Consider the following 288,358-nt stretch of genomic DNA (forward strand, 5'->3'; position numbering starts at 1 on the left):
AACAATTGCATTATCAATTGTAAACTGTTCGCTGAATAACGTCTTTTGCAGCAGTGTCAATCCTACCCAATTTTTTATTTGGTCGCTTTCGTTTTAAGGAATGATCTGTAACTGTGCCTAATTTAATAATTGTATATATCGTCTTATACCCGATTTTTTTAATACATGAATTCTCGAAACAATTGCATTATCAGCCATCCCAATATTTTCTTTTTTCAAACACTCATACATATTTAAAACTATTCTTTGGGATTGTACGTGCAAATCTTTATTTTTTAATTCGAAGCTGTCATTAACATAATTGTCATTATTTATTGATAACACAGAAGTTGATGCATCTTAAAAAATGCCATCCTAGAAAAATATAATATTACTTATAACTTATATTACTTATACCTTATAATAAGCCTCCGCCTCTGCAAAAGGAAATATTTTAGGGTGTCACATAGCCAGACAAACAGGTGTTCATTAGAATTTACGGCTTTGCACTTCGCTGTTGCCATAATTCATGAGTTTAAAATTAGTGAATATAACCTTAATACCATTATTAATATATCTGCAATTTTTCATGTTTCCAGGTAAGGTATAAAATCAATGAAATTTGGAAAAAAATAATACAATTCTTGAAACCGTTTTTGAGAACTTGGATTCTTAAAAGTTGTCTGATTTCTTAAAAGTCGATCATTATATCTATAAAAGTATTACCGCTAAATTCACCAACAGGGCAACGTAGAACGTTCAAATTCTCTCCAGACTACAATGTTGCCAATATTCGAAAATTACTTAGAATATAAGTAATATATACAAAGTTCACGGTTGCTTTAATTCATTAGTGAAGAGATATTAGTACCTAGTTAATTAATTTATATATATATTTTTTTTGAGAATATGTTCATATTATTTTTTAAGAGTGTCGTTCGTTGACTAGCAATTGAATAATAACGAATAGAGAATATTTTTTAAATATAACCTTAGGAATTTTAGGAAATATGTCTGACAACCTTGATTTGAAAGGCGGTCTCTTTGATACCAGAATGAGACATGTTTATGTTGGAAAATTATTAGTGGATGTACTATATAAGCTGTTTCATTTGTATTCCGATTATAAAGTGATCTGAGTCTACATCTAGTAGTTTGTTTGTTCTTATGTTCTTTATACATTTTCCATGTCTTTTTCGACGAGCAAATGATCGATTTGTTTTACAGTTTACTCATCTACGATTTCCTTGTTCTTTGGTATATTCTTTTGTATTGGAAGTACGTGCTCATTATGATCATATTTGCAAAATATATTAGGAAGTGATCATTCTCCCTCGTTACTTCATGCAGACTATATTTTCCTATGCTGGGTACGTATTTTCTTTTCCTATTTTTGCATTAGCATCACCTAGAGCTATTTTCAAATCGTATTCGGGAATATTTTCGAATACTAAGGTAAGATGGGGCAAGTGCAGAACATTATCATAAAAACCTATCACTTTTGAAATATGGGCTGCCATCTATTATTTGGTATCTTTAATACCCGTGACAACAGTCTTTAACAACAGCGAGCTGCTTTATTACGTTTCACTTGGTTTCACTGATGTTATAGGTACGGTAGTGTCACTTGTGTTTTGCAACTTCTCGAGCAAGGTCACTGATAAAAATTAATCCATTTATATCAACCGAATCTGTGAACATCTTTATATTATTTTTGGTAGGTAAGTATCTTAGGCACAATAGTTTATGATAAACATAATATATTTTTTAAATATTTACTTTTTGACAGTTTTTATTGTTGTACCGCTCTTGCCCCACGTATTTTTAAAGTCGGGGCTAGTGCGGATAAAATTGTGGGGTAAGAGCGGCACATATTACGCACTTGCCCCAAATCTCACACAGTTTTCCTTTATGCTTTTAGTTCCACCATGGTGAGAAATTACATTCGCAGAAGTAGCAGGGGCAAAGGATATACGAAAGAGAGTTTAAAAATTGCACTGTTGGCAATTAAATCTGGGCAAATGACTTTATACTGAGCTACTAAAGTGTACACAATTCCAAGAAGTACTCTCCATGATCACCTTAAAGGTAGGAGAGGACAAAAAAGTTCCAGCTATGGAAGAACTCAGGACATTCCTCAACAGGAAGAAGAAAAACTAGCAAATGGCCTTCGTACTATGGAAAAATGGGGTTTTGGCCTTTCTAGAAAAGAAGTGTTGCAGGTTGTAGCTGACTTCGTCAAAGAGAATAACATTAAGACACAGTTTAAAGATGGTAAACCAGGAGAAGATTGGTTTCTTAATTTCAAGCGTAGACATAACCTCTCTATTAAAAAACCCCAGAGTGTTGAATTTGCTAGAAAAAAAACCTTGACCCATTCCTGATCTACAACTATTTTGATTTACTTGAAAACGTTATAGAAGAACTTGGTTTACAAGAACGCCCGTCGCAAATTTGGAACTTGGATGAAAGCAGTTTTTGCACAGATCCGTCAAAAACAAAAATTGTCGGACAAAGGGGAGCTCCATCCACAAGAACTATTAGTGGGCCTGGCAAACAAAATACAAATGTTCTTATGTGCTGCAGCGCAAGTGGCAAAAAAGCACCTCCGCTTATTGTCTTCAAAGGTAAACATGTTTGGGACCAGTGGATTGCTCCGCGTGGCACGGAGTTTTTAGATACTACCTACGCTGCCACTCCTAAAGGGTGGATGGAGACAACTGTATTTAGAAACTATTTTGAAAACAGTTTTTTAAAGTTTATTGGTTCAGAACGACCGGTATTAGTAATTTACGACGGACACGCGAGTCATTTTGGAGCAGATGTCATAAATATAGCTGTTGAAAACCATATTACGATACTTAAGCTCCCTCCTCACACCAGTCATGTACTCCAGCCCTTAGATTTGTGTGTATTTAAATCACTGAAGACCCGTTGGGATGCTAAACTTGTTGAATGGCAGAGAAGAAATGTGGGGGCCGCTGTAACAAAAAGTATGTTTTCCAAGATGATAGGAGAAATATGGCAGGAAACCAGGCCCGAAATATTAGTGAGTGGTTTCATTAAAGCAGGAATAGTTCCGCTGAATAGGAATATTATTCAGCAAGATTTATTTGATCCAGTGGCTCTCCAACGTTGGCAAAAAACCCGTAACGTGGCTAGGTTTGATGGTCCTGACTTAACTTTGCCTAGTATATCAACAAAAAATAATGAAAATCCAATCACAGTCGAAGCACAGTCAACTTCCAGCTCGACAGATATACAAACATTTCAAGAAACTGAGAAGATTCTGGATGTTTCATTCGAAGAGTTGTTATTGAGGTCAACCAAACGTGAAAACAATTCTAATTCGAAGAAAAGAAAACGCGTGTGCTTGGGTGCAGAGGTGATAAGAGCCGATGTTGAAAAAATTTTAAGTTCAAATACAACAAAAAAATATAAACCAGAAAAAAAAATTAAAAAGATTTACAAAAAAAAAATTGCTGAAAGCAGTTCCGAAAATGATAATAGTTCTTGGTACAGTGATTCAAGCGAAAACAGAATTGTTGAATTTGACGAGGTAAGCAAAAGTGATTTGGAAGAGTTTGATGAAAAAAACCCTACTGACAAACTTACATTTACCAAAATACAAATTGGGGATTTTGTATTAGTAAATTTTCCTGGAAAAAAGAAAATGTTCAAATATGTTTGTTTGGTGAAACAACTGATCAACGGTGATGAAGCCGAAGTAACAGGCTTGAAAAGGCTCACAAATAAGTGCCATTTTATTTTAAAACCCAACGATGTCTGCACTATTCTACTGTCGGACATAGAAACAAAACTACCTGTTCCAAAAATATCAATAACTGCTGATTACGAAAAGTATATTTTTGAGACTGCACCTGAAGTGTTTGAAGCATAGCATAAGTATTTTTTCCAATTATTATTATTTTTTGTTACTGTTAACAGGATTTATTCATTCTGGTACGTTTAGTTTATGTTTTTATTTTAAATATATATTTTTCAGTCAAAATATCTGAAATTGTTTTGACTCTCTCCTAAAAAATATTTCGTAGCATTTTTTTCTTAATATTTTATTAAAGTTAAGCATAAAGAATAAAAATTACATATATGTAGGATTTCTGCACTAGCCCCGTATGGAACACTTATTATTATTAGCAAAAATAATGGCACATTCTGCTCTTACCCCGGATCAGTGGGGCAAGTGCGTAACATGTACTTGCGAAAAAAAATGTATAGGCAAATTTAGTAGGTAATGTATTTTTGTTATCTAAATAGTTTTAATTGGTCGGTTAATAATCACAATTATACGACAGAAGTTTAAAAAAATCTTAATTTGAAAGAGGCAATTTTTGTAGTTAAATGAATATTAACTATGAATTTTTTCGTTCGCACTTGCCCCATCTTACCTTATATCTATTTGATTATAGAAATCTTCCTTTAAGTATTTCTATGTTTTTCTCTTCAGTCGGTGCATGTATGTTATCAGATTAATGAAAGTAATAAAACACTAAAATAAAAAACTTATAGGTCATTATTTTTTATTACTCAAATTACTATTTATTATATATATCACAGTAATAAAAAAAACTTTAATTTGAGACCTATATATAAAACTCATTAAAATAACAAAGAAAATAGCTGTCACAGCTTAATACTTGAAAAAGGTCTTAGTGTACAATTTAATTTATTTCGTAGATATTTAAAATTATTCTATAAGGTAATAAAATTATATGGTAAGGTAAGTAGATTGAAAAAGTTATTTAAAATATTTCTATAACTAATATGTTCTCGAATCCCTTTATAAGGTCATTTTTTGAGAATTTTATGATTCGTAGGTTGTTAGAATCACTAACATCACCGTACAGGTGATATATCCCTCTATCCCTTGCTTTATCTCCGCTTATATTGCCGCTGTAGTTTAAATCGAAGACAAAAAACTCTGATATCATAACAAGACATATTATGTCGCATAACTCTAATGGGGTTTAAAATTGAAATGTACAATAAGACCCTTAAAATATTATTAAAATTAAAATTACAAACAGTTGAAAGTACAAGGCACTATTATATATCTAAACAGTATGTTAATCTATAAAATACATGAAACACTGTATAATTTTTTACTAATGAATCACTTCCAAGTTTTGAGATTCTGAGACACAACACATCGATTGAGGAAGAATCTACTTATCTACACTATACTGGTGGTTTTCTACAAGATACAATATTATATAGACTTATTTTTAAGTATTAGCATATAGGTAATGTAGGCACACAAGAAAGCGTTAAAATTAGTTTATATCTTGGAGCACAACGTTTTATCGTTATTTGTTTGTCCTGTCCATCTGTAACCAACTGACGAATGATAAAGCCATAATTTTTGACCTTTTGAATTGTTAAATTGTTATGAAATACGTTTTAAAGCAGTCAACTACAAATCGTTGTGCTTCCGAGGCATAAATATGTATCAGAATCATTTTTCTCAAAGATAACCTAGTAATAAGGTAAGGTAGGGCGAATGTAAAACCAGGAAAACAGCATTCCGAAATTCCAAAATGAATTAAATGCATTCCGAAGTGAAAACTAGCAAGAAGTTTCGTATGCACACTGGAGCTAAGTCATAACTATAATTTTAAACCAGATAACGCCATCTAAGGAAAGTGGTACGTATTAATAAATTGTAGGAATTTAGCAGAAAGGTTGCAAGAGCAGTTAGTACCTTTGTGGTTCTTGTGCAATAGTACTTTTCATCAGCCGCCATGTTTTTCGTAGATACAGACAGATTTTTACTGGTTTATAAATTTATAAAAATATTCTTAAATAAATATTTTTTATTTAATAAAGGAATAAAATTGGTTATAAAGAAAAAAAGGCTTTAGAAAATTTCTAAAATAATATGTATTGCATTTAAATGATTTAGAGCGTGTATGACTTTTACATATTCCATAACAACACCGCTTCGTTGTTCCTGTTTTTACAGGTATCATAATATCAATCAATACTCGATTAAAAAATTGATTTGCTAATTGTGGCACTTTTTATTATTTTTATAATAATTATCTATATTATTTATATTACTAACCTAACCTAACATTATTGTTTACAAAATGTCTGTTCGAAAAAAATGGCTGACACTATTTTTTGATGAAAAGGCCTATAATTACAAGTGAGTGAAGTCAGCACTTGCCTCCTTTATGTTTTGAGGTTATGGAACAATGATAGTTGCAAAGTTGTGATTTGATTTGTGAAAAGTGGTATAAAATAATTGTAATTATAATTATTGCCTCCAGATCGCAGAAGATAATACAGATGGCGTTAGATGATGTAGAAATAGAAGTTAAAGGTATAGTAAGGAGTCTCTGTAAGGGCATGTTGTTTTACTTAAAAATAATTATCCATTTTAGTTGTCACAATAGCTCCAGCACTGGAAAAACCACTGAAGGACTACCAGATAGTGTAGAAATTGATATAACAGAAACTGTTGTTCTAAATCAAGTACAGGAAAATGATGAAGCAAACGAAAATTGTGTGTTGGAAACATTAATCACGAGATTTAAAAATCGTAGTGATCTTATTGAATCTAATCCCTATGCTTCATCGGGAAGTTCTTATCCTCCGTCAGGAGAGACTAGTGACTCTGAAAATGTTGATAAAAACAAGATAAAAGATGAGGAACCGAATGAAATACCAAAAAAAAAATCGCTGCAGAAAGGCTAAAAAAAGAATGGAAACGATCAATTGCGAAAGAGTTAGCGATTAGTGATAAAAAATACATTAATCATGGTCCTATAACAAAAAATCGTAAAGGATCAAGGTTATATCATTTAATAGACAATAATGGGCAAAGACATCGAGTTCATTAAGTTATCAAACCATGGTTCATTATATACCATTAAGTTATCAAAAGAATAATGAACCAGCAACAGCTGGCTTTCTTTAGTTATTTGATTTTAACTTTGACAAAAAAAGAGACTGTGAATATAAAACAGTGTTAAAATGATATATATTCAGTAATATAATGAAAATGCATTTTAGATTTAATACTAAATACATATATTACTAGTATGAAGCAAGTTTATTTATAAGTAGTTCCATTTGAAATTGCAACTGATAAATATTATCTATAATGAAGAAACTCAAAGGTTTGGATATATGTGCCGCATGGTGCTTGCATTACTCTATTTTTTCACGCATAAAATTCAATATAAAAGTATTTAAAAAAAAGTTCGATGTAAAGGTAAGTATTTAACTACATTCCTTTTTCAAACTTGGTCAAAATTCAACATTTACGTTTGCATTCACTACAGTGGTAATACTTATTCCAGGTAATACACTGATGATGGACTTTTAGTCCGAAAACGTTTTTGTTAATTAAATACCTTTTGTAAAGGATTTTTAAATAAAACTTTTGCGATTCATGGTATACATCCAACTGCAGGAATTTCATTTTCTCATTTGAGAAAAGTATTTCCCAAATTATGATTTTATATGGCGACTGCCCACTTTAATACAACGTTTTAGATACTTCAGTAATGATTCTCTTACAGAAAAAAATCTCTTGATTAAGTAACATCGGTGTATGTAATGGCAAATTCAAACATTTACCGAACATTTATTTAGCATTTAAAAAAACAACAGTTTACGTCTCCAATTTTAACTAGTTAAATCCTTTTCGGCTGAAGTATTTATTAAGAAAAAAATATATATAAGTCGTATACACAGAGCTAATCAATTCCATTAGAAAAACTTCGTAAAAGTTTTTGCAGTATGATTGCCATTTACAAGCTTCGGTTGAGGTATTTTTTGTTGTTTTATGAAGTTTTTTACAACGATCTTACGGTTTATCATGTTTCTATAGAGTCTTCTCCCTCCTTTAAGTATATTTAGTTCTTCACACTTACCTTGACTATTATTACCCGCTTATTTTAGTCTATGTTTTTCGTGTCTGATTATCTTGTGGGTAATTTTTAGTCGACTATCTCTCATAAACTATTCTTTTCTGTTCTAATATCTATTTTATCCCTATATACTATTAAAATAAATACTCATCGACAGAGTATCACTTATTCACTTCTTCAAATTTAATGGACAATCTCAGTTTGTATAAAAAGACAGTGGAATCATTTTGGAGGCAATTTAAGTTGTATCTGAGCATTTTTGCTTTTACTAGAAAATTATCTGATCCACACATTGTTCCTCTGTATACTCTAACATCTAATATTTCTATGCGTGTCTGTTATTTAAGAATTACATAGTCAACAACCGATTTGAGTTTCTTTTCCAAGTATATGCGTGAGTTCCTTAGTGTTTAAACAAGCTAGTCTTAATATAATATGAAAATTGTTGATATAATTCGATCACTCTTATAAATTATTCATTTACATGATATAAAGAGAAACAAAAACATAGAATATCTTCGTTCAAAGATAAAGAGTTGTAATAAACGTTCGGAGGAAAATGTCTCCATAAAAAATACAAAGAAATAGTATTACTTCCATTATCTTTGACCGGTCATCACTCAGCGATTATCAACGAAGAAAAACAAACGTTCTAACACGATCATTTAGCCAGCACTAAAATAGAGCTGTAGTAGCTTGAATGCGAGACTTGTGTAATGACAACGAGCGATAAGATCAAGGATACTGACAAAAGTATATGGTAGCGCGTCTGTCATGTTCGAGGGATGTTCAGAGGCTACAGGATATAACAATCAATAAAGAAAATATTACAACAGAATCCGAAAGAAAGGTGAGAGGAAGATCAAGAGCAAGATGGCTGGATTAAGTGGAGTGCGACCATGGAAGGATGAACGTAAGAAAAGATCACAACAGGGATTTGAATGAAGGCAAAGCATAATATATCGGTCATTGCTAAGCGATTGTGGTGACAATTGGAACGATGAACGTTGAAGGAAAGGTCGCAACATCCATCCAAAGAATATAAGACCAAAATAAGAGAAACAAATAAATTTCTCTTCCTATTGTGAACTGTTTTAGTGTTAAACTGTGGAAAATAGGGTTTGTATAGTTATTATAATTAAGTACAGTTAGTAAGTTATTTAATTAGTTTGTGCATTGGAGGATGTTAGCACCATTATATAGCATATAAGTACATAAGTAAGCATTGGTAAGCATAAGTAGTTTACAAAATGTAGGTAAAGATCCTGTTTAATATTACACAATTTGAACTACTTATAAAAAGAACTTGTATAATAAAGTCTTACATGAAAGGCCCCTACAATAATTATGAATGTTATTATTTTTAACGAAATGATATATCTATATAAGAAGACTGCAATAAATCTTCTTCAGTCCCTAATTATTCTTGGCACAATCTTAAAAGCATAAAACTATATGTAGAGGCCGACACATATTTACAACTACATAATTAAATAAAATTATCTACGGTTTATATCTGACGACATACTCTATCTACATGGAGAACGAAGGCTTAATAATACAAACTTAAAATCTACAGGCAAAAAGTGGTAATATCTTCTGTATTTATATATTCTATCTACAATTGGTTTCTAATCTCTTAAAATAATAAACTCTCCAAATATATATTTATATATACACATATAGCCATTGGGAAATATCTAACTTTGAGTAGGCTGAGATTTAGATGGCGTCGATTGGACTTTTAGCCACTTCAATAATAATATGGAAATGACATTTTTACCTTAAAATTTAAAAACGCCAATCTCTTAATATATTGTATTTATAAGTAAATTATCAAAAGCAGCGGACCACATGCTCTTAGAGTAATATTATATTCTATGAGGACGAAACTCGGTATAAAGAATAGTTCAACATAGACAGTGATTTCGGACAGAAAGAGATTGGTTTTTGGAATATTGTCAAATCACTGAGAAATCACTAGAGTATAATAGATCAGCATTTCTGTGTCTGATTAACCTAAAGAAAGCGTTCGACAAAGTAAGACTCAAATATGTAATCCATCTTTTGTATAATAGAGAAGTTCCTCTAACTATTATAAAAACTATCAAAAACATTTACCAAAACAACAAAATATAAGTCAGAATAGATAGACAACTTAAAAAAACTTTAGGAATAGGCAGCGGAATAAGACAAGGGGATTCATTGAGCCCAATGCTCTTCAATTTGATCATGTATGAAATCATCAAAATCGTTAACAAAAAAAGAGGATACAAAATGGAAAGAAAGAAATAAAAATACTTTGTTACGCAGACGACGCAATATTGATAGCCCAAGAGAAAGATAGTCTGCAAAGACTGGTCCACAGATTTAACATAATAGCAAACGAATTTAATATGACAATCTAATCTTAAAAAACTAAAAGAATAGTAGTCAGAAAATAATCAACCAGATGTAAAATAGAAATTGAAATCTCTATCTATGGAGACCTGGACAAAGAAGTGAGAGATCACAGCCACAACATAAAGACTACTGGAAATGGCAGCGATAAGAATACTGAGAAGAATTAGAAGAAAATGTAGCGTACAGTATATAAACAAATGGATACAAAATAGAAAAAAAGAATGGAATAACCACATAAGTAGAATGGAGGATACCCGTGTCGTCAAAATAGCAAGTGATAAGTCACCAATGAAGAACCAATGAAGTTAACTTGAGTAAATTTGAAAACTCAACCGAAAAAATAAAATAGTGTTTAGAAAAACGAGTCAAGAACTATATTCTTTCTCTGTCTTTGTTTCTTTTTAATCATCTTTCTTTGTATGGGGTGATATCAGGATGTTCTATAATTATTCTCAGTATATTCCTTTTAAGTTTTCTTAAGTTTTACTTTTATTTTTAATCATTTTTCTGTTTTTTCCGAAGACTTGGTTTCCCTTCAGAATTCATGGTTTTCCAGTTATTCCACTGGTCACTTCTAGGTAGTTGAATGACATTACATTTTCGGAAGTTATTGCTTGTTAGGTACCTCAATTTTAGGAAAAAATACTAAGAGGAACAAGCAGTGTCTGACATAAGTCAGTGTCCCTGCCAAGTTATTCCCCTATTGTTTTGTTTGCATTATATACAATTTCATGTTGATTAAAACCTCAGCATAAAGGTTTTGCATTCTTATTTCATGAAGAAATAAGAACTGACGAGCTCTGTTTAGATTTCAATGGACAAAATAAATACTAATCACTGGAACTGATAAATGTACCCAACCAAAACATTAAATTTCAGTATCTACTCTAATTAAGATATTGTCATTGGCTCGTATTAAAAATATTTTTAGATCACCTAGTGAAAAGTGAGGCACACATTACATAGTCTAAGAGTTTTTAGGGTGATATGTTTACATACCTAATTTATATATCAAGAAAATAAATTTATCAACTTTGTTTAAAACAATACGAATATTTTCTTTTTGATTTCTATTTTGTTTTTTATGTCAATAATAAATAGTAAATGGAAATGTTAGTCTAAAAATTCGTTTTAAGTTGATGCTGCCTATAGCCAATATGGCTAACAACGATAACTGATTCGTCAGTTAACTTAAACTTTCTTAAATATTTTACTAACACTTTCGGTTTATGTCCTTGGTCCAAAAATAGATGGTAGTCTTTTAAATTTATCGAAAAATATAAATATATTTCGTAGTCATATTAATTTTCTAGGTATTTATCGTCGGTCCAGAAATAAGTTCCGATTTTGGTTTGTGAAAAATAAAGAAACATTTTTATCGCTTTTAAAAAATAACCACCATTCTGAAAACACTTTTTATATGTAAAATTTTGACAAAAACGAGTGATACGTTAAACGCCATATTTAATGCTAATTTCACGTCAAACGTCACGTTAAATGCTACGTTTTACGTCAAACGTCACGTTTCACGTCAAATTTCAAGTTTACCCCACATTTCACGTAAAACGTGACATTTAATAGAGAGTTATTGAAAAGGTATTTTACGTCCTCCTTTAATATGCGCAATTTTGCTTCCTTATTACTATACTTTATTAAAATAAAGGTCGCCCATATTTAATTTAAATAAAGTCCAGAGAACTTTTATTTAAAGATAGCCTGAATTTGACATAATCTGTCAAATTGTACGTAGAAAGAAGAAAGACGTCTAACTTCACTTTTATTTATCACATCTTGTGTCTATCTATGGGTATTTGATGAAATTTATTGGATGTTCTGTTTTATTCAACGAATATTGTTTTTAGTATTATTATTCTCAATTATTAAATCTTCATGATTATTGTTTTACTTTGTACCGGTGTACCTTTGTCATTTGTGCCAGCTAAAATAGCTATTTCTAATTCCAAATTCCATATTGTAAGATGAGAATTATGGATTATGGTATTATTTAAATGACAAAATAATTAAATTAATGTCTTACTCTTTTTAATGCTCTTATTTTATTTTCAATCTAGGACTTACAGGTACTCTAAACATGTAGTTTGTTGTACCTACTTTATTAAAGTATCGTTTAAAAAGGCGGCTTTTATTTTACGATTTCAATAACCTTTTTATGTAGGATATGTAGGGATCTGGTAGGGATACTAATACCCTAATACGACATCTTATGTAAAATATGATATGATGTTTAACGTAGAATGTGACATTTGACGTAACACGTAACATTTAACGTGACATTTGATGTAAAACTTTAAAAAAATCGAGGCGTATCTAAAAATAATTTAGCGATATTGTTCTGAAGTTATTTTCTTGTCACGTCTTAATGTAATTTACTATTTTTATTTGGAATAAGTCACTATTTTACTTGATTTGAATCGTTAATGTTTAATTACAAAACGTTAATTTCCGAAGTGGAAATCGAAACGATACAATAAACTTATTTTAAAGTATAATTGTAGTTTATTCCCAATAAAAATAGTAAATTAATTTACCGATTACAAAATAAAGAGCTAGGGAACATGTCTAGATAGACTCATTGGTACTTTAGGGACAATATCTTTCATAACGCATTGGAAATTGATACTGGCCAATATGACCATCGAAAAATTTTGCCCAGCTTATAAAAAAGCGGTAATATATCGGGTAAGTACTTATTTCTGGACGGAGAAAGTAATAAAACGATCTACAATAAGCTCATTTTCACATACACGCAAATTCCTACTATCTAATTGTTAAACAATTCAAGCATTTTTTTCAAAAACATCACTATACATAAAAAAATAAACATCTTTGACTCATTTCTTCGTACAATATTTGAAAAAAATAAAATATTGTATTAAAAACTTAAGTTTGAATAAGACTTCTGGGAATATTAGTAGCGAAAATAAATAATTATATAATAAGGGGCAAAATATTACATGATTTTATTTAGATCTCAGATTGCGCTCAATGTACGCGTATACAATATTTAGGTATTTTATTTATAATAGTACACAATTATCGTGTACTTATCCTCAAGCGAAAGTGTTATGTAAAAGTGACAAAAAACTAGTGTTTGGTATATTTTACATGAAATGTATACAACTTTCAAAATATGGCAACATCGCTATAAAATGTCGAATCTGTCATTGAGGACATTTGGACATTTAAGGCCCGGTTGTACATTCGTAGCTCAACTCAAGCTCAGCGCCATTACCGAGTTTAACTTATGAAGTGGGTTGTACATCTGATGATGTACAAAATGAGGAGCTGAGTATCAAAGACGGACTACTCCATTTTGTACTTTTTTCAGGAAAGCTGAAAAACTGTAGCGCCTTATATTCTCTACATCCAATTGTGGTTTTTTATATGAATATACTTCTAGCGTCTCTGAATACTTCTGAATACCGAAAATGTAAATATATTTATAATTTATTCCCTAAAATCAATAAAGAAAATGGAGTTGGCCGATTTTGCAACAAAGCTCTGGAGCTGTCCGTTTTTGAACCCAATGTCGACCATTTTAAAATTGGAGTTGTCTGATTTTGAAACTACATATTAACAAATAAGACTACCTTCAAATTCGGAACAATACATCGGAAAACTTCTACTGGGTATTATTTCTATTACAGTAATTAACATGTTTTAAAGCAGGTGTTAGCGAACAAAAAAATACAGATTTGAATTCCTCGGAAAAAATCCTATTAGAATGTACCTTATAACTCAATTGTGAAAAAATGGAGTTGTCCCTCTTTGATACTAAGCTTCTCAAATGTTGAATGATGTTCATAAACTTTGTTTTATATTTGAAGTAACATGTGACATTTGACATGAAACGTATGAAAACGAGCAGCGGTGTCGAAAAGTCATTTAGCGATTACAAAACGCATGCAAATCTAGCTTTTTAGATTTTTTTTGATGAAGCACTATCCTTTTTTTTTCTAGGATAGAGGAAGGAACGGCATTTTATCAACAAAAGTCGAATACTATTTCCGTTTAGTTTTTGTTTTGTACGTTTTTTCTCTTGATCTCCGAAATGTTTCCCTTGAAGTTTTTTGACGCAGCATTTTTAAGCACATTTTTTGAGACCCGTGTGAACGTTCCTTGTTCGTAATTGTGATTTATAGATTATTAAAATAATTCGTCTGCAAGACGCCTGAATTATTGTTAAATTTTATTTTTAACGGTAAGGCGGTAATGAAAGATAATAATTTTCATTTGTAATATGCTTCAGGAGTCAACTTTTGGGACATCATGTATATTAAATTTGTTAAAAATAGTTTAAATAAAAAATTAAAATTAATAAGTAGATTAAATAATAATATAGTGTTAAAAATATCACAAAATAACCCAGAGATCTAAATAAAATATGTGTTTGTCAGTGCAGTTTATAATTCAACTAAACGAACTATGATAATTCTACCATAACACTTCTTTTTAATGAAAAAGTACGTACACGCAAATATTTGTACTTTTGTCATGTACGAGGATAGCTTTGAATTTAAACCCAATCACATAACGGACGGCTTGATAAGATATCCTAGTGTTTGAATCGGAATTACATTGTGTGATTCCCATGATTTGAGGAAAAATATGTTTAATATTTTTCTGGACCCTTAGTTTTTTCAGGAATATATCTCCTTTTAGCACTAAATTGGAATAACCCTCCATTTTTAAGTATATCTTGAATTTCGCTAAAGCTTCTACCTTTCGTTTCTGGTACAAAAAGAATGATCATTATGGCAGCTAGTAAGCAATAAGCAGCAAATAACCAAAAAGTCCTTCCTTTACCCAAGGCGTCTGTTACGTTATTAAAGAATTTGGTGAGAATGAAACCCAAGAACCAACTTAAACTCGTGATGATGGTGGTAGCTGTTTCTTTAACGTAACTAGGAAGCATTTCGCTGGTAATAGTCCAAGGTACAGACATACCAAAGTTAAAGAAAAATATGAAGAAAATTAAACTCGCGAGAGGTAACCAGTAAATAGGCTTTGTGCTTACAGTTGTGTTTTCTAATAGGAAAAAGAAGGTTCCTAGAGATATTAAAGATAAGCACATGCCGAAACATGAAACTATCAGCAACGTCCTTCGGCCAAATCTGTCTACCATAAAAGGCGATATGAAACTGGTTGTTAGAATAAAAACAGATATGACTAGTGACGATATTTCGTCTGATAACTTGGAACCAGAAGCTTGGAATATCAGTTGCATATAAAAGAATAGAGCAGAAAATCCACAAAGTTCTTGTGTAAACACCAGTAATAAACAAATTATAAATGCTCTTCTTACGAAATCAGTAGCAAATAAATCCGTAATACCTCGATTTATTTCTTGCTGCTTTAATTGATGACTGATTACACCTATTTCCTCTTGAACTTCTTCGTTCGTCTTAGACCTTAATAACATTAAAGCCTTTGTAGCTTTCTCCATGTTGTTCTCGCCAACTAGATAATATGGCGATTCTGGAGCTACAAGGATAAACAGAACGAAGAATATTGTTGGAAACATGGCTATCATTAAATTAAACGCCTTGTAGGACATGAAGGGTCCAGCTGCATACACTAAAAAGTTTCCGAAGGACCAAAAGACGTTGATGGCCTGAGATAACATTCCTCTATTGTAGTCTTCTGATATTTCTCCTATGTAAATTGGCAAAAGGGCGTAACCAGCTCCGAGTGATATACCTTAAAAAGAAATAAAAAGTATAAATAATATAATAAAATAAAATAAAGTGTATTATTCTTAATACACCAAATAGTACTAATACAAATAAGTAACGAAAAGTACAAACACACCTCACAAATGCACAAAAACACCATCCTCGAAGTGCAGTAGAAAGAATGACATTAACGCGGTATTTAGAAGGACGAGGACTTATGGATATAAGTGAGCAACTAGAAAAGCAAATTACTAATTTAAGAACTTATTTTCAGATGCAAGCTGATACATCTACTCTTGCGCATAATATCATCTTACTAAGGACGAAAAAATGCGCACCTGGATGGGTAAACCTCTGCACGGGCGACATTCCAATGAGGTCAGTCAAGACCATGTCGACAATATAACGTCGAACTATTGGCTGACATAAGGAAAGATGTTCCCTGAAACAGAAGGTTCACTACTGGCCATTCAGGATCAGGTTATACCAACCAAATATTACCTGAAATATATCGTCAAAGACCTTCAGGTCCAAAATGACAAATGCCGATATGGATTTCAAGCTCAGGACACTATCCAACATCTTACTGGAGGCTGTCAGGTATTTGCTGCAACTGAATATAAGGAATGGCACGACTCAGTAGGAAAGATCATTCATCAAGAGATAGCTATCAAACTGGGACTTCTTCAAACAAACCATCTTCCATATTATCAATACGTTCCTGAGAGTATACTTGAAAATAACATCTACAAGCTATACTGGGACCGCACTGTGCTCACAGACCAAACAGTGGCGCATAATAGACCAGATCTCATACTAGTTAATAAACTAAAGAGACAAACAACATTAATTGATGTGGCGATACATAACAACAATAATCTTCGTGTTAAACAGAACGAAAAAATTGCCAAGTACAGGGATCTGGAAATTCAAATAAGAAGACAGTGGAGAATGGAAAGTACCCAAACAATATCTATTATTCTCTCTACTACTGAAGTCATTCCAAAGGACCTCATAGAAAACATAAAAAAGCTAGGTCTGAACGAACATCTCTACAAGACCATGCAGAAAGCTGTACTACTCTCAACGTCCAGATATGTACGAAAATTTTTGGGAGATACTCTAGCATACCAAGTCACCTAGGGCTCGATAACACGGAAAAAGATGGCTAAATCTGGCAAACAATAATAACAATACAATATTAGTCCAAAAACTGCTGATAAATAAGGAGGCAACACTTCTGGATAAAAGTAATAAAAGATCTTAAAAGAGATTTATTTGGAAAAAATTAAAGACTTGCTAAAAGACAAGATCTACGCATTTGAAACAGCTCGAAAAGATAGAAAATAGATAGATAAAAAACACATTCATTTCTATGCAATTTTTACAAAACTGGAGAAAATGTCACTGAGAAAATCCAAAAAGTAGTGGCATAGAATTTTTTTCCCATTTTGTTAGTATATTTAATATTACATTTATCCCATGTATCTCTGAAACTCTTCTAGACTGAAATACTGCTTCCTTACTGGGCATGCGCCAATCGAAATATACCTGCGTACAAGGGACTGTTTATGCAGACTGTGAATTAGATCTTTAAATTAAATAGTCAACCAAATTTACATGACTACAAGGCATTAGATCGTATACGACAAATACTTTTTGAACCTACCAAATGACTACACAAACATATGGTACCCATGCATTGGACGTTGATAGAGGTCTAATAAAAGCTAGATGGGGAAGGTTCTATTTACACGGCCGGTATAGAGTGGGTTTCTTACGTAACACTTTTATGTTCAGTTTATAACTTACATTACGTTAAATAAATATGAGCATTTAGACTTTTACGTTCTCACAGTACTGTGTTTCGATACGATTTGGTACAAATTTTATAAATTCCGAATAAAAAAACGAGTTGTACAATATCTGGACATCTTCCAAAAATTAGGAACTCTCGCGTAAAATTTGGAACTTATCGTCCCCTTATTATTATAGTAATAATAACTTTAAAAGATAACTTACCGCAAGCTACTCTTGTAGCATATAGCGTGTAAACACTAGTAGCGAACGCTTGAGTAAAAAACGATACAATAAGAGGTATCGCAGTGACAAGTAGAGCTTTCTTCCTTCCAAACTTGGAACAAATGTAAGGTGCTGGTATAGGACCTATTACGGCTCCTATAGTCAACAGTGAGCCGATCCAAGCATCTTCACTTTCTGTTATCGGTTTTGGCAGTGGGTTTATGGAAGAATCGTTGGAGTAGAGTTTTACGAAGTTTGGCGACGTCCATGATAGAGGAATATCCACGGAAGCTGCTAGGAGACCGACTAAAAAAATAATAAATATGTGTAAATAGTTTATTTTGGAAAAAAATTTAAGTAATGTAATATTAATAATATTTTTATAAGAATTATACAGTATAACAATTTTGCTTTCAGGTGCTTAGTGTCGTGAGGTTCCAGAGCAAAACCAAGTAAAAAAAGTCCACAGGAGAAGTCTGAAGCTCGAGCGACCTGAATATATTAATTTTTATAAATTTTCTAGTTAAAACAAGAGAGAATTATAGTTGATCAGGTAACTTAGTTAACAAAGATCGTTACACAACAGTATAAAACTCAATGGTAAAGTCAATAATGCTGAAGTATTCTATTTTTTTTTCGTTCTGTAGATGAACGTACTAGCTACAAATTAAATTATATTAAAAAAGCAATTACAGTCAATAATATTTGCAAATTCACGATGTTGCTCGTCTATAATAGAAACGCTATTGTTTATAATGGAATCTTTTAATCAGTTGTTCACTTAACAATAAATAAACATGTGTGCAATTCCTATAGAATTTTATTAGTAATACACAGTAAGTGTATAATAGTCTAGGAAATACTGCAAAGACATGCAATTTCAAGGATATAAATCAGGAATATATGAGACTTGTTTTACTTTATAGATGGCGAGATCAAAATGTCCCCTAGGATTCTTGCCGATCCAAATTCATAAAGGTTTCGGAGCTATAAAGCTAAAAATTTTGAAAAAGAACTGTTTTTTTTTTAAATTTGTTTCTTTATTGCAAGAAAACACTTATTCATTATACTCCATTTTATCTTGAAAGGAAGCTTCTTGAACTGCGAATAGAATGTGGCTTTGTGGAGCTTGTTTATGAGTTATTGTTATCCCACGATCCAAAATGTAAAATGCAGTAAGTTTTTTGATTGTCAACATTTTTGACCAATCCAAAGTGGGTTCCATTTTGAGAGAAACAAAAAACAGCCGCAGCATTCATAGATCTAACAGTAGCATACAATACTGTTTGGAGATAGGGATTAATATACAGGGTAAGTCATAACTATTGGGACATAGACTAAGGACAGGTTATTTGGACCAAAATATGGCTATTGGGCCAAATATGCCCTTAATAAAATGTTGCTGAGAAAAAAGATACAGGGTGTTGTTAATTTTTGTTTTTCGTTTTTTGCTAATAGAGTCCCTGTATATTTATAAATTGCTATCAAAATTGGCACAAAGGCATAATCTTAGACAAGAAATAGTATTTTATTTACAATTTTACGTTTTGTCATAGAGGGCGCCACGTGGATCATTCCTAATGATCAAATTGGGTCTAAACTTTTTCTGATGAAACTTTTTAGTAATTTTTATTAGAAAATATGACGTAAACATCATTTTTACGTAAAATTGGTACTCTTGTTTAAACATGATAATTTCAACCGTTTTCGATAAAAACGCAGTCGAACTGCTTAGAGTCTTAAAAAAGGATTTCAAATATTATTTCATTTATGAAAAGTATGCTTTGGACTGTCAGATAATTGTTGTTGGTAAATGTCATTTGTTCAGAGTAAATTATTTTTGATGTGACAGTGTAGTGTAATGTTGCATTTTTTAAAAGTAATCATTACTTTTTTTTAATTGAAATGCCTCGTCACAATCATTTTACTAATGAAGAAATGCGAGATATGATTTGCGTATACGCACAAGAAAATTTTTGTGGCCCTAGGCCGCAAGGTATGGAGGTATAAGGTATGGAATGTTATACGCAAACAGAAGGCAACCAAATCACAAAACTTTTCCAAGATTATATCGTAGTTTAGGTGAAACTGGGTCATTTCACACTAAAAATCGGGGTGGTCGACCGAAACAAATCACACCTAATCAAGAAGATGAACTTTTGGTTCGGGTAGATGAAAATCCTGAAATAAGTTCACGACATCTATCAGCAGCCACAGGAGTAAGTCAGTCGTCTATTGTTAGAATTCTAAAAAAAGAGAAACTTCATCCTTATCACTTCACTCCTGTTCAACAATTACTTCCAACAGATCTTCCACGACGGTTACAGTTTTGCCAACGTATTCTGAATAAACATCGCAATGACAGACACTTTATTAAGAATATTATGTTCACCGACGAAACAACTTTTACAAGACGAGGGGTTTTTAATTGGTGAAATAGTCATTATTGGGAAGAAGAAAACCCGCATGCTATTAAAGCTAGACATTTTCAGCATGAGTTTAAATTGAATATTTGGTGTGGCATTATAGGCGACCAACTACTAGGGCCTTATGTTCTTCCTCCGAATTTAAATGGAGATTCTTATTTATTCTTTTTGGAAAATAAACTGGCTCGTATTATCCCCTGTAGAAAGATAACCTCATTGATAACTTGCTGACAAACAGAAATTTTCAGATAATAATGTGGCAGAATATAAGCAGACGAAATTTAATAATGGCCTTCCACAGGATACTTTTTCTTTTTAGCCCCTATATTGCTGACATGCCTGCAACCGAATCTCGCAAGTTTGGATATACTGACGATGGGACCCTTGTAACAAATCACGAATCCTTAGAAACTAGCTAAAGCACTCTCACGAACGATCTATTCACCCTCAGCGATCCTTTCAAGAAATAAAGATTACTCACATTCAGACAATACCTACAGAAACATCAGCAAAGCTAAAAACAAGTAATAACATAATACACAAACTCAGCAGCACTACATGGGGTCAGTTTTTTGCTAATTTTAATTTCATTTCATTTCAATTCAATTCACAAAGTCTCAAATTCAAGATTCATTCCTCTATTAATACTGGTGCTGTGAATCAGGAAAGTGAAACTACAGTTGTCACACCTATTCCACCAAAATTTACATACTACCATATATACAAAATGTTACACCGAAACTGACACGAATGTTCAATGCTGTTGGTGACTATAAGTTTGCTAATAAAACAGTTTTAACGATAAATTCTGTCTTCTTTAAACTCAAAGATAAAATGTCTAACATAGTCTACAGTATTCCTTGTATAAATTGTAATTTACAATACATTGGCCATTCTTCAAGGCGACTAAAGGACCGTATCAACTCTCACAAGAGTGATTCGAAGAAATATCCAGGTAGGTGTAGTTTATCTATGCACGTTAACCAAAACGATCATACAATGAATAGAAGCTAAGGTATTAGCAATTGAAAACAATTATTTTAAAAGATTGTTTCTTGAGATGGCTTTTATTTCTGAAACGGAGAAAACCATAAACAAGAAATCTGACATCAGTGAGATTTACTCAAATTTACAGTTTTTAGATAAAGAGTTCAATAAAAAAAGAAAACAACATCTAAATAATGTAGATTCTAATGTAGAAATCTAAAAGTTATGGCTTTCTATTGTTTCTGATATAGAAATTCATCTGATTAACAATAAAGGCAGATTATATATAAATTAACACAAAACAAACTGTCACACTAAGTCATTGTCAACTTTCACTTGTTGCATCATGGAACACATACCTTAATGCCGCCAATTAAATGTACTGTCAATTTTTCTTTTACCGAAAAAAACTTTCTGTAAAAAATGTTTCACATTGTACCTAGAAATGAAACTAACTCCGCTAAACATGGCGATATGTTTGTTTTTTCGAGAATTTTTTACATACAGTCAATATTAGATCCTTTGCAACACTCGAAAGAAATTTCAAATTATATTTTTGAGTTGATTGAAAATGGCAAAGTTTATATTTCATTAAAAGCGTGTTATCACTTTGATGAATAGAAAAGCCAAATATATATAAAGCAAGAGCACAATTCGTCAAAAGCTTCGTGTATGAATCGGTATCATTAGACTCTTATAACGCGTTATTTCTGCATAACCTTGCCCATTTGTCCGGGTTAAAAAAATTGATTTTTCCAATTTGATTTAAAAAAATTGCTTAAATAAATTAGTACCACATATCGCATGGGCGACATCTTGAACCACATTCTGAGGTGTCATGAAAGTGATTATCCAAAAAAATCTCGGGGGAATATTTTTTTGAATGAACCCGAAGTTCGCCTTGTCTATTACTGCTTCAGTCAACTGTAATTTGTTGTTCTGAAATTGTTTTTTGTACCATACCAGTTAATTTTTTTTTAAATACTTATGACAATTTGTTATAGCAAAATATACAGGCAAATAGAAAATAGATACATTTTAAAAATTATTCACAATTACAATTAATAGTTATATTAAGGAAATGATTAATCATTGAGTGTCAGTAATGATAAAGATTTTATCAACAAATACGTTCGTTGAAAATATTATCCTTTCTGCAGTGTAAGTTTACGAATTTTGGTTGTTTGATTTGAAAAGGTTATCACAGAAGCTGTTTAAAACATATTATATAATAGAGGGCCAATAAACTAGCGCTATATAGTTGTTTTCAGTCCTTTCGTCAATCACAACCAAAGAAATACAACGAATTTATTTGTTGGACTAAAATATTTAAAGGTAACCATACTTTTTATAATTTCATATTGATAGGAGGATATAATAAAGTCAGTTTAACAATTGATAATCATAATATGTTTAAAAATAAATATGACAAAAAAAAACAAAAACAATGACGAACACACACGACCCCAGACTTTCTCTCTCTCTCGCCAATGGGGCTACAGCCCAAATCGAGAATTGGCCTCCTCCAAACTATGTCTTCAACCTTTTCGGTCCACCACCGATTTTCTCTAATTCCCAATTCTCCAATTCATCCTCCCACCTTTTCCGTAGCATTTGTTTTGTTCAGTGCATCCTTCCTATCATGACATTGACATCAAACCTGGACCCTATCTAAAGTAAATATTGAATAAACTAGCCACAGTAGAAAGAGAAATGGAAAGGACAATGTTAGGTATACTATTGCCAAATAAAAATAGAATGGACTGGGTAAGATCAAAAACAAAAGTCAAAGATATCACAACAAAAATTACCAAACTAAAATGGAGCTTTGCAGGCCACATTGCTAGACAAAGACGAACGTTGGAACACCACAATACAACAGTGGAGACCCTACAAAGGTAGACGACCAAGCGGAAGACCACAGATGAGTTGGGTAGATGACATTAAGAAAATGGCCGAAACAAATTGGAAGTATGTTGCTTAGCTTACAGATCGATGGAAGGAGTAGGGAGAGGCCTATGTCCAAGAACGGACAATAGAAGAAGAAAAGGAGAATAATAATAGGAGCGATATCTACTACCCCAACCGCTTCCTCATACTTGATCTCCCTCCCCGAAGTAAACGAAGATAGGATCATACAGAAGGCGGATAAGACGCGAGGAAGTAGGGTGAAAAGATATCGCGATTAAATCTGGAGAGATATAAAAAATATAATTGCGAAAAGCCATGTACCTTTTGTCTTTTTTGGTGAAATCAAGTTAAATTTTCTAGCGGCTATATTAAATTTGTGCAGTATACGTTGTAAATCATCTTCACTTTGAGAGAGTAATATTGCGTCGTCTGCATAGCAGATTATTTAAAGTTGTTTTTCTCTCATTTGGTATGCTTTTTTCGTTCTTACTTTTTTATTATTTTATCCATGATAGGGTTGAACAACGGGGAGCCAAGAGCCTCCTCTCTGATCCCATTGTCAGTCTCAATTGGGTGGGTTAGTTCTTCTTCTACTTTTACTTTTATTGTGTTGTTTTGGTAGAGATTTTTAATCGATTTGATTATTCCTAGAGGTATCTCTCTTGCGTACAATAAGTGGATAACATGCTTTAATTTGACCGTATAAAATGCCTTTTTAAATGCTAATCAAAGCAATAAAATGCCTTGGTTGTCTATTGTGTGTGCAAAATCGAAAATGTAGAATCTTAAACACATTACAGTCATATGTTAGCGTATTTTATATATTACGATAAGGCTTGCGATATCGCAAAACGCGGAAAAAATATCGAAATACTAAGAAATCAAAATATAGACGAGCGAGACAAACGAATAATAGTAAATCTTTATCTTTTGAAAACATTATGAAAATACCAAATGATTAGAGTAATTATGACTGCCTTTTTAGGACTGAAATTGATAATATTTAATTTCGAATTAAGATTCGAATTAGATTCGAAATCTTGAGGCATTCTCACTAATTAGACACGTTTTTGATAGTATATAGTTGAATATGACTTCCTTCTTTGAAATTTTATAGCCAGTCAGTAGTTAGGTAACCACTTTGGCACAATTTGACCTTTGACCTTAAACAGGTCTTGATCATGTCTCGATATTAACGTCTGGGGCTTGTGACGTCAGAGGTCAAAGGTCAAAGTGTGCCAAAGTGGATACCTATCTACTTCAGTTTATGAGTTCATGATTAAAGCATATTTTTACTTTCGAAAACATAGACAAAAAGACAATTTTTTGCATTTCTCTCGGTAATTTTGAGGTTATATTAAAAATAATATATAACGAAAGTTGTAGATTTTTATGTTATCTAAAAAAACTTTTTTACGTCCTTTTTAACCACCCCCCAAATCACTATGAGAAGTTTTCGGCTGTTTAATTTATTTTTATTTTATAACTTATACACCTATCTACCATTTTCCTTCATAAAACTTTAGATTTTTTTCTTTTTTTTTTAATAAAACTGAGCAAATTTACCTGGTCTATAATTTTCATGTTGGTAACCGTCTTTTCAATAAAGAGTTTCACTTTATCACACAATTCATCGTAGATTTTATAGCCAATTCTTAAAACAAAGTTATAAAAGGTTGAATGCTCGAATAAATGAATTTTAATCAAATAAAAGGCAGATATCGAGCACAGCTTTTTATTAAATCTTGCCCAAGTACTTTCGCTCCTAGAGCATCTTCAGGGGTATTTCTCCAAAATTGGGCTATCCAACAATATATAGAGAATGTCATAAACATTAAATGATACATTAACACAACACAACACAAGGACAAACAGTTTAAAAATGATTAAACAACGACGAAGCTACACATTGGGTGGCATCAGGAGAGAGAAAGGTGGCATTTCTCTCCTGATGCCACCCAAAATGTAACTAGCATTAAGATTATACAAAGCAAATACAGAGTCGAATCACATATTTTCATATCCTCCTGTTTTCATATGCTCCTGGGTCCCGGTCTGTGGAGCAGTATCTCTTCCACGTCTAGAAATATGAGATTGCAACAACTGTGCAAAGTGCTGCGTATTTATATGACCCAAACAAGCCGGGATTACCCATTTTGTTTAAGTGTGGAATAACTCTGATATGGCACGTGAGGAAGAAGAAGAACTGGTGGGATTAGCTCAATATAAATCAACAGAACATCGAAGCTTACGCCGATACCGAAAACGGTAAATAAGAATTTTTTTTCTAAGAAAATATAAAATGACACTACTGAGAAAAAAATTAAATTTGGCAAGATTTTTGGCAAATTTCAAGCTTCCTAATCTACGTTTATTCATAATTTGCAATCAACCGATCCTAATTGTTAACTTTATGTCGATACGATAATTGTTAACACGATATGCCGTATGAATATTATTAGAAATCGGAAAAAATGTTTATATTTACATTTCACTTTTAGATAAAACAGTTGTTATTTTAAAAGAGACCGATTTTGTCGCTAATACACGATACATATTTTCCGATTTAACTGACCTTCTGTATATATTTAGAACACAGTCTACATAGTCCACGAGACAGTTTCAGACGTTCTATAGACAGATGATTCTTGAAATATTTTCCAGCTGTATTATTAAATAATAACTTTCCGTGAAGTTAGCCCACTACCCACAGAAACTAAAATAAAACTTTAAAAATATTTTTCGTCACCAACGTTTAATTTATTAGATAAATATTTCTTTTCATTGAGTTAAAATTACAATCCGATTAGAGCTTACCCTATGGTCTTCTCTTATCTAATCTAATAAGTAAAGCACTAATGTGAACATGCATCACACGCGTCAGCACTATGCTCTGCTTTTTCGCTGTCACCTAAACTAAACTAATCAAATCACTCTTCAGTCTTCTAGGAAGTTTTTTAATCCTACTATTAAAAACGATATTCGTTCAAAGCTAAGCAAAAAATTAAGGAAGTTGTACAATGTGCCTGATAGTATAAGTGAATCGCTTATTTGAGAAATCCCACTTGTCTATAAATATGACATTTCGCCTTTTTTAGCTTAACAATATATCCTCATATAGATGCATAGCTTAAAGAGAAATCACATATGTCCAACCCATATAACACTTTCAACGCTAGTTTAAATTTACAGTGGTACCTCGAGATACGAGTGTGATTCGTTCCGTAATCTTGCTCGTATGTCAAAGCAATTTTCCCCATTGAAATTAACTGAAATGCCAATAATCCGTTCCCGTCCGCAAAAAAACACGTTAATTGTTTTTGTCAAGTGTTTTTAAATAAGAAAAATGTATTTAAAAGAAGAAACATTTATTTATAAGTAACAAAAAATATATACATATTCTATAAAAACTTAAGAAAAAGTGAAGTGCTTACGGAAGCGCTTAATTTTCGTCAGTAGTCTTCGCTTTTTTCGTCACACTTTGCTCATTTTCATCTGCAGATCGTTTAAAAAAACTGTCCAAGATGGTTTGTTTCTTCCTCTTTTCAAAATATTGCGGAAATTTTCGGGGTGATTTTTATCCACGAACTCTGCAACTTTCTCCCACATTCCCAGGATTTCCTTTATATCTCTTGTAGAGACAACGTCTTCCAACTCTGGATCCTGTTCAAAACTAATTTTTCGTTAAACCACCGTATGCTGCTGCGAATTTAGTTCATCTAACTCCTCGTTTGTCAACTCCTGAGACTGTTCCTCGACAAGTTCGTACACATCTCTTTCATCCACGTCCAGTCCCATGGATTTTCCAAGAGAAACAATCTCATCTACCACTGACATTTCAGGTTCCAGTCCTTCGCAGGCCCTTTCATCTACAGCTTCAGGCCACAAATTTTTCTATGCAGAGGTTAAATGAAAAAAATGTGCTTGGTATACAACTTCTTAAAATTAGAAATCACTTGCTGATCCTTGCTGCAAGATAGGAGTGGTGTTGGATGGTAGGTAGAGAATCTTTATAAACTTGAATTCTTGGAGTAAATCATCTTCGAGATTTGGTGGGTGAGAAGGGACATTATCGAGGACAAGAAGGATTTGCATGGGTAGGTTGTTTGCTGTAGATATTTTTTAACAAAAGGGCAAATACCAGGTTCATAGTAGTGTAATATTGAGACATGGCAAAGTTAATCTTAAAACAAGTTTTGGATGTTTTTTTTAATTAAAGCAAAATATAACAGAATATTTTAATCAGTTAATTAATAACGATATAAAACAACTTACCTTATACACAAAACACAAAAACTCATCAGGATGACTTAGATAACTTAGTCCGGTTGTTCCATAAGTTTTCTTCCATGGCCCTCTCTCTCTCAGTTCTTTATTTATTTCTTCGCTCCAATTTTTCTCGGTCTACCTCGTTTTCTCTTTCCTTCCAGTTGCAATTTCAATATTTCTTTTGGTATTCGTTGTTCAACCATTATTTGTATGTGTCCGAACCAGATAAGTGGTTTTGTTGTTAAGTCATCTGTGATTGTTCGTTTGATTCCCAATATTTCTCTAATGCGTTCGTTGGTAACCCTTTCTCTTCTAGATCTTCTTGTGGCTCTTCTCCAAAAATCCATTTCCGTCGCTTTCAACGTTGCCAGTGTTATTTCTTTCAGTGGCCATACCTCACAGCTGTATAACATGATACTTTTTACTATAGATTCATATATCCTCTTTTTATTTTCTGTGCTGGTGGATTCGTCCCATAAAATGCTCTTTAACATTGTGATGGCTTTTCTCCCTGACGTATTTCTCTCTCTTATTGCTTTGTCTAATGTTTCATCTTGTAAAATAGTGATACCTAGATATTTGTAGTCACAGCAGTGCTTTATCGTGGTATTATTGTCTAATATGAGATCTTTTTGTTCTCATCCAATGCACAGGTATTCGGTTTTCTTTTTATTTACTTGTAGACCCCATATATCATACTCTCCAATTAATTTTCGTGCTATATAGTTTAAATCGTCATAACCTTGAGCCATTATTACTTGATCGTCTGCAAAGTTGAGAGTATCTACCATAGTGTTGGTGAGCGGTATCCCCATTGTACTGCATTTTTGTTTCCATCTTTTTAAAACACTTTCGAGGTATATTTTAAATAAAGTGGGAGACAGACAACATCCTTGCTTTAATCCTTTTGATGTTATAAATACTCTTGTTATTTGTGTCCCTGCTTTTATTTTCGTTATTGGTTGGTTGTATTCACAGCTTCTTCAGTGGAACGCTGTCGTAGGCTTTCCGTAGATCGACGAACAACATATGAATCTCTTGATTCCGTGCCATCTTTTTTTCTATTATCTGGGCTAAGGAGAAAATGTGGTCAATAGTGGATCGACCTGTACGGAATCCTGCTTGTTCTTCTGCTTCGTAATCTAAGTATTCTCTCGATTCGGTTCTTTAAAACCTTTCCATATATTCGACTCATAGATCCGGTTACAGCTATTCCTCGGTAATTTTCGCAATTATTTTTATCACCCTTTTTATGAATAGTACTTCCGTTCCGTAGGGATTTCGCTTGTGTTTATGCATTCTTGAAATAGTTGTCTAAGATATTCGGACAATTTGTTCGTTCCGTACTTAAACAATTCTCCGGGTATATCCCCTGGTCCGGGTGCGTTGTTCCTCTTCAGCTGTTTACATACATTTTGTAATGATTTGGAACTTAAATATTGTTGGTATAGTTGTCTTTTACATTTTATTTCTTCCTCTATTTCGTTATCCTACCAGTATGGTTTGTTTACCTTGGGTTTTATGTAGTATCCCATTGCTTCAAATGCTGCTTCGTGTTAACAGTTTTTTATATGTTCATATGTAAATTCTTAACATCTTTATATTTAAATCTTTAATTTTAGAGACTTTGTATTTTGTAGAAATATTTATAAAAATGTAAATGATATCAATAAAAACCGATATCAAAAACAGTACAACGTTTATTCAGTGAATCAGTAGGTTAATTTTTTACCGCTTTTTTTACCAGAGTTTTTTGTTTCAACAGTTTCCTTGCATGGATTAGTAGTAAACTAAAGCTCTGTTGTAAAATATAAAAGTTTATCGTATCAAATAAATCCTCAAGTGGTATTACCTCTGATAAGACATGAGGTATTGTTTATTTTCATTTTTACAAATCAAATAATAATATTGACTGTTCTGTCGATAGTTCTTATTATTAATTGATATCTCCACTCGTGTTACATCAAAAATACTGTCAGTGATTTAAAAACAGTAACGATTTGTGGTCCCAGGGAGGGTGTGTCGGGGTGTCCAAGGCACGATATCGATTTATCTTGATGAATTCAAATTGAACGTCTGTCAATAACCTCTGGAATAGTAAACTCCACTATTGACGTATTCAGTAATACATAACGCATTAGGAGGTCATAAAGGTTATAAGAAAGACAAACGAGTTGATCTTAGATAACAACCAATAATTTAAAAAGATACTGGTAGCTCTTATGATTTGATCTGTTAACAAATAGGGACCTTAAAAACATAAAAAACTATTAAAACGCTGTTTATAAACTCCTTAATGAAATTTGAACCGCTTGTTTATAGGTTAATCAAAATAAAATTAGTTAGGAAGAATAAAACCTCCAAGTTGAGTGCATAACTTTAAAAAAGTTATAATATAGTTATAGTTAAAAGTTATATATTTATTGATGCTACGTTCTTAGTTGAGCCCTGATTTTCTTAAACATTTTTCTTCAGTATGTTCTATTCCACAGCCCAACAAAAAAAACTTTTGTCTTGCTGCCGAAAAAAAAAAAATCAACTGATTTTGGTTAATTTATCTGTGCTGATTTCAAAAATGCGATTTCAACTGCGACGTATACGCATGTCTAGTTGATTACGAGAAAGCGTTTGATCGATTACAGCACGCCAAGATGATGCAAATACTAAAAGAAACAGGAATTATTAACCAAGATTTGAAAATAATTAGAAGTCTCTACTGGAATCAGACAGCAAATCTCAGAGTTGAAGGTGAACACACTGACTATGTGAAAATCATGCCTGGAGTGAGGCAAGGCTGTTGTCTAGTCTAATCTTCAATATCTACTCTGAAAGAATATTTATCGAAGCTTTGCACGAAACTGAAAATGGTATTCTACTAAATGGTTGCTCTATTAAATGGTATTCTACTATAGTTTATTTTTATGAACGAGAGAGTAATTAGCATAATTTTAACTGGTAGCTCCGACCACTCCATGGGCGTGCTCAAGATTAATTGAAAAATTACTTTGAATAATTGTAAAAAATAAATGAATTATTTCAGTGTTATAAAGTGTTATGTGTATGTAAACAAAAGTGACCTCTTTTATCACACACTATATTAGAACTGACTGGCCTACATTAAAAAGGGTTTTAAAAAATTCACATTTTTTTTAATTTTTAAAAAGAGAAAAAGAGTTTTTAAAACCGTCTAAGGTATGTTAAATAGATGAATAAAAATATTAATATAAAACTTACAGCTACTTGTTACAAATCCAAATCAGATTCAGAAGATGAACTTTCAGAACCAAGATTTATAAGTGGTATTTTTTCTTGAAACTTCACTCTTTATCTGTGCCCATACCAGTTCAATCGGGTTTAATTCACAATGATATGGTGGGGATCTAAGTACTGTCATTCCACGATTTTTGGCAATTTCATCAATTTCGTATTTTTTAAATTTTTCTTTATGAAGGGCACACAACGAATAAAGTTCCTTTCTTATAGATCCGGGATGGTACGTAATATTTTTTGAACTCAGCCAATTCTGCAAGTCTTTTTTTAACCACTTGGTTGTGGGCAGTCCTTCTATAAGTCTGGAGTGATAACTTGCATTATCCATTACTATTACACAGTTCTTAGGAAGAAGATCTATCATTTGTTCGAACCATTCTTGAAAGACATCAGCGTTCATGTCTTCATGGTAGTCACCGGTACGAGTTGATTCAAAAGTTAATAAACCACCTTCAACAAAACCGTCTGAACTGCCAATGTGTACTATTATCAGCCTGCGTCCCTTTCCTGATGGTGGGTTTAAACCAGTAGATAAGTTATTTACAAAAGCGTGCCTTTGACTTGTAACAGTTTCATCCTGCCAAAATTTATTTGGTGTATGACCCTCGTTGATCCATGTTTCATCAAGATAAAATATTTTTCTTTTTTGGTTTCTCATTTCCTTTATGGTTCTTAGAAAATGTCTTCTCCATATGACAATATCGCTTCTTTCTAATAAAATAGACTTTCTGGGATTCTTTTTCCAGCGGAAGCCTATTTCTCGAAGTCCTTCTTTAAAATGATATTCTATTTGAAATTTTGGTTTCCCTGGAGCATTACGTGGCATTTGAAAACTACCACATTTCTCTTCTTTAATAACTCTGTAAATCGTAGATTTCCCAACACCAAGTGTACTGCTAACTAACTCAACGGTCTCATCAACACTTTCACATAAACGTTTGTCTGTAAATGATTTAAAACAATTAAATATTAATGTTTTTTCATTAACTGTTAGAGGACCAATTTTTCGGCGTTTACACGGCACTTCCAAATTTTCCATAACACTAGTATACACAATAAACTGCACCTTGCAACTAAAGTACCTACTTTTAGTGAACTGTTAAGAATTTTGAATACGTCACTTGGACCTTCCTATATACAAAATGGAAAAACCCACTATCACATTTTCTGTGGAATAAGTTTAGAAGGTAATTATCTAGTCAATTACTGTCGTAGATTCCTTTAATTAAATAATTAAATGTTTGATTGTTGAAACCCTTACTTCGTGGAATGCACTCATTTCAGATAAAATAAAACGTTTTATTTTATCTAAAGAATTAAACTTTATTTTGCAAATAGATAAAATAAAACGTTTTATTTTATTTAAAGAATTAAACTTTATTTTGCAAATAGGTAGGTACTTATTAAACTTTTATTGGTTATATATAACCAATAAAATAAACATCTTACATTTCTTGCAAATTCATTAGTACCTGTTAACCTCCATCACTCCGACACTGGCAACCTTATTTAGGGATTAGTAACCCTCACAACTATTGTATTCTATCTGCTCCAACCTTTATACCTGGTGGTCATACTCAATTTAAAATTGTTTTCCTATATACTTCTGTAAACTTGTTGACAAATATCTGTTTTTCATTGAGTCACCCGTATCAACAGTTTAGGGATTTGCATACATAATTTATTGTTTTATTACTCTCTCATACATAAAAATACACTATAAATGGTTACCGGCTAAACAACATCAGATATGCAGATGACACCATAATATTTGCGGACAACTTAGAAGACCTAGAGTTCTTATGAACAAAATCATGTATTACAGTCAACAATATGGACTCAATATAAACGTTAAGAAGACAAAGCTTATGATAATTAGCAAGAAAAGGATAACAGAAGGTCAACGCTACGTCAACCAATCCCCTGTAGAAAGAGTGACGCACTACAACTACCTCGGCACCATATTGCTAAAACAATAATTCTGATTATTCGCCTATAGTACCAACCGTGAGTGACAAGATTATTAAAAAAGATAGTAGGTAATCCAACATTAACTTATAAACAGACGGATTGGGTAAGTTTCAAGGTGAACCTTGAAGAGAAAATAAATTTATTAGTATTGCTACAAAACATAGAACAATTAGATGAAGAAGTAGAATCGTTCGTAAAGCTAACTAACCAAATTAATGCAGATTTCAGAATAAAATATTTCTAGCTAGTTTTAAAATAGGCAGTGATGAAAATTTCGCGTAGCAATCATGCCTATAGTATTATCAATAAAATAATTTATGGATAGTAAATGAAAGAAACGTTTTGTGAATACATTTTTATTATATTATTATAATGATATATTATGTTATTCACTTTCATATCAGTTCTACTGATCTACTGTCGTTGTTAGCACAGAATACTCCATCCCGTTAGCATATTGTTATAGCTTGTCTCAAAATACATCGTTTTGGTTTTCCCCTCTTTAAAGGATTAATGTTATTATTGCCATTGTCATCAATGGAATAACCAAAGTTATTGGTTCTTATACCCCTAAAAAGACTTTTATAAACGGAATATACTGACTAAATTCTTTTGCATTTCTTCAGGACTAAAATTTTTTTATTCGATTCTATATATTTTGTTTTAAACTTAAAGTGTATTTTTTTTAAATTTTTTCAAGTGGGTCGGAAATTGTTATTAACAAATATCTTATAACAAAAAAACAATTGCCCGAATCGCTTAGAGTAAAATTGTTTTAGACGTATTTTAGCGATTTGAATACTTTTCTTTCTTTGTAATTTTTCGAAAAATCCTGTCTTTTTGACTTTTTGTTGAAAAAGGCAGTTTTTTGTTGAAAAAAATGCCTTAATTAGCGATTTCTGGGATTTTTTTTAAAAACTGCTTAATGAATTACAATTCTACTAGAAGCTTTATAATTTTTAAACCTTCACGTATAAGTAAGAATATTGTTACGATAAATTCTGACCCAAAACCGTAAATATATTTATTACTAATATTCTCAATAATTCACGTATTTTCTAGGTAATGCCTACCTGACACACGCTGGATCCCTCTCCGTTATAAAAAAACAACACTCGAACTTTTTGGAGACGAGCCGATGTAAACATACCAGTTTTGAGAGACCATTTCGCCGCTCTGTCTAGTCGAGAGGGCCGTCGACTTTTCGAGTCTAACGGTACTGGGTATATAACAGGACCTTTTTTTGGAGGAAACAGTTAGTCAAAAAGAAGCTCGCGCTCGCGTTTAAATTGTAACGTCCGATAGATAAATTATGTAATTATTAGTCAAATAAATTGTTGTACAGTGGTTTAATAAATTGATATAAATTATCGTGTTTTAGTAAATTAAAATAAGAACAATAAATTAGAATTAATAAAAACATTACAATATTTCTACAAGGATGAGTGGTGTTCATCTTAGCAAAGGGGAGCAAATAGTTTTTAACCCTCGCTTCTTTCGAACTAGCGTGAATTGTTGTTATGCGTTTTCCTTTATATAAAGGTACTTTCGTCTGGCAGTTTTTACTAGAATCGACCCATCCTTTGCATACTGTATCATGAGTATCAAACCATGTTTAATCCAGATATATGATAGATTTGTTCATTTGTTCTCTAACCTATACTTCCTAATTTCAGAGAGATACTCAGTTCTCCAAGTGCGCAGAGTGTGTGATTTCATTAATACTGCTTTTTTTGTCAATCTTACGGTACTTAAAATTCAAGAGCGTGGCAAGACTTATATTTATATTTTCTTATTTGTATATTCTTTATATTCTTTCTGTAATATATAATTATACTGTTCTTATAATATCTTGTTGAATGTTCACTGTTTTTTTTTTTCGTCCTGTCAATGGTTTTTTATTTACAATATCCTTTATCGACGATATTAGCGTTTTTGTAAGTAAACATGTTTCTTTCACAGCATCTTGTTTTAGTTGACAAAGTATTATACACATTTTTAAGTATTTCTTTTGATTCTAATGACACATGTTTTCAATTATGTTTAGTAGATGTCTAGCGATTATTCCCACGGACGAAACATATTTGTTACGAACAAACTTCACTAATATAGTATACACACGTCACACAGTAACAAGTAAAGATTCTTAATGACTGATACTACCCATGGTACAATGAATACACAAGGTATGATACATAATGTTCCAAAATCGGTTCTCTTTCGCGCATGACATTTTTGTGCAACATTTGAATGTAGTTGTATAGGAAAGACTTTTAATTTTAAGTTTTTTTATATAATTTGGCTAATTTAATTATAGTAATTATAAAGCGATGATAAAATTATGTTATTATAATATTTATCCTTTATAAAACATATATATCCTTTATAAGACAAGTTTTAATTATCTTTTATTACACGTAGGTACAGGTTAATTAACTTATACTCCAGAGTTCGATATTTCAGATATTTAAAAAGATACAGAAAAGTGGTAATGGAGGTCCACAAAATTTGTACGTATATTTACCTACTGAACTAAACACAAAATAAATAATGACAAAGTCAACTTTATTTATATCGAATGAGCTAGCTGGCCATCGAATATGAGTGTAGTGAGGGCACACAATATTGCACAACATTTAAAATGACATTTTTGTAATATTCACACATAAAATTATCTTGGTATTGTTTATAATAATGATAACATTGTATATTTTAATAATTATAACATGATTTAACAAAGAAAAATATGTTATTTTGGAAGATGCTAAATTGATTTCCTCCGAAACAGTTCTTATTGCAAATTGCATAACAGGCTGAGGCTAGTTTCTTACTTAACAAATCGATATGAAAAAACCATTTAAGGTTTCATGACTAATAATTAATAAAAATAAAGATTTAGACTTACGTCGTTGACCTAGAAGTAGTAAGAAGCTGCTCAACATACTTTTTGGACTCTCTGTGTTCGCCTCCTTGTACGTGTTTCTTTTGGTTGGTTAAAAGGGTAGCCGATGTTGATTTAGGCAACAAAAGACTAGGTACTGCCTCAGGTTTGAGTTTTAGACCATTTTTAGAAACGTAATTTAAAAGTTCCTGTTGTAGATTTCTTTGGTAATCTTCAGTTTTAAAATGTGTATAACAAATTCTTGCAGTATTACAATTAAAATTATCCTATCTACAACAAGATATAATCCACAGTATTCTGGTCACGCTATCTTTAGGAAATGTATGAAACCTAAAGATTTTATCTTCATTGTCACTATTGCAACAAGCAATTGCACAGCGTAATTTGAAAAAGGTACAAAACCAGATATACAATGGCAAATAAAAACTTTCAGTTTTACAAAAAAATACTATACAGTATAAATAAATAGTAACTAAACACCATTTGTATAAAGACACATATATAAGCATATATCTAAATTATTTTTCTAATATAAAATAGATGACTCAGTCAGTATTGAGATACTTTAAAATATATTTATTATCTCATAACTTGCAATTTGCAATAGTCACCATTGATAACCGATATTATTGTTGAACTTTTGTTTTTATACAAGCTTTCTGTCTTGCCGGTGTAAAGTCGTCTGAAGTCGATATTTATTGTGTTTTGCGTTTGAACTAATTTGTGTCTTATTTTCATATTATTATATTGTTTGATAAGTAAATTTTGCATATAATAATCGGTAGGTTATAGTAATGTGTATATTTTTTATTTTACTAAATTTCATTATAACTCATCTAAAATACCATATTGAATTCTAAAACAGATTTTTCTTCATTGTACTCTATTTTGTTTTTATTTCAGTAAAACTGCTTGGAAGTAAGTGACAGTGAATCAGAATAAGCAAATCTACTACTATTTACCTATTCACAGTATTTCCTCTGCAGAAAATTTTTAAATTTCAAGGGATTTGCATACAAAAAGAGTACTTATATTATTAGTATATGTATGAAAACAAAAATAAATATTTCGCCTGAATCTCTAGGAGAAGTAAAGGTTTTACGCTACTGAAAATATATTTTTTATTCAATTATAACCAAAACAAAATATTTAAAAAAAAATTAGATCACTTTTTAACCATAATTTCAAAATTAATGTGTACGTTAAGCTGTAATAATGGGTTCGAGGTGGTTCAGGCGATCTTAACTACGTCACACTCCTGGGCCAACTGTCAAATGTCATGCGCAATATCATACCTTGTGTATTCATTGTACCATGGATACTACCTATTAATTTTAATTCCCTCGACATTAGCCGTATCTGATTCAACCCTATGTGGTCAGGTAGAAATTTAAAACGTGATTATCTATTAATAATGGCAATAATACCACTAATCATTTAATGACATGAAAGCCAAGACAATATATTTTGAGACAAGCTATATCATAATCAAAATCGATTACGCCCAAGACATAAATAAATCCACCGATAAAACACAGTAAAGTACATGCAACTGCATTTTCAAAAACACTTTGGTGGTGACCGCTTAATATGACAAACATTTCGCTGGTTATTTTTAACACGAATATTTAGGCCTTGCACCAGTTTTGTATTTGTAAATATTTTTCTTATTTTTCTTAATAATGATGACCTGTTTATTTCATTGGCCAAGCTAGAAATACACAAAAATCTTTTATCACAGACCTTATTGAAAATAAACCACATATAACATCAACTAAAATAATCAATTCAAAGTACGTTTTGGTCTAAGTTGGATAAGGGGGATTTGTGATCCTCTCATTAGTCTCTTTGATGACTTAATTTTGCAATTAACGCGAAATATAATATACCATTACTGTAGAGTTGGAACCTTTACACAAGTTCAACGGTTTCTTCTTTTTCAATCTCTTAAGTATACCCGCTATTCGTTATCAGGTTTAGTGCGACAACGTTTAACTGGGCTTCAATTTTTATAAATACTTTGTTTTGTATTACTTTTATCACTTTATTAACCTGAAGATCGTCATGGATTTCAATGTTTTCACTACGTCCATATTGGTTTGAAGGCTATTTTAATTATGAAAAGTTTGTTTTTGAAACGGTTTTTAATCTGCCTTCTAAACTGATTTTTGACGGTCTTCCCGGAACCAATAATACTTGCTGAATTTCAAACAAATTAATTTTTTATTATTGAGAATATGAGTTATTAGAGTTCCCACAACGTAAAATCCAAAAGATAAACCGCGTAAAACCTTGGAATTAATTGAAGAAATAAGACTTATGCTACAGCATATCACAAAAACAGTAAACAACAATCAAGAAATAGCGTATCTAAACAGGAAAATAAAATCTATGAGGGTCAAAAATAAAAAAAACCCTATAGATAAGGTGTGCCAAGAACTGGAGCAACATGTAAACCCATGTAGAAAGTCAAGAATTATTTAAAAAAGTACAATATTTAACTTAAGAGTTCAAGCCACAACTTTAAGCCATTCAAAACTATAATGGAGAGGTAAAAACCGACATAGAAAGCATTGCAGAAACCTAGAAAAATTATTGTTCAGAATTACACAAAGACACTTCAAAATATGCATCAGTCTCCAAATACAAGAAACATACAATTAAATAAGCAGGACCAATCATTTTACGAGCAGAAGTAGAGAAAGCTCTCAACCAACTAACAAATAAAAAAAACCCACGGATAGATGGCACACCAGCAAAGACTCTAAAAGTAATGGGCGAGATTAGCATAAATGTAATACTGGATATGTGCAACATGCTATGGATCACAGGTGAATGGCCTGTTAAATGTCAACATTTGGCCCTATCCACAAAAATGGATCACTCACATATGCAGCTACTATAGAATCATTACCCTTATTCTTCAGGCAAGCAAAATCCTGCTACTTATGAATAAATGAGCTAAAGAACGTTCTACTTCCAGCAGTGGCGGCTGGTGTGGTAAAATTTTGGGTAGGCCAAGCCAGCAAATTACTTAGCTATGTGTAATCAGTGACGGATCCAGAGGGAGGGGTCACGGGGTCATGACCCCCCTAACTAATTTTTTAATGATTTCTCTGTTCATTTTAACTTCTGCGTTTTATCTAATTTTTGCGATTTTTGATTTTTCATCTAGCAAATCGCGAACAGAAAAGGCCCTCTTCTGTACATTCTTAAAGGACAGGAAATTACTTAAATGTTCCTTGCAACTGGAATGTTTTTTTAAGGAGGCAGACATAGTTTTTAAATCAAAGTATCCTTCACAATTCTATACACATTTTTTATTAGAAAATAACAAACACGACCAACAATATAGTCTGTTTTTCGTAATACTTCCAGACAACCATTTGTAGACATCATACCAAGAGCAATTAAAATTACGCATCTTTTTCCCATCTTTTTGGTCAATACGCAATGTTGGAGTAGGCCTTTCATTCATAATAATTTTTTTTCTATCAATTTCAGTTCTTCTAAATAATGGCGATTCCAATAGTGAAACAACAATGTCCAAACACTCACTATCAACATTACTATTACTGCAACCTGGTAAAGCGTCATAAAAACTCATTTTTATGTATCAGTTATAAAGCTATCTCACGTATATAAGTTGCATACAATCAGGCGATATAGAAATCACGCAAATGTGATTTTTTTTCTTCGAATTTTACGAATTTTTTTAAATTTATTTGGGCAACCATGCACTTGTTTACAATTGTGTTGTTTGTTTAAAAATATGTTACAATTATAGATTATGTTACATATTTTTTTATCATAAAATAAAAGAAAATTTATATTACAATTCGATAATTACGTTACAAGTGACAACGATGGTCATCGTAGGCCCGATCGTCTGGTGCCTAAACAGCAAGCATAAACACGACAATATAAATCGTTGTCCGGCAAGCTGCATAACTTCAACCGCTTTTTGTACGGGGATCTTATGTGAGCTGGGTCGGCCTGTTCCGATCGGGCCTATTAATGATATTTAAAATGCCTGAATACGATTCGATGCTTTCTATGGTAATATAATAACTTAGTTGTTTTAACAGACGCTAATGTATTGAGACATTTAAAACTTATTTACTTGCATTAACATAATTTTTAAATATATGTTTGTCAATTTAAAAGCTCTTAAAATTATTGGGTAGGCCCAGCCTATCCTGCCTACCCCCAAAAGCCGCCACTGACTTCCAGAGATAGCCAAATAACAATGTGGATTCGTACCAGGGAAAGGAATACGTAAGCAGATATTAAACATCAGATAGATAATAGGAAAAGCAAAGGAATACAATATACCATCATCATCATCATCTTTGGCTCGGTAATTCTCTGTGGATCCTGTCCTGCTCTAAGATTCGTCGCCATTCTGTTTGGTTTCTGGCGATGTGTTGCTATCTTCTGATTTTTAGTATCTCTGAGTCGGTCTCAACTCTGCTTCTGCTTCTTCTTCCTATAGGTGTTCCTGTCGTTAGCTTTTTAGCAATCGTATTGTCTGGCTTATGAACACAATTAAAAAAAAACATCGTATCTGGGCCACATACTTCGAAACTCTCAATGGCGTGGAAAGAAAGAAGAAATTTTGGCTGAGAAATACCAGAAATTGGAATAACCAAAGTGTTGAAGAGATATTTCACGTTGTAAAAGATAGGAAAGCACAAGAAGTGAACGCCAACCTTCGTCAGAAGAAGGCACAACAAGAAATTGTCTGGTTTTCGTATTATATATCTAGCTAATCTAGTCAATGAGTTTTAATGAATGTTACGAATCTGGTTAATTAAAGAGTTGGTATAATTCGAAATTATAGCTTTTACGCCACTGCTATTGGTCGTTTATAGCTCCAAATATATATCAATGCTGCTCCATTTCGTTAATTACGCAAAGAAAATCGATTCGGTCCAATAGAATGACCTTTGAGGTAAAATGGGAAATATAGGTTACCTAACCACCTAATTAGACCAGTGGTCACATATGGATGTGAAACGTGGACCCTCTCAACCACTGATGAAAATGAACTGAGAATATTTGAGCGCAAAATACTAAGGAAGATATTTGGACCAACCCAATGCAGCGATAGTTCGTGGAGAATTAAAATGAACCACGAGCTGGATGAACTAATGCAGAGCGCAGATATTGTCAGATTTGTAAAGTCACAAAGGCTAAACTGGCTTGGTCACCTAGAAAGAATGCCAGATAATCGAGCTGTAAAAGTAGTCCAGAGATGGAAGCCCCAAGGAAACAGAACAAGAGGAAGGTCCCGTAAAAGATGGATAGACGACGTAGAGAGGGATCTTAAAACCATGAACATCAGGCAGTGGCGAAGGAAAGTATCCGACAGGGCAGAATGGAAGAACATTGTTAAGCAGGCCAAGACTCACAAAGGGTTGTAGCGCCATTACAAGAAGAAGAAGAAGAACCACCTAATTAACCTTTATAAGAAATATAGATGATAAAAATTCAGTCAACGTTAAAGTAGATACTCGAAATATAGTCAAATGCTTTCAAAACGAAAAAAGAACTAGACAGGGCTGCATATTATCACCATTATTATACAATCTGAATATATAATGAGGAAACTAATAAACAAATGGGATGGAGGAATCACTATAGGAGACAGAAAAAATCAGAAACTTGCGACAGGCAGATGACACACTTATACTAGCAGCTAATGAAGTCGAGATGACTACCAACATTGAACGTCTAAACCGTGTAAGCAAAGAATTCGAACTTCATATCAATACCGGAAGAGCAATAAAAGCACATACACCAGGTGCCAAATTTCGAAGTAGTAGACAGGTTTGTATACTCACCGTATAATTGCGATACCTCCTCAGACCGAACAATCGCAAGGAATAAGCTCAGGTTGGTCAATGCCCTTATTTTTCCATTGCTACATAGGCAACTGAAACAAGAAATATCAAAAAAATCCATAGATGTAAGATCGAAGCCTTCGGAATGTGGGCCTACAGAATAATTTTACGCGTGTCTTGGACAAAACACAGAATCAACCTATCAATTCTGGAAAAACTTAATATAAAAGAGGCTGTTATAAAAAGTAAACCGAGCCATACCTAAATTATTTGAGCCAGAAAAACTTCTTTTAGTAGAAACACAGGTATAAGGACGAAGACCTAAAGATCTCCAATACAATGGGTGGACCGAATGAAGACTTTGCTAGGAAAACCCTTACATGAAGCCATCCATTTGGCACAGAATCGCAGCTAATGGAGACAAGTTAATAATATTTAGACTATCACAACGCCCTGACAAGGGCTCAAAGAATGAGAAAGAAAAGTTCTAAGGGTTAGCCATTTATCCAGATGGATCCCAAAATATTTGACGTTTAATCTATCAGATTGAGACATATTTTGATCATTTAGCGTAAGATGTTCTTGTACATTTAGTATAGGCACCAATGTCATTGAATTGACTTTTAATTTTCTATTTTTTTGTTTCCAGTCTTGTATATCCGAGAAATGTTGTTAAGAGTAAAGTTGCTGCTGCTACTGGATCTTACTGAACAAAATATGAAAAATGAAATATCTCTCCATGTCTTCTTCTTCAGCCTGTATCTACGCATTTCTGAACATACGCTTCTTTCTTTCTTTTTACTGATTTCTATTCTGCGCGATTCGTATCCACGGTTTACCTGGTATTTCTCTTATTTTATTTCTCTGATTTTTCTAGTCCACCTTTGTTCTGTGTGTCTCACTACATGACCTGTCCAGCATCACTTCATCCCATTTATTTATGTCATAATGTCTATAACTTTTGTTGTTCAATTTTCCTCCTTCCTGATTCTGTCTCCCAGAAAGATATTGACCATTGCTCGTTCGATAGCTCTTTGTTATTTTTGTTTTCCAATAATTCATTTAAAGCCCTACATTTTCAGATGTTTCGTTTGATTTTTTTATCATTTCAGACATATCTTTTACATTTTCTGCTGACAGATCAATCTCATCTCTGAACCTTTGTCCGAATGGTTTAAGTATTTGCCCTCAATATCCATTCCTTTCGTGTCCCATTCTAATTTTTTGAGGGAATCTTCGGGTGCTAACGTGATTAATTTAGGCGATATCGTATCTCCTTATTTAACTCACCGATTTACTGCTATTTTATTAGTTTTGGTGTATTCGTGTATATTTTATATTAGCTTAATGTACCTAAAGTGGATTACTGCATTTTCTAATCATCTTATAACTGAACAGGTTTCAATAGAATCGAAATTTTTTTTGGTAATCTATAAAAGCTAAATGTAGCGGTACGTTATTTTCTGTACATTTCTCGATTAGCACTCGTACAATATGAAGGTGGTCGATTGTACAAGAAACCTTTCCTGTTGTTGATGAAAATTGGTAGAAGTCTAGTTTTTTGGTTAAGCGGTTTGTAATCGTGGGATAAAAGAGATTTTTGTCTACACTTTTGATGTTTGTGTTGTCATTTTTTTGAGGATCATAATTACCCAGAGGATCACACTTCAGAGTTGCATTATGTTGATGGTATTGCAACCTCGTACAAACATTTGTTGGAGAGAATTTTTACTGGCTCTTCGACGATTTTTCCTCCAAACTTTATTCATTTCTAGTATATATATTTATATTATTTATCGCATTTATTATATTGCATATTCATATCCATTTACATTATATAATATTATGTTCTTTAACAAAATTGTTTGTTATAAAAGACACTGTAAATAATAACAGTATTCGAGTTAACTCGAATTTGTACTTGTTGAAAAGGTACTTGTAAAATTAGAATATTAATTCAAGGTACTTAAAACTTGCCAAAAAAGTACTTTAAAACAAAATTTACAACGTTTTTATCTTTGAGTATTTAAAATTTGTCATTGCGACTGCCACTTAACAATTTTATTGATTTAAAGATTACATTTTTTTGGAATAATTTTACTAAATAGTCGGTTATTTTCAAGATACTGTTGCAGTAATAATTGTAAGATGGATTTCGTCATTACATAGTATTTTTCTATTATATTAGAGCTAGCAAAGCATCACCATTGAGTTACCCTTGTTTGGGATGAAATATAATAAGCTAAACATATTTCAATTGACATTTTAGAAGAGTCTATGTATATGACCAATATTTAGTTAGAAAAAGTCAGTTATTCAGTAATTTGCATTAGAATCTTTTCGCTCAAATATCTCCTACAATATTCCAGGTAGCTCGAATTAATTTGTTTTTTTTTTGTTTATTCTCTTATTTACCTCAGTTAAATTAATGAGTAAAGATTTTTGAAACGAAGCGCGTACGGTCCAGACTTCTCAGTCTATTGAAAACTACCACACACCTACCACTGTGCTGACATAAGCCATAAGCGGCATCGCTGAGCGCCGTTAGACCAACACTGCTTTCTAACTGTGGCTTCTACTAATTTTTAACATGCACAAAAAATAAAAGAATTAACAAATACTAAAAAATGATAATCATGACTGTAAATTTAATACAGACATCAAGGATAAACTTAGATTATGAAAAGAATATATAACGAGACTAATTAGTCTCGTTATCCCCCTTTCACTCCCCCTACGAGAAGTTTTTAGGGAGAAGCCGGGGGGTAGGAGTGGTAAACTTTTTTGCATATTATTGGAGGTCACAAAATTAACGTTCTCAGCAAAATTCAGCTTTTTCGTATGATTTTTAAAGGTTCAGTGGTATTTTCGTCTCTGACGACTAGAGTATTTCCTGTTTGTATACATTTAAGAGTTTAATTTTTTATAATTAGAGCATAAAGTTTATAAAATGTCTGTTCTTATATTTGAGTTTTGAGATACTGTCGATGTATAAGCCTTTACAGAGGTCTGTTTAGAACACGGCTGAAATTATAATAAAAAAAAAGATTATGCTCACAATAGTTATTTTTTATTCTACTCTTAATGGATTTACAAACTCTCTCGAAGCTTAAAGGGCAAGGAAAAGGGGAAAATCGGATCGAAACAAAGGTGTGTGTTTGTAGTATCCAGAGGGATGGTCGGGCTATTTATAAACGTGGTATTGATACGACGGTGGATCTTTGACCTCCCCGTTATTTTTTAATTAGATAGCTGGTTTTGATTACATCACAATTTTCGGGATTAATAACTTACCTAACTTTCTTTTCTATTAGTTGTAGTCGATCAACCTAGACCAATACAGTCCCGAGGTGATCGTTACTTGTAGATAATTAATATTTTCTGTGGAACTTTATTGTGTTAAAAATGATTAATTGCTTTATTCAGTATCAAATTCATAAAAAACTGTATTTAAGTGCATATTATTAGTATAAAATTCATGGTATACAGACAACTACACGAATTCATTTTTCTTGTGGATTTTTAAAATTGAATGAAGTAATTTTTTGAAGCATTTGAAATGTGGTCATTGAGAAGAATGATGCGCATACCTTGGGTGGATAGAGTTCGAAACGATGACGTCCTTAAGAGAGCCGGCGTGGAAAGAGAACTCTTTGAATTAATTAAAAAACGCAAGATTGGTTACCTTGGGCACATATTGAGAGGAGCAAAATATGAAATACCACAGTTAATCCTACAAGGGAAGATCGAAGGTAGGAGAAGAGCCGGCCGCAAACAATTATCCTGGTTAAAGAATATAAAGAATGGACAGGAATACACAATACAGGCGAGCTGTGTCACGCCGCCAAGAACAGAATTCTAGTAATGAGATAGTCGCCTACGCACTTTGGTGTATGGCATGTTAAGAAGAAGAAGAAAGTAATTTTTAATGTATTAAAAAGCATACGTTGTTTACTTCTGAAAGACCTGTCAAATTCAAACGAAATATCAAATTATAATAAAATATAAATAAATATCATTTGACAGTAAATTTAATTCATATATAGACTAAATAATGTTTAAAAATAATAATTGTATTTATATGAAATTATTTTAAAACGAGAAGTGTTATCAAAAATTTAAACAGATGATTGAATGTTGTTATTAATCGGATGATATTTATGACTTTTAATTTTGCCAATCGTTGCCAATAGTAGTCAAGAGTAGTGAATCGATGTTAAGAACCACTATTTTATGACGCTACCAGTGACGACGGTATCTTGTGGCGCTAGTTCCGTGACGCTCGCCTCAGCATTTTACTTTAGTGTAAAAAGTATTACAACACCGGTATAGAAGCTTAGCTTAAAAAAAACATATCCTGGAGCAGAAGTGACATCAGATCACAATCCAGTATTAATAATATAAGAAACCTCATTTAAAGAAAATGAAAGCCTAACAAAATACAAAAAACTCACTTCTAAATCACCAAACACTTAAAGAAGAGTTAATGTTTAGAATTAACAAAGAACTAAAAGTAATGTACGGTCATTGAAGACCTATGTATAGTAGTGATCAATCACAGGAGTTTAGTGTGTAGAGGTCAGAACCTTGTCGAATTATGATGATTCGTATATTGTAACGATCGGTCAGAGAAGATTATATAGTGGATGATTGTTGGTTTGGTCATATTTTAAGAATGGTATACGTTCCTATTCGTTTTATTTCCAGCGATAGCCGTTGGTGTACGTTATATCCATTTCAATGAGATATCATATGAATTGTTTCGAGATAGAGAGGCCTGTTATTTCTATTCATTACCCCATCTTCGTTTATTTAACGCTTTTATCGTTAAAATCGAACAACTATTGCAGAAGATGTAATATAGTGTCATATTAGCATTGTCTTTTTAGATGTTTTTATCTTAACATATTCGTTACCCCCTCCCCTTTCATTTAACGTGTTACATGTAGCAATTTGATAAACAGAAACGAAGATATGGTGTAATGTCGTTTCGGCAATGTCATTGTGTCTGTTTTTATCTTGACGTGTTCATTATCCTCTCACCTTTCGTTTGACGCCTCATAGGTTGCAATCGGATCAATAGCAATGTCTTTGCGTTTGTTTTTGTCTTAACATATTCGTTACCACCTTCGCTTTCCATCGATATCTTGCACGTTGTTGTACGTTAAGCCGTTTTGACGTTACAAGCTTAGTGTCCTTTTGGCAATACGCCGTCATGTTTTTTTCTATCTCAACGTGTTCCCGTTTCCTCCCCTTTCCTCTTACGTCATGATCCGATGAGCCGTCGCGCCTCCACCACAAAATGAGCCAAAAATGAGCGGAATGGACTTTAGAATTTCTTATGGAGATTTACATGGGAAAATGTCCTATTTTGTGCTAGAAGCCATGCTGCCCTTTCACTACTAAAATACTTATCCAGTTGTAGTAATCTGAAAACTGCATATAGCAAGGTTAATTAGTGCGAAAAGAACATTATGAGGCTTGTTTTTAACACCCATTAGATTGAATTCTAGTTTTGTCAAAGTTATATTCAGTTTTGATAACGGAAACCTTAAATATACGTTTATTTTTTCATTAGTAATAATTCTGGTTTTATACGCAAAAAACAGAATAAATTTATATTTTAAGTTAGAATGTTAAGTTAAAATACTAACCTTCACAACTGAACATAAAATTCAAATGATTAAATGGCATTATTCTGGAAGTAGTGCCGACGATGAAATCGGCAAAAGGGCGAAGGCCCTGTACCAACAAAATCTACAATTCGCAACATTATTTTTAAACTTGAAAAAACTGGTTGTGTCAAGAATTAAAGAAAATGCAGGGATAGTGATGAAGACAAAAATCAACCTAATAAAATCTAATTTCAAGAGAAACTGGTATTAGTGCTAGAACTGTACGAAATATTTTAAAAAGAAACAAGTACCATTGGTACACATTACAAAAAACTCAGGAAATTTTCCTTGCTGATTATGAACCTCGGATGGTGTTTTGTGAGGACATGATGGAACGCACTAATCGTGACGAAGATTTCTTAAAAAAGATTTTGTTACAGATGAGTCTCCTTTTTCTTTAACTGGCCATCACAATCCATGTGTTACCGTATGGTATTCTACAGAAAATAGGCACATAAGTGTACCTTACAAAACACAATACCGTCAAAAAGTCAACGTCTGGGCTGGTATTTTAGGTGACAATGTAATTGGCCCCTTTTTTATTGTGGGTACTTTGTGTCGTCGTAAATTCCTAGATCTCCTGAGATATCACATAATTCTACCAGTTCGAGCATTATCATTGTTTCGTCCATATATTATATGGGTGAAATTTGTTTGTAGCAAGACGGCTGTCCAGCTCACAATGTACGGGAGAGGTTAGATTTGCCACCTCGCTCTTCTGATCTTGCACCTTTGGACTTTTTCGTATGGGGTTATGTGCAACAACAAATTTATCGACATGAGCCAGAAATTTAGATGAATTACGTAAAAAAATCATTCAGGCCTTTCAAAGCATAACACCCGAAACGTCGTCGAATACCCGAAGGCAATTATAAAATAGATTGGGGTACTGCTTGGCTGTACGTGACAAATTATAAAATTGTTATTTTTTAGAATAAATTATTATAAATAATAACATCTTTATCAACGTCTGTTTTACCTTGCAATTCTTAGAAGGCACAGATTAAAGCAAAAATCTGAATTTGGTTTAGAAAATTAGTTTACGGTAAATATCAGATGTTTCTATTTGCGTCCATACGAAGCCATGTTAGAGATGCTTCCTAAGACAGAAACGATTTATTTTCACATTCAGAGCTACTGTAAATAGCCGTTCTGAAGAGCCGTTCTGACCATAATATATAATATGGTCTTTATCGATTACATGTTCTGCCAAAGCACAAGATGGTTTTTTAATTCTGCAATCACTTTTGTGAGAAATTAAATTTGAATTAAAAAACCATCTTGTGCTTTGGCAGAACATGTAATCGATAAAGACCATATTATGGATTTTGATAACATTAAAATTTTATGTAGTGAAAGTAATAAATTTAAAAGGACTTTTTTGGAAATGGTTTGTATTAGCAAAAATGATAATAGTTTAAACAAAAGATCAGAAATTCAAAATTTAAGCAAAATTTATAATTATATTCTTTCTTTATGACTTATATATAAAACTTGTAAAATGTCATATTTAATTCTCCATATATCTGTCACATTCTTTCAGACATCTGTCAACGGTGAATAAATCTTCTTCTTTTTATTACTAAACAAAAAAGAATGTTTAAACGAAATTTTACTTTTGGCAACATAATTGTCAAAAATAAAAATTTTATGTTGGCATTTATGACATTGAGGCTATTTGTAATTGGTTGCTATTTGAACTTATTTATAAATTCAATTATTTTTATATTAAAAAAATGTTTTCAAAATTATAAAAATTTTCGGAGAAACATTTATTAGATTAAAACATTTTTGTATTAAATATTTTGAAGATGTAGCAGTAATTTTTACTTACCAAACTAATTTTTATTTGGTAAGTTAACAAAAATTGTTTTTCTTTTTAGTTCAACCTTGTAAGTATTTTGTCTTTTTTAGCTCTTGATAATAATTGTAAACACAATTGAAAGCTCGAGAATAAAAAAATAGTTAACCAATAGCCCTTTTATTGACTCCAACCCATCCAAAACAGTTAACAGTTTTTATTAAAGCAATTTGGCTTAAATCGTAATATTTTAAAGTGTAGAATCTACGGTTTCTTTTTGTACAATTACTTAAGGACCACCCTGTATATATATATATATATATATATATATATATATATATATATATATACAGGGTGGTCCTTAAGTAATTGTACAAAAAGAAACCGTAGATTCTACACTTTAAAATATTACGATTTAAGCCAAATTGCTTTAATAAAATGTTATATTAAGAAAGATACAGGGTGTTAAAGTGGAAATTTAAAATTTTAATTTTCGCTATAACTTTTAGGTTTGTGAACATTTATGTATTAAAATTTATACCTGGATACTATTAAACATTATAAATTATAATTTGATGCATGCTTTAATGTAGCTGATAGAGGGCGCCACATATGCCACATATCTGGCATACATTTGCACTTAACTTTTTTGGTCTTTAAGTTATCTGTGTTTGTGATATAAAATATTAAAGATACATTACTTTAACAAAAAAAGGTATACTTGTTAATAACTTCAAAACTCAACAGTTTTCGAGATAATCGCATTTTACAAATCAACTACATAATTCAGATCTAACGCAATTACTCCAAGCAACGAAAGAAAATTAGACAAAAACATCAATACTTCTGAATTTTGGTATAAAATGCCTTTAATAAAGTTAATAGTTAACGAAATATTAAATAAAATAAATATATTAGCAGGATAGAATAGTAGAATTTGACAAAATAAGAGAATAATTGGATTTTACATCAAACATTTTATGTTTTGTATTAAATTAAAGTCATAATCAAAATATTTTAATAATAAAACAAATTAAGAAATAGTTAAACTTAATAACATTAAACTTTTTGTCAAAGTAAGTGTTCGATATGTCCACCATTTTTTTTAATTCATTTGTCAATACATTTCATAAAAGATCGTCTCATATCAAATAGCATCATTGGTTCTAAAGAAACTGCTACAGTATTTATAATAAGTATTATAAGTATAATAATAAGTATTCTTTTGGGATTTTTATGCATTAAGTAATTATATTAATATCTCACCACATGACCAAGGAATATGACTACAACGAACAATCCAACGTTCAGGAAAGTTGTATTTAAGTATTGTCTCACTGCCCTCTCTCTATAATGTGGTGGTGTACCATTTTCCATAAACCACATATTTCGCCTTAAGTTTCGACAATTCTTCCAATAAATCAAATAAAATCATTTTATAAAAAATGTAAATAAATCTCACCATTCAAATCACAAGGTAATTCGCATGTCCGTAAAAAATAATTACCAATTGTTCCAAACAATACGTTTATTTAAAATTCATGTAAAAAATGATTTTATTGATTGGTACACCACCACATTATAGAGAAAAGTGCAGTGAGAACATAATAAAATACAACTTTCCTGAACGTTGGATTGTTCGTGGTAGTCATATTCCTTGGTCATGTGGTGAGATTATATAATTATTTAATTCATAAAATTCCCAAACGAATACTTTATTATTATATTATGTTTATTATATATTATACTTATAATACTTATAAATACTGCAGCAGTTTCTTTAGAACCAATGATGCCATTTAAATTTAATATAAGACGATCTTCAATGGAATGTATTGACAAATAAATTAAAGAAAATGGTGGACATATCGAACACTTACTTTGACAAAAAGTTTAATGTTATTAAGTTTAACTATTTCTTAATTTGTTTTATTATTAAAATATTTTGATTATGACTTTAATTTATTACAAAACGTAAAATGTTTGATGTAAAATCCAATTATTCTCTTATTTTGTCAAATCCTACTATTCTATCCTGCTAATATATTTATTTTATTTAATATTTCGTTAACTATTAACTTTATTGAAGGCATTTTATACCAAAATTCAGAAGTATTGATGTTTTTGTCTAATTTTCTTTCGTTGCCTGGAGTAATTGCCTTAAATCTGAAATATGTAGTTGATTTGTAAAATGCGATTATCTCGAAAACTGTTGAGTTTTGAAGTTATTAACAAGTATACCTTTTTTTTGGTAAAATAATTTATCTTTAATATTTTTTATCACAAACACAGGTAACTTAAAAAGCAAAAAAGTCAAGTGCAAATGTATGCCACATATGTGGCATATGTGGCGCCCTCTATCAGCTGCATTAAAGTATGCATCAGATTATTATTTCTGATGATTAATAATACCCAGTTATGAATTTTTATACATAAATGTTCACAAACATGAAAGTTATAGCGAAAATTAAAATTTTTAATTTCCACTTTAACACCCTGTATCTTTCTTAATATCAACATTTTATTAAAGCAATTTGACTTAAATCCCAATATTTTTAAGTGTAGAATCTATGGTTTCTTTTTGTACAATTACTTAAGGACCACCCTGTATATATATATATATATATATATATATATATATATATATATATATATATATATATATATATATATATCAATCGATTTTAAAACGTCTTGCGACGTTGACCGATGCCTAATTTCCATGACACTCTATCATCCCATTGGCCCTCTTTAAGATCTCTTGCGCTCATCGCCTTCGTTACTCCCTCTCTCCAAGATTTCTTGGGTCTTCCTCTCTTTCTGCGGTTTGGTGGTATCAATTGCATAATTATTTTTGGGAGTCTTGAGTTATCCATCCTCTGGACGTGTCCGTACCATATCAGCTGTTAAGAAACTGTTGATTTAATCTAAAATATGAACCTGCCTTTAAATCTTGTAATCACATCGTTAAAATACTTCCCCAGACCATCTAAAAAATAAACTTTCTTTTGATAACAATGTACAGACAAGACTGCCCATAGTGCTTACGGGTCTATCACAGACATGTGGTTACATGTTTTTCTCTCGGACATACAAGTCTATATAATATTTTTTCTCATTTCGTTGGGTTGTATTAATGCACTATAGTCAGATATTATTTTTCCATACCTGTATATAATATTCAAATACATTTTCTTGTTGGACGATACCCACATATCGAATCTTTTCCACCGATTTTTGGCACCAAATCAATTAAAACATTTTTCAATCATTACCGGTTAAAAATAGTTAGTACACTCTTTTAAAATCTGTACTATGTTTAATAACTAGTTGGCATAGTTTCCAACATCTCCAGTATCCCCATTTTATGAAGCACACGCAATAATTGGGGAATTAAGAAATTTACAGTAATCAAGAGTATAGTAATAGTAAAAAAGCTAGTCATGTGTTTCATATATTCAATGAGGAAGTTTCCTAATAGGATGCAGGCAAGCCTGTATTTCATCACCAGACTATTTAACATACACTCAGAAAATCAATATCAAAGGTCTCTAAAATAAAACTATTAGAGAATAAAATTGACAACATAGAAAATCTTAATGGCTTACAAAGATGTAAAAAATTGTAGATTAGCGAAGAATATGGTCTAATATATAAACCGAAGAACTAAATTTGTGAGCACAAGGAAAACATTAGTAATTATTTATATGTATTTTACTGTTTGAAATATTTTTAATGTATTGATCCATTTTTTGTAATGTTTTATGTTTATAATTTGTAATTTTGACTTGCTATAAACCTTGTGTAACTTATAGTTAAATAAACTATATATCTATCTATGTCATCCCCATAATAACGGTCAAGATGTTGAAATATTTGGGAGATATAATTATTTGGGAATGTTACACTAATTATATCCTGCTGTAGCCGAGTATGAACTGTAGGTAATGAGCGGGATCACAGGTGCCAGAAAGTGGAAGCCCTTCAGATATGAAAGTTTGAGTATATTGAATTAACAGGCCTCGATTATGCAATAAATCTCAGGTCCAACAATTTCTCAAATGTACACCCAGTAAAAGAACATGCACTGTGACTCAAACCAATAGCTCTCATCGCACATGCAAGATAAGAGTTTCTGCTGAATACGATTGTGGCGTTGAAACACAAACCATGCAGGACATGTTTATCGAACGCTCTTTGAGGAAAATATGAACAGACCTGCAGGACTTTACTTTGCGATTAAATATTTAAATGTTAAATTGTAATATATTGATTGCCAACTTCAATTGGGTCAGTCAGTTCTTCTTCTACTTTTACTTTTATTGTGTTGTTTTGGTAGATATTTTCGATCGTTTTGATTATTCCTAGAGGTATCTCCTGCATTCAATAAGTGGATAGCGTACTTTTATTTAACCTTATCAAATGCCTTCTTAAGGTCCACGAAGTCAGTGGTTCAGCCTTTAATTTAATCTGCTGTAAATTCTCAAGCAACTAATCTACAACTCAGTATTATATGTTCGGGCAATGTGATACCAGATTAACAGATTCCGTTATTTACAAAGAGTTACCTACGTAATTTAATTTAATTTAATTCTAATTGAGATCTATTTTGTCCAAAATCAAACCTAACAATGAACAAGAAAGGACAAGGAATTGCGTTTATAAAATACCTTGTGAATGTGATCAGTTTTATTTAGGTGAAACATCAAGGCCATTAAATAATAAGGCCAATTAATAAGTGAACATCAATCCTATATTAAAAATAGAGAATTTGATAGATCTCAAATATGTAAACAAGCATGGGATAATGAACATAGGGTTCAATGGAATGATTCAAATATAGTCCTAAAATAAATGGATGGTAAAAAGAGAAAAATCAAAGAAGCGGCTCTAATTATGCTACATGAGAACAATTGTGTCGCGAATTCCTCGGCAGAATGTAGTAGGATCTGGTTACCCATATTGAAAGACGAAGTTCTTAAAAGGAAAATACCAGTATTGGTAAGTCAGTAACATATAGAGAATACATCATTTATGTTTTTTAAATAACAAACATATAAAATCGGAATTTAGTGTTTATTGAAGGTAAACTAAATGCACGATCAAATACTTACCATGTCGGGATAGTATTATGAGGTTTTTTTCCTGGTTTTCCCTCATAATTTACTATGGAATCACTAACAGGAGAATTTTACTGTCATCATGGCATGTATTTGTCTTTTTAAAGACGAATTACATGTTATGATCTTTTCTGACGGATATTCTCAAGTTAAAGTTGATTTCAACGCAACTCAACAATATTCGCAATATCATTTTAAAGTCGTCTACTTTAAAATGTATAATGTATGTCAGATAAAATTAAATTAGAAGAATTTTTCACTAAGTAACAAAAAAACAAAATTTGTTTAATTTACTAATGTTTGTATTTTGAGAACGATTTCCGAAGTGGAAATTGAAACGTCAATAAACGTACTTTAACCTTTAATTGTGGCTTATTCCCATTAAAATAGTAATTACCTACGTTAATTGTTTAACTAACAATATAATCAAACTGCTGAGTGGAATTCTCAAAATCAAAACAGCTGAATACAACAGCATATCAAATTACAGCTTATTCTTGAAGCTTAAAGACCAGATATCGCTTCTAAATCAGAATTATCTCATTTATCAACTTTCTTGTCTCAATGTGATGGCTAGTATATAGGAAAATCATCGCAGTCGTTAAAATAAAGAATATAGCAGCACAAAAGTGATTACAAAACAGTGAAAACTATCCAAAAAATGGTTTGCTTTAAAAAACGTTTTTACACACAACACAGTTTAAAAAAACTTTTACAGACGTGTAAAAACGTTTTTAAAACAAACAATTTTTTGGATAGTTTTTGCCATTATTTGTAGGAGCCCGATGACTTGTTTATTCCATTTTCTAAACACCATGATAACTAACCGCAATTAGTAACCCTGATGATGCAAATAAAGATTTGCGAAAACTTGCTATACTAAAAAGAGTACTTCTTTGTCCTGTCTTCCGCTGCATACCCAAATAGTTGTGTTTGTAGTCTAAAGGTGGGTACACATATGCGAGCCAAACGGTACACGTACCGTACGCGTACAGATCCTTGAAAAATATTCTACATCGTACTGATCGCATACTTATCTCGATCCATGGAAAGCGACAAACCAACAACGAACACACATGTGCGAAATGATTCATTTTATTTATAATTTGGGTACTGATTTATGTTTCTGTTTTTGCTTGTTTAACAAAAATAAAAATATGTACAATAATCAGTTTACTGTTTTCTCACGTCTCTCTAGAAAGGAACACGTCATTCACACATTGTCGATTTGATGAGACAATAAAAATGTTCGCTGCGTCTAGTAAGCGCCGTCCAAACTGAAAGACGAGCTTCCTTTGAAGTCGTGGAATAAACCGCAACAATTTGGTTCGCGACGAGTCACGATGAAACAGTACGCAAGCGGTTTTTTCTGCCGTACACATTAACGAATCTAGCGTTCGCATACCGTGTGCATACCGTTTGGCTCGTATATGTGTACCGACCTTAACTGATGCTCAAAAATGTTAAGAGGAAACAGAATTAAGGGAAGGAGCGACTAACGTTGACCTGCATATCAATCTGATAGCGAGTAATAATTTACGGATAGCTGGAGAAAAAATAGAACAAGTCCATAAATATAAATACTTGGACTATGAAATAAGAATTGATAAGGATAATCAGATGAAGCGAAGATATAAAGAGGATAAGCAACTGGATAAACAGCAACGTTTAAGACTAGAATATGCGAAAAAGTTGGAGGGGGCCTACAGTCAGCAGTGGACAAAAATGGATGACTTATGATGACGATAAATTGTACAATTAAAGCTTTTTATTAAAAAAAAATCCAATACCTTATATATCAATAACAAAACTGCATTACTTTATGGTTTTTGGACTTTGCAGTCTTACAATTTAATAATACTGTTTCACATATTTCTTTCGATACTCTCTGTACAACATAATTAGTATGCAGTGGTATCCATACTATGTTTACGTTCACAGAATGAAATATTTATAATAAATATTATCAGTAAATTCCACAATTACATCTGTCGTTTATTTGTCTAGGTTGATTGTCTTCAAATAATAACAAACTTGCATTTATTATTCCCAAAAATCGCAACGTAATAAAACTGAATATAATAATATACAGAGGTTAAAAATCCATCGTCGTATCATTATAATGTTTATAAATAACCGGACTATCCCTCTGCATATTTCACAATACACACCCTTCATTTTGTTTCGATCGGAATTTTCTGCCGTTCTTGCCCTTTAATTATAATGTTACTCGATGAAAAATATAATTAGACTTTAGATCAACTCCTCGATGGTGCAGTAGTAAGATCTTCATCTTAAAGAACTTAAAAACTCAGAAATCGTAACTTCAAATTTGGTCCAGACAAATTTTTATTAAAAAAAAGTTATCTTGTTTTAGAGATTTGTGTTGTATGATTAATCAAAATCAAAAGTTAGAGCTCATAAGTTTTTTATTGTTACATTGCATGTTTACTATCTACTCTATACACAAAGTAATAATTAAATAGCCTATAAGTACATTAAGAAGAACGTCAAGAAGACGAAATTCATGATTATTTCAAAAAAATAAAGATTGAATGCAAACCTGTACGTTCACAATAACGAAATCGAACGGGTGCACAAATATAAATATTTGGGATAAAAACTAGAATTGGAAAGGCTCGAGCTGCTTTTGTTAATATGAAGGACATTCTGGGAAGTCATGACATTAACTTAAACTTGAAAATGAGATTGGTTAGATGCTACATCTTCTCGATACTGCTGTACGGAGTAGAGACTCGGACTTTAACCAAGAGCAATACCGATAAACTAGAGGCCTTCGAAATGTGGATATATAGAAGAATTTTGAAAATACCTTGGACAGACAAAGTAACAAATAGTGTAGTTCTTCGAAGAATGAACAAAGAACGGGATCTGTTGATCACCATCAAGAGAAGAAAGTTGGAATATCTTGGTCATGTGATGAGAAGGAAAAAGTACCGAATGCTTCAGTTAATTATCCAAGGAAAGATTCAGGGCAAACGAAGCGTGGGAAGACGACGTATATCTTGGCTGCGCAATTTAAGAGACTGGTTCCATTGCACATCTAACCAATTATTTAGAGCAACAGCTTCAAAGATACGAATAGCAATGATGATTGGCAAACTCCGTAGCGGAGAGGGTAATTAAAGAAGAAGAAGAAATTAACGTGAGTTAGCTACTGTCCAGTGACGGTTCTCTAATTATTATTGCGGTAGGTCTTCTGGTCATACTCTTTTCAATCTTCTTTCGACACTATGTCCATATCATTGTGAAGTGCTTGGTTAGATTCATACCATGCAGCTTTACTTAGCATACGGAGCATTTTGGATTGGAAGGTTTGGATCTATCTTTTCAAGAGATAACTGAGACCATTTGTTAAATAGCCAGTTTATATTTTTTATTTAAGATCTAGTTGTTTCCGTTTAGTTTTAATGTGCGTTGTCCATGTAAGGTTTTCATCCAGATGCAATTCCAAGTATTTGACAACTGGTTTTGGATCAGTGACATTAGCACTGATCTTCCATCGCTTAAGTTAATTTTGTAATTGAACTAAATCATTTTGTACTTTTTGTGATGCTATGTTAGAGTCGATATCCACTGCTAATATTCCCGTGTCATCGGAAAAAGTAGCTAAGAAGGTATCATTGCTGGTTGGAACGTCTGCTGTAAATATCAGATACAAAAATGGGCCTAAAACACTACCCAGAGGTACGCCAGATTGTATGATGTGGTAATTTGAGTAGCTGTCTTCAATTTTGACCTGGAAGTAACGGTCAGTAAGATAAGATTTTAGTATAAAGTATAGTTGGTTTGTTAACTGTAATTTCAGTTTGTAGAGGAGACCTCTATGCCATACTCTATCAAATGCCTGTTGTATATCTAGAAACACTTCAGCACAAAACTTTTTCTTTTTAAGAGTTGTTTTAAATATATTTACTATTCTGTGGCATTGTTGGATGGTTGAGTGTTTACGTCTAAATCCGAATTGGTGTTGAGGTATAATTTCGTTGAAGTGAACAACTTGCTCGATTTTATGTAATAGTAGCCTTCCTAATATTTTCGACATTATTGGGAGTAGGCTTATAGGGCGATATGAATTTGCTTGCGTTGCGGGCTTACCAAGTCCCGGAATCATAGTAACTTGAGTAAATTTCCATTGTATTGGAAAGTATCGAAGACGTAGTATGCTGTTTTATATTATTGTTAATAACACCACTGCTTTTCTCGGCAGCTTCTGAAGTAATTCTCCTGTTATCAAATCCCAGCCAGGAGCTTTCTTAGGACTTAGTATTTTTATTTGTTATCGGACCTCTGTTGGAGTAAATGTTGTTAGAGGAAGACATAGTTGACGTGGAGTTTCGAAATACATTCTTATATCATCATCTTCATCGTTATTAGCATCTGGTGCTGCGAATATAGTTGTATTTTTTTACTGATAAGTAAAATTAAAAACGGTGCTTCCCGTAAACTTATGTACCCTCAGTACGGTATCGACGAATCGACATTGGGAGACATTTTAAAACAAAAGGACAAACTTCTTTTATTTGCATCAACGTCAGAAAGTTTTTCTGCCCCGAAGAAAAGAAAAACAATGAGAACCTCATCTTACGTACAATTCGAGACGGCGTTGGTAGAATGGATAGCATAAGTTCTTAAAATGGGTACACCCCTATCAGGTTCAATAAGCTAGGTTGACTAGCTTTAAGCGACGTTATGGGGATAAGGGAGATAGAACTTCATGAAGAGAAGCTCAGCGGTGACCAACAGGAAGCTGAGGAATTTAAAAGTGAGTTCGAAGAGTTTCTTTCTTTAAATGATCTAAGCTACGAACAAATTTATAACGCAGGCAAATCGGATCTCTTGTGGAAATGCCTTTTAACTTGAACGCTAGCTTTTGCAAGTGAAAGTAAAGCAGGAAGTCACAAACTGAAGTTGACGGTGATTGGTAAGGCAAAAGAACCTAGATCTTTTAAGGGCACTAGTCAGAAAAACTACCTGTTGATTACTTCAACCAAAGGAAAGGATGGATGGATAAAAAAATATTTCAAGAATGATTCGAAGTCAAATTTGTACCAGAAGTTAAAAACTATTTGAAAGCAAACAGCTGTGTTGTTGATTGAGAACGCGTCCTATCGTCTTGAAACGCATATGATTAAGTCTGTTTACGGAAAAATATTTGCCAAATTTGTGTCCCCAAACACGGCTATGTTAGTTCAACCTATGGACCAAGGCGTCATGGTGTCTACGAAGGGAAACTACAGAAGAAAGTAACTTTGCTCAAAAATTGAAGAAGGATATGCCTTAAAACAGTTTTTCCAAGTCATTCACTATTTTCAATTGTTTATATATTTTAATTTAGAAACTCTATGATCTGCAACTTTCATTTGAACCATTTTTTTCTAAAATCTATGAAAAACGGTTAAAAGGTAAAAAAAGAATAATTTTTTCACTTTTTATGATTTAAAAAAAAACAAAGCAAAATCAGCAGATGTTTTAGCTTTTTTTTACTGGCCTAATAGTAACATGACATTTCAATACACATACTACACAATATAAATTCTGCTGAATATTCTTAATACAAGTGAACCTAATGAAGAAGCATTAAAAATTGGGTATTTGCACATTAGGAACACCAAAATCAAGTGTGTATGTTGAAATTCAAAATCTATAGAAACTGTAAAAATCAACAACTCACCAAAAAGACTACCCAAAGCTTTACTGTGTCATAGAGATAATCATAAATTATTATTGTTAAGTGTATTCGGTATTGGTAATTCAACAAAATTGTTTAAATTTTAATTATCGTCCTTGTTATCGTTTGTTTATTTATTATAATTAAAAATTTCCAGATTAATATTCGAATAAAAAAGAGCATCAGCTGATAAATATACATGATTAACCAATTCGGTAATATATTTCTATTTTATTCGTATTTGACCCATTTTCTAAATTTTTTATTTGACATTTCGTTTTTACATGGGAATCCCTTTTCCGGATACAGTTTTTATTTAAAGAGGTTGTAATTAAGAAAATACAGGTATCAGTGTAGGTGGGAAAAAATTAAACAATCTACTCTCGGCGGATGACATTGTATTGATAACAGATGATTTGAAAGAGGTCGATTTAATGATAAAAAACCTGCGCAAAGGAACAAAACCACTAACCTGGGCATAAATAATCAAAAACAAAGCTCATGGCTAATTTTATACTCGTGGAAATTATACACTGCTTCAAGAAATTAACACGATAATTAATAATTTTAGAAAATTATCGCCCATTTATATTACCTGCACAGTATTTTACTATTTCTTAAAAGTTATCATTAGGCTTATGTCTGTAGTTTTCATAAACAGTCAAACGCTTTAGTAAAATCAATGAAACTGAAACTACTACCCTCCTCTATCCCCCATGTTTGCACTAGGAAAAACAGCTAAAATAAGGTTCGCATTTATGCCAAATATTTTTACCTTTGATTTAAAACTTAAAAATAAATAGTTATCGAAGCAGACAGTTGCATAACCATTATTTGATTTAGTACGTACTGAGACATATAAAATAACCTCACGTGGGTTCCGATAATGACCTTAAGAAACTATAATCAACTTGTCTATTTTTAAATAAACAGTAAATATTTTTGTTCGGCACTCCCGTAGGAGAGGTAGAACTAGGCCAGGGGAATCGATAACAAAGGAATTATTTATTAATACACACGTCTCGCAGAAATGTCTGACGTTCAGAATTTTCCTTGATTCGACGATAATATCCTAAAATTTTCCGATAATGAACGAGAGGGGATAGAATTTATAGTTCAGGGACGATTTCCGGCTTACCAAATTTAATTTTGTAAATCTAATTAACGAAAATGTGTTAATACCATATTAATTACGTATTTCTATTTATTAAGCAATATTTTATTGTAACGTATAATAGATAGCTATCGTAGCCATCGTTGAAAACCGGAATTTTGAACTAAAATAAGAAAAAAAATTTGTTGTTTCATAAATTTCATAAAGACATGGAAAGAACCGTGTCGGTCTATGACTGCGCTGACGGGGCCGACAATAACCTGTAAAGGACTCCGCGCAGGGCAGATTAGGTGTGAAATGTTCTCATCAGCGACACGTCAAGACTCAACAGCTTCTAGCGATGTTCTATTGATGTACAAGATGTTAGGACAGGTGTGAATAAGATATAACCAATTAAACGCCCGCAGTAAATTTGATGATTGGACATAACAGTACCTGTGTACCTTCAAGGAACTACCCATAAATAAAATATTCTACGATCAGTAAGTTTAATACAAATTTACGTTCACAAATATACGGAACCACAAATCAACAATAGATTACACAGTGACATAAATACATTCATCCACTTCAAGTGCTGGATATCAGAACACCAAACTCAGTCGGTAGTGACCATTTTCTGCTATTAGGAAAAATCAGAATAAAATTCAGATCACAAAAAAATTAAAACCAACAACTGAAGCGGAATGTAAAGCAAATATGGGATACCACATTAAAAGAGCTTTATGAGAAGGGATTAAAAGAACAAACGAACGTGCCCCGAAGAAGGCGAACACTGTCCTATCGGCCGGAAAGGTAATGGCCACTATTTTTTGGGATTACTGCGACTACTAAAAAAGGGCAAAACGGTCACAGGGCCCTACTACAATTATTGGGCCGATTTAACGAAGAATTTCAGAAAAAAAAAAACGACCGCATTTGCGACGAAAAAAGTGCTCTTTCACCATGACAACTCAACGGCTCATACCTCCGCCTTCTCCATGGCGAAATTGGTCAAATTGAGCTACGAATTGTTGCCCCATCCACCGTATTCTCCAGATTTGACTCTTTTTGTTTTAACTTGAAAACGGCACTCGCCGGGCAAAAATTCAAGTTGAATGAGGAGGTCATCGTCCGCCACGAAAGCCTATTTTGCAGATTTCTAGATCTCTTTCAGACGGGTTAAAGAAGTTGCAGCATCGCTGAGTCAAGTGTATCGGGCTAAAAGAAGACTATGTTGAGAAATAAATCTCCACTTTTCCAAAATTTTCGTTTTGGAAAAGCTTGTCGAAAGCTTCCTCATGGTCTATATATGCGACAAGAGATTTATTTATTGGTCTCGACATTTTTGAGCAAGAGTTGTGAAACTATACAGATCTTCTACTGTTCCGAAGCCAATACGAAAGCCAAACTGTCTATGTGCCTATTTTACAATATGGAGATTCAAAAATTTGATAATTGCAATGTTGCCAGATTTACCATTTTTCTCATATTGTTAGTCACTTTGGCTTTTTAAATACAACGCTCTGTATATTGTACTACTACTAGAATCCTCACTTCAATACGTACTCACCAAAGTTAACACTTGGTATTTTATCTTGTCCGAAGGTCTTAAATGGAGGACTCCAACACTCTCCAACAATTAATTGAAAAAAAAAAAAATGGAAAAAAATAGACCAGTACACATGGCATTCATAGATTTAAAAAAGGCATATGACACGTTCCCCAGAAAACAACTATGGAACACGATGAAGGAAATCGGAATAACTCAGAGGTTAATAGAAGCCGTAAAAAACCTTTACAACAACAACAAGGTAAGAGTTAAAACCGGCAATAAATACTCCAACGAATTTAAGACCACAAAAGGCTTATTGCAGGGATGCTCTACATCTCCTACACTGTTCAAGATATTCCTCGAACAAATATTAAAACCATGGAAAAGAAAATGTAAAGGGATGGGAATACCAATCCGGGACAACTTCTTGTACACATTAAGCTTTGCAGATGACCAAGTGGTAACGGCTCAAGATGAAAAAGATCTGTGCTATATGCTCCGAAAATTAGAAAAGAAATACACAAAAAATGGACTGAAAATAAATCTAGAAAAAACCGAATATTTAACAACAGAGCAAGAACCAGTGAGAAACTTGGAAATGGACAATAATAGGGAAATTAACGGCACTGATAAATTCAAATATTTAGGATTCATACTCTCAAAAAATGGAACCACCGAGCAAGAGATAACCAGCAGATTAGCACAGACAAGAACATGTATTAAACAAATGAACAGGGTACTGTGGGATAGACAGATTACCAGAAATACAAAAAAGAGAATTTATAACACCTTGGTACGCAGTATAATGACCTATGGAGCAGAGAATTGGGTAATAAATAAACGAAACAGGTCCAAAATCACAGCAACTGAAATGGAGTTCATGAGAAGAAGCTGCAGAGTGACAAAAATGGATCCCATCAGAAATGAGGAGATAAAACGAAGAATGGCAGTAGAACAAGACATACTCAGCTACATCGAAGAAAAAGGGGAAGAGGGATGAAGTGGACGAGGCCTTGGAAAGACGAGACCTTAGAGATGGAGAATGGCAGAACAGAAACGACTGGAGACGTTGGCTGAAAGAAGGAAGGCGGCAACAGCTGTAAAAATCCTTATATAGATAGATAGATAGAAGGTCTTAAATAAATAAAACTTCTCAGTGTCAAATAGTTTTGAAGTAATTCAGTAAATATAGAATGCTGTGATTTTGACATTAATCCATGAAAGTAACAATAGCTTGAAGTTTATTAAAAAGTTTTGTAAAATAAAGCGTATTAATAACTAAAGCTAACAGTTGTTTTATGTGTTTTTAAAAGCTGTACAATAAAAATTGTTTTTAATGAAATAGAGCGAATTGCTGTTTTAATCATGAGGGGTTATAGTCTGAAGATGTTATAGTGAAGTAGCCAACTTGTTCAACAATTCTTTCCCAATCCATTCTCCTATTCGTAAGGCGACTTAGTTCATAATAAAACTTTATATATAATGCAGAGTTTCGTGGATGATCCACATACATGAATCCATATTAGGGTAGTGGCATATACCGCTCTCATGAGACCTAAAAAGGTCGAAATACGTATAAGCGGCTTGCCGCTGGCCTATATCGAAACAAAAAACTAATACCGTCATTATGTTCTAATACCGTCATTATGAATCCATATTAATTTCTAGAGAAACATGGAGAAATGTAATAGACGCATTCTACTTTCGTTTAGGATACTGTCAAACTAACAACAGGAAATGTTGAACACTTGATTAGGCAGATAATAATTTAGAAATCTAGTAAACTTTTAATTGTTATGTCCAAATTTTCGTTGTACTTAATTTGAATCAAAAAATTTATTGAGAGTTCTTTTGTTTTATCTTTTTAACATGTTCATGACTACATAAAATCGAAACTAATATATATGGTTAAATTCGTGTTGAAGTGAGGATTCCAATTATAATACAATATACAGAGTGGTGTATTTGAAAAACCAAAGTGCATAAGGATATCAGAAAAATGGTAAATCTGGCAACAAGCATCAAATTTGAAATGTTCATATTGCAGAATGGGCGTATCCCGGTTTTTGTATAATTCGGACTATCCATTTAAGAGGTAATTGGACGTTTCCAGACTTTTGGTCCACTCTGTGTAACAGAGTGTCGGATACAAATTCTAACTCTTTTAGCAACATCCGTAATATTTCATTCTTGTTTACTTGCGACCAAAAGTTAATTAATTAGAGACAGCTCTTTTCATTATTGATAATTTACTGGAGTGTCAAATGTTACTGTAGCAAAATAAAAAAATACAAATAAATACTTCATTCGATATTATCTATTGAAGTTCGTAATTTTTGCGTCATTGTTGGTCTTGGACCTATTCCAAATTTTTTGAAGTTGAAAGTAATATTGAGTTTGACGTCAAGGAAATGACGTCGTTTTAGAAAACCAGGAGATTTTAAATTCATTAGCATATCAAAAATATGTAATACGAGCACAGTCTTATTTCCCTAAAACCGGAAAATACTAGTAAGACAGAAATAATATAGTATTCGCATTAAGCATTTCAAAGAATAATAAAAAATAACCTCAAATTCACACAGCAACATTTACGAGTATCTTACAAAATGGCACAAACTTCACAATTATACCAACTTCCTAGTACCTTTACCTAGTTCTTTTACTTTTTGTAGACTAAGTGGAAACGAAAATTATCTGTCTTATTAATAACGAAATATATTAGGACCGTGTTAAGGGAGAAATACGTTTCGGTTGTATGTTTAAGGATGTAACAATAAGTGATTTTAGATACTACAACAAAATCTCGTTATTATTCGAATGAGAATAATTTAAATTTATTATTTACGTAAGGCGAATGATACAAAAACATTTTCCAGACCATCCAAAGATTTTCACCTGTGGTTTCTTGGTCAAGAAATTCTTGGATGACATAATATAATAATTTGTCTATTACATAATATAATAATTATTCTTAAAGAATTAATTGTTTTCAGGTCAGGAGAAGAACCAAGGTGACTGAAGTCATCGAAAGGATAGCCAGACCAAAATGGAGATGGGCAGGACACATAGCTAGAATGACCGATGGGCGATGGACAAAAAGGTTATTGAAATGAAGACCAAGGGAAGACAAGAGAAGCGTCGGTCGACCAACTACACGATGGGTTGACGATTTAAGAAGAAAAAATAAAAAGTGGATGGGAGTGGCGCAAGATAGCGGGCTTGGAAACACGAGGAAGAGGCATATGTTCATCAGTGGACTTTTGAGGCTGGATGATGATTTCATTAAAACCCAAAATTTCTATAAAAAAACACGTAAATAATTTATACGTTTCGTGTATTAATTAATTCCATTCCATTGACTAAATTTATTTTAAATTGTAGATGATCGGCTATGAAGTACCTGTTGAAATACCAGTCATTTTACGTTACGTACAATTCCAAAATTACAAATAAATTTGTTAATTAAGGAAACTTTAAATATATGCTATCTCTATTTTAGTCTGACATTTTATTCTACATGAGTGTGAAGAATCATTCCGTAGTTGTCAGTCCGTGTAAAAAACAAATACATATGTGTGATATATGAGACAAATTCATATTGAAAACAAAGAAGCATAGGCAGCGGTATGTCTACGTTCTGAAACATCCACGTCAGTAGTTAAGGGTTAAATAAGTCGTTGCTAAAACGAAAATACCAAGTACCAAATACAGGCATCATTTCTAAAATAAAATACAATTTTTATTTGAAGTATGAAAATAGTATTTTTTCTTGTTATTGAAAAAAAAACTCATCATCATATAACGGGGGTCCGCTTCCCGCATTTCAGCCTCCATCTTTTCCTATCTCTCCAATCTCTCTCTTCTAAGCCTCTAGATTGCATTGTTTTTGTAATTTCTCTTCTCCAGGAATTTGGTGGTCTTCCCCTTTTCCTTCTTTCTGGCGGAACATACATTAAAGCTTTCTTTGGCCACCGCTCCGCATTTATTCTCATCACGTGACCATACCATTGTAATTGCCTTCCTTGTATTCTATCTGAAAGAGTGTCTCTAATTCCTGTACGGTTTCTTATTTCCTCATTCCTGATTCTTTCCATTCTCGATACTCGACATGACCTTCTAAGATAATCCATTTCCACAACGTCTACTTTATCTCGTTCATTCTTTGTCATCGTCCAACATTCGGCACCATATGTGGTAATTGGTTCTACAATTGCTCTGTATACGCGAAGTTTGGTATGCATCTTTATTTTATTAGACCACAGTAATGAATTCAGTATTCGGATGCATTTTTTCCCTTGGGTTATTCGGTTTTGTACATCTATCTTAACTCTGCCATCTGCTGATATGATGCTTCCTAGATATTTATACTAGTTGCAGCCTTTTATGACTGCGTTTTCAAGCCTTAGATCTGTGGTATTTCCTCCAATTTTTAAATATTTTGTTTTGCTTATGTTTACAGTAAGCCCCCATTTGGCATATTCCTCAAATAATTTTCGATTCATATAATTTATATCTTCCTCATCGGTGGCAACCATCACCTGATCATCTGCAAACAATAATGTATACAGAGTTTCTTGTCCCACTTCGATACCCATAAATCTACATTTATTTCTCCAATTCCTCAATGCTTGTTGGACGTATATTTTAAAGTGTGTCGGTGACAAACAGCATCCTTGCTTTAGGCCTTTAGTGACTTTAAATTCATTTGAGGTTCTGGTTCCAATTTTTACACAACTAACTGCATTTTCGTACAATTTATATATCGCTCGGATATACGTCGAATCCAATCTGAACCTTTCGAGGACCTTAAACATTTTCTTTAACGGGACACTATCATATGCTTTCTCAAGGTCTATAAATACCAAATGGGTCTCTCTACTTCTTTCGACACGCTTTTCAATTATTTGTCGTAGGATAAATATATTATCAAGGCAGGATCTCCCGGTACGAAAGCCGCTTTGTTCTTCAATATCTTGTATCTGTCTTTCAACCCTCTTCTTTAATATTCTGCCGTACAACCGGCCCACAGAGCTCGTCACACTAATACCTCTATAATTGGAACAGTCTCTTTTATTCCCTCTCTTATATATGGAGCTTATATAAGATTTATTCCAATCTTTAGGAATTTCCTGGTCTCCACACATACATTTATTGAAAAGGTCTACTATTAATTCTAAAAGTGCAGTCGGCCCATATTTAACCAGCTCTATGGGAATGTCTCCAGGCACTGCGGCTTTTCCGTTTTTAGCCTCTTTTAAGGTTTCCGTCAATTCAGATAATGTTATTATAGGGATTTCCTGTCTTTCGTCTCTGTTGTCTATTAATTCCCTTATCTTTTCCCATCTGTACTCTACTCTATCCTCTTTCAGCAGTTTCGTATAATATTCTTCCCATCCATTTAACTTTATGAGAGAAATGTCTTCGTTTTTCTCATTTTTCCTAAACTGCTTTAAGCAGTTTTCCAAGCTTGTGCCACTTTTGTTCCACCCATAAATCTGTCCAGTTCATCACACTTAGCCTCCCAGTTTATATTTTTCGCCTTATCCACGTCTTTTTTTAACTTCTCTATTCCATTTAGCGTATATTTCTCTGTCTTGAGGATCTTTGGATTGAAGCCATATGTGATATGCTTGTTTTTTCTTGAGAACTTTCTCTTCTAGTTCCGTTGACAACCATTCAGGTTTTCCTTTTTTCCGATTTTCAACTTTTCCCAGTGCTTCATTTGCCGCTTCATGAATATATTTTTTAATTACCTCATACAGACTTTCAGGGTCTAAGTCCTTTGTTTCTATATTTTTTATTTTCTGAGCTATTCTAATTTTATTTATTTTTTATTTAAAAAAAAAACTAAATATTTAAATATATATGCCGGGGATGTTGAGGAATATTTTGCTATCATAAGTGTATATGATGGTATGTATGATTTAGAGACCAATCACATGTTATCAGCACTTGACCGATAGCGACTCTTCAGTTAAAGTTGATTTAATTTAATCAAATAATCCCTCTCCAAATAAAGACGTCTTTCAAGGTTGTTGCGTATTTTAAAATATGCAAGACATGTCCAAATTGTCAGTATAAAGTGAAGCAGATAAGATTAAATTACGCGAAGGATGAGTTGTTTGACTCATTTCCAACGCCATAAAACTAGACTTATTACTAGTAGATAAAAAAGTTTATTTTAAAATCTTTCCATGCGGAAGCCGAAACATTAAAAAGTTTATTTTATAGCTTGATAGCTTAATAGCTAATAGAAAGAGTGAATAAGTACAAATATCTGGAAACCTGGGTAAATGAAAACAATGACCAAGGTAGAGAAATAAGGACACGCATTGAAATTGCAAGACAAGCATTTATAAAAATGAAAAAAATGTTTGTCAATCGAGACCTTCCTCTGGACCTGAGGATAAGAGCCTTAAGATGCTACGTGTTCTCGACTTTGTTGGTGTGGAATGGAAAGCTGGACACTAGCTGGAAACTGGAAAGTGGATAATATAAAGAAGTTGGAATCATTTGAGATGTGGTGCTATAGAAGGATTTTGAAAATTACCATCGACCCAACGAGTTACAAATGCAGACGTGTTAAGAGGGCTACAAAAGGATTGCGAGGTCATAAAGCACATCAAAACAAGAAAGCTGGAATATTTAGGCCACATTACCAGAGGTGCAAAATATGAGATATTAAGGTTCATAATGCAAGGTAAAATCAAGGGTAAAAGATCCATATGAAGACGAAGAATTTCCTGGCTGAGAAACCTAAGAGAGTGGTATAGTAGATCTTTTTAGAGCAGCCGCCAATAAGGTACGGATAGCTGTGATGATAGCCAACCTCCGATAGGAGAAGGAACTACAAGAAGAAGAAGCTTAATAGCTTTTATAGCTTTATAAATAATGAGATATAAGAAAAATTATAATTTATATTGTCGATGTTTTGTCCACAGTTCTTAACACCATTGCAAGTATTTAAGATGATAAGTAATTCTCGAAGTCTTCTACAGAAACTTTTTTTGTAAAAACATTAGAAAAGTCTGTCTGTAAAGTATACTGTCTTAGTTTTCCCCCTTTAAACGATTTATTTTCTTAAATTAGGTCCGACGAATCATTGCACATATGCCATCATTCAATTATACCAATTAAAACCACATCTTTAAGTTAAACATATATCAAACATGAGAGTAGACAGAATGTTAATTAGAGCTTAGGATATTGTTTTCGTTGTTAGCTTATAGATATGTAGTGCAGGGTGGTTTGAAAAAAGTTTGTACAGTCGATCGTCCTCAACGCTGCACCAGTCTGGAGCGAGGCGGTAGAGATAACGGCCTATAGGAGTCTCATGACACAAGTGGACAGAACAAGTCTGTTGCGAGTGGCATGCACCTACAGGACTGTGTCTGCTGCAGCCTTATGGACCATCACAGGATGTGTTCCGTTGCATGTTTTGGCGGTGGAAAGAAAAGAGCTTTATGAGAGAAGAGGCCCAAACCTTACTGTGGCCGAGAGAAGACAGGAAAGGGAAAGGTTCGTCGAAAGATGGCAAGAAGAATGAAACAACACGGAAGATGTGGGCGACAGGCGACTGAATTATTTCCTGACGCAGGTATTCACAGGACACGGGTGTGAATGCCTATACTGTGGATACTCAGACTCTGTGACACATACGATGTTAGATTGCAGCAGATGGATAGTGGAAAGGAACAGAATGGAGAGAGAGACAGGTGTGAATTTTGTTACAGTGAGAGAAATGATTGAGAGAATGATTGAAAATAAATTAGGTTGGACTAACATACACAGCTATATCCATGCAGTGATCAAGAAAAAGAAAAAGGAAAAAAAGACAGCCGGACCAACGCTAAAGGTAAGAGTGAATGATGCTGAAAGGTGATGCTAGAAAAGTGAGTCACACTGTATGAGTTAGAATGCGTAAGTCGGACTATGGGGAATGAGGAAATGCCCATCCGGGAATGATGCCGAACTAGAAGCGATGAGTGTCTTCTACGCGCTACCCGGAAGGAGACAGGGAGCCTCCTTGCTGATGAATAGAGTGTGGATGTGTACGAATGGAGAATGAATGAATAAAGGTAGTGCTTCGGAAGTGATGCCGGCCTTTCAGCGTTCGGCGTAGACTCGGCGACGAGAAGGCATTTTAAAATACCTCGGGAACTATCGCTGGGAGTACGAAGAACGAATCCTGCACTAACGTTAGTCAGGCGGCGTCCTGGACTGAGATGTCTTTTGAAGATTCCAGACGCCCCCTCTATAAAGACGAAAAAAAGAGTGCTTTGAAATGGCATACCAGCAATACCTTTAGTATTAGTCCAATAATTTATATCCAATACAATAGTTAGCTTACGCAAAAGATAATACATGATCATAGTCTGCTTTCCAGAGTACATAGAATGCAATTACTAGAATCAGGAGCTACATTTTTGGCCAAGAATCACCTAGGAGGAATAATCACACATTTCCAGGTAGCTAAGATTTTCAGCAAGCTACAAGCTATTCTTAAAAATTGTCAGAATAGATTTACTAACATAAACATTTTGCGACTAAAAGAAAACCATTTAGTGTTTTAAAGAGTGGATGTTCACTGGCTATTATATATGCTCTACAATCTGTCAAATTAACAGATAATTTTCAATGCACGTGAGTTTTCAATCAAATGATTAAGCAGGACCGTCAGACTTTATCAGTTCCCTACATACTCCTACATAAGTCACTGAAATACTACTGTAACAAATATTTATCCACTGCCCAAATCGATCAAACTAAATCCAGAACTTGTACTCAAGAAAGATAAATATCAAATGCTAAATGCTAAATCTGAGAAAAAACAGCTGAGTTAAGAAAATTTTCTCGACAAGTTGAAATGGAATTTAGGCTAATAATTTGGACTATTACACAATGTATACTCAGGCGATGTAACAAGATAAAAAATTTAATATCACAAAATTATTGATTATAATACAATTAAGCAAAACAAAATCAATAAAAACATAGCAAGGACTAAGACAAGGTTGTACATACATTGCTGAATGAAACGACTTACAGTCATATTATTGGTTTTCTACAGTTGTTTTGTAGCTATTGCATGTTTTTTATGATTCATCCTGTTTTATATATCTACTAGGTACATGCAACTCTACTTCCTTCTTCTTCTTCTTGCAATACCGTCTTCTATCGGAGGTTGGCTACCATCACAGCAATCTTTACTTTGTTGGCTGCAGCTCTGAACAACTGTATTGAACTAAACATATACCACTCCCTTAAATTTCGCAACCAGGAAATCCTCCCACGTCCCACATTTCTCTTTCGCGAGATTTTTCCTTGGATTATGAGTCTAAGCAGAGAGTACTTCTCTCCTCTCATTATGTGTCCCAGATATTCCAGTTTTTTCGTTTGTATGGTTTTTATGACTTCGCATTCCTTCCCCATCTTCAGCAGAACATCTTGATTTGTTACTCTTTCTGTCCATGGTATTTTCCACATTCTCCTGTAACACCACATCTCGAATGCCTTAATGTTTTTGATGTTTATCTTTTTTAGTGTCCAGGCTTCCATACCGTACAGCAGAACGGAGAAAACATATCACCTTAACATTCTCGTTCTTAAGTTTATATTTATGTCCCGGCTGCAACAGGAACTTTTTCATTTTGACAAACGATTGTCTCGCTATCTCTATTCGCCTCTTGATTTCTCTTGTCTGGTCATTAGTATCAGTGAAGCAAACCCCTAAATATCTGTAGGACGTAACTCTTTCAACAGGCTGATTATTTATGGTTATATTCACATTGGTGTATTCTTTGTTACAATCATGAATTTAGTCTTTTTGATGTTTAGTTTTAGACCATACTTATGGGTATGTGTGTTTATGTTTTCCATCAAAAACTGTAAATTTGCTAGGTTATCAACTTGCACTTTTCAAATAATTATTTATAATAATAAAATAAACTATTTTCGATTTTTACAATAGTGATTCTCAAGTATAAGTATTAAATGTTATATTCGCACAGTTTCAATTCTTAATATAAATAAATTAACAAATGGTGAATTTCTGAAAAAAAAATCTCGGTCACAAATGGTCCAAGAACAACTTTTTTTTTAATTTGTGAAAAATTGCTAAACGAATATCGAAATGGCATTAATTCATATTCATTTCTCGCAAAATTAATAACGAAAAACTTTATAAACAATTTGGGCTATTATTTAAACAATTTTAGGGAGTTATAATTTTGAACATGGTATTTGACCTTACATATCTTGAAAATATAGATAAAAACGAACAAAATGAGATTTTATAAAGTGTTCTAAGGTAACGGAAACAACCGCGTTTTTCATTATCAAATAAACAACTTTCTAATAAACAATTAGAATAAATTTTAAATAAATAAATATTTTTCAACAAAAATTTATTTGTACTAAGGGTGTTAAAAGGCATATTTTTATGTAACTTTTATGCCTATTTTTTATTGAATTGCTCCTCCAAGTGTTTACAGTTTTTCGCAATTGTTTAAATAAATTATTAAGCAAATTAATTTAAAAGAATAATTCGTTTTTTTATAAACTTTCAAAAAAACACAACTGAAAATTTCTAATTAGGAAATAAGTATTGATAAAAATATTAAAAATAGTGATTTTCGGCGATTTTTGATATAAAATCAATGCTTAAATAATGACGCTGGTATTTTAAACTGATCCTTTTAACATAAATCCATATTTTCATACTACAAATCTTCAATTTTTTTAAAGATGCGTTCTGAAACGAATGCTCAAAGGACTCGTAGAGCCATGTGCTCTTCAATTTATTCATCCATGAAATCATCAAAAGTATCAACAAAGGAAGAGGATACAAAATTGAAAGCAAAGAAGTAACTCTTTGCAGGCGACACAATATTGATGGTTCCAGATGAAGATAGTCTGCAAAGACTAGTCCATAGGTTTACCATAAGATCAAAAGAACTAATACGACAATCTGAAGTCAGAAAACTAAAACAATAGTAATCAGCAAAGAACCAATCGGATGTAAAATAGAAATCGAAGGCATCAGTATTAAACAAGTAATGGAAATGAAATTTTAGTTTTATGTAAACTAAGTTTAGATGTAAACCAGGACATCTATGTCTGCTTCCTAGATTATAACAAGGCATTCGATACAGTGAAACATAATCCGTTAATAAAACTACTGAGAACAAAGAACATCGGTACACGGGATATAAGAATAATAAATAATCTGTATTATGAAGAAGAAGCTGTCATAAGAATAAACAATTTAAAAACTAATAAAATAAAAATTAAAAGAGGTGTTAGACAGGGCTGTGTCTTGTCGCCATCACTGTTTAATGCATACTTAGAGGAAATATTCAAAAAAGCATTAGAAGATGAAGTAGCAGGCATAAAAATAAATGGCCTACCCATACATGAAATTAGACATGCTGATGATACAATACTTATAGCAGAAAATATTACAGATCTAGAATATTAGATAAGGTTGTTGCAGCGAGTAAAGAATTTGGTCTGTCACTAAATATAAAGAAAACAAAATTCATGGTTATATCAAAGAAAAATATGAGATACATCAATCTACACGTAAATAATAAGACGATAGAACGAGTTCAGAATTATAACTATTTAGGGGCAAACATTAATGAAACAAACGATTATACCAAAGAAATTAGAGTTAGAATAGAAAAGGCTAGAAGTGTATTCAATAATATGAAACAAATATGTTGTAGAGACCTCAGCCTAAATCTTAGAAAACGAGTGCTAAAGTGTTATGTATTTTCTGTTCTTTTGTATGGTGTGGAGACATGGACTTTAAATAGACAAGGTCTCAATAAATTGGAAGCATTTAAAATGTGGATATATCAAAGAATGCTGAGAATCTCCTGGTCAGTTAGAATAAACAATGAAGAAGTACAAAGAAGAATAGAGAACAGCGGGGAGATACTGGATTCCATCAAAATAACAAAAATACAATATCCGGGTCATATAACAAGTGGTGACAGATATGAATTCCTAAAATTAATAATGTAGGGAAAGATTCAAGGAAAGCGCAGCATAGGTAGAAGAAGAATGTCCTGGCTGAGAAACCTCAGATAATGGTTTGGATGCAGCTCTACTAAACTCTTTTGGGCTGTAGTGTCAAAAGTTAGAATAGCAGTGAGGATTGCCAACCTTCGTCGCAGAGATGGCACGTAAAAAAGAGAAGAAAATAAAATACCTTGGAATTACACTGTCCAGATATGGAGACCTGGACAAAGAAGTGAGAGATCGAGTACAAAAAGCAAATAGACTGGCAGGATGCCTTAATAACACTATATGGCGACACCGACATGTTAATCAAGAAATTTATGAAGGCAGTGTAAGACCAATAATGACATATGCATCAGAAACAAGATCCGACACAGCTATAACACAAAGACTACTAGAAACGGCAAAGATGAGAGTACTGAGAACAATTACAGGAAATACGCTGAGAGATCGAAAGAGAAGTGAAGATATAAGAACAGAAGTATCGGGCGACTGTACAAAAGATGTAATGACAACCTTCCAAATAGGTATCAATCCACCAATGAACAAGGAGAATTACTTATAAGAAGCAGATTTTCAATTTCCAATATTGGAAAAAAAATTAAATAACCCTAAAAAGTATCTTAGTAATAACTTTGTTAGCACAAATGGCTTAACAGTGAACCTAACAACAATATAAGTATACCCACTTTGAAATAAGTCAATTAAAGGAATTAGTTAAGGAATAAAGTCCAATTAACAGCATTTGCAGCAAGTGAGACTTTACGCAATCGAGCAAAATTCGCTAAAAATACAAAAATCAGCACACTTGCGAATACCGTTGCTATTTTTAAAAACTATAACCGGAAAGGTTCTATAAGTAATAAACAAATATTGAGAACATATCGTTAAAGCCAAAGAGAATTTCTTTGTATGGATAAAACAATTAACTTACCAGTACATGTTACCAATAATGTATAGTTAAAAAATTTTCCCATGATTTTCACAAAACTTAAACACACGGATGTCACCAAACGCACAGAGTTACAGATACACTGTCACTGCCAAAATCTAAAAATTAGTGAGAGCGTAAGTTATGACTGGATGTAGATAAATTTAGTTTATAAAATATTCTTACTAACAGCGGTGATAAGAGTATATATAAGTTATTGAACACTCAAGAGTTTTTTTATCTGTAATTGCGACTAACCTATGGTATAAATATTGGCGGTGTGTTGTTCTTTATTTAATAACATTGTTATTATTATTATTGTTGCACACATTTCAGATAACTGTTATACCGGGTGGCGATAAAATCTAACCCTTTTTTTCTCTGATGTAATACACTTCAATTGCACAGGCAGACTAACTCGTGTCTCGTGGTTGTTGTCTTGATAAAAGAGTTTCTGTGTTTATAGAATTGCGCGCTGCAAACCATCATATGTTGGGGTTCCCAGCATGCGAGGGATCAATCGGGCATACAGTGGGTGGCCAAGTTATTAGAGCCTCTAAGCAAAATTAAAATTTGTGTTTTAAGGGTGGTTATTTTCGACTGACCTTTAATACACTCGCGATCATAAAATCCGGGTCACCTTGAAAATCACCGATATTTCATTTTTAACGAGCTTTATCGTAAATAATAATAACACAAATACAAACTAATGCATGTTTCTGAGAATTGTTGCGGTTTCCTTTGTAACAAAGAATTCCAATAGTGCCGATTTCGCGGTAATGTGCACACTTCCCAAAATGAACGTTACCTGTAACTCCGCTTGTTTTAAATGTCTTGTTTGTACTTCGACTTTCTGTTCAAATGCAACGGACAAACGTTTATTATTGCCACCATTAGTGTTTATTAGTGCCATTATTAGTGTTTATTTTTTGACAAAAATGCCTTTGACTGTTGTTGAAACGGCACAAATTGTTGCACTTGTGGAAGACGATCACACTCAACGGCAAGTCGCAAGAACTGTTGGCGTAAGCCTTTCTACGGTTCAACGAGTGCTTCAACGCTTTCAGAAGGCAAGTTTTCTAACCAGGCGACCTGGCTCTGAACGAAGAAGAACGCCCAAGGCACTAGATGACCGTTTCCTTGTGTTTCAGGCTTTACGAAACCGGACCTCAACTGCGGTTATGCATCAAAATCGTCTAGAGGAAGTACGAAATCGCAATTTTAGTGTTGCAACAGTCAGAAGAAGACTTCGTTCTTCTTGGCTATCTTCTCGGGTAATGGCTAGAGGACCGCCACTTTGCCGGATGCCTCGAGTTGCACGACTAGCTTTTCCTCGACAATACGCGCATTGGGGAATTAACGATTGTAGCAAAGTGTTATTCTCAGATGAATCCCGTTTCTGCCTAACTGGATCCGATGGACGTGTAAGAGTTTGGAGGAGAACCGGTGAACGATTTTCACAAGCTTGCATTGCTCCAAGAATGCCATTTGGTGGAGGCTCGGTCATGGCTTGGGGAGGTATATCTTCCGACTTCCACACAGAGTTACCCTTTATCGAAAATGGGTATCTAACTGCACGAAGGTACATTACGGAGATTCCGGAAGAACATGTTATGCCCAACATGGCAGGGCTTGGAGAACACGCCGTTTTTATGCAGGACAACGTGCGACCACACGTTGCCAGGATCAGTATGTAATACTTGGACGAAGTTGGAATTACCAGCCAGCTAGGTCTCCGGACCTGAATCCCATCGAACATCTCTGGGACGATTTGAAAAAACGTATTCAAACCCATACACCTCCTCCTAACAACGGACAGGAGCTTAAGGATCTGTTAGTGAGAGAGTGGAATAACATACCACAACATGTAATTCGGAGAAAAATTGAGAGTATGCCCCGTCGTCTGCAAGAGGTTATTAGAGCAAGGGGAGGCAATACACGATATTGGTCATTGAAATTTCACTGATTTTTTACCACGTTCTGTATTTTTCATTTTTTTTCGTATGTCTGTTTTATCAACAATTTGATTTGTTTTCTGTTTTTTTCAATAAAAACAATAAAAAACCATTTTTTTTCTTTCAAAACAAACATTGATGACAAATAAAAAATACATTGGCCAAAAAAAGGTTATTACTGCACCAGAGGCAAAAATATTTAAGAAACTTGAAATTTTCAAGATGACCCGGATTTTATGATCGCGAGTGTATATATATATATATATATATATATATATATATATATATATATATATATATATATATATATATATATATATATATAGCAACAGAGAAAATTTTGGTCAAATTCAAAGTATTTCAGTTTTTTTATTATTAGCCCTATTTTGATGATTTTTTAGCACACTGAGTAAAAATTTATAAATTTTATTTTAGTATAGTGTTTTTTTTAAATAGAATTTTGTATTTGACTTATTATACGGGGTTAATCGAAAGATGGTTTTTATCCTAATTTTGAAACATCCTGTGGAATAATTCCGTTAGAGGATTCTCGTAAAACCTTGTTTTTCGGTTGCAACCATGTCTTCTAAGTATTATGTATTTTTTTCATGTGAAAATATGGATTGGTTTATTTTTAGGAGCGAAATGACTTGGCCACCCACAACTTACGACTTTTCCTATTATTACCATTATCTTTTGTATCAATTTGTAATACGACGATGGGGGCTTTGGTGACTGATATCGAAAGAATATCATATCGATATCCCAGAAGCACTGTATTTAAATAATGATTAAAAGCAACGACATGATCGTGGTTTTAATGAACAATGATAACAATAACAAAACATAAAAAAAAACAACTTAAATGTAACTTAACCCTTAATCTAAGTATGCAAATAACAAAGAAAAACTAGTAAAAAATAACTTAATACTTTGTATTGCCTCCCCTAGCCTCTATAACTGCCTGTACACGTCGGCTCATGCTGTCTATGAGGTTGCGAATATCATCTTGCTGGATGTTTTTGTCATTCCTCTTCTAGAGCCAAGCGAAGTTCGTTAATTGAGGGTGGTGCGACTTCGCTACCTTTAATATTTCTACCAAGCATGTCCCAAACGTGCTCTATTGGGTTCAAATCTGGCGAACACCCTGGCCAGTTCATTTTATTATTACCAACTTCCTCTAAATATTGCGTGACAGAGATTGCAAAGTTGGGTCGCGCATTATCTTTCATTAATAGAAAATCATCAATAAATACCAATTCAGTGGGCGCCCCTCGGGATATTCCTACCCATACCATCACCGAACCCCCTCCATGGTTAACGCGGGGACTAAAAGCGCACTCCGCAAATCTCTCTCCAGTTCGACGCCATACTCGTTCTCTCCCATCTGATGAGTGAAGACAGTATCTCGACTCATCCGTAAAAAGAACACTATTCCATTGTCCTAAATTCCAATGTAAATGTTCCCTGGAAAATTGTAGTCTAGCCACTCTGTGCCGTGAAAGTAATTTGGTCCCAGTTGCGGGGTCTGTAACTTTGCAAACCAAATTCATGTCATCTTCGACGAACTGGAAATACACTTATGTTATTGCTTCGAATCTCTTGAAGCTGATTTCTTGCTTGCACCGCTGTTAAATGACTATCCCGCAAAGCGTTGACTCGTATAAAACGATCATCTAAAGTGGTAGTTTTGCGCTTCCTGCCACTTTCTGCTTTACGCTTGTTTGTTCCACTTCGTATAAAACGTTCCACTACCCTTTGGATGGTACAGCGATGAGTGTGTAGTACTCTAGCCACATATTCATAATTTCGCCCATCTTCAACCAGAGCAACGGCTTTCGCATAATCTTCGACACAAAGAACCATGACCAATCATAGGTAAGCAAAATATAAGTGTCAATATGACATAATGATAACACACCAAAGTCACAAAAGTAACAGTCACCTTGTCGTATTACAAAATAACTCCAAAATAATCACAATTTAAAAAGTCCTAAATTGTGGGTGGTAAATTCATTTGGCTCTAAAAAATGAGCCAAGGCATATTTTGACATGAAACAAAAAAAAAAACAATGCTTAGGAGACATGGTTGCAACCGAAAAATAAGGTTTTACGAAAATTCGTAAATAGAATTATTCCACAGGATATTTCAAAGTTAGGATAATAAAACCACGTTCAAATCAGTACCAGACACTCCTGATTTTCGTCGTAGCTAGCTCAACATTGCCCTTTGAGCATCACGTTTTTTTTTTCAATGTAGTCCTTGTCATAGTAAACGCTGGCATAACACACTGATTAAAGATTTTTTTTAATACATATTGGTATGTCGAACGATCTGAAAACGTGGTTCAACTTGCTGAAGGCTGCCCAGGTCAGTCTTATACGACAGAGAAGCTCAACGGTTTGATTATCTTTTCCTATGCGCATCTCGTGACCTAGATATTAATAGACCATTACCTGGTCTATGGATCTTGTTCCTACGCATATATTTACGCTGACTACAAAATTTGTCATCATATGGGTTTTAGATAGACTTATTTCAAATCTCCCTTCTAGCGAGGAAAGGTAGATCTGATATAAAAGTTCTTTGGCTTCATCTATCCTCTATCAGTTATTTGCACAATAGCATCTGCAAACCTCAGGTGCCTGAGCTTCTCTCCATTTATATTTATGTCCTTGTCGGTCAGTTTTGCCCTTTTGCATATATATATTCCAAAGACGTAGCTCAAAAATCTTTTAATAATCCACAAATATTAAAGCTAGTGGTCTATTATATTCAGTACATTTTTCTATAATATTTTTTATGACCAATAGCTGATCGTTCAAAAAGTCCAACGTGTTTTAAACGGGTAAAAATGCTTGGATAACAACAATCCTGTTTAAGGAATGGCTTATTGACTTCGACAAGAAAATGACAGAAAAAAATAGAAAAGTTCCGTATTTGTTGATAACTGCTCTGCGCATAAACTTGATGTCAGACTGAATAATGTAACAATCCATTTCTTGCCCGCCAATACAACTTCACTTATTCAACCAATGGATCAAGGAATAATTTCTGCTTTCTGGAGAATTATAGCGAATATCGATTTTGATGGTACGATGTCGTCAGTTAGTTCCAATGACATGACAAGAAAAATTTCAGTTCCCTTTGCTGTTCATATAATAAACAAAAGTTGGCATAATATTTCCGAAAATTGCATACAAAATTGTTTTTCAAAGTGTACGTTTTTCAAAGAGGCAGAAACTATATCAAATGTAGAAACTGAGGAAACCCCAAAACTCCACAAAATAACGGACAAAGATTTTTGTTTCTTTTGACGATAATTTTCTGTTTTCGAAGATATTGAAAATCTAAAGCCTAACAATAAAACCACCCAACTCTATATTGAAGCCACAGATTACACAGAAGACGAAGATTTTTTCGATTCCGTGGAAATTCCATCCAATCGACAAGTCCTAACCGCTTATAATACTGTAAAAAGTTTTCTGGAGGGCCAATTAAATATAAATTTTTCTAATTCTCATGATTTAGAGCACCAAATGACTAATATTTTATGTTACAAAAAAATCGGGCTAATATTACCGATTATTTTTCAAGAAAAAATAAGTAGCTAATTCTGTTGTATATATTTTAATGAGATCATATATTTATATACATATCTACATATTGCATATATTTCATACTTATTAATGTATGCTTGCACAGATAATGTAATTTGGTTTTTTATTAAAATAATTAATAGTTACATGACTGTATTATTGACGTAAAAAGACCTAAAACCATATAAATATACGCATGTATGTACGACAGCGGCCATTGAATAGTTTAGACCCCTGTATATCTGGTAACCGATTTTTTGAATTTTTACCTCGTTTAAACGCACATTTTATATCAAAGTGACGTTAATTATCAGTGGCGGACCCAGAATAGATTGATTAAAATTAAAAGATCAAAACAAAATAAATCTATTTCACAAAATATAACAAAATGGAAATTTTAGAAAAAAGCTTTTTTGAATAAAATGGATTATGTTCTTAATAACGAAAATAAAGAAGTCCGGGTTAAAAATATCCATTTTATTTTAAATCTATTTTATATTAAAAATGAAACGAGGAAATAATACAAATCCTTAAATAATAGCCGTCGAGAATTTAAACCACGATTAAAAATTTGTAAAGACACTAATGGTGAATTCTACCAGATAAAAACTCAGTTCTTAACAGATGGGCATAACATTTCAGCGAACATCTAAATATAAACGATATTGAAGGAGGTTACAACATAGAAAATCAACAAAATCTACAACATCAACTACACAGTGAAGACCAGACAAGAAAAAAAGTTTCAAATACCATCTTAAAACTCAAAGACAATAAAGCCCCAGGAATCAATGAAATCTGTTCGGAAATCTATAAAAAATGTGGCGATGAACTTTTTGCAGCATTCCTTAAACTAATAGTACTCATATGGCAGAATGAATTGGTACCAGAAGAGTGGCTAAAGGGAATAATATGTCCGTTGCATAAAAAGGGTGATCAACTGGAGTGTAAGAACTATAGAGGCATTACTCTGTTAGCATCTGCGTATAAAATCTCCGGCAATGTATTGTTTGAAAGACTTAAACATTTTACAAAGGAAATTGTTGGTCAATGTCAATGCGGATTTACTGCTGGAAAGTCAACTACACATCAAATTCAAGCACACAAGCAGATTCTAGAAAAGTCAGTAGAATATAACATATATACACACCATATTTTCGTCGACTTCAAAGCAGCCTATTGTGCTGCTTTGAAGTAGACTTTGTGCTAACAGTGTAAAAAAAACTGCATTATATAATGCAATGATAGACTTATGTTATTTAAGTTGACCCAACGAACAATGCAAAACGTAAGCTCATGCGTTAGAATTGAAGGAGAAAACTCTTGTGCCTTGAAAAAAGCAATCAGACAATTAAATATTAGAATGAATGGAACTATTTTTAATAGATCGACGCCAATTCTCGCATTCGCTGACGATATAGTTATAGTGGGCAGAAATATGAGAGACATGTTGCAGTGTTTTATAAGGCTTGCTGGCGCTGCAATTGAATTACTTAGGAGTTGTGGTAAACGAGGAAAAAACCAAATATATGCTGGTTTCTAAAAACCCCCGAAATATTTAACAGAGAATTCAAATTAACAACCATACCTTTGAGCAAATGAAAGAATTCACATATCTTGTATCGCTAGTAAACGTAACAAACACTACAAGCGACGAAATAAAAAGACGCATGGCAATAGCAAACAGAACTGTTCACGGTTTCCAGAAACATTTAAAAAAATAAAAATATAAACGTGCAGCAAAGCTCAATATATACAAGACCTTAATAAGAACGGTTTTGATATATGAGGCTGAAACGTGGACCTTATCTCAAAATGATGAAAGACTTCTTGGTATTTTTGAGACAAAAATTCTTAGACAGATATTTTGAAATTCGTTAAAGCGCAGAGACTTAGATAGGCTGGGTACATTGCTAGGATGTCAGATCACGAATACACGAAGAGGTTAACATTTTCAAAACCAGAGGGCACAAGAAGCAGAAAAAGACCACGTAGGAGATGTATTGATGCCGTGGAAGAAGACCTACAGACTCTAAGGATCAGAAGATGGAGGGAAGTTGCCAAGAATCGACACTTCGGCGGCACGGCGACTTCTTTGTGAGCAGGCCGAGATCCACAACGGATTTTCGAGCCACTTATGATGATAATTAAATAATAATAAATAGTAACATAATTAATATTTGCAATCTTCTGTTTATAGATAGCACCAATCTCCTCATTTATATACAAAAAGCTCCTTACATCCTGCTCAATTGCATCCCAAAGTTCAGTTCTATTTCGTGGCCTAAGATTTCTTTCATTTAATATATTTGTCAACTCTGCCCACACATTTTCGATTGAGTAAAGGTCTGGACTACGGGAAGATCACAGAAGCTTTCAACCATTCTCAAACAATTATACTCGTATGCACCGGGCAATGGCAACATTATGTTCTCAAGAATATTTTTGTAATATAATCTTATTAATTTTTCGTCTATATGTATACTTATCCATACCCATACGTTAACCGAGAATCCTCCACTATTTCTTAAATTGTGAGTATACCGTTCACTAAACCTATGATTTCTTGCCCTATAAACTCTTATTCGACCATTGCTTTAATATTGAAACACCTTTTCATAGCGAAATGCAACGTTAGACCAAAAGTTGCCTTCACGGTTTATGAATTCATTACAAAACAAAACTCGTTTTTTCTTATGATCCTCAGTCAAAAAACGTTTTCTTGCAGCTGCACAATTTATCAATTCACTTGGTTTATTCCTTTTATGTGCAGTACAAATGCTGTACTGAAACGCTGTTTTTTCGCTACCTTTTCGACCTATGGCAAGAGCTTCTCTCAGATAATCTACTTACACTTCATCTTGTTCTGTGGAGATCTTCTGCCCTCTTGAAGCACCCAACAGTTCTACAACCACCCAACTGTGAGCCATATGTGCCACTTAAATAAATTAAAGAAAAAATCAAACTTAGCTACTTTTTGCACTGACCCCTTCAATTGAAGAGCCTGAACAATTTATGAATCAACAAGCAAATTAACATTATAAAATAAATTATTACTAATTTAAACTCTTTAATATATTATGTCAATTTTTGATTAAAGTTAGAAATTGATGAGCCTGCCTTGATTTCATTTAGCAATTTATTAAAGTGTTTACAGCTTTTAAAAATCAAAGAATTCATTAAGTTGTATTGATTCGTTCAATGAATATAAATATAATTGCTAGATCTAGTTTGTTACTTGTACACTTCAGAAGTTATGCTAATAAATTGATTAAAACATGGGGGACTAAATTGCCTAACACTTTATATATGAAAATCGTATAAAGGGTGTTTCTTTTAGAGGTATAGAAATGTAAGTTGGTAACACTTTTTTAACTGTCTGACATTTTGACAGCTGTCAAGTGATTTATGTCATATTGATTATCTATGATACTCCATATCTACCAACCAAAGTAGCAGAGTTTTCTTTTCTCATTTAATAGCTTGACTAGTTGATTAATTAATATTTTAAAACCATCCCATTTTTCCTGAATAATTGTTCTATTAAGACGAGCATCATATCTCATCATAGAAGCAATCACCTTAAACAGAATCTAAATCAAAATTGTATATAAATCAATTGGAAGAATTCAAAATGGTGGTATAATGTTTTTTAGTAATTATTATAAATCAATGAAGAGATAGAAAACTATTTTTGAATATTTTCAATATGTTTAAGGCAATCAATCAATGCAACAATGTTGTTTGGAATTAATGGATTCAGGATGTCACTGTATATTGATTGCTGTCTAAATTTAGAAAAATAAAATTTAATCGCGATATGTTGGAATGTCTCTTAAAAGATCCTTACAGATTCACTGCGGCTTAAGCGATTAAAGTATTATTGTCAAAAATCTCACCATCTATCATCTGTTTACAATAGACAAATTTTAAAGGACTGCATTCTTATTATATGAAAAACTACACAAGTTTCTATAAAAACCGAAGGATCGCCAAATTAATTAATTAAATAAATTAAAATTACCAAACAGAAGTTTTTGAAATTAATAGTAATTTGGAGGTCTTAGCGGCGACAGTCTTATTTCCACAAAAAATAAATATTTGTAACATATATATATATATATATATATATATATATATATATATATATATATATATATATATATATATATATATATATATATATATATATATATATGTAAGTTTATGTAAGGGACATTAGTATCCTTAACAAATTATAAATTAGTTTTATGATTGGTAGATCTTAATATAATAGAACTTTAATTTTTAATTAACATACCAACTGAAATTGTAATTTACTTTGTAATTTTATATTGTAATTATTGTATTTTATCCTCCCGCTAATAATCCTTAGTGGTCATCATAGATAAAAAAGTTTTATTAAACAAAAATCAACTTTTCTTCAAAATTTTATATAAATTCATTAAAAGAATTTAAAATTTTGATAAAACATTTTTTTAGTAATTATTATAAATGATAATATTGAAAACTATTTTGGATTATTTTCAATATCTTTAAGACAATTATTAAATTTAACAACGATGTTTGGAATAAACGGATTTAGGATGTCACTCTATCTTGATTGCCGACTAAATTCAGAAAAATTTAATCTAGAGATCTTGGAATGTTAAAAAAATCCCCAGATATTCTTTGCAGCTTAAGCGATTAAAGTATTAATGAACAAAAATCAGCTCTTCTGACTAGATATCTAGATTATAAATACTAAGGATTACTGATTAGAGATACTTGAATTGGATTTGTTGAACAAAACAATCGCCAAAATCCTCAGTATTTTGTTAGTTGATTAATTAGCCAATTGATGAAAGGAATTTTTTAATTACAATATATTTTCGATTTTTACAAGCTCATAAAATACGCACTTCTTATCTGATAGCTATCAGACAGGTAAAAAAAACGTAGAAAGAAAAGACATTGCATGTTCGGATATTGCAATGACCAGTCAAAGATTTTAATTTCGTATTTTGGAGATTTCGCCTTCGTTTTATAATGGAAGATGGAGAATATAATCGTTTAAAATACTGGAAAGATACATTTCACATACATTTATTGCACTTTTCTTACTAAAACTTGATTTTATTTGATCTGTGCATTGTATCACATAAAATATCTCTCAGATACCAAAACTACCTAATTAATAATTATACAAAAACTACAGTTGAGACGTTTATTTTAGAAACAACATAAGTCCAAAATTTTGATTTTATAGAAAATGAAAAAAACGCTCTCTCGAGTTTATTACCATATTTCGAAAAACTTTTAAATTGTACAGTGACGAATATAAGTTAAATAAAGGTTTTCTGACTATTACTTTTTAGACAAAATCTCATGATATTAATAAAAAAAAAAACAAAAATCTTGGACTTATGTTGTTTTTAAAAGAAAGAAAAAATAAAATAAAAGTAATGTTATAAACTTTGTTTTAAAAGTTTTTATTGAATTTTAAGTTACCAAATAATTAGGATTCATCACAACCACTACTGTTGTTATCTTCATCGATTTCTAAGGCATCATTGCTCTGCAGATTGTGTCGTGTAAAAATGCCTTCATAAAAGCTTCGTTTTTTTGCATTTCCAAAATACGGTAAGAGATCCCATAAATTTTCCAGTTTAGCAGATGAAATTGGCACAGCTTGCAAATAACTTGGTGTGAGTTTTATTAAACTAGTTGTTGCTACTTTACTTCTGACAATAGTGGATCTCCACGGACCATTGTAGGTATCCTTCAACTTTACTACAGCAGTCTCTGCAGTAATTTCGAACATGCTCACTAGTTTAAGAGAAATTCGCGGTTTAGCTGTTTTCAGAAAATATTGAGCGGTTGCTAGCTTTATGTCAAAAAACTTTGAGGGGTACATTTTGACTAGGGAAAATTTGGAGGGTTTACTGCGTGCTGACAATATCACTTTGTCCCACTCTTCAGGTGTCTCTACTCTTTCCAAATGGCGTTTCTTTTTTTCGATCAGTGCGAAGTCCTGGTCGTTTGGGAGATAGGAATGGCCCCGAACCGGAAACAGGTACCTACTTAATTGTGTCAAAAAGTTTAAGTACATGCCTGCAGCATGTGGTTTTTCAGTACCCACATTTCTATTTCTCGGGCGGCGTCTATTTACTGGTTTTATAGTTATTGCAGACAAATGAGAGTCTTGCTCATTTTTATTGTTCATATTATAAAAATGTTGAAATAAAACCACTTTTATTTCCCTACTAATATGTTCATCACACTTGAACCGTTTATATCTATAACAAAAAATATATTGTAAGAAAAATATTCAATATTTACGTTAAAGCTATTATTTACCTGCAGTTTCTTCCGAGAGTGCGGTTTTCTACTAGTCTTCCTTTATGATTAATATGCTTCTCGCCTTTTACTTTGGCTATTTTTATTAAACTGGCCTTCGGTGTTTTTTTAACTTTACGCTCAGGCGCCTACTGTACTCCACTACCACTTGCTACTGCATTCTCCATATTCGTAACTTATAGTGCAAAACTGAAGAAACTCCTTAAAATATAACACGAGACTAACAACACAACCGTTCCGTAATAAGACAACAATGCTACTAAATTTGACAAGTCTCTGCCTGTTTACACCGGGAGAACAGACCGATGAGAATGAGAACTCGCCGGAAATGCGTGCCGAAGTCGTTCGGTACTTACCAGTGGGCTGTTCTCTCGGCGTAGTTTCTTTTAAAAACAACATTAGTACATGGACCTATGTGGTTTTTAAAAGAAACGAATAGGACATATGTCGTTTTTACAGAAATACCGATATATTTAGTGCCACGTATCGGGGAATATGTGATGTTTTTGGGAGAAACGAATCTTAGGGGTGATAGAGTTCAGTGTCTTTTACATGATGACGCCACAATCGCGTTTTCGTAAATTTTGGACTTATGTTGTTTCTAAAATAAACGCCTGAGTTGTTAAACATAATCACAACTCACTAACAAATGGTGGGAAAGCCGCAAGAGGCGGCCAAAAATACGATATATCGATGGTGTAGCGCACAAATGTTGTAAGTGCAATCTGTAGGAAAAATGAGTTAAGTATCACGTAAGTATATTTAAAGCTATAGAATTATTATGCACAAAGGTGGTAGATTAAATCCATAAATTTAATACCTCTAGCGCCATCTGCCATTCAGTATAAGTACTTTACACTTAAAATCTGTATGCGCACTTGTTGTAAAATCACCTACCACATTTGTGCATGTATTTCTTTGACGGTTTATCCAACAAATGGTGTACCTACCACTTTACACGTGTTAATTTTGAGGTTATACAATATTGTTTACTTGAGTTACAAAAGTATTTTGTGCTTGCTCCTGATTTTCTGTAATAAAATGACTTCCAGGGTGGCAAAAATAGTAGAATTGGCATTAATGCAAAGGAAAACTGGTATGTTATTTATAAGACATGTTTAATTTTAAAAGTAAAAGTTTTGTTTTCTAGATTCTAGTATAATTGATCATCAAAAGGAAAGTTCCACAAGTACGCCTGAGATTATTCTATCCACGGAAAGTATATCAAGTAAGTAATATTATATCAAGTAATTGTAGAGAAAACCTCATAAATAATATGAAATAAATTTAAAAAATGGTTAATTTAGGTAACTAATAGTCCCTATTTTATACATTTGTAATTTTTGTTTGTAGATGTGAGCAGATTACAAAGTGAGCTTCCTAGCACATCCGGGACTGCAAAAATGTTTTCGGATGCATCAAACAATGACAGTGAAAGTGAAAGAGACCCTTTTGAAAATTCTAGTGAGTCATTCGTACCTTCAGATTCAGAATTAAGCTCAGATGAGGACCAGATAATGGAAGAGCCCCTTGAACAACACCGGGAAGAGCTCGCACAACAAAACAATAAAACAAAGAAGAGAAAACAAGGTAATAAGTTTTTATGGAAAAGGTCCATTGTGAAAAGAAATAGGCTTAGTGGAAAGAAATATATAAACAGGAGTGGAAAAACAGTTGAAGAAAAGAAGCCTTTGCCCGTTAACTGCACCAAATGTAGGTATAAATGTGAAAAAAATATTACTGAAGAACTAAGAATAATTATTTGTCGCGAATACTGGGAAATGGGCGACTATGATAAGCAAAAATTACACCTGAGTTCATTAGTGACCGATGTTCCAATAAAAAGAAGAAAACAACAAGTAGAACAGTCAAGACGTAAAACTTCAAGGATTTTTTATTTAAAAAACTTCGAAGGCTTGAGAATTCGAGTGTGTTTAAATTTTTTTTGTAAAACATTTAATATTTCCCATCGGGTAATTGAAACATGTATGAAAAATGTGGGTAATACTCATACCTACACTGGATTTGATAAAAGAAAAGGTAAAAGACCTCATAATGTTACAAAGGAACAAGATGTATTGCTTGTCAAGGAACACATTGATAGTTTTCCACGTGTGGAATCACACTATTGCCGGCGAGATTCAACGAAACAGTATTTGTCTTCAGATTTAAATTTATCCCAAATGTACAGATTATACATTGGCTTCTGTGAAAATCGAAACGTGACCAAGGTTTCTAAATTTGTTTATCAGAAGATATTCCACAAATATGACCCAGCATTGGATTTTTTCATTCCGAAAAAGGACCAGTGTTTTAAGTGTAATGCTTATAATACTGCTAAAGACAAGGAGCCATTAAAAGAGGAATTTGACAGTCACAAAAAGAGAGAAAAGGATGCAATGCAGATGAAATCTGAAGATAAGGAAAGAGCCGCTAGAGAAAAAGGACAAACTTTTAGAGCCGCAACATTTGACTTACAAGCAATTTTGTCAGTGCCATTTGCGGGAGACAATCAAATATTTTATAAGTTAAAGCTAAATGTATATAATTTTACAATTTTTGATGCGTCAGATGCAACAGGTCATTGTTATGTATGGGACGAAACACATGGGAAAAAAGGCAGTACAGAAATAGGAACGTGTCTCCTTAAATACTTGTATAGCTTATCGGAAACTGTGACGCATGTTTCTACATTCAGTGATACATGTGGAGGCCAGAACAGGAATAAGTATGTGTCAGCCGCATTGCTCTATGCAGTAAATACAATTAAACATTTGGAAGTTTTCGATTTAAAATTTATGGAGACAGGGCACTCCTATTTGGAAGCTGATTCGATGCACGCCACAATCGAAAGAGCAAGAAAGCATAAAAAAATCTATTCTACAAGAGAGTGGTCTGTGCTAATTTCAGCTGCAAGAGTAAAACCTAAACCATACTGTGTACATAATTTAAATTTCAACGATTTTTATGATCTACAGAAACTTGCTGACCTTATGACTCCTAACAATACTTTAAATACAGATAAAGAAAAGGTTCAGTGGCTAAAAATTAAATGGATTCGTTTTGAGAAAAAAGATCCTTTTTTAATTAAATATAAATACAATTTGTATGATGATACTTTTTTAACCATAGATGTTTCTGATACAAGGAAACTAAGAGGAAGGTCACAAACTTGGGAGTCATTAGCACTAACCCAAAAATATTTTCACAGATTGCCGGTATCCCAAAAAAAGAAGAAGGATCTCTTATCTCTTTTAAATTGTGGTATTATTCCACAAGATTACGCTCATTTTATTAATGACATTCCTGTTACTAATGAAACATTATTACCGGACGACAACGAATAGTTTTTTTTTAATATGCAAATTTTGTTTTAATTCTTTTTTTAACACATTTTGTTATTTCATTTAAAGAAAAATGTTAAAATTAATTGTTTGTTGTTATTTGAATCAAAACCTGTGTTTTATCATCTGTTCACCGTAACATAATTTGAACCAGTTTCCCAAGTAATGGTTATGCACAAAGGTGGTAAGTAACAAAGTATTTAATAAAAATATTACAAGTCATTTTTTTTTTAAATGTTATTAATTAAACTTATATTTGATTGTCTTTTGACGTTATTGAAGATAATTTGTAATTTTCTTAGGAATTCGTGATTTAATAGAAAGGTTTAAACTTCAAACCGATTTTTCTCAAAACAGTAACTTTAGCACTTACAACATTTGTGTGCTACACCATCGATATAAACCAAGTACAGTAGAAAGAATTGCAATGTGAAAAAGCTGAAAGATTCAACAATTGCAGAACGTTACTCGGAAAACATCACCAATGGACTAAGGAATTAAAATCGAAATAAAGAAGGTCAGGAAAATATAGAATCCTACTGGACCAGAGTAAAAGAAGATATTAAACCAACAGTAAAAGCTGAAATAGGAATAGAAACTATACGATGAATTCAAGAATGCAACAAAATAACGAAATAAAACTTACAGAAAAATGCTTATATTGCTTACCCGACGAAATAGAACATTTGTAGATAATTACAAGATAAAGAGAAGAGAAGAAAAGAGGATACACAAAAAAACTAAATAACTTGAATAAGAAACTTAAATATATAGAAAACCCCAACGGAGAGAAAGAATTCAGAGCATTCTATAAGGAAGTTGACATCAACAGACAAGAATTTAAGGCAACTACAAACAAATGCAGAAGTTAGAATGCTCACCTATTAACAACAAGGAGAGATACATTGAATCGATGGGTGGAATAGTTTAAGTTTAAGTAATGTATTCATTTTAATGTACAATAAAGTACTTATATTGGTCAAACAATAGTATAAAAGCATTAAGGCATAATATAAAATAATGCATACATTAGTTAAGACAAACATTACACTCTGGGTTGCCCGGTAAAAGCAGAATGGGATTTGTCAATCCACAACTCAGTTCCAAACAGGTCTTTCTTCTTGTAGGTAGACTTTAAAGCCTATTTCTTCTTCAATATTACCCTCCTAAATTGTTTAAATTGGCGCACCATCTTTTTATTGGTTTGTCAATACTTCTTCGTCCATTTGGTGACTTATCTCGTGCTATTCGTCCTAGCCTATCCTCTGTCATTCTACTAATGTGTTCGTTCCACTCCTGTTTTTGTCACCCATCCATTTATGTCTTCTATATTGCATGCTCTTCTTATGTTTTCGCTTCTCTCCCTATCCAACAGACTTTTCCCTGATATTCGTCGGAGTATTTTCATCTCTGTTGTTTCTAGTAGTCGTCTCGTTTTAGATGTATCAGGTCTTGTCTCCGCCGTGTATGATAATATAGATCTAATTGCTACTTTATAGATTCTTGTTTTTGTGTCTTGTCTTAGTTGTTTGCTCTTCCAGATTGTGTCATTAACAGATCCCGCCGCTTTATTTGCTTTTAAGCTTTGTTGTCGTACTTCTTCTTCAACATCTCCGTAAATAGTTATATTTATTCCCAGATATCTAAACCTTGCTTCCTGCTTTATTATTTTCCTTCGTGTAGGCCTCTCGTTTCTCTTTACATTTCTCTTTTATTTATTTTCTGAACCATGGTGTATTGTTGTTGTTTCTTTTGTTCAGTATGACTTTGTGTTTTCCTAGAGCTTGTATTGCTGCTTCTTCAATGTTGTTTTTAATTTTTTCCCAGCTCGCGTTTATATCTTCGATGTCGTCTATTTTTTTCAGCTGTATCTTCAGTGCTAGTCTCCTTTGGTACATTTCTCTTGTAGAGTCGTTCGGGTAAAAAATCATTACTGTTATAAAATGCCTGACTGATGACAAAATCCTTAATTGTTTTTAAATTTTAAATTTGGTAATTCAGTAATTTGGTAATTCAGCTTGTTGAAAAATGTTATACCATAAAAGTATGATCCGTCTCTACTTCTTTGAAGCTTGGTGTAGGATAGCATTAAGGCATGCTTATTCCTGGTTTCATATTGGTATACATCCTTATGTCTTTGGTGACGATCTATATTTTGTTGTACGTGAATGATACTCTCTAGAATAAATAGTGAAGATAGAGTTAGTATGTGTAGTGTCACAAATGCTTGATGACATTCTGTCTGTTAGGATAATTAGCAATTATCCTTACCACTCTTCCTTCCAAAGATATCTTTGGCTCCAGCACTGTGACCCACGCTTAAATTGAACAACTGATGTTTGAATGATATAATTGCAAAATAAGCATGTTTTAGTGTAAATTAGTATACACATTCAGAAAGTCTTCTCACCGGACAGTTGCAGATTCCAATTTGATCCAATCCTTGAATGCAGAACACAGTTCTGCATTCAAGTACACTCCCAAGAATTTTATTTGTTTGCCTGCATTCCTGGACGCTGTCTTGCTGAAAAAATCAAAGTTAGAGTTTTATGGTTTGACTTTTATGATAAAAGCAATTTATTTGCTGCAAACCATTATTCTGCATTAACTTGTGCTTGTTGTGATGCTGCTATAGCTGCATTAAGATAGAATCATCAGCAAAAAGCACGTAAATTTAATAAAAGTAATTCTCTCATACGCCAATTTTGGCAGACTATTTCTATCTCCAAAAATTAAGTTTATTCCAAGTAAAGTTCCAACGAAGGTACAAAGGAAAAATATATCTATACAAATCAATTCAAAACACTTAGCAAATACAACCGCAAATACAATAAAACAGACCATTTGATTATAGAAATGACTTAAAAGCTAAATCAGAAATATACCTATTCCATATTCAATCAAACCACGGACGGCGCTAAAACAACTGTGGGGATATTTCGCAACGAGAACAAATTGAAAATCACGAACCCGTTCTTTATATATAAAGATATTCTTAAATACATATGGAATTCTAAAAGATGGAGACAGATAATAGACTACATAATAATAATAAAGTAATTGGTACAACTCGAATATTAGAATCGATAGATTTTATAGATACACATGATTTAAAGAAAGTAGATTTAGTTTTTCCGATTTTCCAAAATGTGACGTCAGTTGCATTTTAAAATACATAAGTAGTACATTCTTTTCCTACCTGTGACAGATGGCATATCATTTTATGTCATTTGTCATGTATATGTATTTATCTCTGTCATGATTTCACGTTTATCAACAAGATATCCAAATAAGGACTAAAAACAATTAGTAACACTAAAGAAAATGCATTGTTAAATATTAACAGAAATAATATTTAATTACTAATGACTTTATCGGAATAGATAATTACACTCTATTGATAACAATGCCTTCAGTCCAACAAATTTTGGCCTGTATGTTTATGGGCAAACTTAAAAAAATTTATGGGGGCCCAGTAGAGGTAATTTGTTTTTGATAAAATAATACAATTTATAAATCAGTTATTTTTTTTTCTAGAAGGTGTATGAACCAAACTCTATTGAACATATTAGTGACAAGTGCTTAAATTCTGTAAGTATGCATAATAAATATTGGTGAAAGTTGTATAATGAGTTCTTTTTAGCTATATGTAATTTGGAAATTAGGAATCTACACATCACCAATTGTAGTGGGATTCTTATATCAGAGGGGATACTTTGAACCTGATGGTATATTGATTCTTACAAAATTAATAACAACTGCAGGGGTCATTGTTGTTATGTCATTTTGTTTAAGAGGGTATGGTAGAGCAACCAATCCAACATATGTAAAATATTTGAATACTGTTAAGACTGCAGAAAGAGATATGACGCCAAGTGCAAAACAGGAATTAATGAAATATGATTTTGATTTTAAATCTTGGCCAATTGAGTACAAATGTACAAATGATGCAAGGTATGATAATTGGTTTTTATATTCTTTATAGAAGTTAGAACAAGTTTAAGGTCAATGTATAATTAGCTTATATCATTTATATTATATAGTGTTAGTTAATAAACAATTTTTTACTAAATAGCGCCATTGCTGATTGCTATCAATTAAGTATACTTACCATTTTTTCATACATTTTTCATAATTTTAACAAATAACAAAAAGATACATTTTAAAAATTAGGTCCCAACTTAATATTTCTTCCTGCCTGTTTCTACTTTTTAGTCATTGCTCTAATTTCAGTTCAGTTTTGTCTTCCAACAATACTTTAGTAGCATATCCTAAGCCCCAAGAAAAGTTGTTAAACTTGGATAATAATCAGAGCTAATATGTGACAAGTTACATGATTACTAGGTAAGAGAGATCACAAAAATTTAAACAGAAACAAATATTTTGGGGAGCATCTTATGCTCAAATATTCCCAAAAGTCTTTCATCCTTCTGTATTAGAGTGAAGAGTATTTCTTGAGTGAAATTGTTATTGGAGTCCTATAATATGCCCTATTTGTAAGGTTTGCTTGTCTTTTAATTTACTAGCTAGACAAGATATGTGAGTCAACACATTCAAAGATATGACTTTCAAAGACTGTTTCCCTTTCCTCATTTGCTATAGGATCTTTAGTTACCAACATGTACTTGGTTTTATCTTCATTGATGACTGGACCTACTTGTTTCGCTGCTGTTTCCAATTCTAGGAAATATTGCTCAACATCTCAGATATGTATGTAATGCTCACCAAAAGTACTTTTGTATTATGTAGGTAAACCTTTATTTATACAAAATTGGAACTAAAAATACTATTTTGAATTGTCTATATGTTTAGGGAGGAATGCCCTTAATAATTCTGTAGAATAGAAATTGTGTAAAGTTATCATTAAATGATGATTGGTCATAGATAAGACTTTAATATTGGCATATAATATTGGTTTGAACTTGTATCTTGGAGTAAATAAAATAATTTATACAAGACTGCTATTTTTGTTCAATTGTTACTGTTTGCTTATAGCTGTTCATGAAATACTGCATTTTAGGGAAATGGTACAACAAATTCCCAAAAAACCTAGATATCCTGGATTAATTAATTGGCTGTGGCAGTTACCTTTCAAAATAATTGCTTATTTTGCTATTCATACTTTTGGTATCAGACTTATTTATCCAGGAACCATTGGATTCCTTCAAATTATATTAGGTAAGTTATTGATTATTGTCAGTTTGATTTTATATTTCATGTCTAGATGCATATAGCAAGTTTGTTCAACAGCACTTGAAGATTTAACTTTCCAGTGTCATGTAGAATATATCATTCTATTAGGATATATATTAGACTGAACTAAATTAGCAATATATAGGACAGTAAACTGATAACGAATTATTGAAGATACTGATAGGATTCTTGAGCTTAATAAAAGTCTTTGCTAAATGTCTAACGAAGTTTATCTTCAATTCTAAATCCTTTGTTGTATATAATATACAATAGAACAACAGGAGCTTTAAAAATTGTAACAACCCTGTATCCAACTTTTGCTCAAAACAGATGTCCTTGTATCCTCCATCAAAAGATATAACCCAGTGCTTTCATAGGAGCACAAAATCTCCTAACTATTGTCGAAAATTGGTACAATAAGTAAAGAGTAATTTTAAATCTAAATTTAAAATTTAAAACAAAAATCATCATATTCAGATGCTTTGTATAATCTAATAAAACCACTCTGTGGTACATAAAACCAAATGTAAGAAAGTGCTACCTTTTCTTTCTTATCCCTATTTCCCAATTATAACCACAGATAGGTGTTTTCTTCGAATTTATTGGTAGTCCAAATATTCTACCATCAATATCCTCAGGCTAGGTGTCTCTGGTTACAGATTCTACCATAATTTATATTTACAGACCCCAAATTCTTCCTTTTTATTAGCAACCATAAAGGATGTACATCTTTCTAGAGATCCTCTGTATACCTCATGCATTGCTAATAATTTTATATTACTGGCAGTTAATCCTTAGTTTCCTGTGTACTCTTTTCAAGCAGAAAGACAGACAGATGTCTGTTAGTGAGAATAGGCTGTGTTGTCCTTCATTATTATTGTTTGAATTTCTGCCGCAGCATCGTTGTCTACTCTTATTTGATTTTTATTCCCTTTGCACTTATCCATATTGGTATTTTTGCCTTTTATATATTTATTGCTAGTTTTTGCAGCTGTAAATATATTTCCCTTTTCTCCTGGACTATGAGATCCATGATGTTAATATCATTAGTCTTAGCTTTTAGCTCTTTAAATAAATATTAAGATTATTACTCTTTTATTTTTAGATCAAAGTCTCATGCAAGGTAGATCTAAGCTAGTAGAATTGTACAGAGGGGAAAGATTTAAACTTGAGACTGCCGACAGCAATCATATTGATACTATGTTTGTTGATAGAAGAAAATCAACCTCAATTGGTAACACACTGGTAGTATGCTGCGAAGGAAATGCCGGCTTCTATGAAATTGGCGTAATGAGTACCCCCATTGAAGCAGGATATTCAGTATTGGGCTGGAATCATCCCGGCTTTGCTAATAGTACCGTAAGTGAGCATTTAATATTTTGTAGAAATAGCATAAACATTTAGATATTGATATCATATAGTGTTTATTACACCAGTATTAAGCTTTCTCTAAATTTTTTATATCCAATTTAAATTATACAGCAAACAATACATTATTTACCAGTATACACCAAGACACGATAATTACAAATTATAATGGTTTGTCGATATACTTACACTAATAATTATAACAATTCAATTTGTTTGATCTTGTAACGTGGTTCATATGAGATCAAAACATTCACATACATATTTCTCATTTTATTACTACTGCCATTAATAGATTTTTGTCCAGATGAAGGTGAAAACATCTGTGTACCTCTTCTAAATTAATTTCCTCTACCACCTTATTCAATTTGTAATAAATTTGTTCAGTGTGTTCATGTAAATAATTCTGTACATGCATTTTACAATTTAATTTCTGGATTTAAGATTAAATTTAGGCTGTACCAGAATTTATTTAAGTAAATTCATTATCAAAGGTAGTCACTGCTTCGCCAGAATGGCATGACTGAGATTTTCGATTTTTAAATACTTAATTTTTTATGTTAACACATTTTGCACGATTTCCATATGCTGGAATAGTTGTGAAAATACTTAAGACAACACACAGGCAAATAAGGTTTAATTTTGAGTGACCTTGTCTATGAGTTTTATTACATTTCTGACAAATAAATCTGCTGTGTATGTTACAAAAGTAGCAAAAAAATGTGCTTTAGGATACTTTATTTTAAATGTGTGTATGAAAGAAATAAAATAAGAATGTCTAAAAGTTGGGTTATGTTTATATATTTTTTTAATATTTTCTGTATGAGTGACTTACCAACCAAAAAAAGGAAGGCTTATTAAATGGCTTATCTAAATTACTATTTTTTTGGTGGCTCATAATAAAATATGAAATGGATCTATATGTGCAATTGGTATTTAAATAAGGTCTCGTTATATAAACAATACTCAGGTGATCAAGTAATTAAGTTTAATTAAGTTAGGAATGTGACGGCTTTAGGCTGTTACAATATGTTATAATTTCAATAAATCGACTAATACAATAATTTTCAGGGCAAGCCATATCCATCGCAAGAACAAAACGCCATTCATGCGGTTATGCAGTTTGCGGAACAGAAATTAAAATTCAAAAGGGAGGATATAATACTGTTCGGTTGGAGCATCGGTGGGTACGCGGCGTCTTGGGCAGGTGTAAATTATCCTGAAATAAAAGGCATGGTAAGAATAATTATTATAATACCGCAAAATAACACTACTCTACAAAAATTTAATTTTATTAATTGTTTAATTACATTTACAGTTTGATAATTATACTATGTACAAATTTCTATGTGCATCTGTGTTATTAATTCAAATTGCCAAAAAAACACTACTTTAAAAGTGTATATTTGGCTAATACATCCTGGCAACTCTCAGATTTGTGTCATATTGTCAAATGTGTGTCAAAATTAAAATAACGCATAGCAATAGCAAACAGAACTTTTCATGGTGTTTAGAAACATCTGAGACATAGAAACCTAAATCGTGCAGTAAAGGTCAACATTTAGGTCCAGCGCCCACGAAGCAACTGTTTTAAAACAACAGTTGAAAACTAGTTTCATCTGCAAGCGGTTTACAACCTACTTAAAACCTGTGTCCACCCACGAAGTGACTGGTTTTGAATCAGTTGTGTTATAATACAATGTTATCAACTTATAATATAATGTTAAATGGGGCAAAATGGTGGGTATAAGAAAGACCAATTTAAAAAATTAGCTTTTAAAATAGTTGTTCAGTTTTTCTGAACCAAAAAAGAAGTGGTGCTTTGTTCACAAATATATTTTTCGGCTACCATAGACATTTGAACAAATGGCATCATGTTCATATTTCTCGTTAAATTTTATCTTCATCATTTTGGCTTTACAACCCTGTATGGGTCCTAGCCTCCCCAAGAATGTTTTTCCAGTCGTCCCTATCCATCGCCTTCCTCCGCCAAGCATGTATTTCCATATTTCTCATATTTTGATCTATGTTATCTAGGAATCTTGTTCTGGGTCTTCCTCTTCTTCTTTGACCTATAGGTCTATCAAGGAGAGTTTTTCTAGCTGGGTATAACCGGAAGTAGCAAATAGATGAAAATATTTTCATTAAATAGGTCAGTCTTCAAAACCCTTTCATTCCAATTATCATGATTTTAAGTTAACTTTTGTTCTCGAGATATTTCTAATTAGCTGTTTATCTGCCACACCCTGTATATTAATTCTATTATCAACCTGCCTCTTTCCATTGGCATACAGATATTTCTATTGTTACAAGAGGTTAATAAATGTTTGTTGTTGTAGGTATTAGATGCTACTTTTGACGACGTTCTACCTCTAGCTGTTAATACTATGCCCACTTGGATAGAACCTATAGTCAAAGTAGCTATAAAAGATCATGTCGATCTTAACATAATTCAGCAACTAGTGGACTATCCCGGGCCCATTTTGTTAATAAGGAGAACTGATGACGAAGTTATATGTTTAAGGTAGGTTAATAACAATGTAGCATTTTTTGCCCACTTTGTATATCATAAAAATTTCCTAAGGTTTTATTTACCATTTTGAAAATTGCGTCTCAAAATCTTCGAACCAGAATAAGCATAGTCTAAATGTTTATTTATATTTCTTTTATACTTCATAATTATAACTAACCAGATCGAACAACAATAGTAGACAACAGAATTAAGATAAGACTTGCGTATTGAATATTGCCTACTTACTGGTGATAATGCTGAGATAAAAAAACATACGTCCACGTTTAAAATTTTAACTTGCGCGTATCGGATTTGACCGTGGTCGTTTCACTATTTGTGCTTATGTATAGTTTTAGTATTAAGTTTAACGTTTCAGCAGGCGCAGTTTAATTTTGTGTATCAGTAGGCGGACACGGTCTACTATACCGGTCATAAAAATAGTCCTCTGGAAGCATTTTGTTTAAATTTCAATAAAAGAATCTATTGTTTGTATTTTTTTTAACATTATTATAATTGACATATTTGGTTTATTTAAAATGTTTATTTACGTAGCACAAAAAATAGTTCACAATTTTTGTAATAGTTCGATTTATTCTCTTTGTTACTAAACAAATTACAATTTATTTAAAATTAGATCATAAAATATCAGTCTTCAAGAACTATCTTAAACAAAAATAAAACATTATTTCAGTAAGACTTATAAAAAAATATAAGTGATGGCAAAAAACATAATAAAATTAATCCGGAATATTGTTACAGTCATTGCAAATTAGATTTACATGTTCCAAACAAAGACACTTTTTACAAATCGAACAAAAATATTTCGTTTTTCGATTCTTTTTCCATCAACAGCCACCACACCAAACAGAATGTTTTTGTTTTTTTGTTGGTTTATATGACACTAGTGTTCGTCTTAAACCAAACCCAAATGTACTAAAGCCAATAGATCGTCTTTGATTGTTAGAGAAATATGCTGGAGTTTCTCTTACTCTTACTTTTATTGTTCCCAAGAGAGTTAAACCATTTTCCTTCGAGTTTATACCAAGATCAACGCTGGTGTACCAATTGTCGGTGGTAACATTTCACTTAGATCCGTAGAGATGTTGACAGGCCCGTCCCGCGACTGCCTTGGTAATGATGTTTCAAAACCTTGTGGACCTCGTAAATACGCATGCCCAAAAAAATAAATGGACCCTAAAAACCCTTACCATTTTAATTTCATAGGAGATTAGGCGACAGGGTAAGATTTGCACGTGCTAATGATGTCGAGTATTTCCAATAAACATGACATAAACATTCCAGTTAGTCATAGCATTTTTATTTTATCTCACAATGAAAGGTGTAATAAAAATTTACGACTTCCCGTCTTCACTGTCGATAAGAATTGCTGTGTAAAAATGTAAAATGTTTTTATTGCACTAATTTGGCTTATGAATAAACCGTTTAAGAACTGAAAAAAATCTAGAGAACAAATAAATAAATAACAAATCAATGTTTGATAAAAAAAAACGGGTGTGGCAGTCCAGTGGGACTGCCGGTAGAAGTTATACTTCTATACACGCGTTCGCCGTTAAAAATTTATATAGGAGTCAATCTGCACAATCATTACATATGTAATGTTATAGGTAAGAGAGAGCAGAAAGAGAAAAATAATTAGTTATATAGGTATATGGTGCATCGTTTGCTGTATATAAACATTTGACATGTAATAGGAGCATAGTAAATGAAGGATTGTATTAATATTTTAATGAAAATGAATATTTTTATTTTTATATATGTATAAAAGGAGTTGAATGTAAAAAAAAAATTTACACATACTGTGCAGTAAAATTCATTGTTTATTTTGTTATTTATATAAAAATTACAATACAATAAATACACTGCAACATAATTCAATATAATAATACAATATAAATTAAAATGTAATATTGATAAGTATTTAAAACTGCCAATATACATAACTTACTTTACGAAGATAAAAATAAAAAACCGACAACTCGGATTATGTTGTAGATTTTCATTTTATTTTAAAATTTACGTTTTTTGCGTATATTACATATATTTAATAAGATTAACGTGAGGTTTTTAAATATTTCAAACCAAATATTCCAATATTTTAAATAAACCAAACACGTAAAGGATTTGCCAATTAGACATGACACTAACGGATTTCAAAATTGACAGTTCTCGGTAAAACAGTGATTATTTTGAATACAAATACAAAACCCTAAAATAATTATAAACGTTTAATTTTAAATAATACAAAACATATCACATAAATAATAATATTAATACATATTATATTATATATAATATTATATATATATATATATATATATATATATATATATATATACAAAAGGAACATTTTTATTCTCGAGAGAGGAAGAGAGAGAAAATATATCTTCTGTCTCTCTCTTACTCATTATCTTACATATGTAATGGTTTCACAGATTCACTCCCATGCAAATTTCCAACGCCGAGCGTGCGTATAGAAGTATAACTTCCAAAATAATAGGATTTTGGTTTTAAATTCAGCAAACTATGTTTATACGATGAGATCTTTGATCTCGTGAGAATATACAAAAAATCCCATGAGATTTTTTGCATATTCCCTTTCATAAAATACCGCAGAATAATGTTCAAGGGGTCGCTTATACAAAAAGTGGTCCTAATTTATTAAACAGTTTTGTATAAATCCATTTTTAGGTTGTAACAAGGGCATCAAACAACTAAAAATAATGTTTTTAAATTGAATAAGCCCATTCAGTTTTAAATTGTGTTGAAAACTATCAACTGTAGAGAAAAATTACAATTAACCTTTTTTATTCAGATTGATCCAAAAAATGATAGAATATCAGACAGGATTGTTCACAAAAAAAAAATTAAAATATTGAAGCTATTTCACTAAACATATTTCACAAAAACTAGTTCGTCTCTGTCTCGCTACGATAACGCGCACTGAAGAGAACTGCATGTTTTTAGCAATGCCTGATATTATTGTTTGGTTCGTAGATCGACGTCACTAAATGATTACGTCAGGTCCACGACATTATGAATTATCTTTACTTGTGTCTAGATAGTATAGACCACCCACTTGGTTTTTGCCAACGTATACTTCCATGTTACTGGTATAAAATAACTTTGCTTTAGACAGTGCAAATATTTTATACCGTATCTATTGGGTTTGCTTGGTATGTACAGGCGGAACGAGCACCGTACTCTAAAAGCCTCCAACTTTTCGTCCACGGTTACGTATTGTGGATGAGAGAAACATTTTTTCTAATTTTCGTTCCACTTGGTAATAAGATCTCTTATTGGCTCTAATTTATCCAAACTAACTCTATCATGCCTTATATTGATTTAATCATTTCGCATGTACCTTGGTAAATTTCTGAACCTCGTGCATTGTCAGTCGGAAAACCTCTATACCAGTGCTGTTCGTTTTCCACAAGTCTGTTATATTAAGGGGACTTGCCTTTCTTACACCTGCAAGATATAAGAGACCTAAAAGGGCACGAATTTCATCAATATTTGTTGGGTATATATCTCGATCGCGACTGAACTTCTGCTTTTTTCTGCTTCTATTTTTGTTTGGGTCCCATCAACAATTATTTGCAATATATCAGTATCAAATAGATTGTTCTAGATATCTAAAATATCGGTTTTTTGACACATTGTTTTGAACCCGGAAACTACAGAACAATATGTTCACCTTTAGCTCTGACGTTCTTAGGAGCAATATGCTTAGCCGATTTTGTTTTATTATTATCTTTATCCAAAAAATATGGACCAATGGCAAAATCTGTCTCATCATCTAATTCTTCATTTTCCTGTTTCGTATCGCTTCCCTCCAAGTTTCCTTCTACATGATCTTCTTCTCCCGATTCATCTTCATCATCATACTCATCACCCGTAGAAATTTCTTCAAAAAGTGTTGGCAATCTTTTTTGCTCTTTTTCATAATCCATAATATCTGAAATATAAAGTTTTATTATAAAACAATTATTTACAAGTCACAAAATTCTATTACTTCTCTAAACGCACACGGTCCACTGCACCGGTTTTACAAATTACAAACTTACAGTTCGAAAATCAACACTGCAATGATACACAGTCGATAAATGTACCTATCAAAAGAAGGTACAGAGCCGGAGAAACTCGAAAGTTTCTGATTGGCTTTAGAATTGACCATCATTGACTCCCACCGGTCTCCTAGACAAGCTGCGTCTACTGAGTTAAACCATTAACAATTTTTTTGTATGTACCTATGTATATTTTTATAGAAACATTATTGGTTTTAGGCAGGGAGATGTTTCGTCAAACAGAATAAATATTCTATTAAAGAAATTACTACGTTATCGATATCCGTTCATCTACGACGATGTACGAATTCAGATAGTGAACAGTTATTTGTGCGTTTCACAGGACGAACAAGGTAAGCTACGTTTTATCGATAATTTTTACGTCATATTTTATTTATTAATCAGGTTTGACTAGCAGACTTCTAACGTTAAAATGTATTGGTCATAATTGACGTTGCCATTTTCGCACAGCGTTGGTATATGATGAAAAATTGTAAAGACAAAAACTGATGAGGGACTTGTATGATTAAATTTAAATATGAAACAAACTCCTACTCGACCAGGCTAAAAACAAATTTTATTTTAATTTTTAAGGATGTTGATGTAGATGTTGTATAAATCACACATGAACCTATTTAGACCGAGGAAATCAGATTTCTCTTGGAGCTGTGACTAATCCAGATATCTGACAATTTTTTTACTTATTATAGGCATATATAAAGAAAACCTATATGTTTTCCGTATAAATTTCGGCGTCTTTTTTTAATTATTAACAATTTAGTGTAAATGGACAATTCGATGTAAATATCAGGATCGAATTGTTTTTTAATGCCCCTTTGTCCGATTCTTCTCGATCGACGATGGTAAATAAATTGTTGAAGTGTGGAGTAAAAATTATAGTTTTATTGACAGCTACTGATAATTACACTCTAGTTGTTGGTAAGGTAACTTTCTATAATAGACTGCGCTCAAATGAGCTCAAATCCCCAATTTATAATTTCACAAATAATGTATACCTCAGCACAGAGGTTAATGCTTCTATCATACTAACAAACTTTGAACTATGAGCTTACAATACAATTCAATTTAGGCCGTTATTGCAACACTTAGGAAGTTCAATTAGAAAATATATTATTTGGCAATTTATTAAATTTGCAGGTCTGCAGGTTGAATACCCTCTAATTATTAAACTATTACTCGATATGTTTCACAACGTTTCAATCATACACGGTGAAACTATAAAAGGTTAAGAAGTTAAGAATAATGTGAGATTACAATTTAAGGGATTAATTTGTTATTGAACAGTAAAAAATGCTATTTTTTTCGATTTTTTGCTTGTAAAACAGAAAAAGCTGTAAAATGACGATTTTTAAAAGTTGTAAAATTAATTTGTTGCTTTAAAAATGGCAAAATAAGGCAAAAACGTTATTTGTTTATAACTAACGTGTGGTCCTAAAGTTTTGGGAAAAATTTCAAATGGTCTGATTGAGAGGCAAAATGCATTTAACAAAGAAGGCCATGGAATTGAAATGTCATCAGTTATTGACATTTAATAAACAAAGCAGAATATTTTGGTTTGTGCTCTGCAAAATGTCTTATAAAATTGATATTCGTCGAGGTGTTTATAATATGGTTGGGCGAATGTCGAAACGGGATATTGTTAATATTTATCGAGATCAAAACATAAGAAAATCGACAATTTATCGCACAATCAGAAAATGTGAAGAAGGGATACCATGTGTTAACTTGCGTAAAAGTGGCCGACCGGGGATTTTGAACCATATAAGAGAAGCAAGACTGATTGAAGCAGCTAATAACAAAATTGCGGTCTCACAGCGAAAACTGGTCAGAAGATTTCATGTTGGAAAGACTACATTATACAGAACCCTATCGAGTAACAATATTATCTACCGGAAAAGAAGGAAAGCTCCAAAATACACAGAGGATCAATTGGAGAGAATTCCGAGATGTTGCCGCGCGTTAAGGCGAGTGCATTTCGTCAACAAGTTGATCGTGATGGACGATGAAAAATATTTTACTTTGTCCAACTCTGAGATGAAGGGTAACGATGGGTTTTACAGGAACGATTACGAAAATGTAATGATGAAATAAAATTCAAAAGTAAGAAAAAATTTGAGGACAAAATTTTGGTATGGTGTGCAGATTCTGAGGCTGGCTTTATCTCACAGCCCTACATTGGTGTTGTTCGAGGCGAAGCCTTAAACGCAAATATTTATATTCAAAGATGTCTCTCTAAATTGCTTCAGTTTGTGAACACACATCATGCAAATGATCAAATAGTCTTTTGGCCAGATCTTGCTTCATGTCATTACGCGAGGATCACAAGGGACTGGTACGAAACTAACAACATTACCTTTGTACCGAAAGCAGACAATCCCTCCAACCTACCTCAGGCTCGTCCAATTGAAGAGTTCTGGGCAATATTAAGTCGGAAAGTCTATAATAACGGATGGGAAGCACAAAATCAGGAACAGTTAAGACGCCGCATATATACAAAAATTAGAGAAATTGACGCCGAGGTCGTCCAAAGGATGATGCAACGTGTCAGGGGAATTATTAGGCAAATCGAAAATAATGGTCCCTTGTCTGTCATTTGAATTTTGATTTATAATAAGGATAGTTAAGTTACATTGTTGAATAATTTAATAAAAATGTAAGATTATTGTGATCAGAGTTATATGCTTTTGAAATTTTTCCCAAAACTTTAGGACCATACGTTATTGTAAAAATCAACCGATGCATAAATATGTTATTTCGCCCAAAATTGGATATTGTGATTTTTAATAAACCCTCAAAATTTTAATATTCCTAAATTTCTCATGTCTTCATCGATGTTTAAAAGTTATTCTATTTGTTTGAGATACAGTTATTCTACGCATACTAAATGAAAGTTTAAGAATTAAACTATCAATATACACTAAAAAAAGTGACAAAATTTTTTTTTCAACGCAAAACCTTTTTGTAAAATTAAAGTTATTTTTGATTTATAAACATTTAGAATAACTTTTAAACTATTGCTCGAAGATAAAATCCTTTTTTATATTCAAAAAGCCGACTTGTTACACGAATTTTAAAAGAAAAAAGTTTTTCTACGATAATTTGGGGTAAAGTTAAGTTTTTTTTTAATTCACAGCTAATTTGTTTATAACAATTAGGGAACGCAATTTTCGGCATTTGAAAGAAACAATTCAAACAGTACAACAAAAAGTTGTACAAACATTGCGCTATAACAGAATCCTCTGTGAATTCATAATTAAATTGACACCCATGAGTCAACTTCTCATACGGCGCTTGTATTAGTTATCGGGATGAAAAATTCTCTAAGTTTTACATTATATTATGTTTCAGATAACTTTTTACATAAATATGCCATAGATGATGGATTTTGCTACTCATCGTTGCAGTCCTACATATCTGAATATTCAAAGAGTTACCCGATGAAGATTGGAGAAGACTGGAACGATCAAGATAAAGCGCAAATGGCTCTTTACTTGGTAAGATTTAAATTTTTTTCTAGCAAAAATGAAAATATACGAGCAGTAAAATCGTTTTTATGATCGATCTGGGAATAAATTACCAATATACAGAATGTCTAATGTATCTTTGAACTATTGTTTGAAGAAAAATAGTAAAACCGATATAAAATACAGGGTGATGCATGAAAAAATGGTGAACAATAATGAATTTGTATTTTGAGTTATCCTGTATTAAATTTAAAGAGTGTTGGCAAAACCAGTTATTTTTATGAATTTTGATAAACATCTTAAGAATATGGCTACAAGATGTCGTTGTTTTTGTACCCCTTTTTAATTATACAGGAAGTTGAACTTCTTATGATTTTCATCGAAATTTGGTTGTAAACTTTTAAATACCCTGTATCTTCTTCTTTAAGTTCCATCTTCTATCGAAGGTTGTAAATCATCATGGCTATGCGGACTCTGTTGACTGCCGCTCTAAAAAGTTCTGCACTACTGCATTCAAACCATTCCCTTAAGTTCTTATTCCAAGATATTCTTCGTCTTCCCACATTTCGCTTTCCTCTGATTTTGCCTTGCATAGTAAGTTGTAATAATGCTCATTTTTGCCCTCTCATCACATGTCCTAAGTACTCAAGTTTTCGTCTTTTGATAGTTAATATTATTTCCGCCTCATTTCCTATCCTTCTAGTTACTTCCACGTTTGACATTCTTTGAATCCATGATATTCGTAGGATTCTTCTGTAACACCAAAATTCAAAGGCGGCCAACTTATTCAGATGGACTTGTTTTAGTGTCCACGCTTCCAAGCCATAAAGAAGAGTAACATCGAAGCATTCTCAGGCGTAGTTCTAACCTTATATCCCGACAAAGAAACTTTTTAAGTTTAATGAATGATGCACGTGCTATTTTAATGCGTGTCTTAATTTCTTTGGTTTGGTCTACATCTGATATTATCCATGTTCATAAGTATTTATAGTTATTAACACTCTCAATTGCAGTATCTTCAATAGTCAATTGGATATTTGCATGTGCAGATTTAGTCATGATCATGCATTTAGTTTTCTTTAAATTTATCTTCAGTTCGTTTTCATGACAGCGTTCATTAAGGCGTTGCATTACGTTCTGTAAATACCTATACCTTCTATTGAGTCTGAGAGCGCTTCTTGAAATACCGCTTCACTGTAGACATTGAAAAGTAGTGGGGACAGCACGCAACCCTGACCGACTCCTCTCTGTATTTCGATATTTTGGGTGTACTGGTTTTCAACTCTTACCTTGGTAGTTTGATTCCAATATAAATTAGATATAATTTTTATATCACGACTGTCAATATTTTTGCTTATTAATATATCTACAAGCATTTTATGTTGAACGTTATCAAATGCCTTTTCAAAGTCTACAAAACATAAGTACATGTCCTGATTCATGTCCATGCATCTCTGAGCCAGCACATTCAAGCCGAACAAAGCATCTCTTATACTCATACCATTTCTAAAGCCAAATTGTGTGTCACTAATTTCATATTCAAGAGTTTTAACAATTCTGCTGTGAATTATTTTCAAAAATGTTTTAAGTGTGTGACTCATTAAAGCTATTGTTCTGTGATCTGAGCAAGTTGTTGCACTTGGCTTTTTGGGAATTGCTACAAAGGTCGATTGCAGCCATTGTCTGGGGATTGTGGCAGTCTGATATATTAGATTAAAGAGTTCAACCATCACATCAATAACATCTTTATCGATGAGTTTTAATAATTCGATTGGCACATCATCTGGTCCAGTAGCTTTACCCTCTTTTGTGTTTTTGATGGCATAGATGACTTCTTCTCTTAATATTGGTGGTTCGGTATCCTCGGTGATTTCTAATGACAGTTCTTTTCTTTCATCATTAAATAGTTGTTGGATGTAATTGGTCCAGCGACATATCCTCTCCTTCATATCAGTAATAATATCCCCTTTATCATTTTTAAGGATATTCGTTCTTGTACGTTTTGCTAGAACCTGTCATTTCTTTGATTTTTTTGTGTAAATTAAAGCTATCATACTTTTTATCAAGATCTTCTATTTCCTTGCATCTGTTGGAGAGCCACCTCTCTTTTGCCTCTTGAATTTTCTTTCTGATGTTTATCTTAATTTCTTTGTATTTATTCAGGTCTTTTGCTTTATGTTTTCTTCGTTCGTCCATAAGTTCAAGAAGTTCTACTGTCATCCAAGGTTTTGTTTTTTCTCCAAGTGGTTTGAGGGTTTCTTTTCCAACTGACACAAGGGCATGTTGAATTTTTCCCCATTTTTGGTCAATAGTTAGAGTTTCCGCATTATCTTCTTTGACTTTCCTTAAGTTCTCGTTTATTTTAAATTTTGTTTCCGGATATGTGTTGTCTTGTTTGAGACGTCTTGTATCCATGATTTTCTTGGTGCTAGGGCTGTTGACCTTATTTAGTTTCACTCTCATCGACAAAACAACCGGATTGTGATCGGAGGATATGTCCGCTGCTGGATAAGTTTTAGATGATATTATAGAATTTCCATATCTTCTGTTGACGATAATATAATCTATTTGACTTCTGACTATTTTGTTTTTATTGTCAGCTGGTGACCTCCATGTATATAGTCTACGTTTAGGAAGTTTGAACAAGATATTTGTAATTATGAGTTCCTCATTGACACAGAAATCGACAAGCCTATCGCTACGTTCATTCCTTACCCCGAGTCCATATCGCCCCACGCAATACCCTGTATAACACAAAATAACTTTTTATTTTTGTAGCGGGGAAATGAAGCAAACTATAAATTAAAAATAAAGTAAGACTTTAAATAAATTTATTAAAAAAACAACTTTGATGCGGTAAAGTGTTAAGGAAGACCCTGTATATCTGAATATAATTTGAACATGTAAACCTACCAATTTTTTTAAATAACTTTTCTTGGTATCTCCTGTAATGACAAATATGACACCTTGTGTATATATTATTAATGTAATATATTTTTCGAATCATTTTTTACGACTTTTCTAAAGATGTGGTTGTCACGTGAAGGTAGTTTATCGAAATGTCGAAACGTTGATACCGTTAGAAATTAGAAAAAGTTTAAAAATCGATATTGTTTTATCTTTTAAGTAAACTAGTTGACGAGGGTTGGTAAGACCGTATGCTCTCACTGTAGTTCGTAGAAAGTTGCGGCGTCCTAGATGGTTTCAATTCTGTGAAAATTAATATAAGTATAAAATATACCTTCTGTTATATGTTATATGTTATATTTCTGTGCATAATTTATTAAAATCTGAACTACGGGGTTATTAAAAACTGTAATTTAAATAAAATTATTAACTAGACGTGCTAACGAGGAGGCCTATTATGCCGAAATACGTATAAGCGAATACACAGATGCACTATACGTGAAATCAATTCTTAACTGTCTTTTTCTTTTTATTCCGATATACTCTGTACGAGTACAAGAAACCAATTCGTTAAGAATTTTTGCTTAGTTGAGGAGATATGTTGTGGAATGCAAATTTTAGATTCCCCATGTCTCTAATAACATCTTTATCAACGTCTGTTTTGCCTTGCAATTCTTAGAAGGCACAGATTAAAGCAAAAATTTGAATTTAGTTTCGAAAATTAGTATTATTAACGTTTTCGGCCATATTAATCCTAGTTAAAGCTGTGTTATCATTAAACAGCCGAATTTTATGTTCATTGTTCATTTATAATCAAATAATAACATATCTATCATTAAAATAAGGCAAAGAAAGTTGTAAGTCAATGTGAAAGTCATGAGTTGCTCTTAACCTTAACTTATGTCGATATTATTGCGATAATTGCATCAGCTGTTTTTAATATCTTATTTATATTGTAATACGTTTTTTGTGTGTAATAAGTTTTTGAACTATTCAAAAAGCGATCGTGATCAGATGTCAAATAAGATGCCAAATTACTTAAACAATATTCATAGTTAGTGATGCTTCTTGATTAATTTTTAATCTTGCTCTTTTACATTGGTTTTCCGACTCGAAGGACCAATATAAAAAGATGAGATTAAACATGTTTTTCAGCGAACTCGGGATGATGGAGAATACAAAGAGATATGTAGGTATTGATTTTTAATTCAAATTATTGTTGCAGGCTAAAAACCACATGATGGACTTCAAGGCTACCCATTGCGTAAACTTACCACCTGAAATGTTTCGGAAACCATGGGATGTAATCGTCGAAAGCGATTTTGTATTTATGAATAACTAGATAATCCACAAATATTTATACTATTATTTAAAAAATAATAAAACTCTTTGATTCTTGTTGATTTATGTGAACATTAAAGCAGAATTTAATTAGTGATATATTTTTCATATTTGCGGTAAGTCAAGTATGGCAACCTACAAAGTATTTATGTTTGTTAATTTTAGATTTGAATGAGTTTCAATAAAGGTGTTAGTCTATTTATATTATTTGTGTAATATACCCTTAAAATATCCCCAGAGAAGTGGTATTATCCTGAAACGTTGCTATAATACATTTATTTACACAACTGTGTTAAATGCACAAACCAATACTCGTTATAATGCGACTTCTTTTTCTTGTAGTCAGTGTACATTCAGTGCGTTGGCCTCAACGGTACATCTATCATCGTTGATTTAACAATATGAAATCTTGGAACAAAACCAAAGGAAGAAGCTTCAAATATGTGCATGCCACCAAAGAAATGACTACTTTAATTGACCTTTCATGACTCATATTTACATCCTTAACTAATGAAATAGAGAGGATAACGCAGGCAATCTCGTATAATAATAAGTTGAGTCATAAAAGTCAAGTAAGATGGCCAATTTCGTCACAACTTTCCTATATCGAGCTCTTTGCTGTAGTTTTATATTATGAGGAGTAAATATGCCAGCTGCTTGCAAATGCCACACTATTTTAGCAGATCATATTATCAGTCTTAATAGGTTCAGTTTCACGGTATTCCGCGATGGCATCAGCCTCGGCAAACTCTGTTTTATGGTTCTCGTGATCATATCCATAGTACATAAAAAAATATATATACTCTGATCGTATCAGTCTTGTCAGATTCTATTATCGCATCAGTCTTAGTATGGTTGAATAAGGTTGGGCAGGTACCGTTTCAGGATTGATAGTCTCTCTTGTACCTGCAAAACAAAAAATGTCAGGGTTAACCTTAAATTGTACATCTGATATTATGGTTCCATGCATTCAATGTCACCAGGGCCATCAACTTCAATTTGTGAAGTTACAGAATCATCACCTTCGATCTCTGAAGTTACAGAATAATTAGCTTCGACCCCTGACGTTGCTAAATTGAGGAGAAGTTGAGCTAATCGCCTGCTTTCCTTTGCTACTTCGTCGGGGATTTGCCGCAAACCAGGCGTAGCATCAAGGAGGCTCTTGATTTCGTATTCATTGTGTTAAAGGAATAAAATGTTGTAGCCCATGTATACAGGAATTTTATAATGCAATGTATCAAAATAAAAGTCTACCACGAAGGACCAACTTCATACTATACGCCTATTAAAAACTCAGTTTCAAGATTAAAAAAAAGGAGGCTTCATATTCGCTTTAAAGCCCTTGAATTAACGACCAATAATATAAGCAATGGCGGCTTTATGGCAGCATTGACCAATAATATAAAGCGCCTTATATCCTACAATAACGCCTTAGCACATAATGTAACAGTTTTGCAAATGCTCTACCATCGGAAATCTATTTCTAATTAACTTCGCATTACAGCCATAACCCAGGTTAGGGCACTAGATAAGTTTTACTTAGGCTATTTTTCTTGACTAATAAATGCATTATCACATATTAGGGCAGTATTTAAAAATGAATGGTACTTACAAAACATCCACTTTTATAGAAATACGCGGATGTTTTAAATAATGAAAAGAGAAGTAAGCAACAATAAAAAGTAAGCTTTGTTCAGAAGGTGAAGCTAAATAATTAATCATAACATTTGTTTAAGAAAAAATAATTCAGATCCCAAGTTTGCAGTGATAGATCAAAATCTAGCGGCAAAAATGGTCGACCTATTTCTGCAAAGATCTTGACATTACCATATCTTTAACAGGTTAGAACAACAACTAGTTTTAACAACTATGATTTCTGCACAGTGCCACAGGTTAAATACCTTGAAACATGTCAATGTCAAAGATAAACCTGCTTTGCACCCAAGATTTAAGATTATTTCTCTAAATCTAAACGTGTCTAAACTAAATCCATGATACATGGACAGATATAATACTCTGATACATGGAAAAGGACTTACTACATAAATATGATGTTTAATACATTATGAAAATGCATGTTTGATTTTTAATAAATCTATTTGTTTAAAGATAATTGTTTAAAAACAGATATTGAAGACTTTTAATTTAAGTTTTCATTATTATTAATACACAGCATAATGCATTATAAATAAAATATAGCAAATGTTGCTAAAATTAAAATGGTTGAATACTCAAATGACAAATTAGCCATCTTAGACAGGAGGAAATTTACAAAACCCCATTAAAACTCAATAATTAGTATATTTAGGCACAATTCATAAAAATATATGAATTGGGAGATTAGGAAAGGGTAGGGTAGGTAACCTCAAAATTTCACACAAAAACAAAACAGCAAAGTTGGTGATCCTAGACTTCCAACTCTAACTTGGATTGTGAACATATAATATGTAGGTACTATACTACTAATAATAAATACAACAAAACAACCAAATATATATTTAGGAAGACCATAATTCAAATATAACATTATTGACTTTTTACAAAATTTCCCATTTTTAATCTTTCAAGATACTCCTTTCTGCAATCCATTTCATCTTTTGGTCTATTGTGGGGAGTCCAAACAGGTTCTCCAATAAAGAACCGTTTAGCCTTAATAAAGTTATTACTGTCTAAAGTAAATCTGTGATAAATACCACTGGGCAAAATCAGTAAATCTCCAGGCACCACTTCTATCCGAATCCAGTTATCATCTTGATCTCTTACATCAAAGTATCCAGATCCTTCTAAGACTAAACGTATTTCTTCATCAGTGTGTAAATGTTCTGTGTAAAATATCTTCAACTTTTCTGCGTAATTTTCCAAACACTTCTCGGAACATGTTATCTCGTCTTCGTAGTTATAGCCTCTTTCCTGTTTAATTTTATCAAGTACTCCATCTGTGTTTAACGTTTTCATATTGAGTTTGAAATACTCCACTCCCGTGTTTTTAAGCAATTCTGGTAAATTTATAAATTCTGGAGGATCTTTTTGGTGTTCCAGACGCTGATCTTTATCATCATTATCCATATACCAAGCACGAACCATTTTTAAAAAGTATAAGTACCTTTTACCTTTGTGTTACAAGTGAATATTATTTAATTTTACTAAATATTACTGATTAAGCTTCCAAAGTAAACAATTATCAGTGTTTTGAAATCGTTTAACATTCGTTACTTGAATGAGCTGGATATCAATTATCATATTTTATGCAATCAATAATTAAAAACATGTTTACATTTTTAATTATCTTCATTGTTTATGTCTAACTAATGGCATCCCTAAAAGCTAAACAGAAGAAGAAATAAAACCTCATCTTTGTTCACAGCACACTCCTACCTAGCAGTGCCAGTCCCGTGTTAATGACTAAAACGGCGATTGGCACATCGTCTAGTGCCAGGGTGCGTAACATATATGGCGGTACAGTACATAGCCCCCTAGTAAGGTAACTTTTATAGAATCATTTGGGAGAGAGTTTCTAGCGCTAAATGCGGACGGGCCAAAACTAATATGCCAAAAAATATATACTCTGTCCAAAAATATAGTACACATACGCAGTTTTAGATAAAATACCATTTGTAGTGTAGATAATAAAGTGTAAACTCTAGCATTTCTGCGATCTTGATCTTCAGGATCATCCCAACACAAATTAGTATGTAACAGTTAAACTGTAACTATTTCTTAGAAGTAGAACAGTAGAAGGTCCATGAAAATCGATAATGAAATATTATTAAAATTAAGAATGTATGACTTTTTTTATAAAACAAGCAACTTTTAGGAATGCAATTATAAGAGTTAAGAATTTTAAAGATTTTAAAATATTTATATAGTATATAAATTAAAGATTCGTGTTGGTTATTAAAGCTAATTTAACTACAGAAGCAAAATGTACAAAATAGTATGGAGTTTGTATTTACTAACAAAATTAGAAATTAGTTATTGTAAATTTAAAATGTGAGTTTAGTAGAATTTTTACAATCTTTATTTTTTTGGAAAACATTTTGTATAGTATAATCATTATTTGGGTAAATAGGCAAAACTAGTGAGACCATGGCAATACCACTTACATCAACGTCATACACCTCTTGCTATGTAATATGTAATTCTGTGCTAATGTCATACCACCTCGGTGCCACCGCCCTCTTTGTACTACCGTCTAACGTGATTAGTAGCGCCGTCTCCATTATGAACGGCTGGACCAATGCAATTCACTCTCCCCATACTTTCTATTTCACTTACACTACTATTTGTGGTATATACTGTGTTTGACAGGAACGAGACTGACAGTGCCACCAAACGGAAGGGTGCACAAATATAAAATGTGCGTTGTCCTTGACTAGCCTTGTGTTACCAAGGTTTAATTTATCTGTGATTTTTGTTTTTATAACCTTACTTTATATTATTTGTTTTTAAACTATAGCATGGACATGGACAATAACAATTTTTCTATTAATTTCTAAAATGAATCATGTTTGTTCGTTTAGGTAGATTTATAAAGAATACAATTTTAATTAAACCACCAGTAATAATTACTAGACTGTACAATGATTTAGCAATTGAAGCAATTCCTGAAATATCCAAAACAACAATTAAGAAAGCCATGAAAACTAATAATTTTCAGTTTGAAGAAGGCTTTACTTGTTTTACTACCCCTTGTACATTGTGTCCTAAAGTTAGTAAAGGTGCCAAATTATATATTAACAAAACAACAGGTAAATCTAAATGTCCCATTATAAACTATTACCCATTTAATTCATTTATTTTTGTTCCAACTGTTTTCTGTTTATTATACATTAAAAATATATCAAGATATATTATATAAAAATTGCAGTTAATACAACTGCAGGTTGAAGTAATAATTAAAACATACAATGGGTATATAAATTGTAATTACTTATATTTTGTTCTCTTAGGATGGTTTATGTGTACTGGTTGTAAAAAATCAGGTCAGTGGAATACATTAGAAACTTATTTCAATTTAAAAAAGAGCAAAAAGACAAAAATGAAAGATGGATCTATAGAGGAAGAAAAGGCCAATGAAAGAATTGAAAAAACCTTGGAGGAAATAAGAAGTACAACCAGTGAAATTAAAGCTCTAAGTGAAGAAGAGTTGCATGAGGTTTTAAAGAAGTTCAAGTTACCTGTAAGTAACATTTTTTAATTTGTTTTTATAGATCACAGGCCTGTGATGAAAAACTTAGTCTTAAAATAGATGAGTCCAATAGATTTTCTTGTCAAATTAAAACAATTGCATCATATATACTTTTTCATAAGAAAATCATTGAGATCACCTTACTTTTAGCATTTTGTATGCTGTATGAAAGTTTGGTAAGCGTAAATTTAATCACTCTTATCATAAAATAAGTAATATAATACACAGTTTCATTCATAAATTGACTTAAAAAATATGGAGACAGTTATGTGGACTTTGTCACATTATCACATTACTTTATCACATTACTGTGATACAAAACATGGTTTAATCACACAAAAATAATAGTTTACTACAGACTACAGCATTTTAATGAAGGGCTTTTAGCAAGCTTGAATACCCCTCAGGATTTTATCACACACATTGTATGAGAAAAATACCAACTTGTGTATCTGGAAAGGCAGACATCACAGATTGGTTAAAGCAGACTAGAGGTGTGCTTATTAGTTCTTTTAGACGAACTAGTTCAAGAGAACTATTTCACAAAAATGAACTAGTTCACAAAAGAACTATTTGTAGGACCGAAATTGAAATCCAACCCTAACATAACTGGTTGCCAGATGTCTCGTCTTATCATCACACAAGCTCGGCGCCGGCCGTCCGTTTTCTTGGGTTTTCAGTCAGTCTTTCACTACCGTACAAGTCACCTACAAGTAGTTCGGGTTCGGAACCATTTCTTTCGATCATATGTTTAGGTTTAAATGTTTTAAATTTATTTCTCAAATGTTTTGCAAATGACATTTTTTTTATTTGCAAAAAATTATTAAGATTTGTTTTTTATTAACCGTTTTAAATATAAATCTGGTTCACATATGATTTATTTTTATATTTACGTATATTTAAACTCATAGGTATCTATAATTAGGTTATTTCTAAAAGAACCTTTACAAAAAAAAATATAGTGAATTTTCTAGGAACATTAAATAACACATTTTCATTCTCACTTTTACATAAAATTATATTTATATACATAAAATATTATACATAAAATTATATTTTATGTAAATGCATCAATCATTTTAACCACAACTAAAAATTTTTATTTCAAAATTACAATACGAGAAACAACACAGCATGGCAACGTCCAAGCCAATGCATGGGCATAAGATGCGAAGCATTATGACATTAAGATAAGACTGTTTATGTTATTGTCACATTCATAAGAATTATTATCTGTTTTCTGAGACTAATCAGCATTTCTTTTTTTAAACTAGTCAGTCCATCCCATCACAAAATAATAAATATATGATCTCATTCATTCATTAATTTCTTCTTTAGAAGTTGAGACACATTTTATAATGCAAATCATTCGCAGTGAACTAGTTCTATGAAAATTAATGAACTAGTTCAATTAGTTCAGTTGAAAGAATCGTTCATTTGAACTATTTTGATGGTGAACTACACATCTCTAAAGCAGACTGATGAATTACTTAATATAGTACCAATGCATAAGAGTTCTTACATATGATTTGCAGTCTATAGAATGGCAAGTGAACATAGTATTACTAAAAACTCTACTGTATCATTGCAAATTAAATCCAATCAGGCTGATATGATAATATTTACATGTTTCAGGCCTGTGTGATCTATTTATATTTTAAAAACTTTTTTTAGATAATTTCCAGTTCAACTTTTGAAACCTTAGATGTAAGATTAAATGAAAAACACACAACTCTGTTTTTTCCATTAGAAAATGTCGAGTCAGAAACTGTTGGTTACCGAAAAGTTAACTGCGGATTAAGTACAGACACTGTATTACCCGATCAAAATTATGGAGGGATTTTAACGGCCCGATTTCCAAAAAGTAAAGACACAGCAGTATTAGTTCCGAGTATTTCAGACTTTTTGGTTCTAGCAAACACAAAACTCAACATAAATGTGGTTTGTTTACCTAACGGAGTGAATAATTTATCTCTATATGCTTTGCCAAGTCTTGAAAGGTTTAAGAAGCTGGTATTGTGGTTTGGAAGTGATAATAAGTCTTGGACTGCAGCTAGGAATTTTGCAAAGAAGTTGGGAGAGAAGAGGTGTTTACTTATTCGGTAAGTTTATTATTTATCTAAATCACTTCTGGATTATTAGACTTTTTCTTAGCTGATAGCCAACTGTAAATTATTAAAAGCTATCAACAGGAACAGTTACAGACCAGATATTGTAAATATTTTTGCAGAATAGTTTTCTATGATCTATTCCACTCAAACATGTATCATACCCAGTGACTCACCTTCGCTTGATCTTACTAACTTTACTGGTTTCAACATTACTATATCTGATATTTATATAAAATTATCTGAACTGGATGTGAATAATGGTCCTGGTCCTGATGGTGCCTCCCAGCTTTCTCAAGTATTGTTGTTTTATATTATTCAGACCTCTTTTGCACATTTTTAATCTATGGTTAAATAAGGGTGAATTTCCAGAATGCTGGAAAAATATTTTTTTAACACCTATTTTAAAGCAGGAGATCATTGGTGAATAATTACAGCCCACTAGTATAATTATTACTGTAATACCAAAGAAATTTGAATGTTTTGTGTGATTATCTTAAAGCTTTACTTGAAAAACAGCTAGTAGACCAATAATTTGGATTTCAGAATAGCAGATCAATTGAATGCAATATGCTAGTGTTTGTGGGGAACCTACAGCTTCCTGATGAAGGCCAAGGCTTCCTGAGTGTATTGTATTTTTAATTAGCACATTTAAAATTTTTTTGAATAAGCATATTGGAATATAACCATTGCACACATTGTTAATCTTGTTGGGCAGCAACCCGTTGAAAATAAGTAAATTTATCTGCTGATTGTAACAAATATAATGTTTACTAACAAGGTTCACTATAATTCAAGTGTGGAATACTTTTGAATGTTATTAATTCGTTTGAGAATCATTGTGTATGGAGACGGGAGTTATGAACATTTCTATTAATATGTAGAACTATAATTGTACATCCATAAAAATTAGATAAATAGACTAGGTTGAAGAATTGGTCCCCATAATTAATTTAAATTGACTTCAATTAAAGAGTGGAAATATATAATTCAACCACACACTGCCTCAAAGATCCAGAAAGTTATCCTTTTACTATTTTTAAATCATATTGTTAGTCAGGTTTAAACATATTAAAATAATTCATGACAGTTTATTGGGAAAACTTATATGTTTATAGAATGAAGACTCTTTTGATATTTCAGACCTACAGAAAAACAGCAGCTTCCTCATTTAGACCCAAACCAGGATTTCAAATCGATTATAGCCACAGCCCAGCCAGTTTGGCACAAATCTGTTACCACGTTTTCCACATTAAGAGCGGATGTATTATCAGATCTTCAGAACATCGATAAAGTAATATTTTTTAAATAAAGATGATAATTCATTTATTTCGGAACATTTTAGGTCCAAGGAGTTAAATGGAAGCGGTATCCTACTTTAAACAAAATTCTGAAGGGCCATAGAAGTGGTGAATTGACCATTTTTACTGGACCAACCGGTTCAGGGAAAACTACTTTTATTAGCGATTATTCTTTAGATCTGTCAATGCAAGGGGTAAGTGACTTCTCAGCATATACGACATATAATATTTTGATATTACAAGCACTAGTTTTTGCAGTTTATCGTCTCTATTGAAACAATACAACAATATGAACAAAATTTATTACAACACTTACAATATTTGAAACAATATCATTTAATATCACTTTAAATGTTATAAATTCACTTCTTCATTTAGGTTAATACTTTGTGGGGTAGTTTCGAGATACGGAACGCAAGGCTAGCAAAAACCATGCTGCAGCAGTTGGCTGGTATTCCACTTGACGAACATTTACATTTATTCGATCATTGGGCAGACCAGTTCGAGAAGTTACCTATATATTTTATGACGTTTCACGGGCACCAGAGTATTAAAGTAGTAATGGAGGTAAGAGTGATATTTTATTATAAATAGTCTAAAATAAATGATACTGAGTTTATAATTTATTAATAATACTAGCACTGTGGCCCATACAAGGAGGGACCACAGATTGACTTAAGATAAAAAACTCATGTGCTTCTTATTAGGTCATATTCTGGTGCATATTTAAATATTAAATTTTGAATATATTTGATTTATAAGATTTTTACCTTTTTAATTGGAGGAAGCGTCAAAATCTTCAAAAAATTAACCATTTCGAATCTTTTCTACACATAAACTGACTTTTTCATACCGTTTAAGGCAATAGAACATGCGACATACGTCCACGACATAGCGCACGTCATAATTGACAATCTCCAATTCATGATGGGCACCTCAGAAGACCAAAAACACATGGATAGATTCTGGAAGCAAGATCTAATCATAGGTTGTTTTAGAGAGTTTGCCACGCGAAAAAACTGCCATGTTACTTTAGTTATACATCCTCGAAAAGAACGGGACGCCGAAGATTTGACTACCAGTTCTATTTTTGGAGGAGCCAAAGCTTCACAAGAAGCCGATAACATTCTCATTATTCAAGATAAGCGACTTACTGCTCTTAGAGGAAAAAAATATTTACAAGTGAGTATAAGAATATAAAATATATTGATAAGCACAGTGTTGGAAGCCCAAAAAATTAACTTACAACAAATATATCTATCAATAGAGCATACCACTTCATCTACCAATCATTCATCCTTCAGGCCTTCAATTTTGTTTTCAGACACAGCTATAGAGGCAAATAATATTAGCATTTTCTAGTAGCTCTCCGTCTATTGACAAAATGACATTGATTGCATCCTTTGAGGATCTGGAAAAGCGAATGTCGACTTACCAGCAGACTTATCAGCTCTCTGGGTTCTCATGCAACCTTTTCCCCCTGTACTATGCATTTTTTGGGCCCAACAAATCCACAGTTAATAGCATGGCTGTAGCCTCTATGTCATGTTTTCAGTTGATTCGCAAGTGTTTATTTCAATATGCCTTATTCACAGCTGTCTTATTGTCTTATATTCCCATACTTGGTACCTACCCACTGACTTACTTAGATCAGAGCTCCTCCACCCCCGCGCAAACTCAGACCTTTCTAGTAACAGAAGCTCATACAAATGCCTTGTGTAGCCCCTTAAAAACCCCCACATTGTGTTTTTTTTTGTAACAAAATTATTCACTCTCGCCTCAGTTCATTAGAACTTGTTGAATGACAAGTTCTTTATTGATCAATCGCTCGGAACACTGTGAACATTTACCAGACTGTAAATATACGGCTCTTTTGCATCGGCTTGCAATGAAAATTTATACTCCACCACCAGAATACTGGGATTGTCGTTCTGGGGAAACATTGGTTACGCGCTACTGTTAACTCTTTAATCCGCAAATCTATTATGATGAACTTTTTTCAAAGTTTTTTCAGATAATAGTTTGAATATATTTTTGTTTTTTCTATGAAAAAAATGCTGGTCAACCGTTGTACCGGAGTTCAATCAAGGAATAATTTTCATGCTAGTTTCTCTAGTACCCCCTAGAGTATGTTCGTTAGTCTGTTCAGGTTCTCTACCTTGATATACCTCAAAATTGATGAGGTAACCTGTTTCAGCGCATGCCATTGCCCAAATTTTTATACCCCACTGTATGGGTTTCATTGGCATGTACTGTTTCGAAGTAGTCCTTCCTTAAAGGCAACCATACTTTCATCAATTGAAATATTTCTGCTCGGAGAAAAAGATTCCATAAAGGTTATTTTTAATTTTTGAATAAGAGATCTCACTTTGTACAACTTTTTTTTACAAAAAATCTCTTTAGAGGAAAAATATTAGTAATCCTTTCATTATGAAAATTTGCATACCAGGATTTTTATCTGCAGACCAATATTTTTTGATAGAAGGTAAACTATTAAATCCCATTAGAATTAAAATTCCAAGGAAAGATTTCAATCCTTCGAAGAACAAATCTTAATTTTTGTTGGCTTTGGCAGCATATAAATTTGACTGTTCGACAAACTTACTGGGTCTTCAGAAGACGGTATCACTTTCGAATCCTTGAATTTTGCATAATTACAATTTTTAAATTCAATAGGTATTCTTGGTTCTTTAGACCACTCCCTAAAATCATTGGTAATATCGAAAGTTGCTTCATCTCCACTTGATGATGAAGAATTCATATTTTTGTTTTGAGATGGTTTTCAGGCTGGTACTCTCTGTCTGCTACTGAATCATCTGAATCCTCGTGTTTTAGACAGTCTTAAATTGTAGAATTTTTACGTTTTCTACGTAGAGGTTTGTAGTTAGTTACTATGTCTATTTTGGCTGTACAACTTCCAGACGGAGTAGACGGCAGTATTGTAGACGAACTTCTGCTAGAAGATCTTTCTGATGCTGTGTCAGGTTCTACTACATCCTCAGCATCTGAGTCTCCTTCAATCTTGAAATATTCAGCTTGATCATCCGTTATTTCATGTAATATTTTGGCTAGCTGGTCAGTTGTAAGACCCCTCTTCCAATACTGTATATCAGAATAGTTTTTGGAAAAAACATGCATGTTGGGGTATTGTGGAAAATATTTGCCGAGCGCAAATAGTGTAGGAGGTGTAAGTTAAATATTATTTGAATTTCACGTTGTGTAATAAAACAAAAACAAATTACTTAAACTAAACAACTGTATTAAACTGTCTATAAAAAGCACATGCAAAATATTTTATAAACGAGAAATTTAAAAATAGCGTCGTTATCCTAATGCTGATGTGATGAGAGTCTGAGTGTCGACCTTTTTTTGTCCGCAACTACCTGGAGCCCCTCTCGAGGGGTGTAAAATGTAGGTCGGGCACAAGTCAACTGAAAGTGTATTATACGAGGTTGCTCGAAAGTTTTAACAAATGGATTGGTTCATAATGTGTGACAAAAATATACAAAAATGACCAACACAACATATGAAACCAATTTAGCATATTAGTGATGATCATACATATTTATATTTTAGAGGAAACTTTGAGGTTACATGTTTCTAAAATATATTTAAAATAATTTTCAATTTTCTTTACTTTTGATATATATTTTTTATTTTCAAATTATTGTGTAGTATCCTTATATTGGTAATAAAAAACACTTACCATTTATGGCAAATGGTCAAATTTTGAAGAAAAAATAGCAAAAACACATTCAACCACGTGCTAATTGCAAAAAAGAAGCACACTAGAATCCTCTGGTACAAATGTTGTACCAGTACAATGTTTACAAGTTGAGAAAACGTTCCAATATCAGAGCCATCTATGCACTACTTATTAAAATACAGGTATAGATGTAAATAGGTAGAAATCTGATTTGTACTACTCATTTAGTCTGGCGAAAATGTGTGGTACAAGGGTAATACCCATCGAGCACTGTCTGGTAATACCAGAGATACTTTAAGAGTTAATTCAATGTAGGTATTTTTAGAACGATTCTCTGTAAGAGTTTATACAAGTTAAAAAGTCGTCATATGGATCTGATTAGTTTGTATATTGAAATATATAATGAAAAATCCATTTATTAGAATTATCTGGAAGTCGATTGTGTCTTATCGCCCATTTTCAGTTAAAAATCATTGATTATTTCAACGTGACAAAATAACAAAGAAAAAATTCAGCATACTTTCTAGATGTATCATATTTTTAAACTCTTACCTATTTTGCAGGTCGTCAAAAATAGATATAGTGGAGACTTGGGGATAATGCCATTAGATTTCGATAAAGATAGCTTGAGTTTTCAACAAAAGAAACCGAAGGAGAAAAAAGTGGAACTGGTCCAATCATTATCGCAACCTGAAAGTGATGCTTCTATACCAAATATTTAAAACATTTTATCTACTTAAAGTTTTACCAGATTGTTATCAATGTAGTGTGTGTAAATGGATTGTAAAGCTCTTAACTCGAAAATTTTTTAATATCGTTTTAAATACAATAAACTATAGACATAATGTAACATAAAACAAAAAAAAATTATGTCTAAAGACAATTATTCAAATATATTAAAATAAACATAGACAGTAGGTCTATCTATCGTTTTTTGACATTGATAACTTCATACTTTATTGCTTATCTCCATTTAAACTTCTTATCAAGAATACAGAATTATTTATTCCTACCTGGCAGGTACCTAGTCCTAGACAAACATATCCAAGAAGTATCACGAAATTGTCAGAATTTAAAATCAATATTCCATGTATTATATATAGAAGATTTATATTCTTTTTTTATATATAATTGAATGTATTTTATAATTATTAAAAGAATTGACAACCTAGGTACTATGTGCATATTTTTAGATTTGGAATCCGATACTACTATTATTGAATCAATAGCACCAATATCTCTTAAAAAAATTAATCCATTTTTTAATTATCAAGATTATGAAAATATTGAATCCCTAAACTAAGTAAATGAAAATATGTATACACCTACTTTTATAATCAATTAACAACTATTTACAATATTTTCTCAGAATATAAGTCACTGTCGGTTTACTTAATCTTAACCTTTTAAAAAAGTCTTCATTACAAAAATTAAAATGATCAATTCTGCATTAAATATTATATTCCCGCACAAAGTTTATAAACATTAAACATAATACTGATCATACTCTCCTATTTCATTATATCTTAATATCCATGTCTCTAACCTACCCTAACCAACAATATTTAGATTATATTTTTGATTTCGCTGTAACCTATAACATAATAACGAACTACAATAAACACAATTTATTTTCCAGATAACTTTTTATTCAGTACTTTATTTGGCAAATAAATATTTTATGTCAGATAATTTTAATTTATTTTGTCTGTCAGTTTATCTGTTCAGATTTCTTTTCTAGGTGATGCTAGAATTTTAAATCTAAGCTAACATAAAATTTTAAATTATTTTGTATTAAATCGTACCTTAAAAATATTAATAATATTATTTATTGATTATATTAATATGTAATTAATATTTTTTGTATTATTGATTAAACGTATCGTTTCATATCAATATCAAATTGTTGTATTTCAGATTTCTTTCCTAGATGGCGTCGTTAGTTTACTGGACAAACGGTGTGACTTGTCAACATAGCCTTTTATAAAGATAGATATAGGTCTTTTCTCCGTAAATCCGGTGGAGAATGTCGGGAGTTATTAAATTACGCCTTGAAAATGCGCAATTTTTTGTGGACTTAGTCCAAAAACAAAAAAAATATTAAATAACTGTCAAACCCTCATATGAACGCCGTACTGTAGCCGTACTTTAATGGGCCTAGACATTTTTTTACTCTTTTTAAGTCTCGTTCTAGATATTTGAGCTTTACAATCGGAATACACATTATGTATAAATGTTGATTTTTTAATTTTATATTGGAAAAAAATAAATTATATTTTTCTGCAACTGTTAAATAGTTATTTATTGCCTTCCAATCTTTCCCTAGGCTATTTATTCTTACTTGGAAAGTCTTAAAATTGATTAATAAATTGACAAACGGAATTTTATAACAGTATATATGTTGCAAAAAAACTGCACAGCGATCGTAGACTGTTCCATTCATTTTTGGATATTAAATGTGTATACAGTATACATACATATTTAGTAGACGCCGTGTAAAACTGCAAGTCATTCCAAGTAACAGTTGACTTTCAGGCAGTGATTTTAAGTTTTTTGGAGTGCATGTTATGTTGCACGGGTGAATTACATCGAGTATCGTGCCGCAATATAATTCTTCGACGAAGGTTTAATATCGATGCAAATTCATCTACGGTTGGTCCAAATTCACCTTCAGTTTAAGAAGAGTCGTTAGAGAAAACAGAAAAATGGTTCACCTCAAGAGAGTGTACTCGCTTATAAGGCCTATAATGACCTACATTTCACTGGCATAATGGACCAATACGTAATAGTCTGCGCCGATTGCGCCAGTAATGTATTTATTTATTTAATACACGGGATAATCCCATTAACAGTTTAAATTACAGTATACAATATCACAGTTAAGATTCAAAACTTGAAATTGCTTATAATATAAATCAATATCAAAAAGTTTAAAAAATGAGACTAAAAATCTTACATATTAAAAATATAACAAGAACAAAATTTAACAATACCAATATCCATATCACAAAGCAAGAGATCTTTTTAACTGAGTTAAAGTTATATTGAAAATATCAAAATCAAGAACATTTAATAGCCCCATGTATCTATCCAATGGGTTGTGAATACCATAGGTTGTTCTGTGGAAAGGAATATTGAAAACATTGTGGTAGCGTAGAGCTTGATGGGGAACATTAAAGTTAATCTGGTTTAACAGGTTTGGACAATCAATAAATCCATGTTTGATCTCATATATAAATATAGCTCCTGACTTATCACGAGGGTTCTTGAGGGAGGGTGAAGATAATTGTTGTTCGATACGGGAATAATAATGATTTTCAATAGTAGTGTGGACATTGTTCAGAACAATTCAAAGTATTCTAGCCACTGATTGCTATACTTATGCAGCTTTTGTAGAGCTTAGTCGGAATGTTAATGATACGAATACAGTTTTTTGAATATTGAATAAAAGTGACTGATTACTAGACCGAGGTAACTGTAAAAAAATATGTCATCACGATATAACAAACTTGAAACATCGTTGAGTCATCGGCATAAACTTAAACTAATGTTATGTCTTAAAATGAAAACTGGCTAGAAACTTTATGAGGTTAGACTTCAGAGAATTTTTGAGATAATAAAGTTTTTAAGATTTCAGATAGCTAATTTCCCTTTGCTTCTTCACATAACAATATCGTCAAAAATATAAAATATTTCTTTCTTAACTGATATTCCATTGTTGTATATCTTGTACAAGATAGAAGCGAGTACAGCTTCTTTCTTCAACAAATTTTTTTTCTTGCATGCGCATTTAAGACCGTCGGTATGACAGTATGCATTAAGTAAATTACCCAGACCAAAATCTCTAGTGATGTTTTACACAATTACCAGTCATTTTTAATGGTTTATAGAGTTCTATGTTACAGTAAGATCAATACAAATCACTTCACTAATTTATTTGCTTTGAGATACACTGTCAGATTTAATATTTGGGCACATCAAGCCTTTCCTGTCCTGACTCTAGCTCGTAATGGTATTATTTTCTCATGGATAGTTTGAGAAATCCGGTTCAGTATCATCGTCTCGAAAACTTCAGTTTCTTCCCAGGTTTTATTGACAAAACTACTCAAGTATTTGCACCGTAACTGATGTATGCATGTTAATCGCCTGTTTTTTCTTCTAATGGCACGTCGGATACTTTCCTTCACCACTACTTGATGTTCATGGTAATGGCGCATGCATCAACTGTAATATGTAACAGCCAGTTAAGTGTGGCTACTTCAAAATTCTTTATCTTTTTAGCATGGTTTTCATCTAACACAGCTGCAACGCCATAAGACTATTTTGACATATCTAATTTCTCCTCAGGATGCTAAATTTTTCAGTATTGGACCTACGCACTGTTCTTATATTGCTCCAGACATTTTCAACAGGGGACATATTCAGAATGTTATGCAGCCTCTAGGTATGTATTTTCTGAAGAATGTTTATGAGATCTAGTCTTTGTAGCAAAGTTCCATCAATGTCATGCAACCTGGTCTTTGACAAATTAAAGATTTACTGCACACTTTCATTAACTAAGATGTTATCTGTTGTTGTTATTCAATATTTTTCTGGAGAAAGATGACATTTTGGTATCATGAAGATCTTTGCCCAATATTCAATTTTGGTTTGGTTAATTTTCATTGGACTATGTTGATAAAAGACTATTACAAAAAAATATCACTAAAGATAGGGATACAGATAATGAGCATGACAAAAAAGTCAAATGACAGGAAAACATTTGAAAATTAAATTTGTAGCATAATTATTAAACAAAAATCATAACAGTATCAATTGAGATGGTTTTTGAATCTACTCTCCCACTGGAGTAGAATACATATAGATCTCAGAAAATTTACAAAAAAAAAACAGCAAAAGTTATTATTGAAGAAGCCTTGAGTTTCTTGAGCATATCTGTTAAGATTCATTTCTTTAAGATAGTAAAATTTCCCGTATACTGGTAACAATAAAACAAAAGTAAACTAAACAGTTTTTTTATTTGTTCTTATACAAAAAAAAATTAATAAATCTACGTTGATTTCTTAACTGGTTTAGTACCTTCACGGAATCCATTGCGGAAACGCCTGCGTACAATTTTAAGATGACGGAGACGGCCAGTTCCGGTGGTCTTCCTCCTCTTGGCTTTGATGGACCAGTTGTAGGAACGTAGTTTTGCAGATGGGTAGCCACATTGAGCACACTGTGATTTTTGGATGTGGTATGAAGATCTACCACACCTCCTGCATAGAGTGTGGGTCTTATTGCGACGTTTACCAAAACTTGAGGTACCTTTGGTCATTTTGACCTACCTGGAACAATGTTATTATGTAAATCTTAAAGAAATAAATTCAAATGTGAAATGTTAATCGTATTATAGTATGAGCTTTGTTCAAAATGGAAATAAACCAATATTTTTGTTTGAAGTTACCAATTTATTTACATAGAACAGGATACAGATGTAAAAAAGGTATACAGCAATTTAATAAACAGACACAACGAAAACAAATGACAAATATGAAAACAACAAAAGCTGAATTACTGTTTATTTTTTATCTGGATTACTGTAAAAGTAACCAATTATACATTATTCTCTAGAAATCTAGGTATTATATGTGTGCATTGGAAAGTTTAAGGTACATTCTTTGTAAGAGCATTATTAATTGCATGAAAAAATATAAAAACAATTTTTTATATCCTAAAATAAAATTCGATATTGGTGGAACTGAGGCAACTTTACATCATCAATAATATATCAAAAACTAAAGAAAAATATTCGACATGGGTTTTGGTTAACGGTTTTCAAAATAAGTAGCGACTAATAAATGGTAATTTATATTTTGATATCTGTTATTAACCTAACTTTACTAAATATACGTGGAATCATCAATTCCTATTCATTTTACGTCGATATTTCCCTATTCTTTAATCAAAAAGGCGATAATGATTTGAAACTACCGCCATACGACAATTATCCAATCAGAAATTTATGTGCACGTTTCAACGAAAATGGCTGTCGATGAAAGAAGCACGTTACTTTTGTGTTAAAAAATAAAATTTAATCGTCGGATTTGAGGAGTTATGTGAAATTTGTGACAGAAAAGCAGACTTAAAATGAAGTTCTTAAATGTTTTAGTGCTCGTTTTCGTGATAATGAGTAATTCTCACGCCGAGAACAAACAACCTACAATTTTAGTGTCAATATTGGTTAGAAACAAAGCTCATACTTTACCTTATTTTTTATCGAATTTTGAGTCTTTAAATTACCCCAAGGACCGAATGGCTTTGTGGTAAGTTATTTATTTATTAACGAAAACGTGTTGTAGTCTCTATAACCTTACCTATGCAAACGTGTGTTAAGTTAAAAAGGAAAAGGAAGGACAGGAAAGGATAGCGACATAAATGACATTTGCTTGACGTATTTGACATATGTCCTGACACAGTAACAGTGTGACCAACATGTTCGTGTTCCGTATTTATAAATTTCTTTTTATGATTCTCAGATTAAAAAAAACTTAGATCAATCGTTTTGTAGGTCATATTTAAAAAAAAATCATACTAAATATTTTTAGAATTGATTTTGAAATTGAAGTCATCTGTTGCAATTTTCAAGAACTCTACCAAATATTTTCAATATCTATGCGTCTATATTCTTTTGTCTGATGCATGTATTTTATGTTGCCTATTGAAATGTTGCACATTTTTTGGACCACTTTTTTAAATGTTATACTTTACATATAACATCAAAACTTTTTTCTTGATGTTATGTGTAAAGTTGAGTTTTATTGTATCCTTTTTTTGCTTGTTCTGATGCTTCTATTGGCTGTTGGAAATAGAAATGATCCACCCACAATACACATCAATATGGTTATTATTTACATGATTACTTACCTATTGATCTAAAGAGCTTGTTCTACTAGCGTAGTCAAAAAAGTCATTCAATTTTAGCATTCATGATGTTTTTCTAAGGTCAAGATTCCTTTCTCCTTCGATTTTTTTTTTAGTATTCACCGGTCAGCTAAAAAAATTGGTTTATCACTTATTTGAGCTGCGCCAAGTATAGACAACTTATAGTTCGCTAGTACTGTGTTAAGTTTCTTTATTTCTTTAAATATTTATAAAATTTAAACATAAGTCAAATGTTTCAATTATATTCTTAATTAAATCCATAAATTATTGTTATTTATGGATTTTGAAGTATGTTTATTGATTTAAAAAAATTGTCAAGTAAAAATTAGTAAATGGTATTAACCTATAAAGGTTTATAATTGGTGGTGGAATATAATGATCTAGTGATATCATTATCTTTAAGATCTTGATTAATTAATTCAGATTTCTATTAGCCAATATTCACTTTCTTGATAGGTTTCAAAAAATAAAAAAAAAACATATTTCAGAGTAAAAGTTAATCATATCTCATCTTCACATTCATAACTTGTAATTTTTATCTACAAGTTTATTTCGTTTTAGGATTCGAAGTGATCACAACACAGACAATAGTTTAGAAATCATTCGGCAGTGGATATCTTCTGTTAAATTTAAATACCATTCAATTAATACAGAATTTATCGAAGATGGAACGCAATATCCAGGTGAACATGGGCCTGCACACTGGACAAATGAGAGATTCAATCATATTATTAACTTGCGAGAATCTGCTCTTGAATTTGCGAAAAACATTTGGGCAGATTTTTTGTTGGTAAGTCATTATAAAATATTTTTTCTACTCTTATATTAAGAATTTCACAATGGAACTGTTTGCCTTATAAATATATTCACATTAATACATTTCACATTTGTTTACTAATTGACTTATATAAAATCAGATTTAGGTTTTCTCTGTCAATAAAGTATATTAACATATTTTACTAACAATTTATTAGATACACAGCTCGGTCCATTACGTGCGTACTGGACAGATACCGCAAGTGTTTCGTAACAGATAATTCGTCCATGTGCGACCCAATGCAAAATACGAACGTAAACTTTTGCATTTGATATATATTTTTCTTTCAGACGCCGACTATAGTACTGACCATATATATATATATATATATATATATATATATATATATATATATATATATATATATATATATATATATATATATATATATATATATATATATATATATATATATATATATATATATATATATATATATATATATATATATATATATATATATATATATATATATATATATATATATATATATATATATATATATATATATATATATATATATATATATATATATATATATATATATATATATATATATATATATATATATATATATATATATATATATATATATATATATATATATATATATATATATATATATATATATATATATATATATATATATATATATATATATATATATATATATATATATATATATATATATATATATATACGTCATTTTCCTTTGGCAAATTTTAAATCTATGAGCTGTGATTTTTTAATTTTCAAACTTAGGAAGCAAAATCTTAATTTTAATTATTTCGTTAGTTGCTTTTTGTTTTGCTACAAATTTTTTACACAATAATTATATATTTTGAAAGAAAACGAAACGTTTCTGGCAACTGTAACACTTTCCAAATGCAAAAAAATCAAACTTTTCTTGCATCTCCGAGAAAATGTACCATTCTCATTGATCGCAAATTATTATGTGTACTATCTTGCTTTATAAATAAGTAAGGTTATGAGTGGGTTACAGGTTTTTGCATAGACATATAATACAAGATAGACTGATCGTTGCAATAGCAGCCAGTTCTCCCAGTGCGACAGAGACAACTGACGTAAAGCAGTCCCTGCATCTTTTTCTAATGGGCCGGATTTATCGACCACGTGACCTTCTTATTGTTCACTTATGTCACGGAAGTGTACTGGGGGAACAGTAATGTATTGCAGCAATCAGTTTATTTGTATTATATGTCTATGGGTTTTTGTGCACAAAATGATACATGCAAGTTGCCTATTTTTAAATAGGCAACTTAGCAAATTAGTAAATTCCCCATTTATAGTAAACATTTGAGTTTTTTTCTATTATTGTCTCGTATCCAATTTATTTATTTCCACGATTTGGGACAATGGACGACGAATTTATTTCCACGGGTATTCTGAAAAATCCGAATAAAAACATATATATATATATATATATATATATATATATATATATATATATATATATATATATATAAAGATACTAGTCGAAAGCTTACTATGATAACTCCACAAGGTACTTATTTTAAAAAAGAATAACCGAAGAAAGCAGAAACACATATATCACAGAAAATGATGGAGTATCTTAGCCTCGGCCAAAGAAGTTCTTGGTGAAAGAAATATAAATAAAAATAAATCGTTCCCAAGGCGAAGAACTACATGGTTTTGTACAAAAGTGAAGGAAAAATGTAAAGAAAAGAAAAAAGCTTACCTGAAATATATATCAACCAAAACGCAAGAGGCATACCATAATTACAACACAACTAAAAACAAAACACATGCACTGGAAAGAAAAATAAAAAATGATCACTGGGAACGCTTTTTGAAAGAAATGGAACATGATTTTTACGATATGCAAAAAGAAATATGGCCCTTCATAAGAGGTCAAAGAACGGAGGTAAACGAACTAATAGAACCAAAACACATAGAAAAGGATACGTGGATTGACTACCTAAAAAAGCTATATGCAGAGAAAGAACAAACGACGCTTGAAGAACTTAGTATAAATGTACAGGACAAATGAAGAACTTAGTATAAATGTACAGGAAGTTCGGAAAATACTTGAAAAGCTGAAGAACAGAAAAGCAGCAGGTAAAGACGTGATACCAAACGAATTACTGAAATATTGTGGAGCAGCAATGTCAGAACAATTAACAACAATAATTAATAAAATTATAAAACACAATAAAATAGCGGAAGAATGGAGAACGAGCGAACTAATTCTAATATTCAAAAAAGGAGATAAAAAACAGCCAGAAAACTACAGAGTATAAAGTTGTTAAATACTACGCTAAAACTTAACTAAAATTTTACAAGTGCTAATAAATCAGAGGATAAGTTTAGCAGATGAACAACAGGGTTTTCGTAGTGGAAGATCGTGTACAGATGCAATATTCGTTATAAAGCAAATTACTGAGAAATCACTAGAGTATAATAGATCAGCATTTCTGTGTCAGATTGACCTAAAAAAAAGCGTTTGACAGAGTGAGACTCAAAGATGTAATCCATCTTCTATATAATCGAGAAGTTCCCCTAAATATTATAAAACTATCGAAAACATCTACCAAAACAACAAAATGGAAGTCAGAATAGGAAGACAACTTACATAACCTATAGAAACAGGCAGCGGAATAAGACAAGGTGATTCATTGAGCCCCATTCAATTTGATCATGGATGAAATCATCAAAACCATTAACAAAGGAAGAGGATACAGAATGGGAAACAACGAAATAAAAATACTCTGTTTCGCAGACGATGTAATATTGATAGCCCAAAATGAAGATAGTCTGCAAAGACTGGTCCACAGATTTAACATAAGAGCAAAATATTTTAATATGACAATCTCATTTCAGAAAACTAAAACAATAGTAGTCAGCAAAGAACCAACCAGGTGTAAAATAGAAATTGATTGCATTAGTATTGAACAAATAATGGAAATAAAATACCTGGGAATTACACTGTCTAGCTATGGAGACCTGGATAATGAAGTGAGAGATCAAGTACAAAAAGCAAATAGACTGACAGGATGTCTTAATAACACTATATGGCGAAACATACATATTAATACTGAGATGAAGTCAAGAATTTATAAAGCCAATGCAAGACCAATAATGACATATGCCTCAGAAACAAGGCCTGACATAGCCACAATGCAAAGACTACTGGAAACGGCAGAGATGAGACTACTGAGAAGAATTACAGGAAATACGCTGAGAAATCGAAAGAGAAGTGAAGGCATTAGAAGAAAATGTAACGTACAGTGTATAAATGAATGGAAATAAAATAGAAAAAAAAAAAAATGGAAAACCACATAAGCAGAATGGAGGAGACCTTCGTCGTCAAAATAGCAAGAGATAAGTCACCAATCGGCAGAAGAAGTATCGAAAGACCGCGCAAAAGAGGGAGTGACAACCTTCCACAGAGGTATTAATCCGCCAATCAACGAACAGAATTGCTTATAAAGAGGAAGAAGAAGAAGTTTAATTAATTATATTACTCACTATATATTTAACAAGCTTAGTACAGTAATAGTATATACATATTTATAACATTAATTACTACTACTACTAAGGATTTCCACAGTTTTCACTGTCTTCCTTCACTCAACCGTTTTCTCCAATTTTCCCTGTCATTCCAGTCTCCATCTCGCAGGGTTCTTTTCTCCATAGCCTCGTCGATTTCATCTCTGAATGACCTTCGGGGTCTTCCTCTCTTTCTTCTTCCAATCGGGCTCCATTCTGTGATTTTGTTTATCCAGCGTCCTCTGTCCGCTCTTCTGACGTGGCTGTACCAGGATAGTCTCTTCTCCTCTATATAGTCGATTATGTCTGATTGCACTCCCATTCTCCGCTTAATCTCTGCGTTTTCAATTCTGTCTCTTTTTGTAAGTCTACAGCTTCTCCTCAGGAACTCCATTTCTACTGCTCTTACTGCTTTCTTTCTTACTGCTTCTTTCTTACTGCTAACCGAATACCTAACAACAGAAAACAAGGATATGAGAAACCTAGAGATAGACGAGGGAAGACAAATAAATGGAACAGATAAATTCAAGTATTTAGGAACCATAATATCGAACCAGGGAACAACAGAAGAAGATATAAACAACAGACTGAGACAAACAAGAAACTGTATAAGACAACTAAACTCAGTGTTGTGGGATAAGAACATTACGATAAAGACAAAAAAGAGAATATATAACACCCTGACAAGAAGTATCCTGACATATGGGTCCGAAAACTGGACAATAAACAAGAGAAATATAACATTAATTGTACTATGAATTATTAAAAATACGTCTACAAATTTTAAATTCTAATATATATTACAGTACATCATATAAATATAATTGTTAGTGAGGGAAACAATCTTTTATTAGAACACATTTTCCTTGTTCTCTACTAAGGATGTAATTGTCGTTACAATAACAACCATCAACACACTTTGTTCCGCAGTATGCGAATTGGCGAACGTGGCACGTTGGTATACAGGGAAATTCACAACCAAAGTGAGCATTGGGATCTTCGCAAGAGTCTGAAATAACAAAAAATAATGTTAAAAGGTGATTCCAATCACTTGAAAAGTAAATGATTTAATTTCCTCTGTTTTATGTTCAGTAAGAACGTAATTTCAACGAATGATGAAATAAGAACAGCTATAGATACAAATACAGCAAATTACCAAATACTATTAGGAGATTTTAATGCTAAATTGGGCAAAAAAGAGGAAGATTACGAACATTTAATTGGTAACTATGGCTACGGAAAAAGAAACGATAGAGGAGAAATGCTTCTCAATTTCATGAATGAACATAACATGTACTCAATGAACTCCTTTTTCAATAAAAAACCAAGCAGAAAATGGACATGGATGAGCCCCGATAAAAAGACAAAGAATGAAATAGATTATATCCTAACGAAGAATAGAAACCTAGTAGAAGACGTATCAGTATTAAATCAGTTTGACCTAGGAAGCGATCATAGACTAATAAGAACAAAACTAATAATTAACAAAAAACTAGAAAGGAAAAGAATACATAAAAAAAGATACAAATGGACATCTGAAGAAATCAAAAATAGTAAATTTAATAAAAAGATAGCGCATGCATTAAATCAAGTTAGCATGCAGCAGATAAACTAAAATGATATTGATGATTTGAATAACCTTATTACCGAAACAGTGAATAAAAGCCTTCTGCAACTGAAAAAACCAAAAACAACATACAATGAATTAGACAAAGAAATATTACAACAAATAAAAAGAAGGAAGATCTTAAATAAATCTAACAAAAGGGGAACCGACGAATATAGAGAACTTAATAGGCAGATTAGAAAAGGAATCAGACAACAAAAAAGAAAAGAAAACGAAAAATTAATAACAACAACTATTGAAAAAAATAAGAGTATGAAATGCCTCAGACCGACACTAGGACGACGTCAGATGATATCATTAATGGGAAAAGACGAAAATGAAATCACAATTAGAAAAAACATACTGACACGAATAGAAGAATTTTACACAGAACACATCAACAAGATGATGAGATGAGACCAGCACGGAAATTAATAAAAAATGTTGGATCAGAAATGCCAAAAGTAACAATTTCAGAGGTAACTACAGCATTGGAAAATATGAAGAGAAATAAAGCTGCAGGAGAAGATAATATTACCACAGATATGATATTAGAAGGAGGTAAGGAACTAATTGCAATTGTAACTAAGCTTGTGGACAGTTGTTTACATCAGGGCCAAGTCCCTAAGAGCTGGAACAACTCTAAAGTAATCTTATTACACAAGAAAGGTGATAGTCGAAAATTGGAAAACTACAGACCCATCAGCCTACTGTCACACCTGTTTAAAATACTCACCAAAGTCATAACTACTCGACTAACAAGGAAATTAGACGAATACCAACCATATGAACAGGCAGGTTTTAGAAAAGGCTATTCAACTTCCGATCACCTGTTAACCACAAAAATATTAATAGAAAAATGTAACGAATACAAGTTTCCAGTTTTCCTAGCATTTGTAGACTACGAAAAAGCTGTCGATACCATAGAACACACGGCCGTAATAAACGCAATGCAAAATTGTAGAATAGACAGCAGATATATTAACTTAATAAAAGAAACTATGAACCAAGCTACAGCTACTTACTACCTAAATGAAAATGAACACACGAACCCTGTACCATTAAACAGGGGAGTCAAACAGGGAGATACTTTATCACCCAAACTGTTCACCTTAGTTTTGGAGGACGTTTTTAAAAACCTAAATTGGAAATATAAGGGAATAAACATCAATGGCCGCTACCTCAGTAATCTACGATTTGCAGATGACATAATCCTGATAGCTACTGACCTACAAGAAATGCAAACCATGCTTTTAGAACTACATACCGAATCTTCTAAAATAGGACTGAAAATGAATTTAAACAAAACAAAAGTCATGCACTCCGAAGACACCGTGACAATAATAAACGATAAAGTTATAGAAAAAGTTGAAGAATATATATACTTAGGACAAAAAATAATACTAAATAGGGAAATTCAATCTGAAGAAATAAAAAGAAGAAGAATGTTAGCTTGGGCAGCATTCGGTAAACTGAACTATATACTCAGAAATCAACAAATTCAATTACATCTTAGATCTAAAGTTTTTGATGCATGCATTATTCCGATATTAACTTATGCGGCACAAACATGGACAATCACAAAAAAGAATATGAATATACTTAGAGTCACTCAACACGCCATGGAAAGAGCAATGCTAGGTATATCACTTAAGGACAAGAAAACAAACACATGGATAAGACAGAAAACCAAAGTCACCGATGTCGTGCAAAAATCATTAAAGTTGAAATGGGAATACGCTGGACATGTAGCTAGGAGCGATCTAAACAAATGGCACAGATCAATTTTAACCTGGAGACCATACCAACACAAAAGACCCAGAGGCAGACCTCCTATGAGATGGACAGATGATCTGAAAAGGACTGCCGGGAAAAATTGGCTACAAGTAGCGTACAATAAAAAACAATGGAAAGGAAGACTTGAAGAGGCTTATGTTCAGATGTGGACCTGAATGGCTAGACGAAGAAGAAGAACGTTGTACGTCAAAAAGACGTAAAATTTCGGAAAAATTGTAAATCCTGTGATATAAGAGCTGTGCTTATTTATACCTTAAAGTATATACTTTTTAACTTTTTTTGAAGGAAAAAAAGATATATTTTTGATATATGATTTTGTTTTAAGAAAAAGAGGGTTCATTTTACATAGAAAATGTATTCTTGGATACTTTTTTGAGCATCTGGAGCCCGGCATGCAGGAAAAAGTAATGAAATACGAGAAAAATTGTTTTACTTGGAAATATATCATTTAATTACCCATATAGACCGCTATTTTGGACCTGGAAGGTTGAAAATTTGGTAAATCATCATACATATTTTATAGTATAGAATATAATCTGTAAAATTGCGGCCGAATGGAGAAGAGTCACCTGACCAACTTTGAAAACTTGACGTGGAATTACCCCCTGTAGAAACAAACAAGTAGAACTGATTGGCGAAGTAAATGATAAAATTGAAGTATTAGTTCAATATTTGAAAGATTTATTAGAATTTATGGATAACTATCAAGGAAATACAATAATCCTTTGGGAAAATTCAAAAAAATATTAAAATAATATATAAAAACTGTAGACACTTACCTGTTTTATTATACGGGATGGCTGTATTGACTACAAAAAGAAAGCAAAACATAGCAACTGTTATGAATTTCATCGTGAAATAGCAATAATATTCAAATTAAAGAACTATCTGAATCACTAGAGATTTAATATTGATTTGAAAATTATCTTAGTTAGTATTTTATATACAAACGTAGGCGTTAATATGTAAATAAAGTTTACATATCAGTTCTAATTATATTAATGATGTTATTTGTTTTAAAAACAATCTGTATAAACTTGTTAAATATTACTCTAAAACTTACAACTAAAATTTTACAAATGCTAATAAATCAAAGACTAAGCTTAGCACATGAACAACAGAGTTTTCGTAGTGGAAGATCGTGTACAGATAAAATATTCCTTATAAAGCAAATTACTGAGAAATCTCTAGAGTGTAATAGACCAGCATTTCTTTGTCCGATTGACCTAAAGAAAGCGTTTGATAGAGTAAGACTCAAAAATGTAATCCATCTTCTGTATAATAGAAAAGTTCTCCTAAATATTATAAGAATTATTGAAAACATCTACCAAAACAACAAAATGGAAGTCAAATATAGATGGACAACTTACATAACCTATAGAAATAGGTAGCGGAATAAGACAAAATGTAGATAGTCTGCAAAGACTGGTCCACAAATTTAACATAAGAACAAAAGAATTTAATATGACAATCTCATCTCAGAAAACTAAAACAATAGTAGTCAGCAAAGAAGCAACAAGATGTAAAATAGAAATTGATGGCATCAGTATTGAACAAGTAGTGGAAATAAAATAATTGATAGATTCTACCGTTACTTGATGGAAATTCATTGTATGTAACAATAAAACACTGAAGATTTTTGTTTTCAAAACTTTCACAACATTTATTATAAAATCTTAACACTGCAGCTGCTTCGGCTGATTGCCTTTCTCAAGTGATCTATTTTTGACATGCGTTTACACTTTATAGTCTTTAATGAAATAGGTTGAGGAGGGGAGAACTGTTTGTCAGTATGGGTAGGTTTATGAAATATGGAGAAGTCATGTTTGTTTTTAAGCGTGATAATTTTTAAATCTAAAAAATTTATGGATTGATTTTGTTCTGTTTCTATTGTAATTTCAATATGACTATAAAGTGAATTAATATACGATAAAAATTGGTCGAGTTGCCTGTTAGTTCCTGTGAAACATACTAGTACGTCGTCTACGTATCTCCACCAATATAAAAACTGTTTGAATATGGGATGTTTTGAAATCTTTGTCTCTAGATGATCCATAAAAATATCTGATAGCAATGGGCTTATGAGGATTGCCCATTATAAGTCCTGCACTGTTATTTGTATATATTTGATTATTAAATTCAAAGTAGTCCTGGTTTATGCAAATTTCAAGATGTAAAATTTCAGATGTAATGATTGGATTTGTACTATTTTGGTCTAAAAAGTTTTTTACTAGAATAAAAGTTTCTGTAGGAGGAATACTAGGAAAAAGATTTTTTACGTCAAATGAAATTAATCTTGAGTTGTTAGGTAATTGAAAATGTTGTATTTTATTAACTAGTTCTATTGTATTTTTTATGGTAAATTTTGTTGGAAATTTAGTGTGTTCTAAAATAATCTCTAACAGTTTTTTTGAAAGTTTTGATGACGGAGCTGTATAAAAAGAAACTACAGGTCTTATTGGTTGATTCAGTTTATGTAGTTTAATAAAAGAGTATAATTTAGGAGGCTGCGGGTTGATGATATTGAGGTATTGTTATATATTATATACTGTTGGGTTGGGTATACTATTGATTTTGAATTTTCTAAGGCTAGCTTAATTTGTTTTTGATACTTTTCTGTCGGATCTTTGTGTAACGTTTCAATATTTTGATTATTTAAAAATTCTATTGTTGTGTTATTATATTTTATTTTATCTATAGCAATAGTAGTGTTAATCTTACTGTATTTAATAAGCATTCTATAAATCCGGCTGTTATTAAAAACAACCTCAATTCAATCTTAAACAAACATGGAGAAAATTGCTGCAGGATATTTACAGATGCATCCATATGCAACACAGGAGTTGGTGCTGCATATGTAACGTCTAACAATCAATTTCAATTCAGACTGCCCAAATATTTCAGCATCTTCTCTGCTGAACTTTATGCAATACGCAAAACTCTTGAACATATCAACAATAATAAAATACCAAAATGATTGATTCTAAGTGATTCCCTTGGTGTTTTACAAACCTTAAATCATATGTATAAGAAGAAAGAAATTTGGATCTTAGGTGATCTTAATGCAAGAACTGGAAAGAGCTCCAACAGTGAAATAATAGGGAGATATGGAGAAGACATTCTGAACGACAATGGTCAAAGATTAATAGATTTTTGCGAGGCACATTCTTTGAAAATATTAAATGGTTTCTTCCCCCATAAGAATATACACAAATTAACATGGACGCAGCCTACCAGGAATTTTAAATTAATAATTGACTATTTCATTCAGCGTAAAAATTCTAAACTAAAAACGAAGGACGTGAAGGTGTTTAGAGGGCCAGAATGTTGAAGTGACCACCATATGATTATTGCAAAACTAATGGTGACATTTAAGAGAGAACAATCAAGTCACAAAAATGATAAAGTAACAGACATAGGAACAACCATAGAAAACATAAAATTATATATATTATATAAAATTAGAATAGCTCAGAAAATAAAAAATATAGAAACAAAGGACTTAGACCCTGAAATTCTGTATGAGGTAATTAAAAAATATATTCATGAAGCGGCAAATGAAGCACTGGGAAAAGTTGAAAATCGGAAAAAAGGAAAACCTGAATGGTTGTCAACGGAACTAGAAGAGAAAGTTCTCAAGAAAAAAACAAGCATATCACATATGGCTTCAATCCAAAGATCCTCAAGACAGAAATATACGCTAAATGGAATAGAGAAGTTAAAAAAGACGTGGATAAGGCGAAAAATATAAACTGGGAGGCTAAGTGTGATGAACTGGACAGATTTATGGGTGGAACAAAAGTGGCACAAGCTTGGAAAACATTAAAGCAGTTTAGGAAAAATGAGAAAAATGAAGACAACATTTCTCTCATAAAGTTAAATGAATGGGAAGAATATTATACGAAACTGCTGAAAGAGGATAGAGTAGAGTACAGATGGGAAAAGATAAGGGAATTAATAGACAACAGAGACGAAAGACAGGAAATCCCTTTAATAACATTATCTGAATTGACGGAAACCTCAAAAGAGGTTAAAAACGGAAAAGCCGCAGGGCCTGGAGACATTCCCATAGAGCTGGTTAAATATGGGCCGACTGCACTTTTAGAATTAATAGTTGACCTTTTCAATAAATGTATGTGTGGAGACCAGGAAATTCCTAAAGATTGGAATAAATCTTATATAAGCTCCATATATAAGAGAGGGAATAAAAGAGACTGTTCCAATTATAGAGGTATTAGTGTGACGAGCTCTGTGGGCCGGTTGTACGGCAGAATATTAAAGAAGAGGGTTGAAAGACATACAAGATATTGAAGAATAAAGCGGCTTTCGTACCGGGAGATCCTGCCTTGATAATATATTTATCCTACGACAAATAATTGAAAAGCGTGTCGAAAGAAGTAGAGAAACCCATTTGGTATTTATAGACCTTGAGAAAGCATATGATAGTGTCCCGTTAAAGAAAATGTTTGAGGTCCTCGAAAGGTCCGGATTGGATTCGACGTATATCCGAGCGATATATAAATTGTACGAAAATGCAGTTAGTTGTGTAAAAATTGGAACCAGAAACTCAAACGAATTTAAAGTCACTAAAGGCCTAAAGCAAGGATGATGTTTGTTACCGACACTCTTTAAAATATACGTCCAAGAAGCATTGAGGAATTGGAGAAATAAATGTAAATTTATGGGCATCGAAGTGGGACAAGAAACTCTGTATACATTGTTGTTTGCAGATGATCAGGTGGTGGTTGCAACCGATGAGGAAGATATAAATTATATGAATCGAAAATTATTTGAGGAATATGCCAAATGGGGGCTTACTGTAAACATAAGCAAAACAGAATATTTAAAAATTGGAGGAAATACCACAGATCTGAGGCTTGAAAACGCAGTCATAAAAGGCTGCAACCAGTATAAATATCTAGGAAGCATCATATCAGCAGATGGCTTAGATGGCAGATGAGTTAAGATAGATGTACAAAACCGAATAACCCAAGGGAAAAAATGCATCCGAATACTGAATTCATTACTGTGGTCTAATAAAATAAAATTGCATACCAAACTTCGCGTATACAGAGCAATTGTAGAACCAATTACCACATATGGTGCCGAATGTTGGACGATGACAAAGAATGAACGAGATAAAGTAGACGTTGTGGAAATGGATTATCTTTGAAGGTCATGTCGAGTATCGAGAATGGAAAGAATCAGGAATGAGGAAATACGAAACCGTACAGGAATTAGAGATACTCTTTCAGATAGAATACAAGGAAGGCAATTACAATGGTATGGTCACGTGATGAGAATGGAGGAAGAGCGGTGGCCAAAGAAAGCCTTAATGTATGTTCCGCCAGAAAGAAGGAAAAGGGGAAGACCACCAAATTCCTGGAGAAGAGAAATTACAAAAACAATGCAGTCTAGAGGCTTAGAAGAGGGAGATTGGAGAGATAGAAAAAGATGGAGGCTGAAATGCGGGAAGCGGCAATCGCCGTAGGACCCCCGGTATATGATGATGTGAAATCATATGTATCCTAAAAGCCCCCTAGAAAAAATGGTAAAATCTGAACTAAAGCAAGCTGAAGAAAATTCCAGACGCATTACCTTCATATGGATCCCATCTCATATTGGTATTGATGGAAACGAAGCTGCAGTACACGAGTAAGTGTCGAAACAGATGTAACGGAGTGTCGAAATCCCGCGGAGATATAAAAACGTCTATAAAAAATTTAATTACGTGTAAGTGGAATCAAGAATGGAATTATTCACAGACAACACTACGGAAAATTAAAGACAATGTTTATCTATGGCTACCTAGAACTCGAAACCGAAAACTGCAAATCATCATTACTCGTCTACGTTTAGGCCATACAAGATATACGCATTCGTACCTTTTTACCAGAGATAACCCCCCTAAATGTGACATTTGTGACGAAACAAACAGTGTTAAACATTTTTTAATTGACTGTCCACTTTTTGTAAATAGACGCAACAGGTTCAATATTCCAAACAATATCAATAAACTCTTAGGTATAGACTTAAATTATGCTGATTTGGGAAAATATTTAAAATGTATAGGATTATATTATAAAATTTAAACTATTAGAATTGTACCCATCCCATCCCATCCAATGGCGCTACAGCCCAAATCGGGCCTTGGCCTCCTTCAACAGGCTTCTCCAACCATCTTTATTTACCGCTGTTCTTTTCCATGAACGCGTTCCCAGGCAGTTCCTGGCATCCTCATCGACTTCATCTTCCCATCTCTTTTTAGGTCTTCCAACAGGTCTTTTTCCCTGCATTCTTGCATTTAATAATTTTCTGGGGATTCTATTCTCATGCATGCGGACCACGTGCCCTGCCCATCGTAATCTCTGCAGTTTAGTATGTTGTGCTAGAGGTGGTTCGCTATATTGCTCGTATATTTCTCTATTGTACCTAATTCGCCAGTTGTTGTTTTCACTTATTGGGCCCAAGATCCTACGTAATATTTTTCTTTCAAACACATCTAATGCATTGGCAGATTTCTGTGTCACCACCCATGTTTCGCAACCATAACTTACTATGGGCCTGATTATTGTTTTATAGACCCGGAGTTTTGTTTTCCGGTGTACGTCTCGCGATTTGAATATGTGGCCCATCGCGAAATAGGCTTTATTTGCCAGCACAAGCCTTCTATTTATTTCCGGTTCTTCTTCATTGCTTGCGACCAGATCCATTCCTAGGTATGTGAATCTATTTACATGTTCTATATCGTCAATAAAGTGTTGTTGCACCGGTCTATTTGATCTGGTTTGTATGAGTAGTTTTGTTTTATTTGTATTTATTGCTAGCCCTACTGCTTCTGCACTCTGTTTCAACTCAACGTAGGTTTCTTCCGCTGCATTCATTGTTCTGCTCATTATGTTTATGTCATCTGCGTATGCTGCTAATTGGGTAGACTTGTTTGTAAGTATGTTATTTCCGCTCACCGTCAACCGTCTAATTACATATTCCAGAACAAGATTAAAGAGCGTTGGAGCTAGTCCATCGCCTTGTTTCAGTCCTTGCGTTATCGTAAACGCATCAGTGATCTGTCCCTGAATACATACCTGTGCTTCTGTTTCTGTCATTGTCATTTGCACTAGTCGTATTAATTTTGATGGTATGCCAAATTCTTTCAGTATATTAGGTAGAATTGTTCTATCTATTGAATCATAGGCTTGTTTAAAATCTACAAAGAGATTGTAAACGTCCATGTCATATTCCCATGCTTTGGCTAGTATTTGTTTAACTGTAAATAGTTGGTCAATGGTAGATCTATTTTGCCTAAACCCTGCTTGATATTCCCCGATGATTTTTTCCGTGAGAGGTTGTAGTCTTCGATTAATGATGTTTGTGAGTATTTTGTATCCCGAACAAAGTAAAGAGATGCCTCTATAATTCTGACACAACAGTTTGTCTCCTTTTTTATGAATAGGGCAGATTATACTTTTCTTCCATTGTTGGGGAATTTCTTCTTCTATCCATATCTCTCGTATTAGCTGGTACATCTGTTGTGTCAAATTCCTTCCTCCTTGCTTGAGTAGTTCTGCCGGTATTTTATCTAGTAGATAAAATTAGAATTGTACACCTACACCGTATTAACGCTAATCACCTTGGATGCGGTAAACTTTTTCAATAATAAAAAAAATAGTAGTGTTACCTTTGTCTGCTTTTGTAAACACCATGTTGTTTTGTATTGATTTATTTTTAATTGAAATGGCTGTTTTATTCTCTTTGTAACAGGAATTTTTGGTTTCACTACACACATTTGTAATAGATTTTGCAATTATACTTTTTTCGATATTGTTTGCAGTTTTGTTTAATGCTACTTCATATTCTACACCTAAATATTCTTAAGTTTTCTGATTATTCTACTGAGGCAAGTTGTATTTAAATCCTTTCTCTATAAGTTATATCTAGCTATTACTAAATTTAGTATCTGTTAAATTTATAAATCTATTGAAAAAATTATGGTTCGAAAAACTTTCTTTGTAATGAATATTGGATTTTTTACTATTAGTAATTAGATTATTTAGTTTTTTGCACTGTGTATTGAATTTTTTTATGTATTATATTATCTAGGTTATTAATCTATTATATATTAATTAATTAATCCTCAGGTTAGAATCTAGGATATCAAATTCTATATTATTTAATCTATAATTTAATTCTGCATGACATACTTTAAGATAAACAGCTATGATATCTGACTTTTTGTATTGGTTTTTTCTGTTGTCTTTCAGCCAGTCTTGCAGAAAGATTTATTATTTTTGTTATCTGCTGTTTTCCCCAGTAACAAAATACCAAAATGGTGTGATAATTGCATTAAAGCAGATGAATACAAATGAAGATTGTGTTAGTAGTAGTATTTATTTATTATTTGCAGTACAAAAATGGTATATAAATATTTTTAACATATCAATTATTAAAACAAGTCTATAATCTATAAAATTAGAATAGATATTGATGTATCATAAAATAGATCTTAGTGAGGGAAACAATCTTTTACCAAAACACATTTTCCTTGTTCTCTACTTAGTATATAATCTTGGTTACAAAAACAACCATTAATGCACTCTGGTGCACAGTTTGCAAATTGACGATTGTTGCACGTTGATATACAGGGAGATTCACATCCATAGTGAGCATTGGGGTCGTCACAGGAGTCTGAAATAACCAAAGTATTAAATTATTTCATTTTCAAATTTTTAGAATTTATAAATAATACTAATATTTACTAACAGGTATTAATATTTTTTTGTACTTGATCACCATACAGTAGGTGGGAACGACTAAGAGAAATGATTTAACAAGCAACCGATTTAGCACTACCAAAACCCTCTCAAAGAAGACAAAAAAAAGATTGGTATGATAATGGTTGTAAGAGAGCGATTGAGGAGTGGAATAGAGCCAGAATCAATAGGATAGCATAAGGAAGAATAATTTGAACAATAGAGAAATATATGCTGAAAAGAGAGGGACGCAAAGGATATATGCGCAACAAAGAAAAGGGTGTAGGAGGAATAGACGATAAACTGGGCAGATGGGTCAGATTTTTAAAACTGTACTTAACATCGGCGAAGAACAATATATTCCAGCAGCCACTAGAAGAAACAATAAATCGAAATAACAATGATGAAATACCATCAAAAGGAGACATAATAGACATAATAAAGAGTTAAAAAAAAATAAAGCACCCGGTAAAAATGGCATCATAGCAGAGTTCCTAAAAGAAGGGGGCCAAAGCTTACAGGAAGAAATCACAGAGTTGATACGTGAAGTATGAACCAAAGATCAAATAATGGATAAAAGCCAGGCTATAACAATATAAAAAAAATTAAATGTTACGGAATGTAAAAAACTGCAGGGATATAGTATTACAAGACACAACGTATACAGTTCTAGCTATATCGATCAGAAATAGAATTAATGCCAGCATTGAAGAAAACCTGAGTAAATATCAAGCTGGTTTTAGAGAAAATAGATTAGTAATAAACCAAATTTTTAAAATTAAACATATTCTAGCTATTTCATATGAATTTAATCTGTTACTAAACATATTGTTCATTGATTCTAGGCAAGAATATGACACACTAAACAGATCGACAAATTAAAATATTTTGACTTTTCGGATAAAATAATACGATTAACTAAATCCCTTCTGAATGAAACCAAAAGTAAAGTTATGATAGAATGTCATGTTTCTGACAGTTTTAATAGGTATCACTAGAGGCCTGCGACAAGGTGATCCTAAGGTGATTCTAAGGGAAAGCCATATACACAATAAAGGCTTATTCTACCACCACAGACATCAATGCGTAGCATACGCTGACGACCTTTCCCCCTAATAACAAGAAGACCAACAGAATTAAGAGGAATTTTTAAAAGACTCGAGAGAACAGCCAGAGAGTATGAGCTGGCAGTAAATGAAGAGAACACAAAGTATATAGAAATGAGAGGAAATAATGAACATTTAGGACAGTTTTGGAAAGTATCTGCCCGAAACAAGGAATACAACTTTGAGATAGTTGGACAGTTCGATTAATTGGTAGTAACGTTAACAAATAGAAAAAAGAAAGTCAAGAAATCGAAAAAAGAATGGTTAAAGGTAGTAAAAGTGCTGGAACTCTAAATAAGATGCTGAGATCAAAGAAAATATACAGAGGAGCAAAAAGAAGAGTATATACAACGGTTATCGGACCAACGGTGCTTTATGCTAGTGAGACCTGGATTTTAAGCAAAACCATAGAATTGAAGCTAGATAGATGGGAGCGAAAGATACTTAGAAGAATATATGTAGGTATAAAAGATGGGCATATCTGAAAAGAAGAACAAATAATGAAATAATGCAAATATATGGACAACAAAAATTTCAAACATTGCGAAAGTTCAAAGGCTAAGATGGCTCGGACACGTAGCTAGAATGCAGGAAGGAAGAGTCCCCAAAGCAATAATAAATACTGAAGCTGGCACAAAAAGGAAAAGAGGACCACTACGAAGAAAATGGATGAAATCGGTAAAAGAAGATTTGGGATTGTTAGGAGTACAAAACTGGGGACACCTAGCGCACAAAATAGAAAGAAATGGAAAAAACCACTAAAGCCTTGGGCCTTTAGGGCCTGTTTTAGCTGATGTTAGTCATGACAGTGGTGAGCAAATATATATATATATATATATATATATATATATATATATATATATATATATATATATATATATATATTTGCTCACCACTGTCATGACTAATATTTTGGTCATACCAGATCAAAGTTACACAATTATTTTTAAGCTACTGGTGGATAAACTACTTGATGAAAAGCGATATAATACACCCAACGTTACTGGGAGATATAGTATTAGCACATATAGCAAGTGGTTGTAACTAGGAGTAGTCTTATCTCCTCTCTTGTGGACTCTGTTCATAGATGGATTGATAGACTTAGTAAAGGCAGACAGAATACCAATATGCCTACTATTGGACGGATATGCTCTAATATAGTTAAAATACTACGGAGAATAAGCAGGAATTAGCTCAGGGATCATAACAGGCTCCTGAATTGGGCTCTAAAGTACAATAAGACTCTTTCATCCTGGAAACTTAAGTTCCAGACTATGTAGCAAGAACCTGTAACAGTCAACCGGCTGTTGCTTCGTTCCAAAACATTAGGTCGCAGGCTGCAAACACTTTTTAAAGATTACCCAGTGACCAAAAATATAAGGTACTCATCCGTTAAACATGTATCAGCTGGAAAAGGTCCCAAAATTCTGGACTGGGTATCACAAGTGAATGGAAGGTGTACAATGTGTCAATTGGGCGCAACACGATGAGTTTTTAACAGACAGTTTCCGATTAAAAGACGCTAGAATCATAAACTATACGAAAATAGCTTACCATTAATAGGGTGTTATACTTTGATGTACAACAAGAATAAATGGGGAACTAACCGATAGTAGAAAAAAAAAGCACGAAACAGATCGGAATCGAGAAGAATCCTAGAACAGGCCAAGACCCAAAAAGGGTTGTCGAGCCAGTGATGATGATGATGAACCGATAGTTTCAGGGTCACAAAGGGTGTGAGACAAGGCAGCATACTAAGCCAAATTCTATTTAACATCTATGGTGAATGGATAATGCGGAAAGCTACTGAGGACTGGAACGGTGGCATCACCATTGGCGGGAAGAAGATTTGCAACTTGAGATATGCAGATATCCTCGCTAGTTCTGAAGCTGAATTGATTCACCTGCTACAACGGATAGAAGACGTAAGCTTAAGGATGGGCCTTAAAATAAACAGAGATAAAACGAGAATCATGATAATTGACAGAGCTAACAACAATCAAAATCATCTGGTCATGATAAACAATATCGCTGTTGTAGATAAATTTCTGTATCTGGGCTCATTAATAACCAACAAAGGAGGCTGTACTGAAGAAATAAAGCGGCGGTCAGCAATCGCAAAAAGCGCTATGGCAAAATTAACAAAAATTTGGAAAAGCCATGAAATAACTACCGATACAAAAATGAGACTAGTAAGAAGTCTAGTTTTTCCAGTTTTTCCTTATGCATCGGAATGCTGGACCCTTACTGAGAAAGACAAAAAGAACATAGATGTATTTGAGATGTACTGCTGGAGACGAATGCTCAGAATACCATGGGTGGCCCGAAGAACAAATGAATCCATACTGGACCAGCTAAACATAAAGAAAAGACTAAGAACACAAATATCAGAACAAATAATAAGCTATTTTGGACATGTGCTTCGAAGAAATGTTCTTCAAAAACTTACCATCCAGGGAAAAGTAGAAGGCAAAAGAAATAGAGGTAGATCTCCCACACGATACACGGACCATATTGTTGCTACCATTGGCGCTCCACTGTCAGAATGTGCTAGAATGGCAGAAGATAGAAAAACGTGGAGGAACATTGGGAAATTTAGCTAATAGCTTCATGATATCACGATACCTGCATCAGGTTAACGACTAAAAAGAAGAATACTTTGATGTCTACAAAAGAGATTAAAACCAAAAATAACTACATAGTCACCAGTGGAAATACGCAAAGAACTAGGTTAAACTTAATATTAAATCTAATTTAGATTTAATGATAAATATTCTTTGGTTATAATCAAAACTTGCAGAGTATACCGCTATGTTTTGCTATGTGACGCCATCTAGAGTAGAGTAGCCCTACTCTGCTAAGTGGTAAGGATCCTTTCTTTCTATCTATGACTATGTCGTCGGTTCTGTCACTATATAAATTGAATTACAAACATTTATTTATCTACAGTAGACAAATTAGAGAACAATAAATCACTGGAATCGCTTCAAATAGCATAGGAGCTATTAGAAAGAAGGAGATGGATTAAAACCAATACATAAGCTGATAACAAAGATATCGTTGAATAAGCAGTTCCGGTGGAGTGGACTATCGTTATTATTATACCATTACATAAAATGGAATGTGGAAACTACCGAGGAATCACGCTGTTGAACGTAGCATACAAAATAATGTCTGTCATTTACGAAACACTTATAATCTACGCTACAAAATAGTTAGCAAACACTAGTGTGGCTTCTGCAGACTGAAATCAACAGTAGTTCAGATATTTGTTCTATGATAAATTCTTGAAAAAATCAAGTCAATATAACATCGACACACATTATCTCTTTATAGACATCCAACGCGCATATGACAATATAAACCAAGAATTCTTTATACAAACAGTGAAAGAATTTAATGTACTAATACAACTAATAGTATTAATAAATGAAGCTATATTTTTTAACATTCTAAAATTCTTTAAAAAATATTTAAACAATACAAGCAATTTGTATACTTACTTTTTTTGATATACGAAGAAACTGCGAAGTTGACCATAAAAATAAGGCAAAAGGCAGCAACTATTGTGGGCTTCATGGTTGAATCAATGATAGTAACGTCGAAGAAATATCTGAATCACTAAAGATCGAATGTTGGTTTGAACATCCTACCTGATTTGTATCTTATATACCACCGTAGGTGTTAAAAATTCAAATCTTATTCTAATTATATTTATGATTTTACTTATTGTATAAAACAGTTTGATAAGATTGATAGCAAAGAAGGGCAATTACTAAAATTTGCAAGTTTAACTGACACATATGTCGGAGTAATGGATATTTGCATATGCAAAATTTTAGCCTCAAAACATAATATATTAATTGTTATATAAATATATGCAGTAATGTATACATATAAAATATTTACATAAAATGGCGATCATTCTCTTGATTTATTATGTACTAAAATAGAATGATGGTTGTAATTAGGGTCTTTTATTGTTGTACTACAATCGCAATCAATTGTTATATATAAGTTAATTGTCATATTTATTATCAATACCCGAAATACAGGATTTTTAATTTTATAAACTATTGTTTCATCAGCACGTATTTTTTCATTAGAGGCCTATTTTATTTGTTGCAAAGCAGAACATCGCAGTGGTAGTTTTGCTATACCAATTTTGCATCCCAGAAATGCGTCTTCTTCGTGGTTCTCTTTTGTCATTTATCTTCCTTGGAAAGTAGTGAAAGTCAAAAGCACTTAGAAATCATGACCACACCACCAAAGTAAAACAAGAACTAAAAATACTAAAGTCTGCATGCCCGCCTACATCTGAATACTCTGCCGAGTTTACTCCAAAAGAAATTATTTCAGCAATATCAGCAATTAAGTCTGGAAAGGCACACGGCTCCGATAAAATCCGTCACTGTGGCAAATATGCTAGGAAGTGGCTGGCTGATTTCTATACAGATCTCCCATTCACTAAAAAAGCCTCCATTATAGCTATATTAAAACCAGGAAAGCCAAATGATCAGCCCCAAAACTACCGACCGATTGTACTGCTGAGCTGTGTCTATAAACTGCTGGAATGCTTAATTTACAACAGAATTAGTAGAAACATATTTGAATTGATACCTATTGAGCAATCAGAGAACACATAGTGGCGAAGTAGACGGATCCGCAACGATAATTTTAGGTCTCTGCTACAAAATATTAAGACCAAGACTCTAATTTATTTCCAATTTATTATGGAAAGAAAAAATTATTGCTGCAGCTGTTTCCGAGAACGGTTATTCTAAGTTTACGGTAAAGCTAGCATCGCCATAACTATATCTTAGCAAGGAAAAGGGCTAAAAAAAACTACCCCATCATCCCCTAGAGCTCACCCTAAACCTCTTCTTCTTCTTCTTCTTCTTCTTCTTCCTCTTTATAAACAATTCTGTTTGTTCATTGGCAGATTAATACCTGTATGGAAGGTTGCAACTCCATCTTTTGCGCGGTCGTTCCATAATTCTTCTGCCGATTGGTGACTTATCTCTTGCTATTTTGACGACACGGGTCTATTTTGAGTCCATTCATTTATACACTGTACGATACATTTTCTTCTAATGTCTTCACTTCTCTTTCGATCTCTCAGCGTATTTCTTGTAATTCTTCTCAGTACTCTCATCTCGCCGTTTCCAGTAGCCTTTGCGTTGTGTTAATTCTTGACTTCATTTCAGTGTTAATGTGGCTGTTTCGCCATACGGTGTTATTAAGGCATACTGCCAGTTTATTTGCTTTTTGTACTTGATTGTACTTGATAATTCCCAGATATTTTATTTTCGTTACTTGTTCAATACTGATCCCATTAATTTCTATTTTACATCTGGTTGGTTCTTTGCTGAATTTCTGGTTTTTCCGATTCTAGCGTCGTTTTTTCTTCCTCTGCATAGAGCTTTTTTAGGTATTCAATCCACGTATCCTTTTCTATGTGTTTTGGTTCTATTAGTTCCTTTACCTTCGTTCTTCGACCTCTCATGAAGGGCCCTATTTCTTTTAACAGACCGTAAAAATCATGTTCAATTTCTTTCGAAAAGCGTTACCAGTGATAATTTTTTTAAAACTCACCCCCGGAAAAATCAAGATATAGGCCAAACACCGATTTAACGAGAAAAGTGAATCTCAGGGAATTAATTGCTAATTTATTTCTGAAATTATACGCCAAGAAATAATTTATTGCTGCAACTGTTTCCGAGAAACAATGTTTATTGGTACTTTATGGTAAAACTAACGGCCAGTGCGTAGTACACCGTGTGTTTGTTGATTCTGCAAGGCCGAAAAGCTATCACTATGGGATAGAAATTTATGCGAATATTGATATCTTTAAAAAGAAAAACAGAAGATTAATTCTGTAATGCGTGTCTATATATAACAGAACGGTATTTCTTCTTATTTAGCCTATACTGTCCACTGCCAAAAAGGAACTTCCACAATTTCTTCCAGCAGCCTTTTTTCTGAATATATTTTTTACATATTTAATATTTTTCTTATGAATATAAAGGTTAGTTTATGTACTTTTACTCCTTTATTTTCTTGAACCCCTCAATACTAAAATATGGCTACGCCCATGAAACAGCATATAGTGGTGGTAGCGGTACGCGTTTAGCGCGCAACATTAACAATTAAAAACAAGGATTTTGCAATAAAATAAATTTGAAAGAAACATCAGAATCTTGTACTGAAATATTTAAACTTTAAATATTTTCTAACTTCAAAAATATTGATTTTTTACTGAGTGTCTGAACTTTAAAAAATGGTCGATTTTGCATTTTCAAAATTTCAAACCCTTATTGTAACTCGTCAATGATCTTTAAGAAAAGTTACCCAGAACCTTTTTTTTTGTTCAGAATTACTCAAAAAACTTTGTTCCTGACAAAAAAGTTAATTTTTGAAATGATTATTATTAATAATTATTAATGATATGAAAAAATTATTTAAACATAAGGTTAACCAAGGTAGCCCGTGGTTTCTTGCGGATTTGATATTAGAGCCTACTTTTTTATAAGCTTGTGCACTTATCTAGATTCAGCGTTTTTGGCGGATATCTCGATTTTCCCGTGGGTGAATTTTGCGCTAGGGAATGATGGGGTAGTTTTTGGGGGTTAGCTATGGCTAAGTAGTTTTGCCATAAAATTTTATATCGGCTGCTGAATCGATGAGTAATACATCTCTGGAGTCGACAATATTTTAACATCAAAAGAAACCGCCGTGTCGCGAAATACGTCAAGTAAATATGGCGGGAATTTTTCAAACATATCATTTTAATTTATTTTATGTAACAATGAATTTGCATTAAGTACAGGTCTTTTAAGTTCTATATATGAATATTTTTGTTTCAGTCTCTTGATTGTGACGTGTTTTTGACCAATCCTGACACATTGAATTATTTAGTGTCAAAAAATTATACAATTGTGGCACCGATGCTCAGAGCCGAAGGTTTGTACTCCAACTTTTGGCACGGCATGACTGATGATTACTACTATCAGCGAACTGAAGAATATACTCCGGTATTGCATAGAGAGAACCAAGGATGTTTCACTGTGCCAATGGTTCACTCGTGCGTTCTCATAGACTTAAGAAAAAGAGAGTCTGATTATTTAACTTATGTTCCTAGTAAAATAGATAAATTTGATGGACCTAACGATGACATCATCGCTTTTGCCATTAGTGCCAATAGAAGTGCCATAACTTTGAATATTTGTAACGAACTTAAGTTTGGATATATCATGGTGCCGTTGGAACAAAACGACCAACTGAATATAGGTCAGTATGCTTCATACAAAGTTAGTTGTGGCCTTTATTTTTAATATTTTTCTAATGTTCTTCGCTAGGAATCTTTCTATGATATCTCAGAGTACTTAAATGGAGAGTAGCGATAAATTTACCACTTAAAATATATGAGCCGGTGAGAATGAAAGTGGCATAAGTCATAAAATTTCAAAAAATGAGTTTAGGCCATTGTTTAAATCCCCTGACATAGTACTATTCAGAATGAAAGTATCTTTAGACATTAGTACGTGAATTCGCCACTAAGAGCACCACTAGTGTCTTTCTCTATAAAACATTTGTTTTGTTGAGACTGAAAGTGACTTAAGTCACTGTTTGTTGTTGTGTAAACCCCAGTTAAGTGCAGTTTTGATCAATAATGACTGATCTTAACTTAATATCTTAATATAATTTTATTCAGTGAAAAAATGTGAATGAGTTTAAAGTGTTATTAGTGAATTAAAGACATTCTAATTAGTTAGTTTAATTTATTAATTATTTATTTAATAATTAATTAGTTATTATTGTTGTGCAATTGTGGCAATTGTGTGAGCACTTTCACAACTACCTTATTTGTTTATTTATATTTATAACAGTGAGTTTATTATAACAGTAAAAATGAGCATAAAAAATGGAGTAAGACAAGGAGCTGCGCTCTCAACGATACTATTTATTCTACCACTGGACAAGATAATAAAAAACTGTTAAACGCAGGAACTATAAACAAGAACGCAGTACAAATAATTGGATATGCGGACTATATAACCATAGTATCAATAGATAAAAAGACATTAAAGTAAACCTTCCAAGAAATAAAAAACGAAGCCAAACTGAGAGGACTGAAAATAAAACAAAATACATAAACGTAATCAAGAAAAAGAAGACACAAATAATAGAACTGACAATATATGTACACAGTTTCGAATAGCTTGAAATATTTATATATTTGGGAGTACTAGTCAACAGAAAAAATGAAAGTGTATCTTCGTTCAATATATCTGAGGGAACAGTTTCTCGCGCTTTAAGAAAAACAGAAGACGGTTGGTCTCCAGGAGACTACTTGAGATGATTCAAAGGCTGTCCTACACGTAAAATAGCAGAACACGATATAAACTATGTTATGTAACCGTATATTCCTCCGGTGATTCGCACGTTTTCTTGGATCTAAACATGGCAGATGATGTTGAAGATAATATTGGACCTTTGCCATACCATGAAGAGGAAACAAATGAACCTAATAATGAAGGGGGAGAGGGAGATAATGAAGAGCTACGTGAAGCAAGTTCGTTATAGAAAACTTTTAGAACACCAAAAATGAATGTAATGTATTCAACGTGCTAATAATGTACCTGAAAGAAACATCCAAAAGCAAACTCGATACATTCGAAAGGAAACTACTGAGGAGAATACTAGAACCTGTGAGGGAAATCAACTTTATAAGGAAGCACCACTGTCAGACTTCATTAGAATACAAAGACTGCAATGGGCCGGACATGTGATAAGAATGGAGAGGATAGGCTATCAAAAAGAGCACTAAATACTAGAATGCAGAGAAAGAGACCGGTTGGAAAGCCAAGAAAGCGCTGGGAAGACATAGTAAACAGCGACGCACAAGCACTTTTAAGAGTCCGTGTATGAAAAAGATCAGCCAAGGGTGGAAGCAAAAAATAAAGGAGGCCAAGGCTCAATTTGGGCTGTAGTGCCGTAGAAGAAGAAGAAGAATAATATACCACTATTTACGTTAAATGTTTAATAAAACTCATTGCTTTTCCAGATTCAAGTCCTTATGAATGAATTTCATAGTGGAAAGTGGCTTAAGCAATATAGCTCAATTTTTTGTATTTTTGATAAAAGACATTTTTCAGTTATTTGTGTTGCAATATCGTTTTACTTGATATTTTTTCAAACGATTTTAACAAATTACTGTATTCCTCAGACATGCCTTAAATTAATTTATGCTGCTGTCATTTTCACCGGCTCATATTTTCTTATTTTTCGTTTCGTCCTATTTTCTTAATGAGTGGAAGCACAGTAGCCTCTTTGTATATTTAAATGGAAAATTATATCTTTTTTTTATTTCGTTTTACAGCAATTTAAATCGAGATATTTGTATTTCTATCCACTTTTTTCCATAATTGTCGATCTCCATCTTCGAGCACTCTATGTAACCGCATGATAATTATATTTTTTTAGATTACGAACAAATGATCAATATGAAACTAGAAGTTTTAACCCTGTATTGCCCCTTGTAACTCTCAAGTTACATACTGAATAAAAGTCATAAAATATTTTCTAAACCTTATATTTCCGTAAACGTCCGTTGTTTCCGTAAGGTTACAGACAGCTGTCTACCACAAAGCATTCCAATCATACACAAGGTCATATTTTATGCATAGATTCTAGCAATTGTAGTGTGTTGTCGTTAGTAGTGTTACAGCGTTATAGTAGGTGACTTTGATCACAATTTCAAGTATTTTCTGTACTAGCTGACGACTTAAAAAAAATAAAACTAAAAGTAAGTACAATCTGATTCTTATTGTAGCAAATATATGCTCTGATAATAAAATATTAGGTATTTTGTGAGTAAAAAATGTTGTGTAACTTTAAAGTTACAATGGTCCATAATGTATAACATATTTTTTTTTTGCAGGTCGTAACAGAAATGGAACCTATCTGTGTAAAATCATTTTATGGCAAGAAAGGACTAAATAATGTTCAAATAAGAGACATTGGTGGATATGACTCTGAAGATTCCATTCTAGAATCCGACAGTGACGATGATGAAGTGGTACATATTTCAGAAAATGTTTGTTCGGAAGAAGTGTGCCTGGAAGATATGGAAGACAATAATGAAAACCAGGAAGATGATAATGAAAAGGAGGATGACAATGACATCGAAAATGACGTGCTCAATCATCAGAATATTACATGGAAACGAATTACTAGTCGTTCTGCACAGCCAATTCAACCTTGGAAAGGTAGTTTACCGCCAGAACCTGAAAACCCGTATACTCCAATCAAGTATTTTAGAACGATGATAGATGACAATATTTTGGACAATATCGTTTATCAAACAAATCTGTATTCTACCCAAAAGAACACCGAAAAATCTTTAAATGTGGACAAGAACGAAATAGAACAGTTTTTCGGTGTATGTTTGTTTATGTCAGTGTATGGTTTACCCTCAACTAGAATGTACTGGAAAGCATCTACTCGAATTTCAGTTGTTGCAGAAACTATGAGTCGGAATCGCTGGGAACAAATAAAAAACAATATCCACTTCAATGACAATAGTCAGAAAATTCCCGGAGATAAGTTATACAAAATCAAACCGCTTTTAGAACCAGTTATAGAAAATTTTCGGAAAATTCCAATGACAGAAAAACTATCAGTGGATGAACAAGTTATTCCTTTCAAAGGAAAACATAGTCTAAAAATGTATATAAAAAACAAACCAAAAAAGTGATGCTATAAAGCGTTTCTCCCATGCGATACCAACGGAATTGTATATAATTTTGAACTATATACTGGTAAAGAAGAGCATCCAGAATCTTTACCAAATGTTGGAGTCAGCGGAAATGTGGTTCTTCGATTAGCCACAATAATTCCAAGAAATGCTTACCATAAGATATATTTTGATAACTGGTTTACAAGTATGCAATTGCAAATTGAACTGGACAAGTTGGGTATTCCTTCTGTAGGTACGGTGCGTCCTAACAGATTAAAAGGATGTAATTTCTCTACCGACAAAGATATGAAAAAGAAAGGAAGGGGGAGTTTTGAAGAACTTGTCTACAAGAAAGAAGGAATAACCCTTAGAGCAGTCAAATGGTACGACAACAAGCCGGTGCATTTACTGAGTTCGTTTGTAGGCACGTATCCTACAAGTCAAGTTCAAAGATGGGACAAAGCAAAGAAAGAAACCATTCTTGTGGAATGTCCTAACATTGTAACATTTTACAATAAATGTATGGGCGGAGTGGACCTAATGGACTCGTTGATGGCTTTATATAGAACTAGGATTCGTTCTAAAAAGTGGTACCTCCGCATTGTGTTCCATATATTTGATTTAGCAGTTGTGAACGCTTGGTTACTTTATAAAAGAGACACTCAGTTACTTGGTATAAGAAAGACCGATGAACTAAGTCTTTTAGATTTCAAAGCATCTATTGCCGCTTGTCTTTGTCAAGAGGGTAAAGAGAGACTCAAGAAGAGGGGAAGGCCCAGTCTATCTATAATAGAACAAGAAATCGAGCAGAAAAGGAAAAGAGGACCTATCGCTTCTCTACCGGAGAAAAACATACGGAAAGACGGAATAGGCCATTGGCCTAAATTTTCAGAAAAGCGCGGACGTTGCAAGAAACCGGGATGCCTAGGCGTACCAAAAGTATTGTGTGAAAAATGTAATGTAAATTTGTGCTTTACGCCTAATTCTAATTGCTTTGTGGACTTTCATAAAAATTAACTTTTTTTCCCATTGTAACTTGAGAGTCACAAACCCTTATGAAACAAAGGAAATAAAGAATTAAAAAAAAATCTTCAAAAATGTTTTAATTTGATCCTATCCTGGAAGTATGTAACAGAAGAAATTTTTTTTTGAAGTTAAAAAAAAATTGGGCAGTACAGGGTTAAATGAAATTAATGAACTATACGTCAACGATCTTCTAAAGAAGTTTGTTCGAGAGTTGCCAAGAAAAGATACGTTAGGCTTCGATAAAATTTTTATGATCAATCTTTTACGAAGGCCCGAACGGAGGAAAAGGATGAAACACTGCTTTGACGAATTAGGACTAGAGGTGGATATTTTAGATGCTGTAGATGGAAAGTGAGTATTTTTATAGCAATTTCGCATTTATATAAGCGATTTTCGTAATTAGTTTAGCGTAAATCTTATATGGGGTTTTAACTCAAGTACAATTAAATTTGTGCTATCAATCATTTTCAAATGTACTTATACATATACGTAGACTATATTTGTTATGAGTGTTATTAAAAAAATATTTTGGCTGCAATCTACAGGAAAAACAAATTATTCACAAAATTTTTTTACTTTTTGATTGAATAATACTCTAAAAATAACTTTCAATATCATTTTGTCGATTTTAGGGCCCTCAATGAGAGTTTTCTGGAAGATATCAAGTTTATGCCAGAATTTTCTGATCCTTATCATAAAAGGTAAGTGAAAGCATTTGTATCTTTATTTTATTAAATATAATCATTATATTATTTACGTGGATATTTTCGTTTCGGATATATCTATTCGCTTTAAAATCATTTGGTTTTTTGCTGTATATTTGGTTATTTTAGCTATCTTCTTTGGAGAGATAGACATATAGAAATTCATAAGTTCAAAAATTATGTAAATAAAATGTGGAGTCAGTTTGGTCAAGTTCTAAATCTCTTCGTAGAAGACTTGCACTCTCTACTTAGTCTTCTCTCCGGAACGTTTTCCAGAAACAATTAATCTCTCTAAATTATCGTCACCTCTATAAACCACGTGACCAAAGAACTTTAGAATTCGCTGCTGATGTTATGGGCAGCCTTTTTTAATCTCAACTTGGTTAAGAATAGAAACGTTTGTCCGATGAGCTGTCCAAGGTATGCGCAGCATCGTTTTCTAACATCGTCACATCGTAAAGGCATCAATTTTTTGGCGTTTTTATACGCAAAGAGTCCAAGTTTCTGTCCCGCATAGAAATACGGGGTAGAATATAGAAATATTGAGATACAAGTGCATCTCTCAATCTTGATTTTTTGAAAGATACTGTTTTTCCAAACTCTATTAGGCGACTCATCGCATTTTTTTCCATACCAATGCTCTCTCACTCAACTCTTCACAGGAAATCTAGTATTTCTTGTACATTTTCTGCTATAAGTGTAGTGTCATCAGCAAATCTCAAATAGTAGATTTTTTTACCAGCCACCGTTATTCCATCGACTCATCCTTCTAAAGCCATTATCATGACATGTTCACCATAAATATTGAATAAGTCAGGTTCTTTGAATTGGCTTGAGAACTTCTGACCGTACTGTTGCTATATTGGGCTGGTACAGATTTGTAATAAGTGTCACTAGGTGTGTCTGTGCACTCATCTTTATTAAAATACACCAACTATTTATCCAGCTTACACAATCGAATGCTTTCTGGTGTTCAACAAAGCAATTATTATAGTTACTTATTATTTTAGTAAATATTATAATGCTTATATTGCTAAAGTTTAAAAAATAAGGAATGTCTTAACGCTTTTGTATATTTTAGGCCAATGAAATTAGGCGAAATTGGATGCTTCATGAGCCATCTTAATATCTGGAAAGAGGTAAGTGTAATAGTCTATATATACAGTGTGTAAAAGCCAAATGGAATAAATTCATTATTTAGGTTACTGTACATATTTATAAAAAATCCCGAAACACGTCAAATTTAAATTATAACTTGACATTCTTTAACGTGAAAATGCAACCCCTACCTTCAATCCCCTTAAAATGACAGGCACAACCCCCAATTTTAAAAATAGGAAGTATAGGCTTGTGATATATCGTTTGAAAGGTCTTTTCATTCTCCATTCAAAAATGTTGTCGCTTTCAAGTTTATTAAGATTAATTAAGATAAAATAAATTAAAATCATGTGGTTACCGAAATTCGCTAAAATATACTCAAAACTTATTTCCCGTTTAGGTCTTAATAATGAGAAAGTGAACAAAAACCATAGCAATGTGATTTTTAGATGGTAATCATTAAAAAACTTTAAAGAATTTCCGTGGCAACGTTATTTTAACACGCATTAGTAAATTGTTTTATTTAAGTTGTCAGTATTTTAATTTATTTAAGTAAAAAGTTCGTTCAATTCAATTCTGAAAAATGGTTAGATTAACGGAAATGCATAAAATAACAGTTTTACAAATTATTGATTACTGAGATAACACTTGAACACAACAGGAAGTAACTCGCTTATTTCATGAGAAATTTCCTAATTTACCGCCTATATCCCAAGGAACAATAAGTAAAATAAAGAAGCAGTTTCGCGAGTTTGGTCATGTAAGGCAGATAAAAAAAGCAGCTGCCAATGCACTGAGTGATGAACTCAAATTAGATGTGTTGCTTGAGTTTCAGGAAAATCCACATACATCGAGTAGACAGGCATCCACTACATTCAATGCTAGCCATACATCGATAGTAAACATATTAAAAGAAAATAAATTGCATCCCTATAATAAGATGATACCTACTCAGGAGCTCATGGAAGACGATTTTGATAGGAGAACTTTTTTTTTTGTGAGCAAATGATGGACATGTTGGATAACAATATTATCCAATTAGAAGACGTTATGTTTTCTGATGCTAAATTGCCGCTACTGGTCCACGGAAAATCCTCACTGGATGAGAGAAGAACACACTCAATACCCTCAAAAGGTTAATGTTTGGGCAGGGATTGTAGGAAACAATATCATTGGTCCCTTTTTCATTGAGGGCAACTTGAATGGCAACAATTATTTGGCACTACTTCAAAATGATGTCATTCCAACGTTGGCAAATTTATATCCTGATCCAGGAAACCCTCAAGTTCCAGCGAATACGATATGGTTTCAGCAGGATGGAGCACCACCACATTACCAACTTAATGTCCGGCAGTACCTCGATACAATATTTCCCAATCGGTGGATAGGGAGGCGAGGATCGATTGAATGGCCAGCGCGATCACCTGATCTTACATTATTAGATTTCTTTTTATGGGGATATGTGAAGAGCCATGTGTATAAAACTAAACCTTCTGATTTAAATGACTTAAAAGAACGAATAACGCTTGCGATTAGGTCACGCCTGTTATGTTAAATAATGTTAGAAGACAGTTTTATTTGAGATTAGGATGTTGCCAAGACGTTCGCGGTGAACATTTTGAACATCTACTTCATTAACATTCATAGTTCTTTTTCGTGTTCTACATTTTATTACGTTTTGCATTACATTTTAGTTTTTGATTGTATTGTAGCGAGTTTCGGTAACCACATGATTTTAATTTATTTTATCTTAATTAATCTTAATCAACTTGAAAGCGACAACATTTTTGAATGGAGAATGAAAAGACCTTTCAAACGATATATCACAAGCCTATACTTCCTATTTTAAAAATTGGGGGTTGTACCTGTCATTCTAAGGGGGTTGAAGGTAGGGGTTGCATTTTCACGTTAAAGAATGTCAAGTTATAATTTAAATTTGACGTGTTTCGGGATTTTTTATAAATATGTACAGTAACCTAAATAATGAATTTATTCCATTTGGCTTTTACACACCACACTGTATAAAGCTCACTAAAACATTAATTAATTGGTTTATCTAAAATAAAATCAGCGTAAATCTATACTTCGTCCAAACGATTTAAAAGCTAAAACTACAAGTGCCCAAAATAAAATGTGAATAACTTTTTTAATGTTACAATGTCTTCAATTTAATTAATATTTACTCTTTTTTAGATCGCACAAGAAGGTTATGGTACGACATTGGTTTTGGAGGATGACATAAGATTTGAACCGTTTTTCAGGCATAAAGTTCAAAATTTAATGGCTGAAGTTCGACGGATACCAAACTGGGATTTAGTGTAAGTAAAATATATATTGGTCAAACTTACCATCGTCAGTAATACCTGAAAGAAAGTAATTTCACTTTAATTAAAAAAAAAAAAATGGGTGAAATTTTGACTGTGACTAAAACAAATGGTAACACTACTTACTTGTACACGTGCAAAAAGCCACTTAAACTAAGTATACAGACCTTTTGGTGTAAATATGAAAAGTTATTGAAATTTTGACAATCTTTACGGGCTTTTTGGTAGGATTATTTTGAGAGAAAGTATCATCATCATCGTCATCATTGGTGCTACAGCCCTATAAAAGGGCCTCGACCTTCCCAAGTCTATTACGCCAGTCAGTTCTATCCATTGCCAACTGTTGCCAGTTTGCTGCGCCTATTTGTCTACCATCCTCATCTACACCATCCCTTCATCTGAGTTTTGGTCTACCCCTACTTCTACTTCCCACAGGTTGTGACATAAGGATTCTTCTAGGAGGGTTGTTCTGCTGTGATCTTGCCAGATGTCCTGCCCATCTTAGTCTTTCTATTTTTATAAAGGATACTACGTCTTTACCACCAAATATATGTTTATATCTGTGATATATCTCGTAGTTGTACCTCCTTCTCCAAACACCATTTTCACAGATGCCACCAAATATTCTTTTCAGGATCCTTCGTTCAAATATAAGCAGGAGATTTTCATCTGCCTTGGAAATGGTCCATGTCTCCGACCCATATGTCAACACTGGTTGTATAAGGGTTTTGTATATGGTTATTTTTGTTTTTTGGCTTAAGTTTCTGCTTCTTATATGTCTACTCAGTCCATAATAGCATTTGTTTGCTAGGATTATTCTTCGCTTGATTTCTTCCGTCATGACGTTCATCCTTGGTGATCAGGGAGCCTAAGTATGTGAATTTGTCCACCACTTCAAAGGTAGAATTATCAACCGTGAATTGGTGGCCGATGTTTCTGGCTCTATTGTTGGGTGTTGATGCCATTATCTTAGTTTTATTTTCATTTACTTGCAGGCCCATATTTTTTGACGTTTGACAAGGTGGTATACATTTCTTCTAGCTTGCGTGTTGTGCGGGCAACTAGATCAACATCATCTGCATATGCCAAAATTTGGGATGATTTATTAAAAATGTTTCCTCTGCTGCCTATTTGGGCATCCCTGACCTCCTTTTCCAAAGCTATGTTGAAAATGAGACACGCCAGCGCATCTCCCTGTCGCAACCCAACATGCGTTTCAAATGCCTGTGATTGTTCGCCCTGTATTTCGACTTTGCAGACAACTTTACGCATTGTAGCCTTAACCAATCTTATCAGTTTATCGGGGATGTGGAATTCATCCATGGCTTCATGCAATTTATTTCTTAGGACACTATCATAGGCCGATTTAAAATCTACGAAGAGATGGTATGTGTCGATATTGAATTCATTGGTTTTTTCCAGTATTTGCCTTAGCACAAAGATCTGGTCTGTTGTTGATCGTCCAGGACTAAAACCACTTTGATATTCGCCAAGAAGCTCCTCTGAATATTCACTCAGGCGACCATATAAAATACTCGAAAATATTTTGTATGCTGTATTATAGAGGGTTATTCCCCTATAGTTTCTACATTCTAATTCATCGCCCTTTTTGTGTAGCGGGCAAACGATCCCAATACACCACTCTTCTGGGATTTGTTCCTCATTCCAGGCTCTCAGTATGATTTTATATATATGATTAGTCAGAGTAGCACCTCCACATTTAATAAGTTCCGCGGGTATACCATCACTTCCTGGAGATTTATTATTTTTTAGGTGTTTTATTGCATCCCGTACTTCCTGAATTGATGGAGGCTCCAATGGTGTATTGTTGTTTGCTCCTGGGGGTGGTTGATTTGGATCTTCTACTTCGATAGTAAGCAGTTCTTTATAGTGTTCCACCCACCTTTTCAATACTTCTTCTTTTGTATTGAGTTTATGCCCCTCCTTATCCTTACATAGTCCGATCCTTGGTTTAAATTCTTTTCTTGCTTTATTTAGATTTTTATAGAATTTTCTTGTTTGATTTTCCTTTTTTAATGCCTCAAGTTCTTCCAATATTCTATTTTCATAAGTTCGCTTTTTTCTCCGATGGATGTACTTCTCTTCTCTTCTGAGATCTTTATATTTTTGTTCTTTTTCTCGGGTTCTTCTTTGCTGCATCAGTTTATATGCATTGTTCTTTCTTCTTGTAATGTCCTCGCACTCAGCATCGAACATTTTGAGAGAAAGTATTAAATTTAAATAATTTTTAGTTATTTTGGAAGAAAGCGACTTCAAGAGAACGATGAACCGTGGGTCGAGGGCAGCAACTTCCTCGTACACGCCGGTTATTCATATTGGACGTTAGGATATGCACTCAGTTTTAGAGGTGCTAAGAAACTTCTTGACGGTGATCCATTAACACGGCTGGTACCCGTGGATGAATATTTGCCCATTTTATTTGACAAACATCCACAGGTAAGTTGATTGAATTTAGAAACAATACATAAAACGATTGAAAATTCTGATTTAATTAGAATACCTTGCCAGCTTAGATATAATGCCATACCTTGCCATACCTAGGTATGGCAAGAGAGATGGTACAGGAACTCGTTGTGGCTACAGAAAGTGTAGGTTTAAATATAAATATCTCGAAAACAAAAATCATGACCAATTTGGTACCCAACCAGAACATCAGTATTGGTGGGAAAGAAATAGAACTCGTAGATAGATATAAATACCTGGGACATGAAATTATGATTGGCAGGGATAACCAGACTCATGAACTGAAGAGAAGAATCGGCCTTGGGTGGGCAGCATTTGGAAAACTGAGAGAAACTTTTAAAAGTGAGCTGCCTACATGCCTAAAGAGAAAGGTATTTGATCAGTGCGTCCTCCCAGTCTTGACGTACGGAGCAGAAACATTTACCTTAACAAAAGCAGCAGCTACCAAACTGAGAGTCACGCAGAGAAGAATGGAGCGGTCCATGTTAGAAATAACTCTGCGAGACAGAATAACCAACGAAGACATCAGGAGAAGAACCGGAGTGACTGACATCATCGAGAAAATAGCCAGACTAAAATGGAGATGGGCCAGAATGACAGATGGGCGATGGACAAAGAGGTTATTGGAATGGAGGCCAAGGGAAGACAAGAGAAGCGTCGGTCGACCACCTACAAGATGGACTGACGATTTAAGAAGACTCAATAAAAACTGGATAAGAGCGGCGCAAGAAGACGGGGTTGGAAACATGAGGAAGAGGCCTATGTTCAGCAGTGGACTCTTGAGGCTGGATGATTAGATATAATAATTATAATACGACTACGAGCGTGCTTTGATATTAATGTAACCTAAGTAATCTCGCATAACCTAATCTAACCTAACCTCAAAATGCCGTTTTATTTTACTCATTTAATCACATATTCGCACTTCAAGGTACGTTTTACAATATTTTTAGTCCTTCCGATCAGTAATTTTGCTCGAGATGTACAAAATAGGTGTGACCGCAAGTTAGAGGCTTGCAAAATTTTAGAAATCAGTGTGGCGTTGGATATTGCTACGGACTTGGATATTAAAAAAATGCAATTTAAAAAGAATCAAGGCTTTCGAACTGTGGTTATACCGCCAGAGTATTAAAAATATCATGGACTTGTCGTCGAATTACAAATAAAGAAATACTGCAGATGGTTGGTAAAGAAACTGAACTAATCACCACTATACAAACAAGAAAACTGGAATACCTTGGCCAAGCGATGAGGGGACCACACTACGAAATTTTGAGGCTCATAATACAGAGACAGATTCAAGAAAGAAGATCGGTTGATCTTATTCCGTTGATTAAAAGATTGAGGATAGAAGAAGGTTAGATGGAAAAGATCCTTACTGAGGAACAGTATGACACCTCCAGTAGGAATTGCGATGACACCTCCACATTTTGATTTGAAAATTCACTTGATGAAGAAACATTGGGGTCTTTTAATGTTGAAGGAACCATTCTGTTTGTTACAAACCAGCATAGAAAGTCTTCTTCACCAAAAATATTTTTATCCAATGGCCAAATTCCACTGCAACGAAATCCAGATTTTCTGTTCGAAGGAGTTGAAGATTGATCCCAAGCTTTCATACATATTGGTGCAAGGTCATAAATTGATAATGCCTTCTCTGGATGAGAGAGCATCCAGTAATTTGATCCTTGATTGTAACACCTTTTAAATGGTCCAAAAACAGTTCTATCTCATGGTTGCAATTTGTTACATGTGTGGGGTGGAAGAGTTAGAATTGTAATTTCATTATCTTTTGCAGTAATCAATAGCAAAAACAGATAAATGAGATTCATCATTATCCATTAATAAAATGACTTAGCGTTCTTTAGAACACCGAACATGAGTTACAAAATGCTCTAAAACTTTAAAAAAATTGTCACTGGTCATGTATCCAGGTGAATGAACTAAACCGGTTGCACCTTCTGGAATACCATTTAGTATTCTATGTTTGTTAAATTTTTTCCTTGGAAGCACCCACATTTGTGGAAGTGCTGTTCCATTCGTTCCAATAATACCTACTTGAGTAATCATTTCTCCTCTCTCATGCGACACTGTTTTTTGAACTGTGGTTACGCCCGTCTCGTCCAAATTAAATGTCTGATCCAGTGAAGCTGTGCCTTTTTAGAATCTCCTTTAACTTATCTTGAAATTTACCGACTGTAGATTTATTGAAATTCCAATTTCTCGCTAAGCTTGTATTCTCCGGGGTTCGTAAGGATAGTTCAGATTGTTGACTTAAAATCCTGTAAACCAGTCCTTTCCAGCTGATTTTTTACTTTCCAAGGTTTTGGAAATTTGACTTCGTTTTTTCGGCAAATTCGCATGCTAATCTGCAAGTCACTTTTGGAGTTAAATCATGGTACATATTAGAACATCTCTTAAGGTACAACGCAAGGGAGGCTTCCATTTCATTAGAAAACACTTGGCATGTGACAAAATGTGGAGAGAATGTCATATTGTCAATTCCTACTTCTCTAGCTTTCTTTATATATAAAGCTAGTGTTGATTTTTTAACTTCATGCTGTTAAGCGCTTTTTCTGATAGAAAACTTTCCAGATAAAACATCAGCTGTTGCACTTCGCAAGACTTCTTCGGGAAATCGTCCTTCAATTAAATTAAAACAAATTTATAAATTAGGGAGAGTTTGGATACTTGTGGGAGGGTTTGGACAGGTGTCCAAACCCAAATACAAAATTTATTAAAGCATCTTTATATATCGTAAAAATAACAACAAACTTTCAGTATTTAGGTTTACTTACTTACTTACTCCGTGGCGTTACAACCCTTCGTGGGTTTTAGCCGACTCGACAACATCCCTCCACTGTTTTCTGTCTTGAGCAACCTCCATCCAATTCTCCACGCCCATAGTGCTTACGTCTCCTGCTATATTATCTCGCCACCGGAGACGAGGGCGTCCGCGTGGTCTCCTTCCAGTTGGGACTTCCTCCCACACCAGTCTTACTGTTCGTTGATCAGAATGTCTTCTGAGGTGTCCTGCCCATTGGAGTCTTCTGGACTTTATTTCTTTTATGATTGTTGGCGTCTGGGTAAAGTTCTTCGAGCTCTTTGTTATTTCTTATCCTATATTGTCCTGATGCTTCATCCAGCACAGGGCCAAAGATCTTCCTTAGGATTTTTCTTTCCCAAACACATAGTCTCTCTTCGTTTGCCTTTGTTATCGTCCACGTTTCACTTCCATACATCGCAACGGGTCGTATGATTGTTTTATAGACCTGTATCTTCGTACGTCTTGTTAGTTGTTTCGATTTTATAAGGTTTTGGAGGGCAAAAAGACATCTGTTGCCGGCCTGGATCCTGTTGTTTATTTCTTGTGATCCGTTATTGTTGTTCCAAGATACTTGAATTCTCTAACGCGCTCAAAGTTAAAGTCATCTATGGTAATGTTCTGACCAATTCTGTTTCTGCTTTGGTTGTTGCGGCTCATATACATATATTTCGTCTTGTTTTCGTTGATTTGGAGCCCCATCTTCTCTGCTTCCTCCTCGAACCTCACGAAAGTCTCCTTCATCCTTAATCGTGTGTTTCCTATTAGATCGATATCGTCTGCAAATGCCAGTAGTAAGTTTGGTCCTTTTCGATGAAATACTGTATTCGGTTTTTCGATTCTTGCACTTCTGATTATGTGTTCCAGAGCTAAGTTGAAGAGTTGTGGTGAAAGTGCATCTCCCTGTTTTAGTTATCTAGTTTATTTAGGCTTACCTATCAGTAAGTAATCGGTATCTCAAAACAAACAAAACCGGCTAATTAAAAACACACTTTCAAATTGCTAAATATTAGAACTGTGATGTCCTCTCGTGGGAGTCACTATCCGGGTAGCTTTTAGACAGTCAGAGACAGAGTTCAAAATAAAAATAAAACTTTATTGTCTTCTTTAAATTAAATTGACAAAAATCTTATGTACATATATACAATTTGGTTTAGTCTTCTCAGTACCTGGCCTATTTATTCAAATTAAGCTTGACCTTGTCATATGGAACTAGTCTTATCGGCAAGCGAGTGTGTATCTGAAATTTTACGGTAACGTTGTATCGATTTAATAACAGCGGACGATAGGTACAAAGGAAGGAAAGGAACTCAACACGTCCCTTAGGTGATTCGGGTTAATAGGACACTCCTCGACAGTCTCAACACGACTGCTTCAGAGCTCAACACGCTCTTCGGATAGCGGCGGTATGGGAGACGGAACAACTTGTGAACTCAACACGTCCACAAGCCGGGGTAGGGAAGAAGAGAACCTTCAGTCAACACCTGTCGATTCTCTCTCTATGAGGAAATGTTGCGGTTTATATAGCGGAGCTGTGTAATTAGTTTTGCCCTTTCTACTGTCGATACACTCCTACTTCATGGGTTGGTTCGCGCGCACGCTGGTTTAACGGTGATGGCTTTGACTCATCGTTACGGAACAACAGCATGGAAGATTTCGAAAATGGCCAAACATCAAAACAAAGTAACCTTCCGGCTTGGCGTCTAGACAGATACTAAGAATACAGAAATGCACTTCAAGTTAAATTTGCGGTTACGCTTGTTGTCTAGTGGAATGGGAGTTATGAGAGTGTCCAATGCCTCCTGCTGTCCAAATCCTCTCGGCGTTCCCCTATTTATAACATAATAGTAAATTGTAAAGCATAATAATTGTTTTTTTTTATTTTTCAGGATTCCTGGAAAGGATATTACCCAAAACGAGATCTAGTAGCCTTTTCAGCTGCACCGCTTCTAATATATCCTACGCACTATACAGGTGAAAAGGGATATATCAGTGACACTGAGGATTCAGTGATAATACCCGAGCTAACCAAGAATAATCGTGAAGATCTTTGAACATAAAGTAGAAAAATATATATGCTGCTAATTACTAATACTGGAGCTAGTTTTTGTTTGATATTTTTATAGAAAATTATAAAATGTTTATAAAAAAAAAATGTATAAGAGTAAGTATATTCGTGCATTAGGGATTATTCAAAATTGACATATATAATTAATTTTTTTTTGGTCGCCATTTCAGAACAAAGTTTTTTTTCAATAGTGCTAATACTTTTTTTGCTCAATTAATATTAACTGTTCTTTTGCAGTTCCTTGCTGTAGTCTCTCTTCTTTCCAATTTCCCTTTTCTGTTCGTCTCAATCGTCTCAGTGGCTATTTTTTGTTTTAAAGTTTTACACTTGACAACATCCCGTTGAGTCATTGATGTGTTTTGAGAGTAACGTCCACCTTCAAAAATAATGTGTTAGTTCAACGTACTCACTAAAAACACATTTATTTCTAAAAAACAACAAAACGAAACGAAAATGAAAACGAAGTCAAGCCTGGGAAATAGGGTGGATGTTTCAGAATTTACTACTGCCGATCACTCAGTTTTGCCATTGCTAAATTTTCGTTTCAGATATTTTTCCAGTTCAGGTGTATAAGAAGTCGAAAGTAGTAATACTTCTTCATTTATAGTTATTTTTTAAGATAATCAATCAGCAAATTATTTTTACATCCCACAACTCCGACCTCGCTTTCTGTAGAGCTAAATAACCGACTTGTATTCACAGCTTAACAGTATTTTATCATCGATCTTAATATAATAATACAAGAAGTCAGTTTTATTTTTTTTAATATGCCAAACGCTTTTCGTCAGTGTCATGAAGGCATTTGGGATCCGCAGTAAACACACGTGATACCGGTCTTGCGTCAAGTAAGATTCCTCTATGCGCTGAAATCTTGCGAAACGATACAGTTTTTTCAGTCTCCAACACCGCGTGCACTGCATTTACTCAAAACTACTGCGTGCAGTTGATTACTGTCTGGAAAAACTTACAATTTTACATGGCGTCTATTGACATGTGTACCAAAGTGACATGTGTAAGAGATTAAACGCGCAAATAATGCTGCCACATCTGGTTAAGGTTAAGTTGAAAGAAAAAGATAATTATCTTAAATCGTTTTTGATTGCTTTGTGCGAAATACCAGGTCTGTTCCTTTGTTTTCTAGTGTAGCACTTTCAATTGTAGCTGAGGTAAGCTACACTGGCTATTGTCAAATGAAAATGATGGCTGTGACACTAAACAAAGGAACCTTATAGTCTAGTTAACCCTTAGACAAGGAAAGAGAGAGGACAAGTAATGCTCATTTAATAAACCTTCGCAAAATGAAGCCAGTCTCGATGTGACCGCCATGGTTTGGTGCTTGTGTTACCAGGTCTACTTGATTACTACCTCTCGCAGTGTTACCATTTTTCAATAGATCTACGGATTTCAACTTAAATTTACTGATTTACTGAAACACTATATCGATCTACTAAAAAATATGTATTGATAAAATTATTTCCAAAAATTGATCATTATATCTGTATAATTGAAGAAATAAAATATGACCTGGAAACCTTTCTAGATTCTTTGTTTCTAGTACCGGTTTGGCTTCAGACAATTCTATACGATTACCCGTCCCCTCTTTTTCCGTGACTAGAGTTAACCTTTGAGTTGCGATTTAATTTAGGTTATTTTACGACTTAGATTTTTTTGTTTTGTTTTCTTCTACTTTCAATTTTCCTTCTTTAATTTAAATAAACTTTATTATAATTAGTTAGGTATCTTAAAATATATGTATAAGAATGAGTGATGAAACAAAATTATCAACTCAATTACAACAAAATAAAAATTGAAATTAAATTAAAATTGGGTTGAGTTTACCGAAAGTACAAGCTGAATATAGCCGAAAATGTCAACCAAGAATTAAAATATTTCGGTTTGGCAGTGTTGGGATGTTTTTAGAATGCATCTGTTATATGCTTCAAATATAAAGAGAGAAAGCTTTTAAAAAGTACATATCGATTATACTATTTTACGGATTCCGCAATTTTTAATTTATATAAAACAATAACGAGTAAATATTTGCCTCTCTTGAGATTAATTGCAAAGATCTGTTGCAATTTGGCAACTGCTAATTTAACGATAGCCAAATCTATTCCCTAATCTATCAAATGGTAATTACCAAAAAAAAATTTCTAATAATTAACTGCAATTAATCTCCAAACAAACAAATATTTACTCATTTTTGTTTTATATAAATCAAAAGTTGAAGAATTCATAACATAATATAAAAAATATACTTTTTAAAGCTTTATCTTTTTATATTTGAAGCATACAGCATCTACATTATCTACATTTAGCCAACACTGCCAAACCGCAATTTTTTGTTCCATGTTTGACATTTGCATCTATAATCAGCTTGTACTTTCAGTAAACTCAACCAAAATTTGTAGATACTGTATTTAAAATTACTAAAAGCTTTTTATTGATTTTAAATTAAAATTAAACTAAAATAAAAAGGTTGTTTTTATAAAGAAACACTCATCTGACAGCTAAACAGTTATCAAATTCGGTCGGTTGATACTGCGCAAGACGAGTGTAACAAGTGTAGATAGTTACCCTCTCAGAAGCAGGTGTAGGTGTTACACTTTTTTTGCTACACTTGTCAAAGGAACAGAGTGGTGTAGCACTACACCTTACAAAGGAACGACTTAGTGTAGCACTTCTACACTTTTTTGAAACTAGTGCTACGCTATAAAACAAAAGAGCATACCTATACTGTTGTATATTTATGAAAAAGAGTGTGGGTAGAGATGGTGGAAAACTTTTTTTGTCAATTTTGATAATCCTTAGTGTTGTGCCATTGATATAACCAAAAAGTGCCTTTCGATGCCATATATCTTGTGATTTTACAATATTTTTAATAAATAATAGCTGCAGTAGCTGATATTATATCGTAAATGTCTAAACATTGAGCAAAAATAGTTTTAATTTTCAACGAACGTTTTTTTAGGACACTTTTAATTAGGTAAGAATTCCCGAGGTCTTTTTAAATTTTTGATCTATATATAAAGCTTCAAAATTATGACTGATATTATTTATTATTTTAAAAAATTGTTTTATGTTGTATATTTTTAGTTGGGTTTTGATTGAGGAATTTTTGAAACTTCTATCTGTCTGACCTCTGACCTATATACCTACCTCCTATCTGTCTTTATCTTTTTAACTTTTATGTTCAAAATGTTTCAACGTTATTAGAAGATGTATCATCTCAGCTACTGCTTATTATCTATATATACAGTATTTAAGCGATAAGCTATTGTAAATCTAATTTTTAAGCAAATGTACTAACAAATCACGGAAATATTACTCAGCTATCTTGACGTAGAAACTATAGGGTCGTTAATTAACCGGTTCCTATCTTTAAATTTAAATAAAACAAAGTGTATGGAATATAATATCGTTCAAATGAGCCTCGCGGCTTTACTGGGTGGTGCGAATCCTAAATGTCAGATTTTCTACGACTCCGGCTCATAAATCAGGCTTTTTTGACTTATGGGCGGCTGTGGTTTGTGGCTTATTTGCATAGACCTGTGACTTTAGAAAACCCTATAAGAAAGAGGTTAGATCTCACGATACGGTGCCCAATTCACACCATCTCCACTCCAATACCATCTCCACATGAAATGACTACCGCCCTCAAATCACCCGTGCAGAATTTGGTATGATCAAATTCTTTTGAGTGACGTAAAGTCGGCTGCCTCGGATTCTCCTGCACATTTTCACCAATAGTGGCGATATTTTTGGTAGATCTTGCTGTTTTTCGACGTACATCCCTGTAATATCCATTCACGGTAATTTGGGAAAACATACTGAATAAGATACAGATGTAGCTTTAACAATATGGCTGTAGGTATCTTAAAAATTTCTAATTTTCAATAACGTAGACTGGCATTTAGCTGCTACAGGTTAACTATACAAGCAAGAACTATATGCAGGTATAGCGCACAAAACCTAGTAAACAACATTTTTCCAAATTTTCAACAGTATTTACTATTAGAGTGTAGGAGACCCAACTATTTTTCTGTAGAAATCGGACTCTTTTAAGGGTGCTAATGTACTCTGCATTTGCCGCCTTACTTTAGCCCTTACAAATCTTGAAAGTTCTTTATTACTTAAAGAAAATTCAAATAACCTAAAACCAATATCTTCCTCTTTATTAACCAGTCTCTCTTCATCATCTAATCGAAAGAAAATTAAACAAGGTAGTCGTTTTAGAAAAATTAATAAAAAACTGTTTGATTCAAAAATACTACACAAAGCATTATAACAAAGTAATCCGTCAAGAAGATAAATTACCTATTTGTTGTAGTCGAATTGACTAAGACATACTGTGCAATATCCAAAAATTATTTGTTATGTAATCGTAATATCTGTTAAAATATTTTATAGAGATTTATTGATTTAAGTTATCGCTTAAATACGATTGATCTGTTTTTGTTAAAAAGTAACAAATTAGTGCCTTATTTTTATATAAGTTTATATAAGTGTAGTGCCATTTAATCTAGTAAATTTTTAATAGAATCTTGTTATTTTTTTTATCATGTTTACCAACCTGACCAAAAATTAACAGATTAATTTTTAACGGGGAAAACACAATATGTTTTCTAAAATGTCAGTGAAGAGTTCACCATTATCATCATCGTACTGCCACTGTTGGACATAGACTTTCCACAATCCTTTCCAGTGCTCCTTGTCTTGTGATGTGTAAATCTAATTCCAAGTAACCTCTCTCATGAGTACATCGGGTTGGGGACCTTACGCTAGCACTGTATGCAGGAAATCATGTGTTTAGTCCACCCAGTGTTATTCTCGTGCGTCGAGAATAACACTGGGTGGACTTCCCATTGGAAAGAGGTGTTCGACAAGGAGACACGATATCACCCTAGCTCTTCACAGAAGTTCTGGAGTATGCTTTCAAAAAGCTAAATTAGTACTGCGAAGTATACACGAGCTTACCCCTTTATAGGGAACAAGGAATCTCACATAATTATCTTGCAGAAATAGTTGTTTGTGGAAATAAACTAGACTAAAATACAAATTCCATCCACATTAAAAGATGACAAAAGTTCGACAACGTGACGTAATATCGCTAAAGCTATTTAATCTAGTCCTAGAAGGCGTCTTCAAAACTACAAATTGGTTAACATGTGGCACGAACGTTAATGGCAACAAGTTAAACCAGCTCAGATTCGCTGACGACATCGTGTCATCAAGTCCAAGAATACATCCCACTAGGACAAATTCTGAAACTTAATAAAGAAAACCAAAGTGCGTAAATCACTAGAAGAGCAAGACTGTCAGCAGATGGGATTGTAGTGGGATTGCAAATAAACAAAAGTGAAACAACTTTTATGACAAACTTGGTCATTGAAGGAACAATAAAATTGGAAAACAATATCGTAGAAAATGTTACAAAATACATCTTGGCCATGACTTAAAAATCACCATGTACAACCAGACACAAGAAACACAAAGAAGAAATGGCCTAGGTTGGGCTACATACGGCAGATTGAAGGACACGTTCAATAGGGAAATCCTTATGAGCCTCAAGAGAAAGGTTTACAATCAATGTGTTTTTCCAGTTATAACACATGGATTCGAAACAGAAAGAAATAGACATTTGCTCTACAGAAAACAAAAAAGAAAGAAAAAGGACAATCAAAATTAGGTCAATACATACTAATCTTTAGTGGAGTAGCAAAAAAAATAGGGCCTATTTTTTTATTTATAAGAAGGTGTAGCCTTACTAATACACCAAAGGTACCAAAATCAGATAAAAGAGTGTCAATACATATCAGAAAGAATAGTATAAGCAAAGATAAGACTGAACATCATCGGAGTATACGGCCCAGAAAATAACAAGCCTCAAACAAGAAGGAAGTGTTTTATGACCAATTACAACAAGTAGTAGATCAAGTCAGAGGGAAGATGATAATATTGGGGGATTTTAACATCCATAACCAAACCATACATAACCAAAATGGAGAACATCAAGGACTGGATAAGAAATAGAAGAGTAGATGGAACGCTTATAAAGCCGAATGGCAACAAATAGAGTAGTAGCAGTGAGAAGATCACGAAACCTATGAAATGACAACTTACTGGAGGCACATTGAAAAACAGAAAGAGTCATGTTTAAACAAAAAGAAGAAGGGAAAAAAACCGCTTTTAAAAGAAGAGATTCACAGAAGAACGGGATTAGAAGACATCATAGAAAAAACGTCAATGCTAAATTGGAGATTTGCAAGACATGTAAAATGACTCATTGATGATAGATGGACTAAGAAATTGTTGGAATGGAGACACAGTGAAGATAACAGAAGCCGGGGAAGACCACAGACGACATATGGAGAAAAGAGCATAACTGGATGTAACTTGGGCAAAATAGAATATATTGAAGACATATGAAGGAAGCTTATGTCCAACAGTGGACGCGAAAAGCTGGATTATATTGCCGATTTTAAATCTTTAACAACAAAAAGCATATTTGAAATTAAAATGTAACATCTTCCTTATAGATTAGACCAAATAAAAAATGCGCCGTTGTGCAACATATTCGTTCAACAATTAATACTGGGAAAGCAGAAAAAGTAAAACAAGAAATTACCAATATTCATTTTAAAGTAAATAAGAAGTCTTTGTATAACTAGTGAGGCGATAAGTTGTTCCTCTCCCGATTGTCTTCCTCTTTGATTTTTTTTATTGTAAATCATTCTTAGATCAGACTTTTTTAAGCATATTTCGTTATTTTCTGATATTTATTGCTTTTTGTTACTACAAAATAGTTGCTCTATATTCTTTATACGAACTCACGATCGACATATGGTTCCTTTATTAATTTTTTTGTACTATTCGATTTTTAATTATATATAATTAGAAAGACAAAAACATTAAAATAAACTATAATTTTCAACATTAATTATACGGAAACTGCGCAATATCAATAAATTTAATGACTATTTTCTAAGACAACACCAAATTTTATTAAGAATATGTTCAATTTGTTGTTGCATAATACCTACCAATCCTATTATAAATGTTCCGTTCATAGATTAAAAAAATGTATATATTTTGCGTAAAAGTTTGTACCTCCCACAATTGATACAGTAAAATTCGATTGATTTTTTTAAAGGCGAAAGCTCTGGAATGTGTGGAATATCACCAATAGCTCGAGAACATTTTTGTTGGTCTTTGCTAACATCATGTTAAACTTATTAACTAACTGGTGTTTGAACTGACTCACTAAATCCTAATAAAACAATTAAAAGGAAAGTAAAATCACTTCAACCTCCGTCCAAGAAACACTATTATTTTTGGAAGGAGTATCTGGGAGTTATAATAGATAGAAAACTTACTTATATTGTTCACTTTGTAAATACCTCAGCAAGGCTCTTTCGACGTGTCGTAGGCTTTTTGCGACGAATTGCTAAAAGTGCAAAAAATCGCTTTTAACAGAGAACGAAATCGGCACACGTTTTATATTGATAGTTCAAAGACGCGAAAGGAAGTAGGAATAGGGATAACTGGTCCTTACATCTCACTGGTCTATACTACAAACAGAGAGTGAGATGGGAATAAAAGAATTGTTACTACTAAGCTTTCTAATAGCTTTGGTAAAGAAGGAGCAACTCTTTTATCTGATGAGAATTATTCTGCAGTGAACCAAAATCCCACGTATGATGTGGAAGACAATGTGTCCAAAACAAGGGAAAGGAACATAGTGTAGCCTCTTGGAGCTTTAGAAGACCAAACAGAATAATCACTATTCTTACTAGAGATTGCTTACTCATGGTACAAGATCCCACTGCAAGATCACTACGTTCATAACGTAGTTCATCAACTCACTCACATTTTTACATACATTTAAAATTAGGAGAATACATCGATAATAATTTGCCAGTTAAAAAGTGACTGCAAATATTTTTAACTCAATTAAGAGTAATTCATATATGCATGTTTTTTTATATCAAATTAAAGCTAATGTTTTTCTTAATATGATGATATAAGGTTGCCCGAGAAAAAATGGTGGCAAATTAGAGTTGCCAGCTCTAATTTGCCACCATTAAAACGACACTGGTTTGACAAGTGACAATATGTATATTATTACAGTAGGCGCCAGTTACGAAGAACCAGCGCAAATCCTTATTTTCGTACCGATTCGATCCGAGCGCTTTATCTACATGTTTATCCACGCTGTCAGTACTTAGCGGAGCGTTAACTATTTAGTGCCGTTAATAATATCAAAAGCATAATCACGCCACTGTCCACCTCTTCGGATACAGTCGGCACACGCCACATATGGGAGGTTGAATCTTCCTATGTGCCGTTTACTATAAATATATATATTTATTGACGAATGCTTTAAAAATTCACACAACTGACACTTCAAACCAGTAACGATGAGCACTAGCCACTTTTTATTTTATCTTCGATATCTTGCGTTTTTACAGCTGGAAACCTTAATTTTCGATCATTTTTTCTCAGGCAAACTTATGTCATTATATTAGGAAAAAAATTGAGTTTAATCTGATGTAAAAAACATGCATATACGTCATGAGCAGCGTATTTTATTAAGAAAAAAATAAATGAACGAAATAAAATTTTTGTCAAAAATGAATTACTATTAATTGAATTAAAAATATTTTCGTACAAATGTGAGTTTGATTTACTGCGTTATGAACGTAATGATCCTGTAGTGGGATCTTAGGCTATCAGATATGTCTGTAAAAGCACCAAAGTGGACAGAGCAACATATAGATTCTACAAAAATTAAGAAGAAATAATACATAAATATTGTCTGCAATTGTAAGACCATTATTTAGGAACTTTATATCTGAAACAGGTCTTTTTAAACCTTACCAAGCAAAAAATACCATTCTAGCTTAGAGAGATTAGCCTAGATCTATTGGGTTGCAGGATGTCATGTAAACAAGCTGCTGAAATGCTTCTTGGTCGGTGTTAATATAATGATAATCAAAATGAAGTAATTAAACCTAAATACAAGATAGTAATAAAAAAATGATGAATATATTCTGTATTATAATTAACAAACTTTGAAAATCACTAAAGTCATTAATCAAAATTTTTAAAGAAAAAATTAAGATTTTTTAAATTTGAAAAAACTTACTTAAATGTATGGTGTTATTATAAAAATTCAGTAATAAGCAGACATAGTCATCATATTTTTGTTTATAATAGTTAATGGTCCTGATAAAACTTGGTAAATTATTTCAATCTTCTTTGTCTTCACTGGGAGCGTATTATCACCATCCATTCTTCTACGTTCAAAGTTGAACATCCACTAATTTCTTCTAGATCTGTTGGTTTTCAACCTCCTACAGCCAGTGTATACAGTGTATACCAATGTATATTATTTCCGCTCTGCATATTCCCTGCTTCATCAGGGATCTGGTAAAGATAATGATCCCCGTCCATTTTGTCATGGTAATCAGCGGTTCCCTTCTTAGCCAAGGAAGTTAATTTGGCCCATGCCACAAAACCACTTTCGATTTCAGCATGAAGAAGAACAAACCGAGGACCTCTTTGGGTTGAAGGTTTCAGTCCAGTAGAGAGCCCTTTTATGAAGGCATCTCGCGGATTCTTGATCGTTGTGTCCCTCCATTCCTATTTGACTGAAACACGTTCCATCTTTATCCCCTTTTACCCTATTTAAAACTATGTCATTTAGTAGCCTACGAAATGTGGTTTTTGAAAAAGCTAGTAAGTCCTCATCATCCTTCACTCTATTCATTATACTGTCGACAGTTGGTGGTATGTTAAAAGAAATCATGGACAATTTTCCTTATTTGAGATTTCAGTCTCCGTCATAAGTATTCTCACGTAAATTGCACTGCAAACTGTTTTTCTTCCTTTTTTGTATCGGTTTCAGTTCGTCTTGTTGGGCCTCTTCGCGGAGGTTTATTGTCATAAATTTTGCAAACACTCACACCGCACATTTTCGAAACTTTTTCCACAGTACCTAATAGTCAAGCTGTCACCATTTTTTAAGTTCAGATAATAGTTCAATACATTTAACACCACACGTTTTACTTGCACACTAAGAGTCATACCCTGTTTGAAACTCACGATAGATACTGGCAACGGCTCCATGATGTAGGTACTTTCATCCGCTTGCGAAAATGAAATAGAACTGAGCTTTCATAGTTTTTGCCAACAAGTTTTTGGTCTAATTACCAGTAACCAAATCGATAAAGAGACATGTTGGCTTTGCGTGGATAATAAAAATTAAAACTGATTCGTTTCTCCTAATGACTTTTGAATAATCTTTATTTCCCAAAGAATGTGTTTACAATGGAAGCTGCTATTGAAAATTGATAAATATAGATAAGCTATCGACAAGGAGTTTTTGATATATTTTACTTTTTTTTATAGTATTTTTCTTCATGTTATTGTTTAGTTCGAGAATGTAACTTACTTATTTATACATCGATGATTGAATCATGCTTTAGTTGAAACAATAATAATAGTCTTTTATACAACCGTAGGCAATTTTTTCTTCTTTTCAATTTTTCTTTTGCTTATGGGCTCTGCTATAAGAATGATCCAAAGATCCACGACAACATTTCCTCTAATTCTGAGTAAAACGGCCTCGTTTATTTTGTGTTTCTCAAACACTGTCTATTATTTATTGCGTTACAATATATAAATCTTCTTTACCACGCGGAAGTAAGATAGATTCCAGGGGTAACGTCTTAAAAAGAGTTTTTCAGTTATGAGCAGAACTTTTGATGTATTTGACAGATAATTCGGAATATGAAGATCAATTTTCAAATTTCCATTAGCTTCTCAGGCTAGCTTTTCTTGCCGATTTATTCAATGACACTATTTAGGTCTGCTACAGATAAAATAAAAATCATGCGATTGGTTGCCAATGTTCTAGGAGGTTGAGACATTTAAAGAAGAATCTGCACTTGGATTAAAACAAAAAATGAATTCTCGTCATATTTTATTGTTGCCGTATTTTTAATCGCACAGGAAAAGCTAAGTTCTTATTAGTTAGATGTTCACAGATATTTGTTATTTCTATTTAATTTTAATTTAATTTTTTCTCGTACTATAAAATATTTTAAACGTTGTCCGGAAATTCCAATAATAAAAGTTTCTGCCAATAAATGGTCGCCACTTTTTTGTAATAATAATATAGGGTATAGTATAATGTAACATTTTCGAGAGTCTTAAGTTACTAACAGAAATGGACACAAACAGCATTTGCGCAGCCGATACTTGTCCAGGTAACTTGGCAAACGCATCGGCGTCCCTACTTTTTGCTCTGCTCAATACTCTCACTGCTGCTAAATGTTCTCTGGCATCGCTCGATGATTATCCTAAAGACTATGGATCATTGTTGAAAGATGGAGATGAGTTTGACTTTATTGTCGTCGGGTCGGGATCCGGTGGATCCGTCGTCGCTAACCAGTTAAGCCAAAATCCGGATTGGAGGGTTCTTGTTTTGGAAGCTGGTGGAATTCCTTCTTCTAACAGTGATGTAAGTAGAGCAAATTTTATTTATAGCATTTATTTACTGTTTTCAATACAATTATAAAAGAAACTACTATGTCTTTGAATCACATTCGATAATTATCGAATTAGGGCAGGAGCACAAATATTTGAAGACTTTCGGGATTTGGAAACATGGATGGATATAGCGTACAACATCTGCAAATGATAAAATTGTTTTATTAAAATAGGTGTTTTGTTCAGGCAACGTTTCGTGCACTTCGTCAATTTTACGGTCAATATACCGCAGAGTTGGGTGACTTGACTACAATTTCGACATTAATTCAGTAATACCTGACATGCTGCTAAATATATCACAAAACAAAAAGTATTTTGTTATGCCACTTTTAGCAAAGAATAGAACCTATATAAATTTTTTTTGAAATATATTAGTTCATCATTGTAAAATACTTTAGAAATAATTTTGAAGTTTGAGCATTTACCTAATAGATGGCAACAGCAGTTCCAAAAATAATTGCTTGCTCTGTCAAGTCACCCCAACAATTTCAAGTCAGCCAACTCTACATTCGCAGTGTGCTATAAAAATTTGAGTCCTCTAGTTCAGTAAACACTTAACACTCATATGGGGACGAAACAACAAAAAAGATGCCGACAGTATCGTCGCTGTCCATGGAAATGTGCAGGAGAATCCAAGGCAGTTGATTTCACGTTACTCACTGTCGATGTTTTACAAGTCATTATCGTCAGTTGCGAGCGCTATAGGTGGATATTTACCAACTTATTTTGACATAAATTGATTGATATGGACAACTTTTTCCGTCTACGAAGACGTGACTAACAAATTAGATAGCATTCTCAAATTAAATGGAAAGACAATATCTACTAATCATCGAAACTTTCATCTTTGTCCAATTTGCCAAAGATAACATTCCAAACCAACAACACTGAATTTAAGACCGACAGTCTATGTATGTACCATGGTGCAAACCATGGGATTGCAATCCAGCAGCATTTTCAGTCCAGCTGAATTTTTTTAAGACTGGTCTCAGTTCAGCTGGATCCAGCAAAATGTGGAATCAAAATAAAAATACGATTTTATTGTTTTTTTTCAGCTTTTTAGTACAAACTAATTAAATAAAGACTCAAAATGAAAATTATCTTAGGTGTATATAATCAAATCAGGATATATAATCAGTTTCAATTCGCAATCAATCTTACCTCATTTTAAATTAAAATGTCTATAGCAAATGCTACAACTATCATGAGAAAAAAAAACTCGTCCTCAGTAAGCCGTGGAAGTGAAACATACGGCTTTGCTTGTGTCGGTTAAGAATAAGGAACCAAGACCTAAGAAAAAGAACAGGTTGGTATTACTGATGTCGTCAAATGTATAGCCAAGCTGAAATGGAAGTTGGCAGGTCACATAGCGAGACTAAAAGACTCAAGATGGACCAGAAAACTAATTTACTGCCGCCCAAGAGAAAACAAACCCAGCAGAGGACGACCACAAACACGCTGGTTGTACCGTAAAAAGTACCGTAAAGAGAACCGTAAAAAGTGGCGAAAAATGGGAGAGACCTATGTTCAGCAGTGGACAGAAGAGGTTGCATGATGATGATGATGAAATTAGATCCAAATGAACTTAACCTGTTGTAAGAGTGGTTCATTTGAAGTAAATTTGCTTGATGGCAATTTTGAGCTGACACAAGTTAATTATACTGTTTTTCTTCAATAGCTCACTGATGACGAGTTTGTTTTGGATTTAATGATAAAAATCAGCCTGTATTCTAAATTTCTAAACCACAGAAACATGAATTATTTAGTTTTTTAGAAGTGAGACCTTAAAAAACATATTTCATCTATCGTCTTATCGCCTAACCTACTTTGCACAGAACTGCACATATAGCCAGTTGCGGAGAAAGCTCTTTCGGCTTTACTTATGAGGTTATTTTCTCTTCGGTAACTCTAGATCATTTGCAAAATATTATAACAAGAGATTCATAATGAAAATTTCTGTATGCAAGCACCTCGGGCCAAAGGTACAAGATGTTTACTTTTTTGATAAATTATTGTTTCATATTGTGAGCTTAGAAATCGATATGGAAATTTTTTGTCTACGTAAATCATTAGAATATTTACATTAGTCCATTTTGAATTTACGTTTAGTGAGTCTCTTTTAAGCTACCATTAAATCATTTACTCCAGGACATTCGACTGTGTATTATTTCACATTGTCGAACGAGAAGTTCGGACATAGAGCATTCGAATTATACAATATTATAAAAAAAACATTTTCAGAAGACTTTTTAAAATATTGTAGAAGAAAATATAATGTAGAAGATTTTCTGTCGGGAAAATATAATTATTGAATAAGAGTCTTATATCGCCGAATGCCGAAGTAGCCAAACCAGCGCGTTTTAGATTTGAACCAGAACATTTGGAAATGATATCAATAAAAGATATTAAGAATAAATCTTAATAAAACTATAGAAGATTCAAAAAAATATGCAAGTCAAAAAAAATTATTAGTAAGATGTTTAGATTTGAAGTTTATTCTGCAATTATATTCACAGCCTGTTGCATTCTGTCTCTGACAGTTTTGTTAAATGTGCCGTGGGCTAAGATGACCAGGTCATCCACATAGGTTAGGACATAATGCTTGTCGTTGCTGAGTGTAGCTAACGGTCCATCGATGACAAGATTCCACAAGAGAGAAGATAAAACTCCCTCATGAGGACAGTTTCCACTAACGCTAAGTATATCATACGGCTACTCAGCTTTCATTCTATCCACCTGAAACTTGTTTCGTCTATTCCTTTTAGACGAATCGCATTTGTGCTTCCTAGGTGTTATAGAATGCTCTATATCGAGAAATGCACGTAACACCTCTTGGCAATCTAGAATCCAGACCGTTTCTGTAGTCTGCTCGATACGTACACTGCCTGATACATTGGACCTTCAACCAATACATCATCTTTAACATGCCTATCGAGGGGTTTTTCTAAAGTCTTCAGTACGATTGATATTAGACTTATCGATCTCAGAGGCTTAGCTTATCTCCTTAGATATATGAGAACAAGATCACATTTTGCTGAATTGTTTTATTCCACTAAACCATCGTAGCATAAGTAACTGGATGTCTGTCAATCTTCAAATCAATCAAAGCGTCCAAAAGCTTAGGTTAATAACAAAAGCAAATGGTATAAAATGCTACCCCTGTAAAAAAAACAGCTTTTACTTGTAGGTTGTCTAGGTTCCAATTCAAGAAGGATTTTTAATGTTAACTATATATATATATATATATATATATATATATATATATATATATATATATACAGAGCTTGATCATCAACAAAAGGAAAATAAACAATATAATTCGTAATGACATTTCGCTCCTATATAACTCTGAAGCACATTACGCAACCATTTTATTTTTGTTTTAGATCCCAGCTCTCCTGTTTACTGTACAACTATCAGAAGAAGATTGGCAATATAAAACACAACCGACCAAAGGTCCCAAAGGCTCTTGTTTAGGCCTTATCAATAAACAATGCAACTGGCCCAGAGGAAAAATGTTGGGTGGAAGCAGTGCCATGAACGCCATGATTTACATCAAGGGGAACAAGAATGATTACGACCAGTGGGCTCAGCTGGGAAATCCCGGCTGGGACTGGGAAAGTGTCAAGGACTATTTCACGGAACTGGAAAATGTACAGCCGCCTGAAGATAAGGTTACTCCATTGGGTACGAAGGGGTTGCTGCCAATTACGAAAGTACGGCACAGTAGGTAGATTTATATTTGTTTATATTATATATATATATATATATATATATATATATATATATATATATATATATAGCTTCATATATATAGCTATATATAAGTTTACGCTTCAGCAAAACTTTGTTATCGCTATGCTGACTTGCAAGGCCATATATGTGGCGCAACAGTACATAAACACAAACAACAGTTTTGGCGAATTCCAAAGACTTCCAATAACATGGAAAACGGTGTCGAAGAAGAATACAAAAATAAATCAGGTAACAAGACTGACGAGCTGGACTCCACCTACCGATACACTTCTTCGTAGGGCGCCTGTCCGTTCTGAACGTTAGCGATCATTCTGGCTATGATGACTTTGTTGGTTGCTATACGGATTAGATGTGTTAAGGTCTTTCTATACCATGCTCTCAAGGTAGCAAGCCTAGATATTCTTCTTCGTCCTGGGGCTCTTTTTCCTTCAATTTTACCTTGCAAAATGCATTGGAGTATCTCGTATCTGCATTGATTTCTCATTATAGATCCCAGGTACTGCAGCTTACGGCCCTCTACGATGTTGACCAAATCCGTGGTTGCGTTTATCCTCCGCAGTACTTCTTCATTCGTGACTTTGTCTGTCCATGGTATCTTCAGGATCCTTCTGTATAACCATAGCTCAAAAGTCTGAAGTTTTGATAGAGTTTCCGCCTTCAATGTTCACGTTTCTACTCCGTACAGAAGCACTGAGTACACGTAACATTTAAGGAGTCTTATTTTTGTTTCTAGGGTGAGGTCATGGCTATTGAACACAGAGCTCATAGTCAAGAATATTAATATATCGATACACCTATAGAGCCAATTACAAGAAGACTGTGTCAATAAATTTGCTGTACTTTAAGATGTGAGTTTATACACATAAACCAGGATATGGTGTCTGCTGTTACTCAGTGTAGCTATCAGCTCATCCTATCAGCTCATCAATGCTACATTTTGTTTCGCACATTATTTTTAGTCATATCGCCCTTATGATTGCTTCGTAGGAAGGTTCGTGTTGTCGAATGGTCCCTTTACATCGAACCCTATCTAAAATGTACCCAACATCGCATCTTACTTTCCCAGAATGTACTTCTCTCTGTACTTGTTTCCATAGGAAATCTTGCAATATATGGATATTGTCTCTAATGTATCTAACTTTCAATCCACATACCATCTCTAATATGCTCTTATATTAATCTTTTATATTATTTTAGATAGTCCACTTAGAAAATCAATGAACCAAGGCTTCAATGAACTAGGAGTTCCGTTTCTTAATGAGCAAAATCCCGAAAATCCAATAGGCGCAGTCGATACTCCAATCTGCGTTCATAATGGTATTCGAGCAAACACTGGCAGGAAAATCCTAGGTGCTGTTAAAGACAGAAAGAATCTTTTTATTAGTATACATTCCATGGTGCACAAAGTAATAATTGATACAGAAACGAAAGCAGCTACTGGAGTAGAAGTTAAAATCGGCGATAGACTTTTACACTTACGAGCGAAGAAAGAAGTTATCGTCTCAGCTGGAGGAATAAACTCACCCCAATTATTAATGCTATCTGGTATTGGTCCAAAACAACATTTGAATGATCTAGGAATAGAAACAATAAAAGATTTACCTGTAGGAAAGAACCTTCAAGATCACTTAATGTTCATAGCGTATGATGTCAAATTTGATGTTAATGCCATTGTACCCATCGATTTTATCGATGCAATATACGAATATTTCAGACATAAAACTGGACCTTTGAGCAATACTGGCCTCACTAACTACTTGAATTTTGTCAATCCACGAAATGACTCAATTTGGCCAAGTATCTCTTACCATAATCTCCTATTATATCCCAATGATGAAATGACTTTTTTTATGGCATACAGAACGCATAACGTTCCAGACGAGTTAATTAAAGAAAAAATTAAGGCTTGCAGGGATAAACCTTGTTTGTCGCATATGTCTGTGTTATTAAATCCACTGTCGAGGGGTGAGCTCCTTTTAAACACTACAAATGTGTACGACCATCCTCTTCTTTATAGTGGATATTTCACTGATGAAGGTGATGAGGATATGCAAGTTATGATAGATTCTATCAGGTAAGTCTTAAAAACTGTAATTTTATTAAGACCCATTAGCACTAGTAGATAATAGTAATATCTCTGATTAAGAGTTCTAGCATAGATTTAAAAACGAGAATACTAATTCGATTATGTACTTAATGTGGCAGCCGTAGCTCAGTGGCTATGTTACTGGCTTAGCAAGCTGAAGGGCTCGGGTTCGAATTCTAGCACCCGACATAATTTTCAATTTTCAATTTAACTGAGCTGCCACCGTTCTTCGGAGGGCACGTAAAGCCGTCGGTCTCGGCTACTAAAATAGTCAGTCGTTAAGTCATGTTAAGGGCGCTTGCTCGACCTGAAAACCCTAACACTAGACCTTAGCCAGAAGGTTACACAAACTTTACTTTTTTATGTACTTACTTTGCTTTATAGCTATCATTTCAGTATGTTTTACTGTTTTATCATTACTGTTTTAAAAAACCGTCTCAAAGAAAAGTTGTTTTTCTGCTAGCGCTATTTAACCTTTGTGTCTATACCCAGGTACCTGGGTATCCTTCGTAATTGTTTTATCTGAATCATTGACGATAGTATAAATATTTTTATTCGAGCTTCTAGTTATTCCTAAAATTATTTAGAACGAAGAGATTTATAATAAAAACCAAAGAAAAAAATGCATATAATATATTAAAATTACCTGTCAAAGTGTTTACACCATTACGTCCACACCCGTGGCACCCGGGTAACACTAATGTTTAGTAAATTATGAAGCTCTGTCTAGTTTTTTTTATAATAAAAGTGATATGGAAACGTAAATAAAAGTTACATTTTAAACACATTGTCCACACTTACTTATATTTACTGAGTGTTCGTTACATAGTGAACGATTACAAACATTACATGATTTTCTTAGCCGCTTTTTCGCTAAAGACATACAAATGTAGCAGTTTCCAACAATTTTGAGGCGTCCAGTGGAATCTCGAAGTGGTAATGACTCTGCAGTATTACTTGAATCTGTAGGTAGAGGTTTTCCTAACATACACTCAATTCCTGACCTTGATGAAAAATTTCGGTATACATTTGGTACTTTAGATCTAGCAGAAATTGCAGGCATCACTAGTTGTTTCCCTAAGTCTTGTAGAAAAATTCTACGCTTACTGGTATCAGTAGAACTCTGTGGATTATTCTCTGTATAAATTATATAGGTTGCTAGGCAAGCTATGTCTAGGATATTGTAAAAGAAGGCTACTGGCCAACGCAAAGTTCTGCGTTTAGTGGAATAATGAGAAACCATTTTGTCCATGCCTCCTTTAGTTGTATTATAGAACTGAATTATTTCAGGTTTATTTTTTGGGCCGCTTACATTATCGTTGTCATGCATTGTTGACAGCAAGATAACGCTTTTTTTCTTTTTTGGTACATATGAACAAATAGTAACACGATCTGCACTGAATCCGTGTAATGACGATTCTGGCTCACGCTCTGGCGAAGGCAGCATTTCTTGTGGAATATATGGTTTGTTTCTTTTCAAAGTACCAACTAATGAAAAATTTCAAGACAACAGGTGACGGGCTAGTGGAAGAGTTGTGAAAAAATTATCCATTGTTATGTTTCGTCCAGAATTTTTGTATGGTAACACAAATCTTTTACTATGCGTTCACCTTGATTAGTTTCACGTCCAGTCGAATTTTTTCCAGTATAAATTTGTCCAGTAAGTGGATACGAATTATTGGCGTCACAAACCCACCAAACCTTGATGCCATACTTGGCAGGTTTTGCTGGCATATATTGCGTGAAACGTGTCCTACCTCTAAAAGAAAATAACTGTTCATCCACAGTAAGAGAATCCGACGGTACATAGTTACGACGTAAATTATCATTGAGAAGATGGAATATATCTGTAATAGCTGCAGCTTTATCATTTTGCAAACGTTCTGCACGTGTTTTGTCATTGTCAAACCGTAAGAATCTGCTGATGCTCCAAAAGCGATTTATGCCCATACTTGCTCGGTGCAACTGCTGTAATAAGAATACCTAAGTATGCATCAAATTCTTCTGTTGTGAGTGACTTCCAAACATTTCGAGGTTTGTCGGGGTTTTCAACATTATACTTTTCACAAACGCTATTAGCTTTTCGATTGGTTTCGCGTATAATTATGTCACATTACGTCACTGAAAACACATTTGAATGTATCTCTAATCGAAAGAGTTTTAGTAGAACGTACTGGGCCCGTTTTTTCACGCAAAAGGTTATGTTTCAGTGTTGGACTTGCAGTAAACGGTTTTCGTTGCCAAATCGTTTTATCTTTTGCAACCAGAACATCACTTTGGGAAGAACTTTCTTGAAAATCGTCAAAATCTTCATCACTACTATCGTCGCCGTCGGTATCGATTTCAATCTTATTATTGATATCAGTAAAAACGTCCTCTACGTCAGAAGCTTCATCTCCATCCGGTTTGCTTTGCGAAACATAGTCCTCATCTGATTCCTGGTTTTCGATATTTTTATCTACTTCCTTATCTATATCGTCTATAAATTGTTGCAAGTACTTCTGTTGCTTTTCATACGTCATTCTAAAATTGAATGATCTATGTATAAAACAGTGTAAAAATAAACAGTAATAACTTACCTTCTAAATTCGCTAGCACTCACTTCTCTTCTTGCCATTATTACAAGTAATTACAACATAAAACACGCATATAGTCACAAAAATATTAAAAACTTGTAAGCACAGTTAAATAAACACTGATAGCAAACAAAGAAAAATCCCAATTGTCTGATATTCTCGGAATGTACAAGCGAAGTTTACCGAAACAATGCCGGGTACCTGGGTAGCACGGGTATAGACTCCCGTATCAGGTACTTGGGTATTGACATAACGGTTAATCACTTAAACGCTTACCTTGTAAGCGAAAATTTCGAAGAAAATTGACAATGGCCCTCGATGGGCCCTCTGTTATTCTCAAAATTGTTTTCTAGATTGTTTGCAATCACCTGACTGTTGTTCCTAATATAATTTATAATCAGTTTGTTCGGCTGTTTTATCAACAGCGACTGTAGTTAGTTGAAATATCGGCACCACAAATTTTTTTTACAGAATTTACTGCATTTCTGAGGCAACTTTCTCCGAGCAAATTCCAAAGAAATCGCTGGTATAAAGCATTCAAAAGCTGTTTTTAACCATTGAAAACTAGTACCTAGAAAATCTCATACTAGCAATTATTCCAAAAAGGGGGTTTTCGCTACCTAATAGAAATTTCCCCTGATCCCTGATAGGTGAGGCAGTGATAGTTTGAAAGTAGTCACGTAGTCAGTGTCACATTGTATCCCAGCTTAGCTGGTCGCGTCTTGGTTAGAGTTTTCAACCCTCGCGTATTGAGTATACCTAGTTATATAGCTCATAGTTTAAAGGCTACATGCTTTATGAACACTCATAATTAATCAAGTATATTAATACTGAAGAAAACATCCTTGGCTTAGGTAACAATTTTATTAGTAACATATTTGAACTGTAACAGTGCTCTCGTGTGGTGTTTGGACAGTGTTCGGCGGTTAAGATATAAATACTTTGCGCTAAAACTTTGGCTAGGTCTTAACTTAGTTGTAGTAACAAAGGTAATCATTAAATTACGTATTGTTTAATGTTTGTGTTCTTATTTCTCACGTTAGTGGGTGGTCCTTCGAATTGGAATTAATTACATTAGTAGGCTATAAATAGTAGTAGAATCACCATTCTAATTTGTGAAAGAAATGTTCCGTTTATTTCTACCAGTTTACCCTTTCATTTCCATCGCCCAGTCCAAAACCTCCAATAATGTTACTTTGTTTGCCTTTTCCTATCTTAGCATTAAGTTAACCCATCAGAATGGGTAGATCTCTTGTCTTAAGTTGGTCAACAACAGTTTTTTCATCTGCATACAACCTTTTAAGTTCTTCTAGTTCACTTTCCCCTATCGGCACATCCACTTGTATTAAATTTATCTCTGGGTTTCGCGTATTTTAACGTATATTAACATATATAAATTTATTAAATTATTAATATTTGATTTAAATGTTGATTTTTTTCTTACAGATTTTCAGATAAGTTATTTTTTGAGACCGAAGCTCTAAAGGTGCACAATCCGGAACTGATACGACCAATAGCTCCAGCTTGCGATATATTCGAGTACAAATCAGACGATTACTGGAAATGCATTTTAAGGCACTTTAGCATCACTATTTACCATCCTACCAGTACGTGTGCGATGGGGCCTAATGAAAAAACAGCTGTAGTAGACCCAAGATTGCGAGTTCATGGAATTAAGAATTTGAGAGTGGTAGATGCGAGTATTATGCCACGCGTTGTTAGTGGGAATACGCATGGGCCGACTATGATGATTGGGTTTAAGGCTGCTATTATGATAAAAGAAGACTGGGCGTCATAGAATTTTTAATCGTGTGTAATTTATGATAAACTGTTAATGCTTTTATTAATAATAGTTTTCTAGTAAACAGGTATCGTTGTACTTCATAGATTTAACAGGGATTCTAATAATATGTGGTCGGAGTTATTGACTCTTCTTACTACTTTCTAAATAATCAAAGTCTATCATCATTCTACAATCTAATTCATGTTTTCGTCTTGAAAAACATATTGTGGGAGATGTAACAGTTTTTAATAAATTCAATCTGGTAGTGACAATCGACTATTTATAGTATAGTAAAGGTAAGCATTCAGAAGGAATTGACCGTAACAGATGCAAAACCAATAGATATCGAACAAATAAATACCGCCTTAACAAATATCCTGATGCAAGCTTGTGAAAAAGGAGCACGAAAAGATAAACCTCAGTAAAGCTACATTTCTAATACAACAAAAATGTTGATGAGAAAAAGAAAAAAATTAATCTGAACAAGCCAAAGAGGAACTAGGAAGTGTATTAATTACAGAACTGAATAAAGCCATCAGATTGATTGAGCAAAGAAGAAAGAAGCAGGAGGAAGATATCGAAACGATAATAGAAAAAATAGAAATTTAAAATGCGTAAATACTACATTAGGCTGAACAAAACTAAATAATATGATAAGTAGCAGGAATGAGATCCTTACGAATACACAAGAATATTATCAAGTACTTTACAATAGTACACAAAGTCCATAAAATATCATCCGAGAATCAAAATAGACTAAGGTATGACAACCCTAACAGAAGAGTTCCTGGCCCTCCAGGTTGGGGTTGGGCTAAAGTCAAACAACGTCTTCCTGTTAAAAGTCATATATTACGAAACCTCAGGAATTATTAGCTGACGAAACTTACGACGACTTTGCAAACGAAAAATGGAATTGAGATTAGGAACATGGAATACCCGGACCCTGTACTGAGCTAGAGCACTCATATCTTTACTAGACCTAGCTAGTACGTAAAAAGTAGATGTTTTGGCAGCAAATGAGATAGATTGGAACCGGCACTCTTGACAAGCCATTCCATATACTATAGCTGCAATGAAAGCCAACACATAGATAGAGTGGGATTTATTGTAAATTACAACAAAAAGTTTCATTATTAACTTTGAAGCCTACAGTCAAAGAACGCGCTATTTACGCTTAAAAGTTTTCATTCCCACTATAGCAAGGCATAGCCTACACAACGTCAATAACCAAAATAGATTTCGACCTATTTTGAACACAAGAATGTACACAAGGTAACCTGGACCTCCTCTGATAGAAGAACAACGAGTAAGATTAATCAAATCTTGATACATTCAAGACACGAAACAGACACATTGAAATGCAGAAGTTATAGCGGCGTAAACAGACATATCATTGGCTAGTGTTTTCAATATTGAGGGCTAGAATTTCAAACATCAGCGAAAAAAATAAAATGGCTAGAAAAAATGGAATGTGCAAAAGCTGAAACATGCACCAGTTGCAGAATGATAGTCAAAAAATATATTCTTGTTGACTTTGCTGCCACATACTAGTCATCGCCTTCAGCCAGTAGATAAAGCTATATTTGGTCCTCTGAAGAAATATTACTCACATGGTTGTCAACATTGGTTATTGAAAAATCCTGGACAGAGGATAACAATTTACGACATAGCAGAGATTTTGAGCGACGCTTATCCACCTGCTTCTGTCCCAAACATATATGGTATCAGATTTTAAAGCTACTGGGGCATTTCCATTCAATGATAACATTTTTAATGACGATGAATTTATGGCTTCAACCGTAACAGGCATGCCAAACATACATCAAGAAGAACAACAACCAAATAATTCAAATGTTAGCGATATACCACAAATGGACATTCAGTTCCCTTCAACATTAATTTGTCCAGATAAAATACCAGAAATAAATCAGAAACATCCATCGGAAATAACATCTGAAAAGAAAACTGTTTCTTATGAAGCGATGGAAGGATACACCCGAAAATCGATTTATTTCCCCCGAATTACTGCAACCATACCCTAAAGCTACTTTATTGCCATTAAAAAAACAAAGGGAAAAGGACTACTGAAATTTTAACTAATACACCAATTTTTAAAAGAATAGAAGCGGAAACAACAGAGAGAATATCAAGGCAAAGTAGAGTGAAGAGAGCTAAGACAACAGTAAAAAGAAAAATTGATACTTCAAACAAGTCGAATAGAAGTAATGCAAAGAGAAATAAGAGCATACCCAGTGATGATAGTAACAGTGACGTTGAATTGTCTGATGTTGTGGATTCCGACGATGTTAGTCTATTTTCAGAAGTAGATGAAATCTCTGACAAAGACATATCCTCACGAATGACTTAAAACTTCAAAATTTTATGTTGCACAAGTTACAGAAGTTTTTTCTTCTGGTCAAGAATACAATGTAAATTTTCTAAGGCGTCACGGAATACAGTTTTCTTTTCCTACAGTTACAGATTCTGCCACAATTACAAAAGGAGATGTTGAACTCATTTTAATCCAACCAAAAAGTGCTGGAGCAACACAACGAACAGCAAATTTGTTTACTTTTAAAGCGGATTTATCATCTTGTAATATTTGTTAAAGATTAATATTACTTTTCTTTTTTTATGAATATTATAAATAAAAATATAAGAATTGCAACTAATGACCACTGTACCTTACCTTTGTGGCCACTGTACCATTTAGTTTGGTGCAGTGGCCACATTTTTTGAAAAAACAAAATTAGATACTCCTGCATAACCTGTATTTTTTTTGGGATTACAGAGTACATTTTTAAATTACCAAGTACTTTGACGTTGTTTGAATTGGTACTCATTAACATGTTATGATTTATATTAAAGTTATCTTGAATTTACTCGAAAGGTGGCCACTGTACCAGCCTCTCTTTTACATACATTTCAAAGATGGCCAAAAACACACACACCTATAACTTTGGCTAAAGTCAGCTCACAACTTACCTACTTATTCACAACATCGGATAAGTCATTCTGTCCACTTTTTTTACTTAATCCATTTTGGCAACAAATTGACGTAATCACTTATTCACTGGACCAACTAAAATATGGTCTTACGCAGGAGGTCTCTATAAAATAGAAAGAGAGGAAGTCCGAGAACAAGATGGACACAAAAGGTTAACGCGATTTGAACGAAGCAAGTAACTTGGACTTAAGAAGTGAAGCGAGAGACAAAAGAAGAAGACGCATCGTCAAGAACTTTAGTGAAAAAATAGCATAAAGTAAGTAAAGAAAAAAGAATGGTGACGAGTATATTAGATGTAAAAAGCAGACGTGGCGCAAGCTGTGACTCAGACCATCTGCTAGTATAGACACGGTTTAGATGCAAAATCAGCCGACAGGTAAAGGAAAAATATCCAAAACAAGAAAAAAAACTAAACTTAGATAACCTAAAAGTCTCTGAGGTACAAGAAAGATTTGAGAGAATAGTGGATGAAAAATTACTAGAAGAAAACAGAGCAGACTCCACAATAGAAAACCAATGAAACACCATAAGCAGTATCATACTCAGCGAAAGAAGTCTTAGGAACAAAGACACAACGGAGAGAAGAAACATGGTTCGATGAAGAATGCAAACAAGCTATACAGGAAAGAAATGAAGCACATAAGAATTACATACTCAGACGTACTAGAGAGAGAAAAACAGAACTTGGGAACAAAAGACGAAGAGCAGATAAACTGTGCAGGCAGAAAAAGAGAAAGTACGAAAACCAACGGATACTAAACATAGAGAGGGAGTTTAAGAAAAACGAAACACGTAGCGCATACCAATTTATCAAACATTTAAGACAGGGATACAAACCGAAGACTAGCCTCTGCAAAAATAAGAAGGGTGAAATCATTAGCGATATGGACGAAATTAAGAGAACCTGGATCACATATTTTAAGGAATTACTAAACAAAGGGACACAACCACCATTACAACAACAGAAGTAGCAGCAGACACGACAGGAGGTACAACAACAAGAACTGGGGGAAGATGGAGAAGAAAATGAATTAATTAGACCCCCAACGCTAGAGGAGGTCCAAACGGCAATCCACATACAAAAAAGCCATAAAGCACTGGGAATAGATAAAATACCGGCAGATTTTTAAGATAAGGGCAAATGGATGGAAGTAAAATGTAATTTTTTGGCCTACAAGGCGTGTTGTACAGTATAAATAAGTAAATAAATAATTTAATTAACTAAGTACTACAATAGCAATATGAAAAAGCTCCTCATAAGCAGGGATTTGTCTCTTCCCCTAAAACTGCGTCTAGTTAAATGCTACATTTTTACGATCTTACTGTATGGTGTGGAGGCCTGGACGTTGACGGAGATGCTCACGAGAAAACTAGAAGCATTCGAAATGTGAGTGTACCGACGCATTCTTCGTATATCCTGGACCGAACATGTCACCAACATAGAGGTAATCCAAAGAATCGGAAAGGAGAAAGAAATCGTGAATATAATTAAACAAAGAAAGCTTGAATATCTAGGCCACATATTGAGACACGATAAGTACCGTCTACTGCAATTGATTGTCCAGGGAAAAATAGACAGTAAGCGAGGGCCAGGCAGGAGAAGACACTAGTGGCTCCAAACGGCTCGCAACGGACAGGGCACTTGAAGAAGAAGAAGTACTACAATCCATAGAGAGTCTGAAATTATCTTAGATGAGAATATAAAAGCTGTAAGCATAAATATATTTACTAAGGGTAGATAAAGCAGATATTGATGGTAAACTAAAATTTTGTTTATTCATATATCATTAACTAACTAAATATAAATGTTACCTTCTGATAAAAGGAACAATTATCTTAAATACACATCAATCGGTCTGATCGTTTCAGAAAGTTACTAGATACCAACCTTATTAAGTATAGATGTTTTAGAATGTATAATACATATTTGTATTAGTTTTGGTGTTTTGTGTTTTGCTGTACACTGCTATTAAGGTTAGTATCTTTAATTTTGTAGTATTAGGGGAGGAGCGATTTTGTTGTTAAAAAAATGTTAGGGTGGTAATAAATTAGTGAAAAATGAGTAAAAAAATATGCCATCGGCAAAAAGATTTTTTTCTGAATTCTGCTAACTTGAACCTTAAGCCAACAGAATCGGTCACATTAATTGTGGTTTGGTGGTGAAAAATTATTAGGTTGGTAATAAATTAGTCAAAATGGGTGAAAAAATATTACGTAGGTTAAATTGGATTCCGCTCATTTGTCTCCGCTAGCTTAGGGTATTAAAAGACGAGCAGTGAGATCTGTTATCTACTGGTATATTATCATTTCGGTCCTCGTAACTCGGCCCTGTTAACTTACCCCATTAGCGCCGAGATTAATAAATTATTGATTTTTTATTAGTTTTTGCAATATTATTAATGAACTGTGTTTTGCAATATTATTAATGAACTGTGTTTAAATAATAAAAAACTTCATAAAATATTTTTTCTGAGATTTTTCATTTCTGTGATATTAAGTGTTGCCTTAAAGCAACGCTAGGCGCTTACACTACCTAGTTTTTGTTGAAAATATTAAACCAAAAAGAAAAATAAAGCATTTGGGATACAGTAAAGTAGGCAATAAAACAAAAATAGATACTTATTCATAAAAAATGTAATTCGGTGTAATTAATTATAAAAATTTACACTATCGAGAGTGAAACGGTATAAAACAAGAAGTACATAGTCCAATATCACATTTTAAACACATTGTTCTAACGATAGATTTACATGTTTTAGACGCACATCTTCTCTTTTTCCCATCTGGAATGTACTGTATCAAATGATTGATGGTGTCAAAACGAATGTCATCCGATACTCGGCTATTGACAGATGCCGTCAAGGAAGCCGACGGTTTTCCACTTCCTTTAATAAGTACACTATACTTTGCTAAATATGTGCTTACAATCTCTCTTGTAAAATCTAATTGTGATACCTTTTCTCTGCCAGTTTTATTATACAATATCCAACTATTTTGTAATGCAACATCGAGCATCCACGTAAAAATTGGCCAATACCATTTTTTGCCAAGGTAGCACCTTACATTCTGATCCATTTGGCCAGTTCCTACCATAAATGTATTATACTTGGCGATCGATTTCGGTCTAGAAACAATTATATTTCGTTTAAGTTTCTGAGAAAATCTTCTTACTTGACCTACTTCTTGAGTGCCGCAGGATGATGAAATCATTATTACTGCTGCATTAATACTGTTTCTTAGATTGCTTTTCTTGGCTGGCAGATCATCTAATAGCAATAACAAAGGACTGGCAGCTTTTCCAAATAGTTATTCATAGTCATTATTTGATTTTGGATCTTTTCCTTGCTATAAGTCAAAGTTAACTAAATACCCATTTTTTGTGTTGATATACCACATTTTGTATCCAAATCTAATTGGCTTTTCTCTAATAAACTGCTTGCAGCTATGTCTGCCAAAATATTTTATCATACTTTCATCGTAAGATAAATATTCTTCCGGTACAAAATTTTGAACAAAACTTTTTTAAACATGTCCATAAGAGGTCGTATTTTCCACGCCTTGTCATTTTGGTATTATCTGAACAGTGCAAAAACCGGTAAATCTGTAAAAATCGATCTCTTCGCATGGCCTTGGATACTGCATAATTTTTCATCATCATTCAATCTTCGGTTATACACTGCTGGACATAGATCTCCCTCATAATTTTCCATCTATTTCGATCTTGTGCCTCTTGCATCCAATTCCTATGACAACGTTTTAGATCGTCAGTCCAACGTGTTGGTGGACGACCTCTGCTTCGGTAGGCATCATCTCTTGGTCTCCATTCCAGTATCCGTTTTGTCCATCTATTATCTGTCATTCGAGCCACGTGACCTGCCCAGTTCCATTTCAGAGTTGCTACTCTTTCTACTGCATCAGCCACTCCTGTTCTTTGTCGTAGCTGGCGATTTTGGATCTTGTCTCGTAGTGAAACGCCTAACATAGCACGCTCCATCGCCCTTTGACACACACGGATCTTTTGAACTGTTCTCCTTAATTTAATTTTTCATATCATCATTTTAATCCCAATAATGCCGCTTGGATGGTAATTGATTATACCCACTTATATATAAAATAGTAATAAACAAACGGATCTCCTTACCTGTTCTCGTGTATCAAGTCAAGTCAAGTCAAATTTATTGATCACATGCGACATTATACAAAGTACATGTATGAGACAAGTCAAAGTTACAGAAATACATCTTAAAAGTATATAAATTAATAAACACGATAAAACATACTTAAAAGTTATTTTTAGAATATGGCTCTAGCTCACAAATGTATTGATGTACACACCTCCGAAAGTTTGGCTGATGTAAATTCATTCGTATATCTATTGGTGATTTGTTAAAGAAACTTATGGCTGCATACTGTGTGCTACTTTCCAACAAAACAGAACGATGTTGTGGAAGCATAAAGTGATTGTCTCTGAATCTTGTTGAATAAACATGGTTAAATTGAAATTTATTAAATTCATAAATTTTGCTATGTAAATACATTATACACGAAAATATATACAGACCAGGAATTGTAAGAATATTGTTTTGTCTAAAGATGCCTCTACAAGAATCTCTAAATTTCATTTTATACATTATCCTAATAGCTCTTTTCTGAAGTACGAATATCTGCTCTAATTCAGAGGTACAACCCCAGACTTCAATGCCATATTTGGCTATTGAGTAAAAATGGGCAAAATATACTGTTTTTAATACTGATGTATGAAAGAGACGTGAAATAATTGTCAATGCATAACGTCCGCTACTTAATCTGGATTTCAAATTAGAAATGTGGTTTGACCATTTACAATTACTGTCTAGAAGTACCCCCAGCAACTTCGTGCAATTATTTGACGTGTGTATAATGGATATCCAATGTGTTTGATTCGTTTACAAGTTCATTAGATGTTATCTTTACTTTTTGTCTTCTATTCTATAGGTAGGAAGTAAACCATTTTAGAACTACACCACGAATACCAATACCCTCAAGTTTTATTAGCAACAAATTATGATCCAAAGTGTCAAAAGCCTTGGACAAATCGAGAAATAAACCACATGCCTTCTCTCGTCTGTCCAAAGCATCCAACACTAAGCTGATGAAACTTGCAAGAGCTGTAGTTGTAGACTTGGAAGATATAAAACCATGTTGAAAATTATGCAAGACACTATGCTTTTTTAGGAATGCGTTCATTCTAGTATAAACCAGAGTTTCAATTATCTTTGAAAACACAGATAAGAGGCTTATGGGACGATAGTTGTTAAGGTCATCTTTATCACCACTTTTGAATAAAGGGATTACAATAGATAGTTTAAACATACTAGGAAATATTCCTTGTTGAAAAGAGGCATTACAAATATCCGTCAGTGGATTTGCGAGAGCATGAATGCATTGTTTTAATAACTTAGGGGAAATCTGATCAAAACCACAACTGTGTTTGGATTTAAAACTTTCAACTATACTAGTTATTTCCTGTGGGTTAGTTGGATATAAAAACATAGAACAACTATTACGGTTTTTTGATGCTGATGTAAACCCACCTATTTTGGTAGGATCCAAAGCGGCAAGTAACTTTGGAGCCATTTCAACAAAATGGTGGTTAAATTTGTCTGCTAAATTACTGTTATCATCACTAGGTACTTTTGAGTTATTTTGTTTCCCGACTGTTAAGTTTACTAAATGCCAAATACATTTCATTTTATTTGATGATTCGTTTAACTGTCTCATGAAGTGACTACTTTTAGCTGCTTTTAATTTAATTGAATATTCTGCCTTTGCCAAATGAAGGACTGGCCTAAGATTACTATTTTGCTGACAGATCGTTTCTAAAAGTTTTAGCTGATCCCTTAAATTGTACAGTTCCTGCGTAAACCAATTCGAACGTGTACAATTTTTAGGTTTACATTTAAGTAGTGGAAAATGGGACCGAAAGTAATTTTGAATAGTATTTAAAAAAGCTAATGATTTCGGATTATCTTCGGATCGGGACAATTTAAAAATAATGCATAGCGACGACTTTCGTCCACTAAATGTTAGATAAATGCATCATTTACAAACTGTTCAAATATTTTTTTTGGAGACTTGTTCATATTTATAGACTAGTCGGATTTTGGAAATACCGATGCACGTTCTTTGTCAAAGTCGGCTCCCTTCAACCATTAAGGTTTATTTCGAGGCTCAAGAAGTCTATCTGAAATCCAACGGCCACGGCCAGGAATTTTTTCATTCTGTATATTATAATCTTCGTTCAAACCGATTCTTTCATTGTTTAGTAGTCGTATTTCTGCTCCGGCACGTAATTGACGGGATGAAAGGTTATCTACCAGCCTAAAAATGGTAGGTATTAACATTGCATTACACTCCTAAGGCCATACGTTTTTATTATAAAAGATTTGAACACTATATCACTAAATACCCTCCTCCATCTTCATCTCCTGAATCCTCGTCAGTTTCTACATTTGTATCTGAAGGTTCTACAAAAATATGGGCATATAATTCACCATTATAAATTATATCAAGGGCTTGAGCAAGCGAAAAACCTCGTCTATAGAAAATGTCACACCGAGAGTGCAGTACGGCTAATATAGGAATGCACAATTGCCGGATTTCACGCCTTGTGCTTGGTGATACAAACAGGTCCAAGTGGTAGTCACAGAACCGTACCCAGATCTCTACGCCGGGTTCTGTTATTTATTATAAAATAACATATTGCTAAAATAATTGCCTTCAAGTAGCCAAATAAGAGGCACGAATTTGAATAAAGAAGACCTTAAGTTAAGTTTTTAGCGAGACTTTTATTATAAAACTGTATACTTTATTAAACTAACAAATGTATTTTAAATTACATTTCTTGATAGCTATAAATATACCGGCTGGAACCTCCGGTAACTCGATTTCCGTGCACCCAGCCCAATATCCAAGAAAAACTTTTTCTTTTGTAAATATGTGAAAAATTATCAGGAACGGGAATATCGAAAAAGCTTTGCACATTTTTTAATCCCGGCGATGTTATTAACAAAACAAGTTGCGCACTTGAATCACTGCGAAATTTTAAGGCATAGCAACCTGGTAGTTTTCAGCGAAACCTTGTGTTATTCTATATGGGATAATGGTTTTCCTTACCCACACTTGACCAGATGAGCAGGTATAAGGTTTATAGTGTCAGTTATTTAACATTATATTATATTTATACTTTATTAAACTAACAAATATATTTTAAATTACATTTCTTGATAGCTATAAATATACAGGGAGGAACCTCCGGGAACTCGATTTCCGTGCACCCAGCCCAATATCCGAAAAGCTCATACTCTGATTGGACTGGTAAATGCATTTTATTGGTTATACAGTGTAAAATAATCGAGGTTACTCACAGATACTCAATTAATTATACTAAAGTCGTCCTCTACATCCGAGATGTCGGATTCGTTTTCGCTACTCTCCCCTGTGTTCGAATGTATTATCAATTGGTCTACGTCATCTTGCAGGTTGTCCGCAGTCCACATCTCAGTTTCCGTTTTTTCAACAACATGAGTGACATAATTGCGCCAATTTTGCTCTGTGACGCGTGCGAAACCGTCGTCGATCAACTGGCGTACATCGTCGTTTTTAAAAGTGGTATTATGGGTACCTACATATCGCTTAACTTGGTTCCACACCATTTCTATAGGATTCAATTCGCAGTGATATGGAGGAAGCCTTAAAATATAAACATTATGTTGTGAAGCATACTCATCAAGATGATACTTATCGTATTGATCTTTAAAAGCACGCGCTGCTTCTAATAGCTCGGATTTCAAATAACACTCCTCGAAAAAAATGTCTTTTTCCACAAGCCATTCCTTGATTGCAGCTTTATTCCAGGAATTGTTAGGGAATCTCTCTTTACGGGAGTGGTACGATGTATTGTCCATTACAATGACATTCCTGAGACCATTATTTGGTAAATTTGATATTAATGTCTCCTTAAACCACGACTCAAAATATGCGGCATCCATTTCATTGTGATAGTCGCCATCATTTTTCTTTGCCAGAAAAACACGCTGTGTGCCAGGAAGGAAACCTCCTGAAAAACCTGCATGCAATAAAACATATCGTGGACCTCGTTTAGTAGGTGCTTTTAAGCCAGTACTTAAACCTTTGAGAAAAGCATCACGACTGTTTTGTATCGTAGTATCGCACCATTCGTAATTTATAGATTGGCCAACATTAACCCACGATTCGTCCAAATATATGATATTGCAATGGTCTTTTCGCAAACGTCGTATAGTTCTTAAATAATTATGGCGCCAATGAATAATATCCTCTCGCTCCACCATGATGCTTCTTCGGCCACGTTTCTTATAAACATATCCAATATTTTTCAGAAGTCTGTATAAAGTAGAAAGAGATAACGGCTGTATATTCTCATTACCTTGTATGAAGTTATGTATATGCTTTAAGAATGGCGGCAAATTTTTCATGAAAAATTCACAATGAACAATTCTCCGTAGAATACTTCTTACACCCTCGTCATATGTGAATATTCTAGAATTTGATTGACACACTTGTTTTTTACGTTTTTTTGACGATTTCAACGTTCCACTCTGTTCTTTTTCTTTTTTGAAATTGTAAATGCTTCTTTCGCTAACACCAGTTATCAACGAAGTACGTCTTACAGCAGCACTTACATTAAGTTGTTCCGTATTTTGTAAAAAACACAACACATTTAACACTACGAGTTTAGCGCAACCGTTAAATAATTCACCGGATTTAAACTTATGGGACTCCATGCTCTCTGTTGAAACTCGGACTAAATTTTGAAGTGTAGTTTCGTTTTCCAAAAGCACTTTCACCCCTTACCCATCCTTAGGATGGATAGGGGGTGAAATAGGGAAATCTTGGAGTTTATCAAATACTAATTATGACAAACAAGTTTATGGCCATATTTAGGTGATTATGTTAATGATGGTAATTTGTAGCAGAAGTTTTACAAAAGAAATGAAGACCTATTTATAGAAACAACATAACTGTATTTTTAATATTTTACATACAATAGAAAAAATCTAATTTCCATGAAAGAATTGGAAATTTGAATATTATATATACCTAATATCTATAAATAATATCATTTCCAAGTTTCCAAATTCTTTCCTAGAAATTATGTAGGTTTTTTCTATTTTATGTAAAACATTAAAACTACAGTTATTGTATGTTGTTCTTGTAAAGAGGTGTTCAAATGTTACTCTTATGAATATGATTCAATTGTATATCTCCTGTTGACGTTTTATATGCAAAATTCATAGTTTTCGTTGTCAATAACTCATCAATGCCTTTTTATTCTACTGTATACGTATACATGATATAAAATATTTTACTCGTACTGCCGGCAGATGCATTTTATCCAAGCCGGTCCTGTGAGACAATGAGCAATCAACAGCTGGAGCAAACCGACAACCCTGCGCGTTTTGCCGTATTGCCATATTGCCGTATCTTACCCGTACTGCACTCTCAGTGTGACATTTTCTATAGAACAAAAATGATAAAATTTAAAATATAGGTAGTGCAAGCGCCTAGCATTGTTTTAAAGCAACGGCTGGGTTACAACAGGTACTGACAAGTAGTTATTGATCAATTCATATAAATTATTTAAAATATGTTTTGTTAGAAGTATAATCCACACAAATTTAACATATATAAATAATAAATATTTCATTTATATCAAAATTATGGTACGTACTCAAATCGAATGTCCATTATTTTCAAGTTCTAATATTATACTCAACATCAAATGCACCAAACTAACAATCAGTTCTTAACACCGCAAATAGATACGCATAACTGAGTGTGGGCGATTATGGCTGATGGAATTTGCAAGGTCACACCTCTTATAAGACTGTCTTATGACTTCAAGCTCCTCCCAAATAAAGGCATGTCTGCCGTTGCTTTAAAGCAACGCACGGCGCTAATGGGTGACATGCAACAAGAAAACAGGTTCAGAACCTCTTTAAAATTATTTTTTGAATAAAAAGAACAAAAACTTTGCAATTATTTGAATATTTTACTATATAATTTTTATATTTCAGGGAAATGATTGGGTTTTTGTTACTGGTTTCACTCCTGCCTACATTAAGTTTATGTGGTGGATGTAATTATAGTTCCTACATTTTTCAATGTCATGGAATAAGCCAAGATGATTTCCTCCTTGAACTATTTCGAAACAAAGATATAATTTCTGAATTAGATGGAATTGTTATTGAAGATTCTGATTTTTCCAGTATACAACCGTTTGTCGATATTTCAAACGATTTGTATCCTGCACGGGTTGCCGTTAGTTTTTTAACTATTAGAAGATCTAAAGTAGATACTGTCAGTAACAATACATTTGGGGTTTTTAGAAATTTGAACAAACTAAATTTAAGTCAAAATAATATTAAAAATTTGGTTTGGTTGACTGGTCTATATATAACGTATTCTTTTAATTTAGATTTAAGTTACAACAAAATTTCTGAAGTAGATTTTAATTATTTGAAGCCAATATCATCAATTTGGTTAAATAATAACGAAATATCTATATTAAAACCAACTTCTGAGCAAACTAGCTTTGATTTTATAGATTTGAGCCATAATAAATTAGTGGCATTCAACGAATTTGAGTACAAGGTAAATATACGATCATTAGATTTAAGTTATAATTATCTACAACTGCTGGCGTTAGAAAGTATCAAAGATCTTTTAAAAATTGAGGGTCACGGGAATAGTAATATTTCTTATATTGGCACTAGCAACGATTACAGTGTTTCTAATTTTTATTCCAGTTTTATACCTAATAATTCTTTATCTATACGAAACATATTTAAGTTAAACTGGATCGATACAGATTTACCAGTTTTGAATAGTAATAAAATACCCAAAATACGATCAGATACTATTGATTTTTCGAACAATAACTTAAGCAGTATTCCGCAAAATTATTTTCAATCTGTTCAAGCTTCTGTATTCAATCTGAGCTTTAATAATTTTGATGTATTATCTAATAAAGTGTTCGGTGTAAATTCAGCCATTACTACTCTTGATCTATCTTTTTCTAATTTGAAAAAAATAAGTAATGAATTTTTCATAAATTGCTGTTCTCCAAGTTATAGTTACAATGTTTTCGTAAATTTAAGTCATAACGCCATTGAAGAATTAGATGGGATTTGTACGGGAATACCCAAACTAAAACATCTAGATCTTTCGTCTAATAGAATAACAAATCTATCTCAAATATCATTATCGAATTGTTCATATTTATCTAGGTACAATATTTCTAAAAATTTTATAAACGGTATTCCTCCAGAAACTTTTCAAGGCGTACCTATAAAGACCCTTGACATTAGTGAAAATAATTTATTGTATATCGATGACCTAACTTTTAGAAACCTTAAAAGCGTTATAAAAAATATTTTTTTAAGAAAAAATACCATATCGACTATTGGTAGCAAAAGTTTTGGTGATTTTGATAATTTAAAAATTATTGACCTATCGGACAATAAAATAGGGAATATTGATCAGTATGCTTTTTCCAATTTGCAATATATTGACACAATTTATTTGTCTAACAATGCAATTGAATTACTGGAAAGCTATACCTTCTACAACATTAGTGTCCGAAATATCCATCTTCAACGTAATCCTATTCATTATATTAAAGAAAAAGCTTTTTCCAACTTAAATTATTTAGAGTCTCTAAATCTTTCGAACAGTGCTATTACACTATTAGAAAATGATGTTTTCTTTAGTTTACCAGCAATCTGTACTATAGATTTAAGCAATAATCACATATATTTTTTAAGTAACTACACTTTTAGCGACATACCTGTAAAAAACATTTATTTATATGGGAATAAAATAAAAAAGATCTCACAAAACGCCTTCTACAATTTGCAAAATTTGGGATATTTAGACTTTTCTAATTTGGAAATTTCGAAGATTGATCAGTACGCTTTTAACAACATAAATAGTTTGGTAGAAGTAAATTTAAAAAATAACAATATACAAGGAATTGAAAAATATACATTTTACATGGTCAATATGAACACGTTACTTCTTAATTCAATATCAAGTCCAATAATCTTGGATAATACCGTTGAAATTAACAAACTAATCATTCAGTTGACTGGTACAACAGTAGGCGAACGATTTATTTCAAGTGCTTTCCTTAAAAATTTAACCATAATTGATTCTCATATAGAATTAATAAATAATAATTGCTTCGTCGATTTACCACTATTAACATCTCTAAATTTTATTAATACAACAATTGACGTTTCTGGAGATAACATTTTTAGTGGTTTAACGAGTCTGACTTATTTGGATGCATCACAAATATTTCAAAATAAAACGTTGCTAAAAGAATATACATTTAAAGATATGCGTAATTTGGAAGTTCTTAATATTTCCAATTCTGCCTTAGATACAATAGAAAATAACGCTTTTGTTGGACTTTTGAAATTACAGCAATTACACTTAGAAGGAAACAAAATATCCTCAATTAATCAAGCTACGTTTCAATCTTTAACAATTAAAACTTTAAATTTGTCAAGGAACAAATTGACAGTTGTTAACTTAACGGCAATCACCAACGGTTTACCCAACTTAATTAAGCTTAATCTTAGCTCGTCATCCATAAAAATCGTCCAAACCTCAAACTCGGGAAGGCCAAATACAGTTAAATATTTAGACCTCTCAAATAATTATATTACAAATCTTGATTCACAAACATTTACATTATTCGAAAATTTAGTTGAGTTGCATCTTTATAGCAACGAATTGTCAACATTTGAGTATAAAACCTTCAATTACACAAAAAATCTTCAAACACTGAGATTAGATAATAATAAAATCAGTTCCTTGAGGGCTGGTGTATTGGATGGATTAGAACAATTATCATTTCTTAATATATCCGATAATAAAAAATTATTTTACGAAAATAATTTGGTACCGTTTCGAACTCTTAGAAATTTATGTACGTTTTATGTAGATAATACCTACTTGAGACGCTCTATTATTGATGTGACAACATTTAGAAAAACGTTTCCTCGTTTATCCACAATTGGTATTAATAACAATCAGTTCGCTTGTATTGATTTATTAAATATAATGATATATTTCGATGATTGCAACATTAACTACACGCCTTATAATCCAAAAATTGATGTAACAAATTTGAATGGGTTAACATGTACTTAAATAGAAACTATTGTATTAAATATTATACTTATACATAAGATTATATACCTGTAAGGAAAATATGTTGAGAATTTTATAAAGTTAACATATATAATAATAAATATAATTACAAAAATCTCTATTTTCTTTATCCCTGTATGAGTTTTGTCAGCTCTGCTATACTTTTTCCATCGTCAATTTGCCAAGCGTCGGCTTTTGAGATTCTTTGATGCCAATGCCGACCATTGGCGTGGAAATTAAGAAAAGGGATCAGTTATCAAACGCATATTTCAAGAAAAATCATATAATTTTTATTAATTTTTACATAATTATATTCAGGAAAATTTCTCAATTTTTGGGCAGAAATTGTTTAAACAATTTTTTAAACAAATTCAAAATATCACCTTTTGTGCTCCAAAAAATATTTTTTAGGTTTTTGGGTGACTCTAAATAAGATCTATGTCATTTTTCTCAAAAGCTAATAGTTTTGGAGATATAGGCGATTTAAAATCCGAAAAATGCGATACCTAATATGCATTTTCGAGGCTTGAAAAATATGTAAATGAGTATTTTTGAGATTCAAGAGTATCTAAACTAAAGTATCAACATTGATTTTGGTGAGAAATCGGAACAATATTTTCCGTAGCAGAAAAAGGTGATCTTTTGAATTTGAATTGTTTCCGGCAAAAATGTCCGGCACCCTTCAACCTTCGATTTGTTTAAACGGGGCATTTTTGAATAGGACTCTTCAAAGGACAGAATCAGTTTTTTTTTCAAATGGGAGCGGGCTCACAACATCGAATAAATAACAAATTAATTCTTTCAAATTAAAGCTTGTTAATTTTAGTGATTTATAAGAATATTGGACTTATTATTTAGTTTTTACATAAACCATAATATTTTTTTACAATTATCTGTAAATAATGGCTCATTCTGTCAGAAAATTTTAAAAGATTGTCTATCCAGCAATTAAGATAGTTAACTGAAATTTAATTTTTAAACACGGCCTACTGTTAATGCACAAACAGGGTGAATCTTCAATATTTTGCTTCGAGTTAGAGATATCTGAAAAAGTTATTTGGAAAAGATGTTCCAAATATTATTATAACCCCACATAACAAAGTTTTATGTCAAAATTCGTACTTTTACTTTTTTCATTAATTGAAGAGCTTATTTCCAAAGTGTCTTAAATCCAAAATTTCAATTTTTTTAATTTTCTTTTTTTAAACTTTATAGATTTCTTCAAGTCTAGAATAAAGTTATATGTACCAAAACAACTTCTTATTTACCATTTAAAAGTGCATATGAAAATTGTAAAATTGTATAATTTGTATGTTAAATTTGTATGAAAATCTGTAATTTCATGGATTTCATTATATGGATTTAAGACACTTTGGAAATAAGCTCTTCAATTGTAGTCAGGATTCTAAAACGGACAGTTGGCTGTCCCGAGATACATCTTTAAACAGCCAATTGTAGATTTAGGATCGAGATTACAAATAATACTGAAAAACTAAAATTGCGAATTTTGTCATGAAATTTGGTATGTGCGGTTACAATAAGTGGAACAACTTTTCCAAATAAGATTTTCCGATTTCTCCAACGCGAAGCAAAATATCGAAAATTTACCCTGTTTGTGGATTCGCAGTAAGCCGCGTTTAAAATTTAAATTTCAGATGACTATCTTAAAAAAATGTGCACTATCCACATGTATGACTGTGCAAAATGTCAAATCTGTATGTATTTTAGTAGCTGATATATAGAGGTGTCTTCATCTTAAATGCGACACACTGTATAATAATGAATACTAGTGTTCAAGATGCATCGCGATAGCTGTAAAGAAATTAATTAGAAGGACTGAAAAGAATCGTCAGAGTCTTCTGAAGTCGAATCGTTCCCAGGTTGGATAACTATTGGTGCTATTGCCGGTAAAACAGGATATTCGTTTTCTATTTTTACAACATGAGCTTCGCAATTTTTCCACACATCGCTATTAATGCCACTAATTATTTCTCGAATATTCCCAATGGCCATTGCGCTTAATGTTGGTGACTGATTATATTTTCGCAATCGTTTTTTTACGGTACCCCAAACCATTTCAATTGGATTAAAAATGCAATAGTATGAGGGTAATCGCAAAAGAGTATGGCCGTGCCTGCTGCAAATGGTGTCAATAACGTATTCGTTTTTAAAATTCCGACTTATGATCATTCTAATTAATTCTTTCTTTACTGGAATCTTTTTAGGAACAGTGATGTTTTTAAGTTGCATAAATTTTAAAATTTCGTCCTTTTTCGTGTTATTATTAGGTATTTTATTTAATATGCGGGAATGATCCGACGCATTATCCATAACAATCACTGAATTCGGCGGAATATATAATTATATTCAGGGAAATCTCTTAATTTTTCACGAATCAGTTCGAAAGTAGGCACTCTATTTTCTTTGTAAAAACTGTAAACTGTTCGCTGAATAACGTCTTTTGCAGCAGTGTCAATCCTACCCAATTTTTTATTTGGTCGCTTTCGTTTTAAGGAATGATCTGTAACTGTGCCTAATTTAATAATTGTATATATCGTCTTATACCCGATTTTTTTAATACATGAATTCTCTGAATTCTCGAAACAATTGCATTATCAGTGTTAATTAGTGTTTATAAGTTTTAAAATTAGTGAATATAACCTTAATACCATATTAATATATCTGCAATTTTTCATGTTTCCAGGTAAGGTATAAAATCAATGAAATTTGGAAAAAAATAATACAATTCTTGAAACCGTTTTTGAGAACTTGGATTCTTAAAAGTTGTCTGATTTCTTAAAAGTCGATCATTATATCTATAAAAGTATTACCGCTAAATTCACCAACAGGGCAACGTCGAACGTTCAAATTCTCTCCAGACTACAATGTTGCCAATATTCGAAAATTGCAAAATTACTTAGAATATAAGTAATATATACAAAGTTCACGGTTGCTTTAATTCATTAGTGAAGAGTCCATGGAAATATTAGTACCTAGTTAATTAATATATATAATTATATATATATATATATATATATATATATATATATATATATATTTTTTGAGAATATGTTCATATTATTTTTTAAGAATGTCGTTCGTTGACTAGCAATTGAATAATAACGAATAGAGAATAGAGAATATTTTTTAAATATAACCTTAGGAATTTTAGGAAATATGTCTGACAACCTTGATTTGAAAGGCGGTCTCTTTGATACCAGAATGATGCATGTTTATGTTGGAAAATTATTAGTGGATGTACTATACCTTCTGTCAGAAGGTAAAAAAGACATCTACTTCCGTGAATGTGTTTTATCGTAATAGAGTTGTGGCACATTATGGGGTGTATTCTGTAACATTTCTGTAAAATTTAAGAGACCTTTAAAATTTAACTTTTAACGGTCATCTTAAAGTTTTAGGTAACATTGGCATTCTATAAAGGAATATTCAGGGCCGCCGCTAAGGTATTGGCCGCCCGTATGCAACTTAATATTTGCCGCCCCCTTCCAAAACTTTAGACATACAAACTATTATTTAAAGAAATATGCAGAAGATGCATAATATAACAATAATAATTTGTAAATAGATAAATACTTACTTGAACAGTTAGAGTAATCTCCATGATTCAACGTCCATATATTATCCTAATGTATATCCTAATATCCTAATTTAAACGTCCATTTAATTAAAATAAACCGTGAATAGAAAGATAAACACATAAAAAAACTAAAAACGCACTTTTCGGGCTTTCGTCTCGGAAAACTTTTTGACAATATCTTTATGTTCTATACATAACATTGCTAAAGCAGAAAGTCTATCTTGCTTCATTGAGGATCGCAAATAGTTTTTAATAATCTTAAGTTCTGAAAACGACCGCTCACCCGTACCTACAGTAACAGGTACAGTTAGGAATATACGTACTATTATAGTTAAGTTGGGAAATGTTGATACAAGATTATTTTCGTAAATATATTCAAGAATATCACTAGGACTTTTTTTTCCGCCGAAAAAATGGTTGAATAGCTTTAATTTCTTTATATAAATCGGTTGCAATAATCTCAGTCTCTGAGCTGTTTATGTCTGTAAGGGCTTGATTCACTTTCTCACAATTGGTTTTAAGTTCATCAGCGTTTTTAACTTTGGTTATGCCATATATTACACTAAAAATGTCTGTGTGCTGTTGAAGTAATTGGAACCGTTCTTCAATTGCTGTTATGGCAGCATCCAAAATCTTAAAATAAAAATTTATTTGAAATGACAATCTGGGGAAATCTTCTTCTATGTTAGCTTTTGTAGATATCTCTCTGGATTCAGTTACAAAATTTTGAAAATGTTCATTAGAACTTTTGGTTATGAAATATTTTTTTAAATTAGTAAGTGCATCAAGTGAAGATTTGATGTCAAATTTTGGACTTTGAAGGATTTTGCTAACCACGTTTATTTTACTTAAAATATCTTGCCACACTACAACAGAACACATGAATTTGAATTTCCAAAATTTTATTTTTAAGGGATTTTGCTAAAGTCCTAGTATTCATATCCCTTGTGTTATCATTTTACAATTCTTCTAAAGCATCATATATTTTACTAATCTGCGTTTTTAATGGTGTGATTGCATCGATCCGACTCTCCGATCGCGTGTCCGACAATGCTTTTAATGTCAACTTTGGAAGGTGCTTTAATAAAATGTTCCATCATATATTGGAAGAAGAAAAAAATACATATAGTTCCTGTACAGTATTAAAAAATTCCACTGACTCAAAACTTATTTTTACTGCATCATTCACCACCAGATTTAAACTATGCGCAGAACAGGGAATAAAAAATGCTCGAGGATATTTGTCTAAGATGTTCTTCTGCAATACAATGTGTTTACACTAGCAGCTACCAGGCTGACTCGATGGACACACATTCGATACTGAGAACAGCACAAGATAGAGACCAATTTGCTGTAGTTATAGCCACCCTTCCGTAATGAAGAAGGAACCTTAAGAAGAAGTGTAAACAGCATTTTATTTAAATTAATTAATTCAACAAAAAACATAATATAATTTAAGAATAGTTATTTCTATAATTAGGCATATTAGGCTACAAGTAAGTGAAATATTTTTTTTGCTCGGTATTGAAATTTTTATCATGAATTGTTAGTAACAGCCGGTAATGAGTGGTAAATAAAAGTTCAGAGATTAAAAATACCATAAGAATATGATAAGTAAATATTATATAATTTTATAAAATGTATTCTTTTCGCCTATACGATTTAGCAAATAGCTCTTTGATTGCATCAACATCTAGAGAAATTTCAAGATGCACATTGATGAGTGCTAAACCAGTTCACCTTTCCTTCGAAGTTCTATTTCTAAGCCAAGTCTTTAGACGCTTAAGCGTAGAATGCTCTGTTGTTGCTGCACTGACTGGAAGTGTAATTAATATTTGCAGAAATATTCTGCTATTTGGATACATATGAATATCGCAGTTTTCTTCTTCTTCTTCAAGTGCCGTCTCCATCAATGGAGGTTAGCGGTTATGGTGGCAAACGTTTGTCTATCTTCAGCTGTTCTTAAGAGTTCCGAGTTTTCTAATACTTCTAAAATACAATCAGGAAGTTTTCCATTATTTTGCACGACTCTTTTATACTTTTGAATTCACAGTGAAAACTCTTGTTCTACTGTGGAATATGCAGTAAGTAGTTAGTTCAATAAGATAATGGAAGGTGTCAACAATTTTTTTTAATGCAACTTTATCTTCTTATTGTGTTATCAGTTTAAGGTAAAACATCTCGAAGATTAAATAGATTCATAACTTTCGGTGTTGTCGTTCTTCTAAATCATTTCTCCAGAGTCAGTGTTCTAAGATCGGCAGAGAACTACTTGGGACAAGTTGGAGTTCTATATTTTTTCAATGGCACAAAGTAAGCAATTCCTGTAGAGAGAACTTAATAGAATAATTTTGTAGCAACTTTAACATCGTTAAACATACCTGCCAGTCTATGGAAGCAAGGAAGTTGTTAAGCGCAATGTAATCGCCATTCCGAAAATCATGAAACAACTCCTTATAAACCAACTTATTTCTATTTGTTGCTAGGACATCGAGGTTTAAGCAACATTCATAACCCATGTGATCGATGCTATGATCTACAAGGGGATCACTTACTTTTAAGATATTAAGTTCCCTAACTTTAGAAAAAACTAAATACAAAAATGCATTACATTTATTGGGAATATACTTATGTTGATACAATTTTAAAAAACCAAAGGCTTGAGCTATATTCTCAGCTGGATCAAACTCATCATTCTCCCATGATGCATTGGGAAGATTGCAATCACCAAAAACATAGATATCCTGTGCTGAGTATTGCAGAACAACATTTTCCACAGTGTGACAATGCCCGTTGTATACTTCACGAGGTAATTATGTAAATTTTAATTTCACAATCAGTTATGCTATCATTCAAGTTAATCTCCACTAAAATAATTATATTGTACAAGCAGCAGGAAATACTTTTCGGGATCTCGGAATTCTTTCCACGAATGCCTCCATCATTTTGATAAAAAACTGTTAATGGGAAGGATACTAGTTTTTTTGTAGTTTAACTTCACAAACTCTAGGAGCACCACTGCGGTATCTAATGCATAAATTTTCATCGTCAGCAGATTTTCTTTCCTTTAGTTCCTTTTTAGCTGCCTTGTAAGCTTACTAGACTCAAGAGCCAATTTTATCGTATTAGCATTACATATAACTTTGACTGGTCTAGCTTAATTGTAACTGGACACTTTGCCAACGCGAATAACATGTGATATGGTGGATTATCACGCCACACCATAGCTAACGCGATCAGTTATACATTAGAGTCATATTCAGGAATTTTATAAATCATAAGATTTTGAGCTCTATCTATACGTTCTTGTACTTAATAAAAAACTGATTGATTTCTTCTTCCAGGTTGGCAAATCTTCGCACAAACATTGTAACGATATATTTTGCCTACCATAGGGGGCATTAATACCAGGGGTAGAAGATTGGGGGAAGAAACTACTGGGGGTGGAGAAGGGCAAGCAAAATAAACGCTACTTGTGCGAACGGGCACTCAGGGGTTAGTTGGAGAGCTGGGGTCGTGGATAAGTAAAAGACAGGGTGTCGGATTGGGGTAACTACCAGAAAAATGAAATAAAGGGTCATAAATCTCTTGAGACAAACAGAATAAAAATAAACCGGAAACACCTCAAGAAATTTAATATAGGGCGCCACTTGAGGTGCCTAATTATACCTATTACAACCAGCTAGTTGTAACTGGAGATATAATTATTAAACATAAAAACATATCTTTTTCAAATAAAACTCAATAAGGGTTAGTTAAAAAAATAGACAAATGTTAAGAAACAAAATTTAACATTTATTTTTGTGTCACCACAAACAGTTACAAAACATAGAGAACACAAGAATGCTCAAAAAAAAGACAATACAAAAATATAAGAACAATAGCTACAAAATACAAAAATACAAAAAAAACTTACATGTGTCATCTGTTTACAATTTCCAGGAGTTGAAGATACTACAAAAACTTACAAAATTTACATGTAAGCTAACCTTTCTTTTAAAGAAAACAAAACAAATCAAAAATGCTAAAACGGGCTGTCATAAATTAACATTAAATTTAAAAAAAACTGAACAAATAAATTGACAGCTAAAGTCAAACCATAAAATTTACTACTTTATTAAATATTACAAATTCTTTTTTGTATGAAAGCAATTATTACTTTTTTTAAAAAATGTCTGCTTTACTTTAAATTTACACAAAAAAATGTTACCTGGATTTCACTATTTCGCACATAACTCTGAAACTTGTTACATCTCTGGACTGAAACTGCAAGAACGAAACTCTGGAACAAAGGGAAACCATTTGAATAATCTGGAACGAAAATCTGACGTGGATGGAATTGAATCCTGGACACGAACACACGAACAAAAGGGACTGGATCTCACACTGCAAATTGGATCGACCATTTGAGGCCGAAGCCGGCACTGAGCACAAAACTTATGACTCTGCCTCTTAAACAACCGGAACAGGTGGAATTAGACATTTAACTGCTACTAAAATTGATTTCCATAACGTAAGACGAAGATTTCCCTGAAAAGGGAAAAAAAACAGAAAACTACAAATTCAAATTGAATTTGGACATGACGTTGGAGATCAGATCACCGCTCTTCACCGCGGCTCCAACGAAAGTGCTGAAATTATCTTTAAAAATTGCTCGCATAAGTTAGAACAAACAAAGCACTTAGCGTATAAACTAAACACAACGGAAATTAAGACGTAAATTAACTTGAAAACGCAATATCGGGCGGTTTGAACAAAGAAACATCGAAGAATTTGCGCCTGTGACATAAATAAACAATAAAATGAGTTATTATCGACGACGGCGACCTAAAAAACGAACGAAAGATTATATGGGTTTTAAATTGAAGGATACGAACTAAGAAACATTGAAAAAATTCTTCGTTATTATAACGCATATATAAGGGGATTTCAATTAATACATATACGAGGGGAATCCAATAAATTTCAAATGCTACAACATAGGCACACTCTTAAAAGCATCAAGATAGGTAGCGCAAAAGTACATAAGTAGACGTTTCTGCAAAATAATTGGCCGTATCTCGCATGTGGACAAGCCAGAGCATTTTTCTGCAATGTGTATCCTGGGGCAACTGTTGCATGCTATTATTTGCTTTTTATTAGTACCAAGATCTTGAGAACAAGCGCTACAATTATTGGTCATTATAACCTCAAAATTTTATCTTAAAATATTTCAGTAATCCTCGGCTGTTTGCGGTCTATTATTTATGAAATATAAAAAGCAACAACCGAATTAACTATTACGCACAATATTATTTTTAATATGCTTTCAAAACTTAAAAAGTTTTTAGAAAAATAAAGCAGCAAAGTTATTTTGTTTTTGAAAAAAACAAAAATTTTAAATAAAAAAGTAGGTAGTACAATATTTGAGGATACTGAAATTATCTTAAAGCATAATTATATTATCTAATAGCTGACAAAGCACATATGGTTTGTAAACTAAAAGTTTTTTTATTCCTATCAATGTTTAACTAAATATAAGTGTTAACTTCTGATAAAAGGAATATTTATAAACAACATCGGTCTGATCGTTTCAGAAAGTTACTAGATACTCAATGATATTGAATATTCGTATTTTAGAATTTAAAATAGTCGTATGTTTTGCTGTCCATTGTTATAAAGGTTAGTACTATTTCTCTAGACTTATTATTAAATATTTTTTAAATCTCAACGTTACAATAATAACACAAAAAATCTTTGTCTCAATACGGTCATCAAGATTGTGATATACACCTTCTTTGAAAGTATTCCCTCCCCAGAGTATCTTCATTGCCTCAAGCTACACCATTTAATTGATGCCATCAAAAGTTTGTTATTTTGCCCTTATTAGGATATCTATATTTCTGTGGTTAAGTTTAATAATTCCTGTTTAGGTACCATTCTGGGAGGACAGAAGTTCTTAGAAGAATCAAATAATTGGAGCAATTACTATCATTTGTTAGTACATTTCCAACTAGGTTATTTCGAAATACATCACAATACTATTTTATTAGGAACTATATGTATATTTTTTTCTCGTTCTGCCTTTTTTACTTTAATCGTTCTTCCTTCTTTTATTACCGTCTGAGTAAAATGTTTTTGATTTTTCTTTATTATATTCGTACTTGCCAGATTGTTTTCTCTCTATTTTTTTTATTTTTATTATAAAAAGTAAGTTACACATTTTACGTAGTGTAAAAATACATTTATTTTAATTTTAATATAGCATGTGACACAACTGTGAAATTTGTGCGAAATTTCCGCCGATCAGTCAAATAGTTTAAAAGTTATTTAATTTATTTATCCCTGAGGCTAAATATTTAAACTATTGAATTTGCTCTATTAATGATGCTAGACACATTTAGCAAATTTTATAGGATTCTTTAAGACTTAAACTATCTCAGAAGTTAAATGCATATTGCGTTTTTATCGAAATTATTTACAAAATAAACGTTTGAAAAAGGGCTATGTTTTTTACTTATAAACAATTAATAATAATAATAATACTCCAGACTACAAACTAATTCCTAATAATGCAACAACCTCTCTGGAGAAAACAACAAAAGCCATTATCAATAAAACCTCTCTTCCTGTTGACATCAAACAATATCTAATTCCTCGTGAAAAGTCTTCCAGAACACCTCGAATATGTGACCTTCGAAAAATTCACAAACCCGATATTCCCCTACGTCCCATTGTCAGTGCATACAACTGCCCTACACAAGCATTGGTCAAGTATTTGACCAAAACCCTACATCCTTTCGCCGAAAATGCTTGATCCTTCGTCAAAAACTCTTTTCATTTCATCAAACCTCTTAAACAATACCCTATATGACCGTCAGACATTCTAGTAAGTTTCGATATTATCTCACTCTTTACAAACATTCCTATGAATGAAACTCTAAACATTCTGAAAACTAAATGCAGTATCCAACAAGACCACTTATCTCTCATTAAACATAACATTATATGTCCAACACCTATTTCATCTTCCAAAATCAATTCTACAGACAAATAAATGGTGCCCCAATGGGCTCCCCTCTCTATCTATATATACAGCCCTTGCTGTCCAATTTTGGACATAGGTCCCCTCTTCCTTCTTCCACGTCTCTCTATTGTAGGCAGTTTGTATCCACTTCGGGAATGCGTGTTTCTTCAAGTCATCGGACCATCTCATTTATGGCCTTTCTCTTTTTCGTTTGTAACTATATGGTCTTCAGTGGGTGTATAATCATCTTATTCCATCTGTCGTCCTTCTGTTTTATGGTATGTCCAGCGAAATTCTACTTAAGTTTTGCTATCTGCGTTGATACATCGGTTTCATTCATCATATTTTGTAATTCTTTCCTTTTATCTGTTATTAATACAATGTCGTCTGCGTATCTCAAGTGATTTAAGTTTTGGCCATTTATGTTAATACCCCGTTTTTTTCCCATTGTAATTTCCTCATAACGTCCTCCAAAGCTTGATTGAATAGTTTGGGTGATATATTGTCACCCTGTCTGACTCCTCGCCGTATCTTAATAGGCTCCGTTTGTTCAACTATTTTAATGGATGTTGTTGCTTGATCATATAATATATTGGAAATTAAGTCCGTATATCTATAGTCTATTCTCCCAATTTGTAAAGAGTTCTTTTTTAAAAAATTTCCCTTTGTTCTTTGTAAAAAAATGTTCCACTTTATCGAATGCTTTTTCAAAGTCTACAAATACCATATACATTGGGATTTGATATTCGTTGGCATTTTCAATTAATATTTTTATCGTAAGCAGATGGTCGCTTTTACTGAATCCTTTTCTAAAACCGGCTTGCTCTCTTGACTGGTAAATATCTGAATTAGTTGTTAACCTGTTTGTTAGTAGTTTAGTTAACAGTTTGTACATTACATTAAGTAGCGTTATGGGCCTATAGTTTTTTCAGATCTTTTCTATTGCCTTTTTTAAATAGTAATAGTGTTATTGCTTCGTTTCATGTGGTGGGTATTTGATTTGTGTTCAATATTTTATTCATTAGTACATAAAGGACTTCCACTGTAGTTCCCCCCCACCCCCATTTTTTAGCATTTCCACAGTTATTCCATCTTTCCCAGGAGATTTGTTGTTCTTCTTTAAGTGCCTTTTTATTTCATTTTTACTGATTTCTGGTTATAGGTCAGAGTTAAAGTTCTTTATTTTCAGTTGTAACTGATTACGGATTTCTTGGGTTGGTTTTTGTTCTCTTTTATGGAGATTTGTATAATATTCGTGTATTATCTGTAAAATTTCTTTTATATTGTTGGTCTCTACTCCTTATGTGTTCTTTATGCTATTAATTTGTATGTTATCCAGGTTCTGCTTTAAGCACTTCATGTTTCTATTTTTTTTAATTGTTTTCTCTATCTTTTCTTTCTGTCCTCTCCGTTTACACTCCTTCATAGTTTTTCTATAGTTTTGTTTATTTCTTTGTATCCCATTTTATTTCTGTCTCCTTGTTCTAGTAATGTTCTTCTTGTGTTCATAAAAATCTTTGTTTCCTGTGATACGAAGCTTCTTTTTTTTGTTGTTGTGTGCTATTTCTTTACCCACTTTCGTTAGAGTTTTAGTAAATATCATGTTTATTTCATCGATATGTTTGTGTTCTATATCTTCCTTGGTCGGTAATATTTCCTTTATTCTCTCTTCGTACGTCTGTTTTTCTTGTTTTAGGTTTTCCATGTCTAATTTCTGATTATTTTTCCTTCTATCTCCAGTAATTGCCAATGAGGCTGGGATAGGCCGAAGTGATTCATAATACTTTATTGATACCAATTCGAGCACGGGAAGTTTAACGAATTTGTCCTCCTATATTCTCAACATGATCAGGCAATGATCCGACTCACAGTCTGCTCTTCTCCTTACGATTACATTTTGTACTCAAAGTTTATAATTACATCTGTGATTGCAGAATAACATAATTTATTATAGATTTTAATTCTGTGGCGTATTGGTGTCAGGTATACTTGATAATATATCTAGTTATTGATTTATCTCATCTGCAACTTCTTCATTTTTATATTGATTCTGGTCTTTCCAGTTATCCTTCTAGGATATTTCATTTTCTTAGCTGTTATTTTTGTTTTGTGTTTTTTTTTCTAATGTCTTTAAAACTGTAATATTAATATTTATTTTTTCTTCCCAAATAGAATTATATTTAAAACATCGTACATGTGAACCCCAGGAGCAAAGAGGTGAAAGTACAACAAACATATTTTCGAGATAATATAAGTTAAAGTTCAAAAAATATGATAAGGTCATGTTTTATGTAATTAAATTGTATATAGTATCGGATGCTGATTTAACAATAAATTCCACTTATCTTTATTTTCCAGATTAAAACTAAGTAGGGTCAAGTGGGGTAAATGTAAACGATTTTTGCACTTTTCAACGAAAAATTTACATATTTTCTGTTTAACAGAGAAAATTATATATCTTTGGTAATACCTACTTAGCTTCAGTTGTTTTATCCATTTTCTCGAAATTTTGTGTTCATATTGGTTATTATGAGGGCTTCAGGGGCTGTTTACAATTACCCGAACCAAAAATTCCAACTACAAAAATATAGGGGTAAATGGAATCACGCAATTCGTTGTCCTATTAATTTTATATTGAATTTTTACTGGGAAATTGTAAACGACAATGCAAGTGAACATTTTAAACACATGTAATGTACTTTACAATGATCTTCACAATTACCCCTATATACAGTTAGTGCACACAAATGCCAATAAAAATAAGCTGAATCAAAGTTTTTATTTTGCAAAAACACTGACAGTGCCCGGAAAAATGTGAATTGTTTTTCTACCTTTCGTTGAAATTGTGGGCTCAGGTAGCAAGGCCTCGATCATTTCAAATTCAATTGACGGAATATCGGTTTCCTTTTCGACGAATTCAGTTCAAATTTATCGTTGCGCCTAAATCCAACGACTGCAATGTCACCATTTTCTTCATGTACGTCCCGTACAAGGCAGACATATTTATAAAATGTGTTTTTTCTGGTTCCTGCAAGGAATTTCGCTAACACGTATGTTTGGCTTAATTAGGTGCGATTCTGGCAGTTTATATTCAACATCCGGAAGATTTTCTGCTGCATCGTCTAAGGCCCATTCCATTTGAATTAGCTCTTCAACCGCATCGTCATCATAGGGAACTTCATTTCCTTTTTCGCTTGAACTGCACTTCTTATGTTTTCTTTTTAGTTTCTCTTTGGGAGCCTTTTTCATACAAGGCCTAGTAGTCCAAGATCCCAGAGCGATCAGACATAACTTATTTTCACACAGATGAAACCTTAGAGTCTCAGTAGCGTCTCGCGTGCTTTGATTACCTGCGTATTTATGAAACTTGCTGAGTGACACCTGGCAGTTACCAGGTGAGAAAGGTAACTAAAAATAAGAGATATTTAACTTAAATTTACATAACTGATTTTTATACATATTTTGTAGAATATTATTTTGAAAATAATGTAATAAGTGTCAGACACTTGTCATGGGCCAGAACTTTTGTCAGACGCTTTAAAGCTCCACTAAAATTAAATGAACTTTACTTACTTTTACATGTCTGATTTTTAAATATGTTATTAATGGAACTATAATAAAGTTATATTTAATCAGTCAGACAAATTAAAATGACCAAACATCCCTCAAACACAAAAATTAGTTAACCAGAAGTATGAGCGCGAGAGTGATGTGCGCATGAGCCTCAGAGTAAAAAATTTAAATACATTAAGAATACTTACTGTTTTCGATCCGATTAAATATTTTTGCATCTCTATTTTAATATGATGAACTCTAGCATTAAGATAAATATTAAAATCAATTAATGTATTGAATATATTTGGGATAATTAATTAAATCGGAGCAATTTGGTTTCATAAGAAATTATATTTACTTTTTATTGTTCTGAAGCTATTTTCTTGTGGCATTTTAATAACGTCAATAAACGTACTTTAACCTTTAATTGTGGCTTATTCCCATTTAAATAGTAATTATATTTACTTTATTGTAAAAGGATACTAGTTAGGATAATTAAAAAAAATAATTTTTGTAAAAAATCTTCAACTGGGATTGATTGAAACAAACATTTTTCATGTTTTAATTATCATATTCATTGTCGCAATTATTACAATTTTCATCATTCAACCAATCATGATGCTGTTCATCTGAGTCATTATCTTCATCATTATCAGTTATGTTGTTGCTGGATGGTTCTTCTGCAAAAAATAGTTCAAAGAATTAAAAAGCAGAAAATCACAAACATAATAAATTCTAAACCTGAAATCAAAGTATAATACCTGAAGTTTGAAGGAATTCACTAACGTTTGCTGGTAATTGGTCACCATCAAACCAATGAAAGTGATATTGGTTTTCTTTTAATCTCTACCCATTGTGTTCAGGAGATAAAATGGTTTGTTGTTTTGCATTTGCAGTATTATTCCATATGCTAAAAATGTAATTAGCACGACGGAATTGTTGGAATAACTCACTTTAGCATGGTAGTAAACTGCTAGCATCAAATTTTTTTAAATTTTTGCGATTGAATTCTTCGTTAATATTAGATACGCTGTAATTATTTAAAAACAATTGAAGCCGGGCAGCATTAATGTTGCACGTATCAGTAAAACTATAAATTTCGCAGATAAATTTTTGGATTATTTTGAAAATATCTTTTTGGGTACGCTCATCGATAAACAACCCTGATTCTCCAAACTGCATGAAAGCTCGTCGATATTCATGTTTCTTCATTAATATATTGTTTACCCTTTTTAAAAAAGGCAAGATTAAAGTCACATCCAGTTATAGCGTGAAACCCTGGCAAACTTCTACATAAAGATGGTCCCAAGTACTCGTAAACCTTTGACAAATTAATGTATCTCTGGTTATTTGCGGTGCCTGCGTTTAACCATACATTCGAATCATCATTTTTTAAATTATGCATAAATCGTTACATAATTATCGCAATGTCAGTATCAGAACATCTAATAACAAAATTTGCTTTAACGTCTACATTACAAATATGAAAAACAATTTTAGTGTCAGATTCTTCATGTTCAGGACACGATAAATTGTCATCAACATTCGATAAAACTGTATTATTATCAACGATGTAAGAATGACATTGTTTAGAATTAATTAATAATCGTTTATTCTCAATAAATGGCACCATTTCATTGAATGAATAAAAAAATCAACAAGGGGCTGTTTGAAATTGATATTTTTGAGTTCTTGCGAAAAATCTGACGGTCTAACTTGATCGGAACAAGAAATGTTGAAATCTAATTGAGTAGACTCATGACGAAGGCCTCTTTCGTAACCTTTGATCGAAAGAGAGAAATATTGATCAAAAATAACGTAGATTAAAATAACAGATTGTGAGTTAAAGAAGGAGAACCGAGTTATAGACGTCTCATTCACTCTGAAATGCAAGCACAGCACTCTCGCGCTCATTTAACTAATTTTGTGTTTGAGGGATATTTGGTCATTCTAATTTGCCTGACTGATTAAATATAACTTTATTATAGTTCCATTAATAACATATTTAAACATCAGACATGTAAAAGTAAGTAAAGTTCATTTAATTTTAGCGGAGCTTTAAAGCGTCTGACAAAAGTTCTGGTCCATGACAAGTGTCTGACACTTATTACAGTATTTTCAAAATAATATTCTACAAAATATGTATAAAAATCAGTTATATAAATTTAAGTTAAATAGCTCTTATTTTTAGTTACCTTTCTCACCTGGTACCTGCCCAGGTGTCACTCAGCAAGTTTCATAAATACGCAGGTATTCAAAGCACGCGAGACGCTACTGAGACTCTAAGGTTTCATCTGTCTGAAAATAAGTTATGTCTGATCGCTCTGGGATCTTACTCTATAGACTTTTGTGCAGTTTTCTCCTCTTTTTTACGGTCTGCTTCTTTAAGTCATTCGTCAACTTCAATAGTCGTTAGCACCTCTCCATAGTGGGCTTCTTTTAATCTTGGTGTAATTTTTTTGGGTTTCACAGAATTTCTGTTTGGGTCCACATTAAGTGTTTTAACAATTGCTGATGAGAATGTAGCAACAATATCTGAAGCAGCAGTAAAACACTTGACATCTAAAGTGGCAACATCTAAAGAGGCAAATCCGGACGGACCCTGCTGTACTCGTAGTGGTTCTGCCTCTGTGGGAATTCCGTCACTATTGTTTGTTTCTAGTTCGATTTCACTATAATAGCTGCAGTTAAACTGTAGACCCCCTTTTGAATCAGGACTAGTTTACTTAATTTTAACAGAAGTCATTTGGTGACTTGGAGGGTTGACAATTTCGGAATTATAATTTTCCTGAACTACTGCAGGTCTTAACCCATGGTTTGTAGTCAGTGAAGTATTTGGTTGTTCTATGTTTGTAGTAGTTAAAAATTTCCTAATACTGTTTACATGTTTGTTCAAAACTCTATCATTTACTTGAACGAAATATGTCACTGGACTTACACGTTTTATTATACTACCTTCCTGCCACTTATCTGTTATATAAGGACCTAGTCTTCCTACTAATACTTTCTTCCCTACTAAAAAGCATTCAATTTGTTTGAAATTTGATGATTTATTATAACTGCAATAATTACCCTTTTTACGTTTGATCAAATCAATGACTGCTTTTGGTTTAACTTTAAAAATATACTCATTAGGACGCACACCTGTATTTGCACAGGGAGTATTTCTATAGGTAGAAAGAAAGTTGATTAACCCTAGAAAGGTGGACTATTATTTACTGACAGTTATGGTGGACTATCGTAATTTTTACGACATCTAACAAAAAATTGAAAAAAAAATACAAATATAATTATAAACACTTTTATTACAATAAATTAGAAAAAATGTAAGTATTAGTAAGTGGTACACATATAAATAAAGTCGATGTACACTACTCGTTTGCACACATTGTACATATATTACCTCGGTGTTCGCCACATATAGCGTGATGGCATTGGTTGCAATATGTGGTAGTCATGCGCCTCTTTTTACTCGGACAATGGAAACATGCCTTGCGTTTCTTTTTTTCAGGTAACGGACGTTCAACTTCTTCGGAAATTTTGAGGACATCTTTAATATTTTGCTTAAGATTTCGACGTAAAGTTGGAATACACAATCGTTCTCTCAGCCAGGGTTCGGCGAGATGACGAGCCAATTCAACCATATATTCGTATCTGGATAAAACTGTTCTGTTTGCTTTTAATGTGTTTGTGGTGTAAATAACATACGAGTTAATACTTGCAATATTTATCATATTATAGAAGATACACAAAGGCCATCTCCTCGTTTTACGACCCGCATTCATATTCGAACACATTTGATCAAATGTATCCACTCCGCCTTTTGTTCCATTATAATCAGTTATTATAGTGGGTTTGCCATTTATTTTGGAAACATCAGCACCTTCGTGAAGTGTTGAAAGAAGTAAAACTACCTTATTTTTCTTTGGCATATATGATACCAATGTCTTTCTTTTATCAAAACAAAACATAGATGTATTGGGGACTCTGTTCTTTACATTTAACAATTCCTGTGGAATTTCTCTTTTATTTTTGCGAAGAGTTCCGATAATTGTCAGTTTGTACTGATCTTTTAATAACTCCTCTGCTAAGCTAACTGATGTAAACCAGTTGTCCATGGTAATATTTCTGTTACTACCATGAACTGATTTTGTAAGTTCCTTTACAAAATATGTACCCAACGGCAAACCATTTGTATTGGTTTTCTTGCCTAAATAAGGAATAGCATCGATCATATATTTCGAAGAGCTGTCACACATCATTACGATTTTGAGACCATACGAATTAGGTTTATCAGGTAAATACATTCGAAAAGGGCAACGTCCTCGAAATCCTACTAACTGTTCATCAATAGTCAAATAGGATGAAGGTGTATATGATTCTCTGCAGGTGGTAATAAAAATGTCCCATATTTCGCGTATATGCGCAAAAGGATCATCTTGCTGCCTTTCTTTTCGTGTTTCTTTTTCATCAAACCTAAGACAGTTTATGAGATATTTAAAACGCTGACCACTCATGCAAGCCTGATAAAATTTTCCTGATATATTACTGTCAAACATATATTTCACAGATAGATGACTGTCTTTATTTGCTGCAGACATTATCAAAATTGCCAATAAAGCTTGTAGCTCATTTTTACTCATGTCAGAAATATTAGGACGACTGGCATATTTTTTAGATTGTCTTGTAATTTCAGTATTTGAGTGTAACAGAGTACGACATAATATATCCTCTGAAAAAAAATGTAAGAAATATTCTTCAACTTTTGTGTAGTTTTTGGCATTTCCTTTGGGACCAGCTATAAAATGAATAATATTTCTAGCTGCCGTTCTTTTTGACAATGAAGGTATTTTGTTTGACCACTTATGCCCGTTTTTACCTTTTAGAGCCTTTCCCGGATTTACAATAAACTGAGAAACAGTGGAGTTCTCACCTGATGTTCCAGGTACTTCTTCTGTAGATTTTTCGCTTTCCACCACTATTGCTTTTATATCTGCATCCATTAAATTTACAGATGAACTGGATACACTGGACGGCTGGAAAATTTTGGAATTATCACTATTTTTAGAGTCATCTTCTTCATCTGAATCGTCCGATTCAAACTCCAAAGCATCTTCTTCTAACTCCCAGTCACTTCCACTATCTTCAAAAGGTTCCTGCTCACTATCTTCACCATTCATTATACGCTGTATTTCATCGTTTATTTCACTTGCCGTTAAAGGTTTTCGTGATGACATAGTGCTACAATTAAATAAAATAATATTTACTACAAATATAAAAAATAATTAGATAATGACTTACCAAAAACGTCACCGGCGTCCAAATAAACTTGAGAGAAAAAAACTAACGTAGAAGGTGGACTTTCGTAAAATTGACGACGTGCCCTCAGAAAATCTAATACATAAATACAGTAGTGGAGAAACGCACTCACCGCCTGTTAAATCAAGACTAAAGAAACAGCTACTGAGAAGTGTATGGGCAGAGGTTACGCAACCTTTACTATTTTTACGTGTCTCTCAGCAGTACCATTGGACTGGGGGTGATATGGAGGAGACTTTACTACTAAAAAACAGTTAGAATTAAATGGTGGGCCATTGTCACTAACAATGATGTCTGGTAGGCCCATTATAGAAAATGTTATTTTCAATTTTTCATGTACATCAATCCATTTAGATTTACTGTCCGCTAATGACAGATAAGAGACTTTATTAAAAAAAAAAAAGAAATCAATACGAACACGTTCAAAAACATTAGCAGTTCCAGGCCAGGGCATTAAAGATGTGAATATACACACTTTATGTAGCAAAACGTCGAAAAAGGTTTTTCCATTTTTCAATCATCAGAAACCTATATCCAAGAAAGTGATATATATATATATATATATATATATATATATATATATATATATATATTATTTTGTTATTATTTTCTTTACTTGATTAATTATTAAGCAAATCAAAAACATAACTTAATTGTTCTCAGGGTGAAAAATCACCTTAACATATTAACCTATGTTGTGTGGGTCCAAAGATTTCCTAGTTGTCCTTTATCGGGATAGAGAAAAAAGGATAATAATAAAAATAGTATGAATGAAAATGAAAAAGATTCCATTTCACGTACAAATCGTCTATGTATCTGTTTATACGTATTTCGCTTTAATAAAGCTCATCAGAACAGTTATTCATAGGCGTTCTCAACGTGAAAAATAGATCTTCCCTGTCTTTAAGAAGCAACAATAAAATGGCTTCGAAACGGACGCAATAGCGACATCTGATATTTACGGATTTAATAAAAATAGTGTTACAAAAAATTGGTATTCTTTATTTTATTTAAAGAAGAATAAAACAATTATCAAATTTTGCCGTTATCTTATCAATCAGCGTAAATGAATACAATAAAATTTACACAAAAAGAATATTTTAAGTCTTCTTAAAGACAAAACCAATTTAAAGCCAATTTCAATGAATATCTTTAAAACTTTTTATCTTTCTAATTTTTCAATATTTACTTTATTGCAAAAACAAAACTTTAAAACATTTTACAAATGAAGTCTACTCTTGAGTTAAAATGGTAACGACAATGATGTCAACAAACTTCATTCACAGTTACAAAATTTTCAATTCTGAACAGAAAATCACTGACCTTTCCTTCGTAGATTGTATTTGGAGCATACCCAGAATCGTCCACGCTCCACAGCAATGTGATCTGCCACTATTCGCCTCGGCTTTCTTCTTTTCGTATCTGCAATCCTCTTCCAGTCAGTAAATCGACAGGCCAAAGAAACCTACAGAATCTGACAATAGGAGACTATAACATCGAAAGCGTGAAAAATTTTACATACCTAGGTTCACTAGTTACCGCAGATAACAATGTCAGTAAAGAAGTTAAGAGAAGAATACATATCGCTAATAAAACATATAATGGACTAATTAAACATCTAAGATCTAACAACATCAAAAGAAACACCAAATGCAAAATATACAAGACCCTGATAAAACCGGTCCTTGTATATGGATCAGAGACATGGACACTATCGAAAAGCGATGAAAACCTATTAGGCACATTTGAACGAAAAATCCTTAGACACATATATAAGGGGGTAAAGGAAAATGACATATCGCGCAGAAGATATAACTTTGAACTGTACACAGCATACAACGAACCCGAGATCATAACATCCATAAAGATCGGACGTCTGCGCTGGATGGGCCATGTTGAACGAATGTTGGAGACTGAAACACCAAAACATATTATGAGACAAACACCAGTAGGAAGAAGGTCAAAGGGAAGACCCAAACTTAGATACATGGAACAAGTGGAACAAGATCTGAAAATACTTAAGATTACCAACTGGAAAAACAAAGCAAGGAACAGAACAGAATGGCGGAAAATCCTAGAACAAGCCAGGACCCAGAAAGGGTTGTCGAGCTACTGATGATGATGAATCCTCCTCCAGCGACTGTACGAAACACCTGACTCAATTCTTCAACAATTAACACTTGAAATTTAATTCTCCAAAACACTCAGCTACTTCTCAATGACACAAGGACCTCTTTCTGTCAACTTGGTGCCGCCAAACTATTTCCTACGTATTCCAGAAACTGCCCACTTTAGATCCAAGGATATCTTTTCATCGACTTGTAATCTCTTTCAACAATTCCGCTAACTTCCTTTCACAATGACCGTATCCAAATTCACGAACACACTCTCCATCGAGACACGACCGTTCCTTTCGATGATCAAAATGACAACTACACCTTTCCCTCATACATCGACTATCAATTCTCCCATTCAAAAAAAAAACTGTCCAATCAAAAAGCTTTATTTTGTTTACAATCATTAAGAAAAAACCCCATTACTGTTTCCAGAGAAACTAAAATTTTTGCTTTAAAACTGGCTTTTCCTTTGGTTATAAATACATAATTCATTCCTATAACAAAAGGTTAATTACAATATCTTAATTCTAGGTCATATACAAACAATGAAAAGATTATAATGAGTATGGGCTTTCTAATTCTATATAAAAATATTTTACCTGCGAATGTTTAAAAATCAGGAATTATTAATACAGGAACGTAGATTCCTTGTGGAGTTTAAAAATCAGTTGCTGACAGGCAAAAGTTAAGCTAATCTTATCTTAACCTAATACATAAATTTTGTTTACCAGGATGTCTTGAAAATTTATTTAAATGGTCTATTTATTAATTTTTATTTTTCTCTTTGGATGAGAAAAAGAAGTATGACAATATATATATATATATATATATATATATATATATATATATATATATATATATATATATATATATATATATATATATATATATATATATATATATAGAAAAGAAATTTAATCTTTGCAGATAAGTTAAATAGCAAACTCTTGGGGAAATCTGCAAGAAAGACTCTAATGTGTATCAATTGTTTCGCCGAACGTTTTCGCCAAAGAGAATTAATTTGGCTTCTTCAGGGCTGAAAGAGAATAAATTATAATTAGCTACCATATATTATCTATTAAAACATTATTGATCTTACCGTAACTTAGAATTTTAGAGTTAGAATATTAAAAAACTTTGCTAGTAACATAGTGGTGTTTTTTGTTACTATGTGCAAAAAAAGTTTTTTTTAAGGTTTGAAATGTATGGTAGCTTTGAACTTGACACGTAAAGGCTTACCCAAGGTTAATCGAAAAACCCAATGTAACTACATTTAAAAGGAGGTAATTCTTTGAATTGTCGGCAATAACTAAATTTTTGATTTTTAGAAAGTTTAAAAGTGAGGTTCTGTTTTAGCCAGAACGCAAGCGCTGACAAATTCAGTAGTTCTTATGAATCTTTATGTCGTTAAGGTTCATTGGTAAAAACGATATATCTTCGTTAAGATATTTCACTTTCCTTCGCGACTAACAATGCTGATCCTGATGTCTTAAGTGGGAACCCAGTCTCGGATACTCCTATAAACAAATATTTTTCATTACCATATTTCAGAGATATCACTCCGGGGTTAACAAGGATTCTGAAAAGTGTTGAAAATAGCTTTGGTAATAATAATAACAACATTAAACTTAATGTGGCTTGTAGATCAGCCCTAACAATTAATAATCTTTATTCTAAGATAAAAGATAAGACTCCCATAGATAGGCTTAGTAACATTGTCTACAACATTCCATGTCTCTCTTGCAACAATTCCTACATCGGTCAAACATCTCAATTATTGAAATCACGTATTACACTACACAAAAGTGATTCTCGACTTCACCCTGACCGTTGTGCATTAGCCAAACATGTCCATTCCACTGGTCATCTCATGGACTATACACTACAATTCTCCACCGTGAGAACAATAAATCTAAAAGAGAGTTCATTGAAATGTCTTATATTTTCCTTAACGATTTCTCCATTAATGTTAAGAGTGACATTAAGAATCTAAGCGATATATACCACTTTTTACTTAAATCAGATACCAAGAACAATACTACATCACAGATATCTAACTTGACTGATATATCCATTAACAACTAACATACCTTTATAATTAATTTTCATTAACAAAAAAAGATAACATTCCCTTGCTTTTCTTAGATACATCTCAATAATATGTAATAATACATGAACAATACAATATAATTAAATAAAGAAAATCAAAATAATATTTCCCTATACTGGGATTTAATTTCATTCGTTTTTACCAATGAACCTTAACGACATAAAGATTCATAAGAACTACTGAATTTGTCAGCGCTTGCGTTCTGGCTAAAACAGAACCTCACTTTTAAACTTTCTAAAAATCAAAAATTTAGTTATTGCCGACAATTCAAAGAATTACCTCCTTTTAAATGTAGTTACATTGGGTTTTTCGATTAACCTTGGGTAAGCCTTTACGTGTCAAGTTCAAAGCTACCATACATTTCAAACCTTAAAAAAAAACTTTTTTTGCACATAGTAACAAAAAACACCACTATGTTACTAGCAAAGTTTTTTAATATTCTAACTCTACAATTCTAAGTTACGGTAAGATCAATAATGTTTTTTAATAGATAATATATGGTAGCTAATTATAATTTATTCTCTTTCAGCCCTGAAGAAGCCAAATTAATTCTCTTTGGCGAAAACGTTCGGCGAAACAATTGATACACATTAGAGTCTTTCTTGCAGATTTCCCCAATATTTAAGAGTTTACTATATATATGTATATATATATTTACTTTGTTTTATTTTACTTTATTTACTATTTTACTTTGTTTTACACATGACGTCACGCAGTGCGAGAGAGATAGAACTAGCGTGCGCAATAGCATACCAGTATTTGTGTATCGTGGTATCAGCCAGGGGCGTTTAAGTAAACAACTTCAGATCGCTGGTACGACCAGCCAAAAGCGTATCAAATAAACTCTTTTTATATATTTAAATATTCGATATACAAAGAAAAAAGATCATGCTACAACTCGAACATGCAACAGAAAACAGTTTCAGAACTTTTTTTGTAATTATTTTTTAATAAAGACAAGATTATTGAATTATTTTATTATATAATTTTTCTATTTCAGGAAGATGATTGGATTTCTGGTACTGGTTTCACTCCTGCCTGTGTTAAGTTTATGTAGTAGTTGCAAGTACAGTTCTGATTCTGTTTACTGTCAAAAAATAAGCCAAGATGACTTCCTCATTGAACTGTTTCGCAACAAAGAATCAATTTCTTACTTAAGTGAAATTTTAATAGAAAATTCTGATTTTTCCAATATACAACCGTTTGTAGATTTTTCAAACGATTTGAATCCTGCGCAGGTTGACATTCGTTCTTTAATTATTAGAAGATCTAAAGTAGATAGTGTCGGTAGCGACACGTTTTGGGTTTTCAGAAACTTGAACAATCTAAATTTAAGTCAAAATAATATAACAAATCTGGATTGGTTGCCTGGTCTATTGATATCATATTATCAATATTTAAATTTAGATTTAAGTTACAACAAAATTTTTGAACTTGATTTTAATGATTTGGGGAATAAAATATCATCATTTTGGTTAAACAATAACGAAATTTCTATATTAAAACCAGCTACTAATTACATAAGCTTGGGTTTTATAGATTTGAGCCATAATAAACTAGTATCTTTCTCCGAATTTGAGTACAAGTTAAATATACGATCTTTAGATTTAAGTTATAATTATCTACAAATGCTGGCGTTAAAAAGTAACAAAGATCTTTTAAAAATTGAAGGTCACGGGAATAGTAATATTTCGTATATTGGCACTAGCAATTCTTACAGTGTTTTTAGTTTTTATTCCAGTTTTATACCCAATAATTCTTTATCCATACCAAACATATTTAAGTTAAACTGGATCGATACAGATTTGCCAGTTTTGGATAGTAATAAAATACCCATCATACGCTCAGGTATTATTGATTTTTCAAATAATAAATTAACCAGTATTCCGCAAAATTATTTTCAATCTGTTTATGCTTCTGTATTTAATCTAAGCTTTAATAATTTCGATGTATTATCTAATAAAGTATTTGGAGTAAATTCAGCCATTACGACTATTGATCTATCTTTTTCTAATTTGAAAAAAATAAATAATGAATTTTTCATAAATTGTTGTTCTTCCAATTCATACTACTATTTCGTCTACGTAAATTTAAGTCATAACGCCCTTGAAGAATTAGATGGAATTTGTACGAGAATACCGCAACTAAAACAACTAGATCTTTCGTCTAACAGAATAACAAATCTATCTCAAATATCATTACTAAATTGTTTATATTTATCTTCGTATAATATTTCCAACAATTCTATAAACGCTATTCCTCCAGAAACCTTTCAAGGCAAGGTACCTATAGAAACCCTTGACATTAGTCAAAATAATTTATTGCTTATCAATGAGTCAACTTTTAGAAACCTTAAAACGGTTCTAAGACATATTTTTTTAAGAAAAAATAGTATATCGAGTGTTGGTAGCAAAAGTTTTGGTGATTTTGATTATTTAGAAACGATTGACCTATCAGGCAATAAAATAAGGAATATTGAACAGTACGCCTTTTCGAATTTGGAAAAAATTGACATAATTAATTTGTCTAATAATGCCATTGAATTACTAGAAAGCTATAGTTTTCACAAAATTAGTGTACACAATATTGATCTTCAAGATAATCCTATTCATTATATCAAAGAAAAAGCTTTTTCCAATTTAAATTCTTTAGAGTCTTTAAATCTGTCTAATAGTGCTATAGCTATATTAGAAAATGATGTTTTCTTTAATTTACCAAATATCCGTATCATAGATTTAAGTACTAATTACATATTTTTGTTAAGTAACTATACTTTCAGAAACTTACCTGTAGAACATATTTATTTACATGGAAATAAAATAGAAAATATTTCTCAAAATGCCTTCCATAATTTACAAAATTTGAGATATTTGGATTTATCTAATTTGGGAATTTCGAAGATCGATCCTTACGCTTTTAACAACATGAATAGTTTGGTAGAAGTAAACTTGAAAAATAACAACATATCAAATCCAATAATCTTGGATAATACCATTAAAATTAACAAATTGATAATTCAGTTGACTGGTACAGTGGGCGAACGATTTATTTCAAGTATTTTTCTTCAAAACTTAACCATAATTGATTCTCATATAGAATTACTAAAAAATAATTGCTTTGTCAATTTGCCACTATTAACATCTCTAAATTTAATAAATACAACAATTGACTTTTCTGAAGATAATATTTTTAATGGTTTAACTAGGTTAACCTATTTAGATGCGTCACAAATATTTCAATATAAAACATCTCTAAAAGAATATACATTTAAAGATATGCGTAATTTAGAAGTTCTTAATATTTCCAATTCTGCCGTAGATACAATAGAAATTAACGCTTTTGTTGGACTTTCGAAACTAACAGAATTACAATTGAAAGGAAACAAATTGACTGTGGTAAACTTAACAGCAATCACCAACGGTTTACCCAACTTAATTAAGCTTAATCTTAGTTCGTCATCAATAAAAAACGTCCAAACTTCAAAACTGGGAAATCCAAACAAAGTTAAATATTTAGACCTATCAAATAATTTTATTGAAAATCTTGATTCACAAACATTTAGATTATTCGAAAATTTGGTTGAGTTGCTTCTTCATAACAACGAACTGTCAACAATTGAGTATCAAACTTTCTATTACTCAAAAAATCTTAAAACACTAAGACTAGATAATAATAAAATTACTGCTTTGAGAGTTGGTGTAATGGCTGGATTAGAAAACTTATCGTTCCTTAATATATCTGATAATGTAAATTTGTTTTTTCATACTAATAATCTTTTACCTCTTGAAACTCTGAAAACATTACGAACGTTGTATCTAGATAATACGTCTTTGCAAAAACATATGTTTGATTTTACAACTTTTAGAAAATCGTTTCGTTCTTTATCCAAAATTGGTATTAATAACAACCAGTTCACTTGTATTGATTTATTAAACTTATTAACATATCTCGAAGATAACAACATTGACTATACACCTTATAATCCAAAATTTGAAATAAAAAATTTGCACGGTTTAACATGTATTTAAGCACAAACAATTGTAAAAAATATTACATCGTATAACATAATTATAATGAAAGTTTAATATTTGATAATTAAAGTTTGTTTTCTTCCGGTATGTATATCACCAATCTTTTACCTTTGGAAACCCTTGAGAGATTACAAACGTTATATAGGTATAGATAATACGTCTTTGAAAAAATATATGTTTGATTATACAACTTTTAGAAAATCGTTTCCAGATTTATTTAAAATTGGTAATAATGACAATCAGTTCACTTGCACTGATTTATTAAAAATACAATAATATATCTAAAATATAACAACATTGAGTACACGCCTTATAATCCAAAATTTGGTATAAAAAATTTGCACGGTTTAACATGTATTTAAGCACAAACTATTGTAAAAGATATTATAAACATGATATTAAAACATAATTATAATGAAAATATGTTATCTTTAAAAAATAAACAAATATTAGCATACGTACTAGTTATTTTCTACCCTTATGTTCAAATATCGCACTATGAATGCAATAGTACCATAACTCAAAAAAATCATTTTTGAGTTAGCGTACAATCTAACGGTAAAACTTATATATTATCAAATAGTCACACTATTTGAGAAATCAAACAAAAAGGGAATATTTTGAAGGTAATCTAAATATTAGTACTCTATATCGCTTATATAAACAAAAATGCATAGAGTCAGATTTACCTTACGTTAAGAAATGTATTTATAACCAAATTTTTTACTATGCATATAATATTGGATTTCATAAACCCAAAAAAGATCAGTGTCTTACATGCGAAACTTTTAACAATTCCAACGAAGAGGAAAAGCAAATATTGGAAGCAAACTACCAAGAACATTTGAGAAGTAAAAATCTATTCCGGCAAGAAAAAGCTAAAGATATTAAAGATGCAGAACATAATAAAAATAAAGTTGTGGGGGTTTATGACTTACAAGCAGTTTTGCCGACTCCTTCGGGAGATGTATCTTCATTTTACTACAAGAGCAAATTGGCAACCTACAATTTCACTATTTAAGACGTAGTTCCAAAACAGAGGTACTGCTATGTTTGGAGTGAGACTGCTGCAAAATGCGAAGCTAACGAAGTTGGATCTTGTGTTCTGACTTTCCTTAGAGAGTTTTGTAAAGGTAAAGAGGTCATATTTTATTCAGACAATTGCACAGGACAAAATAAAAATAAATATATTATGGTCATGTATACGCATGCATTTTCTAATTTTCATATTCCTAGTATCACTCATAAATTTTTTATAACTGGATACACACAAAACAAAGGCGACAGTATGCATTCATGCATCGAACGTGCAAAGACCATACCTGCATACTACATACCTGCTCAGTGGGTACCAGTGATCCGTCTAGCAAAAAAGAATGGTAGTCCCTATGTGGCACGAGAAATAGAAACATCTGATATTTATGATTTAAAAGACTTATCCTGTAATGTTGGGTTTAATTATAATATCAATTTGAAAGGTGAGAAAGTTTTATGGAGCAAGATGAAAGTGTTCCACTTCAAGAAAGATGCACCGTTTTCTATATTTTATAAATACAATTATAATGATAACCTATATTCAGAGATTGACGTACGTGGGCGTAGAAATCATAGAAGTGCTAATAGTTTATCAGTATCAGGCTTTCCTCTTAAACTAGCATTTAGTGAACCTCCAAAAATTTCAAAAGAAAAAAAAGATGGACTTTTATCCTTATGTAGAGAAAAGTCAATTAAAACTCAATATCATAGTTTTTACGAAAATTTGTAATTTCTATTTTCATAAATAAATTCTTAAAAAATTAAGCTCAAATTTAATTTACTAACTAAGTATGCAACAATAATTCATTAAAATTATGTTATTAGTTCAAAACAATGGTATTTCCTTAAAAAAAATTTTTCCTTAAAAAAGAATTTTATTAATCTGTGGTCAATTAACAGTTTGTCATTTTATCACACCATATAAAAATATTAATAATCGATCAAATGGCACAAAACTGACTAACATGGTGTACTTAGATCCAACGATAATATCTAAAGATGGTCGCTAAAAAACTTTAATTGAGATTATCTCCAAACTGTTAATTTTGAGTTATGTTAGAATTGTATTCGCAGTGCGATAATGTCCATAATAATTCACGTAAAGTGCGTTACCCATCTATCTACGTATTTAATGCCTTAAACAAATTTTTACTATTAAGATATGACCGATTTAGTTGTCTTTCTCTTCGCACGAACTCCGAAGTTAGTTCACCATCATTTGTTTATGGTTAATTTTCCGCGCTTGTTTTACTCCGAGATTTAGTCACATACTCTGACTATATTTAGTATACGGCCCTTGTCTAGTCCAAAATGCAAACTGATATCATTTGGGAAAGTTTCTACAGTTTTTGGCATCTGATCTAAGTGGTTTCGAGTGGAAGCTGTTAATTTCAAATCATCCATGTAACAGATGATTAATCTTCGCTACAACAGAATTGTTATTTTTGATGTTAAATCCTGAGTCAGTGGAGTACAGTTGTTGAGACGATGAATGGGCTCATCGCTAAACAGAACCAAAGTGGACTCAACGAGTCCACTGGAAAAAACCCCGGTTAATTGAGATATCTTCAGTTTCGATATTGGTTTTACCAGGTATTTGAAGGTGAATTTTAGTCTTCCACTCTGCCATTATATGCTTTAAAAAGGTCACTAGATTATCATCAACTTTATATATTTTCAATATATCTATAAGCCATTCATGCGGCACTGAATCAAAGGCCTTCTTGTAGTCAATGAAGGCAGTAAAAAGGTTCCTTTTTTTGGTGAATGCCTGGTTAGAAATGACTGAGTCCATAACAAGTTGTTCCTTACAGCCCATGGAGCCCTTAGCGCATCCTTTCTGTTGCGGCTCTATGATATTGTTTAGAGCTCAGTGTTGGTAGATACGCCGGGCTACACAGGATGTGACCAATTTGTACAAAGTTGGAAGACAAGTAATTGGGCGGTACTTGGCTGGATCTTGGGTGTTATTTTGACCCTTTGGTATTAGGTAAGTGGTTCCCTGTGTAAGAAATGATGGTGTTTCCTGCGGATTAGAGATAACATGATTAATCAATACTGACAAACATTCATGAACACTCCAAAACTTTTTTAATTAGAAGTTCTGAACTCCATCTGGTCCAGGAGATTTCCAGTTATGAAGCTCTTTGATAGTATTTGAGACTTCTGAGATAAACACTTTTGATAGTAAAACACTATGGCACAAAGCCAGAAGTACAGATATACGACGTAGATGCAAGATGGAGAACATCAAGAACTAGGTAAGAAATGTAAGAGTAGAGCGGGACGATCATATAAGCCGAATGACTACAAAGTAGTAAAGACGGCAAGAGACGATTTTCCAATAGGAAGCCGATCAGTAGGAAGACCACGTAAACGATGAAACGACAAATTACTGGAGGCACATTGAAAAACAGACAGTCATAGCGAAACCTAAGAACCTAGTCACTAACATTCAAAAAAATAAATAAATTAATCAAAGTAGGTCTGTACTCAATAGCTACTACGGACTAACTTAATTCATAACGTAAATTCACATTACGTAGATTCCTATTCCAAAGAGGAATGAAAAGTGAAAAAAGATGAAGAAAGAGTAAGGAAAGAGGAATGGAAAACGAGATCCAACCATAAAGTATATGAACAGCACAAGAAACCTAAGAATATGCTAAATATGGGGCCTCAAGTAATGAAGCGGTTAGCGGTTGGTGAATACTCAAACGGTGACAACGGGAAGAGTGTCACACATGGTCTTATGTAGGAGGTTCCTAAAAAGTAGAAAGAAAGAAATAAAACAAGATGGCTAGAAAAGTTCGAGAGTGACTTAAAGGAAGAAGGTAACTTAAACTGGAGAAGAGAAGCAAAAGACAGAAAAAGAAGGAGAGGTATTATCAAGAATCTTGGTGAAAAAATAGCATAAAGTGATTAAAATGTCATTTTTGGTCTAGACCTATAGAGCCTATTGGGCACTGTAAATAAATGCATTAATAATTTAAATATCGAAGTTCTACAATATTCTATTTCTAATAAGAAAATTATTTTTGACTAGAATATAAAAGATATAAGCCCAAATATATTCGTTAATAGCGAACAAAGTAGATATTGTTGGTAAACAAAAATTTTGTTTATTCCTATCATTATTTAACTAAAAATATGTTAACTTTTGATAAAAGGAACATTTATCTTAAACAAACAACATCGGTCTGATCGTTTCAGGAAGTTACTAGATACCCAACGATATTTCAATATACATATTTTAGAATTTACATTATTCGTCTGTTTTGCTGCTGTTCACTGCTATTAAGGTTAGTAAAGCAATAAAAATAACACCAATTTTTTTTTTCAATTTTACATTATTTCAGTAGATTTATATATTTATATATATATATATATATATATATATATATATATATATATATATATATATATATATATATATATATATATGTATATATATAAATATACATATATATATATATACATACATATATATATATATATATATATATATATATATATATATATATATATATATATATATATATATATATATAAGAATAAGAAAAAATAAGTACTTGTGACTAGTTTGGAACAAATATATAACTGTTTTGGATGGGTTGGAGTCAATAAAAGGGCTATTGGTTAACTATTTTTTTTATCTCGAGCTTTCAATTGTGTTTACAATTATTATCAAGAGCTAAAAAAGACAAAATACTTACAAGGTTGAACTAAAAAGAAAAAACAATTTTTGTTAACTTACCAAATAAAAATTAGTTTAGTAAGTAAAAATTACTGCTAATACATCTTCAAAATATTTAATATAAAAATGTTTTAATCCAATAAATGTTTATCCGAAAATTTTTATAATTTTGAAAACATTTTTTTAATACAAAAATAATTGAATTTATAAATAAGTTCAAATAGCAACCAATTACAAATAGCCTCAATGTCATAAATGCCAACATAAAATTTTTATTTTTGACAATTATATTGCCAAAAGTAAAATTTCGTTTAAACATTCTTTTTTGTTTAGTAACAAAAAGAAGAAGATTTATTCACCGTTGACAGATGTCTGAAAAAATGTAACAGATATATGGAGAATTAAATATGACATTTTACAAGTTTTATATATAAATCATAAAGAAAGAATATTTTGCTTAAATTTTGAATTTCTGATCTTTTGTTTAAATTATTATCACTTTTGCTAATACAAACCATTTCCAAAAAAGTCCTTTGAAATTTATTACTTTCACTACATAAAATTTTAATGTTATCAAAATCCATAATATGGTCTTTATCGATTACATGCTCTGCCAAAGCACAAGATGGTTTTTTAATTCTGCAATCACTTTTGTGAGAAATAATGCGATTTGAAAGATTTCTTCCGGTCTCACCAACATATTCAGCCTCACACTGAGTACAACTGATGCTGTATACTAAATTCGTTTTTTCAAATTTGTCTATAGGATATTTAGTTTTAGAATATAAAGATGAAATAGTTTTGATGTTCTTTGTTGCTATTTTTATATTGTCAATAACCTTTAGTGTTTGTATTAATTTAGGTGTTAATGATGGTATAAAAGGTAGTGAATGATAATAGATGTTCTGATTGTTAGATACAATGTTTTGAGATTGAGCAAAAAATGGTGTTAAATTATTTATATTACTAATATTAGAAAAAAGCATCCTATGTAGCATATCTGGAGGATAAGAGTTTTCAATTAGAATATTTTTTAATAATTGAGGATCTTCTTGTAGATAATCTGGATGAGAAAGTTTTAAAACACGTTCTTTTAATCCTGTTATAAGGTTCATTTTCATCTTATTTGGATGGTGAGAGTAATAGCTTATAAATCTATTACTACATATGGGTTTTCTGAACCATCTGGTTTTCAACATATTGTCTGTATTTCTTACTATTCTCATGTCAAGGAATGGTAGAGAATTATCTATCTCTTCCTCAACTGTAAATTGTATATGTTGATTATAACTGTTGAAAATGTTGACTGTTTCATGAATTTTGTGTTTAGGAAGTGCCAAAACTAAATCATCTACATATCTCTTAATAAAAGGAATGAAAAAAGTGCAATTACTGATACAATCACTGATAACATCATCCATGACATAGCTACTTAGAATGGGTAAAAGACTAGATCCCATAGGACTACCAAAAATTTGTTTATAAAATACACCATTAAATATAAAAATATTAGAATCAAAAACAAAGTTGATAAGTGTTTTGAAATGTAATAAGTCAATATTAGTGTGTTGCGAAATCTCATTCCAATGTTTTTCAACACTACTTATGATTAAATCTAAAGGCAAATTAGTAAAAAGAGATGTTACATCAAAACTAACTAAAACATAATTTTGTGGTAATTGGAAATTATTAATGAAAGAACTAAAATCAAATGAATCTTTAATGTAAAAATTGTTGTTTAAATTATAAGCATTAGTTAAGATGTCAGTGAGGAGCTGTGCTATTGGTCCGTAAGGAGGGCATAAAGATGAAACAATTGGTCTCATAGATAAAGTTGGTTTATGTATTTTTGGCAGAGCATAAAACCGTGGAGCAATAGAATTATAAATTTTGAGCTCTTTTGCTTTTTTATTATCAATAAATTTCTTTATGTTTAATTTAGATACTAGACAATTTGCTTTTTGTTGCAAAGTACAAACAGGACTCCTTCTAAGTGTAGTGTAATACTTAGTATCATTTAAGAGTTCTCCAGTTTTTTGTAGATAATCCTCTTTGTACATTACAACAGTTACGTTACCTTTATCGCTTTTGACAATGTAACTTTCAGGATGGTTTTTAAGAAAAAGTTTAGTTTGCACATAGTATTTATTTAAAAAATGATCTTTGACTTCTTTATGCAAAAAGTTTGTAATAACGTTTGTACATTTAGATCTAACAACATCCTTTTGACTATCATTTAAAATAAAATAAAATAAGGTGAACGGTTAATGATTCACTATACTTTCCACAAACAGGTGATTTCTCCGAAGTCATCAGGTGTCCATGTGTTAGCCGTAATTTGTCTCTTCTACGTAAGTTAGGTAGCTGAAAGGTTTCATATTTTGTGTAATTTCGAGGTTTAATTATTCAATTCAATCATCAATTGGTTTTGCCAGGACTTTGGGACCTGAAAAGTAGTTTTAGATCTGATGCTAGTTAAACAGACTTGATGTCTGATTTGGTTGTTATTGCTTCTTTTGCAGAAGTATCAGCAGTCTCACTACCTAAAATGCTAACGTGTGAAGAAATCCAGAATAATATTATGTTTGTTCCAGAAGAAGTGGGACGGTTTGTTGCTTTATGTATGGCATGAACTATTGAATGTTCGAAATAAATATTTTTAATTGAGTCGATGGAGGACATCGAAACTGTACATATTGCAGTGTTCTTGGCTTTAGTTTGGTTACATAAGTCATTTAATATTTGTAGGATGGTGTACCGCTCTCTTGTATGAATAGACGTGGATTGTGGAAGGCAGAACTTCTGAATGACACTATTTATTGTTACAGAATATCAGACACCTGTCTTAGTTTTAGATGCATCTGTTGATAATCTCGTCATATGAGTTTGTGTTGACCAGCTCAACACAAGCTGGGGGAGAAATTGCCCGAGAATTTGGCTGTTGGTTTCATTTTTGTGATAATTATTAAGCGAAAAGTAAATTTTTGTTATGTTATTAATCCATGGAGGAGTTGATGACAGTATATAAGTATTAAAAAATTTTTTTGAATAAAATCCTTTATAAAAAGGTATATAAAAAACCCAGTTGGGTTATGTTCAACATAGCCCAACTGGGTTTTTTATATACCTTTTTATAAAGGATTTTATTCAAAAATTTTTTTTAATATATGGTATACAGCCAAATACAGGAACTAACTTTCCTTGTGGATATTATATAAGTATTTGTTTATGAAAAATCAACAGGTCGTGAAGGGGGAAGTAAAATTTGAGGTAATGTTTGGTATTTATTATTGAGCTCGCAATTATAAAGTTTGTATATTAGCTTGTATATAGGGTTGTTTTGATTTGACAACACTAGCAAAGTATGTTAAAAGAAGTTAAAAGGAACAGTTCACCTGTTTCACAGCGAAGACTTTCGGCGGGACTGCATCTGAAAGCTCCGAGACATATTCGTAATGCGGTATTCTGAATAATGTCAGAGTCCTTAAATAAGTCTTTGATGCTGACATGTACACAAAGCATCCATAATCCAGTCGAGAGCGAATGAGAGATCTGTATACCTTAATAAGAATATCTTCATCAGCTCCCCAGTGATGGTTTGCTAAAGATTTCAATAGATTTAATCTAATTAAGCATCTACCGCTGACGTTTGTAATCTGTGGTTTCCATGTCAGTCGACTATTTAAAATTAAACTTAGTATCTTGTCATACATAAAAAACTCATTGTCTCCAAGTAAGAGATGTAGTTCTTCCAAATCCTCCCCCTTTTTAAATTTAATGTCTGTTTCGTCCGCCCGTTTTTTAAGTGTTTTTAAGTGTTTTCTGTGTGTCTTAAAGTGTCTCAATTTTAATTTTTAAGTTTATATATTGAACTTTACATCCATTTGCCACATATTACAAGATAACTCTATCAAAGAAATTTGATAATTACAAGCTAATCTAATTGCACACCCACACAATTTGTACATCTATTCTTATTCATTGTCTTACAACTGTCACCTTCCAAAACAAAAATAAAAATCTCAATAAATAACACACATTTTATAAATATATCTCCAGAATAAAAATAAATAACTTATTAAGAACTTAATGGTATAGAACATTACTTTCATCAAACAAACAATTACATTTCACCTATCTCTACTTCATTGGATTAAATCTGTCTCCTCAAGAACTTCCCTGTTTACTGTTAAACAATTACAATAGTTGACTTGAGTTCTCCAATCAACAATACAAGATAGTTTGAACCATGTTCTTTCAACCATCAATTAATAGTGTAACGGCATCATTTATTTAACTTTGTATCGTGACCTGAAGATGCTTTGCATATTGTAGAAAGCGAAACCGGTCGTCTGATTAGTTAAATTAAATTGATTGTGAGTAAGTCTAATTTATTATTTCTTCTACCTTTAGTATCTTGTGTTGAGTGAGTTTAGTTTTGATTTTTTAGCAGAGAAATTAATACCAAAGCTTATAGACCAAGAAGTTAGTTTATTTACTGCTTTTTGGATTAAGTTTGTAGTTGTGAACGTATCATATAAGTTGTACTTCACTGGGTTGCGAATATTCTTGCAAATATCAATAATAGTTATTATAAATAAAGTGGAACTTGGAACTGATCCTTGGGGTACCCCATTGTCCTAAACGTAGGTTGAGGAAGCTTTTCCGTTAACTGATACTTTGAAGCGGCGATTAGAAAGAAACTGTTCGATAAAAGATAATGTATTGTCCGTAATATTATATTCTTTTAATTTGGTTAATACAGTAGACCGTAATAAAGTGTCGAAGGTGTTCTCGATATCAAATGATGCTGTCTTTATAATTATTGTTTGAGTAAAAAGAACAAAAGTTTTAAAATTATTTGAATATTTTAATTTATATAATTTTTATATTTCAGGAAAATGTTGAAATTTCTGGTACTGGTTTCACTCCTGCCTGTGTTAAGTTTATGTGGTAATTGCAAGTACAGTTCTTTTTCTGTTCACTGTCAAGAAATAAGCCAAGATGATTTCCTGATTGAATTGTTTCGCAACAAAAAGTCAATTTCTACTTTACAAGAAATTTTAATTGAAGATTCCGATTTTTCCAGAATACAACCGTTTGTAGATTTTTCAAACGATTTGAATCCTGCGAAGGTTGACATTAGTTCTTTAACTATTAGAAGATCTAAAGTAGATACTGTCACTGGCAACACATTTGGGGCTTTCAGAAATTTGTACAAACTTAATTTAAGTCAAAATAATATAACAAATCTGGATTGGTTGCCTGGTCTATTTATATCATATGATTATAATTATTTAAATTTAGATTTAAGTTACAATAAAATTTCTGAACTTGATTTTAATAATTTGAGGCAAAAAATGTCATCAATTTGGTTAAACAATAACGAAATTTCTATATTAAAACCAACTTCTTTTGATTACACAAGCTTTGATTTTATAGATTTGAGCAATAATAAATTAGTGTTTTTCTCAGAATTTGAGTTCAAGGTAAATATACGATCATTAGATTTAAGTTATAATTATCTACAAAAGCTGGCGTTACGAGGTAATAAAGTTCTTTTAAAAATTGAGGGTAATGGAAATACTAATATTTCGTATATTGGCACTAGCAATTCTTACAGTGTTTCTAGTTTTTATTCCAGTTTTATACCTAATAATACTTTGTCCATGCAAAACATATTTAAGTTAAACTGGATCGATACAGATTTGCCAGTTTTGAATAGTAATAAAATACCCATCATACGCTCAGGTATTATTGATTTTTCAAATAATAAATTAACCAGTATTCCGCAAAATTATTTTCAATCTGTTCAAGCTTCTGTATTTAATTTGAGTTTTAACAATTTTGATGTATTATCTAATAAAGTGTTCGGAGTAAATTCAGGCATTACTACTATTGATCTATCTTTTTCTAATTTAAAAAAAATAAGTAATGAATTTTTCATAAATTGCTGTTCTCGAAGTTACAGTTACAATATTTTAGATTTAAGTCATAACGCCCTTGAAGAATTAGATGGAATTTGTAACAGAATACCGCAACTAAAACATCTAGATCTTTCTTCTAATAGAATAACAAATCTATCTCAAATATCAATATCGAATTGTTCACATTTATCTTCGTATAATATTTCCAACAATTTTATAAACGATATTCCTCCAGAAACTTTTCAAATCCAAGTACCTATAGAAACCCTTGACATTAGTGAAAATAATTTATTGTTCATCAATGAGTCAACTTTTAGAAACCTTAAAAGCGTTTTAAGAAATATTTATTTAAGAAAAAATAACATATCGACTATTGGTAGTAAAAGTTTTTGTGATTTTGATTATTTAAAAATTATTGACCTATCAGACAATAAAATAAAGAATATTGAACAGTATGCTTTTTTGAATTTGAAAAATATCCATACAATTAATTTGTCTAACAATTCAATTGAATTATTGGAAAGCTATACCTTTAACAACACTAGTGTGAAAAATATCGACCTTCAAGGTAACACTATTCATTATATCAGAGAAAAAGCATTTTCCAACTTAAATTATTTAGAGTCATTAAATCTTTCGAACAGTGCAATAGCAATATTAGAAAATGATGTTTTCTTTAATTTACCAGTAATCCATACCATAGATTTAAGTAATAATTACATAGTTTTGCTGAGTAACTATACTTTTAGGAACTTACCTGTACGTTACATTTTTTTAAACGGAAATAAAATAGAATACATTTTGCAAAACGCTTTTCACAATTTGAATAATTTGATAGAAGTAAACTTGAAAAATAACAATATAGAAGGAATTGTAAAATATTCATTCCACTTAGTTAATGTCGAGACGTTACTTCTTAATTCAATATCAAGTCCAATTATCTTGGATAATACCGTTAAAATTAAGATTTTGGTAATTCAGTTGACTGGTACAGTAGGCGAACAATTTATTTCAAGTGCTTTCCTTAAAAACTTAACCATAATTGATTCTCATATAGAATTACTAAAGAATAATTGCTTCGTTGATTTACCACTATTAACATCTCTAAATTTAATAAATACAACATTTGACGTTGCTGAAGATAACATTTTCAGTGAATTAACGAGTTTAACCTACTTAGATGCATCACAAATATTTCAAAATAAAGTATTGCTGAAGGAATATACCTTTAGAGATTTGTTTAATTTACAAGTTCTTAATATCTCCAATTCTGCCTTAAATACAATAGAAAATAATGCTTTTGCCGGACTTTCAGAACTAAAAGAATTGCACTTGAAAGGAAACAAATTGACTGTTGTAAACTTAACGGCAATCACTAACGGTTTATCTAACTTAATTAAACTTAATCTTAGCTCGTCATCTATAAAAAATGTCCAAAGTTCAAAACTGGGAAATCCGAACAAAGTTAAATATTTAGACCTATCAAATAATTTTATTGAAAATCTTGATTCACAAACATTTAGATTATTTGTAAATTTAGTTGAGTTGCTTCTTCATAACAACGAACTGTCAACAATTGAGTATCAAACTTTCTATTACTTAAAAAATCTTAAAACACTGAGACTAGATAATAACAGAATATATAGTTTGGGCGTTGGTGTATTCGCTGGATTAGAAAACTTATCGTTCCTTAATATATCTGATAATGCACGTTTGTTTTCTTCCGGTACGTATACCTCCAATCTTCTACCTTTGGAAACCCTTGAAAGCTTACAAACGTTATATATAGATAATACGTCTTTACATAGGTTTAATACAAATTTAAAAAAATCGTTTCCTTCTTTATCCATAATTGGTATTAATAACAATCTATTCTCATGCAATGATTTAATAAATCTAATAATATATCTCAAATATAACAACATTGACTACACGCCTTATAATCCACAATTTGAAGTAAAAAATTTAAAGGGTTTAACATGTGCTTAATTAAAGAAATCATTGTAAAATTACAGCATCATGTAACATAACACAGGTCTACAAAAAAAACTTTTTGAAAAATGTTGTAAAGACAAGACATTTTATATAATTTTGATGAATAAAAAAAAACACTAAATGTGCTTATAAATACATTTATTATTATATTTTAAAAGTAAGAATAACGCTCAAAATAAAGAAAACTACACATTTTGTATGCACAACTTAATGAAATATTTTCCTTATTGTCAAAAAACTGCGTTTGGTAGAAATTTTTTTATAAATTTTATCAGAATTATCACGTTTTAGCATCCAACAGTAGTCTGCCATCATGGATACGCTCCATTTACCCTGATAACGTCTTTCCATCTGCTTAATGTCTTGGTGGAAACATTCCCCTTGCTCTTCACTAACAGCTTCAAGATTTTCTGGAAATTGGTCTAGATGACCGAATAAAAATGTACTTTTAAACTCATATTGCATCCTAGAATACGAAAATTTTGTAGCATTTGTGTGACAATGTTCTTATGGTCTGGAAATTTCTTATTTCCCAAGAACTTTTCGATAACTCCTTTAAATGTAGTCCACGCTTTCTTTTCGATAAGCGTCATAGAATTTTGAAAGTGTTCATCTCTGCATAAAAATCTAATGTCGGGACCAACAAAACTCCTTTTAATTTTGCATCGGACAACTTGGGAAATTTTGAACAAATATATTTAAAACATTCTCCGTTTTTGTCAATAGCTTTAACAAACTGTTTCATCAAACCTAATTGTATATGCAGAGGGGGCAATAAAATTCTTTTACTATCAACTAAGGTATTGTGTTTTATGTTTTTACTTCCTGGCGTAAGGTTTTTCCTTGTAGGCCATTTATTTTGGGTCCAATGTTTATCTCGTGCTCGGCTGTCCCATTCACAAATGAACCAAGGATATTTAGTATAACCTGACTGTTGCCCAAGTAGCATACATAGAACTCTTAGATCTCCACAAAGCATCCAGTTATGTTCTCGGTATTTAATTTTTTCTAAGAGAAGTTCTAAGTTTTCGTATGTTTCTTTAAGGTGAACAGAATGGGCGACTAGAACAGAAGCCAGTGTATTACCATTGTGCAGTAAAACACCCTTTAGACTACTTTTGCTAGAGTCAATAAATAGTCGCCATTCTTCCTTTTCATAAGAGGCAGCTCCTAGCTTAATAACTAAGTCGGATATATTGTTACAATATACTAAAAAATCTTCTTGATTAAAATATGGACTCAGGTCCTTTCCTCGATTTCTGTAGAAACTGGTTGATGTACTTGGAGTCAGCAAATTTTTATCACGAAGTCTAGGGGCTAGAAGTTCTGAGGCATCTTTGGGAAGATTTAAGTCTCTTATTAAATCGTTTAATTTCATTTGATTAAATAGTTGTGGTCCTTCTTCTGCTGAAAAAGTAACGTCGGGATCTGTGGACTCAAATGCAGACTGTTCCGAGTCAGACGATAACACATTCTCTAACTCCTTTGGTGGAATAGGTATGGGTACATCAGGGCCATGAGAAATAGGTCTAATAGCAGATTTTAGGTTCGGGTATAAAATATTTTTTTTATTCTTACCACTAAATCCCTTTAAATCGCAGGAGCAAAAGTAGCAATCATCAGAATGATTTTGTGGCTCACGCCACACCATGGGAACTCCAAAACTCAATGACTTTTTTCTTCCTTTTGTCCAACTTCTTAAAGCTTCTACAAAAATTTACATACAATATGTGGTGCAGAAGATTTGTCTTGTTCTCCTATTTTCACTCCAAAATATACGTGATACGCATTACGAACAAATAAGGTTATGTTATGTCTTTGTTTTACAACCACAAAACTGCCACAAATATAATAAAAGCAGTCTGCATTATTAACACAATGTCTCATTTTTATAGCTCGAAAAAAGAATAGAATAACAAATAAATAGCACTAATTCGAAACACAGCGATAAACATCCTCGAACAGCTAAAAACCAGCAACTTATTTTGATGCGTTTAATTACGACTGGGAGCGGTGCAGCCGCTTACAGTGTTGCCACAATTCAGAATTTTATTAAAATATTTTTGCACAACTGTTTGTGCCATTCATTTACACTAAAAATCGTTTTTCTAATTTTATATGTAAACTTTTCGTATAATCAAGGAATTTTTATAAGATCTCGATTTGCAAAAAATTGGAAAGTGATAGAAAAAAAACTAAAAAAAAATGTCAGTTTCGGATTTAGGAGGTCAAAAGTACCTAACAAAGGATGTTTATTTTAAAACATCAAATTAACTGTTGACCTGTGTAATTGTAATAAAAATTTGTATCTTTAGAAAATAAACAAATATTAATTTATATAGTAGTTACTTTTGTATCCTTATGTCTAATATGTTCATAATAATTTACGTCAAGTGCGTTTGCTGGATCTTGTAGTTTGACAGCAAGATAACCTCTCCCAAGTTAGATAAAAGAGAATCGTTTGAAGGTGAGGTCAGCAACCTCACCCCTTAAAAAAGAAACACGTTGATATAACTGATCACCAAATCTCAGATACTGGACAGAAACATTAGACGACAATCTCATCAAGAAACAACACTACTAGAAAAAATACCGAGTTATAATTAGCATTATGGAATATTTAATTGTGGAAAAAAAAGAACTAAAATAACCACCCATAAAATCGATATATGTGCACTATTAATTAAAAACTAGAAAGAAAAGAAAATGTAAATTACAATACCAGAATGTCCTACTCGTTCTCCTCTATATTTTCCTATTCGTAAGAACATAGTTGCATCAACCTCTGAGGTTATTAGCGATATAAATACATATGAAGTGTCAGGGGGAAAAACATTTTTAGTCAAAAAAATCAAAATTCAGTTTTTGGCGCTTCTTCTTCTTTAAGTTATATCTTCTATCAAACGTTGAAAAACCATCATGGCTATGCGGACTATGTTGACTGCCGCTCTAAAAAGTTCTGCACTACTGCATTCAAACTCATTCCCTTAAGTTCTTAAGCCAGGATATTCTTCGTCTTCCCACATTTCGCTTTCTTGGGATTTTGCCTTGCATAATAAGTTGTAATAATGCGTATTTTTGCCATCTCATCACATGTCCTCAAGTACTCAAGTTTTCGTCTTTTGATAGTTAATATTATTTCCGCCTCATTTCCTATCCTTCTAGTTACTTCCACGTTTGACATTCTTTGAATCCATGATATTCTTAGGATTCTTCTGTAACACCAAAATTCAAAGGCGGCCAACTTATTCAGATGGACTTGTTTTAGTGTCCACGCTTTCAAACCATAAAGAAGAGTAGAGAACACGTAACATCGAAGCTTTCTCAGGCATAGTTCTAACCTTATATCCCGACAACAAAGAAACTTTTTAAGTTGAATGAATGATGCACGTGCTATTTTAATGCGTATCCTAATTTCTTTGGTTTGATCTACATCTGATGTTATCCATGTTCCTAAGTATTTATATCTATACATATGGATCAATGATACTGGTCTGGCTGTTATTAAGAAGCAAGGGTTGAAGAGCTCCTTTATAGGACAATTCTACTATTTTATCTACGTTAAAAGAGAGTAAATTAGACTCGGACCAGGTTTTTATTTTAAGTAGATCATAAGTGCCAAATGAGAATTAAACATGTCTCACAATACAACTACTTGGGAACTATAATCAATGAGTAGTGGGACAATACCCAAGAGATTAAATGTTGCATCGGAAAGGCAAAAAGTGCATTCTTGACTATGAGCTCTGTGTTCAAAAGCCATGACCTCACGCTAGAAACAAAAATAAGGCTCTCTAAATATTACGTGTACTCAGTGCTTCTGTACCGAGTAGAAACGTGGACATTGAAGGCGGAAACCCTATCAGAACTTTAGGCTTTTGAGCTATAGCTATACAGAAGGATCCTGAAGACACCGTGGACAGACAAAGTCATCAATGAATAAGTATTGCGGAGGATGAACACAACCGCGGTTTGGTTAATATCGTGAAGGGCCGTAAGCTGCAGTACTTGGGACATATAATGAGAAATCAAGGCAGATTCGAGCTACTTCAATGCATTTGAAGAAAAAATGATACGAGCTACTTTAATGCATTTGAATTCAAGGTAAAATTGAAGGAAAAAGGGCACTAGGACGAAGAAGAATATTCTGGCTTGCTAATCTAAGAGCATGGTATAGAAAGACCTCAACACAGCTATTTCGTATAACAATCAACAAAGTCATCATAGCCAGAATGATCGCCAACGTTCGGAACGGACAGGCACCCTAAGAAGAAGATCAGAAGTTATAATTGCATGAAGAGTTGCAATATTAAAGTTCCTCCAGGTTACACTGGTGTCATCAGCAAAAAGAAAAATTTTTCCATCGATTTTTAAGTTAGTGATGTGATTTATAAAGATAAGGAAAAGTAGAGGACGCAGTACTGAACCTTGTAGTCCTCCGCAGACAATGCTTTTTTGACTAAAGTCAAAGATATCCCTCGAATTCCGTAGAAATTTAGTTCTTTTTATCAAAATGTCGTGATTTACACAATCAGAAGCTTTGGCATAGTCAAAAAAAACAGTGGCAGTACAAAAATTATTGTTTAGTGCTTGATAGATCTCATGTAGTAGAGAAAACATAGCATTGCTGGTACATTTATTAGATAAAAAGCCAATCTGACTTTGTGATAAAATGTTGTTTTCAACGATTAAAGATATAAGTCGGGCTTTTATAAGTCTCTCAATAATTTTGGAAAGGAAAGGTAAGGCAATAGGTCTATAGTTGCATATAATAGATTTTTTACCACCCTTATGACGAGGAATAATAATGGCAGTCTTTAGGCACTCTGGAAATATACTTTTTTAAAAGGAATCGTTAATTAATGAGACCATGACCCCCAGCACATGATTTGGGAAATTTAAGAAAATTTTTATGGATAGTCCATCAGTACTACAGGAAGATTTGCTTTTGATACTACTGATTGTTTGGATCAGTTCAGATTTATCAACTGGTCTTATAGGGAATGAATATTAGAGACCTTTTGTGAATTGAGGAGATAGGAAATAGGATTTTGTTGTGGCTAAATAGCTGATGTTATATTTTTACTCACATTAACGAAGTATTCATTTATATTTTCAGGGTTTGTAAGAGAAAATGTTTGAGCTGTGTTAGTTTTATTTCGAAGATCATTTATTTTGGACCAAGTTTCCCTTGCAACATTTTTAGAGCTTCCCAGATGATTCTTATAGTACATTTTTTAAGCTGTTTTCATAAGTTTTAGATAGGTTCTTCTGTACATGGGGATATATTCAGTGACAAAGAGATTGGTAGTAAATTTATTGATGTACAACAGTGAACGCATATTCTTGGCTGATATGCGGATACCTTTGGTAGTCCAGGGTTTGTGATGTTTTGACTTAATTGTCATTAAAGAAAATGCCTTATTGAGAATACAGACAAGCTTATCTAAAAAATCACTGAAATTATAATCCACGTTCACAGAGGGAAAGTGCCATCCAAAAGTCAAGCATGTTTCTTGCTTGTTGGGCAATGTGATCCACTTCTTCAGTTCCTTGAACGCCATTTTGTGAAGAAACCCATAGAAATTGTACAGCATGATTGCTGTTTTGTATGGTAGCTGTTTTTTTTGAATTAGAAGAGCAATTGGATGTGTTGTGTAAATTTGGATATTTGTATTGATGGAACTGAGACAATCGGTAATTATAAGAGCGTTGGACATATTACTAAAGTTAATCTGAGTAAGTGCTTAATAGTTGGCATATAGCTCGTCAGTGTGTATATAGCTTAAGAATGGTAGTTTATATATATATATATATATATATATATATATATATATATATATATATATATATATATATATATATATATATATATATATATATAACGAGTTTATTACAGCTGCCGTCGTTTCTCGCACCCTAGCTTCCAACGCTTGCGATCGTTCCAGTCATCTACTTGTAGACCCCTATCTTCCATTGCACCTTTTACTTCTTGTCTCCACGATCTTCTTGGTCTTCCCTTTTTCCTGCGGTTGGTGGGGATCCACTGTAACATTCTCTTTGGCCATCGTTGATCATTCATCCTTTCTACATGACCATACCATTTCAGCCTTTTGCATTCTATAGTTTCCAGGACGTCAATGTCTATGCCAATACGCTCTCTGATTTCAGTATTCCTTACTCTATCTCTTCTAGTGAGTTGGCAACATCTTCTCCAATAATTCATTTCCATTGCTTTTATTTTGGATGCGTCATTTTTATTTATTACCCAAAGCTCTGAACCATATGTAGCAATGCTTTCCATGATACTTTTGTATATCCTAATTTTTGTGTTTCGGGTGATGTGGTTATTCCAAAGTATACTATTCAGTTGACGTATTGCTGAATTTCCTTGACCAATTCTAGTAGCTATTTCTTTTGTATTCCGACCATTGTTTGTAATGTTTACACCGAGATATTTAGAGCTATCAGTATTTTGAATTTGTTTGCTTCCTAGTTCTAAGTGCTTTCCTTCACCTCCCACTACTACGTACTCTGTTTTTGATGGATTAATTTAATTGATAAGCCCCACTTAGTATATTCTTCATCTATTTTTCGTAACATGTAGTGGATATCATCTTGATCTTCTGCAAGTATTACTTGGTCATCAGCAAAATGCAAGCTGTACAGTGTATGGTCTCCAATTTTAACACCCATAGGTTCACATTTTCTTTTCCAAATATCCAAAACCCCCTCCAAATAAATCTTAAAGAGTGTAGGTGCAATGCAGCAGCCTTGGCGAAGTCCTTTGGTCACTTTTATCTTTTTTGTCACTTTTTGTCCAATCTTTATTACACTCGTCATATCATAGTACAACTCCCTTACAGCATTAATGTAAATCGGTGAAATATTCTTGTTTTCTAGTACCTGCCATAGCTTGGCTAATGGGACACTGTCATATGCTTATAGTACTCAAAGTAGTTTATACTCAAGTGTAATATTTGAAGTAACAACAGCTGCTCCAACTCCAGTAAAAGTTTAAGAGGCGTCTGTGTATACGTTGGCGTAATTTTGTAAGTTTGTTCATGAAAGTATTTTTTATAAAAGAGTGAGGAGTATCGTTCTTTCTAAAGATATTTAAGGATGTGTCGGACTCAGAAATGCTTATTGTCCAATGAAGAGTAAGTTTTATGAAGTTGGAATAGGTATTTGGTATCGGAATTTTTAAAGCCATGAGAGCTTGCCTCACTTTTTCATAGAATGGTGGTTTCACATTTCTATTTTCAGTATATAAGATTTTTAAACGATCAGTAAATATGTAATTTCTAGTTGGATTATTTGTGATGGGATGTGAGAGTAAAGTGCATCCTTCTATATTTAAGTGGTAACTCACAAGTTGGCTATTCTTAATGCCGTAGTTTGAATAATTTTAAGGTGGTCTAATAGGGATTCTATTTAAGATCTAATTAGGGTTATAAACATAGATTGAGCAGTTATAGTCCGCTCCATGATTTTTATAGAAAAATCATTTTTAAAAACCTAATCTCCTCAGCGTAATTCAGGATTTGGTTATATAATTTTAGTTGTAGTTTAATCAGATCACGTTTCTTTGAAAATAACAAACACTTCGATTTGCTGAGTGAAAACTAAAATAATGGCAATTAAAAATAGCTTATTACAGATCCTTGAGGGGTGCCATTTGCTTGATATCTTGTAGAAGATATGCAGTGGTTGATTCTTACTTGGAAATTGCGTTGTTTAAGAAAATTTAAAATGAAATTAATGATATTAGGTACCTCTAATATTCCATGTGTGTAGTGATTTGATAACATCGTAACGCCATGCTGTATCAAATGCGTTTGTAATATCTACGAACACTGCAATAGCTTCGCGTTTGTTCGCAAAAGATTAAAGAATTTCAAACTCTAAATCAGGGGTTGGCAACTAATTTTGGGTGAGATCCAGACATATTTTATTGGGCGAAACTTTGTGTTTGCTAGCTTATTTTAATTTTCACCTACAACACAATATATAATACAACAAACAGGTGTACGTTTTTAAAATCAATGTGATAAATTACACTTGTGTTCCTGAGCCAGTTTTTTAAAGTTAGGTTCACGCTGAGAGCAGCTAATGCGAATAGTGTCCTCAAGGTGAGCGCCTGTCAATCTTGATCGATATTTCGCTTATCGAATGCAGAACTATCCTATGTAAGTCACAAAATACAAATTTTACAGGAGAGCATTTTTCTATTTAATGTAAAACTAAACAAAAATTTTGAAAAAAAAATTGATTATCATGTAACTTTTTCAGCCTATTTTCGATAACGCTTATGTTTTTTACGATAAAATCAGTTAAACACAAATTTATGGACTTAGGATATCTTGCTCGTTATAGGTAATATGCTATGTCCACATATGTTTAAATGTGTTTAAATCGAGCCGGAACATAATGGACTTAGGCTACTTCTGATTTGTATATAGTGAGGTTAAGAAAGGAAATTAAAAACCAGAAACGAAATAAACAAATTTATTATTGAAACAAACAAACAAAAAATTTTAGGTAACTAAAATAGATATAATATAACACTAACTGTTAATTGCAAAAGTAATTTTTTTTAAATAAGGTACAAAAATCTTAATACTAGGTAAGTATTCAAAAAGAAATAAGTATGGATTCCTGAGGCATAAGGGCAATTATTACTCGGAATCATCTGTACGTAAAACTGAATAAGGTAAATCAGCATAAAAATCATGGTACTGGACGGGTATCACTTTCTTGTTACATAAAAATTGTAGATGTTCATGTTTTTTCTTAGTCAATGGAAGAAAATCTTTATATAACTGTTTCAGCTCAACATTATTTATATCGACATTAATTGACTTTCTACCTTTTTGTAATAAATCAATCATTTTATATTGCTCATGATAATCATGTTTGAAAAGAATTTTGTTCGGAAATTTGCTATTTGCCTCTATAATGCGTATCTTATTCAAATGTACTTTTTCGTTATTTACGTCACGATCCCAATTCAAAGTGATTTCTTGAGTAAGAGCTTTCAGATCCAGAAATTTTTCTTTGTCCATTTCGATCACATGATAAGGATTGTTTTTCTTGGCCGTTCGCACTAATGTATACCACTGATCAGGGGAAAATATGGGAATATGCTTAGATGCTCTCTCTATTACACTGTGCATCGAGTCCCCTTCGGTTTGCGTGTGTCCTTTCTCCAAGAAAGTATGTCTAATGACAATATTAAGCTTTTGTGCCAAGAAACTGTACATAGTGAAGAGGAATTTGTTTCTATTTTGGCCAGCGCAATTATCTGAGTAGAAGGAAAATTGCTTTGTCCCGCGGTCTACTTTATGGTTAATGAAATTGATTAAACAACTACCTATCTCCGAGCATCCCCTTTTTCCGAAGGACTCATACCACATGTAGCAGTAGCCTTCGCCGTTAGCCATATTAAATACCGTAAAATTATACGTCGACAATTTCAGTTTGTAATAAGTAAGGCCAATATAGCATTTTGGTACAGGTAGGATTTGTTCCAAATCGAAAACTGCTGCACATAATTCACTATTTAGCTTAGCTCCTTCTTTATCCGCATTTTTTAATTGTCGTGCAACCTCCTTGTTTCTAATATGTGACTGGTATTCTTCTTCCATTTTATTTTTTTCTTCCATTGTGCTTTCTGTATATTTGTTACATATATCACACATATCCTTTTTAGGGATGAAAAACGATAAATTGTATTCAGTGTTAAATATTATTCTGTACATACTTTCAGTCGCAGGTTTAATATTCTTTTCTTCACAATATTCAAGATAGAGACCATACATCTTGGCTATGTTAAGTGTCGAAGGCAAAAAACGTTTAGATGTATTTTTCCGATAGTAGTGGCTTTCGACAGTTTCAAATAGATTATTGTGGTCTCTTATTGACTGCTTGACAGAATCATCTAGTTTAGAGTTTTTACATACTTTACCTCGACGATCTTCTGAAACTGTACCCGTACTTCCCATTTTTTTTATAACTGTTTTAACAACTTGGGCACTTATTCCTAATGTATTTAAAAAAAAGGTTTTACACACAACAGTTTTCTGTCCACGATTATAAAACATGTATTTGTAAGAAAATACCCGTTTCCTTTCTTTACTTTTGTCTGTGTTGCCTTCATTTTCAATATTGTTTTCCTCATCGCTCTCCTTTTTTTCATTAATTTCTCTCAAGCGTGTTCTGACCTTCTCTGTCAAATCTACATTGTTTGCAATGAAGTCACGTTGTCTGTTAATGTCTCCTAGTTGCCAATAACTTTCAAAAATCTGCCTCCTTTCTTCTTCTGAAATCTTTTCGCTGCATTTATTTCTACAATTAGTGCAAGCATTTTTCTGCTGTTTCTTTGCATGGACATTTCCTTTCCAATCGGCATATTGTTCACCACGATTACGGGATGCCTTAATTTTATTTCTTCTCCATTGACTTGGGTTTCTTTATCTTTTGCGTGTGTTTAACTGCTTAGATGTCACCGAGATACCTTGACTATCACCATCTAATCTTCTTCTTCTGGTTCCTATCCGTTTCGGATGTTGGAAATCATATTGGCAATCATGACCTTGCTCGCTGCGGCTCGAAACAGCTCCGTTGAGGTTTTCTTAAACCATGTTCTTAAATTCCGCAGCCATGATATTCTCCTTCTACCGGGTCCTCGCTTACCTTTGAGTTTACCTTGCAATATAGACTGCAGCAGGGAGTAACGGTGCTGATTTCTCATAACGTGTCCCAGATATTGCAATTTTATGCGTTTGATCGTAAACACAACACCATCTAATAAACTTTCTTTATCTACTAGATCTTGATTTTGAAATGAGTAGTTTTCTTTTACTGGCTTATAATCAGGATCATTACTATCATCATCAGAAGCAAATGGATCTTCTTCAGATTCAGACAGGAGTAAATCGTCCTCTAAAATATTGCGTTCATTTAGGGCCATATGGCTACTTCGAATTGATCGGAAATTTGAGCTATCTTTTATAATTGAATTAAGAATATTATCCAGTATATTACCAGATGGATATATTTGTGTAACAGGATTAATATGAAAAATATATGTTGATGTTTCCCACGGAACTAAGAAAGAAGGAGGACTTAAAATAACACTTTCTTGCATTAATCGAGCTACATCTTTATCTGAAGACACTTTTTTGTTTTGGACACCTACAAAATATTAGTATATAGTATGTAGATTTTACCAAAAATGAAATTTTCTGAATATTACCTAATTCTGTGTTTTCATCTGAAATTATGTGTGTGGCCAAAAGAGGTGGAGTTTGCAGCAACGCATTTTTATTCATCAGCTGAGTGCCACTTCTATTTATTTTTTCATAGGGAAATTCTAAAGTAAAATTGACAAATTAGAAGGGTGACTGAATTAAATAGAGTTTTCTGTGCTTTACCTGTTCTAGAAATTTCCTCATTTTTCTTATTAACTATCAAAGAAGGAAACGATTGTGACTTAGTTCTTTCAGCTGCACTTCTTTTATCTAGATTTTGGATGTCTACAATAAAAAATATATGAATTATAATTACGTTTTGAAATCTAATTTTTCCTCTTACCTGTCTTTAGAGTATCTTCAATTTTTTTGTTGACAGACAACATTATCTTCTGAGTTCTGGAAGTCATTGTAAACATATAATTTAAATAATAATATCGTTTTTTTTTATTTCGATACAAAGCAGAACTAACCTATGTCCGCAATTAATTAATACTTATAGGACTATACTTCGAAAATTGAAAGCAGAACTAGTCTATGTCCAAACTAAATACGGACTTAGTATAGATCACCTCTAAAAGTTACTTCTGCACTGAGAGTTAATACGATGTACATATTAGGATAGTATAGAAAATTCTCATTAGGTGGGGATCGAGTGGAAGGGCGATAGGCTAGTTCTGCGCTCATATTCGGCAGTCCGAATTAAAGATGATAGCGTTGAAAGTCAATTTTCGACAAAAATGGACTTCTGCATTCAATGAGCGATTTATTCTCCAAAAAATTCAATTTTGAAAACGAAGTTTCACAAAGAAATGTAAAGTCAAACATAGTAGCAAGATAAACAGCTAATTTATAGCAGCTTTTATATTTCTCTGGAATATGTTTACTACAAAATTCTTGGGTGAATGCAGTCTTATGCATTTACAACAAAATGTCTTTCTGCAAATCTCGATTTGGAGCAGGGGCTTTAAAATCAAAAACAATTTCGCAACAACGTCACTACATTAGAAAAATGTTGGTAATGATTATACTAATTTTATCATGCAACTACATATAAGATAAGTATATAAAAAAATATATCTAAATGGCATTTTTGGTAAATCTTAAGATAAAAACTAGATACGCTGTATAGATATATATATATATATATATATTACAAATTATCAATAATATTCAATAGAATCTTCAGGTTTTATTTTTTCTGCCTATTGTCTCAAATTGCAGTTTAAGGTGAGACTATTTCTATAAAAGGTTAGTATATTACTTTTAGTTAAAATATAAAACAAAAGATTAATCTTTTAATGGCTTATTTTTCGTAAAATATTGTAAGAGTAGCTATATAGAATTTACCTGTCAGTTTATTGAAATTTTTCTCCATTTTTACTATTATTTTTTTAATTTTCAAGGCTGAAGAACATTAATATTATTTCATTATTATTATTATTATCATTAAAATACTATTTTAATTATTTTATTTATTTATATATAAAACGGTGTTTTTTTATAATAATTATTGCATATAACATGTACATATGCAGTTATTCGTTTAGCTGAAAAATATTCTTTTAAATATTTTATTAAATATTCTCTAAAATACTATTTTATTAAAATGTATTCCTATAAACGGATCAATTTATTAAGGAGTAAATGAAACTCTATTTTTAAAACCGGAATATTTCTATATATCTCCTATATGTATTTATTAAATAATTATAAATAAACATTTCATCGAAACATCGAAATGAGAACTATAATGTGTACGAAGTGTGAAAGTATTGTCATTATTTTATATGATATTACACTGACCGGCAAAAAAGTGGCCACTATAAATTTATGAAAATAAAAATTCATTGGAAGTTTTATGCACTGTTTTATATTGTATCTTCTTCTTATGGTACCCTATTTAATTAGTGGATGTTGGCAACAATTCTAGTATACTTCTCTCGATCTTGTGTGGCTCTAAAGAGTGCATGGGCATTGAGGTTTGTCCAATCCCTTATGTTTTTAAGCCATGAGTATTTCTTTCTTCCGATGCCCAGTTTTCCTTCTGTATTCCCTTCCATAATAAGCTTTAAGAACTGGTACTTGGAATTTAGAAATATATGATTCGATTGACATTCGATTTAATACTTCGACATTTGTTGTGTGATCTGTCCAGGGAATTTTAAGTAGTCTTCTAAATACCCACATTTCAAAGGCCTCCAATCGGTTCATCACATTGGCCTTTATGGTCCAGGTTTCTATGCCATATAGCAGTATGGAGTAAATGTAACATTTTACAAAGCGATATCGAAGCGTTAAGTTAAGGCTGCTGTTGCTTAGCAAGGTTCTCATATTAGTAAATGCTGTTCGGGCTTGCTTAATCCTGCTACGTATCTCTATGTCTGGATCTAGATCTTCAGTTATCCAACTACCAAGATATCTGAACTTGGAGACCTTTTGGACGTTCTTATTGTTTACTCTTATATTTAATTGCATATTTCGTGTTCTACTTACCACCATTACCTTCGTCTTGTCTACATTAATCTTCAAGTCCAGTCGCTCTCCTTCAGTGTTTATTCTATCTATTAGTCGTTGTAGCGCTTCTTCGCTATCAGCTATTATGACTGTATTATCAGCATAGCGAAGAAAAACTAATAGTCTGTCCTTTGATTTTGATTCCATTTTCAGTGTCACTTAAGGCTCTATCAAAATCGTTCCAGAGTAAAAATTAAAAAGAGGGGCGACAGAGCACAATTCTGTCGTACACCTTTGTCGATTGAGAAATATGATGTAGATTCCAGTTCTACCCTCATAGATGTCAATTGATTCATATAAAGGTTCTTTATGATTTTAAGGTCATTCTCATCTATCGAACGTTCCTGGAGCAATTTTTTCTAATTCTGAATTATTAACATAATCGAACGCTTTGGTAATCTATAAAGCATTGGAAGACATATTTTTACTGATCTCTGCATTTCTGAAGTAGGACAGTTAAGCTATAATGTGCTTCTCTTGTGCCAAATCCTTTTCTGAAACCGAATTGTGAGGGCTTAATGTCTCTTTTACATCTGTTGTATATTCTTGTGTGAATTATCTTTAAGAAGAGTTCTAGGACCTGACTCAATAAGCTGATCATTTGGAATTGGTCGCAACTATTAGCGTTTGGATTTGTTGGGATTGGTATAAAGGTTGATTGAAGACATCAAAATGATATTGCCAATATTTATGAGTTGAAAGGATTTTACTGAAAGATAGTTCATTCAATTATATGAAATCAACTTTAACTTAAAAATATCAGTCACAAAAATCATAGCATGTGATTAGTGTTTTAGGTTAAATCTTCGTATTTTGTGCTAAGGTATCTCCAGTTACTATATGGATAACTGTTAATGAAATACCCTGTACAAATAATGCTAAAATATAAATGATGTATCCTCGATATATTTTTGACTTATACACTAATCGTGACATTTTCTTTTTATTCATTTCAATTCTATTCAAAAGGTCTCCAAACATCCATTTCCGTAAATATGACAACAAGAGATGTAAACAATTTTCTATTCGTCAAATACAACAGTACTCAACAATTGATAAGTATCGAAGTAATATTTTACTCCAGAAATAGCCGAAGTTAGTAAAAAATAATTAAAGTAATATTAATACCCCGACTTTATTATCAATTTTAAACGAAATAAAATAAATTTTGCCATTATGACCATTTTATTATCAGTCATTAGGGCAAATCAGTGAATGTTGGTGCAAAATTGCAAGTGCTCCGTGTGTAAGGGAGTGGTTAAGTTCGAAGCCGGCTGTGCCACGTTGAGGCCGACGATGAACTAGCAACGCTGCAGCGTTTTCTTCCATTTGATTAACATTGTCCATTGTCCGTAAGAGCCAACGCTGAAATCTGCTGGTAAATCCGAGTTTAGGTACTTAGATAATATTTTTGTGAACTTATAGTTTTTATTTTACTTTATTGTATTCAAAAAGGAACCCAATTCCCAAAGCATGAGCGAAAATTTTAAATGATAAAATAATGAAACTATAACAATATAATCCAATAAAGTTTATTTATAAATCTACATTAACTTATATACAATAACAAAAACTACAGTTAAACAATAACAAAGCTTAATTCTAATGTCTGATTAGTGATTAAAATAAGTAAGAGTGAACACTATATTTTAGATTTTAAAAGTTAGCTGCATAATAATTGCAAACTGACTTAATGAAGTCTAATTTAATGAAGTAATGTTTTGACTAACGTAATATTCCTTTTACCTATTTTCAATAAAATCAATTTTTTTGCCGTTGTATCAAGTTTTTTTTCGAATCTATGTGCAGTTCTAATTTTTACATATACTTCTGCTTGAAAATTTAACAAACTGTCTGTAAATTTAGATATGTCAGGATATGATTTATAAAAACATTCGTTAAATTTCGAGTGAAATGATTCACATGCGTTTGTAGTAAATATAAGAGATGATCAATTTGAAGGCCACATATAAGGTGGAAATGTTAAATCTTCCGTTAAATAATTATCAACTAGGTAATCAGAAAATTGCAAAACTCTGTCATTTTCTGGCATACTATTAGAAAGTTTATCAGAAAAAAAAGAAATGCCGAAAAACAATTTTAACCCTCCGTTAGTCGCTATCGGTGTCACACACCGACGACAGAATTATTCATTCGGGATTTACAAATACCTGTTATTTTTATATCGCCACTTTCTGTACCTCCCCCTATCAACCAAACTCGTGTTAATGTACATTTTTAACTGCCTGGGTACAGTTGTGCGAGTTTTATAGTTATTTTCGGTGCGAGACTTTGTAGCGACTACGGTGTAGCTATTACTTGTTGGCATAACTTGCAGATCAGGTAAATATTTAGCATCTTATTATTGCATTTTATCGGTCAGTTTTGTCAATTCTTATTTATAGATGTCCTTTGAAGCCGAACAAAAATTCATGGTAGAATTATGGGAAATGATTCCTACCGACGATGAAAATTATTTTGACGATGAGAGAAGTGAAAACGAAAACGATCAAATTGAGGAACGCGATGACGGAAGTGAAACGGAACAAGGTATGACAGACGAGGAAGAAGAAAGTGGAAGTAATACATTAGAATTTATTGAAAAAGATGGAGTTAACAGATGGAAAAAGGCCGTTCCACCGCGAAATGTTAGAACAAGACAAGAAAATTACGTAGCTATGTTTGCCGATGTCAGTCTCAGACACCGTAGCGACTCTTGATGCTTAGTTTTTCCTAGCGACTAACGGAGGGTTAAATATTTTCCAATAACAGTTTGATTTTTCCATTCCGATGACAAACGTTAATTTTAAATTTTTCGGTACCAATTTTGTGTTATGAAATTTGCAACAAAAAGTAATAATGTCGGGCTACATTTTGAACTGCTATTTCAAAATCAGAAATTATTCGCTTCGGTTTGAAATTTAAATCATATTGTTACTAATGTATCAAAAGTACTTTTGTACGATTGCTGTGATTTAGTTGTTAACAAACAAAATACCAGCGGAACATAAAAACCATTTTTGTAGCCATGTATAGTAAACATCTGACCAAAATATTTAGAACAGTATTGAAAAGTTCCATCTACATATAAAGAATCTACATTACACAAAAAGTAAAGATTTGTGAAACAACTAAAAATTGCGGAATTATTTTTCGTAGATAATAAAAAGTTTTCACCTGTATTTGTTTTTAAATTTAAGTTCACTAACACTTGTAGAATTTCTTCCTGTGACTTGAGCAATGATGGTGTGGATTTTTGTCTTGCAGCATAGATATTCCTTCGAACGCAAGAAATATCTTTCGTCGTCAGCGGTAAACTGCTGAAATTTTCTTTCTTCAATTCCTTGTGGACACGCTTTAAAGATCTTTCACTTATATCTTCTACAGCTTTCCTCTTTGTAGAATTACTAAAAATTTGCCGGTCAACGTGGATATCTGGAGCATGATTATGCTCCACCGATGTTTTTTCAAGAATAACGTAATTTTCATCACCTTTCTTTGTGTACACTTTTTGTTGACACCCTTTTTTGATGTATCGCCATCTAATTTTTCCATCTTTGGAGACATGGGTCTTTGAATATTTATATTCATTAATTATTAATAAAAGTTCTCCCCTTTGACTAAACATAGTCGTTGAATTCGCCATTTAAAAGATAAACACTAACAGCCAAAACTATACCGTAATACTTGCAAATGAAGTGAATAACTGAAAATATTTATATTCTTATTAATCAAATTTGGAATTTCCGGTCATTAAGACTTAATCCCCAACTTTCTCGGCGATGGGGCAGCAGGTACTTGGGATTAATGGGTCCAGGTAGTTCGTGCATAAAACTTCCAATGAATTTTTATTTTCTTAAATTTATAGGGTGGCCACTTTTTTGCAGTTTAATGTATTATAATAATAAACATTGTATTTTAGGAAAATGATTAAATTTCTGGTACTGGTTTCACTCCTGCCTGCGCTAAGTTTGTGTGGTGGATGTAATTATAGTTCCTATATTTTTCAATGTCAAGGAATAAGCCAAGATGATTTCCTCCTTGAACTATTTCGAAACAAAGATGCAATTTCTCAATTAAATGGAATTGTTATTGAAGATTCTGATTTTTCCGGTATACAACCGTTTGTAGATTTTTCAAAAGATTTGAATCCTGCGTATGTTTTTATTAAATCTTTAACTATTATAAGATCTAAAGTGGATGGTGTTGGTAGCGACACATTTGGGGCTTTTATAAATTTGAGCAAACTAAATTTAACTCAAAATAATATAACAAATCTGGATTGGTTGACTGGTCTATCATCTAATTATTATTTAAATTTAGATTTAAGTTACAATAAAATTTTTGAACTTGATTTTAATGATTTGGGGAATAGAATATCATCAATTTGGTTAAACAATAACGAAATTTCTATAGTAAAGCCAACTTCTTACTATCCAAGTTTTGATTTCATAGATTTGAGCCATAATAAATTAGTGGTTTTTAACGAGTTTGAGTACAATGTAAATATACGATCATTAGATTTAAGTTATAATTATCTACAAATGCTGGCGTTAAAAAGTAATAAAGATCTTTTAAAAATTGAGGGTCACGGGAATAGTAATATTTCGTATATTGGCAACAGCAACTCTTATAGTGTTTCTAATTTTTATTCTAGTTTTATACCTAATAATTCTTTATCCATTCGAAACATATTTAAGTTAAACTGGATCGATATAGATCTACCGGTTTTGGATAGTAATAAACTACCCAGTATAAGCTCAAATGTTATTGATTTTTCCAACAATAATTTAACCAGTATTCCGCAAAATTATTTTCAATCTGTTCAAGCTTCTGTATTTAATCTGAGCTTCAATAATTTTGATGTATTATCCAATAAAGTATTTGGAGTAAATCCAGTAATTACTACTATTGATCTATCCTTTTCTAATTTGAAAAAAATAAGTAATGAATTTTTCATAAACTGCTGTTCTTCCAATTCATACTATTTCGTCTACGTAAATTTAAGTCATAACGCCCTTGAAGAATTAGACGGGATTTGTACGGGAATACCCAAACTAAAACATCTAGATCTTTCGTCTAATAGAATAATAAATCTATCTCAAATATCAATATTGAATTGTTCATATTTATCTACGTATAATATTTCCAAAAATTTTATAAACGATATTCCTCCAGAAACTTTTCAAGGCCAAGTACCTATAGAAACCCTTGACATTAGTGAAAATAATTTATTGTTCATCAATGAGTCAACTTTTAGAAATCTAAAAAGGGTTCTTAAAACGATTAATGTAAGAAACAATAACATATCTACTGTTGGTAGCAAAAGTTTTGATGATTTTGATTATTTAAGAATTATTGACCTATCAGACAATAAAATACAGAATATTGAACAGTATGCTTTTTCGAATTTGAAAAATATCGATATAATTAATTTGTCTAACAACGCAATTGAATTATTGGAAAGCTATACTTTCAACAACATTAGTGTGGAAAATATCGACCTTCAAGGTAACCCTATTCATTATATCAGAGAAAAAGCATTTTCTAACTTAAAATATTTAGAGTCATTAAATCTTTCAAACAGTGCAATAGCAATATTAGAAAATGATGTTTTCTTTAATTTACCAGCAATCCGTACCATAGATTTAAGTAATAATTACATAGATTTGCTAAGTAACTATACTTTTAGGAACTTACCTGTACGTTACATTTTTTTAAACGGAAATAAAATAGAATACATTTCGCAAAACGCTTTTCACAATTTGAATAATTTGATAGAAGTAAACATGAAAAATAACAATATACAAGGAATTGAAAAATATTCATTCCACTTAGTTGATGTCGACACGTTACTTCTTAATTCAATATCAAGTCCAATTGTCTTGGATAATACCTTTAAAATTAAGATTTTGGTAATTCAGTTGACTGGTACAGTAGGCGAACAATTTATTTCAAGTGTTTTCCTTAAAAATTTAACCATAATTGATTCTCATATAGAATTACTAAAGAATAATTGCTTCATCGATTTACCACTATTAACATCTCTAAATTTTATAAATACAACAATTGACGTTTCTGAAGATAACATTTTTAGTGGTTTAACGAGTCTGACTTATTTGGAAGCATCACAAATATTTCAAAATAAAACGTTGCTAAAAGACTATACATTTAAAGATATGCGTAATTTAGAAGTTCTTAATATCTCCAATTCTGCCTTGGATACAATAGAAAATAACGCTTTTGCTGGACTTTTAAAACTAAAAGAATTAAACTTAAAGGGAAACAAATTGTCAGCTGTTAACTTAACGGCAATCACTAACGATTTACCCAATTTGCTTACGCTTAATCTTAGCTCGTCATCCATAAAAATCGTCCAAACCTCAAAACTGGGAAGTCCAAACAACGTTCAATATTTAGATCTGTCAAATAATTATCTTACAAATCTTGATTCACAAACATTTAAATTATTCGAAGATTTAGTTGAGTTGCTTCTTCATAACAACGAACTGTCAACAATTGAGTATCAAACTTTCTATTACTTAAAAAATCTTCGAACACTGAGATTAGATAATAATAAAATCTCTTCCTTTAGTGATGGTGTATTAGATGGATTAGAAGGATTAACATTTCTTAATATATCTGACAATAAAAATTTATTTTACCAAAACAATTTAGTACCTTTTCAAACTCTTAGATATTTAGATCAGTTTTATGTAGATAATACCTACTTGAGAATATCTATTATTGATGTGACAACATTTAGAAAAACGTTTCCTCGTTTATCCAAAATTGGTATTAATAACAACCAGTTCGCTTGTATTGATTTATTAAATATAATGATATATTTCGATAGTTACAAGATTGACTACACGCCTTATAATCCAAAATTTGATGTAAAAAATTTGAATGGAATAACATGTTAAATATAAAGTATTGTATTAATTATTATACTAATACATAATATTATATACCTGTGAAAAAATTTTGTTACCAATTATTATGTACAGTAATCACATATAATAATAAATATAATTATAAAACTCTCTACTTTCTTTATACCTGTATGAGTTGTCAGTTCTTCTATTAGGCTCGGCCTCCTGCGCTCGGTTGCCGTCGATCGTCCTTTGCAGCCGTGATGTTATAGGCCAGGGAAATAAGCAAAAAAATACCCTGTTTTTGACACTCGTCCGGCCAGGCAAGCGACTGTTGTTTTGAGTAGTATGGACCTCTGTAAAAAAAACCTATATGTTTCCTGCAGTCGATTTTTTGGACTTAATTAGTTATTAACCAATTAAGGTCAAAAAACGGATAATTATTGTTTTTTTTTGTCTAACAGGAAAAATTGAAGCATTTTAAACAAATTTTAGTAGAGAGAAGAAACTTATGTCATATAAAAACCTTCAAAATGTTGTTTTCTAAATGTTTCTATCCTCATTTGTTGCTTAGGAAATTGCAAAATAAGTCAAAAATTTCGGTTTTATTTAAATGTTAATAAATTTTTTGAAAATAAACTTATAACATTTATATTTCATGGAATCCTGCGTCTTATAGTGCTTAAAATATGGTCAAAATTTCAAAGTGATTGGTCAAATAGTTTAAAAGTTATTTTATTTGTTTATCGCAAATTAATTTTTTTTGCAACTATATAAGTCAGAAAATTATATAGTTTTAGTAATTGTAGGGGTAGTTTCTGGAACAAGAAAAATTGTTCCATTATTTACGATAAAAAAAATAAGAAAATTATTTTAAATATTGCAAAATAATTTTGCAAAAACATGTCGACTTTTTGCTTATAAATAATTAGAATAACTTTTTAACCATTGCCTGTAGGAATATTATTTTTTTATATTTAAAAGCCTGAATTTTTTCACAAATTTAAAAGAAAAAAAATGGTCCTAAAATAATTTGGGACAATGTTGGCCTCTTTTTTTAATTAATTCATAACAGCTTTGTTTATATAACAATTAAGAAATCTAATTAGCGTTATTTGAAAGAATATACTTTTATTATAATATATCATATTATAATTTTATAGTTTTAATGTACCAAATTCTAAAAATATTGCTTTTTAATGGAATCGTCCACAAAGCTTCAAAATAAATGTGTTCATTAAAATTGGCCGGCTGCTGTGAAACTTGCGGGAGCTGAAGGGGGGGGGGGAGAAGGAGCTCTTAACTGTATCTCTGGTCCTTTTTTTTTTCAATTTGTATGTACTTTTTGCATACATTACGAATATACATTTTTTCAATAAATACATTGTCAAATAAACCACCTAATTTGTTAAAAAAACAAATTTTTTAAAAAACTCACCTTAAATATTACTAAAAAAATTTTTTTTTAGTAATATTTAAGGTGAGTTTGAATGTAAAACAGAAATATTTATAATTAGTGTATACTTTAAAATGATGTAAATAATTTTCTTTGGGAAAGTATGTGGTATTTATTTTCATGTTTTACATTTATTATTTTTTTTGCTGTACTATAATGTGATCTAATTCAATGCTGTATTCTAACGACTTTGTTAAAATATATTGCTTCCTGTTATTTCGTAAAATCGAATTGTTAAACTGGCTATCTCATTTATTATGTTTTAAGTACGGAGAATTTGACTTCTTTTGTTATTTTTGTGTCGCCAATACACACAAGAATAAAGTATCGTAATACTGTGACAATTAACTTAAATTATCGCCACTCAAAATCGCAATGCAATAGTGATTTATTGCATCTCTAAGCAGCGAACGAAACGCACCGGGTTTTTGGTTCTTGTGCTATCGAGTCTCGGCGTCCCGACGTGGTACCAACGAGATTCCACTGGCTAAGAATCTTACGATATCAATATTTCAAATTGTATTCTTAGTACAGACAACAATAATGAGTAAGGCTAGTTAATATTATAATTTATTCATAGTTGTATTTGCTATTTTTCGCTAATTTATTTACAAACAAAATATTACATTTTTTCTTCACTATTATTTATCTAATATCATTTAACCAGCGACCTCTTAAGTTTTATACAAAACAAATTTATTACTAATTTGATATAATAGAAATAAAGTTAGAATAATTTCTTTTAACAAAAATTTTACTTATTTATTTTTGTATCCTATCTATGTAAATTTATCAATCTATTTTTTACAATATTGTAAGTAAATTTAATCTAATACATCTAATTTTTTTATCACATTCGAATTCAATATAAATTCAGAAAGGGAAGGAAAAAGGAAGGGGAAAGAAAAAGTGTACAAAGGTATAGTTTTATTTTTTTAACTCTTTTTTCAACTTAATTTATTATTAGGATTAAATTACCATGGTTTTCAAGTACCTATACCTCTTCTTCTTAAAGTGCCTATCCGTTCCGGATGTTGGCGATCATCACGGCTATCTTTACTTTGTTTATTGCAGCGCGGAACAGTTCAGTGGTAGTCGTGTTATAGCATTTCGTAAATTTTGAAGCCAGGAAATGCGTCTTCTTCCCGGTCCTCTCTTAGAATTTACTTTCCCTTGGAGAATCAGCTGGAGAAGGCCGTAACATTCTTGATTTCACATTACATGTCCTAGATATTCCAACGTTTTAGTTTTGACGGTCATGAGAATTTCACATTCTTTCCCCATTCTACGCAGGACCTCCACATTAGTAACTCTGTCAACCCAGGATATACGTAAGATGCGCCTATAACACCACATTTCGAAAGCTTCGAGCCGATTCATACATGCAACAGTCAGTGTCCATGCTTCCATTCCGTAGAGAAGAACTGTGAATATGTAGCAGTTCAATAGACGGAATTTTGTTTTTAATGATATGTCTCGACTGTCGAAAATGGTTCTCATTCTAACGAATGCTGCTTTTGCTTTTATTATTCGCTGTTTAATTTCTGTTGAGTGGTCCCATTGGCTATTTAAATTGGTGCCTAGATATGTATATTGCTCGACTCTTTCGATATTCTGTTGGTTGATTGTAAGTTGAGCGTTTAGTATTGGTTTTTTACTAATTGTCATAAATTTGGTTTTCTTTATGTTAAGAGCTAGTCCGTATCTGTTACTAACTTCTGTAATGCGATTTGTTAATATCTGTAAGTCATTCAGATTATCGGCAAAAAATAGTGTCATCTGCATATCTAATGTTATTCAACCATTCACCGTTTATTAGTATTCCTTTCGCACAACCGTCTAAAGCTTCCATAAATACCCATTCAGAATAAATATTGAACAGCAATGGAGACAAAATACAGCCCTGCCGTACTCCACGTTCTATTGCAATTTTATTAGTTAACTGGTCTTCTATTTTGATTTTGGCCGTTTAATTGTAGTAAATGTTTCTGATAATTCTAAGATCTTTTTTGTCAATTCCAATTTCTTGCATTAGAGTAATTAATTTGTCATGTTTTACTCTGTCAAATGCCTTCTGGTAATCTATAAAGCATACGTATATGTCACAATTCACATCCCTGCACCTCTGAAATAGCACCTGTACAGTAAAAAGGGCCTCCCGTGTTCCCATAATTTCACATATGTAAACCCTTTTTGTACACCCACACTAGATATATTAGTTGACAGACTTCACGTCGATAACATTGAAATTTAGTGCGGTGGAAAAACTGTTTGGAAGTTTTATAGGTTTTAAATACAAAAAAGTAGATAAAAGACAGGTACTTTGTAACGATTTTATTTTGCCTACCATAGGGTATTATTATATAGGGTAGAAAATTGGGGGAAGAAACTACTGGGGTGGAGAAGGGTAAGCAAAATAATCGAAACATATGCGAACGGGCACTCAGGTTTTGGTAGGAGAGCTGGGGTTGTGGATAAGTAAAAGACAAGGGGGTTTGGATTGGGGCAACTACAGAAAAATAAAATAAAGGGTCATAAATCTCTTGGGACAAACAAAAACAAAACGAAACAGGAAACACCTCAAGAAATTTAATATAGGGCGCCACTTGAGGTGCCTAATTATACCTATTACAACCAGCTAGTTGTAACTGGAGATATAATTATTGAACCTAAAAAAAATATCTTTTCCAAATAAAACTCAAAAAGAAAGGGTTTGTTAAAAAAAATAAACAAAATGTTGAAAAACAAAATTTAACATTTATTTTTGTGTCACCACAAACAGTTACAAAACATAGAGAACACAAGAATGCTCAAAAAAAAGACAATACAAAAATATAAGAACAATAGCTGCAAAATACAAAAATACAAAAAAAACTTACATGTGTCATCTGTTTACAATTTCCAGGAGTTGAAGATACTACAAAAACTTACAAAATTTACATGTAAGCTAACATTTCTTTTAAAGAAAACAAAACAAAATAAATCAAAAATGCTAAAACGGGCTGCCATAAATTAACATTACTATAAATATTACAAATTCTTTTTTGTATGAAAGCAATTATTACTTTTTTTAAAAAATGTCTGCTTTACTTTAAATTTACACAAAAAAAATGTTACCTGGATTTCACTATTTCGCACATAACTCTGAAACAAAGGGAAACCATTTCCATAATTTGGAACGAAAATCTGACGTGGATGCAGTTGAATCCTGGATACGAACACACGAACAAAAGGGACTGGATCTCACACTGCAAATTGGATCGATCATTTGAGGCCGAAGCTAGCACTGAGCACAAAACTTATGACTCTGCCTCTTAAACAACCGGAACAGGTGGAATTAGACGATTAACTGCTACTAAAATTGATTTCCATAACGTAAGACGAAGATTTCCCTGAAAAGGGACAAAAACAGAAAACTACAAATTCAAATTGAATTTGGACATGACGTTGGCCGCTCTTCACCGCGGCTCCAACGAAAGTGACGAAATTATTTTTAAAAATTGCTCGCATAAGTTAGAGCAAACAAAGCACTTAGCGTATAAACTAAACACAACGGAAATTAAGACGTAAATTAATTTGAAAACGCAATATCGGGCGGTTTGAACAAAGAAATATCGAAGAATTTGCGCCTGTGACATAAATAAACAATAAAATGAATTATTATCGGCGGCGGCGACCTAAAAAGAACGAAAAATTATAAATTGAAGGATACGAACTAAGAAACATTGAAAAAATTCTTCGTTATGATAATGCATATATAAGGGGATTTCAATTAACACATATACGAGGGGATTCCAATAAATTTCAAATGCTACAACTTATGGAAACCTATCGTTTACGGATATGGCGAATGGAATATTTAAACAAAATTAAACGGTATCGACGAGAGAATCGACCTATTATTTACTTAGATGAAACATGGTTTAATACTCACGATATCCCATCTAAAGGTTGGGAAGATAATAGTCAATCTTATTCAACATAAGCGCCTTCTAATAGAGAAAAAACAGTAACAATATTCCATGCTGGATCAGTCGATGGATGGGGTCCAAATGCCTTATCTCTATGAGCTAAAAACATCAGTGATTCATGTGTCGATTACCATGACAACACAACTTCAGATATATTTGAAGAGTAGTTTAAAAATAAGTTAAACCCAACACCCTCCCTAATGGTGTTATAGTTATGGACAATGCAACATATCATTGCTAGCAATTAAATAAAATTCCCAGTTCAAGCGATACGAAAATAACAATACAGAATTACTTATTACTATTTAAATGGGAATAAGCCACAATTAAAGGTTAAGTACGTTTATTGACGTTTTAATTTCCACTTCGGAAATCGTTTGTATTTTGACGATTTCCGAAGTTTAAATTGAAACGTCAATAACCTTTAATTGTGGCTTATTCCCATTTATATAGTAATTACTTTAAAATGCCACAAGAAACTAGGTTCATAAAAAGAATTACTTATATGACAAATATATTTATTTTCACATAAATAATACTAAGAAGGATTTATTGGACATTTTAAAAAGTTTGGTATTGAAAAGAGAATACTTTTGTGATAATTATGCCGAAAATATGTATGATTTTAAGACTTCCGTCATATTACTGTGTATTTAACCCAATCGAACATATGTGGCATCAACTTAAGTCAAGATTTCGAAGAAATAATATTTAGCAATATTTAAATGCATCTGTCCTATATCTAATTAAAAGAGAAGTACTCAACATTGATGCGAATAGTTAGAAAAATGCAGTCTCACATATCATGAAAGCTGAGAATTCATATTTTCCTACACACAATATACAAAATATTATCATCAATTTAAGAGACGACAGTGATAGTGACACATATTTGACATAATAATATCTATGTGATGTAATATTTATACTCGTTTTGTGTGTGTGTTTTGTGTTTTATTGGCACTGGTTTTCACAACCAACTGGCCACTCAATTACATATTGATTGTTTTAGACTATAACTTATCACTAACTCAGTGGAGCAATGTGTAGTGTCTGTGTTGAGTAAAAATGTCTTGTTACTTTAGTAAAGTCGACTTCATTGTCTTTACAAAGAGAAGCTAATTGTATCCGAACGTCTGCGGTCCCTACGGTGAGTACCCACTTACTCGTTTTAAAATGTTCATATTTATTCATGTTGGCTTGTTATGTTTAAGTTTTTCGTTTCATGTCTGAAAAAGTTGGCAAAAAATGGGAAATTTATTTATTAATAATTTCATGAAAAAAAAAAATCTTCATTAAAGGTTATGCATCAAATAGAAATCATTAATCAATAATCTTATAAAATATTAAGTGGTAGATAGAGAAAATCTAAATTAATAATTAATATTAAAGAGGAAAGTGATTTTAAATTTAGATATGCAAGAAAATGCATATCTAAATTTAAATTCTTGACTTCACCTCAGTCTTAATGTGTCTGTTTCGCGATATAGTGTTTTTAAGGCATTCTGCCAGTCTATTTGCTTTCTGTACTCTCTGTACTGATCTCTTACTTCTTTGTCTAGGTCTCCATAGCTAGACAGTGTAATTCCCAGGTATTTTATTTCCATTACTTGTTTAATACTGATGCCACCTATTTCTATTTTACACCTGGTTGGTTCTTTGCTGACTACTATTGTTTTAGTTTTCTGAGATGGATTACATTTTTGAGTCTTACTTTGTCAAATGCTTTCTTTAGGTCAATCAGACAGAGAAATGCTGGTCTATTATACTCTAGTGATTTCTTAGTAATTTGCTTTATAACGAATATTGCATCTGTACACGATCTTCCACTACAAAAATCCTGTTGTTTATCTGCTAAACTTATCCTCTGATTTATTAGCACATGTAAAATTTTAGTTGTACGTTTAAGCGCAGTATTTAACAAGTTTATATCTCTGTAATTTTCTAGCGGTTTTTGATCTCCATTTTTAAATATTAGAATTAGTTCGCTCGTTCTCCATTCTTCCGGTATTTTATAATTTTATTAATTGTTCTGTCATTAAAATTTGGTATCTCATCTTGACCTGCTGCTTCTTGGTTTTTTGGGTTTTCAAGTATTTTTCGAACTTCCTCTACATTTATATTAAGTTCTTCATTTGTGGTAATTTCTGATGTTTCCGGATATAGCGTCGTTTGTTCTTCCTCTGCGTAGAGCTTTTTTAGGTAGTCAATCCACGTATCCATTTCTATATGTTTTGATTTTATTAGATGGAGTTCTTCGCCTTGGGAACGATTTATTTTTATTTATATTTCTTTCACCAAGAACTTCCTTGGCCAAGGCTAAGATATTAGACTTAATTTTTGCCCAGCTTTATTCGACTCTATAATTCTATCTATCTCTATAATTACTATCATACAATTAATAGACTACTGGACAAAATGTTAAAAGATGTAACCATTGAAAGTGCATTTATCTCGGCACAAAAGCTTAAATTGACAAACTCCCGTAAGAAAGTGCAGATGTAAAAACTCTACTTCGAGTAGAGGCATATGGTTTTACCTCGGGGGAACAAATAAGGGTCTAACCACCTTCTATTGTCTCCGACTGCTCTGTAGAGGGCTTCGAATATACTGTCGAGAGCTCCCCTACTTAAGTCCATTTTCGGGTTATGGACTTGGAAAATATTTATCTTCGGTGTCTTGCCTTGATAAAGGCAAGATATTTCTTACATGACAATTTCTTCGTCGAAATAAAACACCAAGTGAAGTTGAAAAAATTCTCAGCCACAGAGTATGGTAAATAAATGCAGGAAGCAGAGCCCCGAGAGCACTAAGCTCTCGGAGAGCCCGTGAGGAACTGACTTGGCTGACCTGAAAATCGCTAATATTTATATGCGCTGTTCGAGCGATAAATAGGGATTTCCAGGTCAAGAGCCAATGGAAAAATTATTCGAGGCGGGGCGATGCGCATCGAAATGCGTACTAGTCGACAGACTATGGCATTCGATGACAATGGTGTCCAGTTAATGATCCAATTACATCGTTTAAGTTTGTTATCTTTAACGTAAACGCAACCGATGTTTGGTTTTGCAGTTAGTTACGCAAGTACTCCAAAAGTTCACTGAAGACGGACTTATTAGTTCGAAAACGTTCTAAACTTTATTATAATTCATTTGGTTCTTTTAAATTAATTTTTTAAATTAAATATACCACTTACCATAAAAGTTTTTTACTTCGATGTTCGAGTTTTTGTCAACACACTTTTCTCATTTAGATTTATATCAAGCATATTAGGATAGAATCGAACTCTAAATCAAGAACCCTACACGGCATTTTCAACGGATAGAGATAAGTATCAAATAACACAACTTCCAATGAGATTAAAGATAAACCCAGGAGGTTTCTTAAGAGCCATGACTATGCCGATGTCAGATTTAAATTACGAGATTACGAAAACATGTTTATATATAGTTTATTTCACGAAAAATGGTTGAGTGCTTAATGATCGAAATAAAACCCGACCGCAAGTACCCCAGCTTAGTCAACATTAGTTGAGCAGGTAAGTATTCAGGTAAAATTGAAGCTACTGTGGAGTGTCGTTATCTTGTTTGTGTAATAAATTCCTGGTAATATAAAAACAATTAAAAAATCGTATAAAATTATAAAAACGATTAGAATACATCTTATTTCATAAAGTTGTAAACATTTTAACAGTGAGTTTCACTATCAATGGTTGATCTTTTAATGACCACAATAAATTTGTTGATTGTTAAGTATTTCCTGGAATAATTATACAGGTTCCCTCTATTCTGTATAATTTGTAAAAGTATATAAAACCGATGGGAAATTTTTAAATATACATTTTGTTTCATTTAGTTGAAAGTGTTACAAGTGTTACCAGTGTTATACCTATTTATACCTATAAAACAGCATTATGTGGCGTCCGTGGAAAAACATTGATGGTGCTTCTTCCAGTGTTCCAGCAAAGAAAAAGCATTTATGTGCTGACGCTAGAGAAATCGTAAAAACTATATATAGTTATTTACTTACAAGAGGACTTACTGCTAATACTGCTGCCAGCGAAATATCTTATTTAACTAAAGTACCTATAACCTCAGTGAAAAGAATTACATCAAATCTAATTAAGTCAAGAAGGAAGCGTAAGGATGCCGGTTCTACCAAATGTATTGACGAAAGTGATAAGGACAAAAATTTACACAATGTACGAAGAGCAACGGATACGTACATTAGATGCTTTAAAACAACGGCTTACCAATGATGATACACAAATAAACTGTAGCCGCATTAGTCTTTGGAGGATTTTGTCTAAAATGGGCTTCAGATATCGTACAATTGACAAAAGGCAAGTGCTTATGGAGTCCCATCGTTTACAAAAGTGGCGTACTGAATATATAACTTCCATAAGAAAGTACCGTACAGAAGATCGACCAATAATTTATCTGGACGAGACATGGTTTGACACTCATGAAACACCATCCAAAGGATGGTCCGATTCTTCCAACAGGTGTCAAACAAAAGCTCCACCAAACAAAGGGAAAAGAATAACAATTTTACATGCAGGATCAGAAAATGGTTGGGACCCAAATGCCTTATGGCTTTCTACAAAGAACATTAAAGACTCCTGCTTGGACTACCATGATGATACAACGGCAGAGCTTTTTGAGCAATGGTTTAAGAATTGTCCTATACCTAACCTTCCTCAAAATAGTGTGATAGTAATGAACAATGCAAGTTACCACAGTCGTCAATTACATAAGTCTTCAAGTGCAAATAACACGAAAATTGAAATTCAAAACTACCTGTTAGAAAACGATATATATTTTGAAGAAAGTTATTTAAAAAATGAACTGTTAGAAGTATTAAAATCATTTTCTATTAAAAAAGTATATATTTGTGAAGCATTGGCCGAGGACATGGGACCTACAGTGTTACGGCTTCCGCCCTACTGTTGTTTATTTAATCCCATAGAGCATATGTGGCACCAACTAAAGTCAAACGTTAGGTCACAAAATGTTTCTCCGACTTTAAGTGGTAGTGTAATCGAATTAATAAGGAAATGTGTTGATGATATTTCCCCAGAAAGTTGGAATAATTCAGTACGCCATGTAATGAACGTAGAAAATTCATATGTTACTTTAAATCACATAATTAAACCAATTGTTATTAATCTTGAAGAGGATAGTGACAGCGAAACAGAATTAGGTATTTAGGGATTCATAAATATATTTTGGTTATTTTGGGTATTTTTTTTTGTAAATATTAACTTGTATATATTTTTCTATTTATTTTTTTAATTCATCTATTTTTTGTACATTATGTATTCGTTTGTATGTATGTACTGTAAATAGAACTATTATTACTGTATATTTTTAACGATATCTGATTAGGAAGAGCAAAAACTTTTAAACACGCCAGTTTTTTGCTGACAGTCCTAAGCCTGTAAAAAGTGTGAAGGAAAGTACCTTTCTGAATTTAGATCCATATACTACAATTATTTATGTAGAACAAAAAACTACTCTCTTCGTGTTAAACATTGTTCAATTATCAAGTATATTCACTTGAACAACCTGAAAATACCATAAGAAATAATTTAATACATTTTTATAATTGTGTACTACTTAGCTACCAATGAAATATATTAAATACCAAACTTTCTGAAGTGCGACCCTGCGACCTTCGGTAGTTTATTGAGAGACTCTTGTATACACAATAGGATCAACTCAGGTAACCATTAAGCACTCAACCATTTTTCGTGAAACAAACTATACCTTGATTATTTGATAGTATTTGGCAACAGTTTGCAACAGCATAACCAAAACCTAGTGAAGGTACTGGAAAGTCTGAGGAAAGGAAATAATAAATTAAATCTGAATAAATGAGCGTTTGTGAAGAGAAAGAAGTATTATACTTAGGACATAAGGTCTCAAGTAAGGGTATAGCACCAGATCAAAAGACAGTCATTACAATAGATCAGTATCCTATGCCGTAGAATGTAAAAATATTTTTTATAGCATTTGCGAATTATTATAGGAAACATGAAACCATTTTACAGAGATCGCCGCACGACTTAATAGACTATCGAAGAAAAATGTAAAATTTGATTGGTCACAAAAGTTAACGATTTTGCTGTTTCTGGAGCAAAAAATTAATTTAAAAGATTTTAGATTGCGCAATTTTGAAGGTTTTTTTTTTATTTCTTAACAGATAAGATGTTTATATTTAAGTATACATGGAAACCTATTAAACGATGAGCAAATTCTCGTGTTGATTCTTGGAAGTGTTAGATTGCGGGGTTTATTACATTTTTTTTAATTACATTTGAAATTTAATTTAAATTGTATCTTAATAATTAGAAAATGTTTTTCGATTCCTTATATTATTTGTTACCGATCGGTTTTTATTATGTTAAAACTTAACTTTTCATATTAAAATCATAAAATTTAACTTTCTCTAAAATTTATTAAAAAACTAGTAAAAACTACGACATATATTAATAGTGATGGTGATATCCTCCAGAACCGCCTCCGTTATGTCCATTCTTAGCACTAGCGGCAGCTACTGCTAGTCCCGCAGCTGCAGCGTTGGACTGTGCAATGTGTGCAGACTCGGCTGCTTTAATGGCAGAAGCTTCTGTTTCTTGTAGGTCACCTACAGCGTTTTGAAGTTGAGATAATATGCTACCGACTTTTTGCTTGGCTTCGTCGACCATGGAGTGTTGGGAAGCAGCAGCATTAGCAGCTTCGGCTGCGGCTTGTTCAGCGTGCGAAGCACCGGCCTGTGCAGATGCAAGAGCAGCAGTAAGAGTGTTTAGTTGGGCGTGGGCGTCTTGGGAGGCTTGAGCTGCAACTTGTGCTACGGCTTCGAGTTGGTGGTACTGTGAAATTTCGGCTTGCAATTGCTGTTGAGCTTCGATTGCTTGCTTTTTAAGGTTCTGCACGATGGCTTGTTTACCCACTAGAGCAGCTTGGGCAGTTTGGGCAGCCTAAAAAAATTACATTAGGTAAAAAAATAATTGAAATATTAAGTAGTAGAGGAATAATTAATTCTTTATCTACTCTATTATCTAATAATAATATAAATATAAGCTTCTTCTGCAGTGGGAAAATCTGCTCACATTGCAGACAAAGAGAAGGAAGAAGCAATTGAGTTTAATCAGAAAATCCAAAGAATAATGCAGGAAATTCTGCGATAGGAAATTATACCACGATTTTAACAAAGACGATAAACAAAAATGGATTATTGCCACAAAAAATTGATAAAGTACTGGCAGAAGGGTACACAAAAGTTTACATTATGGAATTGAAATTGAAAGTGTGGTTTTAAAGATGACTTACAGATTATCTAATATATTTAGTAAATGCAATATCACAAAAATGATATTAACATAGAAATCTCTATTGGAACCAACAGGCTGTGGTAACATTACATGGAAATAGCACGGATGCGCAACATTCGTTATGCCGACGATACAGTCATTATTGCTGAAAGTGCAGACGGTATTAAACACAATTTGTGGTACTAGGGAATAGCTTGGTTTAACAATTAACAGAAAGCAAACAAAAACCATGATTATCAGTAAGAGGGGTAAAGCCATAACAAGAATTTAGATAAAAAATGAAGATATTGAACAAGCGGACAAAATGAAGAAGTTAGGAGTGTGGATTACTGAAGGTCTAAATCCGAAACCAGAAATTCGATCAATAATGGAGCAATCAAGAGCAGCCTTTTTAAAGATGAGAAAATTTCTGAGTAACCAAAGACTCAATCTGCAAATCTGATATCGAACGGTAAACTGTTATATCCACCCTATTTTCCTTTATGGCGCCGAAGTTTGGACCATTAATTTTAACTTAATAAGAAAGCTATAAGCTTTTGAGATGTGACTTTTAGGGAGAATTTTAAAAATACCATGAACCGATTATATTACGAACAAAATGATGTTGCACAGAATGGGAAGAGACAAAAAACTTTTAACCACCACCAATAAAAGGAGAAAGACAGCATATTAGGGACACGTACTTAGAACTGATAAATAGGAATTGTTGCAGTTGATTATGAATGGTAAAATAAAAGGAAAAAGGAGTCCTGATAGATGACAAAACATATCCTGGCTGAAAAATATTCGGGACTGGACCGGATTAAACACACAGATGCTTTTAAGGAAAGCAGAAGAGATGAGTTTGCAATGGTTATACCCAACCGTCATTTGTAAAGTCGACACTAGAAAAAGAAAAAGTGCAATATAGGTGTTGTGTTATACTTACTCCAACAGCAGCACTGGCTAAACTACTCTTGACTCCGAAAGCGGCTTGGCTTCCGGCGGTATGTTGATTCCTAACGGCATTTTTAGCCTGCACTGCCGAATTATGAGCCAAACTTGTCAATTCTGCTCCTGAACTGCCTTTTCCATTTCCACCAGCTCCCGCTTCCGCTGCCGCGTGGGCCTCCAATTCACCAGGTGCATAGCCACCACTTTCATAGCCTTCGGCTATTTCCAGGGTATGCGAGGATTGAGCTTGCTGTTCGGGAACTACGAGTTTCACGTGTTGATGTTTATGTACGCCAGCTGAAGCAACAGCGACTGAAAGAAATATGTGTGTGTTAATACTACCCTTTAATCAGAACTTTAACTTCCGATTGTAGCCTTGAAAAAGTTATGAAAAAGTATTGCCATTTTATTGATTTGATTTTTTTAATGCCTTTGGTTTTTTATATTGGTAATAGTTTTTTTTTAAATATTAAAATATTTAAGAGACAAAATAATCTATCTTGAAAAATACTATTGAGACACTAATATTGAAAATGATAATATTTTCTTGTTATTCTTGTTTTATTTCGAATCGAAAAACAAAAAACACAAAAACTGAAAGATAGTTTTTTTGAAAATGACTAATCTTCTTAGGTTCACTTAAAGTTTTCTTTAAATATAGATTTTTACTTTTCTACAGTATAAAAATGTTTACACTTCCTTTTGTTAAATAAAAATCTAACTAAAGATTTAACGAAAGTAAATACTTACCAGAAAAAATGGCGAAAACGAAAATCCCGAACATTTCTAAAAACAAAAAAAAAACATTTAAAACTAATAATAAAAATAAATATTTCACTGACTTGTGAATGTAAAGTAAATATATAACAAATTTAACTAGATCTCCCTCTTCAATCTTGACCCACTCGAAGGAATGTAGTGGTGATCATGATGTCGTGTATTGTCCTAAAGATCCTAAAGATCTCTGTCTCTGTTTATTTTTCTAATTCATGCATAGGTCTTTTGCATATCCTTGTAATTTATTCGATTCATCTTTGAGATGATCTTGATCTTGATCTTGATCTTTGGAGATCTTTCTCGTAATCTTCGCCTCGTGAGGAAAGGTACAGAGTAAAAATTCTATAAAAACCTGAGTTTAGCTAATCCTGCTGATAGAATTTCCTGTTCCTGAAAATAATCCATAATAGGATCTATAGGAAATTAGACGCAGACATTAGTAACACTCAGATGGGATTCAGAAAAGGGCTGGGTACAAGGGAGGCTCTGTTTGCAATGAACGTTCTCTCACAGAGATGCTTAGACATGAACCAAGAAATTTACACCTGCTTTATTGATTTCGAAAAGGCCTTTGACAAAGTACAACATGAACCACTAAGACAAATTCTAATAAAGAAAAATATAGACAGCCGAGATATTCGAATTATATGCAACCTATATTGGAATCAAACAGCAAATGTGAAGGTTGAGGGTAGGCTAACAGAAGAAATTCAAATCCGTCGAGGAGTCCGGCAGGGATGCATCTTGTCGCCACTTTTATTTAATCTGTATAGTGAAGCTATTTGTGAACAAGCACTCGAGGAAGAAGATCTTGGTCTGATAATAAATGGTGAGACGATCAACAATATAAGGTATGCTGACGATACGGTTCTCCTAACGGGAACGCTAGTAGAACTACAACATCTCGTTCAAAGTCTCAATATATACTGTAACAGTTACGGCTTGAAAATTAATTTGAAAAAAACTAAATTTATGGTAATCACGAAATCAAAGAACATCAGAGCTAATCTTGTAATAGACAATACAACGATTGATCGTGTGTCCTGTTATAAATATCTAGGTGCTTGGATCACAGACGATACTGATCAAACAAAAGAGATTAGATGTAGAATAGAAATCGCTAGATCAGTCTTTAATAGAATGCGCAAACTCTTTTGCAATCGTGATATCAATATAAAGTTACGAATACGAATGCTGCGGTGTTATGTCTTTTCTACCCTGTTGTATGGCGTAGAGGCTTGGACACTAAAACAGTTGACCACAAAAAACATCGAAGCTTTCGAGATGTGGTGCTATAGGCGCATTCTCAGAATATCATGGATGGACCGCGTCACTAACACGCAAGTACTCCAAACTTTAGACAAAAGATGCGAAATTCTAAATGAGATAAAAACTAGAAAGATGGAATACTTGGGGCACATTGTGAGAGGTGAAAAGTACGAACTTTTAAGAAATATCATGCAGGGCAAAATTAAGGGCAAAAGAAGTGTGGGAAGAAGAAAAATATCGTGGCTTGGTAATCTACGTGAATGGTTCGGGTGTAGTTCGATTGAACTTTTTAGGCGCGCTGCTAACAAAGTCGCAGTGGCCATGATGATTTCCAATCTCCGATAGGAGTGGCACGAGAAGAAGAAGAAGCTGATAGAATTCTGAAAAGGTCCAAAAATAGCTGACAGGAACCAAAACCCAATAACGTAAAGGGCAAATGGTGGAGTAGGCTAAACTCCGTAGTCTTGAAAAAAAGTCATTCTAGGGGAAAAATCTTTACTAAAAACAACCCAATCCTCCTGGCAGTACGTTAAGGCATGAGGCAAGGAATCTCCTTCTTCTTAATTCTCCTTGACGTTGGCGATTGCCACGGCAAGGCAATCTCTGTATTGAGCTATTCTGAAGAGTTGTTCTCTCTGATATTCTTCAACCACGAGACTTGTTTTCTATCAATTCCTCCACGTCCTTCAATTTTATCCATCATCATTAGTCAACGTACTAGTCGTAATATTTTCTAGGATTTGACTGTATCAATCAGCTGATGAACATCTTCTGCTCTGCTCTGCTCTGTTTTCTGTATTTTTAGGAACACTTTCTTATTTAGAAATAATAGACATGTTAACAATCCTAGGAGTTTGCTTCGGAAATCGGACGGACATAAAAAATACGAAAGAAGCGACGAATTATAAATATCACTTTTCTAACAAGGACCATTAGAGATTATAGAATGAAGTGAAAGATATACTAAAAGACCTTACGCGAGTAGAAAGCAGAGGTGCTGAGAGAAACGAAGAAGATAGGCACGGATTCAAATTCCTTGTAAGATCTGTACATATTTATAATGGAATATTTAAACTTGGCAGGGCATGCAACGGATTACCAAGTTTTATATACAAAAAATATCAAAAATAACTCCATACTTTGGATAGGATCATCGAAATATGAATGACAAATCTATCTCACAAATGCTAAAATAAGTTCTTCAAACGTTAAAATTAAAGTTCTTCTTCTAAAAGTTGAAAATCAATGGAAAAAATCTTTTGGCAAAAGTAAGAACAGTCTGACAGTTATAAAACATGATGGAAAAATTCAAAATATTTGTCTGAATTGAATAGATATATGTAAACAACACCAACTGCAAATTATAGATGGATTTTATCACGAGACAGAGATTAACAAATATACTTGAGATTAAGATACGAGCAACCTAGAATATAATGTCGATTATTTTATTATAATGGAGAATCAAAATTATAGGCAGTAAATTCTTATAAGTAATATTGACGGTTCAGCGCTGTTGTAGGTCTTCCAATAAAGAACGAAAAATTTGATAAGAAATTTCATTTCGACAAAGCTACTTGTATTGAAGAAATACCTATTTATAATACGTATCACGTTGCGGTGCTCTGAATAGATGGAGAATATACAGATCAGGTCAAAATCTTTTGAATCGTTCTTCGGAGAACGATTTCCGAAGTGAAAATTAAAACGTCAATAAACTTATTTTAACCTTCGACTGTGGCTTATTCCCAATAAAATAGTATCTAATTTAAAATGCCACAAGAAAATAGCTTCAGAACGCTATTAATTACTCAATGTACTGCTTATGAGTAGATTGTAAATATGCATTTAAAAATAAAAA

General features: G+C 32.6%; 10 protein-coding genes and 1 long non-coding RNA gene across 15 annotated transcripts in view; 6 read left to right on the forward strand and 5 right to left on the reverse strand.

Annotated features, from left to right (window-relative positions):
* Nucleotides 1-4,514: 4,514 nt before the first annotated feature.
* On the reverse strand, nt 4,515-75,864 carry LOC140435227 (facilitated trehalose transporter Tret1-like). Its single transcript, XM_072524025.1, has 3 exons — nt 75,484-75,864; nt 18,002-18,307; nt 4,515-16,004 (listed from the first exon to the last, which is right to left on the reverse strand). The coding sequence occupies exons 1-3, from the start codon at nt 75,524-75,526 to the stop codon at nt 14,917-14,919; spliced, it is 1,437 nt and encodes a 478-aa protein (XP_072380126.1). The 5' UTR covers nt 75,527-75,864; the 3' UTR covers nt 4,515-14,916.
* An 18,088-nt stretch (nt 75,865-93,952) lies between these two features.
* Nucleotides 93,953-111,811, forward strand: LOC140435228 (phosphatidylserine lipase ABHD16A). Its single transcript, XM_072524026.1, has 10 exons — nt 93,953-94,199; nt 94,256-94,309; nt 94,362-94,672; nt 95,739-95,896; nt 97,017-97,270; nt 98,351-98,515; nt 99,619-99,803; nt 104,096-104,229; nt 107,246-107,391; nt 111,494-111,811. The coding sequence occupies exons 1-10, from the start codon at nt 94,125-94,127 to the stop codon at nt 111,608-111,610; spliced, it is 1,599 nt and encodes a 532-aa protein (XP_072380127.1). The 5' UTR covers nt 93,953-94,124; the 3' UTR covers nt 111,611-111,811.
* A 2,278-nt stretch (nt 111,812-114,089) lies between these two features.
* Adi1 (acireductone dioxygenase 1) lies at nt 114,090-114,935 on the reverse strand. The gene has a single exon (XM_072521558.1). It carries the CDS (start codon nt 114,691-114,693, stop codon nt 114,136-114,138), a length of 558 nt encoding a protein of 185 aa, XP_072377659.1. The 5' UTR covers nt 114,694-114,935; the 3' UTR covers nt 114,090-114,135.
* Nucleotides 114,936-116,014: 1,079 nt separating this feature from the next.
* On the forward strand, nt 116,015-126,206 carry mtDNA-helicase (mitochondrial DNA helicase). The gene is made up of 8 exons (XM_072524027.1): nt 116,015-116,357; nt 116,559-116,788; nt 118,472-118,899; nt 120,049-120,199; nt 120,251-120,400; nt 120,585-120,773; nt 121,068-121,388; nt 124,476-126,206. The coding sequence occupies exons 1-8, from the start codon at nt 116,114-116,116 to the stop codon at nt 124,632-124,634; spliced, it is 1,872 nt and encodes a 623-aa protein (XP_072380128.1). The 5' UTR covers nt 116,015-116,113; the 3' UTR covers nt 124,635-126,206.
* Nucleotides 126,207-128,911: 2,705 nt separating this feature from the next.
* RpL37a (ribosomal protein L37a) lies at nt 128,912-130,396 on the reverse strand. Of its 3 annotated transcripts, none has more exons than XM_072524029.1 (2): nt 130,272-130,396; nt 128,912-129,242 (listed from the first exon to the last, which is right to left on the reverse strand). In XM_072524029.1, exon 2 carries the CDS (start codon nt 129,230-129,232, stop codon nt 128,963-128,965), a length of 270 nt encoding a protein of 89 aa, XP_072380130.1. In that variant the 5' UTR covers nt 129,233-129,242; nt 130,272-130,396; the 3' UTR covers nt 128,912-128,962. The 3 variants fall into 3 exon arrangements, with proteins under 3 accessions (XP_072380130.1, XP_072380132.1, XP_072380131.1); XM_072524031.1 differs by having other exon boundaries at nt 130,198-130,322; XM_072524030.1 differs by having other exon boundaries at nt 130,163-130,313.
* On the forward strand, nt 129,256-176,257 carry LOC140435232 (glycosyltransferase 25 family member). Its single transcript, XM_072524032.1, has 10 exons — nt 129,256-130,220; nt 131,401-131,629; nt 155,313-155,736; nt 157,933-157,967; nt 160,368-160,564; nt 160,846-160,914; nt 161,999-162,056; nt 164,209-164,333; nt 166,592-166,796; nt 171,537-176,257. Exons 1-10 carry the CDS (start codon nt 130,045-130,047, stop codon nt 171,699-171,701), a joined length of 1,683 nt encoding a protein of 560 aa, XP_072380133.1. The 5' UTR covers nt 129,256-130,044; the 3' UTR covers nt 171,702-176,257.
* LOC140435233 (uncharacterized) lies at nt 146,971-152,249 on the reverse strand. Its single transcript, XR_011950125.1, has 2 exons — nt 151,950-152,249; nt 146,971-147,275 (listed from the first exon to the last, which is right to left on the reverse strand). It is a non-coding gene; the product is annotated as an uncharacterized lncRNA (long non-coding RNA).
* Nucleotides 176,258-182,912: 6,655 nt separating the features above from the next.
* LOC140435230 (glucose dehydrogenase [FAD, quinone]-like) lies at nt 182,913-193,556 on the forward strand. Its single transcript, XM_072524028.1, has 4 exons — nt 182,913-183,242; nt 186,658-186,997; nt 188,225-189,101; nt 193,136-193,556. The coding sequence occupies exons 1-4, from the start codon at nt 182,949-182,951 to the stop codon at nt 193,485-193,487; spliced, it is 1,863 nt and encodes a 620-aa protein (XP_072380129.1). The 5' UTR covers nt 182,913-182,948; the 3' UTR covers nt 193,488-193,556.
* A 4,758-nt stretch (nt 193,557-198,314) lies between these two features.
* LOC140435234 (uncharacterized) lies at nt 198,315-237,902 on the forward strand. 3 transcript variants are annotated; one of them, XM_072524033.1, is made up of 2 exons: nt 198,315-198,453; nt 206,577-209,722. In XM_072524033.1, exon 2 carries the CDS (start codon nt 206,581-206,583, stop codon nt 209,719-209,721), a length of 3,141 nt encoding a protein of 1,046 aa, XP_072380134.1. In that variant the 5' UTR covers nt 198,315-198,453; nt 206,577-206,580; the 3' UTR covers nt 209,722. The 3 variants fall into 3 exon arrangements, with proteins under 3 accessions (XP_072380134.1, XP_072380136.1, XP_072380135.1); XM_072524035.1 differs by lacking the exon at nt 206,577-209,722 and adding an exon at nt 234,427-237,902 and having other exon boundaries at nt 198,321-198,453; XM_072524034.1 differs by lacking the exons at nt 198,315-198,453; nt 206,577-209,722 and adding exons at nt 218,842-218,980; nt 234,427-237,902.
* Nucleotides 237,903-241,661: 3,759 nt separating this feature from the next.
* On the forward strand, nt 241,662-270,905 carry LOC140433992 (uncharacterized). Its single transcript, XM_072521961.1, has 4 exons — nt 241,662-241,794; nt 247,087-250,102; nt 266,286-266,560; nt 267,803-270,905. Exons 2-4 carry the CDS (start codon nt 247,091-247,093, stop codon nt 270,804-270,806), a joined length of 6,291 nt encoding a protein of 2,096 aa, XP_072378062.1. The 5' UTR covers nt 241,662-241,794; nt 247,087-247,090; the 3' UTR covers nt 270,807-270,905.
* An 11,703-nt stretch (nt 270,906-282,608) lies between these two features.
* The window catches only part of LOC140433575 (uncharacterized), an 8,067-nt gene continuing 2,317 nt past the window's right edge, over nt 282,609-288,358 (reverse strand). The window contains exons 2-4 of the mRNA XM_072521559.1: nt 285,202-285,237; nt 284,447-284,763; nt 282,609-283,164 (exon numbers count right to left, since the gene is read on the reverse strand). Of these exons, the coding sequence (XP_072377660.1) occupies nt 282,673-283,164; nt 284,447-284,763; nt 285,202-285,235 (843 nt within the window). The 5' untranslated portion in view covers nt 285,236-285,237 and the 3' untranslated portion in view covers nt 282,609-282,672. The remainder of the gene's footprint in view (nt 283,165-284,446; nt 284,764-285,201; nt 285,238-288,358) is intronic.

The sequence above is a fragment of the Diabrotica undecimpunctata genome, chromosome 2, assembly GCF_040954645.1.
Source record: "Diabrotica undecimpunctata isolate CICGRU chromosome 2, icDiaUnde3, whole genome shotgun sequence".
Taxonomy (NCBI): domain Eukaryota; kingdom Metazoa; phylum Arthropoda; class Insecta; order Coleoptera; family Chrysomelidae; genus Diabrotica; species Diabrotica undecimpunctata.

Bases quoted from the DNA above. Each gene is read 5' to 3' on its own strand.
- LOC140435227 (XM_072524025.1), bottom strand. From the start codon at position 75,526: ATGGGAAAATTTTTTAACTATACATTATTGGTAACATGTACTG. The intron at 18,308-75,483 runs GTAAGTTAATTG...TTATTTTTTTAG, and splicing joins ATTATTGGTAACATGTACTG to TCGGTCTCCTAGCAGCTTCC. The intron at 16,005-18,001 runs GTAAGTTATCTT...TTTCTTTTTAAG, and splicing joins TGCTACAAGAGTAGCTTGCG to GTATATCACTCGGAGCTGGT.
- LOC140435234 (XM_072524033.1), top strand. From the start codon at position 206,581: ATGATTGGGTTTTTGTTACTGGTTTCACTCCTGCCTACATTAAGTTTA.
- LOC140435232 (XM_072524032.1), top strand. From the start codon at position 130,045: ATGAAGTTCTTAAATGTTTTAGTGCTCGTTTTCGTGATAATGAGTAAT. The intron at 131,630-155,312 runs GTAAGTCATTAT...TTTTTGTTTCAG, and splicing joins TTTGGGCAGATTTTTTGTTG to TCTCTTGATTGTGACGTGTT. The intron at 166,797-171,536 runs GTAAGTTGATTG...TTTATTTTTCAG, and splicing joins TATTTGACAAACATCCACAG to GATTCCTGGAAAGGATATTA.
- RpL37a (XM_072524029.1), bottom strand. From the start codon at position 129,232: ATGACCAAAGGTACCTCAAGTTTTGGTAAACGTCGCAATAAGACCCAC.
- mtDNA-helicase (XM_072524027.1), top strand. From the start codon at position 116,114: ATGTTTGTTCGTTTAGGTAGATTTATAAAGAATACAATTTTAATTAAA. The intron at 116,358-116,558 runs GTAAATCTAAAT...TTGTTCTCTTAG, and splicing joins ATATATTAACAAAACAACAG to GATGGTTTATGTGTACTGGT. The intron at 120,401-120,584 runs GTAAGTGACTTC...TTCTTCATTTAG, and splicing joins TAGATCTGTCAATGCAAGGG to GTTAATACTTTGTGGGGTAG.
- LOC140433992 (XM_072521961.1), top strand. From the start codon at position 247,091: ATGTTGAAATTTCTGGTACTGGTTTCACTCCTGCCTGTGTTAAGTTTA. The intron at 250,103-266,285 runs TAATTAAAGAAA...TCTTATTTATAG, and splicing joins TAAAGGGTTTAACATGTGCT to ATGTCCTTTGAAGCCGAACA. The intron at 266,561-267,802 runs GTTTGCCGATGT...ATTGTATTTTAG, and splicing joins CAAGAAAATTACGTAGCTAT to GAAAATGATTAAATTTCTGG.
- LOC140435230 (XM_072524028.1), top strand. From the start codon at position 182,949: ATGGACACAAACAGCATTTGCGCAGCCGATACTTGTCCAGGTAACTTG. The intron at 186,998-188,224 runs GTAGGTAGATTT...ATATTATTTTAG, and splicing joins AATTACGAAAGTACGGCACA to ATAGTCCACTTAGAAAATCA. The intron at 189,102-193,135 runs GTAAGTCTTAAA...TTTTTCTTACAG, and splicing joins GTTATGATAGATTCTATCAG to ATTTTCAGATAAGTTATTTT.
- LOC140435228 (XM_072524026.1), top strand. From the start codon at position 94,125: ATGCCTTCAGTCCAACAAATTTTGGCCTGTATGTTTATGGGCAAACTT. The intron at 95,897-97,016 runs GTAAGTTATTGA...TTTTATTTTTAG, and splicing joins ATTCCTTCAAATTATATTAG to ATCAAAGTCTCATGCAAGGT. The intron at 104,230-107,245 runs GTAAGCTACGTT...ATTATGTTTCAG, and splicing joins CGTTTCACAGGACGAACAAG to ATAACTTTTTACATAAATAT.
- Adi1 (XM_072521558.1), bottom strand. From the start codon at position 114,693: ATGGTTCGTGCTTGGTATATGGATAATGATGATAAAGATCAGCGTCTG.